The following is a 246,124-nucleotide window of genomic DNA, read 5'->3' on the forward strand; positions in this document are numbered from 1 at the left end:
AGGTTGTTTATAATTCATAATTCATCTGAAAGTTGCTCAACACCTTCATTTTGGGCACTTCCTCCCTTACTTCTTCCTACCTTCTCTCTCCTTATCCCTCTATCCCACTTTCTTTTCTCTATTTCTATCGTAGAATCTCATTTCTATTTCTGTCTTACACTCTGTCTCACTCTTCTCCCTCTCCTGCGTGTTTGATTGGGTCATATTTGCATTTTACAAATTGTACCCGTGTTCCTTTGTCACACACACACACACACACACACACACACACACACACACACATATTCACACACATACTTACATACACACACAGCCCATCCTCCATTGCCTCCGTCAGATGCCCCAGTCTCCCTTCTCACCTACACAGTGATCTTCTCACGTCAACTTCCCTTCCCTCCGCGGGCGACCTACTTCCCGGTTCCCTCCAGTCATGCCTGACGTATTTAGTCTTGTGGAAATATTAGCCCATTCCCTGCTTTAACTGCCAAGGATTATTCTCCAACGATGTTCATTTTGTAATGAGAATTAACGTTACATTTTTAAAAGGACCCAAATCCCACTTTGCTATTTACATTTTTCTTTGAATTCGGTAGTCCTATTTGACTCTGAAGTGCGTGCCAAATTAAAACATGTCTCAAGAGAAAAAAGTCCTAAATAAAATACCTACTAAGAAAATGAAAGCTCTGAACTCTTGAGAGGTGTGTTGTGTTAGAACAAGCTGTTCTGTTCAGGAAAACGGAGCAACTGTATCATGCTGATTGGCTAGACCCGGGGTTTTGGTACTACATAGGCAGTCCCCAGAAGACAGAAGAAGTGAGCACGTCCTCAGCCCAATTAACACTCACATAATTTCCAAACAGCTTCTTTTCAAATACTACTACAGCTAATATCGTCGTCGTACCCCCCCCCCCCCCCCCCCCCCCCTCCCATTGTTAAACAGAAAAGAACAGGATGTTTCGTTAGTGCCAAGTTCTGGTGACGTTTGCCTGCTAATGAATACCAATTAGCTGGTGAGGAGGAGGACATGTGACGTCGAGTACCCACATGTTCAACTCCAATTTAAGACACTTTGCAACAGAGACTGAGTGCCGTAGTTATTATTATTTATTTTTTAAACCATTTGTGCCTATAATTACATAGAAAATGGATACTTTGCATTGAAAGTGCATAGAGACAGTCATGACAAAAACAATATAGCATTATAGTCCTGGGTAGTGGTTGCACTTCCTCATTTCAGGTCATTTTAATACACCGCTTGAAAATGCACAACCTCAAACTATACTTTCACTCTCATCTTAGACTCTCCTTGATGCTTTTAACTTTCTCCCCAAGCAAATGCTTCTCCCTTTCAGGTCATACCCAGACATAAAATATGTGAATTTCACCATTCCACAGACAAATGGACAGATGGATAGACTCTGCCATGCTCCACAGTCTACAGAGACTGAGATATACCAGCACCACACAGTGAGAGCCAGTGTGGGTTCTTTGTTAAATTTTCTCACTCACTCCCCTCTTTCTCTTTACATTTTTTTTCTCTCTTTTCTACTAGCTGGATGACCTACAGAGCTGGCAGGCTTTGAGCAAGAGGGAAGTAAATCAGGATTGGAACAGAGAGGATCCTGGGGCATGAAGATCCTGGGGCATGGAGAGCAGCAGTGTGGTGTATAGAGCGGGTGCCCATGTGCCGACTTTTTACTCCAGCAGGGGGTTGTCAGCACAGGTTAGCCCGACACAGGAGTCGGTTTCAGAGGTTGCTTAGGCAATGAGGTGGAAGAAACTCCATTGTAAAGAAAGACAGCGAAAGTGACTTTGGGGTGTTGACAAGCTCATGCAAAGTGTAGAGGAGGAGAAACCTGCCAGGGGTCTCAAGAGACATTTTATATTGACCTACTACCAGGACTAACAATATTTATAATCACCTTGGGAACTTCAGTATTTATTTTTTCAGGCGCATTGTGCCAGAACAAAGTTATCTAACAAATGAGTTATAGTCTACTAGTCATGGGGGAATAAAGAAAACGCATGGAAGTCCAGTCTTTTCTATTCCAGAAGGTTCAAATCAAATTGTATTTGTAACATGCGCCGAATACAACCGGGAAATGCTTACTTACAAGCCCTTAACCAACAAAGCAGTTCAAGAAATAGAGCTAAGAAAATATTTACTAAATAAACTGAAGTAAAAAATAAAATAAAAAAAACTATGAAATAACGATAACTAGACTTTATACAAGGGGTCCCAGTACCGAGTCAATATGCGGGGGTATAGGTTAGTCAAGGTAATTTGTACATGTTCAGAAGAGTGTGTTGTCATTCGACATTAAAGAAAGAGGTTCCACTGAACTGGAAAATTGCAAATAAGTGAAGAACATTCAAAGACACATGAAGAGAGCAGGAATGAAGATAGAAAGTCAAGGGTGTAAATGAGGAAGGAGGAATATTTTCACCCTGATGGGTTATTTCTTGTCTGATGAACCCTTATCCTACTCCCCATGTCTTTGGCTGCCGAGGAGGAGGCTACTGTGAGAGCCAGAGAGAGGCAGTGATTCAGAAAGTGCTAAGTGATCTAAATGCCTGGGCTTATGTTACGGAGGGAGGAAGGATGAACGTGGCGGCGAGTAGTGTTTAGTCAGGAGTTCACCTCTCACTCATAGAGACTCATGCCGTACACATCCATAGGTGTTGGGAGATTGGGGGAGGCTTGTGTGTGTGTTGTCGCTCTTGATCTTAACCAGCTGTGAGGAATGGCGACGGCGTGGCCATCCTTACTCATCAGATAAAATGAGGACCTGGCCTGGGCAGTGGAGGCTGCTGTGGGTAGGACGGCTTATAATACTGTCTGGAATGGAGTCAATGGAATGGTATCCGACACGTGATTGATACCATTCCATTTACTACATTCCAGGCATTATTACGAGCCGTCCTCCCCTCAGCAGCCTCCACTTGGCCTGGAGTATGTCCTAATAATCTAGGATGGCTCTTATAACTGTGTTGTAAACTGTTATGATGAAATCAAGTGACGTGCCCCACTAAATGTGATATCTTATACATTTTTCTGCTATGAGGTGGACTGAAATGTAAAAAAAACTCAACTTTTTGCATGGAATGTACATTTTCCAACACATCATATCAAATAACAATACCAGATGAATGATCACTAGTCAACATTAAGAACAGTACCTTTTTTGTTGTTGTCCCCTCATGCAGAAACTTTCTCAGTCTTCATTGTGAGTCTTCAAAGTGCTTGCACAAGTTGTGTGGGGGCAGTTAACTTATAATTATGGGGACATCGCAGAAACATTTACACTGATAAAGTGTCACTCAACAAACGTGCGCGTGTGGGCAGTCAGGCTATTAAAACACAATAGTCTTCCCACCATCAGCACCACTCCTCCAGACAACGATGTTATGTAGGTAGAAGCTCCTCCAACCTTCAAGAGGAGAGGGACTGAGAGTCCTGAAAGTACTGGAAGGAGCACCGTGCTGTGGTGATCAAACGACTCCATCCAATCCTGGAGATCGGTACTTTAAGACTTCCTCAGGCTGTCGCACAAACTGCTGACGCATACAAACATCGCTCTGTCAGCTATTGCAGAAGAACACCGACTTCCTCCTAGGCAGACATACAGCCGCTGCTGCTGCTCTTGTTGTTGTTATTGTTGGGCTGCACTCTCATTTGCAATAGAAAGAAGGAGTAAGAGATGCCTTTTTATTTCAGTACTCCATAATATTCCATGTTTCGGCCTACAGGCACTTTACATCCATTAAATGAAGTAGTTATCTTTCATGTGTACACGCATGACCGTACGTCGCGTCGGATAAAAGCGTCTGCTAAATGGCATATATTATATATTCTGCTGGAAGAGAACTTTTATAAATATTCTTCCATTAGTGTGCTACAAACACTTGGTGAGATGAGGCCTGAGGAAGTAAATGTGTCACAGCATCCTTTCGGGTATGTCTTATACGCTGGTGGAACGGTTCACTTGTTCTGCCCTATAAAGTTGATCCTCCCTTCGGGGTCTTCACACATATCATATTTTCTAAACAGGTTCTCACACACCCACAACTAATCACCCATGCTCCGAAAACAAATATTAATATCTAATATTATTCTTTTGTTCTATTGAGTGAATAATGCATACACCAGCTAAGTTCATTATCTTCAAGGGTGGCCTATTAATGTATGAATAAAATCAATGGTAATGCCAAATCTTTGCTTATGTATGCTATTTATGAGCATGCTGAATGTCGTGAAAGTGCATGATGTATCATGACTGGTAAGATAAATAGGGTTATTTAAACAAGCGATTGAATGTTGGAAAAATGTACACATTGGCTAGTATTGTAAGCACGTTGCCATGGCTTTTACCTACAAAGCAATGGTATTGAATTGGAGGAGGAGGGACTGTGAGTGGTGGTTAGCACTTCTAAAGTCAAGATAATGTTAGCGTCAGCATAAAGCCTCAGACACCAAGGCTAAATGAAAAAACAGCAAACACACACCCCCTGTCAGAAAAAATGAAATGGCTGTTCAATACACTTCCTTTTATTATCTGTTTTTGCCATCAAGGTGTTGTTTACAAGACAGCTCCTTATTGTATTTCCTGATCTTATCCTTTGGCCCTCTTTCATTTCCTCGTACAGCTTTTCATTTAGCCTTGCTGGGAGTGAACGCAGCAACTCCTCTGCCAAGACCAGTCAGAGCCACGCGCTAAGCATCCCATAGCAAACTGATGCTTTTTCTCCTCTGTTTTTGCTCTCTTTTTTGCCCTCTTTTTCCCCCCTCGACTGATAGCTAGAGGAATGGTTTCTCCAAGGAAATACAGGAGCTGCCAAATAATTCATTGAATTTGTAGTTCAATTGATCCCTTAGAGGCTGATGGTTGGTTGGTACTGGAGGTTCGCGGAGGAAGAGGGGGAGGAAGAGGGGGAGGAAGAGGGAGCCAGGGTTAATATGAAAGGCCAGCTCTGGTTGTCAGGGGATTCTGGTGGAAAATAATACAGCAAAGTCTCAATGTGAATAGTTTCCACTCAATTCTGCTTCCTCCCATGCCAATCTGCTTCTATAAAAAAGTTTGTAAGGGAGGAGAATGAGGGGTTTTATTGGGTGCTAGGGTTGAGACTAAATTACTATAAATAGCCAGTTAAGCTTACAATTCCAGATTTAAGGGTTTAAGATTACTCACGGTATCCTTCCACCCCCCTTTCTTTCCATGGAATCACGCTGTGTGTGAGAGCGGCGAGGTGTGTCAATGAAAAATCATATGCTCACCACTTAATGGTAAGGATAAGGTGTTGGACAGAGAGGTGCACAGGAGCATGTCAGGGAGAATAATGCCTCACAGTGTTCGGCACACGTCTCAATCTGAGTGCATCTTTGTCGAGGCTGAAAAGGTGGAGAGCCTATGTCTATGTTGCAGTGGTTCCTAAAAGTGGACCTTTTGTCATCCGACACATTTGATCATTACAGAGACGAACGCTGGCCTTTGCCATGGTCTAGTGATCACTCCCCCGCTGTAATAGCTGCACAGTGGAACGAGATTAATCCGGCCATCGATTTTGAACTGCTGGTCTCCGCTGCTCGACCTTTGGTCCGACCATTAGGTTTGCATTTTACAAAGAGTCCATGGGCACATTCACTTACCTTTGACAGAGCGTCTAACAGGGGGAGACTAACAAACTATTGATCCCTAATACCCCATCTGCATACTGTCGATTCATGGCACTGTTGTGATAAGCGCTTTCATCTGTTTCGATACCTTTTTATATTCATTCAAAAATATCATTCAACTGTAGACAGAACTAAACACCTATAGTGAGAATATACAGTAAGAGGAAGTCGAATCCCAATGGCATTTCACAGGATCTCAGCTTTAGATCCCCATGAATTAGTGATAAGCACTTTCATCTGTTTTGATACCTTTTATATTAATTCAAAATATCATTCAACTGTAGACAGAACTATACACCTATAGTGAGAATATACAGTAAGAGGAAGTCGAATCCCAATGGCACAGGATCTCAGCTTTAGATCCCCATGAATTATCCCCACCCCTAAAAAGAAAGGCTGAGATTAAAAGTCTTCAAACTCGTCCAGACAGAGGGGTGGAGAGATGGACTCGGGGTGGAAATCGGCTTGCACCTCCCTTCTGTAGATTTGGCAGGACTACAAAGGGCTACCTGTGAGGCTCTGAAATCCCCTCTCTGTGCTCTAGATTGTGAGTGGGCCGCTGTTAAGCAGCTCACTCCAATTCTACAGGTTGATTGAAGGAGTGATGCCTTGAATCCCCCGTTGTGTTGCTGGCTGACTATTCCTACGAAGTGCTTTAAAGTGTCCTCCTCAGGACCCCTGGAATTCCCTGTCAATCTACAGGTCAGACGTGGTGAGAAGAATATCAGAGACTATGATAAAACATGCATAATCACACACACACACACACACACACACACACACACACACACACACACACACACACACACACACACACACACACACACACACACACACATGCACACTCACACAGAGGAACACACACACACACACACACAGGCATGTGTAGACATGCACACACTAACTCAGAGAAACACACACACTGAATTTGTACACATACATAAACACACTTGTGTTTTTTTGTGTGTTTTTTTTTTTTACACTTGTGTTTTAATCAGGTCAGGTTTTGCACCACCAGAAGGTATAATCTTTCCTTTGTTCATTAGTCATTATTATTTAATGGACAACCTTTTACTGCCCTCCTAAGACCAAATGATTTAATTAACGTTTAGAGATGTAGCCTAGTTGTCTCTATCTACTGCTCAGTATCTGCAGAGCAGTTAGCCCAGTTAGTGTACACCCCTATGATACAATGTATAGATAGTATCAATGCTATTTGGTTGCAGTCTTCTGTAGCGAATGTAGCTGGATTGCATTGCTATGCATCAGATGTAATTTAATTCAAGGTGTGCAATGGAGAATCTCTCGACTGACGCTCGTCTCACTGGAGCCGTGCTGACCCATAAAATCACAACACCAAATGGATATTAAACTTAGCCAACATCCCCAGGTTGTTTGTGTCACTCCAGTATGCATTCAGCACACTAGCTGCTGGGAGTGAATGTGGACGTTCATCTCCTAAAAGACATGATTTCGCCTGCTGCCCCCAGGAAGTAGCAAACATGGAGGGGTTGTGAATTTGGAATGGGTTGAGGGAGGCTTAGAGTAAAAACATGGTGGAAATGTATTTTCTGACGAAAATCCACACCGGTCTCGGTTTGGAGTAAGAATGGGCGACATGGAAAGCGTACGTGACCAACCAAATGAGAATGAAGTATTGTTTTGCATTGTCTTGCATGAGCTTTGTCTCTGCTGCCTCTGTTTGGTGTTAGCTCTCTACACACAGTGTTGCAGAGGTAGAAATGAGGCCCCATGAGGCACCAAGCCAGGTTTTCCCAGTCCACTAAGCATCCACTTGGGTTCATTCATGTGTCCACAGCACCCTCTGGTGTTCGGATGTAGAAATTGTATCATTCCCATTCACCTCACAACTCACCTGGTAAGAACATTTCTTTTAATCTTGCCTATCATCAAGAAGAGTTAAGGGATGTTATATCAAAGCGAATCAATATGCTGGGTTTATTTTTTCATTTAGAAAATGTAAATTTTTCGTCCCCTGAGGAGAGACATTTATGCATGTCATTCCTCCTCAATAGCAAACTCCAGAGGAGTATTGAAGAGCAATAATCTACTTGATGTCAAAATCAAAGGCAATTATGACAACCGTTGTCATGTATATGTCTGAATAAGGGTAATATTTGCATAATTTCCAGATGTATTTAAAGATATTGCTTTCACGCGTCATTGGGGCCACACTGCCTGCCCTCCAGGACATCTACAGCACCCGGTGTCACAGGAAGGCCAAGAAGGTCATCAAGGACCTCAGTCACGGACGGTTCACCCTGCTACCATCTAGAAGTAGGAGACAGTACAGGTGCCTCCACCCAGTACCCTGCCCTGAACCTCAGTCACTGTTACCAGCTGGCTACCACCCAGTACTCTACCCTGCACCTTATAGACTGCTGCCCTATATACTGTATATAGAGTCATTGAACAATGGTCACTTTAATAATGTTAACATACTGTTTTACCCACTTCCTGTCTATATACTGTATTCTAGTCAAGGCGCATCCTATATAACTACTGCTGTACACACCTTTGCTATTCATATACTGTCCATACTGTCTATACACACCATTATTTAAGCAAAAAGGCTTGATAAACTTAGATTTTCTTCAATTGTTTTGTATTAATCATGAGTTATTCGATGATAAATTGTCACATGGAAATGTTGGGTGACTGCTTACATATTTGGTCATGGTCAGGTGGCAATTGAGATTGCAATCTGTAAAGTCTATGGGAATGATGTCTGTGTGATGCTGTAGGAGACGCTAAGAGTGAAACGTAGTTGTTTCAGTATGTTTTAAAGTACACAGACAGATAGACAGACAGACAGACAGACAGACAGACAGACAGACAGACAGACAGACAGACAGACCCCTCACACACACAAACAACATGCAAGCAAGCACGCACACAAGCACACACACACACACTAACCCCCCCCCCCCAACCCCCACCCCCTTCACACACACAGATGCATCTAATCCTGAGCTGTCTTTCCTTCAACACAACAGGGGCAGCAACATGCCATTTAAGTATCACCTGGGAGAGTGCCACTTCCAAATCTCTCTCCAAGGGCTCTGCTCAGGTAATCCATAAGCAATTAGCCTTGCGATGCGCCCCCCCGTCATATCCCACCCCCCTGTGCAAACACACCTCCGCTTGTCTGTTCAACCTACTGAGTCACAGCGTCTCACATCATCTCTCTGCTATCTTCCTTTTTTTTTTAAAGGCAGCGCCGCTTGAACCTGGGCTGACATAACTGAGGATCTTTGCTTTTTCACCATTGAACACTGGTGTACCAAGCCTCCCTACCCCCCTTCCCCAGATAGCATATGAACACGTCATAGCCATGGCAACAAAAAAACTAATGAATTACGGAAAATGTGCTGTTAAACTGCTCAGACCTTGAGGGGGGAGGGCTAAACTGTGGTGAGCCATTGCCATTGGAGCGTCAGCATCTATTTCACCCAGCCAGGGGGCTGTACATGTCCTGTGTCTGGGAGTCAGTGTAAGCTAGAGTTTCTCTTCAGAATGTTAACGGTCGGATGAAAACTGGCTGTGCACGTCCTTGAGTGACCTCACCGTTCATTGTTGCTCGGCTGCCCTCATCAACTCAATTCCCATTGGATCTGCTCTAACTTTGTAGATTAGTGGAAGGGAAAGGTCAGGGAGAAGACTGGAACACATAGGTAACGTGTTAGTGCTGATGCGGTGACCTTTCAATTTATGGCTTTATCGTTTTCAGTCGCTCGGCTGCTCAAGCTGCTTTTTTTCAATGGCTTGAAAGCACAAAAGCCCTCGCAAATGTGGAGTGCAATAAATTATCATCACTTCATTAGCTGGTGCAGTGGTAAAAGGGGGGCCTGTCCAAGTTTGTTTCACCCTCGGTGAAGATTTTAGGATTGAGGGGTGCAAAATAATTGGATTCTCTTGGCTGTCAGGCTAAAATTGCTGACTATTATGAAAGGATGGAGAGATTGACTCACTAGCTGACTGACTAAATGTGGGAAAGAAAAAAAGAGAGCGAGAGCAAGACGGACGGACGGAGACAGACAGACAGACAGACAGACAGACAGACAGACAGACAGACAGACAGACAGACAGACAGACAGACAGACAGACAGACAGACAGACAGACAGACAGACAGACAGACAGACAGACAGACAGACAGACAGACAGACAGACAGACAGAGAAGAACGAGAGAGAGACAGAGGAGAGAGAGACAGACAGAGGAGAGAGAGGGGAAGACAGACAGAGGAGAGAGAGGGGAAGACAGACAGAGAAGAAAGTGAGAGAGAGAAACAGCAAGACAGACAGAGAAGAAAGTGAGAGAGAGAAACAGCAAGACAGACAGAGAAGAAAGAGAGAGAGAGAAACAGCAAGACAGACAGAGAAGAGAGAGAGAGAAAGAGAGAGAGAGAGACAGCAAGAAAGACAGAGAAGAAAGAGAGAGAGTACAGGTGCATCAAAGCTGGGACCGAGACTGAAAAACAGCTTCTATCTCAAGGCCATCAGACTGCTAAAAAGCAATCACTAACTCAGAGAGGATGCTGCCTACATTGAGACCCAATCACTGGCCACTTTAATAAATGGATCACTAGTCACTTTATACAATGCACTCTAAATAATGCCACGTTAATGATGTTTACAAATCTTACATTACTCATATCACATGTATGTACTGTATTTTATACCATCTATTGCACCTTGCCTATGCCACTTGGCCATTGCTCATCCTTATACTTACATGTACATATTCTTATTCACCCTTTTAGATTTGTGTGTATTAGGTAGATTTTGGGGAATTGTTAGATTACTTGTTAGATATTACTGCACTGTCGGAACTAGAAGCATAAGCATTTCGTTACACTCGCATTAACATCTGCTAACCATGTTTATGTGACAAATAAAATTTGATTTGATTTGAGAGAGAAACAGCAAGACAGACAGAAAAGAGAGAGAGAGAGAAACAGCAAGACAGAGAAGAAAGAGAGAGAGAAACAGCAAGACAGACAGAGAAGAAAGAGAGAGAGAGAGAAACAGCAAGACAGAGAAGAAAGAGAGAGAGAGAGAAACAGTAAGACAGACAGAGAAGCAAGTGAGACAGAGAGAAGAAAGAGAGAGAGAGAGAAACAGCAAAACAGACAGAGAAGAAAGAGAGAGAGAGAAAGAGAGAGAGAGAAACAGCAAGACAGACAGAGAAGAAAGAGAGAGAGAAAGAAAGAAAGAAAGAAAGAAAGAAAGAAAGAAAGAAAGAAAGAAAGAAAGAAAGAAAGAAAGAAAGAAACAGCAGCAAGACAGAAAAGAAAGAGAGTGCGAGAGAGGCGAGACAGTGTCCATAGCTTTGCATTGACCGTATTTGTGAGCTGCCTCTTAATTGAACTTTCCCAGTAACTGGATACAGAACATGCTCTGTCTGACTATGCTGGTACAAACCATATCAATCTGATGAAAAGTCTCCATGTGTTTTTACACAGTGAAATATGGGTGCATTATGTGTCATGTGCAAGTCAGGGTTGTCACGCTATGCCGTATGTTGTGCTTTGTAATCACGTATTGTGAACATTTGAGCCATCCGATCAGACCAGGAAAGACGGAAGCAAGAATGATGCTTGTTTACAACTGACTCCAAAACTCCTCCCTTCTCATTTATCTATCCTAATAATCCTGTAATCCCAGGGCCCAGTTTTTCAAAAGTTACCCATCTGGATTTTGCCTATCGGATAGGATTAAATGCATAGACATAGATTTAATAGAATTGACAAACAATTTACTTGAATGGGGACTCCCATTCTATTCATTCTATTTCCATACATTTAATCCTATACGATAGGCAAAATCCAGATAGATAACTTTAGAAAAACCTGGGCCCAGGGCAGTAGGACTTAAATCTTCCCAGCCTTCATACAATCCATCAGCGGCACAGCGAATCAAACGGCAATTTATTACACGGCAGGAAGCAAAACATTGTGTAAGAGGAACCGGTAAGCTTTTCATTAGGATCCAACGTTGATTACTGGAACAGCTGTAGTCAGTGAATTAATAGGATCTTTTCTTTAGTGTGTTTTCGTTGTTTATGTTATAGTACTCCAAATTCACAGATGTTGTCTTAATAAAGTACAATCAGTACTGTCAGATCATTGTTGATAGCTGGACAACCTGTATCAGAGATATTAACCATAACCCATACTTAGAACCAGACTACACAGATTCAACTGAGCATGCGTGGTCCTATTGTAATTAATCCTATTAAAATCACCACCCTGACCGTTAGACATTGGCACAAGACTTTCTTAGATTTTTCCCAATTGACGTTATGGATTATGGATGAAGTACTTTCTTTTCACATTATACTGGCCTCTGCTGGTCATTCCTTGGAGTTGACTCGACTCGTCATCCACAGTTGATGTAATACTTTTTGTTTAGAGAAAAGAGTATCATGTGCCATAATGTGAAGTATAATTACGTGGACAACTTTTTTGGTTTCTTTTCCTTTTAATACGTGACCAGCAACATGGGTGCCCTATTGAAATGTGTGTAGATGCCTGTTACACTACGAAATAGCCACACGAAACCAGACAATGTTTATCAATTGAATGAAGGCAGTTGATATAGGCATTTGTTTTTGTTATTTTTCCCATTTCCTTCTTATCGACTGTCCTTCACTTCCTGTGTCTGTAGATTGTGATTCTGGGCAGTTCCTTCACGGGTAGCTAAGATTCCTGGTGTGTTGGCCAAACATCCAGCCATGAGGGAAATGTCACATCGCTCCTGCTCAGTCATGACCTCCACTGACCAGTAATTGATGTGCAGGGTCACTGTAAGTTCATGAACAACACACATGCACGCACACAGTCACATATGCATGCACACATGTATGCACACACGCACGCGCACACGCATGCATGCACAAGCATGCATGCATGCATGCATATACACTCACTCATGCACACTCATGCGTATGTCATCACGCACACACCAAACACACAGCAAGTCCCTAAATATTTTCTACCGGGGGACCAAAAGAGATGTCATTGAAAATCATGTCATCCTAACAGTTTCCTGGGCTGGTGCAAGAGCTGCCTCTTGAGAATCACTGTACCATCCCACTAGGCACAGATCAGTTCAACATCTAGTTTTGATTTACATTTGGTTGAGTTGTCAACTAACGTGAATTCAATGTGATATGTTGATGGCAGGTAGCCTAGTGGTTAAGAACATTGGGCCAGTAACCAAAAGGTTGCTTTTTTGAATCCCGAAGTTGACTAGGTGAAGATAAAAAAAAAAATCTGTAATTTAGCAAGGCAGTTCACCCTAGCTGCTCTGGATAAGAGCGTCTGGTAAATGATGCAAGTGTGAAATCAATCAAAGATTTCACCCTGTCATTGAATTCAGCTTAAAACTAAATTACATTGATTACTTTTTGGAAGTCCAATCAGTTTTCCACGTCATCACAGTTTTTACTCAGTGGAGTACCATTTTAGGTCAAATACATACATGAAGGACTACACACACACACACACACACACACACACACCTTCCCAAACACTGTTGTTAAATAAGTATGTTAGTTGTAAGAGGAAGGACCCCAGTCAGTTGTATTGAGGTCTTTGTTTGTCTGAGTCCCATATTGTTTTGTCTGAGGCCCATATTGTTTTGTCTGAGGCCCATATTATTTTGTCTGAGGCCCATATTATTTTGGGTAAAGCCCATATTACCCGGTCACACCGTTGCCCCTGTAAACCACAGTCAAAAGCATCTAGCAGACCAGGAAGAGGCCCTGTTGTCTACAGGAAGTTCTCAGGATAAATTCACCAGCTTGTAGGCTTAACTTAGACATAGATGGCTGGTTGGGTTGGTTTATGGTGGGAAGGCAAGGGTCTAGAAAGAGAAAAAAACGATATATTAGGCTACGTTGATGGTCGGAAACAAAGACCATGTGGTGTATTGCTAAAGTGATGTTTACGACAAAGTGTGTGTGTCGGTGTGTATAAAATATACAGTACAGGAGGCAGTAAAAAAGTTAAAATGTATCTTTCTTTATTGAACCTTTGACAATCGACAAATGCTACTTCATATTTGTACAGTGACACAAGCATTCCGATCCTCTTTCCTAAAATAGTGTCCACAGGATTCAAACATACATCTGAATTGAAACAATTTTTGTGGTAACATTAAAGAGTAGATAATCGCTGCATCCAATACAAGGAAACGGATAATCCCAAACCACACCTAAAACACAAATTAATGAGTGAACCAATCCATTTTGTTCCTTTAAAAACAAAACTATTATCTGTAAAATATCCAGATGGGCCTTCTTTTGAAAGAAGACAGAGTAAAAGAGAACATAATATGTTATGAACATCATGGAGTGCCTGTGTGTGGTGGCGAGACATATCCGACAACATTTGAGTTCATGGTCACTGGGTCATACAGTGGTCAAGCTGAGGTCAAGCTGTGGCTAGTGGTGGCATCGACCTTGGTGAAATAATGACTGAGTTTGTAAGTGAAATGTAGAGAAATGATTGTAATAGTCTTGTCCTCACTGTATCTAACAGCAAAGTGGAAGTGTTTTTCAGTTCAGGTTTGTGACAACTGCTAAGTACAGTAGGAAGTTAGTATTCACTCAGGAGAGGACAAAGTAGTTTGCATTATTTTCATGGATGAAAAGAGGATTTGGAATAGGCCTGAGAGATACTCACTAACATGCATGGCTGAACTACAAAGGACCTGTCCCATTGCAAAGAGGGACCTATCTCATTACAAAACATGACAAAAATTAAAAATGCAATGTGTTGTGTATCCCTGCTTGTCTAAAATGCAACAGTACTTTTACACTTGTGGGTTTAAGGTATTATAAGGAAAAAAGTAATTATGTTGTCACAAAATATGTATAATTTACACATTAATGTATTAGGACACAATACTTTTTCTAGATTAGAAAGTAACATCTATAAATTGCATCAAAATAATTTCCCTAGATTTATAAATGTCTCCTATCCCTGGTAAACGGACCATAAATAATGTATGAACAATGTGTAAACGTAAGGGAAGATGTGCATATTGAAATTTATCTAGGCTATTTTCTTACACTTCAATAATTAATATCTGTCATATAAGCTCAAGAAAATGGTATTAAAAATATTGAAATTCATGGCTACTTTGGTTCCATAATCATGAAGGTGGGAGTTGGGCAATGCTATAATTCACAACTGTACAGCTACGTAGCTCTTTCCTTCTTTCCCATTGCAAACAGCGGTCTGTGGTTGAATCGAGGTGGTCTGTGCGATTGACGTTGGCCCAAGGGGTGGTCCAAAGTGCCTAAAATGAAATGAGGTGGTAGCATGACATTTTCTGGGATGATTCAAGATTAAAGATGGCCTTTGCTAGTTCATAGTGGCCCAAAGTGCCTTGGAGGTGGCTTAATCTAACCTAACCCAACCCAATTTAGTCTGATTTGGCCCGGTGGAACTTTAGTTCCCAGGGGGTCTCAGTCCTGGGTTTCCAACCCTTCTAGGTGTTCGGGGATGGGCAGACCCGTGAGGACAGTCAGACACTTGTTCCACACATTGAAGACGGGACACACGGGCTGGGCGAAGGACACGTGGAACGTGTGCAGGTTCTGTGAGCCCACGGCGTCGTAGAAGGTAAGCGAGCCGGCATCGTAGTCCAGCAGGACACCCACGCGGCGCAGGTGGGGTGAAGGCTCGATGGCCAGCTCCTTGCTGTTGTGACGCACCACCCACGAGTTGTTGCAGCGGCACAGGACCCAGGAGGCCGAGTTCTTGCCGATCCACTCGTGCTTGGGGGCCGACTTGTAGGCGATGCCCACCGCGTACCTGCAGAGAAAGAAGTAAGAAGACACTGTTAGCCTGCCTCTAAAACCCAAACACTTCAACACTTGTGAACACTTACCAAGTGTTAAAAACTCATAGTTATTAAACGTGCATTGAATCTTTCTCTGACTACATTGTAGAAATGTGCCTTTAAGTGACTTGCAATGTGGAGTATCATGACCGCCCCTCTATCTCTGTCATTCCTACCCAGCCAGATCCAACAAGCCAAACACCATGTGGCTCAGAGCAAGACATTGGTCAATCATGTCTCCCAGGTCTAACTCACCATGTGCTTCCTCCAATCAGGGCCTCCCAGTAGTGGCGTCCGCTGTCAATGTAAACGTTGCCGACAACTCCGTAGCTACTCTGGCTGGTGAAGCGCTCCTGGCCGTGTCCCTTCTTCGATGCTGTCTCGTCGCGCTCCACCGTCAGGTTGTCATGGGAGACCTTCAGCTTCTTGTGGGCTGACTTGGGGTCCAGCTTGAAAGGTTGGCCTGGACGAAGAGGATGGAGAGAGACAACATGGTTAAGTTAGCAAGGGGCTAGGATAGGATAAGCTATGAAGGCAGCAGCTGTGTATGGTGTCCATATTAGGAGACCATCCCCGACATGTGATGCTGTCCTAATATGGACGCCGTATTGAAACATAATATGGTGACCATATTAGGTAAGAATCACAAGACACTTCTCTAAAACGGCAGGCTATAATTCCAAGTTTCCTTAAATCACAATGAATATGGAGCCCTTACTGTTGGTTTTGAGTGTCCCTGGCTCACTGCTGCGGGCACCTGCCTGGTTGATGGCTTTGACGATGAAGATGTACTTGGTGCCGCTCTGCAGGCCGTGGACGGTGTAGTGGTTCTGCTTGATGTTAGGCACAATCATCCAGCTGTCTGCAGAGTTACACAGGCCTGGGAGGGAGAAACAGACTCACAGTTACAGTGTTGTCATACATACACACTCAGCTATGCATTGGTACGTATGAGTGAACACACAAATGTTTCCGTTTTCACACACGTAGTCACATGAACACACACACAGAGTGGCTATAACAGACCAACAACACAGACTGCACATGTACAGTACACATACTTTGTTGTTGAAGTATTGCGGCCTTGATAAACTTTGAAAAGCAAACATCTTCAATTAATTAGGTCACTCGTAAACTGCTGAATTCCAGGACATAAGCAAAGTTCATTGTCACAGAATGAGGAAATGATTTGCTTTGCCTGCTGCAGAGAAAGCCAATCCACAGCCAATGTAAGTATCATACTTGGACCAAATATTCACATTCACCTAATTAAGTCCATATTTCCCCAACATATTGTATATTTTTATTCTTTAGTTTAGCAAACTCTTATCTATAGTTTGAGAGAGGTGTAGGTTTGAGTCTGTTTGTGTTAGGAGGGGAGGAAGTCGATTCATGTGATCCTAGGAGACCAGAGCTAAAGGATAGAGAGGAGTGGTCCAAATTCCACAATCAGTCATTTCCTCAATCAATTCTATGGCCTTTTATCATACCCAAGTGAGGGAGGAAGGATACATTATCAGTGTGTTCAGACAATGCTTCTTGTCCAATATGACTTGTGTCGGAGGGTGTGGTAGATTTAAGGGGAATTAAGGGGTAATTTATCATACAAAGTCAATTCATTATGACAAATGCCAGTGATGTTCAAAAAGACAGTCAGCCAGTATGCAACGTAGCATTATGCCATTTATAGTGATTCATTTCTAATGATCCAACACATTCCATATCTATTGCCATTCACTCTACTCTGTTGTTTCATGTGGTTACTGTGGGTGTTAGGGGTGGGAGGGGTCATTCACCTCTCAATGGCTGTGCTGTTCCATGTTCGTGGGACTGGCTGTGTTGTACATTGATAGGCCTATACTAAGCCGTGCTGTGCCACATTGATGCCCGCAGGCTTAAAAAACGTCTTATTGTCACGTCCTGACCATAGTAAGTTGTTATTTTCTATGGTAGAGTAGGTCAGGGCGTGACAGGGGGTGTTTGTCTGTTTTTGTATTTCTATGTTTAGTTTCTAGTTTTTTTTATTTCTAGGTTCATTTTTGTTTGGCATGACCTCCAATTAGAGTCAGACGGTTGTCATTTTCTCTAATTGGAGGCCATATTTAAGTTGATGCTTGTCCCACTGGTGTTTTGTGGGTGATTATTTTGTGAGTAGTGTATGCCTGCTCTGCGTCACGGCTTTCTTGTTTTTTGTATTTAAAGTTTATGGTTTATTGCAGTAGTTTGATGACCAAATAAAAGATGTGGAACTACGATCACGCTGCGTATTGGTCCGATCCTTCCGAAAGCCCTGACACTTATTACTCAAATCCCGTTAACGGGATCGATTTGACAACATCCGGTGAAATGGCAGAGCGCCAAATTCAAAAATAAATATACAAAATATTTAACTTTCATACATTCACAAGTGCAATACACCAAATTAAAGCTGAACTTCTTGTTATTCTAGCCACAGTGTCAGATTTCAAAAAGGCTTTACGGCGAAAGCAAACAATGCTATTATGTGAGGACAGCACCACATCAAACACAATCATATTTCATCCCGCCGGGTGCGACACAAAACTCAGAAATAACGATATAATTCATGCCTTACCTTTGACGAGCTTCTTCTGATGGCACTCCAATATGTCCCATAAACATCACATGTGGTCCTTTTGTTAGATTAATTCCGGCGTTATATATCCATAATGTTCATTTATTTGGCACGTTTGATCCAGAAAAACACCGGTTCCAACTCGCGCAACATGACTACAAAATATCTCAAGTTACCTGTAATCTTTGTCCAAACATTTCAAACAACTTTCCCAATACAACTGTAGGTATTTTTAACATAAATAATCGATAAAATTTAAGACGGGATAAACTGCGTTCAATACCGGAGGAAAACAAAGTGGAGCGTGCTTTTCAGGTCACGCGCCTCTATCAAACAGTACACTTCCCTCGAGCCTCATTCTGAACAGGGCTACTTCTTCATTACACAAAGGAAAAACATCAACCAATTTCTAAAGACTGTTGACATCCAGTGGAAGCGATAGGAACTGCAAGCAACTGCCTTTGAATTATGGATTCTCAATGAAAACCCATTTAAAAGAGTGACCTAAAAAACAAAAAATCCTGGATGGTTTGTCCTCCGGGTTTCGCCTGCCAAAAAAGTTCTGTTATACTCACAGACAACATTCAAACAGTTTTCGAAACCTTAGAGTGTTTTCTATCCACATCTACCAATTACATGCATATCCTAGCTTCTGGGCCTGAGTAGCAGGCAGTATACTTTGGGCACACTTTTCATCTGGACTGAAAATAGTACCCTCAAGCCATAAGAAGTTTTAATTATCTGCCAGAGCGGCCATCGTGCTGAGTGCACAGTGTATTCTCCGTAATCTTCACGCGACATCTTTTTGAGCATGAACCCATTACACCTTTTTGTCCATCCCTATAGGCTACCATGTCCCATCATCATGTCTAGCGTGTGTTCTGAAGGCTGCCGTGCTGTAAATGTACAGTGCACTGTGAATGTACAGTACATTTGCCAATATTTTAAATGGAAACACGCCATTCTCACCTCACACATGGCAGCCATTTTGGAATGGAGTGCCTGTCACACATCATTTACATTGGTGAGAGAAAATACAGTGAGTAATTAAATTGCCCTGCAAGTAAATGACCCTGAGTGAGACCCTATGGGACCAGTGTCTGCCGTCACCCCTTTTCCTCAGAAGTGTTTTCAGAGACATTTCTAAGATGTGACATTTTGACAACACCTCAGCCTCAGCCCAGAGCTTAGACCTGGTGATTGGATGTGAAACTAGGGCGGGAAGAAAACATAGAGGATGAGGAGAGGAGGAAGTGGAAAAAAACATGTGTCACTTTGGGTTTACGCCACTCCTCATGAAAAGTGCTGATGTTGGTAGACTTTAAAAAAAAGGCCCTTCTCAACGGGGTTCCAAAGACAGCATCTGATACAATTGTTATGTTCAATTATCATTCAAGGGTGAACATGGTAGACTTCTATTATACATTTATGTTCATTCATTTTGTATATCGGTACCGAAAGACATTCAAAAAGCCATTCTACTTGGGGCACTGGAGTTTTCAACATGATTTAAGCGTGGAAAAAGCCAGCTGCTCTTGTTCCAAATTGCAGCAACACTGATGATGTATTGCAATATTAAAGCTATAGTTCTGGTAGTTCTCCGTTTCTTCTCTTTGTTGTTGTTGCTAAAATGCTAATGTTTGAAGGGAAGAGAGATGATCACAATATGAGACAAATCATATCCTATTTATTCTCATGACATCCTATAACCTTGTTTGCTCGCCGTCCGCTTTCATCAAGCCACACTTCCCCCTCTGTTCTCTTCATCTAAGAAGCTATATTTCCCATCCCCTGATCTCATTTTATATTGCTTGCCCAGCGAAGTATGCATGAGCGTGGCATTCAGGCGTGATCCGTGGGGGAGGAGGGCTCTGAGCACCGATTCGTGTTATGACTGTAATTCGCTCCGAGTCAGCTAGTCTCCCTCTCTCCTTTCCACACTGTCCCCTTTGACACTGCAATAACTCAAGCTGAGATCCTGAGATTTGAGCTCACCCCATTGGCCCTAGTCGACAGGCTCGGTGAGAAGAAACGCATGATTCGGTTTTGATTCTTGAGTCCTCCAGCTGTTTGGCTTTACACCTGATTTATCACGGGGCTTTGAGTTGGAAAATACAAAAGTTATCATCAGGAGAGAGTTCTGTGAGCACAAAGCGTTCTCTCAAGGCGTTCTGTGCACTTACTAGCACCATTGGCTTGCCATGTGAAGATACCATTGTGTGTCTGGTGGTGTGTCTGGTATGCCAGAGGGTAGTATCACTTACACACTGACAACATTTGCTTGACCTATGAAGATAGTTGTGTGCTTGAAGGTTGTTTCTGGTATGTGTGACTGCATTTTTGCCGACACACAGATACTTACTGACAATGTTGGCTTGCCCTGTGAAGATAGCATACTGGAGCTCATAGGAAACCACTGTGAACTCGTCGTCTGAGGTCCAGTGGACGGTGATGGTGTCGTACGATGCAGTGCAGAGCTCTTCTCTGATGCCCGGAGGACTTGGCGCTAGATAAGGGTAATGAGAAATTAGAAAAGGGTAAGAATGGAAAATGTTATGCGTGCTCTGGCATAACAATGAAATAACAGTGGTTCACCTTTTGAGTGTGCTGTTTTACCTCAAACAAAGTACTGTGGCTCTTAAAGGAGGACTGAAGGCTAGTGACTTATATTGATTGCCAAGCTTTTGTTTGCTAATGATAATTTATAGCCCAGATGATATTTCAGAGGTTGACAGTTGATCAGAGGCTGATGACATCTTTCGCACTCCTCCCCTCCCTAACCCTCCTCTCTCTCTCTTCTCTCATCTCTCTCATCTCTCTCTCTTCTCTCATCTCTCCTTCCCTCTCTCTCTCTCTCTCTCTCTCTCTCTCTCCCTCTCTCTCCCTCTCTCCCTCCCTCTCTCTCCTTCTCTCGCGCTCCCCCTCCGCCAGTGAGTGCACATCAATGACTCAGAGTGATTCACTTAGTGAGCCAGCCCTCAAGCGAAGCCCTCTGTCATCACAAAGACTAAACAACAATCTCTTCCACAAACTCATATAAATCTATACATTTGATGTATAATATTTTGGGGTACTGCAATAACATGCAATAACATTGACAATTTTGGCATTATGTAGATGTGGAACTTTGGACCACAGTTAGGTTGAGTGCATACAACCACATTTTTAAGTTATGGTTGTAGAGAGAGATGCCAACTCTTGCACTTAACAATAGAATATAGCGAGATATTGCCAGTGCTTTGATATAGTAGACGTCATGACATAAAGCAATATCACAATATAAGCAACAATATCACAGTATATCACAATATTGCCACATTATCACAATATACCGATATTGTATGAAATGATCACTTTTGGCGCCCACCACTACTAGTAAACAGAGCTGATTGTACTCTGTACCTGTCAGGTAGTCCAGGCTCTCCAGCAGCTTTTTCTCCTTGGTGAAGTCCAGAGCGAACGTGTCAAAGGTGTCCGTCAGGTTGATCTCTGGAATCAGGACCTGAGAGGAGGCGGTCGCCATGGAAACCCTAACACAAACACATATCCCAGAGGGTTTAGTTCACAACTATCCCACTATGTTGCACATTTTCATAGGATGCCAGAGGTCATGTTGATTGACTGTGAATTGCCAATGGTTAGTCAGAGCCGGTGTTTGTAGTGAATTTCTACCACACCCTCCGTGCTGGCCTTGCTCACCTTTCGGTGATACTCTTCGCATTCTGGAGGAAGCGGGCGTGGTCCGTCTCCTTCAGGGTCTGGTCGGCCTGGGTGATGAGAGCAGAGGACCTTTCGATGCACTGCTTACAGTTGGAGATCTGCTGGGCTAGCTTCCTGATCCGGACCGCCTATAGAGCAGATAGGACAGAGGGGGTTAGAATGGGTTAAAGGTGATTAACTGAATCCCACGTCAGGGATGGTAGAGATTTAGCCCAGATGGGGCGTTTTGCTATCGTATCCAGATGTTTTTGGCTTGTTGCTTTCTCTTCACCTAATGAGAGGTTTAGAGAGAGTGATTGAGGGCAGTGAAATGTGGTTGGTTGGATGTTGTATTTAGGTCAGAGACACTACCCTCATCAACATTTTCTGACACACTAAACTAAACAATTAATCTTTGGTTTCATTCGAATGTGTATATTTTTGTTACAATTTTCTGGTATTTATATGAATCAACTTTCACCCGTATCCTATATCTGGACAATACCAGAGGTGTGGGAGCAGGAAGGAATACCAAATTCTCTCTCTATTGTCTCAGCAGCAACCGCCCACCATAAAGGATTTCTATTTAGGCAGGTTTTCATTTCCAGCCGAAAGGTCAGAGCTAAACTGCCTCTATGGCCCTTGATATTGGTACTTCTACTTTAAAGCCCCGCTCCTGACTCAAGTCCTGACACGAGACCAGGGAGGAAGGAAGGAAGTCCCGTCATTTAGAGAAACTGCAGGAATCTGGTTTCTGACTAACCTGGACAGCTATTGGTAATTCCAACGCCAACAGAAATTCACTAAGGGAACTAAAGTAAGTAAAAGTAACACAAAGTGTTAAGTCGTTTCATTTCCTCTCTGACTACAAATAGTTAGCTTTGAGCGAACTCCAACTCTGTCAGTCAGTAAAAATAATTGAGACATGCCCTGTAGGTTGGACATTTTGATAATTAAGCATGGTCCAATCCCCCTGGTGACCTTGTTCAAATGTTCGCTTTGCATCATAAATGAACAGATTGAGAGTGAACAGACGGTGGACTTTCCAACAGATCCAATGCAGACCCCGAACAGAAGGCGAGAGACATTTACCCTTCTGTTGTTTTACTATTACATTCCTTCCCAGGCTGTACGGTTCAGACTGCAGCTCAGAGAAAGCGCAGAGGATTGTGTGTGTGTTGGATGGGATTCCCCTTTCAGACCCATGGCCACTCCTGGATCTTACCTTTCCCTCCTTGATTTTGGTCCCAATGATCTGTCTCCTTTGCTGGATGATATCAATCAGGAGGTCGCATTCTTCCATCAGCTTTCCCTCCTGCCGTGATGCATTGACCTGAGAAACACAAATGAAACATAATAAATCTGTCTGATAATTCATAGCCTTAAGTAAACTGTAATTACAAACCATTTACTGTTATACTTACCCAGTCAGACGAACTCATGGATACCATTTTTATGTCTGCATTAGGAAGGAAGTTAGAGATAGTTTCAAGAGCCAACGCTAACTAGCGTCAGCGCAATGACTGGAAGTCTACAGGAACGCGAGCGTATGGTTTGCGCTAATGCTAGTTAGCAGTGGCTCAGCATTGGCTTTCAAAACTACCTCTAACTTCTTTCATACTGCATGCAGAGATATAAAAAGGGTATCCACGAGTTACTCTGACTCTGGCAAAAAATAAAATAAAACGGATCTCGCAGTATCCCTTTAATGTTTTGTAATTATCAAAATGTCCGACCTGTCGCAAGGCCATGATTTAGAAAAAAGTAGAAAAACAGATGAATTGCCAGAATCTTGCAGTATCCATTTAAAGCTCTAGCTCTAACTAATGATAATTCAGATGTCAGTTGGTTTTGCATTGCAAAGAATAACCTACGAGTGAATGAATCAACATTGAGCCACAATATTTTAATGTGTGTTTGTTTCTGGCTACTACAGAAGATAAGGACTGCCTGCGCCTTTGTTTTGCTGAGTCTAACAGTGCTCAATTCTATGTAGCATTTGGATCAGTCCACAGCTCTTGAAGGTTTGCGATTGTTGAGTACATGCACACTCAGGTCCACTTTACTAGCCACAGGCCTTTGAAATAGATGCCTCTTTGGTGCCCATTTTTATGTCCTGGTGAAACACAGATTTCACCACCTGGACAAGTTTCCACCGAAGCGAAGCGAAAAGCGGAGAGGGGAGATGTGAAAGAGGGATTGTTTGAGCGTTGCCAAGCCAACGAGGTGTGTTACGGTCACTCCCTGGTGTGGACAGGCTGTTTATGATATGAAAGGGACTCATTGAAACGCACACAGATCCGTCTTTTCAACGCCAGTAATTAGGTTCCTTCGCCCTGTGAGTGGGTTTCTCTACTGTTAGTTCACAGGGTTTAGAGGAGGTCATGGGTGAGTGCCACCATCTCCCCCTCTGTTCTGCCATGGAATATTTGTGGATTTTAGGTCTAATGAACCGTCTATGTATTACAGTAGGAGATGGATGTTCAGTGAGGACACACTGTGGGCTCAGCCTTTGGACATGGCAAGGGAGCGTGTGACGGACATGAAAGATGAGTCTTTGGCAGGAGCATAAGACATTAATTTAACACAAAGCAAAAGCGTTTCTGGAGAATTGCACGTCAAAAGAGGTCAGAAACGTTTAACAGGAGGTGGAAAGAGGCTGATTTGCTTTAGAAGAATTTCAAATATTCAGCAATCTCTCCAAAAAGTACACACGCGTCCTGTGTACTCTCTTTAAGTGCTGAGAAAGGGTGTCTTTCCGGTCCTTGCATATTTATGCACACTGATGATGACTATACAAAAAAAACTCTAACTAATCCTTGGGGTGGATATAGCAAATTAATATCTACAGATTTAATGAAGTGGTTTCATGAGTTGCACAATAATTCTGCAGCTCATTCCACATTCCTCAATTATTCACGCAGATTACTTTTACAAAGTACAAAGTTGATTCACTGAGCACAAGCTGCACACACACACAGACACACACACACACACGTGAACATGGTTTAAAAACCATGTACATGTTCTTTTCTGACCTACATCCACCATGAAAACGAGGTCAGATATTTCCCCTCTTTTTCTCTGATGCATTATTTAAATACATCCATTTTGTAAGGACCAGGTTTGTGGATTTTAAAAGGCTAAATGAAATGACCAAAGTGGACCTGCGGCCTGTCCTCAAATGTTACCACCCTTTTTGTGTACTGGTCACAGTGGTCATAGAGACATAGTGCAATCTCTGCTTAGAGTATAAGTCATAAAGATTCAGGCCATGTCATTTTCATTTCCTAGCCCACCCTTCCACCATGGGGCTGTGACTCTTTCCTCTCAGGCACTTCTAATTTGAATCATCACAGATCAAGAACCAGTGACTATGGTCAGAAAGGCTTAATCCAGAACAACCTTCATTAAAGAAGTGGCACAACCAATCTTTTGTCTCAGTATAGATACATCAGTAAAATCTGATTGTATTGCACATGGGCACATTTAAATTGGACATGTATATAATATAATACATTTTCATAATGTGTTGCTTGACAACTCAATGATTAGTAGTAGCCTACATATCAGGAAAACATTGTGCATTTTGAAATTGTAGAACATGATTCTATATACAAATTCAGATGAGCAAACTCAAGCGGAGACAGGAGCATCTGTTACCACATAAACTACTTCATGATGACATGACAACATTAGCATAATCATGTCAGGGAAATCATCATTTGAAATTTGGCATCAATACAAAAATCTACAACGTTTGTAGTTTTCTCTGAGGTGAACGACATACTGTACAGGTAATTGGGCTTGCATCACATGCACTACACTAACTGACTACAGCATGCCTCTTGCACATGCACGCATCTCTGAACTCATAGCATGGTCAGTGACAGAGCGCTCACCTCTACATGTTGACAGGTTTGGATCAACTTTCCCATCAACCCTTCCAACTCATTGTTCCTCTTGACCAAATGACTCAGGTTGGAATCCAACGCTTGCTGCAAAAGAAAGAGGAAATTACTATTGAAGACAGAAGAGAAAACAACAGTTATTGTCCTTGTTTTTCTTATGAACACGCTTGAAAAGCAACCTACCATACTTTCAAGAGAAAATAAACACAAAACCAAGCTGATCAAAAGGTGTCAGAGGTCCTACATTTCTGTTTTAGAGAGAGCAAAATCATAAAGCCAAAACGGAGAAGCATCTTCCTGCTCCTCCCTCTCTTCCTCCCTCTCCTCCTCCTCCTCCTCCCTCCTTCCCCTTCCAAAATCTCATCCACAGTTGTCACATTTGCTTTTGGACAATTTGGACACGAACCTCCGGGCGCTGCCCCTGTCCCTCGTCCCGATACCGCCTCATCCCGGTCAGTCAGTCTCTGAGCTGGACTCACAGCCTAACACGACTGGCAGAGCCTGAGCCAGAGCCTGAGCCACTCCGGGGAAAAAAACGTCATGCATAAACCCTCCGACCGGCAAATGAAGCATCAAAAGCTCCTCTGACAGCCCATCTACCTATCAAAGAGTCTTTATGTAAGCTGTTCTTCCTGACGTTTTTTCCCCTTTTCCCCCTTCCGATTCTGTCCAGAAAAAAAATCTGTCTTCTTTATTTCATTCATTCGATTGTATTATTGCCAAACCGACCATATTAAGCCACAATGTGATGTTCAGTAGGGATTAAATGGAGTTGCCCCATGGGCAAACAGCGTAAACAACAGACGAGCCAGGCAGGAGAATAAGGGTGGGGGGACATACCAGTCTAATGGATGGCCTTAATACGACGATGACATACAAAAAAAACACATTAAGGACCATAGGGGATGGCATGATCAACGGGGATGTAAAAATAACTGAACCCATGGAAGAAAACAGCAATACTACAAGGGCTACTAGCATGTCTTCTTGCTTGAATGGACATATTGAATAGGTATCACTGAAAACCAAAACCGTAGTTCAGTCACCAACTAAGGGGTCAAACAGTATGCCCCATGTGACTCCCTCCATTATGTTCTCCTCAGCGTGTTCAATCTAATGGCCGATTGAAATTGACGTTAATACAATGGAATTTGTCCCCCACATTCCTGAGAAGATTAATTAAAATATCCCTGTTGTAAATTTGTATTAGGGTCAGGAGAAATTACTCTTGATCTCATGTATTTATAGCCCATAGTCTCAACTCACTGAGTTTAAAGTGGACACAAGCTCTGGTTGAGGAGGATATTTATTATGTATTTTCTTCTTATTCACCTAGTAGGAGGTCAGAATGAATCAGAGTATCAGAAGAAATGTGAAAGAAGCATCTGTTACATATCAACTATTGGACAATTAATAATGTAGGACAATGTTGGGGTGATCCAAACCTGTTGTCTGTAAATGTGTTGATAGAGTAAATGAGATTCACTGAGAGATAAATCATGTGGATAAGACCTCTGTTGAAAGACCTTTGGCTGTATGGAGTAAAGAAATGTCTATGGTGGTAAAAGGAAAGACTCATATTAGGCAGGAGACATATCTTCAGAGTTCGTTCTGTTAGGTGACGTAAACTGGGATATGCTTAAAACCCCGGCAGTACTACAATCTAAGCTAGATGCCCTGAATCTCACACAAATTATCAAGGAACCCACCAGGTACAACCCTAAATCCATAAACATGGGCACCCTCATAGATATTATCCTGACCAACTTTCCCTCCAAATACACCTCTGCTGTTCTCATCCCATCAGTCGAGGATGCCTGGTCGTTCTTTAAAAGTAATTTGCTCACCATCTTAAATAAGCATGCCCCTTTCAAAAAATGTAGAACTAAGAACAGATATAACCCTTGGTTCACTCCAGACCTGACTGCCCTCGACCAGCACAAAAACATCCTGTGGCGGACTGCACTAGCATCAAATAGTCCCCGCGATATGCAACTTTTCAGGGAAGTCAGGAACCAATACACGCAGTCAGTCAGGAAAGCAAAGGCTAGCTTTTTCAAACATAAATTTGCATCCTGTAGCTCTAACTCCAAAAAGATTTGGGACACTGTAAAGTCCATGGAGAATAAGAGCACCTCCTCCCAGCTGCCCACTGTACAGAGGCTAGATAACACTGTCACCACCGAGAAATCCACGATAATCGAGAATTTCAATAAGCATTTCTCTACGGCTGGCCATGCTTTCCTCCTGGCTACCCCAACCCTGGCCAACAGCTCCGCACCCCCCACCGCTACTTGCCCAAGCCTCCCCAGCTTCTCCTTCACCCAAATCCAGATAGCAGATGTTCTGAAAGAGCTGCAAAACCTGCACCCCTACAAATCAGCCGGGCTAGACAATGTGGACCCTCTCTTTCTAAAATTATCCTCCGCCATTGTTGCAACCCCTATTACCAGTCTGTTCAACCTCTCTTTTGAATCGTCTGAGATTCCTAAAGATTGGAAAGCTGCCGCGGTCATCCCCCTCTTCAAAGGGGGTGACACTCTAGACCCAAACTGTTATAGACCTATATCCATCCTGCCCTGCCTTTCTAAAGTCTTCGAAAGCCAAGTTAATAAACAGATCACTGACCATTTAGAATCCCCCCGTACCTTCTCCGCTGTGCAATCCGGTTTTTGAGCTGGTCATGGGTGCACCTCAGCCACGCTCAAGGTAATAAACGATATCATAACCGCCATCGATAAAAGACAGTACTGTGCAGCCATCTTCATCGACCTGGCCAAGGCTTTTGACTCTGTCAATCACCGTATTCTTTTTTAAATGTTTTATTATTTATTACAGAAAACACAAGGAAGGGGTAACATTAAAGTATTAGAACATGAGGGACAAACAATACAGCACCAAGACACTATCAAACATGTATCAGTCTTTCCGCAACAGAGCCATCCTTATGTGTGAGTGTGTATGCTTGACAGTGATATAAAATATATGTCATAGTTTCCTTTTTCATGATCACAATCTTGTGAAACCAGAAACCTCCAAGATCCCCCCACAGTTCCCCAATAGCTGTCCCTCAACCATTCGAGACCCCTACCACAGTCCCCCCCCAGGAAGAAAACAAACTAAAAAAAACAAACAATTCATTCCATTCCCCACCCCCAAGAACCCAATGCACCAACAACCAAGAGAATGAACTAAAGAGAAAAAAGGAAAAGACAGAAGAAAACAGCAAACAACAATGCAAAAATAAATAAAACAAAATAATACATTTAAAACAAAGGACATCAAGGACAACTGAAATCATAACAGCAATGCCTACTTTATATGTTCGTGTGCATGTATGTGTGTGTTCTTGTATGTTTATTTGAATGAGAGTGTGCGTATATGCATGTGTACCAACAACTGCACGGCATCAGCTTCAGGCAAACCGACATTAGTTGTAAAAACACTGCCACTTAGTGTCATTCAAATGTACTTTTATTAGGTTTTATTGACTTTTTTTCTCCTTTATCTTTTGACCATCATTCTCTCTCTCTCACACAGCAACTCCACTCCCACTTGTCTCCAATTCCACATACCAACCCTCAGCTTCCCTCAGCCCATCCCATCTATCTCTGCTGGCCACCCACTTCGTGTTTCTACGCAACACATATCTTTCAACTATGCTATGATGCTTAACATACAATTTCAATCTCAATACAATTTCAATCGTATAGAATCTACAGATTGTGTGTTGAAGATAAATACTTTTACTAAGAGTATTAGTATATTAGTAATTGACTGACCCGGTCTCTCCAGATATCCTAACAGTACTATTTCTCGGGTCAATTTTAGATCAATGCTATGCATTTTCAGCCATTTCTGAACCTGAGACCAGAAACAGGCTACCTGAGGGCAATACCAAAATAAATGGTCTATTGATTCTGTATCCTCACAACAAAATCTGCAGAGCTTCGATGATTTTATGCCCCAAATATTCAACATTTTTTTGTTGACAAGAATTCTGTATAATAATTTTAGCTGAAAAGCACGAAGTCTTGAATCTTGCTTTGTTTTATATATCAACTCATACACCCTGTATCATGGAATCGGTACATCAAAAATCTCTTCCCAGCTATTTAGCAATCTGTATGGCACAATTGTCAACATCCTGGTCCTCAAATGAAACTGGTATACTTTCCTATTTATGCTATTTTTATTCCTCCGCCAGTTTTGATCCTTTATATTGGGAAGACAGACCAGTTCCCTACCTCCTCCCGCTGCCACCCACCTCCTCCATTTTTGGGGCAATGCTGTGATCAATTGGTTGTACTCTTGGATTGAGCAGACCTTCCCGTACAATTCTGATAACTCCATGAAGGACATAACTCTACCATTACAATTTACAATATAATTTAAGAACAAAATACCCTTTTCAAACAACTTTCCCATAAATACAGGTATTTTATCAACCAGCACATTTGAGTTCAGCCATAATATTTGTTGTAATATTTGTTCTATCTTTTCAGGGGGATGAAATTGAAATTGTAGCCAGCTCTGCAATGCTTGTTTGAAAAAGACAGATACTTTGAAAAAAGTATCATTTTCAGTTAATCGAAAATGAGACATGGCAATCTGCACAAAGGCAAAAAGGCCATTTTTAATCAATGGATGAGCTTTTCTTATTAATCTACATGAGAACCATTTAGGGTTCAAATAAAACTTTTGAATGAGTGAATCTTTTAGAGAGAGGTTTAGTGCTTTTATATTTAATAATCTCAACCCACCCAATTCATATTCATTATATAGATAGGCTCGTTTTATTTTGTCTGGTTTAGTGTCCCAGATAAAGCGAAATATTTTTTGCTCATATGATTTGAAAAATAAATCATCAGGAGTAGGCAGCGCCATAAGTAAGTAAGTAAGTAAACTGAGATATGACTAAGGAGTTAATCACGGCAATTTTTCCATAAATAGACAGGTATTTACCTTTACCTGGTTGCAGGATCTTGTCTATTTTACAAGTTTTCTATTGAAATTCATTGTGGAGAGCATATTTATATCTTTTGTAATATGAATACCGAGTATGTCTACTTCACCATCAGCCCATTTTATAGATAAGCTGCAAGGTAATGTAAAAGTTGTATTTTTTAAGGATCCAATACGTAATATTGTACACTTATCATAATTAGGTTTTAGTCCAGAGAGTACAGAAAAGTTATCTAGATCTTTAATGAGACATTGCAGGGATCTAGCTTGCGGACTTAACATAAAACTTGAGTCATCGGCATACATGGATACCTTTGTTTTTAAGCCTTGGATTTCTATTCACCGTATTCTTATCGGCAGACTCAACAGCCTTGGTTTCTCAAATGACTGCCTCGCCTGGTTCACCAACTACTTCTCAGACAGAGTTCAGTGTGTCAAATCGGAGGGCCTGTTCTCCGGACCTCTGGCAGTCTATATGGGGGTACCACAGGGTTCAATTCTCGGGCCGACTCTTTTCTCTGTATATATCAACGATGTCGCTCTTGCTGCGGGTGATTCCCTGATCCACCTCTACGCAGATGACCCCATTCTGTATACATCTGGCCCTTCTTTGGATACTGTGTTAACCAACCTCCAGATGAGCTTCAATGCCATACAATACTCCTTCCGTGGCCTCCAACTGCTCTTAAATGCTAGTAAAACCAAATGCATGCTTTTCAACCGTTCTCTGCCCGCACCCGCCCGCCCGACTAGCATCACTACTCTGGACGGTTCTGACTTAGAATATGTAGACAACTACAAATACCTAGGTCTCTGTCTAGACTGTAAACTCTCCTTCCAGACTCATATTAAACATCTCCAATCCAAAATTAAATCTAGAATCGGCTTCCTATTTCGCAACATAGCCTCCTTCACTCACGCCTCCAAACATACCCTTGTAAATCTGACCATCCTACCGATCCTCGACTTTGGCGATGTCATTTACAAAATAGCCTCCAATACTCTACTCAGCAAACTGGATGCAGTCTATCACAGTGCCATCCATTTTGTCACCAAAGCCCCTTATACCACCTACCACTGTGACCTGTATGCTCTAGTCGGCTGGCCCTGGCTACATATTCGTTGCCAGACCCACTGGCTCCAGGTCATCTATAAGTCTATGCTAGGTAAAGCTTCGCCTTATCTCAGCTCACTGGTCATGATTACAACACCGACCCGTAGCACGCGCTCCAGCAGGTATATCTCACTGGTCATCCCCAAAGCCAATTCCTCATTTGGCCGCCTTTCCTTCCAGTTCTCTGCTGCCAATAACTAACTTTAAACATCAGGTATCTGAGCAGCTAACCGATCGCTGCAGCTGTACATAGCCCATCTGTAAAAAGCCCACCCAATCTATCTACCTCATGCCCATATTGTTTTTATTTACTTTTCTGCTATTTTGCACACCAGTATTTCTACTTGCACATCACCATCTGCTCATCTATCACTCCAGTGTTAATTTTCTAAATTGTAATTACTTCGCTACTATGGCGTATTTATTGCCTTACCTCCTCACGCCATTTGCACACACTGTATATAGACTTTCCTTTTTTTCTATTGTGTTATTGACTATGTTTGTTTATTCCATGTGTAACTCTGTGTTGTTGTTTGTACCGCACTGCTTTGCTTTGTCTTGGCCAGGTCGCAGTTGTAAATGAGAACTTGTTCTCAACTAGCTTACCTGGTTAAATAAAGATAAAACATTTTAATTTTTTTTAAACATGGTTGAACTTAAACTCAATACAATTGTCCTATTTATAGATATTTCAAATTGTGTGTTTTTAAAAACCAAAATGTCAATAAAACGGATGGAATACCTAAATCCTTATAGTCAGTTTCTCTTTTGAATGTTCTCTCAGCAGGAGATAATGTAGTGTATGAAATGACAGCCTACTGTATCCATTTACCAAATACACAAGTTCTCTTCATTGCGGAATATCACTAGCCACATTTCAGTAGTTAACATTTCAAACTGGGAGAAATCCCTGGTCATTAGTGGAAGGGTATATGGAAACTTTTGAGATTTAAATACAGTTCTGTAAAAAAAAGTGGGCTACTCCTGAGTGTGGTCAGATGACGTTGAAGGCAGTTGCAGGGAGTTCTACAAAGGAAATACATTCCAACGTCTTTCCTTCAACATCTGTATCTAATCAAGAGAAAGCTACCACTAACCAAGCTTTCAATGGCTTCTTGCTACTTGACCTTCCAAGATCCCTGTAAGAACCCTTTACTATTAGGGAAAAACGTTTACTATTCAATATCTGATCCTATCTATATTGGAGGAAACACCAAAGGCATCTAAAACACAAATTTTTTTACACTATCATAGCAAAAAGAGAGCTGAGGACAGGCAAGGCTGTTTTTATCTTAATGCAAAGGTCAACCTATAATGTATGTGTGGCTTGGAAATAACAAAATTGTTATATATTTGTAAGTATGAACCTTTTGGGGTGTCAATTTCTACCCCAATGTTTGCCTTTGTGAATGGCGTGACTCAGGAGTACCAGGATCACGACTTTGCCCTTTTCTCCTTCTCCCATAGTCCGAAGTGAGCATCCCACTAAAGCATCCCCCTAAGATGCGTGAGTCCTAGGAGGCCTACCCTCTTCACACCCCTGAGTAAAATGAATGAATCATTGCTATGGTGCGTCAGGTCCTGTACCTTTTATACTGTAAACAAGGTCACTGATAAAACATGGCGTGTGACATAACTTCTTCTGCATCCTCTATACGAGGGCAACTAGGCTGGTTGTTGTGCTTTGCCTGGTATTTAATTACCTGCAAGCACATACCTGGATTTGCTGGTCAGACTCTGATTTGAAAAAATAATTTAAGCTAGCAGACAAGAACTACATGTCCTATCATGTCAGTGCCCATTCCCCAATATTACATAACACAATACCAGATGTCTCTGAGCAACAGGCTTCTGTTCGGAATAACAACAAGAAATATTCTTTATCCCTGTTTTAACTCACTGCGTGTGGTATTGACTGACATGCAGTGATGTTAGACATAGTTAGCCTCAGGCAGTGATGTCATGGGAGTAGACCGATTATCCTATACTGTTGCTACACCACTGTCTCTTTCCACATAGGCAGGTGGGACGTTGTTTTCCTGCTCACTCTGTGTCCGGGTGTCCCTGAACAAGCAGTTTAATCCTCTGAAAAATGTCTACCGGGTCATCACACATCACAACTCCCTCTAGCGCTGTTGTTGCAGCCAGGTCACACCAGATCCACTTCAGTATTCAACGTTTGTCCAGGTTCCCAGGACGTCGGGAGATGCCTTGGATACCATCCACTAGGGGCAATGTGAGCACCTATTACCATCTAGTAGGCTCGCCGCTTGATAGGGCGTTGTGGATTAGGATAGAGGATGGGCTTGAGCCGCAAGCTACGGCTCCGAGGATCGAGGTTTGAATCCTAGTGCTAGGCACTCTTTTGTATTTTGTATGTTTTAACCCTATCCCAAACCTTAACCCTTACCTTAAACAGTCGGAATTAATGCCTAAACTTAACCGTTTCGTTTTTTCAGTTTTATCCCTTTTAGACCCACAGTTGCAAAAATGCAACGCTACCTATATCGCATCATATAAAGGTCCTAAACTAAAAAATTATGTCAAACACTATATGCATTTCCTTAGACCCATATTTATCTTTTTGTAGCATTTGTTGTGTGTCAGCATGATTACTTTGGCATTAGTAGCCTCTGAAACATTAGAAACCTGTCCACTCGACTGAGACTACAATGGTCACCAAATAAAAGCATATGTTGGTAGCCATCAATGAAAGTACATGACTTGAGCCATTTTTTGCTGTCTTCTCTAAGATGTAGTGATTATGTAATATATATATATATATATATATATATATATATATATATATATATATATATATATATATATATATATATATATATATACAGTACCAGTCAAAAGTTTGGACACACCTACTACAAAGTGTAAATAGAATAATTTTGGTCATAATGTCAGTATCGTCTAAAACAGAGTTTGGAACCTACAAGTTTGAGAACACCTACTCATTCAAAAGTTTTTCTTAATTTTTTTAATTTTCTATATTGTAGAATAATAGCGAAGACATCAAACTATGAAATAACACATGTGGAATCATGTAGTAACCAAAAAAAGTGTTAAACAACACAAAACAACTCATATTCTTCAAAGTAGTCACCCTTTGCCCTGATGACATCTTTGCACACTCACGGCATTCTCTCAACCAGCTTCATGAGGTACTCACCTGGAATGCATTTCAATTAACGTCTTGCGGATTAGTGGGACGCTAGCGTGAAATTGCAGAGCGCCAAATTCAAATTAAATACTATAAATATTAAACTTTCATGAAATCACAAGTGCAATACATCAAAATTAAGCTTAACTTGTTGTTAATCCAGCCACCGTGTCAGATTTTAAAAAGGCTTTACGGCGAAAGCAAACCATGCAATTATCTGAGGACAGCGCCCAGCACACAAATGCATAACAAATCATTTTCAACCAGGGAGTTGCGACACGAAAGTCAGAAATAGCGATATAATATATGCCTTACCTTTGAAGATCTTCTTCTGTTGGTACTCCAAAAGGTCCCTGTTACATTAAAATGGTCCTTTTGTTCGATAAAGTCCTTTTTTATATCCATAAAAACTCAGTTTAGCTGGCGCGCTTCAGTCAATAATCCAGTCGGTTTCCCTCCTTCAAAATGCATACAAAATGAATCCCAAACGCTACCAATAAACGTATCCAAACAAGTCAATCAATGTTTATAATCAAACCTTAGGTACCCTAATACGCAAATAAACGATAAAATTTAAGACGGAGAATCGTTATTGTCTTTACAGGAGAAAAATACCTAAGAACACGCTCTCATTCACGCGCTTGGAAACACTACAGCCAAAATGGGAGCCACCTAGAAAAAGCACAATTTCTGGCTCATTTTTCCAAAAACCAGCCTGGAACTCTAAAGGCTGTTGACATCTAGTGGAAGCCCTAGGAACTGCAATCGGGCACGATTTCTCCCTATTATAAAAGTGCCAGCCTTTGAAATCAGTGGTAGGATGATGTTTTTTTGGGGGGGGATGGTTTATCCTCGGGGTTTTGCCTGCCATTTCAGTTCTGTTATACTCACAGACATTATTTTAACAGTTTTAGAAACTTTAGAGTGTTTTCTATCCAAATCTAGCCATTATATGCATATCCTAGCTTCTGGGCCTGAGTAGCAGGCAGTTTATGCATGCTCTTCAACCGTTCACTGCCCGCACCTGCCTGCCCATCCAGCATTACTACTCTTGAAGGTTCTGACTTAGAATATGTTGACAACTTCAAATACCTAGGTGTCTGGTTAGACTGGAAACTCTCCTTCCAGACTCACATCAAGCATCTCCAATCCAAAATAAAATCTAGAATCGACTTCCTATTTCGCAACAAAGCATCCTTCACTCATGCTGCCAAACATACCCTCGTAAAACTGACCATCCTACCGATCCTCAACTTTGGCGATGTCATTTACAAAATAGCCTCCAATACTCTACTCAACAAATTGGATGCAGTCTATCACAGTGCCATCCGTTTTGTCACCAAAGCCCCATATACTACCCACCATTGAGACCTGTATGCTCTCGTTGGCTGGCCCTCGCTTCATACTCGTCGCCAAACCCACTGGCTCCAGGTCATCTACAAGTCTCTACTAAGTCTCACCATATCAGCACCCACCCGTAGCACGCGCTCCATCTCACTAGTCACCCCCAAAGCCAACTCCTCCTTTGGCCGCCTTTCCTTCCAGTTCTCTGCTGCCAATGACTGGAACAAACAGCAAAAATCACTGAAGCTGGAGACTCATATCTCCCTCACTAGCTTTAAGCACCAGCTGTCAGAGCAGCTCACAGATCATTGCACCTGTGCATAGCCCATCTGTAATATAGCGCATCCAATTACCTCATCCCCATACTATATTTATTTATTTATCTTGCTCCTTTGCACCCCAGTTTCTCTACTTGCACATTCATCTTCTGCACATCAATCACTCCCATGTTTAATTGGTATATTGTAATTATTTCACCACCATGGCCTATTTATTGCCTTACCTCCCTTAACTTACCTCATTTTCACACACTGTATTTTTCTACTGTATTATTGACTGTATGTTTGTTTATTCCATGTGTAACTCTGTGTTGTTGGATGTGTCAAACTGCTTTGCTTTATTCTTGGCCAGGTCGCAGTAGTAAATGAGGACTTGTTCTGATTACAGAACTTGTAATGATGAGTGAGAAAGTTACAGATGGTCAAAGATCATACCCCCAGGACCCACAGGACATGCGCCAGCACGTCAATGCTTTTGATACATTTTTATGTGTTTTTTATAGAATTTTACAGTTTCTTTATTAACACAAATTCTTCCTACCATTGATGGTACATTTTTGCAACTTTGTTCTACAAACTTTCTACAAACCCTAACCCATAATCAGAGGCCTATGCTTGGGTCTCACAGGGTTAACCCTATCCCAAGCCTTAACCCTTACCTTAACCAGTCGCAATTAATACCTAAACACAGCTGTCGAGTTTTGACATTTGTCCCCACTATTCAAACGTTGAATACTGAAGTGAGACTGTAAGATCTTGTTGGTTGTTGAGCAGAGGATACAGAATGTTGTAACAGCCATAGACTGTATATCAACTTCTCTAATGTTGCCAATTCACATTTTGCTTTATTATTAATGTGTCTGTCTTGCTTGTGTATCTTGTCTCAATATTAGTTTGTGTGCCATTACGTTCTCTGCACCTTTACGTGTGTCAACTTTCTCTTCATCTCCCTCAGTTCTCCGTTTCTCCTGTTTCATTTTCCCAAGCTGTTTCTATCTGATATAAACTCAGTGATTTTGTTTACAGAGAAAGGCAAGCAATTTTGAGCTATTTACTGTCACTTAATGGACTCCAGGCCTTCATGTGTACACCATGTGGGAAAGTTGCAGGATCCATGTGATTTTGTGCCATTAGTTTTGTAGTTTTGTTGACATCAAATGTATACAAAATCATTTATATCACTATATGTTCATGATAAACGTAACGTTTCTCCTGACACTACTCTGCCAGTTGTGAGAATGCAAGCCATAATGCCGCATAACATACTGTACATGATAACGCTTGTCAATGCTTGTGTTGTCTGTGGTCAGTCCCTTGGCCTAGACCCTTGAGACACAAAGTCATCTGCATGGCCAGTCGTAGATCAGGGGCAAGGCTGTAGGCAAAGGGTCATGACAGTGTAACAGTAGGACTCGATTACTCCAGGGCGTGGAGGAAGAAGTTGTACTGGGGCTGAGTAAAGTGATGAGTTGTGGCCAAGCCAGGAGCTGTGCCATTGGGGAGGGGAGGAAGACAGAGGACAGTCAAAGGTCTTTGCTTAGCTACTACAAGTTTATCATCATTCTGCATTGTTAGATCAGAGCTTCCTCTATGACCCAGATCCATGGACCTCTGATGCTATTTTGAACCATTTCCTCTCTCTGTACGTTTCCGTGATTGGTAATTTTATCTCCCAAAAGGAAAGGGTGTAGCCACAATGACCTAGCCCCTTCACAGAGGCCCACTGCCACCACTGAAAATACGGCAATCATAGGACAGTAATTTCCCTTCACTCGTTAGGCAGCTCCGCCTAATATTAGTACACGTTTAATGATCCTTAATGTTTTCTTTCATGAGCAAAAATCAAAATCAATACTGTATGAATTTTACATGGTGTGGTGCAAAGAGTTCCGGTAGTAGTGACCTACATCCGAGATTCGCCTACCGTTACAAGAGTGTTTTCATAACGCTACGCATCTTTAAATCTTTCAAAAGGTGAAGTGAGAGAGATTAGACTACAACACGAGGCCTTATGATGCAGGTCCGTCACAGAGTGAGAGTATTAACCCTTTGTAAGCCAATCCTAGGTTGTGTTCATTTGGCTCCAAATGGAAGAAAACTGACTGAAACAAAGAGGGACTACCTGGACTTAAGAAACGCTCATGTTTGCATTCCGTTGCTTAATTGTTACTGGAGTCAAATTGGAAAATGTAAATGATTCTCAACACTGAGAATATTACTCCGAAAACAAATTTGACATCACTGGACATACATCAGCATGTTCTTCCTCTACAGTAGGTCGAAATGTGTTTATTTTACAATTGCTGTGCCTACATGTGGTATTGCGTTGTCACTGCATCATGAATTATCTCCATGTTATAACCAAGAACCCCAAAGCCTCAGAGTAAGTCTATAATCATGCACCCAGGTACCCATTCTAGTTTTGCGGGGGGGGGGCGGCATTTTTTGGACTCAACTAGGGCGGCAGAACGGTAACCGGCCCTTGCATTCTTACATGATTGTGTATCCTCTGGTTTGCTCATTTGTGCAATGCCCTTTAAGCGCAGAAGATCCATGAGAAATGCATGTATACCACTATGACAGTATTCAGTGTACTAATTGGGAGATCCACTGACCTTAATAACGCATACATAATATAGAAGTGAGGCAGAAAGACACTGTAGTGTAGAATAAAAAACCCTCCGTCAATGGTTCATCTCCTTGAAAATCAAAAAGCCAGTGTACTGTTACACACAGGATGAAATGGCATGTTTTGTGACAGTAGCTTAGAAGGCATATATTGATATTAGTAAGCTGACACTTTTTTCTATTTCCGTGTGACTGAGTAGTTGGCACATAAACAAAAATATGAATTGATTTTGAGCTGGATCTTGCCGGAATAGGATCCAGCACCTCTCAGTTCTGCAAGGATCCGGTAGCCTACCTCTCGTGGCATGACCATTTTTTTTCACTGTTTGCAATACACACTGAACATAATAGTCAGTGCTTAATTTGGCCCAGATCCTGCCGGAATAGGATCCGGCACCTTCAGTTTTGCCAGTATGCGGTAGCCTACCGATCCTGGTATGAAACATTATTTACACCGTTCGCAATGTAAAAATAAACCTTTTTTAGGGGAAAGATAATTGTAGCCTGGTAATTGTAACCGTTGCTGTGAAGAGAGAGAGAGAGAAGTACTCTTGAATCCCTCACAGAACTAAAATGATATTCATTTTCTATGATCTCTCCCCGTCTCTCTTGCTCTGACGGACATGAGCCTGCAACTATCGCCTCTCCAGCGTTGCACTTCGTCATTTACTTCCTTTTAGAATCATAGCCACGGGAAGGGTGCTGGAGGTGCTGCAGCACCCCTGAGAAATTGAAATAAATACATTTGCCAAAGAATAGAATTACTGCTGTCTGTCTGTTCAGAAATAAATGAAATAATTCAGAATACTACACTAGGAATACGTCTATAATTTAGCCACAGAAGATCAATGGCTTATTTAAAATAAATAGCATATGAGTGGATTGTGTGTAGCCCAATCACAAGGATTGGCCACAGGAACGCGTTGCAAATCAGTCAGCGAATAGCATGCAGCCAAAACAGACCTTTCGCAATATTTCAAATACAATCGCAAGAAACATATGTTTTGTAAAGTAAATGGTTCCTGCTGAAAAGAGAATCTGTCTGTAGGACACCAACATATTTTATCAACTTCCAAATAGGCCTGTTGAGTGAACAGCATTGTTTACAAAGTAAACTCATTGTCCATTGTCCATGACTGGTGAGTGAGCTGTGGATCATTGGGTGAGTCAGTGAAAGTGGAAAGCTTTTTTAGGATTATAATTTCGTCCTCATATTGTACAATAAGGCTGTGATATTTTTCCCACTAATTGGTCTTTTGACCAATCACATCAGATCTTTTTCAGAGCTGATCTGATTGGTCAAAGACCAATTAGTGAAAAAAAAGATCAGATTTGGGCTGCCTGTATAAACGCAGCCTTTGTGCGTCTCCACACACCTACTGCCTAGGCGTTTGGATGGATTCAAGACAAGGTAGTTTTTATTAATCTCAGATTATCAGTTTGTCAGTGTCAAAGTAGCCTGTAATTTCTATAATTTGTGCTGTATTAAAAAATATTCTTTCTAAAGTCACCAGTCACTTAAAATGACAGAATTGCATGAAATGCTTTTATAAAAGGACACATTTTTCCCAGACCCTAGGCTCCAAAAAATTTCCCCATTTTTGCAACTTCTGCAAGTGCCTCTACTCTACTGCTCTACTAGGCAAATACGATGATATGCATGCAATGCTTTATTATAAAACAGTTTTTTTTATAATGCATTCCGGTAGCTCAGAGCCCCCCAGGTCACCCCCCTCTCGCGCTGACTTTTTGTTTCAGAACCTCCAGATTTACAAATTAAGCACTGATAATAGTTACAATTTGGACTTCATGTGTTACTTCTGTAATCAGAATACTTTTCTAGACCCCTTAACATACACATGAGAGATGGACCAGATTGCAAAAGATGCCAAACTGAAAATCAGTGATCACACATGGCCTTCTCACAAATCAAACTCTTGTCTTAATTTGTCCCGCAGAGAGGGGGTAATACCAGGCCATCTCCCAGTGGGCCCTCCCTAACAGCCTCTAACACGACCTACCAGTCACACTCAATTAAACCAACCCCCACCAAACAGAACGATTACCACTGTTTAACCTCAACCTTCTGGAGGCAGCCATCTTCCCCATCATTAATGAGCCCCTATTTTCACACTGCCTGCACAGGAGAGATGCAGAGAGACCCTCTTGGCATTTTGGGGCGGTGCAGTACTTGTACTAATTATATGATTAGGACGCTCCGCTAATGATGAAACAAAAAGATAACATCATTTTTGTTGGAAATCTAGGCTACATAGTTAGTGAGGATTATAGTGCACTCAAAACAAAATATGGTAGCTGTGTTTCTTCACCACAACATTGCACTTACAAAGTCACACCTACGATTACGGGTGCACAATAAGGCATCTCACTTTCTCACTCTTTTCACTTCACACACAGCTTTCCGCAGCTCCTCACATCTCGCTTTTAATTCTTTACCCCGTCACACAGATTATCCACAGCAGTTCTGATGCCTCCCCTCCTGAAAACAACATGTCCACCAGCAGAGCATAGCGACCAGGTTCATGCATACATTCAAAAAGTCATCCCTTACCTTGAGTTTCTCGTAGCGGTCGCTCAAGGCCGCCACCTGGTGGTCTCGGTGTCTTCCCACCAGTTTGCACAACGAGCAGATGAGCTGTTCGTCGGTGACGCAATACATGTTCACTTTCTCCTCCTCGTGCTCCAGGCACTGCAGCCCCCGCAGGTGGCAGTCCGACATGGGCTCGATCAGACGGTGGCCCGTGAAGGGCTTCTTGTTGGGGTGCGTGGCGCGCAGGCACTCGTCGCAGTATGACACCTCGCACGTCACACACGTCTTGACGGCATCCTGCGGCGGGTCCTGCTCGCAGAACTGGCACTGCACGTGGCTGGGCGGCGTTCCGGGGCTGGTCATGGCGGTGGAGGCAGGGACCAGTGCCAGGGCGAATCGCCCGGCGTCCTCACTAGGGGAGTTGGGCCCGCTGTGGGGCAGCAGGGCCAGGGGGCCGGAGGAGGCGGCCCTCTGGACGCGGTCGATTATGTTCTGGAGGGTGACGTTGCGTTTCAGTCCTTCTAGGCCACGCTGCGGACTGAGAGAGATGACATAGCGGCAGGTGGGGCACTGGAATGCTCCGATGGACTGGACGGGCTCGTTAGAGGCGCAGTGGGATATCAGGATGCGATGGGCGCAGCCGAAGCACAGGCTGTGGGCACAGGGCAGAAGGAGTGGGTCCTCAAAGAGCTCGAGGCAGATTGGGCAAGTCAGCTCTGACTCCAGCGCGTCCATCCTCTCAAGCAGAACTCAGGCGCGGTGTCAGCGAAATCCAGGTTAACTGCTCAGCTATCTGGAGAGGTGGACAGAAAGAGTTTGGGGTGAAATTAACCGTTCAGATAAATACACGTGAATGATTATCTAAAGTTGACTGATCATTTCCATTGTCATCACGTTCCGTACTTCAATGAAAATGAATTCAACAAAAACGTGGAGTATTGACCTATCAGAGCTTGTATTGTTTAAAATATCCACAATATATGTGTGATGCTAAATAAGTTGAGGTCATAGAAATTACAAAGCAAAAGTTTCTTCTGTTATTTTGTGTTTCCTTTATTTATTTGTCTTAATTGTCTAATGTTAATAAACAGAGGACAGGAGTACAATTTATGTTAAACATCTGTCTCCGTAATGGCAAGCTGTAACACGTTGACTGATGGTGATTCAGAACCCTTGTCAAAACCAATAAGGAGGGATGTTTTTAACTTCTACCCGAAAACCTGGTTACACAACTCAATACATTTGGCAATATACATTTGTATATCATTTTTGTAGACCTCCAGGTGGGTTATCTAATCCCCAATTGATTCTGAATGCAGATAATCACTCATCAGAACAGAGAACTGAAATGTGCTCCCCCACAATGCTGTCTAGACAGGTCAACTAAACACTCATGCCATTGTCTGAGGTGGCCGGTGCCAATACTCTCCCGACGTCATGCCCTTCTCTCAATCCTGCGGCAGTGAAAATGTACCCTCAGACTTCAGGTTGGCTGAGTACAGCAAGGGGCAAATTATTTTCAATAAACTGATGCTGAGCAGAGCACAGGAAACAGAACCTCTCTACCAGGAAATATCATGATTTTACAGCTACCCAAAACCATTATGTGATTTTACTTGACCATGGTAATGCTGACCTGATAAAATTGAACGGTTCAATTTGAACCCTTTTTCAAAGTGTAGTGCCAATAAGTGAATAAACCTTCAAAGTCAGAGAATAATCCGTCCTCTAATAAAGCCGTTTTTCCAGGGATGTCCCTGAGTGCAGCATTTTCAACAGATGTCACTGTTTTCTGTACTTGTGTGTCCAGCAAATACGGTACTATACATCTCTCTGACCTAGTTCCAAGTGGGACTAGACTGCTAAGCAACGCCACTCCCCTACCCCTGCGAAACTGTGACAGACACAAATCTTCTTATTTAGTATGGAATGGTCTCTGAATTCCTCTGATCAGGGACAGTGAGTTCACTGAATGTCAACTGTAGAATGCTTAAACCTTCGGGCATCGGACAGAAGCTGTAGTGACCAAACACATTCATTATTAAGGATCATACATTGTGTAATAAGTCACAAGTTTGAAACACGTACACCAAACTTGCCTACGTTAATTGAACTGATACAGAACTGAATAAATCCATTTAGCACGCACCGTAGTAACAATGACTTCGCTATCACAGAGACAACTGCAGTGACCCAATCGTTTCCCTGAACTCAGCGACGACATCGGTCCCTTGACTTCGGTGTATGCCATTAAAGTATGCGACGGCATGTCAAAGTGTCTGCCCTCAACCTAATAGCACCAGATAAACCATGAAACAGCTGAATATATTCCTCTGGTAAAAGTCCAAAACAAGTAAGAACTTTAATAAATGCAATACTAGTCACTTTAATAATGTTTACATATTTTACATTACTCATCTTGTATGTATTCTATTCTATTCTACTGTATCTTAGTCTATGCCACTCTGACATTGCTTGTCCATATATTTATATATTCTTAATTCCATTCCTTTACTTCGATTTGTGTGTATATGTTGTGAAACTGTTAGATATTACTGCAGTGTCGGAGCTAAAAACACAAGCATTTCGCTACACCCGCAATAACATCTGCTGAACACGTGTATGTGACCAATACAATTTGATTTGATATGAAGTGGAGCCCCCGTCAGACTTTGCCATGGTCTTTGCCCTTCCTTAGCACGCGGATCCCCTCTTAGCCTACCCACTCAGTACCCACCGATGGATCTCGCTCCCGTGCACTCAGCATCGCAGACATCTCTGCTGAGGAGGAGGACGATGCTACAGACGCTGAAGAGCCCGAATCAGAAACACAGGCAGCAGGGAGCTCAGAGGACAGAGCCCTGAGCATGGAGACACAGCAGGGTGGAACACCGGTCCACAGCAGGCATCGCTCTGCTGCCTGCTTATCCCTTATCCTCCTCACGCACACACTGAATATGCAGAGTCGTCTAGTGTGGCTGCCGACCAGCGTTTCACAGGAGTTTCACAGGAGCCACAGAGGCACAACAGGAAAGGACAGAGTTGTCCCGACAATTCCAGGAAAGTTAGCGAGAGAGAGAGCGGTTCACTAGAGCGGTTAGCTCTGTGGACAAATCCCACTTCACACAAAAAAAGTGACACTGCAGTCTGTCGGACCTCACAGTGGAGGTGCGGGAGGGAAGGCGGGAGAGAAGAGAAGAGAGGAGAGGGGCAGAGAGGGGGTGAGGGAGAGGGTATTGTCTTCTCTCTCCCTTCTGCTCGTTTATAGCCGTGGTCCAATGAGAAATCGGGCAGGGATAGGTGTCAGAAGAATAACCAATGTAACGCGTGTCATTAAAATACTGTGTGAATTTCAGATCTGAGAAAAACACATTGTGTACACTGGGGGGGTACACGTACAGATATGTAAAACAATATTTGCGTAAAGTTCTATGACATGTAATGGGTTTAGACACTAGTCTTGGACTCTTCTTCCTATTGACCTCTGTGAAAAATAGACTGTGATGACCTTCCCAAAGGGCCTAACAAGGGTTAGTAGTTGAACAGAGCCTGAACCTTTAAGATCAATAAAATACTGTGTGGAGTTATGTTAGTGTGCTGATATGCCTGATAGAGTGAGAGAGAGTCACAAGCTGAATTACAGTACTCTCCATTTGGTAACATTCATGGCATTAACCCTTTCTGTTGTAACTAAAATGGTGCATCAGGCAGGTTTTGGTTGAGAAAGTTAAATGTGGCTTGTTTGGCAATTGCAGCTAGGTTGGGACAGGTACAAAGAATGGAGACTCAGACTGACACTCAGCTAGGCCATAGCCAGACTGAAATATGACCAGTGAAGAAGAGGCTACACTATCTTCATACCAAGTTGAAACCTAACCATTTGATTTACCGGTAAGGCAACTTTATCACTTTCAGCTACATTTGCCTTAACTGTGAGTAAGTTATATGGTCCTAAGTAACATTTAGAGCAACCTTTTTTAAAGTATGAGGGGGGGGGGGGGGGGGGGGTCAACTTACTGTTGAGAGTTACAATAGTAGAATACATGGTGCAGTTTTGAAATTTGGTTGTGCATCAGCAGTTTTTCTCTTGTTATGTCAGTCACTGTCAGTCACTCAATGTACCTTGTCAGCTAACAATTTTTGGATTGGTAAGTTAGTCTAGCCAGCTATCTAAACTTTTAGTTATCGTGGCCAGGGCCCTGACCTCCAGGGGTCCCCCTTTGATTTTGTTTTGCACTCTCACTCTAATATCATATTAACATGGCATAATGTGTAGAATTGCATGACATTAGTTATATATATATATATATATATATATATATATATATATATAGTTTTACACACACATACATATATACATATATATATACATATATACATACATATACACTGCTCAAAAACTGCTCAAAAAAATAAAGGGAACACTAAAATAACACATCCTAGATCTGAATGAATGAAATAATCTTATTAAATACTTTTTTCTTTACATAGTTGAATGTGCTGACAACAAAATCACACACAAATAATCAATGGAAATCCAACATATCAACCCATGGAGGTCTGGATTTGGAGTCACACTCAAAATTAAAGTGGAAAACCACACTACAGGCTGATCCAACTTTGATGTAATGTCCTTAAAACAAGTCAAAATGAGGCTCAGTAGTGCCTGTGTGACCTCCCTACAATGCCTGGGCATGCTCCTGATGAGGTGGCGGATGGTCTCCTGAGGGATCTCCTCCCAGACCTGGACTAAAGCATCCGCCAACTCCTGGACAGTCTGTGGTGCAACGTGGCGTTGGTGGATGGAGCGAGACATGACGTCCCAGATGTGCTCAATTGGATTCAGGTCTGGGGAACGGGCGGGCCAGTCCATAGCATCAATGCCTTCCTCTTGCAGGAACTGCTGACACACTCCAGCCACATGAGGTCTAGCATTGTCTTGCATTAGGAGGAACCCAGGGCCAACCGACCCAGCATATGGTCTCACAAGGGGTCTGAGGATCTCATCTCGGTACCTAATGGCAGTCAGGCTACCTCTGGCGAGCACATGGAGGGCTGTGCAGCCCCCCAAAGAAATGCCACCCCACACCATGACTGACCCACCGCCAAACCGGTCATGCTGGAGGATGTTGCAAGCAGAAGAACGTTCTCCACGGCGTCTCCAGACTCTGTCACGTCTGTTACATGTGCTCAGTGTGAACCTGCTTTCATCTGTGAAGAGCACAGGGCGCCAGTGGTGAATTTGCCAATCTTGGTGTTCTCTGGCAAATGCCAAACGTCCTGCACGGTGTTGGGCTGTAAGCACAACCCCCACCTGTGGACGTCGGGCCCTCATACCACCCTCATGGAGTCTGTTTCTGACCGTTTGAGCAGACACATGCACATTTGTGGCCTGCTGGAGGTCATTTTGCAGGGCTCTGGCAGTGCTCCTCCTGCTCCTCCTTGCACAAAGGCGGAGGTAGCAGTCCTGCTGCTGGGTTGTTGCCCTCCTACGGCCTCCTCCACGTCTCCTGATGTACTGGCCTGTCTCCTGGTAGCGCATCCATGCTCTGGACACTACGCTGACAGATAAGGCAAACCTTCTTGCCACAGCTCGCATTGATGTGCCATCCTGGAAGAGCTGCATTACCTGAGCCACTTGTGTGGGTTGTAGACTCCGTCTCATGCTACCACTAGAGTGAAAGCACCGCCAGCATTCAAAAGTGACCAAAACATCAGCCAGGAAGCATAGGAACTGAGAAGTGGTCTGTGGTCACCACCTGCAGAACCTCTCCTTTATTGGGGGTGTCTTGCTAATTGCCTATCATTTCCACCTGTTTTCTATTCCATTTGCACAACAGCATGTGACATTTATTGTCAATCAGTGTTGCTTCCTAAGTGGACAGCTTGATTTCACAGAAGTGTGATTGACTTGGAGTTACATTGTGTTGTTTAAGTGTTCCCTTTATTTTTTTGAGCAGTGTATATACATCTCTTCCCCATGGCAAAATGTGTAGAATTGCATGAAATGTGTTATGGAATTGCAACATATTCTCTCTGCCCCATGGCATAATGTGTATAGTTGCATGAAATTAGCTGTAAAAATGCTAAATATATATATCTCTTCCCCATGGAAAACTTAGTAGAATTGCATGCAATTTGTTATGAAATTGCAACATATTCTTTCTGCCCCATGCCATAACGTGTAAAATTGCAGAAAAATTGCTTTAAATCAACACCATTTTCTCTATGCCCATGACAAAATGTGTAGAATTGCAGGAAATTAACTTTAAAACAACAAAAAAATTCTCTCTGCCTTCAAGAGGGGGACCACTAAAATGTTTTGCTCGGTTAAGCTTGGGTCCCAGGAAAACATTGAATTTGTCATTTGTGTCCCTGGCTGAAAAAGTTGAAGAACCCCTGATTTAGAGCACTGTGCATATCCCATTGTGTCTCTCTGGATATCTTGTCTGTGTGTGGAGGTACTGGTTGTATCTTTAATTCAATGCAGTTACTCGAGGTTGTGGCTTTTTCACTATCTTTGATCTGTAACATTTGAAACTGATCATTTTTCTCTCCAGTTTATAAAAACAGTCACTTCATGAAGAGTGGATGAAAAGATGAAAGTGCAAGACAATATGTACTATAAGGGTGCAAAGATCAGATGCTCTGAGACAAAAAGGGAAAGTATTTGATTGAAGATTGGTTAACGCCTTCAAGCTACAGTATATTGAAATTGGATGTAAAAATAGCCCTTATGCTATCATGATAAGCTTGCGTGAATGTTTGTAGCTGGAGTAGCCAAACAAAACACCCCTTTTTCAATAATATGTGGTCAAGATTCCCTTTCAGTTCGGTACAATGGGACTATCCGGAAAGGGAGATCCCATACAGTGGATGCCATTTTATAATCCCACGTTTGTTATCCCAGAACACCTGAAACATAAAATAGACTAAACAAATAAATAAATTAACCAGCAGAAAGCTGCTGTAACAAAATGGAGGGTAATATTGTCCATCCGGTGGCTTGACGTGAGCGACTGTGGCATCCCACGGAGCGCAACGCTCAAAGTAGGTCAAAGGCATTGACCTAGCTAACATAATCAGTGTGTGTATTCGTATGCACTTTCATGGGCGATGGGCGAAAAATGGGAGGAGATGCACAATGTGTTTTGGGGCAAGAGAATTAACCATTTATAGGTAGTGTAAATACAAACATGTCTTGTCTACATCTCACCCAACTTTTGGGGATTAGATGTGAGATACATACATACATACATACATACATACATCAAATAGCAGTTTTTTTTGCCATTGTTAATGGGAAGAAAAAAAATTGCATTATTTTAGGGTTGAAAAAAGGGACCAAAAAAATACAAATGAATAATTATTGTTTTATAATCCTTATACAATATAATAAGAATCAAAGCTCACATGTCCATAGTTCATATATCAGGACATAATCTATAGTTTCCAAACCATGTCCAAAAATTGAAAAAAACTGTTCTAGCTACCTAGGACTTTTGACATTTTTTTTTTCTTCTCTCCGAACACGTTTAATAACCTAATGGTAGATTAGAGGATTGGCTTTTAAGAGTAATAACAATCTCTTTCAGACACACAAAGTTGGAGCATCTGAGATTAACTCCTGACCCTAAAGTTTCTTTCAGGAGCTGACCCCCCCCCCCCCCCTTTTACAATTTACCTGAAGTTATAGATGTTTACATTTGTTACATTAGATGTTAACATTTGTTGTATAGTCTTAATGCCCTTGATGTCTGCTTTTGTTGTCAATACATACTGTAGGCATATTTCCAATGTCATTGTTGAGAGTGTGAAAATATCCACTACTAAATGGCTATTGGACCCTCTGGTCTTGGCATACAAACAGATTTGTCACAGCTACAGTTCCATAGCCCCAGTCCCTCCACTGTTCTGACACCAGGTCTAATAGAGAGTCAGTCAGTCAGTCAGTCAGTCAGTCAGTCAGTCAGTCAGTCAGTCAGTCAGTCAGTCAGTCAGTCAGTCAGTCAGTCAGTCAGTCAGTCAGTCAGTCAGTCAGTCAGTCAGTCAGTCAGTCAGTCAGTCAGTCAGTCAGTCAGTCAGTCAGTCAGTCAGTCAGTCAGTCAGTCAGTCAGTCAGTCAGTCAGTCAGTCAGTCAGTCAGTCAGTCAGTCAGTCAGTCAGTCAGTCAGTCAGTCAGTCAGTCAGTCAGTCAGTCAGTCAGTCAGTCAGTCAGTCAGTCAGTCAGTCAGTCAGTCAGTCAGTCAGTCAGTCAGTCAGTCAGTCAGTCAGTCAGTCAGTCAGTCAGTCAGTCAGTCAGTCAGTCAGTCAGTCAGTCAGTCAGTCAGTCAGTCAGTCAGTCAGTCAGTCAGTCAGTCAGTCAGTCAGTCAGTCAGTCAGTCAGTCAGTCAGTCAGTCAGTCAGTCAGTCAGTCAGTCAGTCAGTCAGTCAGTCAGTCAGTCAGTCAGTCAGTCAGTCAGTCAGTCAGTCAGTCAGTCAGTCAGTCAGTCAGTCAGTCAGTCAGTCAGTCAGTCAGTCAGTCAGTCAGTCAGTCAGTCAGTCAGTCAGTCAGTCAGTCAGTCAGTCAGTCAGTCAGTCAGTCAGTCAGTCAGTCAGTCAGTCAGTCAGTCAGTCAGTCAGTCAGTCAGTCAGTCAGTCAGTCAGTCAGTCAGTCAGTCAGTCAGTCAGTCAGTCAGTCAGTCAGTCAGTCAGTCAGTCAGTCAGTCAGTCAGTCAGTCAGTCAGTCAGTCAGTCAGTCAGTCAGTCAGTCAGTCAGTCAGTCAGTCAGTCAGTCAGTCAGTCAGTCAGTCAGTCAGTCAGTCAGTCAGTCAGTCAGTCAGTCAGTCAGTCAGTCAGTCAGTCAGTCAGTCAGTCAGTCAGTCAGTCAGTCAGTCAGTCAGTCAGTCAGTCAGTCAGTCAGTCAGTCAGTCAGTCAGTCAGTCAGTCAGTCAGTCAGTCAGTCAGTCAGTCAGTCAGTCAGTCAGTCAGTCAGTCAGTCAGTCAGTCAGTCAGTCAGTCAGTCAGTCAGTCAGTCAGTCAGTCAGTCAGTCAGTCAGTCAGTCAGTCAGTCAGTCAGTCAGTCAGTCAGTCAGTCAGTCAGTCAGTCAGTCAGTCAGTCAGTCAGTCAGTCAGTCAGTCAGTCAGTCAGTCAGTCAGTCAGTCAGTCAGTCAGTCAGTCAGTCAGTCAGTCAGTCAGTCAGTCAGTCAGTCAGTCAGTCAGTCAGTCAGTCAGTCAGTCAGTCAGTCAGTCAGTCAGTCAGTCAGTCAGTCAGTCAGTCAGTCAGTCAGTCAGTCAGTCAGTCAGTCAGTCAGTCAGTCAGTCAGTCAGTCAGTCAGTCAGTCAGTCAGTCAGTCAGTCAGTCAGTCAGTCAGTCAGTCAGTCAGTCAGTCAGTCAGTCAGTCAGTCAGTCAGTCAGTCAGTCAGTCAGTCAGTCAGTCAGTCAGTCAGTCAGTCAGTCAGTCAGTCAGTCAGTCAGTCAGTCAGTCAGTCAGTCAGTCAGTCAGTCAGTCAGTCAGTCAGTCAGTCAGTCAGTCAGTCAGTCAGTCAGTCAGTCAGTCAGTCAGTCAGTCAGTCAGTCAGTCAGTCAGTCAGTCAGTCAGTCAGTCAGTCAGTCAGTCAGTCAGTCAGGTCAGTCAGTCAGTCAGTCAGTCAGTCAGTCAGTCAGTCAGTCAGTCAGTCAGTCAGTCAGTCAGTCAGTCAGTCAGTCAGTCAGTCAGTCAGTCAGTCAGTCAGTCAGTCAGTCAGTCAGTCAGTCAGTCAGTCAGTCAGTCAGTCAGTCAGTCAGTCAGTCAGTCAGTCAGTCAGTCAGTCAGTCAGTCAGTCAGTCAGTCAGTCAGTCAGTCAGTCAGTCAGTCAGTCAGTCAGTCAGTCAGTCAGTCAGTCAGTCAGTCAGTCAGTCAGTCAGTCAGTCAGTCAGTCAGTCAGTCAGTCAGTCAGTCAGTCAGTCAGTCAGTCAGTCAGTCAGTCAGTCAGTCAGTCAGTCAGTCAGTCAGTCAGTCAGTCAGTCAGTCAGTCAGTCAGTCAGTCAGTCAGTCAGTCAGTCAGTCAGTCAGTCAGTCAGTCAGTCAGTCAGTCAGTCAGTCAGTCAGTCAGTCAGTCAGTCAGTCAGTCAGTCAGTCAGTCAGTCAGTCAGTCAGTCAGTCAGTCAGTCAGTCAGTCAGTCAGTCAGTCAGTCAGTCAGTCAGTCAGTCAGTCAGTCAGTCAGTCAGTCAGTCAGTCAGTCAGTCAGTCAGTCAGTCAGTCAGTCAGTCAGTCAGTCAGTCAGTCAGTCAGTCAGTCAGTCAGTCAGTCAGTCAGTCAGTCAGTCAGTCAGTCAGTCAGTCAGTCAGTCAGTCAGTCAGTCAGTCAGTCAGTCAGTCAGTCAGTCAGTCAGTCAGTCAGTCAGTCAGTCAGTCAGTCAGTCAGTCAGTCAGTCAGTCAGTCAGACTCTCTCTCTCTCTCTCTCTCTCTCTCTCTCTCTCTCTCTCTCTCTCCTCTCTCTCTCTCTCTCTCTCGCATGCAGTGCCCCCCTAATAATCTCTAATGTCAGACTCATTAGCGTTAGCATTTAGCCTCTCACCCCCCCCCCCCTCACTTTTGGCCTGCCTGTCTTTGTTTCGGCCCTAGACACCCTGCCTGTTTATCCATAATCCGCTCCTGCCACTGTGTCTGTGACCAATCAGAGACTTTCATGTTGAGGATCGAGTCAGTCACGACTAATGGGATTGGACGCTGTATTTGAGGCTGGGGTGCGAGCCAGGCGATTAGGGGGGGACCCGGAACCAAAAACTGGCACATCTGACTCAGGGGGGTCTCTCTGGCTATGATCCTCATCTCACTCCCCCCTCCTGACTGGCCCAGACATGGAATAATAATAAAAACATTTATTAAAAAATTTATTTGTGTTGGGGACAGATTGGGGAAGAATGTGTTTATATAAGTGTTTATAAAGCTGACAGGCCCAGATGGAAAAGTTTCCATGACGCGTGTGTGTATGTGCGTGCAAGCATACGTATGTGTGTGTGCGTTGTGTGCATGCGTGTGCCTGTGTGCAAGCCTGCATGTGAGTGCATGTTTGCACAGCAAATCAGCGTAAAAAATGTCTATCCTGTGAAGTAGTGGCCCGCGACATACGCCTCATTTCCTGAATCGAGTCACATATGTGAGGTTATGAGTTTGTGTAGAAAGTTGGAGTCTATCCAGTTTACGGTGGAGACATCTTATATGACCTGTTCAATGTGAACAGTACATAACTCCTTCATCTATAATGCATCATACCGTATAGGGTTGTTCCCCTCTCCCTCGCTCCACTCCCTTACAAGACAGATGACGAGAGAGAGAGATCTATGCAAGCAACTATGCAAGTGTGTGTGCATGTTTTCATGTTTTCAGTGTCTGCCTTTCAGAATAGCTGAGACTGTTGATGTGATTTTGTGATACTCTTCAAGGCCCAGCTTTTGTTTCCACAGACATGGCTAAGTGTCAGTCAGTGACAGGGGAGGAGAGAGGGGTCAGGGGTGACATATGCCTCTCCACTCATCAGCCAGTTCTGGCAGAGTCAAAGACCCAGTGCCGGGGTGGAGAGAGTAGGAAAACTTTACCTGGTGTCTGTGGAATGTTATATGGAGCTAGGAAGCTTACGGTACTGAGTTTAACAGTCAGAGGTCAGAGGTGGGAATGTAATAAAGGTGTGTGTGTGGGTGCACTCGTTTGTGTGAGTGTGTGCCTACACCTGTGTGTGTGTGTGTGCGCGCGCCTGTGTGTGCATGTGCATGTTCTTGTGTGTGCGTGTGTGCATGTGTCCTTCTCTCTGTGTGTGTGTGTGTGTGTGTGTGTGTGTGTGTGTGTGTGTGTGTGTGTGTGTGTGTGTGTGTGTGCGCGCACGTGCGTGTGTGCGTGCGTGTGCGCGTGCGTGTGTGCGTGCGCGTGTGTGTGTGCGTGTGTGTGGTTGTCTTATCTCTGACACACATCGTCAAGTCATACTGATACCCATTTCTACCAGCAGAAGGTGTCGCTATAGACTGCAGACACGTGGGATTGGGGGGCTCTCGTCCTGACATGTCAGTAAGACCACGGGTTATTGGTTGCTCCATCAGTCACACTCCAAGAGGCTGACCCCAGGTTATCCTTGGCATGCTTGAACTGACCTGGTAAACAGTCATATAAGGTCATAACAGCATACATAACACCCTACACATGGATCAAGTTAGAAGCTCTATGAAACCACTATGGGAGGTGTTTAAGCAGCCTATGTGTAAGTGATATCTGTTTATGTTTCACACTTCAAATACTACACCTTTTATTGAGTTTTCTGTTGTAAAAGACATAAGCTGACACACACGCCGAAAATGTTTTGTAGAAGTACTGAGTAACGGAGAGTAAACTATAAAAAGAAAGAAAGTTGCAGCCTAATTATGCTCCCAAATATGTAATGGGTATAGCAACCAACGTTTCAGCACGCAGTGCCTTCTTCTTCAGGGTTTTCTGTGCAATGTACCATGCACAAGCCTGTCTATTATCTTGCCTGTTTTAATAGTGTTGTTTGTCCATTCTTGAGATATGAATGTGAGAACTCTGTTCAATTCTTCAGTTTATACACGAAAATTACCATCAAAGTGACTTTGTAAGACGTTTCAAGAAAGAACGCTCTCTGGTGGCAACAATGCAGACGTGCAGAAAGACACATCGTTATACATTTGAGAATCTGCTTCTCTGGATCTTGAGAGAGAAGGCTCTCATCATTCCATAATTTCCCCCAAAATGGCAACCACCAAACTAAAGTCACACTTTTCCTATTTCAATTGTTCTCGCTCTACTGTGCCGAATGACTATGGCTGATCGCTGGAAACTGAAAAACTGCATTCCGGTCCACACGATTTCCTTGATCGAAGAGGCAGAGCCAAAATCCCAAACAAGTCTTTCATTGTCAAAGGCTCAATGCAGAAGAAGTTACCATGGAAATATTGTTCATGCATCTATTGGACCAAGTAATCAAAGAACGCATAAGCATTGGCGCAGAAGAGAAAAAAAAACTGTCTGTGGCTCATTTCCTGCTCGTAGATACCCAGATTGCAATTAGCAAACAGCACAACTGTACTAAACTGAAAATCTGCCACTACTAATGCAAAGATAAAAGCTAAGTCACCATCCATCCAATAACCTTATATCAACAAGACACACAACATGACCAGAAGTACATCAAAGACAGAGGAAAGCAGAGACAAACAGACAATGCTGTTGTTGCTATATTTATGCCCAGTGACAAACACAGAGCAAGTCACAGTGACTCATTCCCACAGTCTGTCATGTCCTGTGGCAGGTCAAAGTGGCCCCACGAGAGCTTATCAGACTATGGTCCTCAAGCACTCGTCTCCACTGACCAAGTTGACTGTGGACCGCTTTATAACAGGTTAACAAAGCATCAACCATATCTTGAAATCACAGATCTCCCTTCATTATCAAAGAAAATAAATGCAAAGCCTGATCCAAGATATATTTGTGCTGTCTGTCACCTCATATGGCCATTGTCATGCCAAACATGAACAAATAGATCTGGAACCAGGGGAGAGAAGGTTAGAGAAGCATCTCTGTGCCTTTGACCCACAGTACTGTGCTTAGGGACAGGAGTCCTCAGCAGACCGTTGTCAAATGCATGCCTGGCTGGAGAGGACATGTCGCTGAATGGGCAGATGTGACCTCTGCTTCCCTCCTAAGTGTGATCAGTATCACACCATGTTGACAGCAGTATGCTGAGTGGATTTGGAGGAACTCAGAAATACATACCATAAACAAACACAAGTGCACATGTGTATACACACACATGCAGGTACACACACACACACACACACACACACACACACACACACACACACACACACACACACACACACACACGCCATCCTCCCAATTGCCACCCCACCCATGCCGCCCCCGTAGTCAGTGTGTCAAATTCTCTTCATTAAAAAGCCTAACAGTTCAGGTTTCTCACACCACACTAACTTTGCGAACACCCCACCGATGTCTCTCATATAAAGTCTGCTAAGACGACATAAGCTCGTCAGCATCCCACAATTAGGTCACATGAAAACGATTGTGGAAGCGAACAGAGGTATCACTCCCTGTGCTGATACAATCACGACATGCACCCTTAGGAGTCCCACTGTATTCCAGCTTTCAAAAAGATTTAACATATCACAGTCCCCTCATCTGAATATGCAAGGCACTATAACAACTACTTATGTAATAACCCCAAACTGCAAACCTGTTCTGGTCTCATAAACACAATAACACTGTTTCGGAAGTAGCACACTTGTATCATACTCAAATTCAATAGGTTATATTGATACAGTAGAATATTCTCTAAATTAACTACCTCTCACAAGTATATGGTGGTAGTCCCATCTGGAAATGTTACCTATTTAACCCCATGGTCATACGATCATTAGATCTGTAACTGTAATCCCAGTTATTGATGATTAGAACTCATCTCTCTCTGTGATATCATCATCACTAGATGTAAAGAGCTTTGGAGAGGACTCCTGATGACCCCTGCTTTAAGTAACCAGAGACCCCACAGCTTTCAGGGACCACATAACAACATTTCCACACAATCAATCACAGTCCTCCTTACCTGCCACATGGTTAAAATCCCATTGTCCATAAACAGAGTGAAATAAGAAAGGAAGAAGAAATGAAAGAGCTGAACTGAGCTGCTGAACCGTCAGGTCAGAAGAGGCCCTTCCTTCTCCGTTACAACAGACCAGCTGCAGCAGTAGTAGCCCAGAAATACTCCAGTCCGACTGGGGGAACTTTGTGTCAGTGTGCGTCTGTCTCTGGCTGTCACATCGCCTCTCATGGCATATTTCCCTCGCACCCTAAAGCCGCTCCTCTCCCCAGCCCAGTGAGAACACGCAGGCAGGAGGAGGGAATCTAGCTCACCACTCCACCTCCCCTTCCCCCTCCCCTCCACTCTGTATTCAAATAGCTTAGTGGGCGGCCCTGCTTTAGATGAGCCAATCGGTAGGTACTGTAGCTAGAGCAGGGACAGCCCACGCTGTGCAGTCAGTTGGTACAGTATGCCTGTTGTGGGATTATGGCAGCTGAAATTAAAATGTGTCAATCACCAATCCTGGTTTATAATCTTCTCTCCCTCCTGGTATTGTCGCATTTATCATTTTCACGCTCATTGCAATCTTGTCAAAGCTCTCTGTCTCGCTTCGTCTCTCTCTTGGTATCTCTCTTGGTATCTCGCTCTCTCGCTTTTTCACTCTTTCGCTTTCGTTCTCTTTCTATGTCTCTCTCTCTCTCTCAAACACACACACACACACACACATACATACACACACACACACACACACACTTGCAAAAGTTAATTGTAGCATGCTGTTTTCTCTCCCCAAACGAAAGAAGGTTAGATTAAAGATTCTGGCCCCAGTCATTTGCTTCTGGAGATGAGTAGGGCGTTCGTTCTCCCTCAACCTCTGCATTATACTGGGTGACTCACTGACCTTATCATAGTCACTTGAAAAGTTCAAATCTGCCACCTCCCCTTCTAGAATCTGTGCATTTCAAAGCAAACGTGTTTGGAAAAAGAATGTAATACGCTTGAAATTCGTCAGAAAAGAGTTGAAGTTTAAAACAAGCCCTTGGCTGAATGGAATGACTCATGGCGCTTGGCCAGTTAAGCACCCTGACCGTGGCAGTGATTCTGGCTCTTATTTTTAGAGTTGGAACCGGATGAGTAAGGCACAGTTTAAAAATGTACTTTTGAGAAAGACAAGTAAATCCATTTCCATCTACGGTTCATTTTCGACAAGAGTTGAGCTTTTAACTGAAAAAGCTAAGTTATTGTATCCTCCCAAAATATGCTTTTATATCAGCTAAGCACATTTGATGAAACATGATAGAAAAAAAATATTGTACGTTTTAAGACAAAGACTATGTAGCAGGTTTGAGCAGGAGAGAGGTTTCTCTACCTTTGGGAAAACACTACGCCAGAATAGCCTCAGTAAATAAGTGCTCATCTCCAGAGTAAGATGATATCCTCCGTTTCCCTTAGAGTAAAAAAAGAAAATCAAATAAAAGCCCCGTTCTCTTTGCAACCTTTTGAGAGCTGCTGCTGCTTTGGGATGTGCTGTTAGGTGGAGAGGCCTCTTCAGAAAGCACATGAATACCCACAGCACAGACTCTTTCTTTAATTAAGCCCACAATAGACCTCCAGTCACAGAGCCTGGCTGGAAAGCCCCCGGCTCGGCTGTAATAACACAATGCACGCCACTCAGCACACAGACGGAGCTCAGCGTTCTTCAGCCTCCTCAGTGTTCAAGAGACTCTTATACAAGTCAAAAAGGTCATTTCTAACAAGGTTGCTCCTTGCGTCCTCCAATGTAAAGGATTTGATGTATTATTTATTTTATTGATACCGTTCTTTTCTCTGTTCTTCCTGGAAGGACTGCAATCGAATTAGTACGTGGAAGTAATATCGTTAACCTACACAATGTCTGTGGAATCAGTAGTGCAAAGTCATAGTGTACGAAGTAAAAATGCTAGCTCTCTGTGGATGATTATTGTGGTTGAAACTGACATAAATTATTAGCACAAGCTGTTATATGGGGGTTTCTCTACATTTCTTTCTAGGACGTGTTTCGGGAGCCTTGGTTTTAACGTGGTGGAATGCTTGGAATGTTCAGGAGATGGCCTCCTTTCTCTAAGTGAGCCCATTAAAGGGATAAGCCTGACCAGGGCTGTTACCAGATTATTTAGAGGGCACTGCCGCTATGGATAACACACACACACTCCCTTATCAACATCTCCCATCTTCACCACTCACATCTATCTCAACTCCCTCCTGCAATGAACTGGTATGGTCTGACAGTGAAGCTCCTGCACATGTTTGTGGTAGTTTATTAAAGCTGAGTGGAAATCTAAAGCTCTCTGCATAGCTTTGTTGACAAAGCACTCACAGAAAAGGGAGGGCACTTTAATAAATGTACACGTCTGCCTCGGGGGGCATCACGCTCTAAGGCGTCATGGCCTCCAGGCAAATCCCAAACACATTTCTTCACTTGGTGACCTTTGCCCCTATAACTGAGTTCAGATGGGCCTTTAAAGAGGTTTTTTACTCTTTGTGGTGATATATACGGCCAGTGTTTGCATTTGGCATCTCAACACAGGCACCTAGAAAATGGCCCAATATTTTAGATCTAATCACCAAATTCCACAGGTATGCCTGGCTGCGTGGTTCAACAAGACACAGAGAGAAAGGACATGCATCAGCTGAAAGCACCAGACATTCTCTTTTAGCTGTGTTATGTTGTTCAAGGACTTCCTATGAGTCGGCTGTGGTTGCTAGGCAATAACTAATAATTGGACACAAACTGAATGAAATGACCACTCAGGGACAAATGAAGAGGTCAATAATGACTATAACCAGTGAATACTGCATTCTCCTTTCTGCCAGGGGATACAAACCAGTGAGATAGCCTACAAGGGGTGAATGGCAATACAACATCAATATCTTTAGCATCATGAATTGTGTGTTTTCTTCTTTATGGTTCAGTAGACGTCCTGATGCTGAATCAAATCCAGCGGTGAACAGTGCATTGCACAGTGAAACCAGTTTGCGGCGATGCTGGAAGTGTTGGCAAACACACATGCCCCTCGCCCGGCACTGAACTTGTTCTCTGTCACACAGGGGAAATCCAGTTCACACACACACGTGCATGTGCACAGACACATATGGGTACAAGCATGCATGCCACACACACACACACACACACACACACACACACACACAACACTGGCATGTCACACAGCATCACCATTTTATCACAGTGGGAACGGTATTACAAAAAGAGGCCTTAAACTGTCAAACACGTCCTCTCTGCTATCGTCCTCAACCCACCCATCACTGACACCATCTAGGCTCCGGCAAGGAACTAACATATTGGGTGAAATAAGGTTTTGGACCCTGTGATGGTGCGATGTGCTATAATCCTCAACATCCTCAATCTAGTGACATAAATACTGTATATGTTTCATGTATTTACTATGACCAACTCGCACGGATTACAGCGGAACTGTGCTGTGCCAAACCCATCCCGACAGCCAGCTAATCCTTTTTTTAACGCGCGTCGTATGTAGGCACTGTTTGTCGAGTGCCCATGTAAACTGTGACGCTTGGAGTTATTGGAGATTAAATGGTTAAAGAGAGAAATTATATCTAATGAGCGCACCACTCATATCCAGTGTGGGGGGGGTGAGCACTGGGCGTTTGTTCAGCCAATCTGAACGTATACAATATATAACATGGCTTATAAAACAGTTAAAACACGTCTTCTAATAATTTAGAACAAACGATCAAAATATGATGGAAACGACTTGAAAGAATAAGTCAAAGAGGACGAATATGGATGGGCGACGACTAAGTTCCCAGGCGGGCTACCACCTGTACCATACACCCTCACTAGCAACGTCACACTAAAAATATCCAGGTGTATAAAAATGCAAGTTTATGAAAAAGTCATGAATAAGTCAGTCACTCTAACCTCGCCGTTCCCCTAACAGTGGAGCTAGAAGTAATGCAGTGTGTAATGTGACGGCCCGTTAGGGATAGACGTGATTTATCTTTCCTTCAAAACAAAGAGCAAGAGGTCTAGTCCCTCGGCTAGCTCAGAACTGGAATATCTCATTTCGCTCTTCGCTATTACGAAAGTTATGCATCATCTTTAGGCATCAAAGACAGAGAGATGGGAGAGAAATGCTTAATGGGGCTAAGAGATAGGAACATTCATCCGAGCCATGCATTTTACATGAGCGGCCACGGGTTAGCTATGGCAAAGGAATTAAAAATGGTGATGAGCGGCCATTAGGTCGCGTGATCCATTAATACGCCTTTGAGCCAGGCTGTAGTCGTGGATTCTATCAAAATCTCGAATTACTAATTTTCCTTAAATTCTCCATTCACCTTCCAAAAGTTCTGAATAGGGTCCAAACTAAACAAAAAGTTCTAAGGATCTCAATGGGAAGTCAAACAATGGGTTTCTTTCACCTGAAATAGTTTCAACTGTCACATCCTGACCATAGTAAGATGTTATTTTCTATGGTAGAGTAGGTCAGGGCGTGACAGGGGGTGTTTTGTGTTTTTCTATATCTATGTTTAGTTCTCGTTTTCTATTTCTATGTTTTTTTTGGGGGGGATGATCTCCAATTATAGGCAGCTGGTCCTCGTTGTCTCTAATTGGAGATCATACTTAAGTAGGAGGTTTTTCCACCTGTGTTTGTGGGTAGTTATTTTCTGTTTAGTTAGTCTGTGTACCTGACAGAACTGTTGGCTGTTTGTTATTTTGTCTTTAGTATTCTGAGTTAAAATAAATATTCACTATGAGCACTCAACACGCTGCGCATTGGTCCCCTCTCTACGACAGCCGTTACATCAACCCTGAACAGTTAAAAGTCTGAAAGGCTGTTTTTATCTCAATATCAAATCATTTCTGAGTAACAATTACGTACTTTACTGTGATATTTCTCATTAAAATGGTCAAAAAGAAACAAAAAATAGCTTCTTAGCAAAGAGCAATTTCTCAAGCAATAATTTAGCTAGGACTGTCTGGGAGTGGTCGAAGTGGGGATTGGAAAACTGAAAACTAGCTGTTATTGGCAGAGAGATTTCGAACTCCCTTTTAATTGATCTATACTCTTAGAAAAAAATGTGCTATCTAGAACCTATAGGGGTTTTTCGGCTGTCCCCATAGGATAACCCTTTGAATAACCCTTTTTGGTTCCAGGTATAACCCTTTTGAGTTCCATGTACAACCCTTTCCAAAAGGGTTCTACATGGAACCCAAAAGAGTTCTACATGGAACCAAAAAGGGTTCTCCTATGGGGACAGAGTGTGTAAACTAATTTAGCAGCTGGTGATGTCACCAGGCAGGCCAAAACTCCATTCTACCAAAACAAGGAGAAATATCAGGGGGTCTTTTCAAACAGCTCTTACACTAAAAGGGCATTATCATAATTTCACAGTATTATTCCAATCTCATAGTGTGGAAATATATATAAAACGCAGGAAATCATGTTTTCGACTACACTGGGCCTTTAACAGATTCTGACTCAGACTAAAGGCAAACTAAGCACCTTATCTTTATTCTTTTTACATCGAAAACCTAAATCAATAAACCACCTACAGCACAGCCTTTGTCCAGCAAACGTTGCATTGTAGGCCTCTATCTAGACAGAATGTGATGTTTTGTTCTTAAAACACATTACAGAATGTATCATAGGCCACATACTGATTTCACATTAATTCCCTTGGCACACCGTGGCTTTGTCTCACAACTTGTTATCCGCTAACGAAGAAAGATGCTTTCTGATTGGTGGCGATGCAATGCAACCTTGACACTTCCTCTCAGTGTGTGCTCATGCATGGGATTGATATCAAATTAGTCCAAATGGATTGTGTGGATGGAAAACAACATTGAGGGGTTGCTGCATCGAACTGTGGAGACAACAGAGCGTGTCCATAGTCGATAGTGTGGAACGAGTAGCTGTGAAAGCATGATCAAGTTAGCACAGTGTCACCCTCCCTGGACTAGATGTTTGTTAACACGTTACATTAAGTTGCTCTTGTGACGTTTAACAATAAGTGTTATATTTTGTAATACTTTACATCAAGTTGATCTTCTACCTGTGTACTAATGCTGAAACACTGAAACACATCATGTTAACAATGTTGTTACTAGTGTAATTGCGGTGTTACTACATGGGTATAAGAGCAGCCTAATGTATAGTGTTACCTGAATTTCATAAATATACCCTGTTAACATAACCCGTCCCATATGAATTCTAAATGGATTCCGTTCGGTTAATTGACCATTTATATGACATTTAAGTTTGATGTTAGGCCTTTCAGGGAAATTATATAACCAATGTGCCAGGACTGTCCACCAAAGCCCTTGCATTTAATAATACTGTCCCCTTGAGCCCGTTTTAGTGGAGATTAGGGGAAATTGATAACAAAATTACATTTCCCCAGGACCAATAGTAGCCTCTCTGCATTAATGAGATTAAACACGGTTTAGCTGTGTGTGTACACACCTTGCATCTCAATGTATTGTTATGGTCTCCCTCCATAGACTGAGTCAAAGGGGTCCACAAACACAATGGATAATTACAAAGCACAGCAGATTGTCAGCAGCAAAAAGCATGTAGAAGGTTATCTAAGGCGATGTTTCAGTGCTCGAGTTCTGATAAGAATAAATATGTAACCTTGCTGTAGTTTCACCACAGTGACAACATGAAATAGGGAAATACATTGAGTGTCTTCTTTCCTTTAAAGTCAACATGTGTTTTCTAAAGGCTAGGAGACAATCAATACTGTTCTTTCTGTGCTCGCTTCTCTCCTCTTTTATCCCGGGCTATCATCTAGCCTAGCTTGAAAAGAAAATCTACTGCTCTGTTGTGTAAATGCAGTGCCATTGACTGAAAACATCATCCAATCGAATATCCAGTTAACGCCGACAGCTGTGTACACAGACTCCATCAGCGCCTTTTGTCAATGCAACTAAAATCATGTTGGCACAAAGCCTAAAATCAACCAGTTCAAATCAAGTGTGCACTTGAGAAACAATAAACCTACATGATGGCGTTAGGCCCTTGTAAGTCAACTCAGATACTCAGATTAGGCTAATACTGGTACTGTCTGAGGTCAATGACTTGCCCTGGATCTAAGTCGAGACATTCAAGCCAAAATATATTTGCAGTTATCAGTTTCTGCTCTAAGATCTCTCTCAGGTTGTTTCTGCTGTATATTGACGGTGTCAGCCGTGTTATAGTCAACAAACCTCCACAGCAGCTTCCTATCATGTCCCTGTATGCTCAAAGACTGACATTGGCACTAACACTTTCATTAGATAGTGATGGGAAACCGGCCTCAGGGCAAAGTCATTGACCATTTTATTTGTGACAGGGTCATAGCTGGTTTAATAGCCATGACATTGAATCTAAAGACAAGTTTGCACAACACCATCCCAGGGGTAAACATACTGCTACTGTCCTCCAGCATGGAGCTGGAAAAGGGTGGCCACTGAATCTTTCCCAAGCCGACAAACTTTAACGAGTAGGTGCGGGTGGAAGAATAGAGCTAAATATCCACCCTCCACCACAGTAAATTGGATTCGCTTGGTTTTCTCAAGCCTGTCTTTGCCAAAAGGTACGTTCCAATGTCATGTCTGGTCACGCGGAACACAAACCACCCTTCACACAGTCCAGTAACCCCACAGTGTAGAAGAGAAAGACCCTCACAAACAAACCACTTTTAGTTCTATTGAAAACTCCAGCATTCTTGACTCAAGTGGGAAACTGTGTGATGTGGAGGAGCCAGAGAATGTCTGCCAGACACTAGAAGCCACAGCAGGGGGAAAGGATAGATTTTCAGCAGGAATTTGGGAGACTGGCTGGCCGTGAATAGATCTGAGACACTGCTGGACGCCCATGCCAAGGCCTTGCTTGGGAATGGTGGTGTTTCTACCATGGCAACAAGAGAGTTGGTTTATTAAAATCAGACCACAGTAATTAGACTAAAGACGGACTGTGCTGATGTGAACTCGGCTTTGCCTTGTTGACCACTGCGAACCATTGTGGTATCTTCCCTTGTCGGCTTTGACTAACAACATATAGAGTCTATGTAAAGGAATATCTGTATCATTTATATAACTAATAGGTCAGCTTGGGTACAGAGGTTAAATGTCACCATTTTGACATTTTAATGAGACCATGTTGTCATCCTTATAGGACACAACACTGCACTATACTCCTCTGTAAACTGGTCACCTCTGTATACTCGTCGCAAGACCCACTGGTTGATGCTCATTTATGATCCCTCTTAGGCCTCACTCCCCCCTATCTGAGATATCTAGTGCAGCCCTCATCCTCCACATACAACACCCATTCTGCCAGTCACATTCTGTTAAAGGTCCCCAAAGCACACACATCCCTGGGTCACTCCTCTTTTCAGTTCGCTGCAGCTAGCGACTGGAACAAGCTGCAACAAACACTCAAACTGGACAGTTTTATCTCTCTTCATTCAAAGACTCAATCATGGACACTTACTCACAGTAGTGGCTGCTTTGTGTGATGTATTGTTGACTCTTCCTTCTTGACCTTTGTGCTGTTGACTGTGCCCAATAATGTTTGTACCATGTTTTGTGCTGCTACCATGTTGTTTTGCTACCGTGTTGTTGTTATGTTGTGTTGCTACCATGCTGTGTTGTCATTTGTTTGCTGCCTTGCTATGTTGTTGTCTTAGGTCTCTCTTTATGTAGTGTTGTCTCTCTTGTTGTGATGTGTGCTTTGTCCTGTATTTATATTGTATTTATTTATTTATTTGAATCCCAGGCCCTGTCCCCACAGGAGGCCTTTTGCCTTTTGGTAGACCGTCATTGTAAATAAGAATTTGTTCTTGACTGACTTGCCTAGTTAAATAAAGGTTAAATAAAGATAAATCAAATAAATAAATACATTTGAACTGAAACTGATCCCACCAAAGTAATATGAATACATTCTCCATTTTGTTTTTACTGTTTGGGGGGTGGCCGTGACATGCTGATGGAGTTTATTTGACAAGTATACAAAGACAAAGCCTTTGTATAGCAGCATCACTTTCTCTGTTTTTCTATGTCAACAGTCTCAGCAGTGTGACCAACCACAGCCCTGTTCCATTCCTCAGGTCCAAAACTGTTACGCCCTGACTTTGTCACGACTGCCTCAACTCTGCGTGTCAACTAGAATCAGGGATTTTCTGAAGCAAGGGGCAGACTGAAGCTATTCAAATCTATAAATACAAATGTAAAATGTTAATTTGAGTCAGTTTGCTACAATAGGAAATTACTCCTACAGAAACAGGAAATGTGAATTATCATGTAGATTATAATTAATGGACGTTTTTGTAGGGGTTGATACATTTGTCATTAGGGCAAATCAAGTTTGACATTTTAAAGTGGAAATTGGGAACTTTAGAAGCCTTTTTAAACCTTGAATACGCTACAAGTTAGAATTTCCTGCTATGCAGGAAAATTCTCAGCAACAAAACAGTGATCAAATTAAGATCCTACATCTACATTATATGTCTGAGCTCAAGCAGTCCCATTTCACAGTTTCTCTCAGAGGACAAACATTAGCTCGAGGTCAACTGAGAAGTCTGATTAAGAAAGTACATCTTTTCACAAGTAAATAAAGAGTTCCGGACAGCTATCCTACCTTTCATCGGTTTCCCAAGAGCATATTACCTTCCTGACCTTGAAGTGTTAAGAAATATTTCAGAATGTATCTTATCACTCCCTTGGGACTAGCTGATGGTGTTATATGTTTAGATGAGGGGGTGGAAGGAGGAACCAGGCCCCTGCACCAATACACTTATCTTGTCATCCAATATTTATGTTTGGACACAATCTGCCGTGCTATAACAATGGACCCAGGGCAGAACCGTGTAAAAAGTATAAAGAAGCCACACAGAAAAACAACCAACAATGAATATTAAAACTTAGGTTGCAGCCACAATTCGGACTCTCTTTATTTGATGTGCACTCTGTATACATACTGTTACAAGCATGTGTATTATTGATGTTTATAAACTGGGTGGTTCAAGCCCTGAATGCTGATTGGCTAACAGCTGGGGTATATCAGACCATATACCACAGGTATGACAAAACATTTATTTTTACTGCTCTAATTACATTGATAACCAGTTTATAATAGCAATAAGGCACCTCGGGGGTTTGTGGTATATGGCCAATATATGATGGCTAAGGGCTGTATCCAGGCACTCCACGTTGCGTCGCACATAAGAACAGCTCTTAGCCGTTGTTTATTGGCCATACACCACACCCTCTCAGGCCTTATTGCTTAAATGTATGTACACTGTGTGGATTATTCATCAGTCGTCCTGACTGAAACTCACTTCAATTGTCCTTGAGTTGTACTGAATCGAAATACCCCTATAAAAGCATCCTACATATAATGACAACCAAGTGGAAAAGGATCACGGTGACATTTATGATTCATTTGTAGTTCTATGTGGAATTTACAATTAGGCCTTGATGAATACAGTATCCTGTGGGCTTCAAAGTGCTTCGGCCCTAAAGGAAAAGTCCACCCAAAACCACTAATTCCTATAATTTATAGTGTTAAATAACACTAACACATTTTTTCTTTATAATACAGTTGGTGGTAATGTGAAAATCGTGGAAATTTGTTGCAGCTCAAGTTGACTACAAAACCCACAATGCAATACTCTCTCTAAGGGCTGGCCTGCAAACATAACTACATACAATAATACCAAAGACAATACCAACATGTGAGTAGCTAGTTAGCTTTAAAATCGCCTAAACAAACTCGAGTCAATTTAGCAGTCTACAATCTCACCATGTTCAATCTGCAGATCGATGTGCCTCGCAGAGGGGAGTCTGACATTCACAACGGAACCATGCAAGGCACCCTGGACTGAAGAGGCAGACAAATAGGAGATATTAGGTGGCCCTCCTGTTCAATTACACATTTCTCAAGGTAGGAATATCGCAAAAATATGATCAATGGCTCATTCGAGAGAAGGCAACCTCCCAAGTTATTACATCGGCAAATATTGAAATCTGACATGTATGATAGATGTTTTCACTATCTAAAAGTCATATTCCTATTAACTTTGAGTGTAGTGAGAGCGGCTTTATTGCAGTGCTACGTCTTACCGGCAGGATTTTTTCCTGCTTGGACGGCAATAGCGTAGAAATACATGAAAACATGAAATTTCTCCCCGGGAATTGATAGGTCATTGCTCAGAGATGCACAAAAACAAATAACATTCAAAATGGGTAAATCTTTCATCTATAATTGACCAAAAAAGACCGTAAGTTAGGTCAGAATTGCCTGTCTCGGTGTTCCTTTGTTGCTTGGTAGCGTATGGGTTAAGAGCGTTAGGCCAGTAACCAAAAGATTGCTGGTTCAAGTCCCCAAGCTGAATTGCTGAACAATCTGTTGATGTTCCCTTGAGCAAGGAACTTAACCCTAATTGCTCCTGTAAGTTGCTCTGGATAAGAGCGTCTGCTAAATGACTCAAATGTCATGTAAATGTTAACTACCAACAACAAAAAATGTAAGACTAAATTTATCCCAGCTCAGTTGCAGGTGTTCAGAAAAAGCCTGACAACATGGTCCTGCAGATGAGTGCAAAATTAAAACCATTTGTCCTTGAGTGCAGTAGGAGGTACTGCCCTCTAATGTATCGTGTACATTCTTGTATTAGATTGTTATACAATTCATCTGTGAGCATGTCATTAAAGTGATATTTACGCAAACCTCCAAAGACAAATCCCTTGAAAAAGGCACAATATATGATTGCTCCAAGAGTATTTTCCCTTTTCAGAGTCCTTCTGGCTGCTGCCTGTGAGAATACAAATAGGCTAAAGCCTTATTCCAATGAAACAAAGACTTGGGACATTATATTGGATGACAGTCAGTCAAGACTGGAATTATGGTCCCAATAAGAATCTGAAAAATGTCCTCTGCATGAAGCTAACATCATTTGGATCTTTGTTTCAACATGCAAAGCAACTGCCTCCTGTTTCAGCCACCGTAGTAGGACATCCAATTTCCCATTGAAATGAACGTGTTATAATATTCTCAATAACTGTACTGCAAAATGAATCAGCAATGTAACAGGTTTATGTATTATTGAATCTATGGTATTTGTGGTCTCCAATATATACAGTCCAATCAGTCAATTTCAAAGTTGTTTTTGGACATACATTTGCATATAGTTACCTCAAAGTATTTGTACTTTGACTTACTGAATCTGAATCAATTTGAAGTAAATCTCAATGCCGTGCTCCAGAAGTCTATCCCAGTCCAAGTCAGACCCAAAAAGTGGAAGCCACAGACAGAATAACAACAACGTACACGTGCAGACGCTGCCCATGCCCAAGCTCATGGAGCCCCCGAAACACAACTCCCCATGTGTAACCAAGCTTAGTGCATCAGCATCTTCCACTAACTAAACAAACTCCAATAGCCCACAAGGATGGCCCTGAACAAATGAAGAAGTACTTACATTCAAGACTCTTTCGTAATCCTCCAACCGAGAACAGACAAGCATAGGATGACCAACCTGGGAAAACAGTGAAGCACGGCACGACAGAGAGAGAGAGAGATGGAACCACGTATCCAACGGGCACTCAAAACACAACATGAGTGATCAAGCCTCCACAGTGACTCTTTCTCTCTGTTGTTCTCCCCCCTCTTCTCCTTGTCCTTCCCCCTTTCCCCTGACTCGTACTTGTCGAGTTGCTCAGGAGAGCGTGAAGAAGGCTGGAGAGACCAGTGCTTTGAGTGCTTTATCATGTGGTTTGAACCTCTCTTCCCATTACGCGGAACGTTGAGCGTTGAGCTGCCTGCTCCTCCACCACTCCCCCCCACCTTCCCTCTTCCCACTGTCCCATTTGTTGACTTCAGACTGGGACACAAAAGAGCGGGAAACCTCAGGGGGGAGATGCTACTGATTGTGTTGACACTTAGCAGACTTGGCGCCAACGGTTTGTCCCGCTATCTCTATCACTCTTTCTCATAGACATGGAGGAGACAGTGCATCCAGCTTTCCTACATGGGCTTGATCCCTTTTAAATCCCTTGTTAACTCTGAACATTTATCATGTGCTTCTTATAAACCTATTTATAAAACTACTCTTAACTGTGAACTGTTATAATGAACAGGTAAACCTTCTTATAATATATGTTTTTTGTAAAGTGTAAACTTGACTATACCTGAATATAAAGTACTCCTTCAACTTGAAGTGTGTGTATCATGAGGTATCCAGACAGTCCTTGAAGGCAGAGGGATCAGCTGGGGTTTTCTTTCCATTCAAACACACAGCAGTCTCCCTTCTTGTTCCTGATGATAATCAAGCTCTCTGAGCATCACCCATTGACTTGGAAAACATGCTGTTGGCTCTGGGTATATCTAGGCCCAAATATTTTTGCAGCAGATTGCAGGATTTTTGAATTACAAGTATGAGGCGCGCTCCGCCCCAGCATGCCTGCAGTTTGGTTGACAATGGGGGTTTAATATTATCCACCAGAGCTTCAAATTAATGTCCTGTAGTTCTGGAGTGAGATCCAAAACGACCGCTTTAGACATCTGGGAAAAGCAATAATATTTTGTACCCCCTGATGACACAGGCTGGGGATTTGAATTACCCATAGCGGTGCCAGCAGTGCAAACCTCTTACAAGATCAGGAGCATAGGCAAGCTGCAACTAGACAGCCCAATTTCCCTAAAGGCTAGGCAGGATGTGTGACTGATTTCGCTAGTATCCCTCCACCCACACGTGCAGACACATGAGAGATAATTCAACAATGTGTTCAGTTAGATTGCAATTGGTTTAATCTTATCCCAACAAAGCTAACAGAATAGGCCCACCCAATGTAGAACTGTTGTTTTCATAATAGGTTTTAGACAGTAGGGATGCAACATGGAATCTGATAGCTGGATCGGTTGAGAAGTACTCTAGTGGCTAGCTAGACAAAGACAACTCACTAAGTTTACCATCGGGACAGCGATTGTATTGCTCTAATGCTAAACATGCAGCATAAGCGAGCTCTGGTTAGAGAAAAGAGATAATTGAATATAGCTGGACAAAAGCTCTTCAAAGAGACAAAACCATGATCAGTTATGGTTAAACTGGGGGGTATGGAGGTTCATCACCTATAGATCAGTTATGGTTAAACTGGGGGGTATGGAGGTTCATCACCTATAGATCAGTTATGGTTAAACTGGGGGGTATGGAGGTTCATCACCTATAGATCAGTTATGGTTAAACTGGGGGGAATGGAGGTTCACCACCTATAGATCAGTTATGGTTAAACTGGGGGGAATGGAGGTTCATCACCTATAGATCAGTTATGATTAAACTGGGGGGTATGGAGGTTCACCACCTATAGATCAGTTATGGTTAAACTGGGGGGAATGGAGGTTCACCACCTATAGATCAGTTATGGTTAAACTGGGGGGAATGGAGGTTCATCACCTATAGATCAGTTATGGTTAAACTGGGGGGTATGGAGGTTCACCACCTATAGATCAGTTATGGTTAAACTGGGGGGTATGGAGGTTCATCACCTATAGATCAGTTATGGTTAAACTGGGGGGAATGGAGGTTCACCACCTATAGATCAGTTATGGTTAAACTGGGGGGTATGGAGGTTCATCACCTATAGATCAGTTATGGTTAAACTGGGGGGTATGGAGGTTCATCACCTATAGATCAGTTATGGTTAAACTGGGGGGAATGGAGGTTCACCACCTATAGATCAGTTATGGTTAAACTGGGGGGTATGGAGGTTCATCACCTATAGATCAGTTATGGTTAAACTGGGGGGAATGGAGGTTCACCACCTATAGATCAGTTATGGTTAAACTGGGGGGTATGGAGGTTCATCACCTATAGATCAGTTATGGTTAAACTGGGGGAATGGAGGTTCACCACCTATGGATTTACTGGCATTAAACAGTGAAAGTGGAATCCTAAATGAAGTAACTGCTCATGAAGATCTTAAATTAAGTAACAGCAAACGACAAGATCGTACACATATACTAGGGTCGCTAATCTCAGAGTGGTAGGCAGGGGAAAAGGGACATTTAGGTCATCAATCCTTATCTGCAAAGCCTTTTAAAGCTAGTATCAACAACATGCTGTTCTTATCTGTATTACAGCAGAAGTAGAAGAAGTCCTGCTGAGACTGAGGCTGTCCTAACATGGACACCGTGCAGCAGTCATCTCCTGGGCAGAGGAATGATGGTCACTCAGAGCTACTTCAGTAATACATAGTGGTGCCAAAAACACAAAACCCAGGGCCACCCAGTAAAGAGCCAGAGCAAAAGCAACAGAGCCAGGTCTAAACTCTAAAGAGAGAATAGCATCCCTCTAGTGAATTGCAGTAGTTTGTATACAAGTGGATGTGACAGGTTCACTGTAATACAGCTTGCTTTGGTACAGGTCAGTGGTGGGGTGAAGCATGAACTCTCTAGCACAAATCTCAGGGTCAAGTCTGTGTCAGAGGAATGGAAGGGGAAAAGTGTCCACTGGCAGTGCTGTTACCTACAACCCATTGAACAAAGACTGCCTGATCATGACATTAATGCTTTGTGTCACAGTATACATAACACGATTTCTGCATGTGGAGCAACACAAGCCTTCATAACTGTGAACCATCTTCACCATCCTCCCCTCCATCCTCCTCAGTCCCAGAGGCTCTTATGTAACATGGGTCAGAAACAAAGATGGAGATGGCTTGTATAGGACAATACACAACTCCATCCAGCTAAACACTGTCCCTAAGGGTGTATCTGTATTAACTGGGCACCAATAGAATGGGATTTGAAATAATTCAGACAATGTTTTCCCTTAGACTACATACATTCTATTCCATTAATTTGTGAATTATTTGCTGTATTATTTTTGTTGGCTTGGAAAGAATAGGTCAAATTTCTTCATGAGTATTGTGTCTGTCACTGAAATGATTGCTAGATTGGTAGAGTTATGAAGCAGTAGCCAGGAAACTGCTAGTGTGATCGTTAACTACGGTACTGCAAGTTAAATGGAAAGATACTTAGCAATTTAGCGGAATATTGAGAGAGAATTGAGGAGACACCAATGCCTTTATACAACATACATCTCAAGACCATAGAACAATACTAACCAACAGCCAGTCACCCATGTCAGTGGCCATGAATTGTGCAGTGAGATACTGTACAGTACATCCCAACAAAGCCATGTGCCAAGACGGAAGCTCTGTGTGCCAAGACGGAAACTCTGTCAGCCTCTGCCCATTTAGTCAGTACAGCATGCCTTGCTACAGGCTCTCCAGTTCTTCTGGAGCTTCTGTCATATGTAGGACTGCTTCTCCTCCGAGCCTCCTAGCCCACCAGGCAATGCCTCCGGGCTTCAGTGTGGGCGAGGATGGGGAAGAAGCATGCCGCGACCACTTACCGCCTCATACCACTGCAACTCTCAGCAACCTTCCATTCCCTTAACCCCTGGTCGACTTTGTAATTAGAGTAGGCCAAGTCAGCTGCGAGGCAAGGAGCAACCATGGGAAGTGACCTGGAAAAATTATTCATTTTTGTCAGACCCTGAGGGATTCGGAGGGCAGGAGACTGGGGGGGGGGGGGGGGTGGATGTGTTAGCCATATAGCCTCCATCAAGCCGGGTTAGGGTTTGGCCGGGGGAGGCCGTCATAATAAATAAGAATTTGTTGTTAACTGACTTGCCCATTTAAATAAAGGCTAACTAAAAAAAATGCTAAATAAAAAGCCTACAGTACCTCTGGAGGGAAATGTGGCAAATGTGGTGTCACGTAAAGGAAGTGAACGAAACCAATAAGCACGGCAGTGACTCTCAGAAGGCGACGGTACATACATCACAATGGCTGCAGATTGTGCTCTGAACTTTACTGTGTTGTTCCAGGCAGAAGTATATATTAACATTTTATCTACACATTCAGAGGACCCTCCAGGACCCTGAAGCGTCCTCAGAGCATAGTTTCACTTGGATTCAGTTTGGAGCCGCCGCTCGCTCACTGTGTTCTACAAGCGATTTCTCGCTATTTGCTTCTTTGGGGGGCATGCTAATTTTAATTACATTCACTGCCTGTTCCAGAAGGCCAAGAACAAAACCAACACAATTAATGAGTGATTCTTTTTGCTCTTTGTTCCTCCACAGTTAAGCTAGCTCAGTACTCCCCCAAGCCCAAAACGATTAGCTTTTTTTTGTTTTACTCAAATCCGCCTCTGTAATTTTTATTTGCTAAGTATGAAGTAAATATCTCCTTCACAAGTTCACAAACTCTTAAAGTTTAAGCTCTGAGCAAAGGGAATTAGTATGCAAGAGATTGAGTGTAAACACTAATGTCTTCTTGGACTCTGAAATGCTGTCATAGTGATACAGTATCTCTTCCAGGACAGCTCACCACACAGTTGGATTTCTCTGAATCATTTTTTCACTGAATAGATTGCAGATGGCCTCCGTCTCCCATGTGCCACTTCACTGCATATTGGGGTTAATTAGCTAGCGAGTGCAATGATCTGGAGAAGAGAAACCATCAGACGTGTGTATGGATGTAGAGAGTACTGGGTCGTATTCATGAAAACAAACGTTACTTTTTGGACAAATTCAGGTAGACTGTCCCTGTTTCCATCCATTTTTCTTCTGTTTGGTGTCTAATTAACATGACCCTGCTGTGTGACCTTCACATGACCAACATGATAATAGTCCGCCCTGGGGATAACATATATAATAAGTATGTAGCTACAGGCATTAGTGAAAACTAGGTTATGACTGTATATTTCCATTATACTAATTAATTTATGGGACGATTATGGCAAAGGACACAGATTGAACCAAGAATTGCAACATTTGACAGGTGCAACTTTTTTGGAATTATGGATAACACTTGGATCTCAAATTTTGGACACACACACACCCACTTGAACGCAAACACCAGGAAACAATTGTGTGGTTAAGGGCAATGGTGCATTAAAGAGATGAGCTGTTCTTCCTTTTCCATCCCTGGACAGGATTTGTGTAATTTCTAATTCGATGTCTTTATCGGCCCATGTGTGCCGCACACAAACACAGAGCTATCCGTGACACAACTGCTACACATCAAGCCTGGTAGTAACTGTACTGTAACACACCTTGCATGTGCTTGGACCATTACTACATGCTCTGCAACACTATTTTATTAGACTTCTGATTGGAGTGTTAGACTGTTGGAGGACTGTCCATCAGATTACTGACACACATGTACAGATGTGGGATCATAATTTGATCATCCTATTGCAGGTGAACTTTCCTGCAACTCAGGACATTTAAAACATGTAGTGTATTTGTGACCCGGTTCAGGAAACTAGGCGTATGTCGCAAGTCACAACTTCACAGGAGAGCCATTTGAACGTAAAAAATATATTTTTATCAAAATGTGTTTTTTGCAGAAATGTCTTCTCGAACATGTGAACTTTCTTGTTCCTTAATAACAAACTTGTATGCCAACTGTAAATACGAATAAAAATGTTAAATTACAAGCCTTGTTGGTTAAGCCACAGAAAAAGTTGGCAACCTTCCTACTAGCCATGCTTGGCTGAGATGAGTGGGCTGGACATTCCGAGAGAGGAGTCCGGATTGATCTCGCCATATTGAAGGCTTCTGTCTTTTTGATCTCATCAGTCTGTGTTGGTAATCATGTCAAACACCACTTTTTTAATGTATTATGTAGTGGAGCTGCATAAATGTTGCTCTCCACTTTCTGGAGAATCAAGTTTTGAAATCAGTGGAATTAGAGAACGATAGCTAAAAAGATGGAGAAAACACCTGTCTCTGGATTACATCTTCAATCTAAGGGCAACCGTGGTATGGCATTCCTGACAGGGAGGGAGACGCGTCCATCATGCATGATGATGTATACAGGTAAGATAGTCTAGCGTTGTCTAGCTACATTTTCAGATATTACACATTTCTAATTTTGTCAGAAACTGGTTTCATTTCAAGCAAAAGTGTACTGTTAGCTAGCTAGCTAATGTTAGCTGGCTGGCTCCTTAGCTGACGTTATTATTTGTTTCTCCGAGCTGTTTGCTTTTCTAGTTAGAGCCTAATGTTAGCTAGCTAACATTGAACCTGGTTGGTTAGCTCCCAGCACTGTGGTATTGTTGGCACTTTGTTCATTGTTGTTTAACTAGCTAGCATTAGCTGGCTGGCTCGTTAGCTAACATTACGTGTGTACAACACCCGTTGAATGTGGCCGGTGTCAGTAAACGACTGCAAAAAAGCGTAATGAAATTGTTGCCAGTAGAGATGGTTAGGCTGTTTGCATGTTATCCATAGGTAAACAAATCATCGGCCAGAGCATCAAGTGTGCGCTCCGATAGCAAAATGAGATGGGTGTGGCTAAAGCTTAACAGGGTGTGAACGATGTTACTGGCCCAACACTCTAACCACTAAGCTACCTGCCTTTTAAAAAGGCTTCTGAAGTTTGTAATTTCCCATTGGAAATTGCAGACTTGATTTTCTCTTACAAAAAAATGTATCAACCCCTACAAATATTTCCATAATTTATAATCCACAATTTCTGTTTCTGAAGGATTTTTTTCCTGCTGTAGCAAACTGGCTCAAATGAAGATCCTACATCTGTAGCTAATAGGCGGACCACTACTGCATCCCACATTGTCCACTGTCGTACTATGGATAAACGTCATACCTGAGATAATGCTTCTACACATGTCACAACAACACGGATATATTTAATAATAGTCAGTAGTCCCAGTGGTCTTATATCAGTGTTTAGTGGTGATGATTCCAGAGGGAACATTTACTTAACAACTGTAGGCTAATCTGTAGTCCACTGGCTCATGGTTTCTAACCTTTGAAAGGTCATTGGTCGGCAAACCGTCTCAGACAGACAATGTCCTGGGACTAAGGTCATGCTGATGGGCAACCAGGACCTTTCCATGAGAGACTAATGCTAGGTAGAATGAATAGAATGTGCAGTTGTTTCTCTGCTGAGAGTGCGAGAGGGAGGTGGGGAGAGAGTGGGGAGATATCCTCATGACTCAGGATAAGACCCAGATGCAGACAGTTCGAATCACAGATGTTTATTGACCAAACAGGGAGGAGGCAAAAGACAGGACAAGGGCAGGCAGAGGTCTGTAATCCAGGGCAGAGTCAGTAAGGTACAGAACGGCAGGCAGGCTCAGGGTCAGGGCAAGCAGAGGTCAGTAATCCAGGGCAGTGTCAGACAGCTACAGAACGGCAGGCAGGCTCAGCGCAGGCAGAGTGGTCAAAACCGGAAAAACTAGAAAAACAAGGGCTAGAGTGAAACAGGAGTACGGGAAAAACCACACTGGAAGGCTTGATGAGACAAGATGAACTGGCAACAGACAAACATAAAACACAGATATAAATGCACAAGGGATAATGGGGAAAATGGGCGACACCTGGAGGGGGGTGGAGACAAGCACATGACGGGTGAAACAGATCAGGGTGTGACATACAGAGATAAATAAATGAGAGACAGAGGGAAGAGAGAGGGGGAAAAGAGAGAGACAGACAATGAGAACTATTCCCTGATTATATTATGCTTTCAGTTTCCTATAACAGCAACTGTTGAGGAGGTAGCAGGACATCTTTAAAAAGAAATCTCCTTGCCGTGTTTGAGAATGTCTGTCATCCTCTCATACTCCGTCACATTTAGCAAACATGTGTCTTGTATTTCTTTCATTGATTTCATCCCATACTGCACAATACGTGTTCACATAGAGTACAGTTCATGCCGAGACATTGTTAATCTCCCTGGAGAAGCACAAAAAACATGAATTCTATGTTTCATTGTTTCATCGGGATAGGGATTTGTTTTATAAAGTGTTTTCACAGGCCTCTATAGATTTTAGGAACACAACAGACCTCAGGTATGGAAATGAGAGTATCAGGTTTAGTAATTTCCTGTGAATATGTCAGCACATACCAGCGGCTGTTTTACATGGCACATTTCTTATGACTGGACAGCACATTGAGTTGAGCTGGATCATTTTGGGAAATCATTTGAAGAGGGACTGTCATTCTACTGCAAGATCTGAGCAAAGACCTACAATCTGATGATTTCACATCATTTGGTGTTCCTGAAATATCTTTGAAAGTCTTGTCATTCATAGGTAACCACCCTACTTCAATCACTGCTCATGGATAGTCCACCACTGATGAGCTATTCTCATCTGGGTATTTCCGAAGAGAACATAGACAGATTGTGTTCTCTGAACCCCACAAAGAGCATAAAGAGCCTTTCTGTATCGTCTCTATCGGATGCATGTATTTCTCCCCAAGGAGATCATGTCGTGGCATCTTCAAATAAAAGGGGAAACCGCAGCATCCACTTTTGTTGATGCATATTTCATAACCTCTCATTTTGTATATAAATATATATTCTTATTTGGCCAAGTGGGTCTCTGAACAATGCCGTTTTAGCTCTTAGGAGGCATTAAGAAGAAGCCTTGTGCTCTCAGACGAATAGTAACAATCACGCTTTGAAGGAATTAAGGGAATTGAAGGCTTTCAGAGCCACATGAAAACTTAAACACATCTCTGGAACATTTTTTGTTCAGTGACTAAAGCCAGCTCTCAGAACAAGGTTTACAGAGAGTTTCAACACTTTAGATTTGTAGTTGTTTTTTGAATGTATTCAATTTATTTATTTTTCCACTGTGTGTTACTTGCAATGTGTGTCATCAACTACAAAAGTGTATATGTTAACACAAATGTCCCACTCGGCACACACTGGTTGAATCAACATTGTTTCAACTTAATTTGTCCAGTGTTGTGACGTGGAATCAACGTGGAAAATACATTGGATTTGAATAAAGTAATCAACCAGTATTGTTTACTTCATTTCAACCAGGGTTGCAAGCATTGAAATTAGGGTAAAAGAGATAAAGAGATACTTTGCAATGAGGCCCTTTATCTACTTCCCCAGAGTCAGATGAACTTGTGGATACCATTTTTATGTCTCTGTGCCCAGTAAGAACAAAGTTAGAGGTAGTTTCGCGTGCCAATGGTAGCTAGCGTTAGCACAATGACTGGAAGTCTATGGTTATCTACTAGCATGCTAGCAAAAACAAAATGGTATCTATGAGTTCATCTAACTCTGGGGAAGAAGATAAAGGGCCTCATTGACAAAATCTCAAAGTATCCCATTGAAGGTAGACTCAGTGACATGACATAGATGCAGAAAGTAAACAGCATAGTGGGCCACTTTCTGCACCAACTAAGAGCGTTGAAGCGTGAGGCTCATCTTCTCTGCTGTTTTGGTCCTGTGGCTACCACAAATTATGACAACTGACTATTTAATTGACTTTTGGACAAATCATTATTTTCATTATTTCATTTATTCCTGCCTTCAATTGTCTGTTGTGGTTGCCATAGCTGTTATCATCGAAACACAACTTACCCTATTTTTGTTTTCATAACTCCCTGGCAAGATGGCTACACTGCATATCAAGTGTCAGTCTGGGCAAGAAATGTGTTTTTGTGAGTTCAGTTACAGAAATTGCTTATGGCAGACTGAGACTGCTATACTAAAACAACATTCCATAAATTCACCATCAGATATATAGAGATTCAGCGTGAGATTTATGGTAATCTTGCACACACAGAGAGAGAGAGAGAGAGACAGACACACACACACACACACACACACACACAAGTGAATGATTTTTACAAACATGTCATGAGAGTGCATAAGTAGATTAACATCAGCTGATTTTAGGTCAAACGGCCAAGTTGAAAGTGTTTTCAATCAATCAATGTTTGCCTAGTATTTTCCACTAGACAGTCATTGGATGGTCATTGGTCCCGCTCACTCCGGACAACTTGGGATGACATAGCGGTCGTTACATACATTCTGCAACCTACTATCAATCAACATTATCAACCAGCATCCACAGGGCTGCTGTATATTGTTACCTCTACTGTGCACTTGAATGAATCAAATTATACTTCTAAAACGTTCCCAGTAAAGAATTCGATTTTAACAAGCTGAAGATGTGTGTATTTTCCCTTCACATGGAGATGTAATTGTCAGCTGTTCATTGGAACATGTTGCACTCTCGCTTGAGGCACGAAGACCCAGGCCTGGTACGATACAGTGCACTTCACTCCTCTAAGAAAGTTAGCATTGAGGGCAGCTGGGACTCATCATACTGTACTGTAGGCTGGAGCACTGGAGCAAGGCAAATTAACTAATCCAGAGATTATGCTCAAATCTGTTTGTGGAGAACGAAGCAGCTGTTAACCAAACTAATTACCACAGATAATGACTCTCAGTTTTCAGAACAAACTCTGTCATTTGTAACACGCACACAAACCCACACGCAAACAGTGGACTGGCTGGACTCACAGTTTCCACTGTATGTCCAGGCATTATACCATGGTTCCTCAGCAAGGTTCCACTGTCTGAAATGGAAGGAGATCCATGGAACTCCACCCTGGACTCCACCCTGCTGTTGGACCTGGGTGCAGTTTAGCGCTGTGTCTGGGATTGCCCACGGGGAGGGCAGGGCAGGAGAGGAGAGGACCAGATGTTGATGAAGTTATTTCTGGCTTTGGCCACCGTAATCTTGCAATTTGTAGATTATTGCAAAACGGGACATACTTCAGTTGACAGCACTCAATGTGTTGACAATGTTTCCCTATGTTGTTTAATCTTAGTTTTGACTTTGGATCATTTAGAAAACAACACAACCAACAATATGGCTGACTATGAAGTAATACTACACCCAGTGCTTGACTTGGGATGAAATAAGAGCAGGAGCTGTCTTTTTCCAAGTCCATTAGACTATGTTCACCGAAATTCACAAATTCCATTATACTATAGAGACCTCTGATTATTCACTGTTGCGGGTTCATACAGCTTTTCCATGACTTCTCAATGACTCAACCAAATTTTCATGACCATTATTATTATCATTATTGACATTGGAAGGCTGTGGGTCTGATCCCATATAGGCCTACCATCTGCCGTTGTGGCCTTGATTTAGGCACTTAACCCCCAACAAAGTAGTACTGCACTGTTAGTCACATGTTGTCAACATGTGGTCAACCCTACATCTGGAGAGCTCCCAGGTGTGCAGGCTTGGCTTTTGATCCAGCCCTGAAGGTCCTGTTGAGCAGCTGATGTTTAAGCTACAATGTGGTTAGATCAGGGCTGGAACAAAAGCCTGCACACCCAGTAGCTATCCTGGAGGATGGTCGCCACCCTTGATATAAAATATTGCAACATTAGGCCCACAAGCAAATTCTTTTGTCTTTATGAAGTAATTCCCTCATTCAATAAATCAGGGATCAATGGATGAGGTAGGCTACTTCATAGCAAGGTATCTAGACATGTATATAAGGCTCAAATATTGTTTCAGCAAGTTATTTGTCAATTAGGCCATTCTTAGAATATGTGTAACATTGGCGCAATTACCTGGGAATCCCACTTTCCCAACGTTGCAGATTTATTTCGGTTATCTACAGTGCTGGTGGAAAGGCGACAACGACATTAATAGTTAGTTAGCCATAGTTAACTAGTGATATATCTGCTTCCAGTTTGGTTTTGAATTGGCTATCTAGTTAGTCTGTTTGTCATTATTTTATACCTGCTGCTGAAATGTCGTGCTCTCTCGCCTCGGGCAACGGCCCACTCACACTGGCACACACCACAGGAGGTTGGTGGCTCCTTAATTGGGGAGGACGGGCTCGTGGTAATGATTGGAGAGGAATCAGTGGAAAGGTATCAAGTACATGAAACACATGGTTTGATGCCATTCCATTCACTCTGTTCCAGACATTATTATGAGCCGTCCTCCCCTCAGCAGCCTCCACCGGCACAGACAGCACCTACAGACACGCACTGAAGGGTCATTCCGATGATGGTTAATATGTAGATTTTTGTGTTAATAATTTTTATGTTCATAATATTTGAAAGTGTGCCTTTATGAATTACATTAACAAAAATTATAAAACACATTTCTATGACTTTTCATGACCTTACGAACCCTAATTTGACAACTTGGAACAGCGAATCATACGGATTCCGTCTGGCACATTTTCAGTCTGCGCTATCTCGAACAGCCTACTGTCACGCACAGATTCACAGACTAGCGGCAAATAAATTTGAACAAAGCGGAATCAAGAAATGAAATGCCCACTGTCCGTTGCTGTTTAACTTGGTGGGTTAACTTCCTGAAGAAGTTAACTTCTTCAGGATTGGTGGGTTAACTTACAACCTCATGCTAATCGCATTAGCCTACGTTAGCTCAACCGTCCCGCAGGGGACCCACCAATCCTGAAGAAGTTTTTTAATGTAGATCTCGCCTTCATTCCGCTTTGATCAAGCTTTTTTGCCTCAGTGTGTGAATCTGGGCTAGTGATTATAGAGAAGCCGGTATGTCAAAATTGTAGGTGCTGGTAAGGCGCTCAAGACAGCTCCAGCCCACATCAAGCACCGACTACACCTTAATCAAAGTTGACAGGACAAATTCCTGTAATCCATCATCCCATGTCAAACTGTGCCACCAAGACCATTATCTTCATATGTGTTGGGCTAGATGAGGGCTTATTCCCAGCCCATACATTTGGGAGTGAAATATGCCATAATTTCAAAGGCAGGTGTACAAAAACTGTTTAAAAAAAATTAAATTGGTGTCCGTGTTTAATTGGTCTGTTTTACAATGCATTCGGAAAGTATTCAGACCCCTTGACTTTTTACACATTTTGTTACGTTACAGCCTTATTCTAAAATTTATTAAATCGTTTTTTTCCCTCAATCAACACCCATAATGACAAATTTATAAAAAAAAATGTAATACTGAAATATGACATTTACATAAGTATTCAGACCCTTTATTCAGTACTTTGTTGAAGCACCTTTGGCAGCAATTACAGCCTCGAGTCTTCTTGGGTATGATGCTACAAGCTTGGCACACCTGTATTTGGGGAGTTTTGAATAGCACACTGTATTACTATACAACCAAAATAAGGGCAGGACATGAGACGGGAGTAGAAAATAACATGGGCGTTGTTAAATGCGTTTTACAGGACAAAACATTCCAAGCATTACCTCGATCCTGACTAGTCTCAGCCTCTGCCGCTGAAAAACATCCAGACAACACGATGCTACCACCACCATGCTTCACCGTAGGGATGGTGCCAGGTTTCCTCCAGATGTGACAGGTGCCTTTTGGCAAACTCCAAGCGGGATGTCATGTGCCTTTTACTGAGGAGTGGTTCCGTCTGGCCACTCGACCATAAAGGCCTGATTGGTGGAGTGCTGCAGAGATGGGTGTCCTTCTCAAATCTCCACAGGGGAACTCTGCAGCTCTGACAGAGTGACCATCTGGTTCTTGGTCACCTCCCTGACCAAGGCCCTTCTCCCCTGATTGCTTTTTGGCCGGGCGGCCAGCTCTAGGAAGAGCCTTGGTGGTTCTAATCTTTTTCCATTTAAAAATGGAGGCCACTGTGTTCTTGGGGACCGTCAATGCTGCAGAAATGTTTTGGTCCCCTTCCCCCGATCTTTGCCTCGATAAAATCCTGTCTTGGAGCTCTACGGACGATTTCTTCAACCTCATGGCTTGGTTTTTGCTCTGACATGCATTGTCAACCGTGGGACCTTATTAGAGGTCGACCGATTAATCGGAATGGCCGATTAATTAGGGCCGATTGCAAGTTTTTATAACAAATCGGTAATCGGTACTTTTGGACACCGATTTGCCAATTTATTATATAGGTTTTTTTCACCTTTATTTAACTAGGCAAGTCAGATTAAAAACACATTCTTATTTTCAATGACGGCCTAGAAACGGTGGTTAACTGCCTTGTTCAGGGGCAGAACAACAGATTTTTACCTTGTCACCTCGGGGATTCGTTTTTGCAACCTTCCGGTTACAAGTCCAACGCTCTAACCACCTGCCTTACATTGCACTCCACGAGGAGCCTGCGTGGCACTTCTCTTGCTTTCCGTGCAAGCAGTCAGGGTATATACAGCAGTTTGGGCCGCCTGGCTCATTGCGAACTGTGTGAAGTCCATTTATTCCTAACAATGGCCGTAATTAATTTGCCAGAATTGTACATAATTATGACATAACATTGATGGTTGTGCAATGTAACAGGAATATTTAGACTTAGGGATGCCACCCGTTAGATAAAATATGGAACGGATCTGTATTTCACTGAAATAATAAACGTTTCGTTTTCGAAATGATCGTTTCCGGATTCGACCATATTAATGACAAAAGGCTCGTATTTCTGTGTGTTATTATGTTATAATTAAGTCTATGATTTGATATTTGATAGAGCAGTCTGACTGAGCGATGGTAGGCAGCAGTAGGCTCGTAAGCATTCACTCAAACAGCACCTTCGTACGTTTGCCAGCAGCTCTTCGCAATTCTTCAAGCATTGCGCTGTTTATGACTTCAACCCCTGAGATTAGGCTGGTGGAACCGATGTGAAATGGCTAGCTAGTTAGCAGGGTGCGTGCTAATAGTATTTCAAACGTCACTCACTCTGAGACTTGGGAGTGGTTGTTCCCCTTGCTCTACATGGGTAACGCTGCTTCGAGGGTGGCTGTTGTCGATGTGTTTCTGGTTCGAGCCCAGGTAGGAGCGAGGAGAGGGACGGAAGCTATACTGTTACACTGGCAATACTAAAGTGCCTATAAGACCATCCAATAGTCAAAGGTGTATGAAATACAAATCGTATAGAGAGAAATAGTCCTATAATTCCTATAATAACTACAACCTAAAACTTCTTACCTGGGAACATTGAAGACTCATGTTAAAAGGAACCACCAGCTTTCATATGTTCTCATGTTCTGAGCAAGGAACTTAAACGTTAGCTTTTTTACATGGCACATATTGCACTTTTACTTTCTTCTCCAACACTTTGTTTTTGCATTATTTAAACCAAATTGAACATGTTTCATTATTTATTTGAGGCTAAATTGATAGTGTTTATGTATTATATTAAGTTAAAATAAGTGTTCATTCAGTATTGTTGTAATTGTCATTATTACAAATAAATAAAACAAAATAAAAAAATTAATAAAAAAAAATAAAAATAAAAAAAAATTATTTAAAAATAATAAAATAAATAAATATTAAAAAATAATAAAAACAAAAAAATAATAATAATAATACAAAAAATTCGGCCAATTAATTGGTACCGGGTTTGGCCGTCCAATAATCGGTATCGGCATCGGCGTTGAAAAATAATAATCGGTTGACCTCTAGACCTTATATAGGCAGGTGTGTGCCTTTCCAAATCATGTCCACTCTATTGAATTTACCACAAGTGGAGTCCAATCAAGTTGTAGAACATCTCAAGGATGATCAATGGAAACAGGATGCACTTGAGCTCAATTTCGAGTCTCATAGCAAAGGTTTTTTAGTTTTTATAAATTAGCAAAATTTTCTAACAACCTGTTTTCACTTTGTCATTATGAGGTATTGTGTGTAGATTGATGAGGATTTTGTTTATTTACCAATTTACAATTGGTAGTTACGGTCTTGTCCCATCACTGCAGCTCCCATACAGACTCAGGAGAGGCAAAGGTCAAGAGCTGCAACCGACCCTGGACTCAAACCAGGATCTCTACTGGCACAGCTAGCACTGCGATGCAGTGCCATAGACCACTGCCCCACTCGGGAGTCCCTTGGATTTTGTTTTATTTAATCCATTTTAGAATAAGGCTGTGACATAACAAAATGTGGAAAAATGTGGAAAAAGCCAGTATGTTTTCCAGAAGTTACTATTTCTGTCCCAAAACTGAGAAAACAAACATATACTGGGATAGTTTGTTGTATTGAGTAATCTTGGCCAGCATGCTTAAGTCCACTTTGCTCTCCTGTCATTCAGTGCCTTGAGATAAAACATTCAGTTTGAAATAATGAACACAAATTAAAGATAAGTAAACCATTTGTCAACTACGATCAGTCAACCAGAGTAGACAGTACGCTTAGCTCGCCCCTGAGAAAAATCCATCACAATTGTCTGAACCACTTTTCTCCCAATTCAATTTCAATGCAAATCATTCCCAAAAGCAATATTCAAACCAACCAAAATACGGAAAGAAATATTCCTTATTAAATTCAGACAACTGGCCCGCTGTGCATTAGTCGCTTCATGTATTTTGATAGGATACAATCATTACATAACCAATGCGCTTTCATTATAATAATTATGCATTATTCAAACACTTCCCTGTGGCTCAGTTGGTAGAGCATGGTGTTTGCAACGCCAGGGTTGTGGGTTCGATTCCCACGGGGGGCCAGTACAAAAACAAACAACAACATAAAATGCATGGTATGAAATGTATGCATTCACTACTGTAAGTTGCTCTGGATAAGAGTGTCTGCTAAATGACTAAAATGTAAAATAATGTCTGAGCAAAACCAAGTCCTGATCTTGCCTTGTACACCTGTAACATTAATAAACAGATTTGTGGGTTGCAGCATATGATCTTGTATATTAATCCATGCTGAATATTTATTTGCCCTGGACAGGAGAGGATCATGAGTGAAAATGACCCCAACAACTGATGAAACCTACTGTACATAAGCCTTAGACCTCCTACGCTATAGCCATAAGTAATTCATAAGAAATCTTTATTTCAGTATAGCTATGAGAGGGTAACTGAGAGAAGCAGTGAGGAAAAGTATTTAGAACTTTGTTCTGGGACACAAAAGGGGGGGAAAAAAAGCACCAGCTCTGAAACATTCATGTGGACAGGAAGGAATGTGGTGATGCCTCACTCACTTTTAAATGAAACAGATCTCCTAAAGGGGAAGAATTAAGCCATGCTTACACTGCGCTGTGTACAATCAATCATACACCAACTAGGATACATACAGTATTCACACACTGCAACCACACCTGTATGATGGGTGGCATTAGAAACTTTCTTACGTTTTGAAGAAAAGGCTTTTTTTCCCCCCTGAAATGAAGTAGTAGGATGAATCCTTGGGGAACTTCCAATGAAGCCATCCACTTAACGACTGTAAAGTTAATTGTCATGTTTAATGATGCTGGGTTTCCCTCTAGCTCTACACACAGTAGCTATGAGAACCACATAGAGAGGGAAGAGAGAGATCAATGAAGAAGAGGAGAGGGAGGAGTAGGGTCACTACTCTGGACGGTTCTGACTTAGAATATGTGGACAACTACAAATACCTAGGTGTCTGGTTAGACTGGAAACTCTCCTTCCAGACTCACATTAAGCATCTCCAATCCAAAATTAAATCTAGAATCGGCTTCCTATTTCGCAAAAAAAGCCTCCTTCACTCATGCTGCCAAACATACCCTCGTAAAACTCACTATCCTACCGATCCTTGACTTCTGCGATGTCATTTACAAAATAGCCCCCAACACTCTACTCAGTAAACTGGATGTAGTCTATCACAGTGCCATCCGTTTTATCACCAAAGCCCCATATACTACCCACCACTGCGACCTGTATGCTCTCGTTGGCAGGCCCTCACTACATATCCGTCGCCAAACCCACTGGCTCCAGGTCATCTATAAGTCTTTGCTATGTAAAGCCTCGCCTTATCTCAGCTCACTGGTCACCTTAGCAACACCCACCCATAGCACACACTCCAGCAGGTATATTGCACTGGTCATCCCCAAAGCCAACCCTTCCTTTGGCCGCCTTTCCTTCCACTTCTCTGCTGCCAATGACTGGAACGAATTGCAAAAATCTCTGAAGCTGGAGTCTTATATCTCCCTCTCTAACTTTAAGCATCAGCTGTCAAAGCAGCTTAGCGATCACTGTACCTGTTCACAGCCAATCTGTAAATAGCCCTCCCAACTACCTCATCCCCATATTATTACTTACCCTCTTGCTCTTTTGCACCCCAGTATCTCTACTTGCACATCATCATCTGCACATCTATCACTCCAGTATTAATGCTAAATTGTAATTATTTTGCCTCTATGGACTATTTATTGCCTACCTCCCTACATTTGCACACACTGTACATAGATTTTTCTATTTTTCTTTTCTATTGTGTTATTGACTGTACGTTTGTTTATGTGGAAGAAAATATAAAGTCATTGCCTGACCTGTCCAAGATGGTGGACGAGAGAGGCAAGATACACACTTGTGTATAGCCGATAAGTCCTGACCTCATGTGTCTTTCCAGAAAATCCCCACAATCTATCTTGCCTTTATACCACAGTTCCACTCAACAACTGCTAAGTAAGGAATCAATATTTCACGGAGACAGCTGAAGCTCAGACCTCTCCAAACAATAGAATAATAGATGCCCATCAGGCAATGACCTTGCATTATTCATTCTCTCCTCTCCAAGTAATACACATCGCACACAAGGATGCAACTTTTACCAAACTTCAGATAAGTGAATCTCAACATTCATCTTCCCTATCGACAAAACCTCTGCGGCGATGTCTGGTGTTTCAGGCCATCTACGACCACCAGCCTACCCAGTAGACTGAGTGGGAGGCCTTTGAAAAACATCACAACTTGGAAAAGATTTCTTGTGAATCTTATTTATTCATTGTAACAATAGATTTGGAGTGGCATACAACTACAGATTTTGCATCCATGCCAAAGATGCACAGTGGACCACGGGTTAAGATTTGAAGGTACCTCAAAATACATTCCGCTCGTCTCTTCAAGTGGGATTAATTGAACTTTTTTTTTTAATATGCAATTTGGTATGGCTCTAAAAATATGTGCAACCGTTAAACTCGTCTAAGTAGAGCAGATCTGTGTCTCTCCCTTCAATCAAAAGTAGCTCAACAAGAACATCAGCATAGCATCCTCATTAATATGAGAACGCGTTATCTTAATTAGAAATGGACTAGTTATATAGTACGGCAGTCAATCTGAGCGAGTGTTGAGCCTCGACATCCAAAGTCATCAAGCAGAACAAGTGAGTTTGTCACGTTTGTCGTAGGAAGGAGACCAAGGCGCAGCGTGCGTATCGTTCCACATCTTTATCTATATGTGAAACTATGCAATACATACAATAAACTATAAAAAAAAATGTAAAAAACGTGACGAAGAGGTACAACATGCACTAACTCAAAATAATCTCCCACAAACACTAGTGGGAAAAACACCAACTTAAATATGATCCCCAATTAGAGACAACGATGACCAGCTGCCTCTAATTGGGAATCATACGAAAACCCTAACCTAGAAAAAAGAACCTAGAACACAACGTAGAAAATTTTAACTAGACAAAAAACCAACATAGAAAAAAGAAACTAGAACCAAACATAGAAATAAATAAACTAGACAAAACCCCCCAGTCACGCCCTGACCTACTCTACCATAGAAAAATACGAGCTCTCTATGGTCAGGACGTGACAGAGTTGTTCTGTAAAGAGGAAGAGCGAGGGAAAGACAGAGAACATATCACCTGTTGGGACTATATTGAGTAGTATAGAGTTAAAAGTCAAGTTTGTTCAATCATTTCAACCTGTTACCTGCACAACTGATGTCAAATTTGTCTGTGTTTTGAGAAAAACATACATTAGTGACTATACTTATGGCTTGTCTGTATAGCGTACGATAGCTGATCCTTAAACGATTTGCCTGCTGCTATCTGCTGTGCAAAGTGAGTTCTCACAGTAAATGGTGCATACCACTCCCAGCAGTCTTTTTACAGACAGGCTCACTGAGAAGGAGGTACAGTGAGAGAGAGGACAGAGGAATGTGGAGGAGAGCCAAAGGTTCTGCTTTTCTATTACTGCTCATAGGGCCGAGGCCAAATTCACGTCGGCCACCTCTCTGCCCCTGCTCTCACATGCTCAGGAATGTTCAGTGAATGGTTTACATTGTGCGTGTGTGTGTGTGTGTGTGTGTGTATAGGCCCAAGATGACCCTGCCTGTACTCAGAGTCTTCTCTTCAGCAAATACACAGCCTACTTATCATCAGGGCTTCTGCTTCAGCATAATTACTACCTGCTCTGAGAGCCTATAGTTATGTGGTTAAAGGCGGTCGTGCCCAGAACAGTCTCTACACTCTTCGAAAAAAAGGTTACATCTAGAACCTAAAAGGGTTCTTTGGCTGTCCCCATAAGAGAACCCTTTTGGAACCCTTTTTTCTAAGAGTGTATAGTGTAGTTTAGCTTTGCCCTATAGACACACACTGAGGCAAGATCAGGTTTGACTAACTGCAAGGTCAGCAGGAGGTACCACATTGTCCTCCAAAGCAGTCCTGTCATTTGTAATTATCTATGTTCCCTTTTAAATGATATGTTACTTGCCAGAGAGTTGTGGTTTAAATGTTTCTTACGCCTCTAAAAACAACCATCTCTCAACGTATTCTAAAAATGTTTGGAGAACAAAGCTACTACTGCGAGTTCAATGAAGAAGGGGAGGGAATGTGTTGATGGTCTATCTTAAATCCATGCAGACATAAGAGAGATTTCTTTTACAACCATTTTGCACCTGCAATACAAATAATGACAGTTGAATTCAAAATTCCATGTTGAGTGACATCATTTCCGGTCAAGATGGTGACAAGTGATCCAGAACATCACTTCAGACGCCTCTGCTGTCCCACTGTTACTTACTTTCCACTGAACCGGTCATATAAACGAAGTTATGAAAAAACCTGCATCTTGAAACAACTGGTTTCCCTTCTCCTGAGGCATGCTTGGATTAATATGATCTCTGAAACAGTGTTGCCTCTCACCCCGGAGGTTACTAAGAGCAAGGGGAGCACAATCTGTCATAACATCTTATTCTTCCTGTGCTTCCCATGTGGGACTATACCGTCATTGCAGAACTCCCCTCACCTCCCCTGAAATAACAGAAAGGTGTTGTGAAGTCATGAAGTACACTACCAACCCTGGGGTAATATGCCTGCTGCTGTTTTTGCAGACGACGTGGTAAAAATGTGTGTACAATATGTTTTGACAGCTATTACATGTAATACAAAGCTTTGTTTTAGCAATATGAGTTTAGAATGGTATCAGATGGAGAGAGAACCCTTAACAGCCCTCAACATATTACATAGATTTTATCTATATGCTTTTTAATATCCTGAGTGAAATGTATGTGCCTTATCGTGGCTGTCCGGAAGCTAGCCTGGGTGCGAGAGGAGAGGAGAGGACGGCTTATCAAACGTCATTTCACGGAGCTTATTGAAACCTAGTAACCTGGGGATATTTAGTTGATACTCAGCACACATTCTCCCTACGGTTCAATGGTGAATGATGCATTTATTGGAGCCAGGTGATGGGGCATAGAATGTTGCAGGATGTTTTTAATTACCATTTAAACAGATAGCTGACTGTACCTGTCTCTAGTTACCCTGACCTTCCTGTGCCCATACACTTCCATTCGCTCATATGTCAACATAGGTATGCGAAACATTTCACTGAGTATGTCTTCACGTAAGGGCTGCATCCCAAATGGCAGCCTATTCCCTATATAGTGCACTACTTTTTACCAAGGTCCATAGGGAACAGCCCACTATATAGGGAATGGGCTGCCATTTGAGACGCACCCATGTAGTCACAGTTCTTATAGGAGAGAAACAATCTGTCTGTCTCAGGTCTGTTGGCACCACGAGCCAAACTGTCTCCATTTGGTTCGCTGCCAGTGCAGCTAAAATGGAAAAAAGGACAGCTTACTCATAACAGTCTGTTCGCTCTGCATGCAAACATCTGGACAAATGAGTTGCGTTAGAGTTGCAAGCCCTTTATTTCACGGATGTAGTTGATGTATTGATTTAATGGGTTTTGACTGTTGGATGGCATGTCCTTTTCACATTGTCCGACTTGATTAACCCATGGTGAAAATGTCACGTGAGACATTCCATTACTGTAGATTAACATCATATTAAGGTCATACACGACACATGTATGTGTTGACATATACTTACAGTACATGAATGTATGTACATGTTTGTAAAAACCCAGAGCACCGGCTCTACAATCACAGGCGAGAATTACTCCATAAACTAAATGAATAGGGGCATTGGTAGTAGGACAAATTTCACCTTTGCAAACGACATGCAGACACTTCACGAAGGGCAGATCCCAGCTGTAACACATGACATTGGCAGTTGGCATAGTGTTTGCATTGGGGGATGTTAGTTAGCGCCATACTCCCTGCCAGAAATAACAATCTCCTGGCGGGCATCTCCCTGCTGCTGCCTCGCTGGAGGGACCATTCAACCTAATTGTCACAATCAAAACAAAACAGGAAATTGCACTCAGCCAGTCAGAAGCAGCAAGGCTGTCGCCTAGGAAACCAATGGTGCAGTGAAACAGAAAGACACTGTATGTGCCCCTGATGTGACGCGGTGCTTATCAAGTTGGCTTATCACATCTGTTCATCCAACAGAATACATGGGAACACCCTTGAGAGTGTCAAGATGATTGAGGAATGTTCTCGATCATTTGTTTCCTCTACGATATCATGCTGGCATGCTTCATAGATTTGACTGTGAACCGGAATGGTGTAGAGGAGAGATTGGCTGCGTCACTATTTGTCTTTGTGAGAGGTATTGACGTGTTGAAAACACTGAACTGTCTGTACAAACAGCTAACACACAGCTCAGACATCTTCCACATCAAGTAACTCATGCGAAGCCGTAAAATCCGATAAAAAACCCGGAATAAAACAACACCTCACGGCACAACGTGACAGCAACGCGGGGGCTAACACACAGCTCAGACACCCGTGCAATACATGCCACCAGTGGTCTCTTCCCAGTCCCCAAGTCAGAACAGACTCTGGGAAATGTGCAGTACTTCGTAGAACTCTTTTCCACATCAAGTAACTCAATTTAAAATCCAATTAAAAAATAAAATAAAATAAAACAACTCCTCACGGCACAATGCGAACTGTGAAGAGACCCACACACAAACACAAACACACACGAATACACACACACACATTGTAATGTTATGTTATTGTGGATTTTATATAGTAATTTGTAATAATAGAGTAATAATGTAATAATATCTTGTATGTTGTATTGATTTATTTAATGATGTAGGCTGCTGTTGTGTTTTGTTCTGATGTAGTTCTAATCCTGTTCAGAACCCAGGAATAGTAGCTGCTGCTTTGGTAGCAGCTAATGGAGATCCTAATAAATACTAAATACTGGCATGATTGTTGCAAAATGCAAAAATAGCTGCATAACTTTGTTTTTTTAACTTCAATTTTTGATCATCAAGTTGCATAGTTGCATCTGAATGTTCCAGATCTGTTTACGTATACTTTGGCTATCAACAATGGCTGCCAGAGACAACTACACTTTGCAGCTCTGGGCTTCTTCCAAACATCTAACAGTTCTTCATTCTCTCTGTTTCAGTACAGTAAATGGATTGGGAAGGCTAAAGGAGGTTTGAGGGTTATACCTCCACTTCCTCATTTCAGCACTTACTGGTAACATCCATCATACAGCGCCAAGCTCTGGAAATCACCTCCAAGGAAAACGTGACCATGATGACCAAGGTCTGAAGTCACTATTGTCACGCGTCACGGCTGCTGACAGGGAGCGATCAACGACTGGGAAAGGATGTCAAGGGAACTCTGCATGACATACTGTATATGATCTATGTCTGTCATAGTTCTATGTCATCTGTCATAGTTCTATGTCATCTCATCTGTCATAGTTCTATGTCATATAGCATGTTGAGCGTTTGGGTGCTTTGTTTGTTTGCCACCTAGAAGAATGTCATTTATCATACTGTTTCTCAGAGGCACAATCTTGTCAGACCTACTGTATGATCCAGGTACACTAGATGTTGCCCCAACCTACTCTTACGATTGGAAGGTTAAAAATATATCTGACCTTAGAACAGTTCTTTAGGTCAAACTGAATCACTTCACTATGCTTATAAATGTTATCTGAATCAGAGTCAAATGACCAGGTACAGCAGATGTTTCCCCAACGTACTCTTACTATTGAGAGGTAAAATGCAAAAGTGACCTTAGATTAGTTTAAAGGTGTGAATCAAAGCCAAATTATATTATAACCCACTGAGCCAAAAACCAAGAGCTACACAGGATACTGTCCCACAACATTGATTGCACCCAGAACATTCAATATGTGTTCAGGTGAGAGAGACAGGAAGGACATACCTGAGTTGGCCTTTATTTTCAGCATGCTCACACCGGCCTGTTCTATACTGTAAGGGGCCCGCGGCAGGCTTTGATCGGACAAAGAGCAGGATATGGAACACATGTGCTTTCACATGGGGAGGGATCACAGCTGTTTCAAGGCTATCGGTGTTGAGTTGGCCTCTTAGACATCAAGGGAGTGTGTGTGTGAAGGGTAAGCAGGGTGTCTGTGTGTGTTGGGGGGTCACTGAATGGTTTGATGAGCATGAATACGATGTAAACCATATGCCATGGCTGTCTCAGTCACCCGATCTCAACTGAACATTTCTAGGAGATTCTGGAGCGGCGCCTGAGACAGCGTTTTTCACCACCATCAACAAAACACTAAATTATGGAATTTCTCATGGAAGAATGGTGTCACATTCCTCCAGTGGAATTTCAGACACTTGTAGAATCTATGCCAAAGCGCATTGAAGCTGTTCTGGTGGCTTGTGGTGGCCCAACGGCCTATTAAAACAGAAAAAGGAGTAAGGGAAGCGCTGCTAAGGTACACATTAGTAGATCTTGGTAGACAGAAGGTGCTCTTTGGTAACGGGGTAAATGGGTCATCAAAAAGAAAGGAGGACCGAGGCACTCTTCATGTAATTACATAAAATGCCTTTATTTGTATGGCATGTTCAATGGAAACAAAGTTAAAAAATTCTGTCGGGGTTTCACGTTGGTGTTTCCATGATTTTGACAGTACGTTGCTCCCTTTTCTCCCATTATCTTTTATTGTGCATGGGAGATGACCATTGATGTAGTTGAATGAGAACATTTAAGGTTTTTCTTTTCATATATTGTGGCAAACCTCTTCAAAGTGAGGAGCGTTTGTCACAAATTAAGTGGGAAACTGTCACCAAAGTCAGCCCAGAATGAAAGTTCTTTCGAACATGACAGTACCTGTGTGTTTGTTTCGCTGTCCTGGTCCACCCAGGCCACAGGTAAGGTCAAGGATAGCAGGGTTCGGTACACAAATCTGGTTCTCGGTAGGTCCAGGTCTAAACGCCAACAGGTAAGTCCAAAACAGTCCAGCTCGTACACGGTAAATCCAGCCAATGTAGATTGTCTCTTTCTCTATGGTTCATAGATCCTTCCTTCCCGCCCTCTCTCTCTCTTCCTGGTTTTTCTTGACCTTTTATCTGTGGGTCGGCTCCACCTTCTGAGGGTTCCCCTTGCTTCTGGGAATTGTAGTTTTGGCAGTCGGCCATTTTGTGATCTGTAGTTCTGATCGGGGTGGCCATTTTAGTGATCGGGCAGAACCCGTTTATTAGTTCTGCCCTCACATATCTGCCATTTATCACTCGACCCCCTTCTTTGCCACAATATATTGATGTGACATCAAAATACTGTCTAAAACATGGACACATTTTGTGTGTGTGTGTGTGTGTGTGTGTGTGTATGCGTGCACATTTGTGTATGTGCACACTTCTGCTCGTACGTGTGTGTGAATGTGTGTGTTTGCATGTGCGTCCACATGTACAGTACAGTATGTTAGCATCAGTGTGAACATGTGTAGTCCGTGTTTGCTCCGTATCCCCCGTGGACAATGTTACGGTCGGATGGAGCACTTTCCCTCCTCCTCTTCTTCCTCATCTTCCTCCACCTCTCCTCCTCTTCCTCCTGCTCTTCCTCCTCCCCTCCTTCCCCCTCCTTCTTCCTCCTTATCATCTTCCTCCTCCTCTTCCTCCTCCTTTCTCCTCTCCTTCCTCCTCCTCTTCTTCTTCCTCCTCCCCTCCTTCCTCCTCCTTCCCCCTCCTTCCTCCTTCTCCTCCCCTCCTTCCTCCTCTTCCTCCTCCTCCACCTCCCCTTCCTCCTTCCCTCCGGCTGCTAACAGAGCTAACAAAGCTCTGAATCGCCCATCTTCCATCCTACTTCCATCCCAGCCCCCCTGACGATGTGCCCATCCACTCTGGGCACTGTTGGCATCCGGTCAAATCAGAGTTCCTCCCTGTCCCAACCACCACAACCTCAAACATGATGCAGATGAGCCAGTGGTAAAACACATCTGGATGATTGTTTACTAAGTATTCCAGCATTCTTGATTCACAACTGTCTTAGGGTTGAATCAAAATGCTGGCTCAAGGTACACAGCGTTATGCAGGCTATTTAGTTCATGTGGAAAACGTTAGTGGGTCTCCGTGGCAAAAACACTAACAGAACACGAAAATCCATGATATTTAGCATTTTCTCACTGTGTGATAACAATGACAGAGGGATAATTGGGTCAGAAATCTTGATTATAAACAGACAGCTAGCTGCTGGTCCTTTTTGCTAATGAGGTCCTCCTGGGCTCAAACACCCTTCATTGCGCGACACATACACACACACACACGCATGCACGCACAAACACAAACACACAGTGATGGTGAGAAAAAGAAAAGTGACGGAGAGAAAAACATTAAGGATAAGAGGCTCATTAATGCATTGGGCACCATAACACGTGCAAACATTATGTTGAAAAATATATAGACATATGCTACATCTAACTAACACTAACACTCCAGTATATCAACGGTTTGTTGACCTCCCACAGCTCACACCAACCAACTGTTTACCCCCCTGCAGCAAGAAATCAAAGGCCAGTCGGCTTATTCTGTTAGGAGGCATGTCATCACGCTTAGAAAGAAAGCTGCTTTGTATTGGCTATATTTCTTTTCACGGTCCATGCAAAGGCTATTTAAAACAAAGCTGCTATCCAGAAAACAGACATGTCCTACGGGCCAAAAGAGACAAAAGACAAAAGAACCGGGCCTAATATTCACATCCCATTGGGCACACACTGGTTGAATCAAAGTCGTTTCCACTTCATTTCAATGAAATTACGTTGAACCAACGTGGAATAGACGTTGAATTGACGTCTGTGCCCAGTGGGATAGTCAAGCATCAGTCCCCATCGCTCTCGCGTTACTAAGGCAGATTGCAAAAAGGGAGTATTTTTTATATCACAGATACTGTAAGTAGTCAGCAGCATAGGGACGTTTCACGGTATCCTTTGGTGGGCTCATTTGAATAACTAGAACATTGAAATAAAACAGAAACAATGCATGGGCAAGCATTCAGATAACAGAGGAAAGCTTCTAAGGAGAAAAGTAATTGTGTGCCATTGTTTGGAGTCATTGTTTGAGCTTCGATCTTACTGGGCTTGTCGGTTTTTGGCCACAAAAGAGCTTTTGTTGTACAACTCCTTTCTAGTTGTGATAGATACCAAACAGTTCACATTACTTCTGGAGGCGGAGAAATACTCAGTGAGAATACAGAGTCAGTCAAACCTTCTCCCTGAAGGCACAGGGGTGTGTGTGTTCATCTCTTTGAAGAAGCGTACTTTCACTTGTTTTCTCTCTCTCCTCGGTCTCTCACAGTCCCCCTCTCTCTCTCTCTTTCTCTCTCTGTTCTCTCTACCTCTCTCTCTACCAGTCCCCCCCCAAATCTCTCCCTCCTTCCCTCCCTCTCTCCCACCAGGAGTGTTTTCCATGAAACAGCGTTGCGTGGGCAGGGTAGCAGAGCGGAGTCGGACCTCAGAGACAGAACAGAACCACTGACGAGCGTGTTCCTTCTCAGAACCAGAACCACTCCTCTTCCACTGGGCTAGGGATTGAGGTCAGCCTTGGGTCTGGCTCCAGAACCATCTGGTCCCCATGGTTCCACTTTGCAAGAGCCAAACCGGAGACAGAGGGAATTACTGTGGCCTGCATGCGATCATCTGCCTCCACTGTATCTGCTTGTTCTGCAACACTGACAATCTATTACAATACATGGTTAATGTCAGATGGACAAGGGCAAATAGCTACACCTCTCCATACCTGTAGAGTATGATCACTGCTTTCCATAGACTAAGATATCCACTGGAAACTAATAGAAAAATGTATCCCTCTCTTCAGTGGTTGATGTCAGTAAGATGTACTCATTGATAACTTGAGAAAAAAATATCCTATGGTCCTCAGAATAGTCAAGTAAATTGATTCATTATGTCTTGTATCCTTTCTCTCCTTGTGTCTGTGCTTACACCATGCTAAGGGGAAATTGAGCCCATATTGAGTAAGAACGGTAAGGCCTACCGCTGCCTTCTCGGAAAAAGGAGGGAAATATTCAGTGGTCTACAGATACACAGCGATTGGAATTCAGATTGGGTGAACCACAGACTTTAAAGGAAATACTTTAATCACATGCTTTGGCTGCTGGTTTGGATGCTGAACTAGAGGGGAATCTGAACAGTCCATGGGACACTGCACAATTGAATGTCAACTATCTTTGAGGAAGTCCGTTTTCAGATCATTATACACAGTCTGATTGCACAAATCAGAATGATTTTGTTTTATGGAAGCTATTTTCCACAGAAAGCTTAACATCCCTTTTAACTATTTTAAGCTAGGGGATTTTATTCATTTTCAAATGTTCAAAATACTTATAGTTGATGGTTTGCAAATCATTTCAGAAAATGACCTACAGAATAGCTTAATCAAATAGTAGACCATGTTTCGATGATGCTTTGAAGTCTGTGGAAAATCGTTGTCTTCTGACCACATCTCTCTGGCTGTACTTACACACCCGATTAGCAGGACATTACCGATTAAGATGTGGACAATGATCTCCTGGAAGTTCATTGTCAGCTCTGTTCTATGCCGTAAACAGATGTAGGACTTCTTCTGAGCTCAGTGGGAATTAAAGCCGCCAGCGTGGAACGTTCTCATCTCAGGTTTATAACATGGAGGTGTTGGTCTACACTCTTACCCTCCTCCCTTCCACAACTCTATCTTTCGCCCTCTCTCCACCTCCTCTCTTTTCATATTATTTTTCCTCTTTCAAGGTGAAGAATGATCAAATTGTCCAAATATATCCAAATTGTTTTAAGAACGTTGGGTGATGTGGATAATTTAGATATCTTTAGAATGACCTGTGGACAAGACGACTAAGCAAAAAGATCTAGGGTCCCCTCTTTCGGTTCTATACTGTTATTATTACACCGCCAAACATTCACACATCGTCGAAATCGAAATCGGTTATGTCGCCACTGGTAAAAGGTGTACAAGCTGTTAACCAACCAAGTACACGAAACACCTTCTTTCACGTTTAATTCCACCATGGCATATTTAAGACGACACACAATACAAAAGCACACATAAGATCAAAACTCGGGCCTTATACATGTGTTTGTAGATTGTTTTGGAGTAAAAACTGTTATTACATATGTTACAGTACTGAACAGACATAATAGTTATTAAAAAAATACAAAAAATCTTGGATGACAAGCTACAAAAAAAAATCATTGACAACCATAAAGCAATGTGGGGTATCAAATCATTTTCAAAGAGCATGGATCTATGGCATACTTGACTCCAAACACACAGACATTCAGAATAGTGCTTAGAAACACGAGCTGTTGAAAGCGTTTCTTATAAAAGTAAAGATGGGACGTGTTTTCGACAAGTACTGTCATTTTGTGGGACACTGCAAAGACATGTAGAAATGTGTGAATCCTTGTAAATAATTCCACTGTCTGTCACGCTTCAAATTCCTCTGACATGCGGACGGATTGAAACAAACATAACCACCCAAACTACCATTTAGAAAGTGTGCAATATTTGCCAGCAAATATCCACAAAACTGAGAAATGATTGGAGACTACTAATATATTAGGGAACAAAAAGCAACAGGTAAGTTATAGAGGCAGACAGTGCATGTAATGACAAAAGCAAGAGACGTGTTTGCTTTGTTGTTGAAAAGGAGGAATCAAAAAAGCTTTGGCAATTCCCAGAGTCCAGTAGAGTAAGTGCAAATATCTAGTAAAATCCCATATTAATCAGATAAATACAGTGAGAGGGAAAGCAATGAACCTGTCAGGCCAGCAATGAACCTGTCAGGCCAGCAATGAATTTGTCTTTTTAATCTGCTTCCAAAAATACTCCTATGCAGCCATAACCTTGATGTCAACCACCTAATGGAATGAGGGAGATCATTGAAATGAATTATGTCGATATGAGCTGGTACGATAAGCCATGCTGTAGCAGCCATGGTGAAGTGAAATCCAAAAGCTAAAAGAACAATCTTAACTACAGAATGAGAGAAAGCAGATGAGACTTTCTAGACACCCAAAAAACATTTGATGAAAAGAGAGCGTAAAGGAACTTTGGCACGTGGCACATTACTGTACTGATCGCAATAATAGTTTTCTTTTAAAACCCAACGTGGTTCAGTAAAGCTTTGACAGACGTTATCTTTTTAAACCGTGTTGAAACCCCACAACACAAACATTTAGACAGCCTGTACATTTTTTTCTTTAGCTAGGTCGACCTAAAATACATTAGAATGCTTATATACAAACTGTTGCAAAAACTGTACTGTGGGCTCTGTTACTTGGTGACTGACATTGAATAAAACTCTGTTCATACAAACTTGTACAATACTTATCGGGATATATTATCAGCAAGTAAATACTTTCTGAATATTTAGCAGCGATCACTAATATATGTGATGACTTCAGTAAATATATAAGGGTAGAGTTGGTCATGTAAATTGACTGTAGCTTATCAAATGTTGTCATAAACGTTAAACCGTCCTGTCTTTAAAAGTCACCTCTACATATTACATTCAGCTCAATTTAAACTGGGGCCTTATCGAAATGTGGACATGCAGTAATAACTGTGAATCAAATTGATAAACTTGACGTTTGAGGTATGTCTTGCTGACAGTTAATTTTGATCCTCTCAAACAGCTCAGAGAGAGTATTTAATAACAAGCAAAGGGGTCCCCAGGATACAACATCAATACATAGCAAACAGGAAACACTAGTGAATCCGTACCAAGTCCGTAGTATAGGCAGCAGCTGCACATGTAAACAACCCCATGGCGTCCATGTTTGGGGGGAAGGATGGAGGGGAGGACAGAGGGGAGGGATGGAGGGAGGGATGGCTAGCACTACCCCACGGTCTGATGGTCCAGCTTACACCAGTGTCTCTGGGAGTGTGTCTGCGTTTTCCGAGGACAGGAGTTGCCAGATCTGCCATCTATCCCTCTGCCAGTCCTGCCACTCCTGGCTCATGGGTACCATGCTGTACGTGGTGGGGGAGGCTGAGTTCTGTGGCACCGTTGGCCTCCCACCCTGCAGGGGGTGCTGGTGAGGGGGTGCTGCGGGGGAGGGGGAGACAGGCTGGGCTGGTTTAGAGGCAGCAGGGGAGAGCCTGGAGGACGAGCCGCCATACGGGGGAGGGGGAGGACGCCCTGAGAGGGCGGGACCCGAGTGGGCAGAGTTAGGGCTGGGGATAGCCTGGTGTCCAATGCCCTGGGGGAGGTCCTCTGCGCTGCTGGCTGCTGATTGGCTGTCGGGGTGCGGATGGAGTGGGGTCAAAGGGTTGAGGCTCAGCAGGAGGCGTGGCCGTCCCGCCTCGCCGTGAGGGCTGCTGCAGACCCTTGTCACAGGGGGGTGGGGCCTGCACTCGGCCACGCCCAGCGAGGTCTGTGTCCGTCGTACCACCTGCCTGGCATCGCCTTGGAGACAGTCAAGTCCTTCCTGGGAGCTGCGTGAGCTGCCTTCTGACATGTTGCTATGGGAACCTGGAGATACAAATGTCAATGGGAAAAGTCCGAAAATGAAGATAAGTAAAAGTCCAGAAATGTGATTGTTACATTTCAACAGCTTACCTGCATAAGGCTGGTCCTTCAGCCCTGGTTTCAGAGTGGAATGCCAGGCTCCCCAGATATTAGCATGCTCCTCTGACATATAGGACATAATGAACATGACTGTGTTTAGGGACCATCATACTCATCATCATCATCATCATTATCAAGATTATAATTATCATCCTCATCAAGATTATAATCATCATCAGCTCCACCACAATCATCATCATCGTCTTAATTATCACCACCACCACCACGATCATATCAACCACAGCTAAGTAAGACTGGACAGTAGTCTTCTCACCTTTTGAGACCCAGGGATTGGACCCATGGGGGTCCCGTGTCTGTCCTGCCACCTGCCTCACCAGGGTGTACTGTTCTGGGACATGAAAGAGCCTCTCTGACCCTGGGCTGGTCCCTTCCCCCGGGTGCTCAGACAGGATGGGGGAGTTGTTGTCATAGGGGGACAGCTCTCCACTGGAGACCTTGTTGGAGTCACTGGATGAGCGCCTCTCGCTCAGGGAGAAAGGATCTTCCGATCGCAACACGTCTGGACTCCTGTGGAGGGAGGGATGGATGAGGGAGAGAAAAGGATGGGTAGAGAGAATAAAAAGATATTGCCATAGAAAATGGGCTCTTCACTTTCTCTCAACAGACATGAACACCAGGCTAAGCAACTACTTTCCATGAGTACTCAAAAAGTGACTGTGATATGTGCCATGGAACCAATGTACTCACTGTGATGCCTTTCTCCTGAGCAGATAGTCTACCACATCAGGGTCAGTCTCCAGTAAACTCATTAGGACCTCATTCTGCAGGTCCGGGGGCACCTACACACAGATAACCACAGACATAACCAAACATGTACAGAAAAACTGTTTATGTATGTAATGGCAGATGATGGAGCACTAGGGGGTGCTATTGTCCAAGACAATCTCATGGTGAAAGTGAGTCTAACTTTTTCCATCTTCACATTTAGTGATCACAAGCCAATCAATACATGAACACATAGCATAACATTGAATACTATTAAATACCAGTCTATGGATCCATGTTTAGCAGGGAAGGGCAACTGGTGGCCCACGGGCTGCACCCTTTTGTAGGTCCGTGGACCAATTTCACACCAAAAAACAAACAGAAATAATTTTGGGGGGGAGGGAAGAATAATAGAATACACAAGGTGCAATTTAGAAACTTGGTTGTGCATCAGCAGTCACTCAATTAGCCCATGGCAGCATTTTTTAAATTTTTTTTTTTAAGATTGGTAAGTTAGTCTAGCGGCCAGCTATCTAAACTTATCGTAAGTATGGTTGAATTACTAACTGGATTAGGGCCCATTGATGATCAGTTATCATATTAAAAACTGCAAACATTTCACCCCATCCTATGGAAAAATATGTAGAATTGCAGGAAATTAGCTGTAAAACTGCATATTTTTCTCTCTGCCCAATGTCAAAATGATTAGAATTACATGAAATTAGTTATAAAATTTCGAAATCTTCTCTACACTCCATGGAAAAATGTGCAGAATGGCAGGAAATGAACTTTAAAAATAACATTTACTCCGACCCACGAGCCACTGCGGCCCCTCATAATGAGTTCCGATTTTTTTGTTGCCCCCATCAAAGTTTCCCATCCCTGATGTATAGTCTGGGCAATGGGCAATAAAATACAAGTGTAGTAAAAGAAGTGATTTGGCAATGAAGCACGACAGTCCAAACACATCCAACTAAAGCCCAGTCGAAAAACACGAGGGATAACATTTCAGAACCTAACAAGACCTCTTTCCAGCGTCCCGCCACTACCCTGAATTCCATGATCTGAGCGGAGGGAAAAACAACCTCTGCAAAGTTCAACGAATACAACTTCTGTTCAGGGAAATGGTGGTGGTGGTGTTGGAACAATCAGTGCAAGGGATTGGCCCATAAGTCCCTCTGGCACTGTCTCAAAAGCCTGTGATCTGTAGTGGTCCTGAACTGGGCCCTAAGGCCTTTAATCAGGTCCAGGATCAGCTCTAACAGCACTAACAAAGGCCCACAGAGCTTTGTTTTCATTCTATAAGACAGAGCCATTGTCTGGTAAAGCCTGGAGATTCTCTAACTTAAACACAGGCTCTGTCCCATATGGCACTGTATTCCCTATGAGCCCTGGTCAAAGGTAGTGCACTATATAGGGTACAGGGTGCCATTTGGGATGCAGGTATATGTTACTGAGTGGCACTGCGAGGGAGGGAGGGAGGGAGGGAGGGAGGGAGGGAGGGAGGGATGTGTGATAGAGAGAAAGAGGACAGGCAGAGGTAATGGAAATTGAATGGATGTGTATGGACCCAGGACATAGAGAGTTCATCAAATGTGTCAGTGCTAAGCCCATGTATTTGACATAGTAACTACATAAACCGATTGAGTTTACACAATGTAGGTTATGTAGTTGTTACAAATTCTCTACAACTGCATCACCTTACCTGTGTATAGTGTATACAATGAACTCACAAGGGAGTCTTACTTACTGGCCAATCTAAAGTGATAATTAATTGTAGCTTGTTTGCTGGCTATTACGAATACATTACTGTAAAAACACAGTGCCTGCCTGTCCAATTACCATATACGTGCAAGGTTGTATTATAAATAGGGACTAAACAGGAAAATGGGTAGGATATCAACACACACACACACACACACACTTAGTATCTTTATATCTCTGTTCAAACACACACATATGTGCGCAGGCATGCACACACAAGGAATCCCCCACACACCATGAAGAGGGAGTGGAAGGTTGCGATCATCCTCTGGAGGACAGCGATAACAGCGGTGCTCTCCTCTGCGCGGGCCGAACTCTGCACACTGAACTCCTTGTCTGAACTCTTCTGCTTGTGAAGGAGGTTGGGACCAAAGATGGTGGCCAGATTCAGAGAGGTCATCTTGTTCCCCGTCACCTGGAGGAGATGAGGACATAAGAATAACAATAATGACAGCTGCTTATCAAACAGTTTTGTCTAAACTACTGACAGTACAGTGAGTGCATTCAGTTTTAGTGTGTCCTGTAGGTGATTCCTGCATACAGTAGCATGGAATCACATACAGCAACACTGGACTAGGCAAACAAGTGCAATTGATTGTCATTAACAAAGAGACACACCATGGAAAACAATTCCTTTTTCATTATACTTCCTGATTTAAAAAAATATATTTGACCAGATATAACAATATATTGACCTCATAGAATACCATATTAACCTCATAGACTACTATATTGACCTCATAGAATACTATATTGACCTCATAGACTACTATATTGACCTCATAGACTACTATATTGACCTCATAGAATACTATATTGACCTCATAGAATACTATATTGACCTCATAGAATACTATATTGACCTCATAGAATACTATATCATAGAATACTATATTGACCTCATAGAATACTATATTGACCTCATAGAATACTATATTGAGTTTCCTTTTATTTTCATTGAGTGCTTCAGGAAAAGAACTAGCTAAACAGATTGGACAACTACCATGAAGAACAAGAGACCAAATCAGTCACTGTGCGTCAGAGGGACACAATGACATGACCATGTTTTGATTGCGCGTTCCTGAGAGCTTGTGCCCCTAGTCTCAGTGCGAGTTAGAGACCTAGTCTCAGTGCGAGTCAGGGAGGGAGGAAGCTATACTGTTGAAACGGCAGCTTGACGCTGGTTACACACCTATCCAATCCTCTCAGATCTAGTTTCTAGGGAGGTCTAGGGGGTAGGGGCTTGTGGTTGTTTTGGGAATCATTGGGAGCGGTGGGGGTAACGGAGGGGGTCTTCGCCTCACCTGCTCTCCATCTTTGTCCTGGCTGTCGTGGGCGTGGTTGGCCACGGTAGAGAGGAACTGCAGGAGGCGGTGCAGGGTGTCGCTGTTACAGGCTGGCAGCAGGTAAACCAGGAGCTGGGTGGCACTCCGCTGCTCCTCACAGTCCAGCACTACAGAGGAACAGGACAGGGGTCAGAGGTTAGAGGTTAGGGTGTCGCTGTTACAGGCTGGCAGCAGGTAAACCAGGAGCTGGGTGGCACTCCGCTGCTCCTCACAGTCCAGCACTACAGAGGAACAGGACAGGGGTCAGAGGTTAGAGGTTAGGGTGTCGCTGTTACAGGCTGGCAGCAGGTAAACCAGGAGCTGGGTGGCACCCCGCTGCTCCTCACAGTCCAGCACTACAGAGGAACAGGACAGGGGTCAGAGGTTAGAGGTTAGGGTGTCGCTGTTACAGGCTGGCAGCAGGTAAACCAGGAGCTGGGTGGCACTCTGCTGTTCCTCACAGTCCAGCACTACAGAGGAACAGGACAGGGGTCAGAGGTTAGAGGTTAGGGTGTTGCTGTTACAGGCTGGCAGCAGGTAAACCAGGAGCTGGGTGGCACTCCGCTGCTCCTCACAGTCCAGCACTACAGAGGAACAGGACAGGGGTCAGAGGTTAGAGGTTAGGGTGTCGCTGTTACAGGCTGGCAGCAGGTAAACCAGGAGCTGGGTGGCACTCCGCTGCTCCTCACAGTCCAGCACTACAGAGGAACAGGACAGGGGTCAGAGGTTAGAGGTTAGGGTGTCGCTGTTACAGGCTGGCAGCAGGTAAACCAGGAGCTGGGTGGCACCCCGCTGCTCCTCACAGTCCAGCACTACAGAGGAACAGGACAGGGGTCAGAGGTTAGAGGTTAGGGTGTCGCTGTTACAGGCTGGCAGCAGGTAAACCAGGAGCTGGGTGGCACTCTGCTGTTCCTCACAGTCCAGCACTACAGAGGAACAGGACAGGGGTCAGAGGTTAGAGGTTAGGGTGTTGCTGTTACAGGCTGGCAGCAGGTAAACCAGGAGCTGGGTGGCACTCTGCTGCTCCTCACAGTCCAGCACTACAGAGGAACAGGACAGGGATCAGGGGTTAGATGTCAGGGGTTAAGAGTGAGGATTCGGTCTAAATCATTAGAAATATGTCACACTCTCACATACATACACATAGCCAAATATACATGCATAGACATACATGTAGACAACGACAATCACATACACAACATTTGGCACAATGTGTGCACTCTGATAGGCTAAAGCCCAACATTTACAGAGCATACAGCATGTCTGTGTGTCATTGACTCAAGTATACACTCTTAAGTGTGGGTTTAGTGCAATCTGAGGGTGTGTCCTACTGAAAGAGGCCAACCAAGGTGATTGGGCCTAGGGAAAAGAGTGAGTCTACAACTGCACACAGAGAGTAGTATTCATAAGTAGTGAAGTTGATGTTTCCTCACACATGGTGTTTATGAAGGCAGTGTAGAGCTCCTTGGTGAGGAGAGGGTCAGGCATGTCTCTGAGGAACTCTTTGAGCAGCGCGGCCACGTCATGGACACTGTGCTCCTCATCCAACTGGACGTCCACTCCCCGGTCAAACTCCTCCCTCAGCTAAGAGACAGAGTAAAACAGAACATGAGATATACTGTGTAGTCCACATACTTTACTGCTTATAGCGACTACAGTTAGAAAGTGAACTCGGAGAAACACTGAAACATATTCACATCGTGCGCATGTAAATACATTCCACACACATTACGGGGACACGCAGATACACAGATATACACAGATATACACAGATATACACAGGTATGCACACACCAGGTGTGACCTTGGTGGTGAACACATTCTCACAGGTATTCCTGGTCCAACCGGTTCTGTTCCCATACTGTATCAACCTGGTTTCTCCAAAATCTCAGGAGCATTACTCAGGATTAAAATGGGTCCACTTTGTCCAGTAAGATAAGCATAATAACCAAGTATTGTATTTGATTAAGCATTATAGCGAAGTTTGATTATAGCTTGTGGTTTAGATAAAAAAACTTTGTTACAGATCTAAATGTTGGCAGGAAGTAGCCTACTAATATAGTTACATCCTTAAGTGAGAGACGGTTGAGATTGAAGTAACTTTGAAAATACGATCTCTAAGTGATGTTGATGATATAGTGTGTTCTTTTTCAAGTCAGCAAACGGGGGATTACAGTGAGAAGTGATGTAAATTGTCTCACATGGAGACATTTTGATTCAACACGCTGATAGCATTGTATTCCCTCAAACGGTGAGATGTTGAAAATAAAAATAAATTCCCCATCATAGAACGGAAACAACACCATTTAAGACTGAGACTGAAACTGGCTGGCACCAGTGCTTGTTTTTGCTGACTTGAATGAAAGATTAAGATCTGCCATTGTGAGCGTTGCGTATGAGCTACGCAAACAGAGAACACGAGACGTCCAAACTCGGAGAACACAACTCAGAAAACACTCAAATCTCCTTTAAACAAAGACATTGTCCAAAAACAACACTAAAACGAATGGAGTATTCTGTCACAATAACCAAAAGGAAACGTTCAACTGATAAAAAAAAGTAGGGATTTTTTTTTTATGGCGAGCAAAAAAATACTAGAGAGTAAAACCACACTAGGACGATATAGGCAAAACATACCTGTCCATGTAATCTGATTCATTATGATATAAAAGGCTAATCTGATCCTAGATCAGCCGTTGGGATGGAAATTGAATACAGGCCCTGGGATGGAAATTAATGCTAAAAGCCCTGCTTCAATTACAAATATGGTATTAAGGCTCGACTGCGTCCCTTTGTAGAGCAGGGCCACGACTACAGAGGAGCCTGGCTCTTCAGCCGGAGACAAGTTAATTCGCTCTGCTTCCTTTAATAACATACGCTGAACTAATGCTAAGTGGGTGTGTATTCTCCGAAGCGGCGGCAAAATCAAAACCAATGCATGAATATTAATATATTCTGTCAATATATCTGAATTTTAACAGCTTCTATCTAGTATCCAGAAATAGAATGTAATTAGCATGGGGCCCTGTAAAACAAAAGTACTTGTAAAACCATATAGTCAACGAGAACAGTCAATTAATAAAATGTGTAGTTCATGACAATCGATGCTTCAACTAAGTTAACAATACAAGATCACCTATTACTAAGATGAATTCAGTTATAAGGTGTTGCCAACCACTCACAGTGAGCTGAAACAACAGCTTTGTGCAGCAATGTGTAAGAAGTATCAAAAAGTGCCTCTCCCAGATTCTCACCTGCCTCACTCTCTTCTTGGAGCTCCCCACTCGGAATATCCCCACCGTCTGAAGACCTGTCATAAGAAACAGCGGAGGACATAAGTGAGCATCATCCTCCACTGGTCAAAGAGACACTCAAGCCGAATAATCACAGATGGAAGAGACATGAAGACGTAGCCGCCATAAGCCTCCTTTCAACACAGACATCATGAACCATCAAACCTAAACCAATGCTACTGTGGCCCATTCACGCCTTAGAGGACTTTAGCCCCTAACGCTCAGTCCAGCAAGTGAGGATTTAAAGACTGCGGGAGAGCGGGGGGAGTAAGCCCAGGGGTCGATGTTGAGAAGGATTGCAAAGTCGGTTCACTGAGTGTCAGGAATGAATGGCCAGACACTACTGCCTTGTTTCTACATCATCTTGGTTGGGCAGTGCAGGGCGGGGTAAAGATGTGGGGCTGGTTGGGCAGTGCAGGGCGGGGCGGGGTAAAGATGTGGGGCTGGTTGGGCAGTGCAGGGCGGGGTAAAGATGTGGGGCTGGTTGGGCAGTGCAGGGCGGGGTAAAGATGTGGGGCTGGTTGGGCAGTGCAGGGCGGGGTAAAGATGTGGGGCTGCTTGGGCAGTGCAGGGCGGGGTAAAGATGTGGGGCTGGTTGGGCAGTGCAGGGCGTGGCGGGGTAAAGATGTGGGGCTGGTTGGGCAGTGCAGGGCGGGGTAAAGATGTGGGGCTGGTTGGGCAGTGCAGGGCGGGGTAAAGACGTGGGGCTGGTTGGGCGGTGCAGGGCGGGGTAAAGACGTGGGGCTGGTTGGTCAGTGCATGGCGGGGTAAAGATGTGGGGCTGGTTGGGCAGTGCAGGGCGGGGTTAAGACGTGGGGCTGGAAACTCCAACAGACTGCACCCTGTAGGGTCAGATCGGGTGAGTGATCCCTGACAAAGACCAGGATTTTGACCACAGGAATAGAGCTGTGTCCAGCACATAGGAAACGTTTTGAAACAGGGAGGTGCTACCTGCGCTCGTTTTTGTTTTCCGTTGCAAAACCTTTTGCTATATTGTGCCCTACTGAACAGGCCCCAGGTGTGATCAATGAGAGGGGCTGTGTTCATTCGTACCATACTTCTCCAGGTGCTGGCAGCAGCTGTCCACCAGGCGAGGCACCTGTCTGTAGATAGGGTTGAGGCTCAGCCTCTTGTCCCGGTGCTTCTCCTTCTTGCTGGGCGCTTCAGCGGGCAGAGAGAGCTGCAGCGCCTCCAACAGGCGGGACTGGTTATTGTCCAGGTCTGTGATGGAGTCCACCGACATGCCCCCCTGCAGACCACAATGAGAGCATTATCAAGCTGACATCTACTTGAGGTCACAGACACACACACAAACACACACGCACAACGATGGAGTGTGTGCATGGAGTTGGTACAGTAGGCGTGTGGGGGGAGACCCTCACCCTCCTGCGTGTCCGCGGGGCAGCCTCGGGCGTGCTGGGCGACGTGGACTCGTTAGCTGTCTCAGAGGTGGAGCTGAGGGAGGAGTTACTGCTGGACAGCTCCTTATTGGTGGACCTCTTGGTGGCAAACTGCAGGATGGACGACACCAGGTCCGACGGGTCCTTATGCTCCTCCCTGTGAGGAGGGTCCTGACGCAGGCCGTCCTGGCGCTGCCTGTGGGTCCGGTCATTGGCGATTACCTGGGACAGGGCCATACCGAAGGCCTGGGGGATGCATTCTGGGAGAGGAGGGAGAGAGAGGAATGTAAATACCATATTCTCAGAGAGAGAGAGAGAGAGAGAGAGAGAGAGAGAGAGAGAGAGAGAGAAAAGAGATTCTGGAAGGGGATGGAAAGAGAGGAATGTAAATACCATATTCTCAGAGGAGAGAGAGAGAGAGAGAGAGAGAGAGAGAGAGAGAGTGTGTGTTTGGTCGTGTATGCATGAAAGATGTGTGCCGCCCTCCGTGTGAATGTGTTTGTGTAGAGATAGAGATCTTTAGATTATGATCGTTACTGTTTTGATTGTTCTGTGATTAGTCATTGAATATTTGGACGCAGGTGTTTTTGCGCACGTATCCACATATTCGACTACATCATATTTACTTTGAGACATTGACAGGCCCACAAGGAGACATTCTTAACGTGAGCTATAATAGTGAGAGAAAAAAACATAACAAATTATGTTTTAAGGTTTCCTGATTCAGGGCCAAATCCTAAATGGAGAAATGCGTGTGTAGCTCAGACGTTTGTGTAAATCATGCAATGATGTCAATGGGAGCTTGGCACGGAAATTCAAGTTACGTACTTGGATCTCCAGTGAGGAACTCAGCCATCACCGTCTACCTAGCTTCTAGTGGACTAATGAAAAACAACAGTAGACTAATGAAAGATGGGTGGTATTTTTCTTTAACATGATGTATCAATTCCCCTAACAGACACAGGTCCCTGACAGTACACTCTTAGAAAAAAAAGTGCAATCTAGAACCTAAAAGGGTTGTTCGGCTGTCCCCATAGCACAACCATTTGAAGAACCCTTTTTGGTTCCAGGTATGAACCTGCATTTTTGTCAAAATGTTGTTATTGACATAGCCTTGTTCTGGTCAATGTTCTCTACCTACAGTATATAGTACTCTAAATTTCCCAATTCGTGTTAAGTTCAAAAGAATATAAGATACAAATTGCTGACACCAACTTTAAAGCCAATTATCTCAGAATCCTCTTTTTGCAGATAGAATCTTATAGTCCCAAGCTCCCGATATATAAAAACAATATTAACAATGTATTGTTATCATAGTGACTAAGAGACAACGCAAGAGACATGACTGACATGACTGGCACATCCCCATTGAGACCGTGTCTGTGCCTCGACCTAGGTTGGGCAAAATTAAAGATGGCGGTGTTCGCCTTAGCAATCTCACTAGTATAAAGACCTCCTCCATCACTGCCATTATTGACAGAGATTGTGATACCTCACATCTCAAAATAGGGCTACTTAATGTTAGATCCCTCACTTCAAAGGCAGTTATAGTCAATGAACTAATCACTGATCATAATCTTGATGTGATTGGCCTGACTGAAACATGGCTTAAGCCTGATGAATTTACTGTGTTAAATGAGGCCTCACCCCCTGGTTACACTAGTGACCATATCCCCCGCGCATCCCGCAAAGGCAGAGGTGTTGCTAACATTTACGATAGCAAATTTCAATTTACAAAAAAAAAACAACGACGTTTTCGTCTTTTGAGCTTCTAGTCATGAAATCTATGCAGCCTACTCACTCACTTTTTATAGCTACTGTTTACAGGCCTCCTGGGCCATATGCAGCGTTCCTCACTGAGTTCCCTGAATTCCTATCGGACCTTGTAGTCATCGCAGATAATATTCTAATTTTTGGTGACTTTAATATTCACATGGAAAAGTCCACAGACCCACTCCAAAAGGCTTTCGGAGCCACTGCCACAGTCATACTCTGGACCTAGTTTTGTCCCATGGAATAAATGTTGTGGATCTTAATGTTTTTCCTCATAATTCTGGACTATCGGACCACCATTTTATTACGTTTGCAATCGCAACAAATAATCTGCTCAGACCCCAACCAAGGAGCATTAAAAGTCGTGCTATAAATTCTCAGACAACCCAAAGATTCCTTGATGCCCTTCCAGACTCCCTCTGCCTGCCCAAGGACGTCAGAGGACAAAAATCAGTTAACCACCTAACTGAGGAACTCAATTTAACCTTGCGCAATACCCTAGATGCAGTTGCACCCCTAAAAACTAAAAACATTTGTCATAAGAAACTAGCTCCCTGGTATACAGAAAATACATGAGCTCTGAAGCAAGCTTCCAGAAAATTGGAACGGAAATGGCGCCACACCTAACTGGAAGTCTTCCGACTAGCTTGGAAAGACAGTACTGTACAGTATTGAAGAGCCCTCACTGCTGCTCGATCATCCTATTTTTCCAACTTAATTGAGGAAAATAAGAACAATCCGAAATTTCTTTTTGATACTGTCGCAAAGCTAACTAAAAAGCAGCATTCCCCAAGAGAGGATGGCTTTCACTTCAGCAGTAATGAATTCATGAACTTCTTTGAGGAAAAGATCATGATCATTAGAAAGCAAATTATGGACTCCTCTTTAAATCTGCGTATTCCTCCAAAGCTCCGTTGTCCTGAGTCTGCACAACTCTGCCAGGACCTAGGATCAAGGGAGACACTAAAGTGTTTTAGTACTATATCTCTTGACACAATGATACAAATAATCGTGGCCTCTAAACCTTCAAGCTGCATACTGGACCCTATTCCAACTAAACTACTGAAAGAGCTGCTTTCTGTGCTTGACCCTCCTATGTTGAACATAATAAACGGCTCTCTATCCACCGGATGTGTACCAAACTCACTAAAAGTGGCAATAATAAAGCCTCTCTTGAAAAAGCCAAATCTTGACCCAGAAATTATAAAAAACTATCCATTCCTCTCAAAAAAATTTGAAAAAGCTGTTGTGCAGCAACTCACTGCATTCCTGAAGACAAACAATGTATACGAAACGCTTCAGTCTGGTTTTAGACCCCATCATAGCACTGAGACTGCACTTGTGAAGGTGGTAAATGACCTTTTAATGACGTCAGACCGAGGCTCTGCATCTGTCCTCGTGCTCCTAGATCTTAGTGCTGCTTTTGATACCATCGATCACCACATTCTTTTGGAGCGATTGGAAACCAAAATTGGTCTACATGGACAAGTTCTGGCCTGGTTTAGATCTTATCTGTCGGAAAGATATCAGTTTGTCTCTGTGAATGGTTTGGCCTCTGACAAATCAACTGTAAATTTCGGTGTTCCTCAAGGTTCCGTTTTAGGACCACTATTGTTTTCACTATATATTTTACCTCTTGGGGATGTCATTCGAAAACATAATGTTAAATTTCACTGCTATGCGGATGACACACAGCTGTACATTTCAATGAAACATGGTGAAGCCCCAAAATTGCCCTCGCTAGAAGCCTGTGTCTCAGACATAAGGAAGTGGATGGCTGCAAACTTTCTACTTTTAAACTCGGACAAAACAGAGATGCTTGTTCTAGGTCCCAAGAAACAAAGAGATCTTCTGTTGAATCTGACAATTAATCTGGATGGTTGTACAGTCGTCTCAAATAAAACTGTGAAGGACCTCGGCGTTACTCTGGACCCCGATCTCTCTTTTGAAGAACATATCAAGACTGTTTCAAGGACAGCTTTTTTCCATCTACGTAACATTGCAAAAATCAGAAACTTTCTGTCCAAAAATGATGCAGAAAAATTAATCCATGCCTTTGTTACTTCTAGGTTGGACTACTGCAATGCTCTACTTTCCGGCTACCTGGATAAAGCACTAAATAAACTTCAGTTAGTGCTAAATACGGCTGCTAGAATCCTGACTAGAACCAAAAAATTTGATCATATTACTCCAGTGCTAGCCTCCCTACACTGGCTTCCTGTTAAGGCAAGGGCTGATTTCAAGGTTTTACTGCTAACCTACAAAGCATTACATGGGCTTGCTCCTACCTATCTTTCCGATTTGGTCCTGCCGTACATACCTACACGTACGCTACGGTCACAAGACGCGGGCCTCCTAATTGTCCCTAGAATTTCTAAGCAAACAGCTGGAGGCAGGGCTTTCTCCTATAGAGCTCCATTTTTATGGAATAGTCTGCCTACCCATGTGAGAGACGCAGACTCAGTCTCAACCTTTAAGTCTTTACTGAAGACACATCTCTTCAGTAGGTCCTATGATTAAGTGTAGTCTGGCCCAGGGGTGTGAAGGTGAACGGAAAGGCTGGAGCAACGAACCGCCCTTGCTGTCTCTGCCTGGCCGGTTTCCCCTCTCTCCACTGGGATTCTCTGCCTCTACACCTATTACAGGGGCTGAGTCACTGGCTTACTGGTGTTCTTCCATGCCGTCACTGGGAGGGGTGCGTCACTTGAGTGGGTTGAGTCACTGACGTGGTCTTCCTGTCTGGGTTGGCGCCCTCCCTTGGGTTGTGCCGTGGCGGAGATCTTTGTGGGCTATACTCGGCCTTGTCTCGGGATGGTAAGTTGGTGGTTGGAGATATCCCACCAGTGGTGTGGGGGCTGTGCTTTGGCAAAGTGGGTGGGGTTATATCCTACCTGTTTGGCCCTGTCCGGGGGTTTCATCGGATGGGGCCACAGTGTCTCCTGATCCCTCCTGTCTCAGCCTCCAGTATTTATGCCGCAGTAGTTTATGTGTCGGGGGGCTAGGGTCAGTCTGTCACATCTGGAGTATTTCTCTTGTCTTTTCCGGTGTCCTGTGTGAATTTAAATATGCTCTCTCTAATTCTCTCTTTCTCTCTCTCGGAGGACCTGAGCCCTAGGACCATGCCTCAGGACTACCTGGCTTGATGACTCCTTGCTGTCCCCAGTCCACCTGGCCGTGCTGCTGCTCCAGTTCCAACTGTTCTGCTGCGGCTATGGAACCCTGACCTGTTCTCCGGACGTGCTACCTGTCCCAGACCTGCTGTCCCAGACCTGCTGGAACCCTGACCTGTTCACCGGACATGCTACCTGTCCCAGACCTGCTGTTTTCAACTCTCTAGAGACAGCAGGAGCGGTAGAGATACTCTCAAAGATCGGTTATGAAAAAGCCAACTGACACTTACTCTTGTGTTACTGACTTGTTGCACCCTCGACAGCTACTATGATTATTATTATTTGACCATGCTGGTCATTCATGAACATTTGAACATCTTGGCCATGTGCTGTTATAATCTCCACCCGGCACAGACAGAAGAGGACTGGCCACCCCTCATAGCCTGGTTCCTCTCTAGGTTTCTTCCTAGGTTTTGGCCTTTCTAGGGAGTTTTTCCTAGCCACCGTGCTTCTACACCTGCATTGCTTGCTGTTTGGGGTTTTAGGCTGGGTTTCTGTACAGCACTTTGAGATATCAGCTGATGTAAGAAGGGCTATATAAATACATTTGATTTGATTTGATTTGACATGTCTGAGACAGAGTGATAGAGAGGAAGGGAAGGAAGACAAGGGAGAAAAAAGAGAGAAATTCAATTCACACAACAGAAAGAGAAGGGATTAACGGAAATTCAAATCACACAATGGAAAGAGAAGGAATTCATGGAAATTCAGTTCACACAACAGAAAGAGAAGAGATTCATGGAAATTCAGTTCACACAATGGAAAGAGAAGGGATTAACGGAAATTCAATTCACACTACAGAAAGAGAAGGGATTAAGCTAAAAGAAAAATAGCTGTTTACAGATTTCGATTATCGCAGCTCAGGATTATCAACATGAAACAAATCTCCAATTAAACATTTCAAGATACCATCTGTGTTTCGATGAACACGCCAAAAAGAGATTACTGCACATGCTACGAATAAAACAGATTAAACTAAATCTCATAAAACGTCTCATCCAGCCTATATTTTCCCATAAATAAGTCAACAAGGAACCATTTCTTAACAGTACGTCAGTTTAAGACTTGCACGTAAACCCACCACATTAGCCAGGTGGTCTTTGATCCCAGTGAACAATAAAGCCTGCACAGCTACAAGTCATTTTTAGAACAGGCTCACTTCAGTCTCGTAAACTCAATTAACAGCGTCCGTGTGATCTGGCACTACTCTACGCCTGTTCTCATTCTCTGTCTAGGAGAGAAACTAAACTCTTTTAGTTTGCGTACTCAAAATGAGCACAATAAAATCAACTACTGTTACAACCTTTTAGAGCAAGTGCGTCTCCAAACCAGAACCGAGAGAGATACAGAATACAGTAAATGTTAAGGCATTTTAGGTTCAATGTGTAAACCATTGTTGACATTGGATGACAATCTATCTTCCGAGCCGCACAAACCCAAGGTCCACCCAATCACAAGACAAAGCCATCACCCAGACAGACTTCTGGTTCAGTCCCTGAACACATTCTGTTTTTGCAGTGCAGTGGTAGAAGGCTACATTATAAACAGATCCCTCTCAGGAGTGAGTTTGATGCAGTGTGTACCCAAATGTAAGAAAGTTAATTTACTATGGTTGTCTAAACAGCTGAGAGAGAGGCTGCCCCAGAGGCCGGTATGGAATCACATCAACCCAATGGACCACAGCGCATGCCACATCATCACATATGTCCCACTCTGGTGACAGACTGAGCCAGAGCTTTGAGACAACACAGGACAGCTGGGATAGAGAGAGGGGGAGAGAGAGGGATGGAGGGAAGCAGCGAGAGAGAGAGGGGAGAGGGGGATGGAAGGAAGCAGGGAGAGAGAGAGGGAGGGAGGGAGGGAGGGAGAAAGGATGGAAGCAGGGAGAGTGAGAGAGAGAGGGGGGAAGGAGAGAGGGGGAGGGAGAGAGAGGGATGGAGGGAGGGAAGCAGGGAGATAGAGAGGGGAGAGGGAGAGAGGGGGATAGAAGGAAGCAGGGAGAAAGAGGGAGGGAGGGAGAAAGATGGATGGAAGCTGGGAGAGTGAGAGAGAGAGAGAGAGAGAGAGGGGAGGGAGAGAGGGGGAGGGAGAGAGAGGGATGGAGGGAAGCAGGGAGGGAGAGTGAGCGAGTCATCATGTACTAAACAACCATATATGCTAGCTGACGCAGTCCACTCTCTACAACCACACACTTTGAGAATGTTTACTTAAACACACACACATGCATTTGCACACAAATACATACACACACACCCTAATGACAAAGCATTTGGCAGCCTGCATGTTCACAGCCACTATGTTTCTAACCCAGTACCTCACGGGAATGTTTCATCGACCACCAACCTCTCCCACAGTGAGTTTACATGACATGAGAAACTGAGAATGGGACTGCTGCTGTGATTAATTATTTATATACAGTACCAGTCAAACGTTTGGACACACCTACTCATTCAAGGGTTTTTCTTTATTTTTTATATTTTCTACATTGTAGAATAATAGTGAAGACATCAAAACTATGAAATAAAACATATGGAATCATGTAGTAACCAAAACAGTGTTAAACAAATCAAAATATATGTTATACATATAAGTAGCCACACTTTGCCTTGATGACAACTTTGCACACTCTTGGCATTCTCTCAACCAGATTCATGAGGTAGTCACCTGGAATGCCTTTTGATTAACAGGTGTGCCTTGTTAAAAGTACTTTTGTGGAATTTCTTTCCTTCTTAGTGCGTTTGAGCCAATCAGTTGTGTTGTGACGGCCAGATCGCAGTTGTAAATGAGAACTTGTTCTCAAATAGCCTAGCTGGTTAAATAAAGGTGAAATAAAAATAAAATAAAAGTAGGGGTGGTATACAGAAGATAGCCCTATTTGGTAAACGTCCAAGTCCATATTATGGCAAGAACAGCTCAAATAAGCAAAGAGAAATGACAGTCCATTTACTTTAAGACATGAAGGTCAGTCAATCCGGAAAATGTCGAGAACTTTGAAAGTTTCTTCAAGCGCAGTTGCAAAAACCATCAAGTGCTATGATGTAACTGGCTCTCGTGAGGTCCGCCACAGGAAAGGAAGACCCAGAGTTACATCTGCTGCAGAGTATAAGTTCATTAGAGTTACCAGCCTCAGAAATTGCAGCCCAAATAAATGCTTCACAGAGTTCAAGTAACAGACACGTCTCAACATCAACTGTTCAGAGGAGACTGGGTGAATCAGGCCTTCATGGTCGAATTGATGCAAAGAAACCACTACTAAAGGACACCAATAAGAAGAAGAAACTTGCTTGAGCCAAGAAACACGAGCAATAGACATCCCAGCTAGCACAGTGGATCTGGGCCGATTCCGGCTGAAAGTCGGGGGACTCGGCTGAGAGTCAGACTTGGCCAACGTCAGGTGGCATGATTCTGGGCCGCCTTCGGCAGTATTACTTATGGCTAGGATGCGGGGATTGAGCTCGGGCTGATTCCGGTGTGAGTTATCTGGCCCAAATGTATTACTTGGGGCTCGGGCCGATTGAGGCTACTCTCTGGCAGATGATTACACGGGCTGCTTCATTATTTTTTTATTTATTTTATTTATTTTTCCATATTTTCTCATTGTTTCTGTGATCAAAAAATACAATTAACATTTAAATTACATTCTTTAAGAGTCCTGTGTAGTATTTTAGTATAATTTTGATACTTTGGGCAAGGCAATTGATTAGCATTAAAAACTTTGTGGCTGGAGCCTCCCGAGTGGAGCAGAGGTCTATGACACTGCATCATAGTGCAAACTGCATTGCTACAGATGCTGGTTTGAGACCTGTGCCGGCCGCGACTGGGAGACCCATGAGGCGACGCACAATTGCATCGGGCCGCTTCTGGGGGATTCTGGTAAGATGCCTGCAAAGTCGGCTGAATTCCAGTAGACGGTCGAGTCCGACACCCGATTCCGGGCCGATTCAATCAGTTCGGGCCCCCCGAAAGAGGGCCGCTTCTAGGCCAATTCTTCATTGCTAGCTGGGATTTGACCGGTTGAAATCTGTCTTTTGGTCTGATGAGTCCAAATTTGAGATTTTTTGGTACCAACCGCCGTGTCTTTGTGAGACGTAGAGTAAGTGAACGGATGATCTCCCCATGTGTAGTTCCCACCGTGAAGCATGGAGGAGGAGGTGTGATGGTGTGGGGGTGCTTTGCTGGTGACACTGTCAATGATTTATTTAGAATCCAAGGCACACTTAATCAGCATGGCCACCACAGCATTCTGCAGCGATACACCATCCCATCTGGTTTGCGCTTAGTGGGACAATCATTTGTTTTTCAACAGGACAATGACCCAACACACCTCCAGGCTGTGTAAGGGCTATTTGACCAAGAAGGACAGTGATGGAGTGTTGCATCAGGGCCTCCACAATCACCCGACCTCAACCCAACTGAGATGGTTTGGGATGAGTTGGACCGCAGAGTGAAGGAAAAGCAGCCAACAAGGGCTCAGCGTATGTGGGACTGTTGGAAAAGCATTACAGTTGAAGCTGGTTGAGAGAATGCCAAGAGTGTGCAAAGCTGTCATCAACGCAAAGGGTGGCTACTATATATAACATATATTTTGATTTGTTTAACACTTTTTTGCTTACTACATAATTCCATATGTGTTATTTCATAGTTTTGATGTCTTCATTATTATTCTACAATGTAGAAAATAGTACAAAATAAAGAAAAACACTTGAATGAGTAGGTGTGTCCAAACTTTGGACTGGTACTGTATACAACGGGCAGAGCTGACGTTGAAGTTACCGTTGCCCACTAGCATCAAAGAGAACCTGAAATACATGCATGTTTCCATTGAATAAACTGATTGCAAAGAAAGTTCCCCACAGCTTGTGAGCAAATGTGGAAGATACTTGGAGTGGTTTTTACCTCCATCTCTATTGGAGAGTTACCTTCCATCAGATCTGTAGTCAGCACATTGCCAAATATGCCGTCTGTGATGCAGGCACAGGGGCTGTATTTCAGCCCAGTCCCCTTACAAGGAGTCGTTCCACTTTGCTAAATATATCCCTCCTCCTCCCCTAGTAAATATGTCTGTGTTTTCATAGCCACTCTGCTATTCACCTGGGGCTGCGGCTACATAAAAAAAAATAAAAAAAAGGTGCTATCTAGAACCTTAAAGGGTTCTTCAGCTGTCCCCATAGGAGAACCCTTTGAAGAACCATTTTTGGTTCTGGGGCAAAACGCCTTTTGGGTTCCATGTAGTACCCTTTCCACCGTGGGTTCTACATGGAACCCAAAAGGGTTCTACCCAGAACCAAAAAGAGTTCTACCTGGAACCAAAAAGGGTTCTCCTATGAGAACAGCCGAAGAACCCTTTTGGAACCCTTTCTTCTAAGAGTGTAGGGCTGGGGACTGACAAGGTCCTGTTTTCTCTGGAAACTAAATGTTCAGGACTGGGAAAGCGTCTTCATAAATGTAAGTGACAGCATAAAAAGAAAAAAGAAAAACCCAAAGAAAAAAGGTAAACTAGAGCGCTCCCCCCTAACCCCTGGTTCTAGTTTGCATCTGAAAAGACACCCAATCCTTATCTTTCCAATATTTCCACTATCCTTATGCCTCCTTAGTCCATTTTGAAGCACCAACAGTGAAGGGACCACTTTCAATGTCCGCCTTGTTAAACAGTGTTAATTGCATTACCAAGGAGGATGCTGCTTGCATAGCCTAGAGATCTGTTATATTAATGTGACCAGTTTGTCACAGTAGGAAAATGTACAGTACAAAGCACTTAGTCTTTCCATAAAATACCATGTTGAGGGGTTTCCACTAGTTACCAAAGCCACAAAGTCGAAATTGGCTATATAAAGAAAAATTGAAAAAATAAATTGCTTTTGGTTAATTTAAAGTTAGGGTTAGGTATAAGGTTAGCAGTGTGGTTAAGGTTAAGTTTAAAATAACATTTTAACAAGATAAATTGAAGAAATGGGCAGGGTTTATGATTTTGTGAATGTGGTAACTAGTGATAACCATGTTGAGGGCTTCACATCAATATACCTTTATCTTTATTTTTCTCTTTCGCCAAAGAGTCCAACTTCCTCCTCAGCGACTTCTTCCTTTTCTGTCCATCTGAGAGAGAAAAATAAAGAAAATAATGAAAACTGTCAGTTATCTGTACACACTGATAACAATCCACACAATGACCTGCTTTCACATTAGGTGATCTTTTTCATAAGCATGTATGTCGGCCATTTTGGAGATGATCAAGTCAGTGGCTTCAAAGAGCATTGGTTATCAGAACACTGCAGCGATAAAGATGACAGATGAGTGTCTCCAGCCTCTGGTCCAGTGGTTTCATCAATAGAGGATCAAGAGGAAAGAAACATAGGACATTCTCATTTCCTCTTGATCCTCAGGCTTTCCTGTGAAGAGGGATTATTAAGGAATCAGCCAATCAGCATTCAGGGCTCAAACCACCCACTTTATAATAAGGAATCAGGGCTCCAGTTCACCTGAGCTCAATCCTGGAAGTGAAACTTAACCCTGAGAAAAGTAGAGAATGTAAAATATATTTTATAGCATATTATTATACTATTATATCAAGGTTACAGCACACCACTTAACAAGAAAATATATTACCAGCTGTGGACTATTTGGACAATTTCCCATCATGCTTTGAATTAGTGTGGATCCAAATACGAGTTTCAGTTTGAAAAGGACTGAATCGTTATGAGGAAGGGAAAGAAGTGTTTTGTCAGCTGTCAACAAGATCTATGACTCTGAGCAAGAACTTTGATTCATGCACAGGAAACCTCCGGCAGCTTGGACCAGGGGTTGGAACTCTTATTGGAGAAATACCTCAAAACTGTGTCTATAGCCAGAGCACCTCTAATCAAACAGTCGATTGATCTGTCTTCAAAACAGTTGAGATGTTATTAACTGGGCACACACTGGTTGAATCAACATTGTTTCCACGTCATTTCAATGAAATTACATTGAACCAATGTGGAATAGATGTTAAATTGAGATCTGTGCCCCGTGGGTATGCTCTTTAATGATTGGTTTATAATCTTAACAAGGATTGTTTTTTTCCCCATTGACTCAGTCAAATCTGTTCTTGGAACAGGTACACAGAACAGGTTGCTAAGAAACTATGCTTCGACATATCTACAGATCGTTATGGAATATCTAAAGACAGAGTATGAGAGAACAAGAGTGAAGAATAGAAAGGGAGCGGGAGAAAGACAGCGGGGGGGTATGAGACAGAGATGCTATGACAGAAAGGGAGCGTGAGACAGTAAGTGTGTGACAGAAAGAAAGAGAGAGGAAGGTGTATGAGAGAGAGAGAGAGAGAGAGAGAGAGAGAGAGAGAGAGAGAGAGAGAGTGAGAGGAAATGGTTTGGATTCTTGTCAGTTGACTCGGCAAAGTTGGACAGCAATCCCAGGAATCTCCAGTCCTCTCTCTCTTCCCCACTCCAACGACTCGTGAAACGAGCCATTTGCTTTTCTTTTCTCTATTTTTTTTAAGGATCTCCGGGCCTCAGCGAAACACCGGCTAACCCAACCCCAGGCGCAAGATAAACAAAACCCACAGTCAGTGTGCTGAAATATCTCAGTAACACATGCCTGAGGGGTTCTGGAATTCATAAGGAACACAGACAAACGCATTAAATCATCCGGGGGAGAGGTAGAACTTTTGACTGGAATGCACGCCCTGGCTAATATACAGCTCTCCACAGAGCATGACTTAGAACAGAGCAGCAGGTTACGGCCCTGCTGCTCTATGGTACTGAGTGGAAAGGGCTACACATCTTCATGCGTAAGTGTCTTACTGACACTACATAAGACAGGAAGTTCAAACCAGAGTCTTCTAGATGTACTGTATAGGAAAACATGTGTACTGAGGTTTACATCTCAAATCATAAGTGCTTACAGCTTCCCCAAACACACTCTGTGGAGGGGAAGTTCACGGTTGTCTGCTAGACAGTTTGATGTTGGTCTCGGAGAGGTCCAAGGTGGATGTTGATGGCATATGTTTGTGAAAATACTTGTAGCATTGGCACAGGGACAGACTGACTAGCCACATGAACAGACAGACGGACAGGCGGATGGACGGACTAGAAAGGAAGACAGACAGACGGACATTTACACACACACACACACACACACACACACAAAAACACCTCGATTCTTTACCTTTGGGGATGGTGATCTGACAGCCCAGGTCATAGTTTTGATGGAGCCTGTTGAAGGCCACCTCCTGTAGCCAGGTTCGCTCCAGCTCCGAAAGGCTCTGGATGGCCGTCGGCGTCAGCCGTACACTCCGCCCTGACAGGCTGTTCCAGGTGAAGTCACCCTGGGGAGAGATTTTTATTCTGTCACTCGGCAGAGGAACATTTGTTAGCTACCGGAGCTAGTGGCTAGCATCGGCTGTTCTTATTTAAAATAGCTATCTTGACAGTTGGTTATAGCCCCTAAGACTACCTCCACTGTTACCACTTTCATCGCTGATACCGTCACCATAACCTGACCGTGTTGTCATATTTTCTGTTCGAAGAATGGGTCTGCAATCACTACAATTGACCGTGATGCCCATAATGATCGAAGGCTGGTTGTTTGTAAAGTTGCAACACCTTGAAAGGTATGGACAAGTCTCGACTATCGTCACAAACAGATGCTACAGTATCGGGACAGATTGTCCTTAGATTCAAACCTCTACAGCTCAACCCAAAGCATTTTATGCCTGAGTCCTAGAGGCGCACTCCTTAACTTGAAAGACAAGCCCAGGTCAGTAAAGCTGATGGATGTTTAGGCTTTTTTTACCTTTATTTTAACAGGGACGACATAATGAGACTAGCTCTCAATATGTGTATACAACATAAATATACACATTATACCCAAACTATATGAGTAACCTTTATTTAACTAGGCAAGTCAGTTAAGAACAAATTCTCGTTTACAACGACGGCCTACACCGGCCAAACCAGGACGACGCTGGGCCAATTGTGCGCCGCCCTATTGGACTCCCAATCACGGGGTGCCTGTAGTGCTCCTGCACATTGGCTAACCGGGCTATCTGCATTGTGTCCCACCCACCACCCACCAACCCCCTCTTTTACACTATTGCTACTCTCTGTTCATCATATATGCATAGTCACTTTAACCATATCTACATGTACATACTACCTCAATCAGCCTGACTAACCGGTGTCTGTATGTAGCCTCGCTACTTTTATAGCCTCGCTACTGTATATAGCCTGTCTTTTTACTGTTGTTTTATTTCTTTACCTAATACCTTTTTTGCACTATTGGTTAGAGCCTGTAAGCAAGCATTTCACTGTAAGGTCTACACCTGTTGTATTCGGCGCACGCGACAAATAAACTTTGATTTTATTTTATTTAGTGACGCCTCTAGCACTGAGATGCAGTGCCTTAGACCGCTATGCCACTCGGTATATACAGTGGGCCCTAAAATGACTGGCACCCCTGGCTGGCAATGCACAAACAATACTTAAAAAAATATAAACAATATAATTATAGAGATAAACTCAAAATACCAACGTGAGAAATAATGTACTTTATTCATGTTTCAATGGAACCCACCAAAATCATACAATTATTTAATACAAAATACATTTCACCAAAATCAAAGTTTCATAATTATTGGCACTCCTCATTTAGTACTTAGTGCCACCACCTCTGGCAAGGACAACAGCATGGTCTTTTCCTGTAATGTTTGACAAGGTTAAGGAACACATTTGGAGGTATTTTGGACCATTCCAATATGCAGAGCCTTTCAAGATCCTTCACATTCTTGGGTTTGCGCTTATCAACTGCCCTCTTCAACTCAGCCCACAGGTTTTCGATTGGATTGAGGTCCGGCGACTGAGATGGCCATGGCAGAACATTGATTTTGTTGTCACAGAACCATTTCTGTGTGGATCTTGAGGTATGTTTATGGTCATTGTCTTGTTGGAAAGTCCACATATGGCCAAGACTCAGCCTTCTGGCAGAGGCAACCAGATTGTCAGCCAAAATTGCCTGATACTTGGTGGAATTCATTATGCCATCAATCTTAACCAGTGCCTCTGGACCTCTGGAATTAAAACAGCCCCAAAACATCAATGACCCACCACCATATTTCACCGTGGGTATGAGGTGCCTCTCCTTGTATGCATCTCTGTTTTGACGCCAAACATGCCAATGCTGTATCTGACCAAAACGTTCAATTTTGGTCTCATCTGACCAGAGCACCTTCTTCCAATCATAATTTAAATGACGTTTGGCAAACTCCAAGCGCTTGTGTCTGTGTCTTGGGGTCATTAAGGGCTTTCTTCTGGCAAGCCTTCCAAAGAGCCTGTGGTTGTGGAGGTGGCCTGCAATTCTTTCACGGTGATTCTTGGGGGATTTGTTGCTTCTCTCACGATCCTCCTCCCTATCCTGTGGGGCAAAATGCATTTGCGTCCTCTACCTGTGAGGTTTTCAACTGTTCCATATCTTATGATTTTTTTTTACAATTGCCCTGACAGTGCTCAGTGGTATATTCAATCGTTTGTGGATCTTCTTGTAGCCGTTACCAGATTTATGAAGGTCTACGACCATCTGTCCCTTTTGAACTGCCAGTTCTTTTCTTTTCTTCATGGTGTTGGATGACAAAGGGATATTGCATGCGTGTTACCTCATTTTTATACCCTAGTGAAAAAAGAAGTGATGTTATGGCTCAATATAGTTCCTTAACACTTAGATAAACTTAAATAAGTGGAATTTAATTCCTGGTTTAATTTTGGTATATGTTATTTACAATAATATTTAAGGGTGCCCTTAATTGTGAAACCTTGATTTGGAGGACATTGATTTTTAATTAAATCAATAAATGATTTTGTTGGGTTCCATTGAAACATTAATAAAGTACAGTATTTTTCACATGTTGGTATTTTGAGTTTCTCTCTAAAATTATATTGTTTATATATTTTTAAGTATTGTTTGTGCATTGCCAGTCAGGGGTGTCAGTAATTTTGGAGCCCACTGTATATACAGTATATATACATAGCGGAGCGGACAGTATTGTATATGGCAGGTTAGGGAAAGGGGAGGAACGAGAGTGGATGGCTTGACTAGCAGTCAACTCAAAAAGAGCTTCATGATGAACTCATAAATCACCTCAATCCCTGGGTCTATGGTTCTACATTCCCCTCTGTCATCCCTACAAGCTGGTGAAGAGAGAGGACAGAGATAGAGTACTGATGTATTAGCCAGAGATCAGAGCAGGTCAGCATTTTTCATCATGAATCTTGTTCTGGAGGCAGCTCTGCAGAGTGGTCACTAGCTGGCCCACAAGTCTTAAATCTGACACACACACACACACACACACACACACACACACACACACACACACACACACACACACACACACACACACACACACACACACACACACACACACACACACACACACACACACACACACACACACACACACACACATAGTCCTCCTTGAACTGGCCTTAGTACGTCATAGAACTTCATTTAGCTTGTAATTTGTTCTTATGCAAGCCTAGTTTTGTGCAACAACTTTGAATTCACTCCTGCTTAAAGGTACAACAATACCCACCTTGTGCTTCCAAAACGCCCCAGCCAGCAGAGAGGAACAACAGCATCATCCACCAGAACAGTGAAAAACAAGGAGGTGGAAATAGAAGAACCACACAGCTGTACTAAGAGGACAGAGGCATCTCACCCGCCCTGATACTTCCTAGCTAACGAGCATGCAGAGGAACAGCCAGATGCACTCGCTCCAACAGTTAGTCGTTAGCGTCTAGCCCTGTGTGGATGAAACCACAGCAGTGTTGTTGTGAGTTCCCCACTTCACTGGTGGTGGCAGGGAGCTCGTTCCGTTCCAGTCCCCTCCACTGGTTGCACACACACAGCCGTAAGGGGTGAAGGGAAGGGGGACTCTGCGGTTGAAGGGGGAGGGGGGGGGGACAGCTGGAAAAGCAGGGGCTGCTACTCTCTTGAGCTGTTAGACTTGGCAGGGGGGCTGAATGCGATGGCTGAGCTCCAATTCCCCCGAGTCCATCTATGGATCATGTATGGAATGGCTATGGAACGCTGGTACCTCAGAAATGCTGCTCCCTCCTCACCACTTGGGAGTTCTCTTCAGACTCTTAACTCTAGTCTCTGTGAGCACATTTACAATACAGTAAACAGGAAAGCCAGTTGACTTTGACAGTGCTTAGTGTACACAATTTGTTACAAAACAATTCAACATGCTTGTCAGAGACAAGGGGTCAAATATCTACTATGGCTGCTCCCTTAACCTCAGGAAGAAAAATGATCGTGTCCAATGTTATCCTCTCCGCTGTACGTACTGTAAACCTTTGCCAGAGAACCAATCAAAATTGGTCAGTTTCATAATCGCTGTTTTCACACTTGGCTAAGGACTACAGTTGACTAGGAACTACATCTCCCAAACCTGTTAACCATCTCAACTCCTGCTCCACCCCCGAGCTCTGGGGCCCACACTGTCCTCCACACATGGCCTTCTCATTATCGAAAGACAGGGTCTGACCAGGCTGCCTCCCTCCACACTCTTAGTGTGTTTTAAACATCTCTTTTTCCACTACTCACATATTATCATATCCACTCTGCGCCTGAAAACATGTTTACCCTTTACACAGGTAGACCTCATGGCCAGAGATACTGCTAATAGGACTAGTACAGATTGTCACTCAGAATGAGTTGTCCTCAACACATCAATTCCATTTGATTTCCCAGTGAAATCAGGAAATCAATTCAACTTCCTTGCCAATTGCATTGAGCTGAAATAATAAGCTTACTGTATGCAAGTTGACTCTTACCTTGCCTTTCAGTAGCGCATTGTCATAGGTGTCAATCATGTTTGAGCTTGTTTCAATAGCGGGATGAGAATAGAATTGTAAAACGGTTGTGTACTGCAATCGAGTAATTCCATTTGCTTTGAACATCTCTATTCAACCAATCATCAGATGATGTGCTTGAAAACACTTCCTGTTATCTAACTATAATCTTATTCAGGTTGCCATGCTGCTGTGACTAATCACATCACTTAACAATTTGGCTTATGTAATTCAATTTCTTTGAAAAGTGTGAAGGTCTCGCAAGAAGAAAGGTTAACTGTAGCATACCAATGACTGTCATGTAGGGTAGGCTATTACTGTACTGTGATTTACAGGACACGTCTACAATAATGCCTTAAGGCAGACTGACAGTTCGTTAAACAAAGTATAGAATGTATAGAGGGAGGATCAACATCTTAATCTAATCATGGCTATTCCAGACTCTCAAATCCGAGCTGAAAAAAATCGATTGACTCATGACAATATTCAACCTAAAGGTTCTGTTCTCTCCAAGATACCTATGTGATGTATTGTGTGGGAGTGTTACTGTTTGTCAGGGCAGCCCTTTTCCAAATAGCTTTGGGATGGCTCGGCTAATAAGGTGGGCGTATGCGCCTTTTTAAATCTGTTCAATGAGCGAGGACAAATTGCACAAATTGAAGCAAAAGAATATGTTTGTTTCCATGGCAACGTATACACAGAGCCTCAAGTGTTCCGGGATATGCAGAAAACATCACCATGGCAACCCTCGAACGAATGCTCAATCGCTAAACTTGCACACGCTACTGATCTCACTGAATGGACATATAGTAAAGAAAGTGCATCATCAGTTGAATCAATGAGCATGTTTTCATATTACAGGACCAACTTGAATGTTCCATCCGCTCTCTCTCATTTCTCAGCTAAATGCAATGACCTAAAATCATCTTCAACAACTCAGCAACCATCAGCAGTAGTTAACTGCACAGTAATTTCAACTACATCATACAATCGAACATTTCGTGGTGATTTTCATAACACGCCGTCTGCATGAAAATCTGTAAATTTAAAGTTGGGAAGACACAATAGCCCTGGTTGGCACTCTGCCAAAGACAACATGTTCCTCTCTCTCTATTAGATTCATTTTATTAAGACCCTGGCGGGTACAAACCTACTGCTTTAATTGAGAACACATTCATCTGATCCAAAGGACCAGAAGAACCTGGGCCCAGAACTGAGGTGTAGGATGTCACTCTAGGGATCAACACACAGTCAAAGCCTATAGGTGAGAGCATAGAAATAGAGGTACACTCAATATGGCCGCGGGAATGTCGACTTGAACGACCATTCTAGTCATTCTATTTCAATGGGTGAGAGTGTATAAAAATAATGTTAACTTGAATAGGAATCCTCTGATATGACTGTATTGACAACACATGTCCATAGTGTTGGTTGCAGGACAAAATATCACCACATCACCCATTAAACCACAGCAAACAAACAATGCAGCATGCTCTGAACCTAACTAAGCAATTCACCAGTCAGATGAATTAGTGGGCCACAGGAGGTTGGTGGCACCTTAATTGGGGAGGGTGGGCTCATTGTAATGGCTGGAGCGGAATAGGTGGAATGGTATCAAATACATCAAACACAAGGTTTAATGCCATTCCATTCGCACCGTTCCAGACATTATTATGAGCCGTCCTCCCCTCAGCAGCCTCTACTGCAGCGGGCCGATGCGTAACCTCGCTTATGCCAGGACAATAATAGGTTATTGGCACCGCTCTGGTCCCTTTCAAGTGGTTTCATATGCACATGCCTGTACAGAATCATGTGAAGTCAAACTTTAGAATGAGAATCCAAACCTTGCAAATGAACCAATTTGATCCATCTACAGGAACATTTGAAACAACGTGATGGTTTCTTATGCTAAAAGGTACAGTAGGCTATCACTCGTTATACAGAGTATTAAAGGAGCTGTATACATCATACAATAAGACAACCACCTCATATTGCCAAGTGAACTTTTGCTCAACCTTTCTTGCACCACTGACCAGTATGCTACAGACCTCATTTGAGGATTTCTTATTATAACAACAACCCCATGCGAATGTGATCGTGAACGGATGAAATCAGTGACAGCTGACGTCCCTGTCATCAACTCTCGCCCCTCTAAGTTTCTAAATCCATTGTTACTGCGCGTGTATTCTATGTGGTATTATTAAATAGAATCCAATTCATGTAAAAACAAACCTTAAAACAACCCAACACAAACATATCCACACCACAGAGAGAGGACAGGCCCTTGGGCCCTTGGGCTCCATTAATACAAAAAAATAATAATCTCAATGGAGGAAAATGCACTCGGTCCGCACATGTAACTAACGGCAACATCTGTTCCCTTTGAAAATGACGGTCGGCTCTCCAACCCTCTCAGATGAGGATAGCACATCGCACATCTGAGGACGAAACATCCCAATCCCAAATAGGCCTCCCAATCCCAATTTTGCATAGGGATACCGCCTGATAACGTGGCCCAGGAAAAAATATTTTTGTTTAAAAGAGGGAGATGTGTTAAGAGATTGCAGCAAAGGAATGTTCCTTTTTACCTCATTGTTTTTACTCTTTATGTTTTTGTTTTACAAGTCCCGTTGACTCTAACGGGGTAATGGATTACTCGTGTAGCGCTGGAACCACACCAAGGCTAACATCTGCTTGTAATTACAGCGCCACTGGGCTAGCTAAACTCTGGTTGGCCTGTCAGAGACAAAGGATTGATGGACCCCTCCACCTGCCGCGGTCCATCCGTCTCGCTGGCTGAGAGAAAATAGCCCGGGGAAACATCCTGATACGTCACCTAGCAAAAGTCAAGTTATCAGAAGACAACTGGGGGGCTAATGAGGACGATCATATATCATAAACATTCAGTAAGAAGCAAAAACATGCCTAACTATCCTAGCACATAAATTGTGAGCCTTCATCTCATCTCGAGCATGGCTGTCAGGGAGAGACAATATTCACTGCAAAATAACCACGGTGAAGCAGGTGAGGTAACTACCACTGGTCTAATCAACAATTACAAAATATTTAGTGTTTCAGGGGATGGTGTGCATCCAATGTACTATTCTAATTTGCAAATATGTGGGACTGTGACAACACACATGCTCCAGCTCGTAACCAACATGCTTGCTTGCTAATCAAGTGGAGGGGGTAGATAGATTAGGTAGATTATTTTGAAGACATTTGGGTAGCACCAACTTAAAACTGTAACGACATAAGAATGTGTGCATTAGGGTAACTGAGTTCAACCCTTGAGGTTGAGGGTATAGATGACATCATTGTTACATAACGTATACAGTATAGAACCAAAACAACTCTGGTATCAAGCAAATGTGACTGTTAAGGAGAGGTTGTAGACATTACCCCAGTCAGGCCAGTAAGACAACATGGGTTCAATTAAATCAAAAACACATTGGCCCTATTTTTCTACTGACAAATTCAATCACAGAATGGTTTATTACTGTAAAGTTTTATTAGTGTAAGTTAAGTACTGTAACGTTTTCCTTCAGCTATAACTTTATGTGTGTGCGAGTGGCCCGTGTGTGTGTGTGTGTGTGTGTGTGTGTGTGTGTGTGTGTGTGTGTGTGTGTGTGTGTCATATATTATAATCATATAACCTCATGTACAACTAAACCACACCTCCTCCCACTGCTCTATTCAGCATGACCCAAGATCACTCCCCTCTCTCTCCTTCCTTCTGTCTTCTTCCCCATCCCCCTGTCCATCCAGCCAACCAGCCCGAACACTAAGGGGCTCTGGTGCAAGCGCTCCCTGCTCTCTCTTCCCCTACAGCCGAGATCACCACCGCCAAAGAATGTGTGTAATCTCCCATGCATGCCAGCAGGCAAATACTCTAGCTTTAGAGATCAACAGCGCAGTGAGCTAACGAACACCCTTAATGATTCCAATACCATATGCAGAGCTTTCAATGATTAGTCAATTGGGGGAAATATGTGGAATAATGTGCCATTTTAAATGTGCAATTTTACTTGAGTGCTGCTGCGTGATTACAGCTAGAGGGGAAGGCAGACCTTTCCTCGACTCTTGGTGATTTGGAGCCTTCTGAAGAAGTAGTTGCGACCTCCGAATGGCCGCACAATAACAAAAGATGAAGATGTCCCAGCAAACACGTAAATGTGAGGCAGGAATGCAAAGAAGTGTGTGGCGCTGGGTATTAGTTTCAAAACTTGAAAAGTGGTAGCCATAAACATCAAAAATACATACAAATTGTGACTGTATGTTCTCACATCTCCTTATTCAATGTCAAGGGTCAATGAATGGATACATATTGCTACAACATAGCATGACTACTCTTTGTTGCCCCGTTTTCACCACTGCATAGACTGTCAGGGACCTGTGTCTTTTAGGGAAATTGATGCATAATGTTGAGGAAAAATACCAACGAAAAACAATCTTTTGGTATTTCTTTCATTAGTCCACTAGAAGCTGGGTAGACAGTGATGGCTGAGTTCCTCCCTGGAGATCCACGTAAGTAACTTGAATTTCCGTGCCAAGCTCCCATTGACATCAATGCATGATTTACACAAACGTCTGAGCTACACACGCATTTCTCCAGTTAGGATTTGGCCCTGAATCAGGAAACCTTGAAAACATAATTTGTTATGTTTTTATTTTTTTACTATTATAGCTCACGTTAAGAATGTCTCCATTTTCTCTTGTGGGCCTGTCAATGTCTCAAAGTAAATATGATGTAGTCGAATACGTGCATATCATACGCAAAAGCACCTGTGTCAAAATACTTTGACTAATCACAGAACAATCAAAACGATAACGAGTATAATCGAAAAATCTCTCTGGTTCACACACAAGCACATTCACACGGACGGCCGCACATATCTTTTCATGCATACACAACCAAACACTCTCTCTCTCTCTCTCTCTCTCTCTCTTTGCTGAACACATGCATATCGCAGCCTATTGTGTTTCAAAGTCGGCATACATCTCTGACCTCTGCCCTGGGAGCTGCACACTGATTGGCCACTGGTCATATAAGGTACAGTCCTTTTTCAAAGGCTCCACAGCTGCAGAAAGTATTCCATCTCCCCTCATTTGCTGCTTCTAATCTACACAGCTAGAAGCTCCTGAGTTAAGGCAGCCAGGGCAGTGCCATTCCCCTTTAAAGCCACCATTATAGTAGGATGTACACATATTTATTGACTGGAGGGAGGAAACCCTAAAGTCCTAATAGTCCCACTTTAAGACAGCTTATGTAGGTTCCCTGACACATAGGTTGATTGATTTTGCTTCATACTCAAGCGCTTGTTACTCGAGGTATGCACAAAAACTGAAGAGTGTTTTTTCCGGAGTTAAAGTTATTTTCCTCTCGAGTAGTCAAATTAAATAATTTTAGAGTGTAATTATTACCAGCGGCCGCTAGAGGGAGCACAAATACAGATTCAATGCTATTGGAGTAAAACAGCATGACCACGCCCACTAATGTTGGTTAAATTTAGATTTTGCCGCCACTGTCCATTTGCAAGTGTTTCGCGAATGGAAAGAGTGGACAGATCGAGAGCGAGGATCCGCCGAACATCAGAAGTCATTCACAGAACCACAGAATTTCTTCATTTCTAAACTTAATTAGAATTCCAGGTAAGTTCACTGTTATTGGTTAACTTTGTGTGCAAATTGAAAATGTTGAGCAACATTACAGCTAGCTAGCATTGTAGTGTAGGCTTACTGTTACTGCACGATTTGCATAGTCAGATGCTAATGTGAGAATCTAGCTAGAGCTAATTAGCTAGCTAGCTATAGTAACATTAAGTTATATCATTTTTAGTGGTTTATGGACAGTATGTACGCCCGGTGGATCGGTGCATCACCTGCTTTAAATGTTCAACAGAGCGGTATTAGCTATTATCAGAAGCTAGCTGACTTTACTGACTACTGCCAGCAGGTTAGTCAGTGCAACATGTGTTTTACTCTGAAAAGCGAGCTGTTAGCAGACAGTTAGCGGCAGTTGGTCTGTGCTACATGTGTGTTTAACTAAATTTAGAGCTATTAGACAGTTTTTAGCTGCAGTTTGGTCGGTGTGACACGTGCATTTTACTCTGAACTTTAGAGCTGTTACCGGTTGACGATTTTTAGCTGCAGTTTGGTCGGTGCAACACCTGCGTTTTACTCTGAACTTTAGAGCTAGACAATTTTTAGTTCCTATTTGGTCGGTAAGACATGTGCGTTTTACTGTGAAAAGAAAGCTGTTAGTAGACAGTATTTAGCGCCAGGCAGGTCGATGCAACCCGTGTGTTTTACTCTAAACAGAGCACTGCTCTCTTGTAATTTTGGCATATTTGTGTTAATGCAATTTAAATTAACTTTTTTTCTTGTCATCAAGGATGCAGGCTGTAGGCGTGAAGTACAGGGATTGTCAGAAGTACATTTGTTATGAGGGGCAACTGACCTTCAAATCCTTTTTGGATTGTGGTGAGTGAAAAGTTTCAAATTTCACACAATATCCTATGGAACTGTCACGTCCTGACCAGCAGATGGAGCTGTTGTTGTAGTTTTGGGGTCAGGACGTGGCAGTCTTGTGTTCTGTGTTGGTCTTGTGGCTCCTAATCAGGAACAGCTGGGGATCGTTGTTCCTGATTGGGAGTCATATATGTAGGAGTATGTTTGTCACTTGGGTTTGTGGGTAGTTGTTTTTACACTGCGTGTATAGCCTGTAAAACTGCTACTGTTGTCACCGTCATTGTTTTTTCAAGTGGATGCTTTACTCTTTTTTTGGTAATAAAATAACCATGAGTATTCACATACCTGCTGCGCCTTGGTCCATTCATGAAGACAACCGTTACAGAACTACCCACCACCAAAGGACCAAGCAGCAGAAGAGGAGGAAGCCACAGGAGAAGGAAATGGAAGAATGGACCTGGCAGGACGAGAGAAAATTCTGGGCGGACAAGTTAAGGGAGCTGAGGGAACCCGAGAGGCAGCCCCAAGATTTTTTTTTGGGGGGGCACACGGGTAGTTTGGCCAGGCCAGGGAAGAGCCGTAAGCCAGCTACCCGTGACTACAGGGAGGTGCGTACGAGGTGGAGGGCGTCATGTTACGCTGAGGTGCGCACCATCTCGCCTATACGGACGCACAGCCCAGTGCGCCCAGTACCAGCGCCCCGCAGGTGCCAGGGCAAGGGGAGCATCGAGCCGGAAGGGGTGATGCCAACCCTGCACTCAAGACCGCCAGTGCGCCCTTTCGGTCCGGTGTTTCCCGCTAGACACACTAGCATGGAGGTGCATGTCTCCAGGCTGGTACGTCCAATACCTGCCCCACGCATCAGGAGTCAACAGTCGTCAACGGAGCTGCCCGCCAGTCAACAGTCGTCAACGGAGCTGCCCGCCAGTCAACAGTCGTCAACGGAGCTGCCCGCCAGTCAACAGTCGTCGGAGCTGCCCGCCAGTCAACAGTCGTCGGAGCTGCCCGCCAGTCAACAGTCGTCGGAGCTGCCCGCCAGTCAACAGTCGTCGGAGCTGCCCGCCAGTCAACAGTCGTCGGAGCTGCCCGCCAGTCAACAGTCGTCGGAGCTGCCCGCCAGTCAACAGTCGCCGGACTGCGCTGAACTGCCGGAGTGGTCGGACTGCGCTGAACTGCCGGAGTGGTCGGACTGCGCTGAACTGCCGGAGTGGCCGGACTGCGCTGAACTGCCGGAGTGGCCGGACTGCCCTGAACTGCCGGAGTGGCCGGACTGCCCTGTTCTGCCGGAGTGGCCGGACTGCCCTGTTCTGCCGGAGTGGCCGGACTGCCCTGTTCTGCCGGAGTGGCCGGACTGCCCTGTTCTGCCGGAGTGGCCGGACTGCCCTGTTCTGCCGGAGTGGCCGGACTGCCCTGTTCTGCCGGAGTGGCCGGACTGCCCTGTTCTGCCGGAGTGGCCGGACTGCCCTGTTCTGCCGGAGTGGCCGGACTGCCCTGTTCTGCCGGAGTGGCCGGACTGCCCTGTTCTGCCGGAGTGGCCGGACTGCCCTGTTCTGCCGGAGTGGCCGGACTGCCCTGTTCTGCCGGAGTGGCCGGACTGCCCTGTTCTGCCAGAGTGGCCGGACTGCCCTGTTCTGCCAGAGTGGCCGGACTGCCCTGTTCTGCCAGAGTGGCCGGACTGCCCTGTTCTGCCAGAGTGGCCGGACTGCCCTGTTCTGCCAGAGTGGCCGGACTGCCCTGTTCTGCCAGAGTGGCCGGACTGCCCTGTTCTGCCAGAGTGGCCGGACTGCCCGGTTCTGCCAGAGGTGCCCGCCTGCCCTGATCTGCCAGGGTGCCCGGCCTGTCAGGATCAGCCCGAGGGGTCCTCCTGCCCTTCGGTCCAGCCCGAGTGGTCCTCCTGCCCTTCGGTCCAGCCCGAGTGGTCCTCCTGCCCTCCGGCCCAGCCCGAGTGGCCCGCATGCCTTCCGGTCCAGCCCGAGTGGCCCGCATGCCTTCCAGCCCAGCCCGAGTGGCCCGCATGCCTTCCGGCCCAGCCCGAGTGGCCCGCATGCCTTCCGGCCCAGCCCGAGTGGCCCGCATGCCTTCCGGCCCAGCCCGAGTGGCCCGCATGCCTTCCGGCCCAGCCCGAGTGGCCCGCATGCCTTCCGGCCCAGCCCGAGTGGCCCGCATGCCTTCCGGCCCAGCCCGAGTGGCCCGCATGCCTTCCGGCCCAGCCCGAGGGGCCCGCATGCCTTCCGGCCCAGCCCGAGGGGCCCGCATGCCTTCCGGCCCAGCCCGAGGGGCCCGCATGCCTTCCGGCCCAGCCCGAGGGGCCCGCATGCCTTCCGGCCCAGCCCGAGGGGCCCGCATGCCTTCCGGCCCAGCCCGAGGGGCCCTCCTGCTCTCCGGCCCAGCCCGAGGGGCCCTCCTGCTCTCCGGCCCAGCCCGAGGGGTCCTCCTGCTCCCCGGCCCAGCCCGAGGGGTCCTCCTGCTCCCCGGCCCAGCCCGAGGGGTCCTCCTGCTCCCCGGCCCAGCCCGAGGGGTCCTCCTGTCCCCCGGCCCAGCCCGAGGGGCCCTCCTGTCCCCCGGCCCAGCCCGAGGGGCCCTCCTGTCCCCCGGCCCAGCCCGAGGGGCCCTCCTGTCCCCCGGCCCAGCCCGAGGGGCCCTCCTGTCCCCCGGCCCAGCCCGAGGGGCCCTCCTGTCCCCCGGCCCAGCCCGAGGGGCCCTCCTGTTCCCCGGCCCAGCCCGAAGGGCCCTCCTGTCCTCCGGCCCGGCTCGAGGGGTCCGTCTGCCTGGTGCAGCTATCGGCTCCACCAAAGTGGGCGACGCCGAGGGTGGAGCAGGGTCCACGTCCTGCACCGGAGCCACCTCCAGGATAGGTGGGTTGGGGAGGGAGGGTGTAGCACAGTGCCGTCGTTGACGGCAGCCACCCTCCCTTCCCTCCCTTATTGTTTAGGGGTTATTGTTTATGGGTTTTGTTGGGGATTTTTGTTTGTTGGTGTTTTTTCATTGTTAGGTGCATTCCGGGGTCTGCACCTTGAGGGGGGGGTACTGTCACGTCCTGACCAGCAGATGGAGCTGTTGTTGTAGTTTTGGGGTCAGGACGTGGCAGTCTTGTGTTCTGTGTTGGTCTTGTGGCTCCTAATCAGGAACAGCTGGGGATCGTTGTTCCTGATTGGGAGTCATATATGTAGGAGTATGTTTGTCACTTGGGTTTGTGGGTAGTTGTTTTTACACTGCGTGTATAGCCTGTAAAACTGCTACTGTTGTCACCGTCATTGTTTTTTCAAGTGGATGCTTTACTCTTTTTTTGGTAATAAAATAACCATGAGTATTCACATACCTGCTGCGCCTTGGTCCATTCATGAAGACAACCGTTACAGGAACAACATACTTATACTGGCACACTTTAAATATACTTACTTTATATTTACTGTCAAACTGATTGCCGATTACCTTGCTGATAATGAATACAAAGCAAACTTGCGCCTCCCCAAATCACAGATCAGTCAAAGATTGGTTTATGTATTGGGAGTTGTCTAATTATGCTCATCTCAGTAGTACACAGGCTGTAGACTGCGTATAATTGGAATTGACGTGGAAAGGAGCACTAAGTCAGTTTTGGGGTTACGATGTTCACATAAAGATGACCTCTTGATTTCTGTCTTCTGATCTGTTTTTTTCTCAAAAAATACACAACATATTTAATCAATAAGGTTGTGCAATCTTATTTTGTCTTCACAGTTGCCAATAAATTTGACATTCCAACCTTGGACTTAAAAGTCTATGATGAATTGAAGACTGAAGTTGATGAGGAGGTGTTTGAGTTTCTTCTAAAGAAACAAGACCTTGAAGTGCTGGAGATTTGTATACCACAAGACCCAAATCCTGATGGTGAGTTGCTTATTAGCTTTGAGCTTCACATTCATCCATACAGTCCTGGCTAGCCTAACACGTTCTGAATATGTGAGACAAGCCGATATATCTGCTGATTTCATTTCTCATTTTGATATTTTAAAATGATCTTTGTTTCTGTGCTCACCTCTCCCACCCCTTTTAGAACAGTAATTGGCCTAATCAATTCAAAATGTTACATTTTTGCATTCCGCTTGTCATTAACAAAAGTCCTCTAATCATAATAATGGATGTTTCCACCTAAATTGTGTTATAATTAGTGTTAATCACACCAGTTAAATGTTAACATGATTTCTAGATTCGTTGAGCTCCTCTGCAAGCAGCTCCTTATCAAAATACAGTGGAGACAAAGAGGGGGACTCCGATGACACCATTATATTGCAGCAGAGTCCTGCTACAACAAAGACAGCTGAGAATAATCGTCTATCTCATGTAAGTACTGCAAATTTCCAGTTTTAACAAATGCCAAACTTGAAGGGCATCATTGCCTTGTTCCCATACCTGGCCGATCCTAGGAGCAAGTTTGGTTGTGTAAGTACATTAAAAACAAAGTCTAACCTTTTTAACTCTCTGGTACTCTTACACCTTACATTTTTTTCAGAATGTCAATATTTAAATTGTTGTTTTAATGTTGGGTGATGTTTTAATTTAAACTAAATATCTGTTAACATGTCTCTAGGCCCACCATCTCTGCCATCTCTCCTAAGCTCAACTCTGGTGGTATAAAAGCCCAGTTAAGTTCTGCACTGCGAGGGGCAGACCTGTCATCTATGGGCACATCTATAGTTTTAAGGATAAAAATGAATATGAAGACATTTAGGAGCATTATTACAGTGCGCTTTAGGAGCATTATTACAGTGCAGAAGATGGGAGTGGATATCTAGCATGGAGATTGAAATTTGTTCAAAGGGATGCATCAGAGGTACGACAGAAGACCATGCATCAGTCACTGGCGTGTAAGTGATTCTGATTGTAGTTAGTCTCATTCATGACACATGACCAGAGAATAATTGTATGTGAACATCTGTATAAACAAGTGTTTCTTAGCCTCTTACTCTTATTTCTTAGTATTAATTCTGTTTCTGAGTCAAATAAATCCTACTTTCCATCTGGTGACATAACTGCATGGCCATCGTTGCAGAGTTTCCGAGCCTTGTTTTTCATATCTTATGACACAATATTGTATACTTGTATAGAGCAGACAAACCCAGTAATCTGTAAAAGTTTCATCATGTTACAGGTGGTCCACAAGCTGATAGAGACCCCTTCAGAGAGGAAAACTGTCAAACAACAGAAAGCATGTGTTGTAAGGCCATTGCACTGATGAAGCATACAGCTGATGAAGCAATTGTAAAGGAGAAGATGAAGCAGACCTTTGCCTATAGCCAAAAGATGGTTCATGACCCAGTGAAGTTCTCTGAAATATTCACAGCGTTTCCAAGATTCCAAGACATATCAGGAATGGTATGTGGATCTTCAACTGCCTTGCCTTGAAACTGTCAGGACAATTGTTTTCTGTTCTACAACAGTCTAATTAGGACTGTGATATATTACATGACGATAGTGCCACACCATAATGTTTACTGTTCTGTCTTGACTTATTCCATCTTGTCTACAGATTGAGCAAGATTTTAGTCTGATGTTTGGTGATGCAACCTCTGCAAAGTTCCTGGAGAAGCGGCCTACTCTCTGCAAGCAGAAAGTAATTGGCTAAATAGGTCCATCGGACAATTTCTTGGGCCACTATACCTATTCTACCAATTGGACTGGTCCCCTTTACCACACGGAACCCTACTAATCCATCACGACTGGTCTACCGACGTAAACGCATGAGGAGATTCCACACGAGGAGGCTATAAACAGACTTCCCCCGTCGCGACGTCCCTCTGAGGCCCTTCTGCTAGCTTGCTAGCCCCGGCCCTCTAGCTGTCTGAATCTCCGTGTCTACAACCAGCCTCACTACTCACTGGATCCTTATGATCACTCGGCTACGCATGCCTCTCCTTAATGTCAATATGCCTTGTCCATTGCTGTTCTGGTGAGTGATTATTTTCTTATTTCACTGTAGAGCCTCTAGCCCTGCTCAATATACCTTAGCCCACCCTTTAGGTCCACCTTCCACACATGCGATGACATCACCTGGTTTAAATGATGTTTCCAGAGACAATATCTCTCTCATCATCACTCAATGCCTAGGTTTACCTCCACTGTATTCACATCCTACCATACCTTTGTCTGTACATCATGCCATGAAATTATTCTATCGCGCCCAGAAACCTGCTCCTTTTACTCTCTGTTCCGGATGTACTGGACGACCAGCTCTTATAGCCTTTAGCCGTAACCTTATCTTACTCCTCCTCTGTTCCTCTGGTGATGTAGAGGTTAATCCAGGCCCTGCAGTGCCTAGCTCCACTCCTATTCCCCAGGTGCTCTCATTTGTTGACTTCTGTAACCGTAAAAGCCTTGGTTTCATGCATGTTAACATTAGAAGCCTCCTCCCTAAGTTTGTTTTATTCACTGCTTTAGCACACTCAGCCAACCCGGATATACTAGCCATGTCTTAATCCTGGTTTAGGAAGACCACCAAAAACCCTGAAACTTCCATCCCTAAATATAACATTTTCCGACAAGATAGAACTGCCAAAGGGGGCGGTGTTGCAATCTACTGCAGAGATAGCCTGCAGAGTTCTGTCCTACTATCCAGGTCTGTACCCAAACAATTCAAGCTCCTACTTTTAAAAATCCACCTTTCCAGAAACAAGTCTCTCACTGTTGCCGCTTGCTGTAAACCACCCTGTGCCCCAGCTGTGCTCTGGACACCATATGTGAACTGATTCCCCCCATCTATCTTCAGAGCTCGTGCTGCTAGGTGACCTAAACTGGGACATGCTTAATTAACACCCCGGCCATCCTACAATCTAAGCTTGGTGCCCTCAATCTCACACAAATTATCAATGAACCTACCAGGTACAACCACCAAAGCTGTAAACACGGACACCCTCATAGATATCATCCTAACCAACTTGCCCTCCAAATACACCTCTGCTGTTTTCAACCAAGATCTCAGCGATCACTGCCTCACTGCTTGCATCCGTAATGGTTCTGCGGTCAAACGACCACCCATCATCACTGTCAAACGCTCTCTAGAACACTTCAGCGAGCAGGCCTTTCTAATCGATCTGGCCCGGATATCCTGGAAGGATATTGACATCATCCCGTCAGTAGAGGATGCCTGGTTATTCTTCAAAAGTGCATTCCTCACCATCTTAAATAAGCATGCCCCATTCGAAAAAATGTAGAACCAGGAACAGATATAGCCCTTGGTTCTTTCCAGACCTAACTGCCCTTGACCAGCACAAAAACATCCTGTGGCGTTCTGCATTAGCATTGAATAGCCCCCGTGATATGCAACTTTTCAGGGAAGTTAGGAACCAATATACACAGGCAGTTAGGAAAGCTAAGGCTAGCTTTTTCAAGCAGAAATTTGCATCCTGTAGCACAAGCTAAAAAAAGTTCTGGGAAACTGTAAAGTCCATGGAGAATAATAGCACCTCCTCCCAGCTGCCCACTGCACTGAGGCTAGGAAACACTGTCACCACCGATAAATCCACTATAATTGAGAATTTCAATTAGCATTTTTCAACGGCTGGCCATGCTTTCCACCTAGCTAGACCTACCCCGGTCAACAGCCCTGCACCCCCCACAGCAACTCGCCCAAGCCTTCCCCATTTCTCCTTCACATAAATCCAGATAGCTGATGTTCTGAAAGAGCTGCAAAATTTGGACCCCTACAAATCAGCCGGGCTAGACAATCTGGATCCTCTCTTTCTAAAATGATCTGCCGAAAATGTTGCAACCCCTATTACTAGCCTGTTCAACCTCTCTTTCGTATCGTTTGAGAATCCCAAAGATTGGAAAGCAGCCGCGGTCATCCCCTCTTCAAAGGGGAGACCTCTAGACCCAAACTGCTACAGACCTATATCTATCCTACCATGCCTTTCTAACGTCTTCAAAAGCCAAGTTAACAAACAGAATACCGACCATTTCGAATCCCACCGTGCCTTCTCCGCTATGCAATCTGGTTTCCGAGCTGGTCATGGGTGCACCTCAGCCACGCTCAAGGAAAAAAACGACATCATACCCGCCATCGATAAGAGACAATACTGTGCAGCCGTATTCATCGACCTGGCCAAGGCTTTCGACTCTGTCAATCACCACATTCTTATCGGCAAACTCAACAGCCTTGGTTTCTCAATTGATTGCCTCGCCTGGTTCACCAAATACTTCTCAGACAGAAATCAGTGTGTCAAATCGGGGGGCCTGTTGTCCGGACCTCTGGCGGTCTCAATGGAGGTGCCACAGGGTTCAATTCTTGGGCCGACTCTCTTCTCTGTATACATCAATGATGTCGCTCTTGCTGCTGGTGATTCTCTGATCAACCTCTTCGCAGATGACACCATTTTGTATACTTCTGGCCCTTCTTTGGACACTGTGTTAACTAACCTCCAGACAAGCTTCGATGCCATACAACTCTCCTTCCGTGGCCTCCAACTGCTCTTAAATGCAAGTAAAACTAAATGCATGCTCTCCAACTGATCGCTGCCCGCACCTGGCCACCCGTCGAGCATCACTACTCTGGACGGTTCTGACTTAACCTGTTGGGGATAGGGGGCAGTATTTGCACGGCTGGATAAAAAACGTACCCGATTTAATCTGGTTACTACTCCTGCCCAGTAACTATAATATGCATATAATTATTGGCTTTGGATAGAAAACACCCTAAAGTTTCTAAAACTGTTTGAATGGTGTCTGTGAGTATAACAGAACTCCTATGGCAGGCCAAAACCTGAGAAGATTTCAAGCAGGAAGTGGCCTGTCTGAGAAGTAGTGTTTCATCTTGGCTCTTTTTATTGAAGACTCAGGATCTGTGCAATAACGTGACACTTCCTACGTCTTCCATAGGGTCTCAGAGCCCGGGAAAACGTTGAACGATATCGAGGCAGGCTCTGGCTGAAACACTTTATCGCTTTTGGCAAGTGGCCACTCAGAGTACTATGGGCTTAGGCACGTGCCCGCTTCGACCGAATGGTTTCTTTTCCTTTGTCTGTTTATCTAAACGCAGATTCCCGGTCGGAATATTATCGCTTTTTTACGAGAAAAATTGCATAAAAATTGATTTTAAACAGCGGTTGACATGCTTCGAAGTACGGTAATGGAATATTTAGAATTCTTTTGTCACGAATTGTGCCATGCTCGTCACCCTTATTTAGCCTTTAGGATAGTGTCTAGAACGCACGAACAAAACGCCGCTGTTTGGATATAACGATGGATTATTTTGGACCAAACCAACATTTGTTATTGAAGTAGAAGTCCTGGAAGTGCATTCTGACGAAGACAACAAAAGGTAAGAACATTTTTCTTATAGTAAATCTGACTATGATGAGTGCTAAACCTGCTGGGTGTCTAAATAGCTAGCCCTGTGATGCCGGGCTATCTACTGAGAATATTGCAAAATGTGCTTTCACCAAAAAGCTATTTTAAAATCGGACATATCGAGTGCATAGAGGAGTTCTGTATCTATAATTCTTAAAATAATTGTTATGCTTTTTGTGAACGTTTATCGTGAGTAATTTAGTAAATTCACCGGCAGTGTTCGGTGGGAATGCTAGTCACATGCTAGTCACATGCTAATGTAAAAAGCTGTTTTTTGATATAAATATGAACTTGATTGAACAAAACATGCATGTATTGTATAACATAATGTCCTAGGGTTGTCATCTGATGAAGATCATCAAAGGTTAGTGCTACATTTAGCTGTGGTTTGGGTTTATGTGACATTATATGCTAGCTTGAAAAATGGGTGTCTGATTATTTCTGGCTGGGTACTCTGCTGACATAATCTAATGTTTTGCTTTCGTTGTAAAGCCTTTTTGAAATGACAGTGTGGTTAGATTAACGAGTCTTATCTTTAAAATGGTGTAAAATAGTCATATATTTGAAAAATTTAAGTAATAGCATATCTAAGGATTTGCATAACGCGCCACAGGATTCAACTGGCTGTTGAGTAGGCGTCCCACCTAGCCCATAGAGGTTAAAATATGTGGACAACTACAAATACCTAGGTGTCTGGTTAGACTGTAAGCTCTCCTTCCAGACTTACATTAAACATCTCCAATCAAAAATGAAATCTAGAATCGCCATCCTATTTCGCAACAAAGCATCCTTCACTCATGCTGCCAAACATACCCTCGTAAAACTGACCATCCTACCGATCCTCGACTTCGACGATGTCATTTACAAAATAGCCTCCAAAACTCTACTCAATAAATTGGATGCAGTCTATCACAGTGCCATCCGTTTTGTCATCAATGCCCCATATACTACCCACCACTGCGACCTGTACACTCTTGTTGGCTGGCCCTTGCTTCATACTCGTCGCCAAACCCACTGGCTCCAGGTCATCTACAAGTCTTTGCTAGTTAAAGCCCCGCCTTATCTCAGCTCACTGGTCACCATAGCAGCACCCACTCGTAGCATGCACTCCAGCAGTTATATCTCACTTGTCACCCCCAAAGCCAATTCCTCCTTTGGCCGCCTTTCCTTCCAGTTCTCTGCTGCCAATGACTGGAACGAACTGCAAAAATCACAGAAGCTGGAGACCCATATCTCTGTTCTCTATATTGTAATTTCTTCGCCATCATGGCCTATTTATTGCCTTACCTCCCTTATATTACCTCATTTGCACACACTGTAAATATACTTTTTTTCTTTTTTTGTACTGTATTATTGACTGTATGTTTGTTTATTCCATGTTTAACCTGTTATGGCTAGGGGGCAGTATTTTCACGGCTGGATAAAAAACGTACCCGATTTAATCTGGTTACCACTCCTACCCAGTAACTAGAATATGCATATACTTATTACATATGGATAGAAAACACCCTAAAGTTTCTAAAACTGTTTGAATGGTGTCTGTGAGTATAACAGAACTCATTTGGCAGGCAAAAACCTGACAAGGTTTCATGCAGGAAGTGGCCTGTCTGACAAGGTGTCGTTCTTCTTGTCTCTGTTTATTGAAGAGTGAGGATCTTAGCTGTCCCGTGACACTTCCTACGGCTGCCATAGGGTCTCAGAAGGCGGTAAAAAGCTGAATCGTGGCTTTGCAGGCTCTGGCTGAAAAAAAGTAGCGCGTTTGGGTAGTGGCTGGTTACAGTACTGTGATCCCCAGGCTCGTGCCCGCGTCGACCGAAAGCTTTGTTTACTTTCCTCTGTTTAGCTAAAAGGAGATTCCCGGTCGGAATATTATCGCTTTTTTACGAGAAAAATGGCATAAAAATGGATTTTAAACAGCGGTTGACATGCTTCGAAGTACGGTAATGGAATATTTAGATTTTTTTTGTCACGAATTGCGCCATGTGCGCGACCCTGATTTACCATTTCAGATAGTGTCTGGGACGCACGAACAAAACGCCGCTATTCGGATATAACGATGGATTATTTTGGACCAAACCAACATTTGTTATTGAAGTAGCAGTCCTGGGAGTGCATTCTGACGAAGACAACAAAAGGTAATCAAACTTTTATAATAGTAAACCTGATATTGGTGAGTGCTAAACTTGCTGGGTGTCTAAATAGCTAGCCCGTGATGCCTGGGCTATGTACTTAGAATATTGCAAAATGTGCTTTCACCAAAAAGCTATTTTAAAATCGGACAAATCGAGTGCATAGAGGAGTTCTGTATCTATAATTCTTAAAATAATTGTTATGCTTTTTGTGAACGTTTATCGTGAGTAATTTAGTAAATTCACCGGAGGTTTGCGGGGGGTATGCTAGTTCTGAACGTCACATGCTAATGTAAAAAGCTGGTTTTTGATATAAATATGAACTTGATTGAACAAAACATGCATGTATTGTATAACATAATGTCCTAGGGTTGTCATCTGATGAAGATCATCAAAGGTTAGTGCTGCATTTAGCTGTCTTCTGGGTTTTTGTGACATTATATGCTAGCTTGAAAAATGGGTGTCTGATTATTTCTGGCTTGGTACTCTGCTGACATAATCTAATGTTTTGCTTTCGTTGTAAAGCCTTTTTGAAATCGGACAGTGTGGTTAGATAAAGGAGAGTCTTATCTTTAAAATGCTGTGAAATAGTCATATGTTTGAAAAATTGAAGTTTTTGCATTTTTTAGGTATTTGTAATTCGCGCCACGCCTATCATTGGATATTGGAGCAGGTGTTCCGCTAGCGGAACGTCTAGATGTAAGAGGTTAACTCTGTGTTGTTGTATGTGTGTCACGTCCTGACCAGTAAAGGGGTCATTTTGTTATTGTAGTATGGTCAGGACGTGGCAGCGGTGTGTTTGTTTTGTGTTGTTGGGATTTTGGGGTACTGTTCTATGTCATGTATTTCTATGTTTGTATTTCTAGTTCTATTTCTATGTTCAGGGTTTTGGTTTGGCCTTCAATTGGAGGCAGCTGTTCTTCATTGCCTCTAATTGGAGGCCATATTTAAGTAGGGGTTTTCAGCTTGTGTTTTGTGGGTGGTTGTTTCCATGTATAGTCATAGTACCTTACAGGACTGTCGTTCGTTTTCTTGTTTTGTTTCAGTGTTCACTAGTAAATAAAAGTATAAGTATGGACACTTACCACGCTGCGTATTGGTCCGATGATTTCTCCTCTTCAGACAATGAAGAATATGACAGAACCACCCACCAAAAAGGACCAAGCAGCGGAGGAAGGAGCAGCAGGAGAGCGATCTTGAGTCCTGGACATGGGAGGAGATACTAGCTGGAGAAGGACCATGGAGGAAGGCTGGAGAGGACCGGGAGTGTTATGTGGGAACACGGCTGGCAAGGAAGCCTGAGAGGCAGCCCCCCCCCAAAAAAATTGGGGGGCACACGGGGAGATTGGCTGTCAGGCAATAGACCTGAGTCAACTCCCCGTGCTTATTACGGGAAGCGACGGATCAAGAAAGCACCGAGCTATGCGGAAATGCGCACTGTATTGCCCAGACGCATTCAAAGGCCGCTGCGATCGGTAAAAGCTCCTCAGTATGGCCAGGCTATGTTGAGCACTCAGCCAGGAAGGGTATGCTCCAGACCTCCAGTGCATCTCCAGGGTACAGTTTACCCTGTTGCTGCTCCTCGCACTTGCCCTGAGGTGCGTGTTACTAGGCTGGCGCCTCCAAAGCCAGACCCATGCATCAGGCCTCTAGTGCGCCTGCCCAGTCCAGTACGTCCTGTTCCTGCTCCTCGTACTAGCCTTGAGGTGCGTGTCACCAGTCTGGCGCCTCCAAAGCCAGCCCCACGCATCAGGCCCCCAGTGCGCCAGCCCAGTCCAGTACGTCCTGTTCCTGCTCCTCGCACTAGCCCTGTGGTGCGTGTCACTAGTCTGGCGCCTCCAAAGCCAGTCCCACACATCAGGCCTTCGGTGCGTCTATCCAGTCCGGCGCAGCCAGAGTCGCCCGCCTGTCCGGCGCAGCCAGAGTCGCCCGCCTGTCCGGCGCAGCCAGAGTCGCCCGCCTGTCCGGCGCAGCCAGAGTCGCCCGCCTGTCCGGCGCAGCCAGAGTCGCCCACTGCGAGGGTCCCCAGTCCGGGGTCGGCGGCGAGGGACTTCGCTCTAGAGGCGCCACCAAAGTGGGGTGAGCCAGTGGTGGAGCGGGGTCTGCGTCCTGCTCCTGAGCCACCTCCGTAGGGGGGAGGATTGGGAAGGGGGGGGGGGGGGGGTGTTGCACAAGAACCGTCGGTGACGGTGGCCACCCTCCCTTCCCTCCCTTTAGTTTGGGGTTGTTTTTGTGAGTTTCTTTTCTCAGGTGCATTCAGGGTCTGCACCTTTGGGGAGGGGGGGGGGGGTACTGTCACGTCCTGACCAGTAAAGGGGTCATTTTGTTAGTGTAGTATGGTCAGGACGTGGCAGGGGTGTGTTTGTTTTGTGTTGTTGGGATTTTGGGGTACTGTTCTATGTCATGTATTTCTATGTTTGTATTTCTAGTTCTATTTCTATGTTCAGGGTTTTGGTTTGGCCTTCAATTGGAGGCAGCTGTACTTCGTTGCCTCTAATTGGAGGCCATATTTAAGTAGGAGTTTTCAGCTTGTGTTTTGTGGGTGGTTGTTTCCATGTATAGTCATAGTACCTTACAGGACTGTCGTTCGTTTTCTTGTTTTGTTCACTAGTAAATAAAAGTATAAGTATGGACACTTACCACGCTGCGTATTGGTCCGATGATTTCTCCTCTTCAGACGATGAAGAATATGACAATGTGTCGAACTGCTTTGCTTTATCTTGGCCAGGCGCAGTTGTAAATGAGAACTTGCTCTCAACTAGCCTACCTGGTTAAATAAAGGTGAAATAAAAATAAATAAATAAAAAATTGACCAAAGCCGTGGCCTCACACAGACAGGCGACCTGCAAGACCTGGTTGAAAATGTTGAATCCACAACAGAAGTGGATAATGGTATGCTGGAATGAAATGATTATACTAATGGAAGGGAGCATTGTTTTTTAAAGCAAAATGGAATGATGTAACTTTCAGTGAAAATGTGTACTTTCAGGACGGGACAGTGACATGTCATCTATTTTGGTCTTTGTCCACCTTCTGCCACGTCACCTCATGGCCGCAAGAGACCAGGAAAAATCTCAGCCAGACACGCAAGTGACCACATTGTGAAGTTTATCAAGGTTAGGTTACAGTTGACTATTCTGTCCCCATTTCTAATCCTAATTACTACTTTTAAGATTATGGACAAATCATGGTAAGATCATGTGTAGCTGTAATTTACATTTTCACAAACTGTTTGCGAACCATGACTCATTTTATTAGCACACTAATGAAGTTCTTGTGTCACAGACCGGGACCAGCATCCTGGGGCATCTGGAGAGCATCATGGAAAGCCTTCAACCCTATCTGCTTGCTGTGGGGACCCAGAGGAGTGTGATTCACAAGTACTGCATTGTGATTGACAAACATGCAATACTTTGTAAGTCACCAGACTCTCTTGCCTGTTTTGATGAGCTTTTCAAAGCTAATTTTGTCTTCGGTACCTCGTTACAACCAGGATCTGATAAATGTGTACAACTTCTTGCAAACCACAATTTATGAAATTGATGTTGATACCGCTAAGGTTAATCCTAGGGTTGCAGAGTTGAGGGCTCGGATGCTGCTTTGAGTTACTAAAAGTTTTGAAGTTACAAACGGTTAAAACGCCGCAAAGGAAATTGTCACGACCGTCATATGAATAATTGAACCAAGTTGCAGTGTGACTAGAGTTCCACATTTTAATGATAGTGAAACTTCCAAAACAACAAAGATATAACGATCATGAAATATGTAGTGCACATAGGCACTCATACCAAAACAATATCCCACCTAGCAGGTGGGAAAAAGGACACACTAAGTATGATCCCCAATTAGAGGCTGCCTCTAATAGGGAACCATACACACACACCAACATAGAAATGTAATACCTAGAAAAAACCCTAGTCACGCCCTGACCTAAAACACCATAGAGAACCCAGAGGGCTCTCTATGGTCAGGGCGTGACAGTACCCCCCCAAAGGTGCGGACTCCGACCGCAAAACCTGAAACTAGATGGGGAGGGTTAGGGTGGGCAACTAGCATCGGTGGCGACTCCGGTGCGAGACTTAGCCCCCGCTCAGACCGCATGAAGCCAGGCTGGTCACCGGCGCAGAGGAAGGCTCCGGCCATGGAGCGGGACTGGACGCCGTGCCTGGACTGGGCACCGGCGCAGAGGAAGGCTCCGGCCATGGAGCGGGACTGGATGCCGTGCCTGGACTGAGCACCGGCGCAGAGGAAGGCTCCGGCCATGGAGCGGGCTGGACGCCGTGCCTGGACTGAGCACCGGCGCAGAGGAAGTCTCCGGCCATGGAGCGGGACTGGACGCCGTGCCTGGACTGAGCACCGGCGCAGAGGAAGGCTCCGGCCATGGAGCGGGACTGCACACCGTGCCTGGACTGGGCATCGGCGCAGTGGAAGGCTCCGGCCTGTACACATGCACTGGTGGACAAGTGCAGGGAGCCGGCACAGGTTGCACCGGACTGATGACACGCTCCTCAGGGCAAGTGCGGGGAGCCGGCACAGGACATACCGGGCTGGGAAGGCGCACTGGAGGCCTGGTGCGTGGAGCCGGCACAGGTTGCACCGGGCTGGTGACACACTCTTCAGGGCCAGTGCGGGGATCCGGCACAGGACGTACTGGGCTGGGGAGGTGCACTGTAGGCCTGGTGCGTAGAGCCAGCACAGGTTGCACAGGGCTGGTGACACACTCTTCAGGGCGAGTGTGGGGAGCCGGCACAGGACATACTGGGCTGGGGAGGCGCACTGGAGGCCTGGTGCATGGAGCCGGCACAGGTTGCACCGGACTGATGACACGCTCCTCAAAACGCCTACGCTGCAGCATACTCCTAGCCAACATCTCTCTCCGATATCCCTCCTCAAACTGTTCCATCGACTCCCAGACGGTCTCTGGCTCTCTCCTCGGCTCGCCCGACCACCCCTTGTGCCCCCCCAAAAAAAATCTTGGGGTTGCCCTTGGATTGTTTGTGGCCGCGGACCCCGGCGTCGTCGCTGTCCTCCTTTACTCCTCGGTGACTCCCGCCAAGGAAGTGTCTCACATCCACCTAGTATCTCTTCCCATGACCAACTCTCCTTCACCTGCTGGGCACGCTGCTTGGTCCTGACTGGTTGGGGTATTCTGTCACCGTTGTATGAAAAATGGAACCAAGGCACATTTTAATGATAGTGAAACTTCCAAAACAACAAAGATATAACAATCGTGAAATACGTAGCGCACATAGGCACTCATACCAAAACAATATCCCACCTAGCAGGTGGGAAAAAGGACACACTAAGTATGATCCATAATTAGAGGTAACGATATACAGCTGCCTCTAATTGGGAACCATACACACACACAAACATAGAAATGTAATACCTAGAAAAAACCCTAGTCAAGCCCTGACCTAAAACACCATAGAGAACCCCGAGGGCTCTCTATGTTCAGGGCGTGACAGGAAATAACCTTTTTCATTTCCCACATAAACTTTTTCAAATCATTCATCTAAAATGTTGTGTTTTGCTTGCAAAAGCCTGCAGGCAAATGCTAATTCCTTGACAAAACACTTGAAGTTGGTCCACGGACTTTGTCCAGGAAAGACACTTTGTCTTAAATGCGGTCAGGCTGGTTGTTCACAAGTTTATTGCACTTTTGTTGGGTTCAGAAAGCATCTTTATAAAGCACATGAACCTTGCTCTGATCATGGTGAAGGCCCCTCTACAGCTGAATATATAGCAGTGAGTCATTTTGATGACTTGCCATCAACAAGTTCCCCTTCTGACTCAGTCCTTGTCGATAAGAGTCTTGTAGACAGCTGCGCTGCAACCATAGCTGAACTTATAGTGTAGATGAAACAACCATTAACTCTTTGGTCATTTTCAAGGAAGAGATAGTTGATTATATTCATAATGAAACTAAAGAATCTGTGAAGAAGTGTCTGTCTATACAGTTGCCTATTAAAAGTGACATTGAGTGTAAAATTGATCAGTGTTTTGAAAAAAAAGTCAAATCCTTTTAGTGTATTAAATTCTGAAAGTAAGAGAAGGCAATATTTTACAGAAAAGTGGGGGCGGGTAGACCCAGTTGAATACGTTCTTGGTAAAAGATTTGATACACAACGCAATCGGACTACTGGAGGCTAAGATCAAATTGTTGTTACTGATACATTTGTTTACATCCCAATTTTGAAAACATGACAGTTTATTTACAAACACCCGATTCCAGTTCAAGAAAACTTTATGACTTATGTGATGGAGATCTGTTCAAGAGCCATGCTCTATTTTCAAAACAGAAGCAATTCAGATACAGCTTCTCTATGATGATTTTGAAACTGCATATCCTCTTGGATCAAAACTGGGAAAACATAAATTAGGAGCAATCTATTTCACCTTATGGAAGTTTTCTCCAAAGTTCAACTCATTTCTGCTTAATATTCATTTGGTTGCTTTATTTCATGCCCAAAGACATTAAAACATATGGCTTTTCTAAAATACTTAATCCAGCTGTGCAGGATATTAAAGTACTTGAGAGGGATGGAATTATGGTCCCCTTGTATGATCAACCAGTGTATGGAACTATTGTCCAAGTTACAGGTGACAACCTTGGTCTTCACTGTTTATTTCGTTTTGTTGAATCATTCAGTGCCAGATATTGTTGGCGCTTCTGTCTTGCTGAGAAAGAGGACTTTCAGACTGAATTTGATCAAGATTCACCCAAGATAGTTATGCGAACTCGAGCACTTCATGCAGAACACTGACAAAAAAAGGACACAAATCCCAGTCTTCCCTATGTGGTGGGTGTTAAACGTTCGTGCATTCTAACCTCCTTGCAGTACTTCAATACATGTCAACATTTCCCTGTCGATATTATGCATGATATCTTGGAGGGAGTGTCCCAATATGAAATGAAACTGCTAATACTGCACTTGATAGACAAGTACACAACATCAAATGAAATAAACAGGAGTATAAAAAGCTTTAACTATGGTTACATGGAGCAAAACAACAAACCTCCTGCAGTGAAGTTAGGAGAGGACTCTGACTTGGGGTTAAATGCCATCCAGTCCTGGTGTTGACTTCGCAATCTACCACTTCTCTTTGGAGACTTAGTTTGTCCAAATGATCAACACTGGTATTTACTGTTGCTGTTGCTTCAGATAGATTTTATCCAATGATATCAAAGGGTATTACATTTTTTTTGAAACACTTAATTGCAGAACACCACAGGTTATTCAAGCAATTATTTCCAAAAAAGAGGCTGCTACCGAAGGATCATTTTATGGTGCATTACCCCACATGTGTGCTTAAAATTGGACCGGTTTTGCATAGCTGGTGCATGCGCTATGAAGCAAAGCATAATTTATTTAAAAAAACTATTAAAAAGCTTTAAAAATGTAACTGAAACATTGGCAAAAAAACACCAAAGTCAAATAGCATACAGTTGGCAGACATTTGACACCGACAGTCATGATCCGTCCAGGTAAAATGTTATCTTTAAATGTGGTGGAATGTGGCTGTAAGATGGCTGAGACTCTTCAGGTACCAATTGACACCACGGTTTTAAATATTAAATGGGCCCAAACACCATGGAAATATGTATTGTTCAGGTTTAGTTGTTTGTCTTAAAGTTCATTGTGAGATGCCAGTTTTTCAGAAAATCCACCATGTTGTTGTTAACCTGTTGGGGCTAGGGGGCAGTATTTGCACGGCCGGATAAAAAACGTACCCGATTTAATCTGGTTACTACTCATGCCCAGTAACTAGAATATGCATATAATTATTGGCTTTGGATAGAAACACCCTAAAGTTTCTAAAACTGTTTGAATGGTGTCTGTGAGTATAACAGAACTCATTTGGCAGGACAAAACCTGAGAAGATTCCTTACAGGAAGTGGCCTGTCTGACCATTTCTTGCCCTCCTTGATCATCTCTAACAAATACAGGGGATCTTTGGCATGATGTGACACTTCCTATGGCTCCCATGGGCTCTCAGAAGGCGGGAAAAAGCTGAACGATGTAATTCCATCCCCAGGCTGAAACACATTAGCGCGTTTGGCAAGTGCTCTATCAGAGGGCCATTAGACTGAGGCTCGTGCATGAGGGGATAGCATGCTTTTACTTTCACTCTCTTTGTAATAAAAAACGATTTCCCGGTCGGAATATTATCGCTTTTTTACGAGAAAAATTGCATAAAAATTGATTTTAAACAGCAGTTGACATGCTTCGAAGTACGGTAATGGAATATTTAGACATTTTTTGTCACGAAATGCGCCATGCTCGTAACCCTTATTTACCCTTTCAGATAGTGTCTTGAACGCACGAACAAAACGCCGCTATTTGGATATAACAATGGATTATTTGGGACCAAACCAACATTTGTTATTGAAGTAGAAGTCCTGGGAGTGCATTCTGACGAAGAACAGCAAAGGTAATAACATTTGTCTTATAGTAAATCTGACTTTGGTGAGTGTTAAACTTGCTTGGTGTCTAAATAGCTAGCCCTGTGATGCCGGGCTATCTACTTATAATATTGCAAAATGTGCTTTCACCGAAAAGCTATTTTAAAATCGGACATATCGAGTGCATAGAGGAGTTCTGTATCTATAATTCTTAAAATAATTGTTATGCTTTTTGTGAACGTTTATCGTGAGTAATTTAGTAAATTCACCGGCAGTGTTTGGTCGGAATGCTAGTCACATGCTAGTCACATGCTAATGTAAAAAGCTGGTTTTTGATATAAATATGAACTTGATTGAACAAAACATGCATGTATTGTATAACATAATGTCCTAGGGTTGTCATCTGATGAAGATCATCAAAGGTTAGTGCTGCATTTAGCTGTGGTTTGGGTTTATGTGACATTATATGCTAGCTTGAAAAATGGGTGTCTGATTATTTCTGGCTGGGTACTCTGCTGACATAATCTAATGTTTTGCTTTCGTTGTAAAGCCTTTTTGAAATCGGACAGTGTGGTTAGATTAACGAGAGTCTTGTCTTTAAAATGGTGTAAAATAGTCATATGTTTGAAAAATTGAAGTTTTTGCATTTTTGAGGTATTTGAATATCGCGCCACGGGATTACACTGGCTGTTGAGTAGGTGGCACGCAAGCACCCCACCTAGCCCATAGAGGTTAAAGATGAGAGGTTACTGGTTGGTTACTTTTGCCCTACAAACAATATGTCTTGATGAGCATTTTAATGCATATAGAGTTGGGTGTACAATAGAGGCATCTTATGTAGTTGATGTTAAAGAGCTTTTCTGTCACAAAGCATTTGATATACAGATGTCTTACAGTTGTGATGATTCAAGTTTGTTTATTGTTCCATACTGTTTCCTGTGATTCTAAAAACTGCACAGAAAGCTCTTTAAAACCAAGATGTATTGCATTGCAATATTGCCTTTTTTATTTACTTTTAATAAAGGGGGGACAGATGCCAAAATGTCATTTTACAGAGGCCACAATTGTATTTTATCATCAGTGTTTTTGATATGTGAGATGCCAGTTTCACAAAATCCTCCATGTCATTGTTAGATGTATTGAATTGCAATATTGAGCTTTTTTATGTACATGTATTAAAGTGAACAGCGGCCAACATTTCATTTCAGTCCACAATTTTATTTTATTATCATCAGTATTTTGATGTATGTATTGCAAATGTCTTACAATTAACAATAAAGTGCTTTGTTAAATACTGACTTCTGATTTATTGACGTTAAGTTTAGTTGTACAAATGCCAATCTTGGCTGATAATATTAAATTCTATATTGAGTGAACTGGCAGAGTTTTCATTTTAAGCAAAATAGAGTAAATTACAGTTTGTAGAGTTATATAAAGACTGAATAGAGTAGAAATAACAAAAAAAAATAAACTGCAACAAGAGTAATTTTCACTCTATTTAGACTAGGACCAAACGTTATCTTTGTTGAGTAAAAATGTATTCAATTTGAGTAAGAAATGACACTTTCCACAGATAATATTCAATTCTATATTGAGTGAATTGGCAGTAGAGTTGTTTCCATGTTAAGCTAAATGGAGTAAATTACAGTTTGTAGAGTTAAATATAAACACTGAATACAGTAGAAATAACTTTGAAAATTGAACTCTGTAACAAGAGTAATTTTTACTCTATTTAGACTGGGACCAAATGTTATCTTTTGTAGAGTATAATTGTATTCAATTTGAGTAAAAATTACTCTGATAAATTTACTGTGCAGGCCACAATGGCACCATTGTTCTGTGTTTACAACAGAGGATGTACTCCATTAGTTTGCAATTGTCCTTTGTTGTCAAAGCTACCAGGGTGATCAAACATGTTGACCCGAGGCAATACATGAGGTTTTGGTTAGGTGAAAAGGGAGTGGCTGATCTTGAATGAAATTACCTTTGTCCAACTTAGTTAATTATAGTGCTGTGAGTTATAGACTATGCCCAAACCAGAGGTGGTAATGGCAGTATAGCTGAGGCATGTTATAAGTACGGCCTTCCAATGTGTGTCAATAACTCTAGGAACTCTTAACTGCAGAAGTTAGCTTCAGTAGTCAGCACCTTCTGGTCTCTTTCCCAGTGGTGGTTCTAGACCATTTCAACTGGGGGGGCCAATCTGGGACCAGTTGTACTGTTAGAGGGGCCAGTTACATTAGACGTTATTGTTGTCATATCGTTTTCTTCACTGCATTGCAGGCATTAGCAGGCAAAAGACCATGTTCATAATCATCATCGTTGCCACTGTCTAATAACGGATGTAAAAAAAGAACGATAGCAAAAATTTGTTATGTAAAAATATTTCATACTCCACATTTAGGGGGGCCACAAGGGGGTCCCAAATTGTTGTCACAGGGGCACTACCCCCCCCCCCCCCCCCCTCCAGAACCGCTAGTGCTCTTTCCCCCTCTCAGCTGCTTTGTCTGTCTAGGAGGCAGCGTGTTTGCTAACTAGCCCACTGGGCATTGGTTTCGCACAGAATGCTCCGAGAGAACACTCTGCCATACCCACGGCATGAGAACATATCACTACATAACCCATTCCCCAAGAAATAATGTGCCACTCAATCATCCTCCTCAGTCGGGACGTCTGGAAATAAATAGCGAATCAATCAGGAGCAATCAAGCTGAACGACCATATTGAGCCACATGATCCACTAGTTGGTTTCGGAGAAACTTTGGTTGCTAAGGTGGTTTTCTTAGGACCAAGAACTAGAGAAAAACAACAACACAATATTTCACAATGTTCCACCGTCAAGACTGGAGGTTTTCTGTGGGGGCCAGAGAAGTGAAACGTTTTATTTCCCTCTCTCCTCTCCTCTTCGTTCCCTTTCCTCTCTTCCTTCCCTCTCTCCTCTTCTCTTCGTTCCGTTTCCTCTCTTCCTTCCCTCTCTCCTCTCCTCTTCGTTCCCTTTCCTCTCTTCCTTCCCTCTCTCCTCTCCTCTTCGTTCCCTTTCCTCTCTTCCTTCCCTCTCTCCTCTCCTCTTCGTTCCCTTTGCTCTCTTCCTTCCCTCTCTCCTCTCCTCTTCGTTCTCTTTCCTCTCTTCCTTCCCTATCTCCTCTCTTTTTTTCAGGAAACCAGTGTTTGTTCGCCGGGTAACAAAACACACCGGGGACCTCCAGACGTGCTACACTCGCTGTGACATTTCACACTTCCTGCGAACCACTCGCAACATCCCTCTAGCATGGGGAGACTAAATCTGTGGCCCTTGTGGCCTGTTAACGTGATGTCACGGCAGCTCTGGCTCTTACGAGAGCTTCTTTAGCTAAATGGCATGGGCCACTCTCTAACAACGCTTAAACAACGCTCGAACTAGCCCACTGTCAACGAGCCCCAAGCCAAACTGCATTCCATCCGCTACCTAGTCCTCACTTTGACAGGCCCTGTTAAAAAAAAAGGGATTACAACACTGCTTGGTTCCACTGGGCTGGTTTAAAGCTTTGGTGACAGGGGGAAGGCCGAGCACCAGGAAATGCCCCTTTACGAGACACATGGCACCGTTTACACTCGCTACGCGCTAAGACTCTAAGAAGCCATCAGATGTTCATGAGAATGTGATTGATGGTTACAGAGTGTTATGGCTGTGCTGACTTAAGCAGGCTGAAAATGAAAACGATTCATAACCAGAACGGTTACGCAAGGGCCTGTAAAGTCGTTTCTCAGATGTCCCGATGGAGAGGTTATCACAGTACATTTATCCTGTCCTGTAATTCTCCTGTCAACTTTCGACGGGCCATTATTCATTCAACATACATTAAGGTTTCTTTAAACTATGGGTCGGGACCCAAAGTGGGCCGTGGGCATGTGAGAGGTGGGTCGCGGGTTCTGAAAATACATCACACACTATTTCTTCTTAATTTGGGTTGTTGGAGGAGGATTTGGGTCACGGGAGGACGGTCAACTACGCATTTGGGTCTCGAGATGAAAACGTTTAAGAACCCCTGATCTATAGAATGGAACAACTCAAATGGTGTCCTCCATTGTGTCACTTGAAAACCACCTCAGATACTTCACACTGGGCACACACTGGTTAAGTCAATGCTGTGTCCACGTCGTTTCAATTCAATTACGTTGAACCAATGTGGAATAGACCTTGAATTGACGGCTGTGCTCAGCGGGTTGCTGTTGATACATCACCACTTTGTCATGAACTGTGTTATGAATGCCTATGTATAGGAAATGTTTGTCTTTGAACCCTGCCAACTGTACACTCAGTAGGTGATATGACCAATAGGAAAGGAATTCTTACAGAACTTTCTCTTGGACAAAGAGAACTCCATGGCTGAATGAGAATGCCTGGCCCCGGTATGACCTGGATGATATCTGACCGTGGCACAAAAGGTCACCATCACTTTCTTCCACCTCAGAGAAAAGCTTTTCAAAGTTTGTTTATTTTTTTGTTAGACTGTGTGTGTGTGTGTGTGTGTGTGTGTGTGTGTGTGTGTGCGCACGCGCATCTGTGTACGCATCTGTGTGCGTGTGCATCCGTGCATGCAAATGTATGCAGGCCTCTGTGTGTGGCTTGTATGTTGAATTTGCTGAAAGACAATTATGTCCTTATCTCTACCGCAGTTGAGTTGTTTTGTGAACAATAACACAACCACAGTATGATTTACCAGTTGGATTTGATTTAACAATGACTCGCAATGTCACAAGCTGCCACAGTCATTGCTGCTAATTTCTCTCAGCTCAGGAAGTGTGAGACAAGTGTCACTTCCGGCAGGTATGCGTGTGTGTCTGTGTGTGTGTGTGTGTGGTGTGTGTGTGTGTGTGTGTGTGTGTGTGTGTGTGTGTTTGTGTGTGTGTGTGTGTGCGTGTGTGCATGTGTGCATGCGAGCGAGCGAAAGAGTCCTTGGCTTTTAAACACCTTCAACACAGAAAAGCCACCCAGTGCCCAGCTTTCCAGCACCAGGGCACTGCATATCAGTTAGGTCGGTTCGGTCACGGAGTGAGAGGCTGGTGCTTTATTGATTTTCCTGGCAAATGATTGTGCCGAGTTGCCCGGCTCTACCTCCTCCCTCCAGCACTGCAACCTTCAGCTGACCTCTTCGGAGTCCAGTGTTGTGGACAACTTTCCCTTTTAGCCGAGTGTTTCTATGGGCATTTGAACTGTGGGGTGTAGTCAGTGTTCTATCCAGTCAATTTATTTGTTCATGATGATGAATGTCGTTCAACAGTTTGAATTCTTGTTGATGAGTGTTAATGAGGCATTTTTTATTAGCATACTGCACGGTACCGCTCCACTATAAACATAGTCTAACACTGGTAGGCTGTCAAGTCTGTTCTGGTTAGTGTTTATTGGTTTATTTCACTGTAGAGCCTCTAGCCCTGCTCATTATACCTTATCCAACCTCTCAGTTCCACCACCCACACATGCGATGACATCACCTGGTTTCAATGATGTTTCTAGAGACAATATCTCTCTCATCATCACTCAATGCCTAGGTTTACCTCCACTGTATTCACATCCTACCATACCTTTGTCTGTACATTATACCTTGAAGCTATTTTATCGTCCCCAGAAACCTTCTCCTTTTTACTCTCTGTTCCGGACGTCCTAGACGACCAATTCTCATAGCTTTTAGCCGTACCCTTATCCTACTCCTCCTCTCTTCCTCTGGCGATGTAGAGGTTAATCCAGGCCCTGCAGTGCCTAGCTCCACTCCTATTCCCCAGGCGCTCTCTTTTGATGCCTTCTGTAACCGTAAAGCCTTGGTTTCATGCACGTTAACATTAGAAGCCTCCTCCCTAAGTTTGTTTTATTCACTGCTTTAGCACACTCAGCCAACCCGGATGTCCTAGCCGTGTCTGAATCCTGGCTTAGGAAGACCACCAAAAACTCTGAAATCTCCATACCTAACTACAACATTTTCAGACAAGATAGAACGGCCAAATGGGGCAGTGTTCAATCTACTGCAGAGATAGCCTGCAGAGTTCTGTCCTACTATCCAGGTCTGTACCCAAACAATTTGAACTTCTACTTTTAAAAATCCACCTCTCTAAAAACAAGTCTCTCACCGTTGCTGCCTGCTATAGACCACCCTCTGCCCCCAGCTGTGCTCTGGACACCATATGTGAACTGATTGCCCCCCATCTATCTTCAGAGCTCGTGCTGCTAGGTGACCTAAATTGGGACATGCTTAACACCCCAGCCACCCTACAATCTAAGCTTGATGCCCTTACACAAATTATCAATGAACCTACCAGGTACCACCCCAAAGCCGTAAACACGGACACCCTCATAGATATCATCCTGACCAACTTGCCCTCTAAATACACCTCTGCTGTTTTCAACCAAGATCTCAGCGATCACTGCCTCATTGCCTGCATCCGTAATGGGTCAGCGGTCAAACGACCTCCACTCATCACTGTCAAATGCTCCCTGAAACACTTCAGCGAGCAGGCCTTTCTAATCGACCTGGCCAGGGTATCCTGGAAGGATATTGACCTCAATACCTTCAGTAGAGGATTCATGGTTATTTTTTTAAAAAAAGCCTTCCGCACCATCTTAAATAAGCATGCCCCATTCAAGAAATGTAGAACCAGGAACAGATATAGCCCTTGGTTCTCTCCAGACCTGGCTGCCCTTAACCAACACAAAAACATCCTGTGGCGTTCTGCATTAGCATCGAACAGCCCCCGTGATATGCAACTTTTCAGGGAAGTTAGAAACCAATATACACAGGCAGTTAGAAAAGCAAAGGCTAGCTTTTTCAAGTAGAAATTTACTTCCTGCAACAAAACTCAAAAAAGTTCTGGGACACTGTAAAGTCCTTGGAGAATAACAGCACCTCCTCCCAGCTGCCCACTGCACTGAGGATAGGAAACTGTCACCACCAATAAATCCACTATAATTGAGAATTTCAATAAGCATTTTTCTACGGCTGGCCATGCTTTCCACCTGGCTACCCCTACCCCGGTCAACAGCACTGCACCCCCCACAGCAACTCGCCCAAGCCTTCCCCATTTCTCCTTCTCCCAAATCCAGTCAGCTGATGTTCTGAAAGAGCTGCAAAATCTGGACCCCTACAAATCAGCCGGGCTAGACAATCTGGACCCTTTCTTTCTAAAATTATCTGCCGAAATTGTTGCAACCCCTATTACTAGCCTGTTCAACCTCTCTTTCGTGTCGTCTGAGATTCCCAAAGATTGGAAAGCAGCTGTGGTCATCCCCCTCTTCAATGGGGGGGACCCTCTTGACCCAAACTGCTACAGACCTATATCTATCCTACCCTGCCTTTCTAAAGTCTTCAAAAGCCAAGTCAACAAACAGATTACCGACCATTTTGAATCCCACCGCACCTTCTCCGCTATGCAATCTGGTTTCAGAGCTGGTCATGGGTGCACCTCAGCCACGCTCAAGGTCCTAAACGATATCTTAACCGCCATCGATAAGAAACGACTCTGTCAATCACCACATCCTCATCGGCAGACTCAATAGCCTTGGTTTCTCAAATGATTGCCTCGCCTGGTTCACCAACTACTTCTCTGATAGAGTTCAGTGTGTCAAATCGGAGGGCCTGTTGTCCGGGCCTCTGGCCGTCTCTATGGGGGTGCCACAGGGTTCAATTCTTGGGCGACTCTTTTCTCTGTTTTCATCAATGATGTCGCTCTTGCTGCTGGTGAGTCTCTGATCCACCTCTACGCAGATGACACCATTTTGTATACTTCTGGCCCTTCTTTGGGCACTGTGTTAACTACCCTCCAGACGAGCTTCAATGCCATACAACTCTCCTTCCGTGGCCTCCAACTGCTCTTAAATACAAGTAAAACTAAATGCATGCTCTTCATCTGATCGCTGCCTGCACCTGCCCGCCTGTCCAGCATCACTACTCTGGACTATTCTGACTTAGAATATGTGGACAACTACAAATACCTAGCTGTCTGGTTAGACTGGAAACTCTCCTTCCAGACTCACATCAAACATCTCCAATCCAAAGTTAAATCTAGAATTGTCTTCCTATTTCGCAACAAAGCATCTTTCACTCATGCTGCCAAACATACCCTCGTAAAACTGACCATCCTACCGATCCTCGACTTCGGCGACATCATTTAGAAAATAGCTTCCAATACCCTATTCAATAAATTGGATGCAGTCTATCACAGTGCCATCCGTTTTGTCACCAAAGCCCCATATACTACCCACCACTGCGACCTGTACTCTCTCGTTGGCTGGCCCTCGCTTCATACTCGTCGCCAAACCCACTGGCTCCAGGTCATCTACAAGACCCTGCTAGGTAAAGTTCCCCCTTATCTCAGCTCGCTGGTCACCGTAGCAGCACCCACCTGTAGCACGCGCTCCAGCAGGTATATCTCCCTTGTCACCCCCAAAGCCAATTCCTCCTTCGGCCGCCTCTCCTTCCAGTTCTCTGCTGCCAATGACTGGAACGAACTACAAAAATCTCTAAAACTGGAAACACTTAACTCCCTCACTAGCTTTAAGCACCAGCTGTCAGAGCAGCTCACAGATTACTGCACCTGTACATAGCCCATCTATAATTTAGCCCAAACAACTACCTCACCCCCTACTGTATTTATTTATTTTGCTCCTTTGCACCCCATTATTTCTATTTCTACTTTGCACTTTCTTCCACTGCAAATCTACCATTCCAGTGTTTTACTTGCTTTATTGTATTTACTTCGCCACCATGGCCTTTTTTACCTTTACCTCCCTTATCTCACCTCATTTGCTCACTTTGTATATAGACTTATTTTTCTACTATATTATTGACTGTAGGTTTGTTTTACTCCATGTGTAACTCTGTGTTGTTGTATGTGTCAAACTGCTTTGCTTTATCTAGGTCAGGTCGCAATTGTAAATGAGAACTTGTTCTCAACTTGCCTACCTGGTTAAATAAAGGTGAAATAAAATAAATAAATAAATAAAGTCTACACATGCACTGCTTTCCTTCCACACATGCACACACACACACACACAATAGTTCCTCAGATAGTGATATATTGGTGTGTTTATAAGACAATGACTTAATTCTGTTCTCCTGCCCTCACAACTTCCTCCTCAACGTCCCTCAAAGTGACAAATGACTCCCAAACTACCTATTAGAAAGACTCTTCCACTAAAAGTGTAATTTCATAACTACACAAATCCTGGAGAGACCCGTTCCTCAGTGAATAATCGACAGGCCATAATACAGCCTAAGCTCTGACAATTAGAGAGCACTTCAGCTGTATAAATTACAATCCCTGTTGACAATTTTTTTGGTGAATCCATTTGGGTCCACCCTTTCTAAAAGTACAATTTAGTCGGATATTTTTGAGTTTCTTAATCACACCATGTATCTGTATACTTACTTAGCTAGTTTTCTGATATGATTTCACCCTCTTTTTGGACTTATTTACCACAATTAAAATTGATTCCTCTTGGAAAGCCAGAGGTCTGGCCATTAATCCAGCTATCTGCTGGCTGTCAGCAGAACCACCCAGCCTTTTATACTCTGTAGGCCTTGGCAAGGGAAGAGATAAAGTGCTGGACCTTAACCTGTTGGGGCTAGGGGGCAGTATTTTCACGGCTGGATAAAAAAACGTACCCGATTTAATCTGGTTACTAATCCTACCCAGTAACTAGAATATGCATATACTTATTATATATGGATAGAAAACACCCTAAAGTTTCTAAAACTGTTTGAATGGTGTCTGTGAGTATAACAGAACTCATTTGGCAGGCAAAACCCTGAGACATTTTCTGACAGGAAGTGGATACCTGATGTGTTGAATTACCTTTAAGCCTATGCCATTGAAACACACAGGGGTTGATTAATGATTTGGCACTTCCTATTGCTTCCACTAGATGTCACCAGCCTTTACAAAGTGTTTTGAGTCTTTTACTGTGAGATCTGACCGAACAAGAGCCATGGAACGGTGATGGCCGATTAGACCCTGGCGCGTGAGTTCATGTTGGGTACCCTCGTTCCAATACGTTATAAAAGAGAATGCATTCATCCACCTTGAATATTATTCATGTTCTGGTTAAAAAAGGCACTAATGATTTATGCTATACAACGTTTGACATGTTTGAACGAACGTAAATATATTTTTTCCCCTCGTTCATGACGAGAAGTCCGGCTGGCTTAGATCATGTGCTAACAACACGGATCTTTTTGGATATAAATGATGAGCTTTTTTGAACAAAACTACATTCGTTATGGACCTGGGATTCCGGGAAGTGACATCTGATGAAGAGAATCAAAGGTAATGGATTATTTACATAGTATTTTCGATTTTAGATCTCTCCAACATGGCCGTTTGTCTGTATAGCAAAGCATATTTTTCTGGGCGCAGTGCTCAGATTATTGCAAAGTGTGATTTCCCAGTAAGGTTATTTTTAAATCTGGCAAGTTGATTGCGTTCAAGAGATGTAAATCTATAATTCTTTAAATGACAATATAATATTTTACCAATGTTTTCTAATTTTAATTATTTAATTTGTGGTGCTGACTTGACTGCCGGTTATTCGAGGGAAACGATTTTCTCAACATCAATGCCATAGTAAAACGCTGTTTTTGGATATAAATATGAACTTGATAGAACTAAAAATGCATGCATTGTCTAACATAATGTCCTAGGAGTGTCATCTGATGGAGATTGTAAAAGGTTAGTGCATTATTTTAGCTGGTTTTATGGTTTTGGTGACCCTGTCTTTGAATTGACAAAACATTACACACAGCTATTGTCAATGTACTCTCCTAACATAATCTAACTTTATGCTTTCGCCGTAAAACCTTTTTGAAATCGGACAACGTGGTTAGATTAAGGAGATGTTTATCTTTCAAAGGGTGTAAGATAGTTGTATGTTTGAAAAATTTGAATTTTGACATTTATTTGGTTTCAAATTTACCGCTCTTGAAATGCACCTGCTGTTGATAGGGTGCACCACGGGTGGCACGCTAGCGTCCCACATAGCCCCAAGTAGTTAACGGTCTTCACTGAATGTTTTCTTAGACAAGGACCCTCTAAGTCAAACTGGGCTCTATCCTCCTGAGGGTCTAAGAGAGAGGGTGGGGAGTAGCCTTGCTGCCTTTTCACAGACCTGAGACTCAAAAAGAAGGAACACACTATCGTTTTGTTCTCGCTCTCTCTTTCATTCTCTGACATCACAGGAACCCTGTGAAGCAAAGTGGGAAGCTCTTCGACATTTCTACGTTGCGTCTGGGGGGGAGGGGGGGGGGGGTCTCATTGGGAATATACAGCTATCTCTAGACATGGGATATATACTAACGAGGAGGCCTTGGTTGATGTTGTGACGTTACTAGCAAAAGGGAAAGGTCCATCACGGCATCACCCATAGAACAGTGCTTCGACTTAGCCACTGACATCTCCTTCCTCTTGAACTCAAAACATGGAATAAGTGACAAACAACTTTCACTTCCTAAAGGAGCTTGCTCGCTCAGTCCATTGAGAGAGAGTCGCTCAGTCTAACCACACGAGGCTATCATAACACAAGATAAATGTCCACATGCTGGAGATAAGATAGAAGAGAGTCTGAAGGCAGAGGAGACAGCCCTCGAGCCCCACATAACTTCTGATGGATGGTTGTTCGGTCTCCCGTTCATCCCGTTGGCGTTTCGTCTGTGCCATGCACCTCTGACCCTTCCTGTTGGAATCCTCTGATGGAGAGAGGAGCTATCAGCTCACAGTCACAAGACACGACCAGAAAACATGCCAGGAGAGTGGGGGAGACGAGCACGTTCTGCTTTTGTTTCAGCCACATACAGTGTTTACCACAACCAGTTGAAAGTGAAAGGTGTAGTCGTTCAGCTGTAATGATGAGGAATGTCATCCTGATGTCAGACCTTTGATGTGGTAAATATAATATATTGAGTGGGATTTCAGTGTCGTTGAAAATTCACTAATCAGTGATGCTTAAACCTCGTTCGGCCTCAGTGTATGATGAGGTCACACACTGGGCTGTGTGTGTGTGTGTGTGTGTGTGTGTGTGTGTGTGTGTGTGTGTGTGTGTGTGTGTGTGTGTGTGTGTGTGTGTGTGTGTGTGTGTGTGTGTGTTGTATGTGTTGTATGCGTAGACACCCTTGTCGGCCTGACATTCCTCACCTCAGCATGGAAACGATCTTTTTGGTGTGTTTTTTTTCATTAGTCCACTGCTAATACAGTCCCGAAATGTTTTGCATGTCAGCTGTCACATTTTCAAGATATTGGACTTTCAAGAAGCAAAGTGTCACCGGCCACATCAGCATGAGCTAAGAGGTCCCACACTGGGCTTTAATTAACTATGGCCACCCATACACAGACCTGTGAATGCCACAACACACACACACATTCACTCACACAAGCACTCAAGCATAGACACACGTTTACACATAAAACCACCACAAGCCCTCTTAGGCCTGTAACCTTCTGTGAATAAGTAGTCTGCAGAATTCTCCTTATATGGTAGAATATGTGCTCTTCATCATCTAGATTGGCAGTGCTTCGGTTTCCAGGAATAGAAATTGAATGTAGAACCATTACACTCACTTTACAGTCTACAATAAAGTGCAATGTTCATTCGCTCTTTGCAACTATAACTCTTCTGAGCATTCAAGTGTCCATGTGAAATCAAGTGGGAATGTCCTTTCTATCCATTCAATCTCTGTCTTGGGCGCTGCAGGAAATTGGCTCCATGTAAGCAAAGAACATGAATTTGTCAAGGAGTTCCAGGTTTTTGATCAGGGAAAATTATATAAAAAGCTTTTTACATCTACATCATTAAGGGGAATTTACAGGGAAGCAGGGAATCTTCCAGAGTTCACTTGGACACTATTTCCATCGGAAGCATATCCCACTATTTTCCATGCATCATCTAAGTTTCTCAATGTAGGTGCATAAGCTTTAACTTTGAATGTTCCTCTCCCCTGGCTGGTTGAGTTAGCCTAGCCACACTCCCCCGATCCTGAACATTGCCTTGGCTGCAGTTCAGTGAGCTCCATGACCTTTGACCGTACACAAAGAGACATATCAGAAAAGTTAATCAGATGACAGAGATGTGCTGACCCCTGTCTCACCTTTTGACCCTGTGACCTCTGTAACACCACAGGATTTTCCAGTCCCAGGCTAAATGGGCACCGGAACAAAATAACTGCATCCGATTTTAACTGTCACTCTCGTCGTTAGAAATGGCGGACCAAAACGCAGCAGGTATGTGTATACTCATCCTCTTTATTTACGGGAAAATAAGGAAAAACCAAACAAACACGTATACAAAAATAACAAAACGATGAACGCCAAAATAACAGTCTTGAAGGCAACACAGCAATCCAAGAACAATCTCCCACAACAGACAAACACAAACACACCCTCATATATGGGACTCTCAATCAAAGGCAAATAGACAACACCTGCCTTCAATTGAGAGTCCCAACCCCAATGAACCCAAACATAGAAACAGACACACTAGACTCAACATAGAATTACATAAACATAGATCATAAACCAAAAACCCGGAAATACTAAATCAAACTCCCTCTTACCAACACACCACCCTGAACCACATAAAACAAATACACTCTGCCACGTCCTGACCAAACTACAATAACAATTAACCCTTATACTGGCCAGGACGTGACAGTACCCCCCCCTTAAAGGTGCTAACCCCGGAAGCACCTTAAAAAACAACAAAAAAAACAACAAAAACCACAACCCCAAACAAAACAAAATTTCCCCTCTACTAAAAGGGAGGGAAGGGAGGGTGGCTGCCGTCAACGACGGCACTGTGCTACACCCCCCCTCCCCAACCCACCTATATCAGGAGGTGGCTCCGGTTCTGGCCGTTCCAGGCAGTCGGGGCAGTCTGGCGGCTCGGGGCAGTCTGGCCACTCCGGCGGCTCGGGGCAGCTCTGGCCACTCCGGCGGCTCGGGGCAGCACTGGCCACTCCGGCGGCTCGGGGCAGCACTGGCCACTCCGGCGGCTCGGGGCAGCACTGGCCACTCCGGCGGCTCGGGGCAGCACTGGCCACTCCGGCGGCTCGGGGCAGCACTGGCGACTGTTGACTGGCGGGCAGCTCTGGCGACTGTTGACTGGCGGGCAGCTCTGGCGACTGTTGACTGGCGGGCAGCTCTGGCGACTGTTGACTGGCGAGGCTGGGTTTACGCACTTGAAGCCTGGTGCGTGGTGCTGGTACTGGGCGTACCAGATTGGGAACACGCACCTCCAGGCTAGTGCGGGAACAGGACGAGTCGGACTGGGTTGACGCACTTCCGGGTCCGCACGAGAGACAGGAGCTGGAAACCCAGGGCTATGGAGGCGCACAGGCGGTCTTGATCTTACCTCCTGCACAACCCGTCCTGGATGGATGGAACTAGTAGCCCTGCACGAGCGGGGTGCTTGTACAGGGCGGACTGGGTTGTGCAGGGGCCTGATGGTAGCCGTGCGTAGAGCGGGAGTTGGGTAGCCTGGTCCTCGGAGGCGTACCGGCGACCAGATGCGCTGCGCAGGCATCCTCCTACCAGGCTGGATGCCCGCTCTAGCACGGCACCTGCGAGGGGCTGAAATAACGCGCACCGGACTGTGCGTGCGTATGGGTGAGATAGTGCGCTCCTCAGCGAAACATGGCGCTCTCCACCTCATACGCTCCTCCATATAACCACGGGTAGCTGGCTTCCGACTCTTCCTAGGCCTAGCCAAACTACCCGTGTGCCCCCCCAAAAACAATTCTTAGGGGTGCCTCTCGTGCTTCTCCCTCAGCGCGTCCAAGGCCTCGTACCTCCGCCTCTCTGCCTCAATTTCCCACTGCGGGCGGCGATAATCCCCAGCCTGGTGTCAAGGTCCAGCCCCGTCCAGAACTTCCTCCCAGGTCCATCTCTCCCGCCAGTCCAACTCGAAGTCCCTTTTCTTCTGCTGCTTGGTCCTTAGTTGGTGGGAGATTCTGTCACTCTCGTCGTTAGAAATGGCGGACCAAAACGCAGCAGGTATGTGTATACTCATCCTCTTCATTTACGGGAAAAGAAGGAATAACCAAACAAACACGTATACAAAAATAACAAAACCATGAACAACAAAATAACAGTCTTGAAGGCAACACAGCAATCCAAGAACAATCTCCCACAACAGACAAACACACCCTCATATATGGGACTCTCAATCAAAGGCAAATAGACAACACCTGCATTCAATTGAGAGTCCCAACCCCAATGAACCCAAACATAGAAACAGACACACTAGACTCAACATAGAATTACATAAACATAGATCATAAACCAAAAACCCGGAAATACTAAATCAAACGCCCTCTTACCAACACACCACCCTGAACCACATAAAACAAATACCCTCTGCCACGTCCTGACCAAACTACAATAACAATTAACCCTTATACTGGCCAGGACGTGACATTAACATCCAACATTTGACCCCTGTTGGGCTGTTATGGAGGTTTTAATCCTGCAATACAACTTAAATCATGAGATAAATAAAAAAAAAGCCTCTTAAAATGTTTTTGGAAAATGATATTAAACAGTACAGCTTATTCCTTGTATTTATATGTGAGGTTCTGGTCAGATTACACAACTGTAAGTAGAGATCCAACACACTGAATCTGTTTCCTCAGAGTCCAATACAACATGTTATACTGTATCATTAGTTTGACCATGCTGGCTGAAATCACTGAAATCGCCGGTAACTGAAAAAAAAGTAAAGGCTTGATAGAAATAGAAATGTTAGAACTAGAACAGCTCTAACTCAATCAGAATCAATAGAAATCTACTCAAACACTGTTGGAACTGGGCAACATCCTGGATGCCATAGGATCCGACTGTGTTTAATCATGGAGTCAGGTGCCCTGAAACAGCCTTCTTAGTGCGGTCGATCACCTGAGTCCTATTTGCAGAGGGAGTGGTTGTGGTTGGGGCAAAGCAAACAGCCTTCAGGAAACAACAAGGACAAGGTGAGCGGGAAACAGGTAAGGGGGCCAGACCCCGTTACGAAACATCTACTTAGTATTAGAACAATGAGAGGAATTTGGAGCCTGTCTGGGCAGGTACTTGGCCCTCAGACTGACGAGGCTCTCTGAGTGTCTCCAGGATAGGGAAGAGGGTGAATGCGGGTTCCTTTTGGCCAGTGATGCCTCGGTTAGGGGGAGAGGCAGGAGGGCAAGAGAGAGTGTGTGGACAGGGGGACAGAGACAGAGGCCCAGCCACTGTGATACAGAAGTCTTTTGAAGGTCAGCTGACAACACCAGCACGTATGTAATCAGTCATTCAATGAATCAACAATTAAACAATCCGATCTGTAGTCACTGTGTCGGATTTTCTGTCTGCTTCCTCTCTCTGAGTCAGTAACATGCACATAGTAGCCAATAGGTCTGTTGCTACATCACATAATGTACCATATCTGTAGCGCTTTCCTGCAGTCATATGACCAAAGCGCCCTCTAGTGGCATCATGGGTGGAATGTTATTCATATTTTTCACAATTTCATAATTAATTAAAAATTCAAAAAACATTTATGTTTCTATGTCAAACAATGTTGATATATTTCAGGCTTCTGTGATGTATATAACATGTAATATTGGGATGCAAACTCAAAATTGAATAGATTTCAACTCTATATCTGACATGGTTCAGGTGTCTTCTTTTTTTAAGGCCATAACCATGGTGTGGGGTGTGTACTTTTGTTATAAAGTAGATCTGTTTAAGACTACCAAGAAACACTCTGTGTGACCCTGTGCCATCCTGTGTAATGCCGTGACACTACAACCAGCCACCAGATGACATCCAGATGACATCAACACATACCATTTTAGTCAAGGAGGAAGCAGGCAGTGGATGTTCGGCCAAATGAGGAAGAGAGAATCCATCATGGATCGTCAAACCCCAACAAGAGAAAAACATTAGGGTAGGAGGGAATCCAAACACATTAGATAACAACCGTGTAATAACACCCGTCTGGGAATGGTCCGGAACAAAGGGGTGACCGGGTGAAAACCAACCCGGTGGGGTCTGATCATTTAAAAAAAAAAATGTCATTTAGCAGATGCCCTTAGGGTAAAGAGCAATTAGGGTAAAGTGTCTTACTCAAGGACCTTTCAGTTACTGGCCCAACGCTCTAAACCGCTAGGCTACCTGCCACCCCAGTGAGGAGTTGGGTCTTGGCTGAGTATTGGGTCGCAGGCGCTAGTACACCTGGAGGAGCTAGCATCACTCCGAAGCGAGCAGAGCCTATCAGAGCCTAGCACAACCTATCAGAGCCTAGCAGAGCCTAGCAGAACCTAGCAGAACCTAGCAGAACCTAGTAGAACCTAGCAGAACCTAGTAGAGCCTATCAGAGCCTAGCAGAGCCTAGCAGAACCTAGCAGAACCTAGTAGAGCCTAGCAGAACCTAGCAGAACCTATCAGAGCCTAGCACAACCTATTAGAGCCTATCAGAACCTAGCAGAACCTAGTAGAGCCAAGCAGAACCTAGCAGAGCCTATCAGAGCAGAGCCACATGGCTGCCTACAAGACAGATTCAAAGTTTACGCCTTGGCAACAGGCATGGTGCTGCTCTCTCTCCTCTTCAAATCCTCAATGTCTTCAACCAGTATAACACTGGAATCTGGAATATTTATACACAGTGGACAGAATGACGGAATATGGAATTTGTTTATTGGAAGGCTGATGGGGAAAGCTTATGCGGACCTAATCCTCCTTTCCACGCTTTGTCTCCAACTTTGGGATCCTTCGGCAGTGATATTAACCTTGGACTGCATCGTCAGAATGCCAGAGTTCACTACCAACAGCCAACCATAAACCACTCCTACACACTCGAGGAAGCAGCACTCAAGTTGCTGTGTCTAAGGCTAGGTGGTGTCTGCTTATATAGTTACAATGAAAACCAAGGCACTCTGCAATATGATATGTGCAATGTGTTGCTTACACTCCACATAACATTCATAACTCCAGAGCCAGTTGAAGTTGAACGACCAATTAATTGCGGGCGAGAGAAGCGGACATGTTGTTTATCTAAGTAAACTGTGTGTGAGTGATACCACAAATGAGAGGCTACACACTTGCATGGGCTTTTCATACACACAACATTTCATACCCCTCAAGAAAAAATGTCAGTTGGGAGACCAAAGTGTGGGCCAGAGAAGCCAAAGAAAACGGTATTGTTTTTCAATCTTTGGTTGCACTTTTATGAGTCTTCACCGCAAAAAACATGGCTCATAAAGTGAAGTCGACCCACCGAACAGCCTCAGTGGGCAGTAGATTACTCACACACGGAGAGAAATTACCCCACATCATTTCCAAGGGGAAAGACAGCAACCCGCAATGCTGATCTTACCACCCATGAGGATTTACAAGCAGAAGAGTTCTTTGTCACTCTACGATTTGGTTAAGACTCCACTACGTAAACAAAAGACACCACTCACAATTGCTAAAGAGGCTATAGTTGCATTAGTTCAGGTATTTTCTGTGATCACCGACAGCATAGATTTGATTAGTCCTTATCTACCACCTCTGTGGTGCCTGATGGAGTCAACCACTTAACCACATCAAAACAGAATTGTGGCAACACGGGGTCATTGGGCCTCAGAGCTCCTATAATGTATTACGAAACCCACTATCTTTTAAATCCCAGAAACTTGTAAATAAACCTGTTTCTGAAGGGTTATCTCCATATGTGTTACTTTGGAATGAGCCCTAATGCATGCTGGGATTAAGCAAACATGCAACACATTCTGACAGGTGCAAGGCGTGTGTGTGTGTGTGTGTGTGTGTGTGTGTGTGTGTGTGTGTGTGTGTGTGTGTGTGTGTGTGTGTGTGTGTGTGTGTGTGTGTGTGTGTGTGTGTGTGTGTGTGTATGTGTTTCTCTCTGTCCTCTACTCTGCCTCTCTGACCCTTGCATCATTAGACTACCATCCACCACTCTCTCTCTCTCTCTCTCTCTCTCTCTCTCTCTCTCTCTCTCTCTCTCTCTCTCTAATAAGAAGCATCATAGAATGTGAAGTTAGCAAGAGGGAAGACTGTGGGCTGATGGTAGGAAACGAGAACATTTTCAGTTCATGAAATATTGGAAACACTGAGGTTCCAAAAGCACAGGACGTTGTAGGCTACACAAAACCTGTTGCTTTCTATGCTCACAGCTCTATGTGAAGTTTGAGTGCACTCACTGCACTGGAACTCTGATCTGGCAGTGAGAAAAAGAAGACTTATAGACTGGCTTTGCTTGTATTGTTCTTTCTTCATCTCTGTGGTAACATCCACTCAGCCAGCCACATAACTCTCCGGAGTCATGAGGCAGCCTACCACTGACCTTAGCTGCCTCTGGCTTTCTCCTCTCCTGTTTTGATATCGGGAAGGACACTGGATGGTGTGAAACTAACATATTTTTGTTGCATGGTTCTATGGGAGTTACATTTGAATAGCAGCTGAAATGAGGTGAGGCTAAAACACTACTGCCTGGAGGAAGAAGAAAAACAAGTGTGCATAGCACATAGCCTGGATTCATGTCGATGCTGCACAATGTGTCAGTCATTTGCTTTCAGGAAACCAATATCCTCCCATCTCTGTCCTCTAACATAAACAAATACAGGAGGAAGCCTATGTCTCAACTACCACACTTCTTAACCACAGGCTGTATAGAGAGAATCATAACGCAGAATACTTACACGGTAAGAATTGTGCCTCTCCAAGAATACGGAGTCGCCCATGGTTCAGAACAAGTATCCACATATACAGTAGCCTATCCAAAAGTGAACGAGGAAATAAAATAAATGTTAACTGAATCCTTTCAAAAGTAACGGAACGAGCGTTGTCGTTATATCCTTACCACTCGCTGTATCATCAATTTCGATTGAAGAAAAAAGCTACAACAACAAAAAATACTTGTAAAAGGTTTATGCTGAATAGTCAAATCCCCGAATAGGACAACACTTGTACGGTTGGAGGTTATGCATGCCACGGAGGACAGCAGTGTCCGTGCGCAACAGCTCCTGCTCCATGCTGGCTACTCCGCTCTGTAGTGGACCTACTGCTGAAGTTAGCGATGCTGCGCCGCCGTTCTGAACAGAAAGGAAACGAGTCAGGGAGAGGGGCTAAAGGCGGGCACCTCAAGGGAGCACACGGAGAGCGAGTGGAGAAAGTAAAAGAGATGAACGACCAATGCAACAACAACATACAGATATTCAGTGCATTTTTTGGGTGGGGGGCAGTGTTACAATACATTTCCTGCAATTCTACACATTTTGCCATAGGGTAGTGAGACACTTTTGCCGTTTTAAAGCACATTTCTTGCAGTTCTATATATGTTTCCATCGCGTTCATGATATCTGTGTGAGAGTGACTGGGGGTCAGGGCCACAGTAACCTAATGTAGCGTGTGTAAAAGAAACGCCTGAGCGGGTCCCCACATTCGATTTTCAGGGGAAAACATATAGCTAGGTTGAAGATACTGTGTCCCTGAAAACCGATTGTATATTCAGTTGAGGATGGGGCCCTGAGCAGATGCCCTGCATGTCAGGTAAGGTAAACTGGTGATGATTAAGCCTACTAATATACAAGGTCTATATAGCTGGCTAGACTACTTTATCTAGCAATCAACAACAACAACAAAAGCTAGCTGACATGGGCTAATTGAGTGACTGACATAACAAGTGGGAAACTGATGCTGCACTGCACATTTTTAAATTGCACCTTGTGCGTTCTACTTTTCTAACTCTCATCAGTAAGTTGAGACCCTGACTGAGTTCCCCAAAAACAATTACAAAACTCACACATAAGCTAATGAAAAGGTGCCTTTTCCAGTGCACCCCAGTTCATTTCATCTTCCCCTCTATCATCTGGAACAAACTCTCTTTTCTCAAGCTGTTATAAGCTGTTATAAGCTGTTTACTCAATTGCCCCCCGTTGTACAATTATTGTAGGCTGTATTAGGCATGGTTGTCACAGCGGTGTGTAATTGGATTAAAAAAAATAAACAGTTCACCCCATTGCTTCTACAGAAACTCACAAAGAATCAACAGCCTTTGGGGTATGGATGCTGGGAAATGACTGTAAACCAATGAATGTGTTGTGACCTCATCACTACGCAAAACCCCTTCTGTACATTGTTTGCGGTGGGGGGGCTATAGATGAGAGCCTCAGACTTTACAGTTATACACGATGGCTATGTGTTACACTACTGTTAAAAGAATATTAAAGACAACTAGTGGCTAAAAATAACAATAAATGAAAAAGCCCATTAGGGCTTTAGGGGGACATTGCTGAGTTTGTGCAATGCTTTGTGTGAGACCAGAGTTGAGCAATCCTGGCCAAGGTTTGCCTGAAATTTTTACAAACATAAAATTGAAATAAAGCGGTTTCATCGGGTCACGGTGCACAGGGACTAATACTAGCCCCCTGTGAGGGGTTTACAATACACTTTCCAGACTCATATTCACTTGAGTTATTGCAAACCATTTGCTTTGCTCTCTATTGGCTAGCTGGCCAAGGGTTTATTGGGAAACTTTCTTCACTGTCCGTCTCTCGTGTACAGAGCTCTTATAGGGGACATTTATACTGTACCAGCCCGGAGGCATGGTTAAAACTCAGGGGACTCGATTGAAAATGACATGCAGCACATGATTAGGGTATGTAGGCTATACGCACATTCATACACACACACAAACGGGCTGAATACCAGTGTAATCAGAATGAGACGTGTAAACATCTGAAGAATGTGTGAGGCCGACGAAATCTGCCGACTAAAAGGAAAGGAGGGGTTTTGCATTACACTACAGTATAGCTATATCAAAGTGCATGATCACGATCAACTGACGTCATCATTTGTTACAATCTGTGTATGGAACCTGGGAAACGTGTTAGGTTGGCCAACCCTGCTCCCTGAAAGAAACATAGACCTTGTGGCACTGTCCTAATTAAACAATTATGAAGTCATTTATTTACGTTTTTTTCCCCAATGCCACTCATTGAGTTCACTACACTGGGTAAACATCAGTTCATATCTGAAGGAGCCACTTTGTGATCCCCCTGGAGAAGTCCTTTGTCTCCTAAAATGGTAGTTTGATAGTCCCAGTGTGACTGTAGCTGACACGCTGACACAGCGGCCTGTACTGCAGAGGAGGAAGAAGGAGGAAGGAACGTGGCAGAACATCCCAAAACTCCAGATGTGTTGCGTCATACAACATGGGGAGCTTTGTCCCAACCGAGCAGAGCTCTCACTGTTCAAACCCTGGCAGTGAGAGAGAGAGAGAGAGAGTTTAACTCAAGAAGGAAAGCTGATCAAAAAGAAAAGGTTAGCAGCAGTGGTTTATTAAGTGAAACAGAAGACATGTTTCAGCTCCCACACCTCTATTGAGAAAAGGTTGCCAGTTCAATTCCAAACTGGCCACTGCTATTTCATGTGGAGCAATCCACTTCATTCTGCTCACTGGTTAGTGAGTAGGATATACTTTGACAATGCCCGACACTATACATTCCATCTTCAATTTGCTGTAGAACAAATGCCTCATAAATGTGTCTGCAAATGGCAACCTAACCAAAAGACCATAATGTTACTTACGGTCTGGATGAAGCCTACATACATATTATCCTGAGCTCTTGCAATTTACTCACAGTTCGTCAAAGAGACACATTGTAGGCCTAATCCAACAAGTGAGAAATAATAATGAAAAAGTGCAGGTCCCTCCCAGCTTCCTCCCTCACAGCGTAAAACTTTGAAAGTGTACGGCTCCGAGATGGGACCATGATAGTCATCATATCCAGTCTGACCTGAGTCATCTTGAGCACATACATCTCGAGCCTTGGGATTTTCTCTGTAACCTTGAACCTGCTTCCTGTGCTAACGTTCAGCGGCAGAGCCATTTTCTTGGTATTGTATTTAGCACTGTGCTTAATATTTTCCACTGTTGATTCTGGCATAGCATGATCCTATTGATGAGCGACATATTTCATAGTCAAGTCATTCATATTTGTGGCAATGAGAGGAGAAAGGTTCGGAGGGGAATAACAAAAAGACTAACAGTCGGACAGAATGTGGAATGTAACTACTCCCCAACACACGAAACATAAACACACACCTCTAATGATATATCTAATTTCTTCTTCACATGCTCCATTATGCTTTCACACCTCTGATATTTCTAGTTGTGTGTACATTGGTTGTCCGGACAATTGCTTATTGGGATTCAACTTCAGTACAACGTACACTGTATATATAACCCCGACATATTCTACTGTCTGCCATGTGTCTGTCTTTATAACTGCTAGTTGAATTGTTTATTCCTATGCCTGATTCTGTGTGAAGTTATTTACTATCTCAGTAATTTCTCCCGGGCTATGCAACTGGAAAAATACTAAAGAATGAAATGCACTCATCTGAGGCCATCCTAATACCTTCTGTCATCATAAACTCAGAGCGTGGAGCAAAATGCAAATGTTTACATCGCTCAGTTACTACGTGCCTGCTTTCTCCAGTCAAGTGACTACATGCCTCTGCACTGAAATCACTGAATCGTATGGAACATCTCCCATAAAAGCCTTTATGACAATCCAATAAATGACAAAATATCCCATAAGTGGTCACGACCTGTCTAATAAACATTCACAGAAATAGATGTTGCGACGTCAAACTCGACATGAAATACTTGCACGAGTTTTGTTGTTGCCCTTTCTGTGATCGTTTGGTGGATTCGTTTTGTTTATGTGACTCTCTTTCCTCATCTGGATATCTCCCATGATACAAGAAAAGAGCCAATGAAATACTGCAATAGAAAAACAATAACATTTAACCCTGGACAAATTTACAGCACTTGTTTACAGCCGCTTATTACCACTGTGTCTCTCGCTGACATCTTTATGGGCCTCGGACAACGTCGCCGTACGAGCATGAGTCCTTGCAGAGGAAGAGGGTTAGGTTTAAGGCACCCTTCTTCACATCCGCCCCACCCCTGGTCAAGATTCAATTGCCAGGCTTCAATCAGCAGGCAACAGGGACCACTTGCCCTGAATCCATTTCTATCCTGAGGGTGAACAGGACTTCTATACATATTGTTTACTCCAGTTGTCCCATCCAAGAGCTATTCAAGACCTATGCAAAAGCTTAAATGGTCAGAATTTATTTTCTAAAATTCCAAGTTAAAAGTAAAGTAGGAAGGAAGTAAAATGCTAATCAAATCCAAGTGTTTGAGAAGACAAAAGGCTACGGCAGTAAGATGGAATCCAGGCCTGCATGCTTTTGTTGGGGGTAAATGTGTCCTAGTTATACCCTCTTCGCCTGAATATCTGGCTGCTGATGGCTGGCTATACTTCATCACATGCCTCACAGTGATGTCGTCATGAAGTTAGGCTTCTCTGGCGAAACTGCACAGCTTGTACTCTCCAGCACAGTGGTATGATACAATTAGGATTAAGTTGGCCTGTGACGGATTGGGAGTGACGTTTATCAGGCTACACGCATAACACTGTGCTCTATTTCTCCCCTTAAGTTTTACATGTAGACAGGGCCACTCACATCAACTATTCCCTGTTTAGCTCACTTAAAACATGGCATTATCTATTTCCTGTTTAGCTCACGACACAGTTTAAGAAATGTCTCTGTTGTGCCTTGGCTTTGTGAGGCTTTTAAAACCATGGCAAATGATGTGGTTGGAATGGCATTCGTGTGAACTGTTAAGGACCTCAAAGGTAGTTTGAGAAGGCTTGCACCTTCTGCGAAGTGTCCTCAATGTCTCCATGTCAGACTGTCCTTAAGGGGAACACTAGTCCCGAAGAAACCAATGCGAACACAGAGGCACTGAAGGCAGGCGAAAACCAGACCTAGACAGGGAAATGTGATGTGCGGCTCACGCTGCTTTTACACAGCGACAGAGACAGATCCTCCACCTACGCACCTACATGACTGTTGCCATGGCGTCGCAGCCTGCCAGATGTGAGAGACAGCACAATGCTACGGATGTCCATAGAATGTCAGTGTCACACAGCGCATTGTTTGTCACATGAAACATACACTAAAGCTGATAGAGGACTGACTAAGTGTTACTTGACTGAAATGAAACATAGCAACGGGCATGCATTGCATCTGGTACTGACAGTTTGACAGAGATGGTATTTACTTGAAAATGATGTGGTAAAATTATACTAACTACAATTATCAAGCACTTTAGACTCTACATCCCTACCTCCATCCGTCCCCTTCTCTCCCTTTCCCTAAACCCCTTCTATCTGAGTCCTACTGCTGGCTCCAATGCCTTCCTGTGATGCTGTGTCTCTGTCTAAGGGGAGAGAGATGTTTGAGGGCTCCTTGATGAATTCCTCCTCAATAAAGCCAATGTCTCAACCTACAGTAATCCGAGATGGCAGACCCAGAGAAAACACCAACTCACTGCCAGCTAATGTCTCTCAAGTGACTCCTCTTCTGCACAGCTAAATATCCCTTAATTGCCCTCCCTCAAAATAAGGGTTGTCTAAATGGGCACACAGCAAGAAGAGGAATGGCTACTTTAAATTAGCTTATTATACTGCCCTGCGCTGTTGTGGATGTAGTACACGGTCTGCTCTGTAGTGTCATTGTGTGATTATGGGTGTTCTGGTCCATTAGGGAAAACTGAAGCTTGAGCATAGCGTTTGGTCTTATGAATTGGTCTCACAGACAGAGATAAAGCCAGAGTGAAACGACCGCATCCACTCACACACACACACACACACACACACACACACACACACACACACACACACACACACACACACACACACACACACACACACACACACACACATGCATGTACGTGGTCGTAGACAAGCACTGAATTTTCTCTCTCATCCTCCAGCCCTCTCCTTGTCTCTCCCCTCTCTCTGCTGGCCTTGACAGGGTCACCAGGCCTCTGAAGCCTGACCTAGCCCAAACCCAGTAGACATAACAGAATAAGTAGAGTGACAATGTCTGGAACGGCTATTCCGGCGTGACCATCCTCTCTAAAGGAAACACAACCCAGTGAACCCAGTCAATCCACTATATTATACTGAGAGCTGAGAACAACCCACTACTCTACAAAAAAAAACATACAGGACATATTGGTGACTTTGCTAATAATACATTTCTAAGATTTTTTGTTGTTGTTATTTCACAACGTCCAAATCAACAAAGTCTTGATGTTGAACACATCAAAACCCTTATCTGTCGCACAACCGAGAAGCTCCAATTCTTTTGCGCTCTCGTCCTAAATATTTATGTTGGATTCTAAACACATGGTTCTGAGAACACGGTCTGCAAGCTGTAAAAACAGGGTCATTGTATGTGTTAGAAGAAGGACAGGGAGCAAGCAGAGAGAGGGCAAGCACAGAGTATATCGTTTTGGTTTCATGCCGCCTCTTCTGTGTCAGAGTGCCCTAATTGTCAAACATAACGTAGACTGGACCATGACATTGCTATCTCACCTCCTACACCACACTAGGCCACCTGTCACGTCCTGACCATAGAGTGCTCTTATTTTCCATGGTAGAGTAGGTCAGGGCGTGACTGTTGGGTTCTAGTTTATTTTTTCTATGTTGGGGTTTTTGTATGATTCCCAATTAGAGGCAGCTGGTCATCGTTGTCTCTAATTGGGGATCATATTTAAGTAGTTGTTTTTCCCACTTGTGTTTGTGTGAGATTATTTTTGAGTTAGTGCATGTTGCACCTCTGTCGTCACGGTTTGTGTTTTGTTTATAGTTTATAGTTTGTTTATAGTTTATTGTTGTTTTTATTGTCTTGCAAAGTTTCACATTCAAATAAAAGATGTGGAACGAAACTCACGCTACGCTTTGGTCCGTTCCTACACACAAGCGTGACAGAATCTCCCACCACCAAAGGATCAAGCAGCGTGGCCAGGAGAAATGGACATGGGAGGACATCCTGGACAGCAAAGGATCCTGGACGTGGGAGGAGATCCAGGCCGGATGGGATCGCCTCCCATGGGAACAGGTGGAAGCAGCGAGGGAGGAACGGCGACGAGATCGGGAGTCACGGCAACGACGGAAACCCGAGAGGCAGCTCCCCCCCAAAATGGGGGGGGGGGGGCACACGGGGAGATTGGCGGAGTCATGGTTTAGACCTGAGCCAACTCCCCGTGCTTACCGTGGGGAGCGTGTGACCGGGTTATGCAGTAATGCGCACTGTATCTCCAGTGCGCATTCATAGCCCGGTGCGCTTTGTGCCTGCGCCCCGCATTTGCCGTGCTAGAGTGGGCATTCAGCCAGGACACGTTGTGCCAGCTTTACGCTCCAGACCTCCAGTCCACCTCCACGGCCCAGGGTATCCTGCGCCGGCTCTATGCACTATGCCTCCAGTGCGCCTTCACAACCCAGTGCGTCCTGTGCCAGCTCTCCACATTTACCGAGCTAAAGTGGGTATCCAACCGGCTCAGCGCTCCTGGTCTCCGGTGCGTCTCTTCGGCCCAGGATATCCTGCGCCAGCTCTACGCACGGTATCCCCAGTTCGCCAGCACAACCCAGTGCGGACTGTGCCAGCTCCCCGCACTTGCCGTGCGACAGGGGGTATTCAGCCAGGACGTGTTGTGCCAGCTTTATGCTCCAGACCTCCAGTCCGCCTCCACGGCCCAGGGTATCCTGCGCCGGCTCTATGTACTACGCCTCCAGTGCGCCTTCACAACCCAGTGCGTCCTGTGCCAGCTCTCCACACTTACCGAGCTAAAGTGGGTATCCAACCGGCTCAGCGCTCCTGGTCTCCGGTGCGTCTCTTCGGCCCAGGATATCCTGCGCCAGCTCTACGCACGGTATCCCCAGTTCGCCAGCACAACCCAGTGCGGACTGTGCCAGCTCCCCGCACTTGCCGTACGACAGGGGGTATTCAGCCAGGACGTGTTGTGCCAGCTTTATGCTCCAGACCTCCAGTCCGCATCCACGGCCCAGGGTATCCTGCGCCGGCTCTATGCACTACGCCTCCAGTGCGCCTTCACAACCCAGTGCGTCCTGTGCCAGTTCTCCACACTTACCGAGCTAAAGTGGGTATCCAACCAGGATGTGTTGTGCCTGCTCCACGCACCCAGCCTCCAGTGATGATCCATGGTCCAAAGCCTCCAGTGATGATCCATGGCACGAAGCCTCCAGTGATGATCCATGGCACGAAGCCTCCAGTGATGATCCATGGCCCGGAGCCTGTAGTGATGATCCATGGCAAGAAGCCTCCTGTGATAATCCATGGCCCAGAGCCTCCAGTGATAATCCATGGCACGAAGTATCCAGTGATGATCCATGGCCGGAGCCTGTAGTGATGATCCATGGCACGAAGCCTCCAGGGATAATCCATGGCCTGGAGCCTCCAGCAATGATCCATGGCACAAAGCCTCCGGCGAAGATCCATGGACCGGAGCCTGTGGCGACGGTCCCCTGTCCGGAGCCTGCGGCGACGGTCTCCTGTCCGGAGTCTCCGGCGGCGGTCTGCGGTCCGAAGCCTCCGGCGACGATCCTCGGTCCGGTTCCTCCGGCAACGATCCACGGTCCGGTTCCTCCGGCGACGATCCACGGTCCGGAGCTTCCGGCGATGATCCACGGTCCGGGTCCTCCGGCGACGATCCATGGTCCGGAGCTTTCGGCGACAACCCCCGAAAGAGAGCCGCCTCCAATGTTGGCGGATCCGCAGGATGAGAGGGTTCTTCGTCCTGCACCAGAGCCGCTTCCAATGCTGGCGGATCCGCAGGATGAGAAGGTTCTTCGTCCTGCCCAAGAGCTGCCACCAACACTAGACACCCCCCCTAACCCTCCCTTTTGGTTTCAGGTTTTGCGGCCGGAGTCTGCACCTTTGGGGGGGTACTGTCACATCCTGACCATAGAGTGCCCTTATTTTCTATGGTAGAGTAGGTCAGGGTATGACTGGGGGGGGGGGGGTTTATCTATTTTATTTTTTCTATTTTGGGTTCTAGTTTATTTTTTCTATGTTGGGTTTTTTGTATGATTCCCAATTAGAGGCAGCTGGTCATCGTTGTCTCTAATTGGGGATCATATTTAAGTAGTTGTTTTTCCCACTTGTGTTTGTGGGAGATTATTTTTGAGTTAGTGCATGTTGCACCTCTGTTGTCACGGTTTGTGTTTTGTTTATAGTTTATTGTTTGTCTTGCATAGTTTCACATTGAAATAAAAGATGTGGAACAAAACTCACGTTGCGCTTTGGTCCGTTCCTATTCCTACACACAAGCGTGACACCACCGCAACATTAACACACACGCTCACACACTCTCAAAGCCCCAAAAAACATTCATGACGTTTCATCTTAGCCTACCAATAGTATAGTTTGTTGTATATGACCTTGTTCACCTGACCTTTGAAGCAAACACGACCATAATGGGTTATGCATTCTCTCACATCAGCTTGTAGGGAATTCCACTACACATCATGTTATAGTATTATACACATCATACTGTATATCCATAGTATGAAGCATGTGGCATTAATAATGAGTGAACACAAACTACCACTGTTTATATAGTCTATTGGTAGTCGGCGTAAAACCACTGTAAAAAAAATATTGAATTCATTGTTTGCAGCATTAGGTCCTAACTGTACTTTTCCAGACGTTCTGTAAACATTTACACTAACCCACGGAGGATTTGACAATTGAAACATCTACATTTTGGAGAACGATTCTAAAGGTGAATTGACTCTCCTTCCAAAAGTTGAGTTATGTGTTCCGTTTCTATTTGAGCTTCTGCAGGCAATTGTGGGAGAGAGAGGGATGAGGGAGGAGGGGAAAAAGGTGGAGATTGAAAGATCCATCCCGGCTCCTCTGCCCTCCCTGGGAGCTCCGGAATGCGTCTGGAATCCTACCCAGACTCCCCCATGTGCCCCACCCCTCAGCTCCAGCCTCCCTCCATCTCAAGCCAGCAGGCTCCACTAGCACTGCAACAAAACACACCGAGATGAGATCTTCAACTAACTACAGCAGATGGTTCAAACTGATGTGGACGTTACATTGTGCGTTGGAGGTGGTATTCTTGAGGTGATATTCTTGAGAAGGTGGTATTCATGGTTCTTTAACGGACAGACACTGAGGGGTTTATTTGACCCCTATAATAGCCAAAGGAGGTGGATATGCTTGTTCCTCACAACCAAATGTAACACTTGTTCATTACAGCCTACATACCTATACTGTAAGCTATGTGTATGAGCCTTTAATATTCTCTGAGTGTAAGCGGCCCACGTTCTGGTTTATAGAACAAGTAAAGATGCTGTAACCACTGTGGGACTAAATGCAGTATAGAGACATCTCAGAGGCTTTAGTCCATTACCGTTCTGCATTACCCGATGTACTCACCCCCCTACAGACAGGGTCACGAGAAATGTTTACAACACTCCAAGGTCGCCATGGCAGCAGCCGTGAAACACGCAGGAGGAAGTAGAGAGGAGTGTGTGGGGAAATATCACCGTTGGGATTACACAATAGCAAAGCGTATATCCGGCAAATTGTACAGTTTTAGGTCCTACCATTGCTTGGCTATTGCAACATTCGATGACCTAACCACATACAAAATGTTGCATTATTATCCGATGGAGAATGAAATATTTTTGTTGTCCTTGGATTTCACTCTTTAGTCTGCCCTTTTCACACTACCATAGTGGAACCGTGCAATATGGTTCGGGTTGGCATGATAGTGTGAAAAGGATACTTCCTTTTAGAACCATGTCCTTTAACCCTCCATCTATTGAGTCAGAGTGGATGGTCAACCTAGAGGACAGTGGTCACTCACTGGTCAGTCAGTTTCCCTGAGTCTTAATGCACCACAGGCCCTCGCCACAAGTGTCCTCTCAGCGAGAGGTTAGCAGCGTGTGTCCTCCTGCTCTGAGAGCTTCCAGCTGCTCTTGGCTCCGTAGGGGTGAGCTGACACCAAGTGAGAGAGTGAGAGAGAAAGTGAGGGAGAGAGACAGAGAGAGGGAGGGAGGGAGGGAGGGAGAGAGCGAGAGAGAGAGAGAGGGAGAGAGGAAGAGGGAGAGGGAGAGAGAGAGAGAGACACTCCAGGGGTAAGGTAGAGAGGTCTGTCTGCTCGGTTGCCTGTTGTTATTACAGATACATGTGTATCCAATGACAACAGAAGTAAAAGTAGTGGTAACAGTATCAATTGCTAGTGGTGAAAGTAGAAGTAGTAGCATGAAAGTGGTAGTGGGCTAATATCAGCAGTTTCAACATGGTAGAGGTAGCATGCAGATGAGCATATAATATCAGGCTGATGAGTTTATTAAGTTATAGAAACTTGGATGGACAGCCCCCTGAGAGGAGAATGTTGGGCTGCTGGTTGGTAGCAGTGTTGGCCAGTAGAGGGCATATTCTAGTTGCTCTGCTGCTGCACTACAATGAAACAGTGTTGGCAACACAGTGACGATGACAAACCACATGCTACTAATCCACAGGTTTAACCCAAATGTGCTGTGTCTGTCGGCAAACAGAAGAACAGGAGGTGAGAAGGGACAGTCTGGTATGAGTGAATGCAGTTGTGTGTGTGTGTGTGTGTGTGTGTGTGTGTGTGTGTGTGTGTGTGTGTGTGTGTGTGTGTGTGTGTGTGTGTGTGTGTGTGTGTGTGCGCGTGCGCGTGCGCGCAGTGTGTGTGCCTGCCTGTCTATCTCTCTGTCTGTGGGTACAGCACAGTGTCTAACATGAAACCCACTGTCTTACACTGAACCCAGTAAGACAGTGCTTTGCTCCTCACACAGCGGCAGCAGCAGTAAGTCATTTCAGAGCCTATTAAGTCCCCATTAGAGGGAAGCCCTCCCTGCTGGCTCAGCTAATCTGACACAGGTGTGGCTCCAGACAACCACAGCTCCCAAACAGGCCTCAGGCTGAGCAGCTTCTACCCAGGACTCCGTTTCCCACGCTACCCCTGGGCTTTGAGGCTTATTAACCACCCTCCTCTCAGTTTAGGGCAAATTATGATTCATTCATTGCCTGACGACTCAAACTGAGTTCTTCCACTGTTCTATGTTCGCTCCATACTTCAGTCTGAGACTGCCATCGTTGAAGTCGTTTGTGGTGATGTCAAAATGAGGGGTGTTGTACAAAACAAATGAATCTGCAATTGGGTCATTTCTAACCAATCAGAGTATCAAAGCCAATGACACATTTTCAAAATGCTGCTTTACCCACATGTGTTATGGCTCTAAACCAACCCATCGGTTTCTGGTGCTAATCAGAATGGTTAGAATGTGTTTGCGTTCTAGAAATCGTCTGGAAGGTACTCAGATCCAGACTCATTGCGGAGAATAAACTAATGTTTGGCCTAAGCACGTTTGGGTAGCCAGGCAAATGAATTCAGCCTTCTGCAGCAAATTAGGAGGAGACGTTCAGTTTTACGATCGTATTAAAGCTCAGACTAATGTCTTAATATAACGATCTAGACTCCTAGTTAAAGTGTTGGCTCCTCTTTTTTTAGATTGACCACAAGAACCTCCCCTCTTTGTTTCAATAAGCCTCCCGAATGTATTTCCTTCATTCAAATGATCCTTCCTTCATTCAAATTATCCAGAGACAATTAAACTGAAATTCACCCATCATTTGGGCTTCTTAATGTAAATGACCCCATGGGGGTCTTGATTCAAATGACTCTGACTTCTGAATAACGTGAACTCAGCCTTAGCTCAGCCTCCTTTGCCTGTAGTAACACCTTCCTCTCCCTACTCCTTCCCCGCCCCTCCCTCCCACTCCTCTCTCTACCCCTGAAGCCGTCTGCCTCTCTCCCTAATACTCCCCCATTGCCACGGCAGCTCGAGTTTCCCGAAAGGGCACAAAAGAAAAATGCTTATTCCTGTAATGTCTCCATTCCAGCAGCAGACTGTTCTCGTCTGAGGGGAGCCAGTGGGGTGTGGGCGTAGTGATACAACGTGACAAAGGGATGTGGAAGCAGAGAGAGACAGGAGGTGCAGCATGGACAAAGCCAGTCAGACTAGGCACAGTAAAGTGGCCACTAAGGGGACTCTTTCAGTGTGTTTATTCTGCACACATTCCCACAGTGCACTGGGCTTTGGGTAGAATGATGACATTTTAGACTCTAGAGCAATCTATGGCTCTAGTCTTTTCTAAATCATAACAAGGGCATTTAAAGGTTTATCAAGCACTTGGCCAGGACATGAGCATATCATCAAGTGTATCCAACTGCTAAAACAGACACACACACACACACACACACACGCGTGCGCGCACACACAGAACACTGAAGTGCGTCAGTGCTCTTCAGACCCTGCTCTGGTATGACGAGGGTCTATGCTCCCTTTCAAAACAGTGTGAGTGCGAGGGAGGGAGGGAGGGAGGGAAAAGAGGAATAGACACAGGCGCTATGTTTACCTCTGTAACCAAGAAAACAAAAGGACAGCTTCTTTCTGCCGTCTATTTAATTAGCTACTAACATGGAGACTGTGGCTATGTCCCAAATGGCAGCCGATTCCCTATATAGTGCATTAAGGGGCCATAGGGCTCTTGTCAAAAGTAGTGCACTATATAGGGAATAGGGTGCCATTTGTGGCACAACCTGTGACTTAAGGAGGACACGCCATCTGAATAAAGAGAGGGATGGACGATAGAGAGATGAAAGGAGGAAAAGGAGAGATAAAAGGTTTGAGTGGAGGTGGAGGAGAGGGGAAAGGTAGACAATGAAAGGGTGTTTGAATAGAATGCAATATAGCAAGGTGACACATCCATACATTATCCTAAGTAAAGCAACTAAATATTTCAAGCACCCATATTAGAATACATACAGGGTTGCAGACCATACCATGAAGAGTGTGCCATATCGCTTATTTATCTATGTTGACATAAGAATATAGCCCTCCATCAGTGTTAGTAAAACAACATACTGAAGGTTGTCGGTTTGTTACCTCAGCTCCCCTGCTCTTCCTGTTTCAACTGACTCCCCCACCCCTCATTTGTGCAATAATAATAGTCACTCTCCTACAAAGTCCTCCCATGTTACCTTCTATTCACCCCTTGTGAACTCAACCCTAACCCTGGTGAACTCAACCCTAACCCTGGTGAACTCATTCCTAACCCTGGTGAACTCAGCCCTAACCCTGATGAACTCAACCCTAACCCTGGTGAACTCAGCCCTAACCCTGGTGAACTCAGCCCTAACCCTGGTGAACTCAGCCCTAACCCTGGTGAACTCAGCCCTAACCCTGGTGAACTCAGCCCTAACTCTGGTGAACTCAGCCCTAACCCTGGTGAACTCAACCCTAACCCTGGTGAACTCAGCCCTAACCCTGGTGAACTCAACCCTAACCCTGGTGAACTCAGCCCTAAGCCTGGTGAACTCAATCCTAACCCTGGTGAACCCACCCTAACCCTGGTGAACTCAACCCTAACCCTGGTGAACTCAGCCCTAACCCTGGTGAACTCAACCCTAACCCTGGTGAACTCAGCCCTAACCCTGGTGAACTCAGCCCTAACCCTGGTGAACTCAACCCTAACCCTGGTGAACTCAAACCTAACCCTGGTGAACTCAACCCTAACATTGGTGAACTCAGCCCTAACCCTGGTGAACTCAACCCTAACCCTGGTGAACTCAGCCCTAACCCTGGTGAACTCAGCCCTAACCCTGGTGAACTCAGCCCTAACCCTGGTGAACTCAGCCCTATGCTAGGTCTGGGAATTACCAGGGACCTCACAATATGATATTATCACGATATGATATTATCACGATATGATATTATCACGATACTTAGGTGACGATAAGATATGCATTGTGATTCTCACGATTATATATGTATCGCGATTCAAAACTGTGATTTTATTGCGATTCGATATTCCAAACATATTGCTCACCAAATGTCTGCTGCAAAGGGACAAGAGAGCCATGAGAAAACACGTTTTTTTATCAGTCATGGAAATAGACGCGCTGAAAACGAATTGGCTCCATATTTAAAAATAAGATGGAGAACAAGCTATGAGGGAAAGATACTGAGGTATTGGTGCAGCTACAGCCAACTAGGGCAAAAATAATATTGCAATATTGAAGAAAAGATACAATATATCATCAAAAAAAATATCCCGATAAGTAACTGTAGTGATCTTTTCCCCCCCATCACTACCCTACACTGCTCTCACATCTGGAAGCCAGGATACACAGCACATTTATATTCTCTCTCTCTCTCTCTCTCTCTCTCTCTCTCTCTCTCTCTCTCTCTCTCTCTCTCTCTCTCTCTCTCTCACACACACACGTCACAGCACCAGGCTTCTGGGAAGGGACCCAGCAGTAGGGTAAAGGATCCACGCCTGGATTTGATGTCTAAACCCTCTGAGTAACTCGTTAGTACTTTATTCTCTGGCCACAGTATTACCATAGTTCACACTCTTCAACAATAGTATTATGTTGTAACAGCATGATCATTTATAGGGGTTACGATCCAATGAGTCATTACCACCACCAAGTTAGAGCAGGGAGAAATATTCATGGCAGGTTAGCCAGAGGAGGGGAGGGCGGGCAGCTGGGTACCACTGTAACCACAGGCCACCCGGGGAGCTCAGCTCATTCACACTGACTGTGTTCTGCTGGATGATACCAAATTGAAGCTCAGCATTCAGTTCAGCAAGCTTTGAGTGAGGCTGTAATATGGGATGGGGAAAGTCAACAGCACCCCCGTCTGGTTACCACAGCAACCTACACCTCCTATTTCTCAACATTCCATTTGGTTTCTTGCACTCTGGATGCATCCAGTCAAACTCCCAACTCAGCCACATTGAAATGAATACCACTAGGTGGAGTTAAAGGGTTGCATTGCCAAATGAGAGAAAAGACACTGCTTTCAGACGCCTTGTCACAGAGGAGCACTCCAGAAGAGACTATCTGGAATCGGTTAATCAATTATTGTAGATGGATAATCTCCTCTAATGCATTTTTGTGTGACAGGGCATACACGCACACTATAACGGGGTGTTCTTTTCCTGTCCTACTCACATAGCCTCCAGTGTGTACTGGCCTGCGACAATAGGCAGACACACATACACACACAACTCTACAAAGAAACACCTACTGTATATTGATACCAACTGCACCACTACCACGTTCATATGGACATGTACTATGTAGTTGGCACACACACACACACACACACACACACACACACACACACACACACACACACACCACCACACACACACACACACACACACACACACACACACACACACACACACACACACACACACACACACACAGTAAACCCATCGCCCTGTTTCTCAAATGTAGGCCGTCGGGAGAGCAACAAAATAGTCGAAAGCTATTTTCTGTTAATAGCTGCAGAGGCCATGGCTGCTGGTACTAAAATGCCTCTTGCCTCATATTTTGTTATTCTTTCTTGCTGTCTGACAGAGTTTAGGGTGAAAGGTCATCTGGTTAGAGAGTCTGTTTGGTCTACATCTGAGGGGCCATATTTACACAACCATTACTATTTTTTCTGGGAGGCATTCAGGTCAGGCAAAGACTTGAATTAGAAAACCCAAGCAAATACATGCCTCTTATTTTTAGAATCCCAAACACTTTTGCACATTTCAGTTTCACATCGGACGCCATCTTGCTTGGACACCACTACTGTTGGATGTTTGAGTAACAATCACATAACGATTAGGCTACGATAGCTACAATAGCTACTACAATACTTTGTCATGGTCTCTAATGACAATCCTACTAGTTATTTAAATTATAAACTGGGTAGTTTGAGCCCTGAATGCTGATTGGCTGACAGCCATGGTATAACAGACCATATACCACGGGTATGACAAAACATTTATTTTTACTGCTCTAAATACATTGATAACCAGTTTAAAATAGCAATAAGGCACCACGGGAGTTTGTGGTATATGGCCAATATACCACTCCGCGTTGCGTCGTGCATAAGAACAGCACTTAGCCGTGATATATTGGCCATATACCACCCCCCCCCCCACCCCCGTGCCTTATTGCTTAATTATTTCTAAGACCAAGTCTGAATAACAGCAGATAAACCTGTCTCCTCTGAACTCTGCCGGCCAAGGGGAGTGAAGGGGGAACACACTGATAAGGTCCTCTCTCTCTCTCAGGAGCGATAGAGTTAGCCTAGCTGAGTAATGTCTTGTTAGTTCACTAGCTCTGCAACGTCCCTGTGTTTAAATGTGGAGCTTCTTCAGCTGCTGGGCTCTGCCTGTCTGACACATAACTTCACAGAGTTTTGATCTCCCATCATTGCTAAGGATGGATAGGCCTACAAGAACGACAAGTTAGTCCGACTCTGTGATCTGTTCAGGCAGAATATATGGGTGCAATGATTGCTGGGGTCTAGCTATATGTTGTCATACAGGGGTTGCAGTTAGCTTGTTTTGGATTGTACTGGTAGCAGTGGGGTGCATTTACCTGGATAGAGCTTGTCAGTTAACCGGACTATTTGATTTAATAAAACTGCCACATGGTTGATGAGTAAGGCGGACTCTGATATTTCTCGACCCACAACTAAGGACTGTTTGTGAGCTTCGTCCATGTGATTAAGTGCAGTGAAGAACGCTACGATATGGAGGAGGAGGAGGAGGAGGAGGGCCCTGCCCAGTTGGCTGTCACGGAAACCAGAGGTCAGGTCACAGCACTTAACAGACAGAACGGAGAGAGGGAGAAGAGAAAGAGAGAGAGAGAGAGAGAGAGAGAGAGAGAGAGAGAGAGAGAGAGACACTCCAGGGATAAGGTAGAGAGGTCTGTGTGCTCGGTTGCATGACGGGCCTGCCTGTTGTTATTACAGATACATGTGTATCCAATGACAACAGAAGTAAAAGTAGTGGTAACAGTATCAATTGCTAGTGGTGAAAGTAGAAGTAGTAGCATGAAAGTGGTAGTGGGCTAATATCAGCAGTTTCAACATGGTAGAGGTAGCATGCAGATGAGCATATAATATCAGGCTGATGAGTTTAGACAGGGTTCCTCACTTGGGCCTCATGCCTCCCCACGCTGACTTACCCCTCTTTTAACCCGAGTCAATCAGAGAGCTGTCTAGGACAGAACATTGGATTCTATGTTCACTTGGATGAGAACGCACTGAACCATATCACAGGCCGCCTGTGGAGTTTGTTTAGCTACGAATTGACGCCCAACTCAAACATCTGAATATGGAATCCGCGGCATGACAATGTCGCTAGGCATAACTGTGTCACTTATTCCGCAAGCTCATTCTGTGGACTTGATTGAGTGTCAACATGATCCTATATCGATATAGGATTCAACCGAAGCCACTGTCTCCTCCCATCTACATCAGTCACAACATCAATCAAATGGTCAATTCAAAACGATCCATATTTATCTTTCTAGCAGTGAGCCAAGGCTCCTATAGACGTAACTGAATGGAGGGGACCTAGTAGTTCTACAGCATAAACGTCCGTATGCCATTCAGACTACTGTGTGTTTCTGACACCACTGCCTTGGTTATTCTAGGCAACAACAGGCCTGGGAAAGCAGGGTGAAAAAATAGAGCTGAAATAGCTGGAATTTAGCTGAGTGTGAAGCCAGAGGAGAGGATTGGGAATTGTGGGCAGTCACCCTTTTTCGACAGGGTCCCATGCATCAATGGACTGGAATTCCAAACAACTCTTCCACCCTTCTCTGAGGCTGAAGCTAGTAAGAAGCCATGGACAAGTGAGGCTGAAGCTAGAATGGCTGCCGTGGACGAGTGAGGCGGAAGCTAGGAAGCAACCAAGGATGAGTGTTGCTGGAAACCAGCCATGGGTCCAGGAAGCAGTAATTGACGAGCTTCATTCCCTCATCTACTATGAAAGTGTACAGAAAAAAACGGAATGATTCAGACACGTGAAACATAACCTACTGCACCCAAGAACACTTTTTCTTTCTTCTTTTTAGGAATGACTGTATTAGGAATTATTGTATCTCAAAAAGTTAAGCACAAAATGTGAAATTCTTGGATGTGGGAGTGGTAATTCCATCCTAAAAGTGATTTCTTACTTCTCCCTCCTACTGAGTCTCAGTAGGAACGGCATGCGAACGGAAACTAGATGCCAAACTTCATGTTCTCGAAAAACATGCACAAATCATTTCTGCTTATGCTGATCTTATCTCATTTGAGCAGAACTGTACCAATGTTGAGAGTTCTAACACAGACAAATCCTAGATGGAAATTAAAGCACAAGGAAAATGAAGACTTATTGTTGTAATAATTTGTTAATTACAGTTGTTTTCAGGCTTCGCTCTCTAAATAAGATATAATTCACATCGCAAATAAATTCACATATAAAAAGTCATTTGAAACAATATGTGAATCCCAACCACCAGTAGACTATAGTGAAATGGAAACTTACTATAGCTGGACACACAACTTGTGTGTCAAATATAATATTTCTTATTAAACTCTTCTGACCAACAGAAGTAGACCTGGCCTCTAAAACACTTCCTTCATTCAGGCTCATTCTCTAGTAGAGACAGGAAATGAAAACGTCTCGACTTCCTTGGCCTGATGAAGTCTATAGGTCCTGCTGGCAGAAGGGACAGCCCGTACGGCCCTCTATTACAGATGAACAGAGGCACAGAGAAACAGCAGCACCTCTAAGCTAGTCTCTAGGTGGCATGCAAGATGGTAATAACCGTAGAGCAAAATACATGAGTCTAACTCTCCAAGCTTTGTGATCTTGAGCAAGTGTGTAGGTAGTCTATAAGGTGTTTTACTGAACAGCCACAAACATGGTAAACAATAATATTGACTTGATGGGAATGGAGGGCCCCTTACACAGCCACTATCCTATTTCACACGGGCTGAAAGCCCAGTGGCCTCATTTATAAAACTGTGTGGAGGATTCATGTCAAAAGGTGGAGTGCGGACGTTCCACGCCGGTTTCACTTTATAAATTACAATCAACTCGAAATTTGGCGCACGTGAACGAGCGTCTTGTCCCACCCTTTTAACACCCATAGTTGCCTATAGATAGTCAGTGAAATGTCCCTAATTAATATTCATCCATACTGACTGCATGACGACAATGACCGCACATCCTCACAGAAAGGCTAAAAAAAGAAAGTTCTTGTAGGGAAGGTTGAAGCAATAAAAAAATGTATTGTTTGGTGGACACAGTGTGAGCGTTACAAATGCCAAAAATGCGTTAGAGTGGCAGCATGTGGCGGACGCTGTGAATGCTGCTGGTTCAGAAGGTCGGACCCCCTCAGAAATAAAAAACTGGTCCGACAAAAGTGGAGGCCAAAAGGCGCATAGCCTTACACAGACAAAGTGTTTGTGCCATCGGCGAGGAAAAGGGGACACCGGAGCTCAACCCCCTTGACTTGCCGGTATTGTAGGGGAATCCATCCTGAGTGGAGTAGTGACGGAGGTGGAGGGGGACACAGACATGCAAGACGCACCGGATGATCCAGGTATGTAATTAGTATTCCCTCGTTTGAAAAAGTAAACCAAATGCACTCAACTTGTGTTTAAACATTTATTTACACAAACAATTGACATTTTCTATTGTTTTGAGTCGCTGCGTGTTCTAGTGGTGTCTGTGGTACTGCAGCTGAGCAGGAGCTGAGTGCGCCCAACCCCGGCGTCTCCATTGCACCTCGTGCGTCACAATCCTCCAGCGGCCGTGTCCTCACAGATGGAATCCTGCAAACGCAAAGAGACACCATCGACGCTATTAACGAGGTTGCCAAGGAGTTGAAGTGGGACAGGCACGGCTTGGTTTCTGCGGGTGCTTCTCTGTAAAGCTGGGCCCACTACAACACAGAAATCCAAGAGAACAGCTCTTGGTAATCGGAACCGGCTCATAAACCACGCATCATCATTGGCAGTAAATCTTGCTGGTCTCTGAAAATTCGCTCTCTCCGAATTCTTCCATTCGCTACATCTTCCAACAGTGCCAAAGCAGCCATTGTGCGTCCTTACGCATTTTTATTGCATGCCTTTTTTTACCCACCCATTTGATCGTCAAAGCTATCCAATTGCGTAACACCTTCAGGTGTGGTAATTACCCTGATTGTAACTGACAATGACTGGGCAATTATCACATTCACAGTTCTGCGCAACGAACATGTGATAACAATATATGAAACTGTGCACTCGTATCTGCCCGACAAAGGCATCGAAAACGGCATCAGTTTACCGTAAATTGTCCTACTGTTCACCTTATTATTTATAAGAATACATTTGTTTAATAATTGCAGATCCAATAAAAAAATGTTGTTTAATAATTGCAGATCCAATAAAAAAATGATTCCCGATTAAACTGTATAACATATTTGAGGGGGTATTTTTTTCTCCATTTATATTTATTATCCTAAATCATCTTTTTTTGTGGGGGGTTTTGCGTGCACTCCAGGGAACTCTTCATATATAATACGCGAGAAGTAATACGTTTCTCGAGTTTCATCCTTCTGCCCGCGGAGTCGCCGTTTCTCATTTCTCCAGTTTGTGTGCCTACGTATGGGTCGACGTGTCCGTGGAGGACCGCGCATTCTCTCGTCAAGTTTGTTTTTTATATATCCCAAAGTTTGCTTAGAAAGTGGCACAGGCCTTCTTTTGTGCCCGCGCGATGTTTATAAATGAGGCACCAGGTCTGTTGGAAATCTATCACTTGTGAATTTCTCCATGTGAAGATTTAGCCTTTGTATATCAGATTGCCACAGTTTATATTCAACAAAATGAATAAATACATTGGATTCATAAACACAATACCCAATACAAACACTCATATCGGGGGAGTGTGAGGGTTTGAAATGGCTTAAATCATATACATGCTTTTCCCATGACTGACGACATCAATGTGTGTGTCCTTGTAGGAGAGACTTAACTGGCAACAGACACTGAGATTTGACAACGGAAATGAATGTTTACTTTACATGTGGTTCTATTTCAGTAGATACCCCTTTTTCTCAAATTAGAGAACACTTTCCATATAGACAATTAATAAACCAAAACCATGCCCTAAAATTCCATTTGTATGGTGAAATGGCTGCTAATAAACAGTATACATTTCATACTACAGTTGTGAAACATAGCACCCAAACAACGTTTTAAAACACTGAAAATCGTACCAAACAAAATCCAGCATTCAATATTACAAACTAACAAAATGATCACCCTCAGCCAGATCGTATTTGTCATGGAACCCTTTGTGGCATCCAACTCTTGTGTTTGAACAAACCCACCGATTGGAATGTTTTCCTCTCCTGACAAGGAGATCAGATGATGGCTATTTTCATTTCTCCAAGCTGCAAAACATCCTCCTAGTATGAGATGTGTGATATGATTTTCTGCTGCGTAAACATTCCACTGTTTCTCTCACAAAGACAGCAGGAGCACTTCACTCTGTGTATCTCCTGAGGGAGCCATCTTGAGATAATGCAGAAGCCAAAAGTCAGTAGCCTAGTGGTGATGGTGGGCTAGCAGTAGTTGTAAAGCCTGGCTCCAGATCTGTTTGTGCTGTCTTGTCATAGGAGAAGAGTCAGAAGAGCACAGAGATCTGGGACCAGGCTAGTAGTTGTAGGAATGGTGTGTCAATGTGTCTCCTGATAAACCAACAAATAGTCCCTTTCATAAACAAATCCAATAAGCTGCTATTTTTGCTTCTAGGATTTTGTTTATCTTAGGGTCCACTTTTTCAGTCAGATAGCATCTGTAATTGACTGATAAATCATAGAGATATGAAATGCAAGCAAAAAAAATTATAAAAAATCTGACCTAGACAGCATGGTGTCGGTCGACAATAGCAACTACCACAACAAATTACATTCTGCGTGAAATTAGATTAGAAATCTAGCGGCAGCAGATTCGCAGACGCAAATCCACCGTTGATTTCCCCAAGGAGAAGTATGTGAGGGGAAAACATGCAAACCAGCTATTTCTGATGGTGTGGCATGCAGACGCACTGTCTTCTTTCTCCAGTTAGCGTCATCATTTGATTGAAGTCCGGCCAGGGAACAAGAATTGTCAGATGACATTCACTGAGACTTATTTCCGAGTTGAGACAGAGCTGCGATTCAGCACTGAATGAAAAAGTGGGCAAAGGGATGGCAGGTTGAACCAATCCAGACGCGACTACACACACTCTGAAAAACATTCCGGAGGTGTCTCTGTTAAGGTCGTCACCCTCCGACGCATCTTTAAAAAGTGTGTGTGTGCGTGTGCATGCGTGCCTGTGTGTGCGTCCGTGTGCGCATGTGCAGAGTGTAAGGTGGGGTATCTTTTAGGCAAGATGGAATTGGAATCAAAACCCTTTCCTAAAAGATCCCAGTGTGATCCATCACAATGTGTTATCAATCAACTGGACTCGCCTAAACAGCGCTATAGCCTGAAGACAGACCTCACGATGACTATACTGAGGAGACACGCTCAGTACACGTCCAGTACAGAATATCTACCTAACCTTCTTTGAACACATGCATCCAGTTAGGCCTGCAGTCTGCAGTCTTTGAACAGGTACGGGAAGTTAGGCCTGCAGTCTTTGAACAGGAACGGGAAGTTAGGCCCGCAGTCTGCAGTCTTTGAACAGGTACAGGCAGTTATCAATGATCTTTGAACCTCACCTTAACCTCACCCCTAACCTTAAACAATTGGGATTACATGTCTAAACTTAACCCTTCACATTTCTCGCTTAAATAAACCATTCACATTTGTTTCTGCCCTCGAGGCAGAGCTGCCATCAGAACAAGATTGAATAAGGACAACTGCAATCTGCCATCCTGTATATCAGTAATACTCTGTTAACCTACTGTGACCTTATAGGAGTGGGAAGAAACTAGGTAACTGCAGCTAAATGGACCAAAGGGTTGCCAGTATAAATCACAAGTAAGGAGGGAAGGGGTAAAGACATGGTGCCAGTTTGTGAATACCTCTTTGAGATAACGTCTAGTAACTAAATTAATACATACTTATACTAAATGAGTATGATGTGGACATATCAGGGAAATGCACATTCTCCAACCAGAACTATATGAAGAGTTTCATACCAAAATGCTATATGGCAATTTTTCTGAGATGTTGGTAAATGAGGTTTTACAGGCACTGGGATTCTCTGCCTCAAACCCTATTACAGGGGCTGGGTCACTGGCTTACTGGTTCTTTTCCATGCCGTCCCTAGGAGGGATGCGCCACTTGAGTGGGTTGAGTCACTTACGTGATCTTCCTGTCTGGGTTGGCGCCCCCCCCCCCCCCCCTTGGGTTCGTGCCGTGTGGGAGATCTTTGTTTGTGGGCTATACTCGGCCTTGTCTCAGGATGGTAAGTTGGTGGTTGAAGATATCCCTCTAGTGGTGTGGGGGCTGTGCTTTGGCAAAGTGGTTTGGGTTATATCCTGCCTGTTTGGCCCTGTACGGGGGTATCGTCGGACGGGGCCACAGTGTCTCCCGACCCCTCCTGTCTCAGCCTCCAGTATTTATGCTGCAATAGTTTATGTGTCGGAGGCTAGGGTCAGTCTGTTATATCTAACATTGAGTGGCTGCTGCCAACATACTGACTCAAATCTCTAGCCACTTTAACAATTAAAAATTGGAAATGTATCACTAGTCACTTTAAACAATGCCACTTTATATAATGTTTACATACCCTACATTACTCATCTCATATGTATATACTGTACTCTACACCATCTACTGCATCTTGCCTATGCCGTTCGGCCATCGCTCATCCATATATTTACATGTACATATTCTTATTCCTTCCTTTACACTTGTGTGTATAAGGTAGTTGTTGTGAAATTGTTAGATTACTTGTTAGATATTACTGCATGGTCGGAACTAGAAGCACAAGCATTTCACTACACTCGCATTAACATCTGCTAACCATGTGTATGTGACCAATAAAATTTGATTTGAGAATTTCTCCTGTCTTATCTGGTGTCCTGTGTGAATTTAAGTATTCTCTCTCTCTCTCTCTCTCTCTCTCTCTCTCTCTCTCTCTCTGAGGCCCTGAGCCCTAGGACCAAGTCTCATGACTACCTGGCCTGATGACTCCTTGCAGTCCCCAGTCCACCTGGTCGTGCTGCTGCTCCAGTTTCAACTGTTCTGCCTGCGGCTATGAAACCCTGACCTGTTCACCGGACATGCTACCTTGTCCCAGACCTGCTGTTTTCAACTCTCTAGAGGCAGCAGGAGCGGTAGAGATACTCTGAATGATTTGCTATGTAAAGCCAACTGACATTTACTCCTAAGGTGCTGACCTGTTGCACCCTCTACAACCACTGTGATTATTATTATTTGACCCTCTTGGCCATGTTCTGTTATAATCTCCCCCCGGCACAGCCAGAAGAGGACAGACCACCCCTCATAGCCTGGTTCCTCTATAGGTTTCTTCCTAGGTTCCGGCCTTTCAAGGGAGTTTTTCCTAGCCACCGTGCATTGCTTGCTGTTCTGTGTTTTAGGCTGGGTTTCTGTACAGCACTTTGTGACATCAGCTGATGTAAGAAGGGTTTTATAAATGCATTTGATTGAATTTGATTGATATTGTTTTAAGAAATTATAAAAGAGATTGGTGTGTTTTTTTCATGGCATGGGGTTGTTCACTGGCAGACGTGCAGTATTTGGTTTCATTTCAGAGGGAGAAATAATCATATTTTTTTCTAAATGCTACATATCCGCATCACTCTCAGATAAATAAGTAGTTTTACTATGTTTACACAGTCAAATGTAACACATAAGACAAAAGAAATTGACATCAATATTTAAAATATATATCATTTTTGTTGTTGTTGATATATCATTAAATACAGTAATATGACATTTTTTATGTAAAACATTTACATTTGACATTTTAGTCATTTAGCAGATGCGACTTACAGTAAGTGTGACTTACAGTAAGTGCATTCATCTTAAGATAGCTAGGTGAGACGACCACATATCACAGTCAAATAGACAGGATACGAACATTCCATTCTAGATAAACAATGGATATATAGCGTTTTGCCAAAAATAAAACAATTTCTTATACACATCTAAAATCTATGAATTGAACATTTGAGAACAGTAATATATTATACACACACGTGAAGGCACCCATTAGCAATCATTTCTGATGAAAAACACAAATGTGAAAAATAGGTGGATATAGCATATTGGAAATAAACTCTTCATATGCTATACTGTACAGAATGTGCATTAAATTAAGTAATATAAGCCTGGATGAGTCTAAGGGCTACTTAGCAACAGCGGAACATAAAGAGTAAACATACAGTATGTCCAGTAATGGACTTTTCTTGTTATAGCCTGACTGAAGCTTCAAGCTGGCGCCTTTAGTAGGACTCAATAAGATAAACTAAGACACCCTAGCTACTGCTTTTCTCCTTCTCTTCCCCCTTTGTCTTCTTTCCACTTGTTCACTCTTAGACCATTAATATAAGTGATGTCCAAAAATAGTTCCTGAATGTAAACCTTCTAGTTCCTCACAAACGTCAACTAACTGGTTTCACTTCCTGTTCGTGGATCACATTGGAAAATAATAATTACTTTACTCTGAATCTCTTAGCTGAGTAGTTGGTCGAAATGTTCCATTCGGTATCTTGTGATTTCATTAGGCCTATCTGACACAGAATCAATGCAGAATCAACACCCACTAATCAACATCCAACACCCACGAAGGGAATCCAAAGATAGACTGTCAAATGGCAATTTATGACAAGATAAGCAAGCTACAAAACAAAATATGATATGACAAATGCATGTTGGAAAAAACGGAAAACACTACAGCATGATTCCATTAGCTGTGCTTGCCAGTGTCTGTAGGAATAGACTAGTGGGATACCACTACCGTATGAATAATGTGGAGAAGAAGCAACCCTGCTTTATCTCAATGATACATCATGTATGCAGTGGTAGGACATCCAAAAACAGAGTTACAAACTTGTTAGTGTATAATATGTTGGACTTTGGAGTGATCCAAAAACCATAAATCCCAAACCACCTTTGCCACTTTCGGTATGCAATTAATGTTCCCTGTACTCGCAATCGGTGCCCTTGTGGTTTTAGGCTGGGTTTCTGTATAAGCACTTTGTGACATCTGCTGATGTAAAAAGGGTTTGATAAATACATTTGATTGATTGGTTGAATTTGGGATGGGAAATTACACACCCAAGGAGGCAACACCCAATTACACCCAGGTAGACGATTGATTGTAGACTTCAAAGGAGCCTTCTAGAGATATTAGATAGCAGATCAAACACACTTTTCATCACCCTAACTGAATCAGAGACCCAAAATACTTTATATGTTACATCATATGCTGTTGATGTCAACTAGTTTAGAACCTCTGGTAATGATGAACTACCTGTCCTTTCTGTTGCCATATACCTGACAAACCCAGTAAACCTGAAATGCTGGTTTTGGAAGTGAGTATTTGAAACAACGTGGCACCGTCATAAGATGCCACCTTTCCAACAAATTTCTGCCCTGCTAGAGCTGCCCCGGTCAACTGTAAGTGCTGTTATTGTGAAGTGGAAATGTCTGGGAGAAACAACGGCTCAGCCGCGAAGTCGTATGCCACACAAGCAGAACAGGACCACCGAGTGCTGATCGCCACCATTGGACTCTGGAGCAATTGAAACACGTTCTCTGGAGTGATGAATCACGCTTCACCATCTGGAAGTCCGACGGACAAACCTGGGTTTAGCGGATGCCAGGAGAACGATACCTGCCCGATTGCATTGTGCCAACTGTAAAGTTTGTTGGAGGAAGAATAATGGTCTGGGGCTGTTTTTCATGGTTCGGGCTAGGCCCCTTAGTTCCAGTGAAGGGAAATATTAACACAACAGCATACAATGACATTCTAGACGATGCTGTGTTTCCAAATTTGTGGCAACAGTTTGGGGAAGGCCCTTTCCTGTTCCAGCATGAAAATTCCCCCATGTACAAAGCGAAATCCATACAGAAATGATTTGTCAAGATCGGTGTGGAAGAACTTGAATGGCCTGCAAAGAGCCCTGAACTCAACCCCATCAAACACCTTTGGGATTAATTGGAACGCCAACTGCGAGCCAGGCCTAATCGCCCAAAATCAGTTCCCGACCTCACTAATGCTCTTATGGCTGAATGGAAGCAAGTACCCGCAGCAATGTTCCAATATATAGTGGAAAGCCTTCCCAGAAGAGTGGATACTGTTATAGCAGAAAAGCGGGGACCAACTCCATATTAATGCCCATGATTTGGAATAAGATGTTCAGCGGGCAGGTGTCCACTTACTTGTGTAGTGTAGCTCGAAGGGATAATGCCAGTCACAGGAAAGATACTGCATCTACTACTGCATCCTAGAGCATCAAAGTCACCATAGTTTAACTGTCAGCACAAAAAGGGAATAATTTCTGTTGCCTCTGTTTAATGGATTTAAATATATATTTTATTCAATTATATTATATTCATTCACATTCAGGCTTGTTGGAAATTCCCACCATTCACACTGACTGAGTTTCCTGAATCATAGGTCTATGTCACATCCATTGCCTTGTTTGGGGAACAACAACATAATGGGGAGGGGTCCGCAAATCGTGAGAAAGCTCATTTTTTTCATGTGTCTGTCTTTGACCCCGTGACAGTTCAGTTCACACTCTTGAGAACCAACTCAGTGCCATCAAAACTCGTCATCACGTGCTGCCAAAGCATCACTACATGAGCTTAATTACAGGGTTATTGCTAAGCGGGATCCTTGGGAGGTACCAACACTAACCCTAACCTTAACCCCTCCATTTACCCTAGAGCTCTCCAACCCTGTTCCTGGAGAGCTATCGTCCTGTAGGTTTTCGCTCCAACACCAGTTGTAACTCACCTGATTCAGCTTATCAACCAGCTAATTATTAGAATCAGGTGCGCTATATTAGGGTTGGAGTGAAAACCTACAGGATGGTAGCTCTCCAGGAAGAGGGTTGGAGAGCCCTGCTTTACCCTAACCTTAACCATAACCACAGGAGTTTGGTGGAGCCTTAATTGGGGAGGGTGGGCTCATTGTAATGGCTGGAGTGGAATCGGTGGAATGGCATCAAATACATCAAACACATGGTTTCCATGTATTTGATGCCATTCCATTAACTCCTTTCCAGCCATTATTATGAGGCGTCCTCCCTAAATCAGGCTCCCTTACCTAACCCTAACTTTAGCCCTTACCTTAACCATTTTAAATTTAAACTTCAGGTATGAGCGTCCCAAGGATCCCGGATAGCAAGGGAGTCCACAAGAGATGGAGGAAAAACATCATTATACCTTTCAACTAGACTGGAGCATGTGGACAGCTGCCAAGTATGCGGCCAATAAAGCCGCTGCTAAAAATAAGTCCCAAGTATGTTTTTGTAAGGATTTCATTATGGGTCTGACTGCTGCACACACTCTGCAGACCTTGCTACATGCACGCTTAATTTGGAAGGCCTAATATTGCAGGCACTCTCTCCTTTATTAACTGTGAAAATATTAAACAAACAATCTCTAATTATCAAAAGACAAGAAATGGAAATAAAAACACATGTAACCTTTAGGCCTACTCGGGACCGTTATACAGTGCCTTCAGAAAGTCTTCATACCCCTTAAATTGTTACACATTTTGTTGTGGTACAGCCTGAATTCAAAACGGATTAAATCTTCTTCTTTTTTGTACCCATCTACACACAATAACACCATGATGACAAAGTGAAAACATGTCTTTAGACATTTTTGCACATTTATTGAAAATGAAATACAGAAATATATCAATTACATAATTATTCACACCCCTGAGTCAATACATGTTAGAATCACCTTTAGCAGCGATTACAGCTGTGAGTTTTTCTGGGTAAGTCTAAGAGCTTTGCACACCTGGGTTGTATAATATTTGCACATTTATAATTTTTTTCATTCTTCAAGCTCTATCAAGTTGATTGCTGATCATTGCTAGACGGCCATTTATAAGTCTTGCCGAGATTTTCAGGTCGATTTAAATCAAAACTGTAACTAGGCCACTTAGGAACATTCAAGGTCGTCTTGGTAAGCAACTCCAGTGTATGTTTGGCCTTGTGTTTTAGGTTGTTGAGGTAAATGTATCTCCCAGTGTCTATTCTGCTTATTTTTATCCTAAAAAACTTCCTAGTCCTTGCCGATGACACGCATATCCATAACATGATGCGGACACCGCCATGCTTAAAAATATGAAGAGTGGTACTCTTTGCCCCAAACATACACATTGTATTGCAGTTTTATTTTAGTGCCTTATTGCAATCAGGATACATGCTTTGGAATATTTTTCTTCTGCATTTGTATTTTCTATTTATTAGAGATCCCTCATTAGCTGCAGCCAAGGGCGAAGTTACTCTTCCTGGGGTCCAAACACACCAACGCACGCACCCACATTACATATAAAACAAAGTATAAAACAGTGAACTATGTTTGGACTAAATGTGCTAATGATAAAACAGTACATCATATAACATACCTACACCACCACATATCCACAACACAAAATGTTTAATACCACTATACAACAATATCACAATGTCTGCGTATGCATGTGTGTACCTTGCCATAACAAAGGTATTGAATACTTATTGACTCAAGACATTTCAGCTTTTCATTTTTAATTAATTTGTAAACATTTCTAAAACCCTAATTCGCGATATTGTGTGTAGGTCAGTGACACCAAATCTAAATTTAATCAATGTTAAATTCAGGCTGTAACACAACTAAATGCGGGAAAAAGTCAACGGGTGTAAATACTTTCTGAAGGCACTGTAAATCCTCAAAAACAAAAGTAGGTTGTCGTTATGTCATTCCTCTTAAATACCATGAAGGCTTATTTTTTATTGCGTGGAGTGCAAGCATCGTCATATTTACCTCCGACTTCCAAACTATATAGGCGTGAGAACTGGACTGTTGCTGCTTCTTCTGAAGCCATCTCCGCGGTGAGAATAATGTGTTCGTGCTCCCAGTTGGAGTGACGCTGGGGCTCCTCACCAGAAACGGTAAATCCCACGCGGTATTCCGCTTTGTGCCCCTCACAGTCACGTCATAGTCAAAGGGAAAGTTTAATGTAGGGGAGAGGTCCAAGGGTGTGGAGGGACCAGATAAAGACGAAAGGGATTGTTTCACCCTGAGATTTCTGGAACGGGGATCTGATTTCAACGCAACAGGGTGCTCAGGGGAGCTTGGCGAGGATGGAAACGCACCTGCCTCCTCAACGCGCAAACCCGGTAACCCCAAGCGGTCCCCATGGGTTCCATCTGTCTCTGTGGCACATTTCCTTATAATATCGGGGTCCAGGCTTCGAGTTTGTCGCAACTTCCTTTTGGAGATGGCTTTGGAGGCTGGAATGGAGCAGGAGAAGACGTTCAGTAGTCCTTGTCCAGATGACATCTCTATCACCCCTCTCTGCACAAACGCAGCAGCGTTTGATAAAAAACCCTTTTCTCAGAAGTTTAGTTTGAGCGCCATAAAGAACCAAACCACGAGATAAGTCCCATCAAAATACTCTTATAGTGAACCCTTGGTCCACGTGTTTCACCGCCAGAATGCCTTGCTTCAGATAAAGCGAGAGACAGACAGCGCGCAAATGTATCCAATTCTCTGTGCGGTGTTATTATGCATGCAGCTCAGCTCATTCCCAAACTGTAGTCAGAGCGGACGGCAGGATGAGAGAAGTTTCGCAACTGATGACCCTCGCTGCCGCTCCTCTAATCCGTCCAATGCGCTCCTGTGGCCGTTAAGACTGCGCACTCATGTTGCTCCAATTAGCAAAACCAGTGCATACAAGGTCTTTACCTGCATCTTTCAAGTTTGTATCATACATTAATTGTATAGCCTACATATGTTGTACCTATGTGATGTATAGGCATATAGCTGAATAGCCTAACTTTCACTTTGTTGAAATAAAACACAAATAAAGCTGGCCGATTGAGGACATGGCATAAAGATTAATCATCGACCTAAAACCATAATCCATAAATGAGGATGAATCCTATAGTCTAGCCTATCCTACTATAATTCACATTTTTGCATTACATTGGGGCACATGGCGCTTGTGTCTTACTCTCTCAAAATAAATATCATGGTCTGATTATCTTGCTCTCTGCATTTTCGCACCACAAGTTTCTCAGAAGTCGTGAGAAAGACTGTCAGGCACAATGTTGCTATATATGGGTTAGCTGCTATGCAGCCAATGGGCTTTATTGGCATAACAAACATATGTTATCATTGCCAAAGCAAGTGAAATAGATAATAAACAAAAGTGAAATTAACAATCAAAATTAACAGTAAACATTACACGCACAGAAGTTCCAAAATAATAAAGACATTTCAAATGTCATATTTTGTCTATATACAGTGTTGTAGCGATGTGCAAATAGTTAAAGTACAAAAGGGAGGAGGCCCAGCGTTTTCAAATTCTTTGTGGATCTCTCTCTCTCTTTATCTCATCCGTTCCCCCCGTCTGTTTTTAGGCTGGTCAAATCTGACTGAGCTGTTATCAGTGTCATGCAGTGTAGCTTCATAAGCAGCTTTATCAGAGCAACCCCCTCCTCCAGTCTCCCATGATGCAGCATTTTCCCCATACCTTCACACACACACATACACGCAGGTACACACGCATGCACACATACACATGAATGAACGTGCACAGAAAGGCAGGCACACACACGAGCAAGGCAATTATCCATCCCTTATCATTTTGGGGTCCCGAGTGGTGCAACGGTCTAAGGCACTGCATCTCAGTGCTAGAGGCGTCACTACAGACCCTGGTTCGAGTCCAGGCTGTATCACAGCCGGCCGTAATTGGGAGTCCCATAAGGCGGTGCACAATTGGCCCAGCGTCATCTGGGTTAGCGTTTGGCCGGGGTAGGCCCTCATTATAAATAAGAATATGTTCTTAACTGGCTTGCCTCGTTAAATAAAGGTGAAATCAAATACAAAATGGTAAAAGTGCAGTAGAGGTATAGAGATTGGTGAAAAGGAGTCAGAGAGATGCAATCTATTGCTGCTCTACCTCCCGGCTGCAGGGGTTGTAAAACCAGACACAGTATATGGTTGGTGTGTACCAGAGATAGAAATCATCATCACACATGCATGTGCATGTGAGCTCCCCCATGTTAACCCAATGAGTCCCACCGTAACGCAGGCACGTTTTGGACTTCTAACCCCTTTCAAACATCAATGTAACATTGGATCCGTCTATTTATTCTGGATACATAGATACCAACCATTAGTCTGTGTAAGGATCGAACCCTTTTTTTCATTTTTCGCCTAAAATGTCATTCCCAAATCTAACAGCCTGTAGCTCAGGACCTGAAGCAAGGATATGCATATTCTTGATACCATTTGAAAGGAAACACTTTGAACTTTGTGGAAATGTGAAATTAATGTAGGAGAATATAATACATTAGATCTGGTAAAATATAATACAAAGAAAGAACATGCAGTTTTCTTTTATTATCTTTGAGATGCAAGAGAAAGGCCAAAATGTAATATTCCAGGTTAGGCGCAATTTAGATTTTGGCCACTAGATGGCAGCAGTGTATGTGCAGAGTTTTAGACTGATTCAATGAACCATTGCATTTCTGTTCAAAATGTTGTATCAAGACTGCCCAAATGTGCCTAATTGGTTTATTAATACATGTTCAAGTTCATAACTGTGTACTCTCCTCAAACAATAGCATGGTATTCTTTCACTGTAATAGCCACTGTAAATTGGACAGTGCGGTTAGATTAACAAGAACGTAAACTTTCTACCCATATCGGATATGGCTATGTCCGATATATTCTTGTTACTTACAACCTCACGCTAATCACATTAGCTTATGTTAGCTCAACCGTCCCGCGGGAGGGGGACAACGATCACGGCGACTCTCACAAACACGCACATGTAGTCCTATGATGTTTCACAAACTCCAAACGCCACATAGCTGTCACTGACTAGTTGGATATTAATTTCCCTGTGAGCAAACCATTTCTGTACTTACCTCATTCATATAAATTCATTTATCTGGTTTTTGCCTTTGGCGGACCATTTTTTTATTTGTCAATAAAACTCAATGGAACTGTTTATGTCAAATAGTTTTGTGATCTACTTATAGCCATGTTTGTCCCTAAAATGAAATGGTTAAACACTTAATTGTGAGGCTAAATAATAAGGGCTGGACATGCAGATAAATGAAAGTCAGATAAATGAAAAGCCGATTTTTGCTGGGGTCTAGGGAATGATAGGGTTAAAACCACATATTTAATTAATAGAGGAATGGGGCTAAAACAGCCTGCAGGGGTTACATTAGGATGGGAGGGGTGCTGGGAATGGACCAAGTAGAATGGTTTCTAATATACTTTGGTGGGCATCAGCCACGAGAAACCAAATATAATTAAAAAACACTTTTATAAAAATGTGTTTATAGATAATAGCAGTCCAATTGGCTGTAAAGTAAAGACATTTAACAAAGAAACTGTTCTGCTCTAATTCATTATAATTGGAGAAGTCTGTCACTTGTCTAGCCATAAGGCAAGAAACAGGTAGCCTACTTCATCAGTAACCTACTCTGGCCTACAGTAAACATATGTAGTGTGTTAGGCTAATTAAGTAGGCTATGACATATAATCCCGACCTTGTGAGTTGACTGAGCTAAATGTGTCACTCATTAGAATTGCACAGTGAATGCAGGTCTTCTTCGTGTCACACGTCGGTGTGGTGACAGATGTGACAGCAGAGATAGCCTGATGGTTTCAGTCAGAATGGAAAAAAACACACACTGGCACTGATAAGAGGTTGAGCATACAAGGCATCATACACACAAATGCAGCTAGGCTATACAAAGAGGGATTTCCTTCAGAGTCTCTCTATCTCTCACAGTCTCTCGCTCTCTGTTTTTTCATCTGAAAACTGAAATGGTTCTAGTTCGGTCTCCAAATTTAGAAAAGAATGAGCCCCATATTTGTTTTGGTTTTTCTGCTCTTTTGCACACCTGTATTTCTACCTGCACATCCTCATCTGCACATCTATCACTCCAGTGTAAATTGCTAAATGGTAATTACTTCGCCACTATTGGCCTATTTATTGCATTACCTCCTTACTTCATTTGCACACACTGTATACAGATTTCTCTATTGTGTTATTGACTGTACGATTGTTTATCCCATGTGTAACTCTGTGTTGTTTTTGTCGCACTGCTTTGCTTTATCTTGGCCAGGTCGCTGTTGTAAATGAGAACTGGCCTGCATGGTTAAATAAAGGTGAAATGAAATAAAAAATGAAAATTAAGCTGAGTAAACATTCACAATCTGAACCCTATCAAAATGTTTTTGTTTACAATATGTGATAAAAAAGCATGAGCTGGCGCACACCCAGAGAATATTATTTAGTGTAGCGGTGCTGACTAACAGCGAATAAACTGTAAGCTATAAAAATAATAAAAAGTACAATAAAGAGAGTCACACACTCTCTATATACAGTATATATATATAAATATATATATATAAACTCCCAGTCATTTATTGGGTAAACCACCAATGCTTCAGCATCACTGTGCCTTCTTCAGGGTGATGTAAACAGATATACCTTGGTTTTAAACAAGCTCAGGCTGGAAAAAGCGTATTTTGTTGACACAACTCTTAATTGTTACTGGTTATCCTTTGTTGCGTTATTTTTTAGCTACTTGGACAAACTTTTGATTTATTATAGGGAGGGCTACATGTCACCTCAGCACCCTGGCAAACATAAATATTAGTAAGATCATCTTTGAATAACGAACGCCCTCTGCTGGTCAATTTATGTACTGTTTATTTCTACGGCGTCCACGAAGGACCAAACTAGAAATTCCCTATTACGGATTCGTTTGATGAGTTGTGTCCTAGCGCCATCTCCATATTTTTTTCAAAGACCCCTTTGGATACAGCCCGGCAGGGAAAGGGTTAAGGAGCGGGGGGTCCAGATGCCTCCTCTCCTGCTCGCTATGACGAACAAATGAACTCCCGGGGAATGAAATTTAAATTCCACAAAGGAGAAAAAGTCCTATGTTTCGAACCTGACCCTACGAAGGCTAAAGTACTCTATGATGCTAAGGTAATTGGCTTGTTGTTTAGCCAATAGTTTGTTTGCGGTCACAAGACTGATACAGCATGCAATTCCCAAACATTTTGATTGCCGGTTTTTATGGCTTTATCCAATACTGTAGCTAAGTTAGACATGTTTATTTGATATATCCGGACAGACCACAGAAGGCCCGATCGAGGTTGCCATGCTAGCTAGCTGCTAAAAGGCTAACGTTTGCTATTAGGCTAACGTACCATTAACTGGTAGGTTTATGGCAAAAACGAGGCCATCAATAATGGCTGCAGCCGTGTTGTTTGTTGCTAATCTCTGCACATGCTGTAGCCAAGTTAACGCGGGTATATTATTTTTTAGCTAGCTCGTAGCTGCTACATTTAGCCAACTAAGTAGCTAACGTTAACTGTCATAACAACAACTGTCCGCTAACGTTGGAAGTAACGTTAAACTAGCTAGCGGTAACGTTAACCACCAATGGTGAATTAACATAGGCTAGCTAACGTTAACCCATGCTATGTGCAAGGCCAGGGCAACAAATTACAATCAGCCAACCCTTTGTTTACATAACATTAGCGAGCTAGCGCCAATTAGTAATGTAACGTTAGCTAACGTACTGTTAGCTAGCTGTCTAGATGTGGCGATACATTTGCCTGCTGTCTGTTACACGCCAACTTGAGTTTGTCGGCTACCGCTAACGTTCATTTCTGGAATTGTATGTTTTAGGTCGTCGATGTTGTAATTGGCAAAGATGAACGTGGAAAGCGAGCCCCAGAATACCTGATTCACTTCAATGGTTGGAACAGAAGGTAAACTCACACACAAGACACAGTCTGAGTTGGTGGGCTTGAAGAAGGGATACTGGGGAGGAGGATGGGATGGATGGATGGATGGGAGGGTCATTCCCTGTTTCTATGAGTGGTTTAGGTTCATTTCCCCATCCTTTGTGGGCTCTGCCTGTCGAGCAGCAAAAGGGCTCATTTTCCAACATACTGTTAGCTGATAATGTTTACTTTGCAAGCTACTGGTCGAAATCTTCTACAGTCGGCTAAACATAGTGGTACGTTTTATTTAACAATCCCTTAAACAGTACGTAGTTGTCAATGGCTTTAGCTGTCTATATGGTGGAAATCATTGAGTGTGGAGAGAAACCTTCAGTGGAGCTTTGTCCTTTATCACTTAGACAATGCTGTTATGCCAACTGCATGCAGCTTGAATTGGAAGGGGAGGTACTCATCATCTGTTGTTTTTTGTTGTGCTACAGTTGGGATCGATTGGCAGCAGAAGACCATGTGCTCAGGGAAACTGACGAAAATCGCAAATTACAACGTAAACTGGCTCGTAAAGCTGTGGCTCGCATGTAAGTTTGTCTCCATTGGAGAAGATCGGAAAAGTAAGCATTAGGCTTGACTGCAGATTTGGTGCAAGTGTCCTGTCTAACTATGTCCACTTCAACCCACAGGAGGAGAAAGGGATGGGGGAAGAGACGTCGTCGTCTACCCGGTGTTGAGTCAGCTCTGAAGACACTTCCTGAAGAGAAGGAAGAGAGTGATGACGCATGTGAGTTTGACTGTTTCGTCACACGCAAACTAGTGCTAGTGCAAAGTAGTTTATCAGAATGTCTTTTCATTGGAAATGGCTTGCAAGCTAAAATGACATGTACTTTTTTGGTGGGGGTATCTTTCAGGTTTGATTACGTCTTCAGACAACAGTGACGAGGACGATTCCGAGGATCCTGAATCTTTGAAAAGCGAGGAGAGCGACTCTTCCGAAGATTTGGACAAAATGGTAATGTGTTTTGAGTTATAGAGTACGACAGACAAATATGTTTTCTTAATACATAACCTATCAACTCGGTTGTTCTATTGACATTGTCAGAAATACACATTTTGACAAAATGGCTGGATGGATCTGACTGTTTGCCCATCTATCTCCAGCAGGAAGAGCAGGAAGCTCACGCTAAGATGGAGAGTGAGGACAAGACCATCAACATAGACATCCCTGAGGTTCTCAAGAAGAAACTGGAGGATGACTGCTACTACATCAACAAGAGGAAGAAGGTGTGTCATTAACCTCTAGGGGAGGTGGGACAAAATCGTCCCACACTATTCAACAGCCAGTGACAAATCAGAGCGCCAAATTTAAAACTACAAAATGTCATAATTCAAAGTTCTCAAACATAGAACTATTTTAAACCATTTTATAGATACACTTCTCCTGAATCGAACCACGTTGTCCGATTTCCAAAAGGCTTTACAGCGAAAGCAAAACATTAGATTATGTTAGGAGAGTACATAGACACAAATAATCACACAGCCATTTTCCAAGCAAGCATATATGTCACATAAACCCAAATCACAGCTAAATGCAGCACTAACCTTTGATCTTCATCAGATGATACTCCTAGGACATTATGTTATACAATACATGCATGTTTTGTTCAATCAAGTTCATATTTATATCAAAAAACAGCTTTTTACATTAGCATGTGATGTTCAGAACTAGCATACCCACCGAAAACTTCCGGTAAATTTACTAAATTACTCACGATAAACGTTGACAAAATACATAACAATTATTTTAAGAATTATAGATACAGAACTCCTTTATGCAATTGCTATGTCCGATTTTAAAATAGCTTTTTGGCGAAAGCACATTTTTCAATATTCTGAGTATATAGCTCGGCCATCAAGGCTAGCTATTTTGACATCTGCCAACTTCGGGGTCACCTAAACTCAGAATTACTATTAGAAAAATTGGATTACCTTTGCTGTTCTTCGTCAGAATGCACTCCCAGGACATCTACTTCAACAACAAATGTTGTTTTGGTTCCAAATAATCCATAGTTATATCCAAATACCGCCGTTTTGTTCATGCGTTCAGGTAACTATCCAAACGGTGACGCGCGAGCGCATTTCGTGACAAAAAAATTCAAAATATTCCATTACCGTACTTAGAAGCATGTCAAACGCTGTTTAAAATAAATTTTTATGCTACTTTTCTCGTAAAATAGCGATAATATTCCAACCGGGCAACGTTGTATTCATTCAAAGGCTGAAAGAAAAAAATTGAGAAGTCTCGTGAACGCGCATCTCAGTCTCACTGTCCCCAGGCTGACCACTCACAAACAGAGCTGCTGTACTTTGCCCAGAGACAGCAGACATCCCATACCACTTTCTGGCGGCTTTAGAGAGCCAATGGAAGCCTTAGAAAGTGTCACGTTACAGCACAGATGCTGTATTTTTGATAGAGATGCAACAGAAGGACAACAAATTGTCAGACAGGGCACTTCCTGTATGGAATCTTCTCAGGTTTTGGCCTGCCATATGAGTTCTGTTATACTCACAGACACCATTCAAACAGTTTTAGAAACTTTAGAGTGTTTTCTATCCAATTATATGCATATTCTAGTTTCTGGGCAGGAGTAGTAACCAGATTAAATCGGGTACGTTTTTTATCCGGCCGTGAAAATACTGCCCCCTATACCACAACAGATTAAACAAAGATAACACCCACTTTATTGTAGTGTCATATACCTATTCCTAACCCTCCAAATCCTGAGATATTGGTCACGTTCAGTAGGGACAAAATGTATAAAAATGGGGAGGTACTAACTGAACTAGTCCAATAGAACACAGATTTGTCATTTTCTGTAGCAATTTTTTTTGCCTCGATGTACCCTACTGAATGCGACCCTTGACTTTTGACAATTCAACATCTCACTGCCAATGAGCTGTGATCATGAAGGGCCTTGTTCTTTTTCTCCCCAGTTGGTGAAGCTTCCGTGCCAGATGAACATATTGAACATCTTGGAATCATACGTGAAGCACTTTGCCTTCAACGCAGCCTTCTCTGCCAATGAGAGGTACAGAAGTCACCAGAGCACCGCCCAGACCAGCCTCAGTCCTCACTATGTTCCTCCAGAGAAGAAGTGAGTCCCCAAAGCACAACATTTCCCATTAGCCTTTTCGCCTCCCATGGGCTACATAATGTTTTTTTTTTTTTTTTTGACATTGCAGGCACCTGCCAACTGACTGATCTACAAATCACCTTGCATCATAAATAACTACTCAGTGTTATTTGTAGATCAAGTATGTCAGTCACAATATTACCAATAAGATTCGATGCTCTCGAACATGGTCATCGTGGATGAAATTATCTTTGTGATAGTAGCTAGAAGTCACCATTTTGTTTCAGTGAGGAGCTTTGCAAGGAGATGGTGGACGGCCTGAGAATCACCTTCGACTTCACCCTTCCCATGATCCTCCTGTACCCCAACGAGCACGCTCAGTTCAAGAAAGTCAGCTCCTCCAAGTTTTTCCTGCCTATCCGGGACAACACAGCCAGCTCCAGCAAGTAAGACCGACATCAGGCTATGTATGCAGTCTTCTTGAATAATTAACATCGGGTCATTTTCAGGTGGGAAAACTAAACAAAATGAAGTTGAAAACGTTTCACTGTTGGAAGACGCTAAGTACATCAGGCCATTTGTCCAGTTTGTATATCTGACCTAAGATGAAAATGCCAGTGACAAATTATTGTACGTTTCTTTGGTTTTGTGATGTTGGATGTCATTACCAAACTGGTCTTTCTTTGATCATCTCCACCCCAGGACCCTGCGTGAGCGCACCCCCAGCCCCTCGGGCCACAACCCCTCCACCCCCCAGTCCACCGACAGCCAACCGGCCCTGAGCGAGGCCTCTACCACCACGGCAAACCCCACCACCACGCCCAAACGCCGGCGCTGTGCCTCCGCGGCCGACCCCGACGCCCCCCAGTCCCTGCGGCGCTCCACACGCCACACCTCTGGGGGCGAGCGCATGGCGGGCGAGGGGGGCAGCGGCAGCGCTACGACCTCACCCCAGCCCAAACGCCGCCTCGCCAGCCTCGACACGCCTGCCCAGCTGCCCAAGTTCTTCCTCAATCTGGAGAAGAGTGAGTGGCAAGAAAACACACTCAATCACAGAATAAACAGTTGATCGTGTAGTGCTTTACTTTGTGCAATGTCACTCGTTGCCTCTGTTGTTGTAATGACCATATCTATCCTCTAGATGGCACTCTTCCCTGTTGTCATACATTACAGTACTCTCCCAAACACATGGAATATTGTCTGCGCACAGCTTCTCAGTGCTACAGCACACAGTAAATGTCTGTTTCTGAAGTGTCCATGCCGATGTTGTCCTCCACCCACGCCATCAGTTGATTGTCTGCCCTCCTGTCCCCTTCCCAGAAACCCCTGTCCACAGTGGCTCGTCCTCTCCGTTGCCCCAGACGCCCAGCAAGGAGGGCAGCGGCGTCTTCTCTGGCCTGGAGAGCCGACGGCACAATGAGCTCAACGAGGTCCTGAGCTGGAAGCTGACCCCTGATAACTACCCCCAGAGTGACCAGCCTCCCCCACCTTCCTACTTGTACGGCTCACAGCACCTCCTACGCCTCTTCGGTAGGTGTCCGCCTAAGCCCTTTCTCTGCGTGTGTGTGTGTGTGTGTATGTGTGTGTGTGTGTGTGTGTGTGTGTGTGTGTGTGTGTGTGTGTGTGTGTGTGTGTGGGGAAACAGGGATTGTTGTTTAGTTCAATATAGCCTCCAGTCACTCGTTCTCTTTCAATCTTGTTTATTCCCCTCATACAGTGAAGCTGCCAGAGATCCTGGGGAAGATGCAAATCCCAGAGAAGAACCTAAGGGCCCTGGTCAAACACCTGGAGCTCTTCCTCAGGTACCTCCCATCTAATTATAGAATAATCACATGTTTTCTTTACTTTCATTCTTCTTTTAGTGATCAACCACACACCATAACTAGGCTAGAACCAGGACTACAATAATCTCTTATTTTGGCTGCCATAGCTCACCTCCATACAATCTAGGCCTGGAACATTTCCTTGTGCTGCCGTAAAGCCAATGTCAGGTGACTATTTAAGAAGGAAATGTCTTGGCAATAACCTTCCTGGTTAAATAAAGGTCAAAAATCACATTTTCTAAACTGTGTGGTTTGAGCTCTGAATAGTGATTGGCCAAAAGCTGTGGTATACCACGGGTATAACAAATTACTATATACTGTTGTAATTATGTTGCTAACAAGATTATAATAGCATTAAGGCACCTCGGTGTTTGTGGTATATGGTCAATATACCACAGCTAAGGTCTGCATCCAGGAACTCCACGTTGCGTCATGCAGAAGAACAGCCCTTAGCCGTGGTATATTGGCCATATACCACACCTCCTCAGGCCTTATTCCTTTAATAACCCCTCAAGCCAAATTAACGCACAGTGGAACCGAAGATGCACAATAAACCAGTCTCCAGGATTAGTGACACTGACTGGGCGAAGTCCGTTATCCGCCAGTCAATCACTGCCTGGTGTATAATTGGGCCGGCCGCCTTGCAGGAAGGGACAGGCTGCCGTTTAGTTGCCGTGCCGATGACAGTTCCATGATAGACTTCCTTTGATCACTGCGACACGATACTGCCCACGTCAGCATTTCTTTGGACGTGCTCATTTAGCTAGCCTGGTGAGTGGTTTCCACTTGATGGGCCTCTGACGTACTAACGTTAGCTTAGCATGCAGAAATGTTTGGACGCTGCGGCAGCTTGATGGACCTCTGCTGTAACATGTACGTTAGCCTATAATAAAAAAAAATGGTGGACAGTGCAGCCGGAGAATAGAGAGATGGGTTTTTCCCCCTGGGGGCTTTTTGTATATCTTAGAGAGGAATGGGGGTCCCTGTTGGGAGCAATGGGAGTACAGTGTGCATTGATCTGCTGACACGCGCACACAATCCTCTCCGCCTATCCAGTGTTAGCCCCGTCACCTGAAGTCTAGTGCATACACCGGGGCAGTTAACTGTGGTGTAATGCTATTAGGTAGCAACTCTCTGTGTGATTCATGCAGCTCACTGAGTGGAAAAAGTGCTCACTGACCTGTAAGCTGGCTCAGACTGCATGCCTGCCACGGTTATTGTAGCCATAATATCGTCTAACAGGATGTGATCAGTCGACGATGGCTTGCGATGTTATTTATGCAGAGGGATTGATTTGCTGTTTTTGTGTCTGTGCATGCACCTCTCTGTGTGTGTGTGTGTGTGTGTGCGCGCGCACCTGCATCTGTCTGTGTGTGTGTGTGTGTGTGTGTGTGTGTGTGTGTGTGTGTGTGTGTGTGTGTGTGTGTGTGTGTGTGTGAGAGACTGTCGGACTACATTAAAGTGAAGGGAGTTGAGTGGGCGTTACACAAGCCTGCGATTCTAATCTTTAAATCCTGCCCAGCGATCTTCAGCTGTCCCCAAACCTAGGGGATTTATTCTCTCTCCTTCATTAATCAAACGCCTGCAGTTTCCCCTCCAGCCACCGCTCAGCGCTGTTGCACAGAGAGGGACATACGACTCCTTCTCGCAGCTGGGTCCGTCTCAATAGTCTATTAGGGGCTTCTTCCACTAGTGTCATCTTTTTATTGACAATAAACACGTTTCCATCCACAATGTTTTATGCAAGTGAAGTCATTCCGTATAAAAAGAATCGTGACAGCTGTGATGGAAACAGGAAGTTTCTGTATAATTTGATTAATTTGTTCATTTGATATGGTGGGATCTTTTTGTGTCAGTAAAATGATGTGAGAAATGGCGGTGGAAAGGCCTTTATGCACAAATATTGTTATAATAACCATAATCTCGAAGTAAACTTGGGAGTCACGCGATGACATGGTGTGGGGTCCTCCCAATACGACTCTGGGGAAACCATGCAGTTTATTAAGCTATGATGTACTTCACAGGGTGGTGAAAGTGTACGATATGAGCTTGATGCTCCTTTCCAATAAATATCAAAGGTATTACTCTGGTGACATGATCGATGCTTGACTGCCATTTGACAAATAAAAATATTATTCTCATGTGGACTAGCCTACCAGCACTATCGGCAAGCTGTTGGCTAAACCACACGTGCCAAGACCAGACTAGGCGCATTTGCTATTTAACGCAACTGTTTTTGTCATAAAACTATCGACAAGGTTGAAAATGTGATGAAATTCTGATTTTTATTCGATACATGAAAACGTAAGCGAAAAAGACAATTTTGTGCTTTGGTTTTTATCCGCGACAAGTCAATGCACATTGGCTTTGTGCAGATTTTGGAATATTCGCATGAAAATCTGTCGCTAATTGGATGGATACCTGGTTACTTGTCTGAAAATACAGGAGGGTTCAGAGAAATAATGTTGGATGCTTTAAGCAATATATTGATGCCTGCCTACGATGGGCGTGAACAGCTGAAGTTAAATCCCATTTATTTTAGTCTGCTACGGATTGAAAACTAATATCTTTAGAAAGGAGGTCTCTTCAGACTAGTGAGAGACAGGAAGGGAATAAAACCTGACTGGATGTTGACTGTAGCAAAGTGGAGAAGTGCATGCCGGGTTTGGGCACACGGACGGATCTCTGGAAGAATGGTGAATCGTCTGGTGTGTTTCCGTGATGCAGAGGGAGGGACAGTGGTGTAAAAATACTTTAAAGTACTACTTAAGTCTTTTTTGGGGGGTGTCTGTACTTTACTATTTGTTTTTTACAACTTTAACTTCACAACATTCCAAAGGAAAATAATGTACTTTTTACTCTACATTTTCCCTGACACCCAAAAGTCCTAATTTCATTTTGAATGCGTAGCGGGACTGGAAAATGGTCCAATTCACACACTTATCAAGAGAACATCCCTGGTCATCCCTACCGCCTCTCATCTGGCGGAATCACTAAACACAAGTGCTTAGTTTGTAAATGATGTCTGAGTGTTGGATTGTGCCCCTGGTTCTCCATAAATATAATAAACAAATGGCAATTGTGCCATCTGGTTTGTTTTAATATAAGGAATTTAAAATGATTTATACTTTTACTTTTGATACTAAAGTATATTTAAAACCCAAATACTTTCCGACTTTTACTCAAGTAGTATTTTACTTGAGTCATTTTCTATTAAGGTATCTTTACTTTTACTCAAGTATGAGAATTGGGTACTTTTTCCACCACTGTGGAGGGAGAGCGAGAGAGTGCCTAATGTGTATGAGAACGAGGATGCCTGTGTCCGCCCAGCTGCACTCCTATAAAAATGTGTCCATATCTAACATCTGCAGAGAAATCTGGTTCAACTTTACGGCCTTTGCTCGACGAATGCACTGACTAATAGATAGGACGACCAATAAATAATGAAATACATCTGGAGCCACGGTCCCGTGGTCCGTACTGACTAGTTCGGTGCTCCACAATGATAATAATTTGTCGCTGGTTAGAGCGCCTCTTAATTTCTCCCTCTGATGAGGATAATTTGTTTACAGACAAATTAGAAGATTGGGTAGAGCTAAGATGAGATGGCAAGATTTAGAGGATTTGGTTGAGCAGCGGTTACTAAGAACATTCCGGATTATTTTCCCTACTGATTAGATGGGGAGATTTTCCCTCTCCAACTCTGGCGAATTGGGTTATTTAAGGCAAGTTACTAAAAGCACTGACTGACTGCAGGCCTGGAGTGGGGGAGGGGTGTTAACAAGCCCCGTGTTGGAAGGAAGACACCAGGATTGGGAGTGCTGAGTAACTAGTCTGGTCTGTGACATCCACAGTAGTCGGGGGAGTGATGCATTTCCCACGGTGGTCTTTGCTTCAAATGCATGAGCTGTCTGTTGATGGCCGTGCTGTGTTAACTAGCCTTAACTTCATACTTCTACTCAGTGTGGTGAATTAGACCCCGTTATGGTGTTATATCTATCTTCTCTCTTTCTTCTCTCTCTCTCTCTCTCTCTCTCTCTCTCTCTCTCTCTCTCTCTCTCTGTCACTCTTCCTCCTCCTCTCTCTCTGCTCCCCAGGTTTTTGGCTGAGTTCCACGAGGACTTTTTCCCGGAGTCGGCGTACGTGTCGTCATCGGAGGCCCAATACTGCATGAAGCACCCACGGGCTGTTTACTGAAGCCGTTTATCTCACCCTGCCTCGCCCTGAACTGCACTGCTGGGAGGGGAGCTCCGAGCAGCTTCCCAAACCATCCCTTTCTTTCACTTCCTCTCTGAGACTGCGCCATTAGCCCTCTCTATGTTCACCCCTTGCCCTCCTAAATCCAACCCATGCAGCTATGTGGTTTTGCCCGGCCTATCGGAAAGAAGTAAAGCAAGGGTCTTGGGCTTCTGATTGGCCCAGTACCTCACTCTCCCCAGCCCCCAACCTGGCAGTCTGGCCTTAGACCTCCCTGGATGCAATCCATACCTAAAGCATGGACGTCTACTTGTTCTCCTAGGCTGTAGACCCTAACCCCCTGCTGGGGTCTTTCCCATGATGCTGACTTTGTCTTGCTTTCTCTCGCTCTGCGCTCAAGGACCACGTTTGGCCGTCTTTCTCTAACAGCATCTGCGTCTGATCCTTCTCTCCGTCCGCCTAGACAAGCCAACACAGAGAGAAGGGCTATTTGATATGTTTGCTTTGTGTGTGACTATGTGAGACTATTGGCTTCTCCTCGACTCGCCATGCTTGCTGCCCCAAGCCACGCTTCAGTGTGTGTTGTCGATTTCTAAATGCTTGTAGAATGTCATTACTCTGGTAATGTCTACTATCTGTGTTCCTCTTGCTTAGAGGGGCTGTGAGGTTATGGCCACTGTGTGTTCCTATTTATATTTGTCATGGCATTACCCGCAATGTTTGAGAAAGGTCAAGTGTGTTGAATCAGTTGATGTATAAATTCCTTATTGTGTTTTTGTTTTATTATAAACTCTTAACTTGTAGACTCGAACAGGAACACACTGCGGAGGTGGAAATGTAAAAATATCAACTTTTAGTCTGTTTTCTATTAGTCTTATCTGAAATAAAAGTTGGAGCAATGTTTTTTTTTTTTTGCATGTGGTTTATGAATATTGCTGTTCTGTTGATTCATAAAGACCTAGGGCGGGATTCAATGCAAGGCGTGTTATATGGCAGCAAAATCTAAACAGGTAATTGAGCCTTGAGCCGAACTGCGCAACGTTTACCGTGAATGCAATCTCCGCGAATGTTGTTGCCTTTTAAAAGGTGAATTGTCGGCGGTGTAGATCGCTGTGCTAAAACGCGCCATGCGTTTTAATCCTGGTCCTATTCTCTGCTGTTCTTCTCTCCTTCAAGTTGAGTCCCTTTTTCCTTAAAGAAACATTCTTCACTATAAAGGTTGTTCTAAACTACAGCAAAGTACAAGGGCAGATCGTTGGGTTTATCCTCAGGGTGAATCGGCCACGGTTTGAGATTTAACAGGGCCTTTGGTCTCACAGGTGTGATATTTGAGAAGGGCAGCCCAGGGGAGGGAGCCTGGACCAAAGGCAGTGTTCTTCAGAGGATGACTTCAGCCAGCCTCCTTTGATGGGCACACAGCGTTTTGGGTTGTGCCCTGTCTGTCAGTCACTGGATTTTGGTGCTGCTCTATTGATTTGAGGTGCCGGAGGTCCTACCAACACACAGTGCCCGTAGACCAGGGATCATCAACTAGGTTCAGCGGTAGGCCAATTTTTATTTTAGATGATTGACAGGGACGGAACATAATTTCTGAGAATTTGTAGATTGCAAATTGACCTTAAGAAGCTCAAAACGGATCTAATATTTGTCTAAAACATAATCATTTCAACCCTTACTTACATTTGTATGCAATCTCGTATACGGTATGTCTGTTATGAGTGGGAATACTTTGGAACAGATTTGAAATAAAATCACTTTAAGCTGATTTGCTGGTGTTTTTACAGTCTTGTCCAACAATAAAAAATAAAACTGAGGGGCCAAATAAAATCACCCGCAGTGCCAAAATCACCTGCACACCAGTTGGGGAACCCTGCCGTAAACAATGTCTCCCCTCTGTCAGCTTCTGCTGTAGAAACCCTCTGAACATTGACCAACACACACACACTGCCTCTGAATATGGGTTCTTGAGTGTAAAGGCCAGTGTTGCGATCAACGTACAGAATATTTTTGGCTCTGAACAACTCCAGTGGTTCTGGTTGCTCTGACTGAAACCCCTCCCTCAAGCTATCACATTGCCTCAAAATCAGGGGTATTCAACTCTGACCCTACGAGGTCCGGACTACAGCTGGTTTTCTGTTCTGCCTGATAATTAATTGCACCCACCTGTTCCCAGGTGTAAATCAGTCCCTGATTAAAGGGGAAGAATGATAAAAAGGACGAACTGGCTTCAAGGCCCAGAGTTTGAGGACTAGATAGTGTGTTTGGGGTGTTTTTTGAGGGAAAATGCTTAGGGTGGCTTTTGACTTGTAATTACAGTCCTATCATGTGGTAAACATCTCTAGGCCCTGAGGGTCAGAGGGAATGACTAGAGCCTCATCTCGCCACCGGCTAGCCTAGCACTGACCCTCTTCAGAACAACCAGATAACTACACCAAGGTTCCGGAATCACTGGAAAATGTGATGGATTGCAATGATAGGATACAGTATGTAGGCTTAACCAACGCAGTTGCCTTGTGGTAAGTGTCTGCCCAGAGAATGGGTTAGGGGTCAGTCCTCAGTGGAGTCATACTCACAACTCAAAATGTCACAAGTTTGCTGGCTGTCCTCCAGTGGTATCTGTTGATGTATTATTCGCCTACATATTTTTCATATCAGATTTCATTTTGAAAATACACTGCTTTTTTCATCCAAATACTTTAAAGTGTCTCGTACACATTGACACTCACCAATGAAAACAGGGACAAGTATATTGTCCACATTTTGAGTCCCACACTTACTGTAGTTTGTTTTCATTCAGGATTGCCAAGTGGCAGACTATCACATATTATTACATTGGCTACAGTCGGTGCAGTGCTGAAGCTTTCTTCAATACACTAGGAGGGTTTCCATAGCAAAACTATGCTCTTTGCTCCCTCAGCCCTAGAGAGGTTATCATTGCTACCATTACAGAGGCTAAGTGGGTTTAGCGGTAAGCGCTAATGCTTTTTGGATAGAATGGCGTCCTGTAATCAACCACTTCTAACTGAAATCCGAGATCAACACCCTGCTTCGGTGCTATCATATGGCCAGGATAGAGCTTTGTGTTCAAGAATCTCCGTCTCCCAGCCGCAATAAATCGATTTCTATTCCACCCTCTCGATATCCACTTACCTACTGATTCAATTGGCTGGAGAGCCGTGTGTGATATCACCTGAAGACGATAGCAACGCTCACCTCACACAACTCCTCACCTCCTTTTTTTAGTTTCTTCTCTCTCTTAGTCTCATCCCTTCATCTCACCATCATTCTCCAGCGTGGCTGTCAGGGCATCATGGAGGGTGGTGATGGAGCGCAGGCGGAGAAAATAGAGAAGATGGACACTAACCCCAGTGTTGACGTGTCAGTGATGGATGTCGGGTGGCAGGAGACAGCCATTACCCAGCAGCCTGCAGAGTGAGTAGCCTCTAGCTAGCACTTGATGTTTGGTTTCTTCTCTAATGACAGAGAGTGAGAACAGCCCTACTTTCTTCAGTCTGTTTTCTCAGTAGATGCTGGTTCCAAGCAATGCTAATATTTAGGAGTAGAGTTGAGTGTTGAAGGTCATTAGGGTTGTACTGTCCAGCAAGTATTGGTTGAAATTCCTAATGTTGTAACGTCAGAAATAGTTTGGACCTAAATAACTGTCAAAAGTTATCCACCAAACCATCAAACCTTTTGAATCTCAAAGTATTGTTGTGAACGTTTTGTCCTCTGATTGCCTGCTGTTGTTGCTACTCCTAACCAAGTCCCTGACTCGGTTTTTCTGGCTCAGCTAACTTCTCCCAGGGTGTCACTTTCTAAATCTCGGATGGGCTTTAAATGCTACACCCCCCACAAAGACACTTACTGCATCAGTAAATTTCAGAAAAATAGTGAAACATTAAAAAAAAGTTTTACTTTTTAGATAAAACTACATTTAAATATATTTGTCACCAAATAATTGATTAAAACACACTGTTTTGCAGTGAAGGTCTACAGTATCCTCAGCACTCTGTAGTGTGGCACCATGGTGTAGCCGGAGGACAGCTAGCTTCTGTCCTCCTCTGGGTACATTGACTTTAATACCAAATCTAGGAGGCTCATGGTTCTCACCCCCTTCCATAGACTTACACAGTAATTATGGCAACTTCCAGAAGACGTCCTCCAACCTATCAGAGCTCTTGCAGCATGAACTGACATGTTGTCCACCCAATCAAAGGATCAGAGAATGAATCTAGTACTGAAAGCATAAGCTACAGCTAGCTTGCAGTGCATCAAACGTGGTGAGTAGTTGTCTCAAAGAGAGATAAAGACAATAGTTGAACAGTTAACTAATTAATGTCTTCCAAAATTAAGGAGAAGAGAGAGAGAGAGAGAGAGCGCTAGCTAGCTAGCTATATTTGGCTGTATTTTTTTAAAAGTTCACTTAACTAGCAAATGCAGCTAGCTAGTTTAGCATACTCAAACACCCGGCTCAAACAGAGAGGGATGCTTTGTTAGCTAGCTGGCTATGGCTATCCAACACTGGAACTCTTCCAAGTCAAGGTAAGCTTTTGGTTTTATAATTTGTTTTCCTACCGGGGCCCACTGTACTGCATGAGTGTAGTGGGTTTACTAACTCGTTAGTTCTAGTTGACATAACATGACAACGATGTAGGCTGTGTATAGTGGTTAGCGGTCATGATATGAAGGTTTGACTTGGAAAGGTTTTTTCACCTGGTCACAGACAACTGATGTGTTGTGCACTGAAGTCCACAAGTGAAGGGAAAAGGTGAGAGGAGGAGAGCACGTAGATAGCTGCGAGAAGGAATTATATATACAACGAGCAAAGTGATCATGCTGTTTTTATGTGGATCATGGGTGTATTCATTCCAGGGATAAACATACTTGAATTTGTCCAATAGAAACTTTAATTTGCAACTGTTGGACTAATGATTACATCCTAGAAGTAGGCAAGAGTGTGCAAGGCAGTATTGAATTTGTAACTGTCTCACCTTGATTACTCAAAATTCTCTCGACCTGTGCACCTACATTGTAAACTTTCATTCATAGGGTAGGTTGTAGCAACTTCATGATGGGTACAGGGAAAATTTGACTATCATGTAGTAGCCTAAACCTATCGATGTTACATTGAACTGGTTTAATGGAATATGAATGACAGTCATCCAATATGCTGTAATAGAAATAAGGCAATGCTCATAATAAAAATAATCCTCCTCCCTCATCTTAAACGGCACCGACCACCACTGGATGTGATATGCGCCTGGATAGTTGATACTGATCCAGAGTCTTCTTTGTTTGTGTTTTTTCTATTGAATTCCATTATATAATACTTAGATTATTGTGAAGTATTATGGTGGGGATGGAGAGCATACGGAGATGGGTGTAAACATGGATATTGGGATATACTGTAAGAGTTAAGGTTTGGCAGAGTCAAGCAATGAACACTTGTAGGCCTCAAAGAGAAGTCTCGCAAATGACACGTTTTTTTGTGTGTGTAAAGCAACGGATCTGGTGTCAAAATCTGATTTGGGAATCAGATTCTCAAGCCACCTCCTGTAGGTAGTCCTGGACACTTCTACACCACATACCCCCCCCCCCCCCCCCCCCCCCTTATTGGGTAAAGCAAAGAGAGAAGAGCAAAAATCAACCGTCACTCAACATCCTGCTCTACATTCCAATTCATTTCATCTTGCTTTAATCACTTTTCACCCCACACCGGACGCCAGTGATCATTATTAGAGAGGCGTGTCCAAGCGTAGCCGGACGCCACAGGGGTTTAGATAGCCCATACATCACGGCGCGGTCTGTATTCATCCACGTACGCCCCACTGCCCCATGGGAGGACCCCACTCAGTCCTACTGAGACAGGAAAGCTGATATAGGGTAACGCGTTTGGCGTCGTTGAGTAAAATACCGTATTTCATTGAACTCCAGATTTGACTATTTGTCATCCCTCTGACAGGTTATGACATGAAGCAGTGAGAAGGTTGTCAATGTAAAATGCGTACAGTTTAAAGTGCTGTATGGAAACGGGGAGAAAGCAAGTGAGAATAGGGATTGCAAATACCTTGATGGGTGAAAGTGAAGATGTCAATTGTTCTGTTTACATCACAGTGGTGTATTCATTTCAACACGTGTTGACATGAAGCTTTCAAGAGATGTCTGTGAAGCACATTGCGGCTCTAATTTGAACAGAAGCCTTTGTGGTTGTACTCATCACCTCGACACCACAACTTATGATCGACAAGTACAGTAATTATTGACCCCTGAATGTCAAATATCATACATATAGTAGCATGTAGTACACATATAGCTCCTTCAAATCTTTGATAAATGGGGTCGATTCAACCATTGACCTCTTATCCCTTCAAAGTCTACCCTTATTGCAGTCATTCATTCCCACGCATCCTCACTTTCCATAACCTTGTAGCAGTCTTATCCTCTTCCTCCCACTACTCTCTTTTTCACTCACTCACCCCATGTTCCACTCTTATGCCCTCCCCATCCTCTCGCTCTCACGCTCTCACGCTCTCTCTCTATCTCTCATTCTGCACACTCATTCACTCTCTATGAATGTCCTTGTCTTGTATCCAATGCTGAAACAGATAATGTGACAGAGCAGTATTCATCAAAGCCTAACTCTCTCTCTCTCTGGCTCTGTGTCTAAACCCCAGCACAAGGAAACAGTTAATGTTCTTGCACTGTATTTAAAGTCTAAAGAGGTTACGGTGGTCGGGAGAGTTTAAATCTGATTGAGCCATCTGGAATGTGCCTGTACCCGCAGCTGGCTGGGATGAGCCAGGTGAAACCTTCCCACTCTCTCTCTCTCTCCAGATGTGTCCGTGGAGGGATACCGCCCCGCCTCACACCGCGTCCCTAACTGAAAAGTCCCCCCTGACTCCCACCTAAGCCCTCCCAACGCACCAGAGCCCCATCAGCTCTCACACAAACACACCTACTGTACATTTTCTCAATCATACTCGTGCATTTATTTTCCAACACTTTTTGACATCCGTTATAATGACTTAATCTCCTTCTTGGGCTCAAGCAGAGTGATTTTGCTGCTGTAGTTTTTTTTTATGTGACGTGGCCTTTTTACCAGCCCTGAGGATCAGGGTATCGAAGCCGGGAGTGCTGCAGGATGATACTCTGAGTCATGAGGTAAGGACACATCTTTACTTGGAGTGAGGGATTTTTGTTCTTTAATGATGTGGAAATGTGTGTATGTGTGTGTCTCTGTCTGGTTGTGTTGTGTTCAAGACCACCTAAAGCGAGACCGTTTCAAGACTGGAGAAAATCGAGTCCGAGTCAAGATCAAGAATGGAGAAAATCGAGTCCGAGTCAAGACCAAAACAATATGAATGTGTCATAAAAGGAGTGCGTATATTTGTCTGGCGAAGTGATTTTATGACTGAATAGGAACTGATAATTGAGTTTTTGTACTCCACTGGTCTCAGCTGGTCTCAGGAAGAAATTAGTAGTCCTCATTGTCCGAGGCCGAGTCAAGACCGAGTAAAAATGTATCCAACACCAAGACGAGACCAAGACAATAAATGGTTTGGAGACCTAGAACACTGCTGTCTGTGTGTACATTTCTGTGAATGTGTGCCTCTGCACACGCAGGTCGGTCCCACCTCCCCTCCGCTCTTGGTCTTGACTCGGACTCTATTTTCTCCGGTCTTGGTCTTGACTTGGACTGGATTTGCTCCGGTCTCGGTCTTGACTCGGATTTCGATTTTCTCCGCTCTTGAACAGGCATGTCTTAATGAGCTACAGTGTACGGTAGTACTGGCTTGCAGGCGTAGGCAACATTTAATCACATCTAACATGTGACAAAGGTTAATTTGCCAATTAACCTGGGTATAATCTACAAGCCATTTTTGCCAGAAACTACCGGAGATTCAACTTGAAATGAGGTGTGGAAATCAAATAATGAACACAACAAACTTGGTCACATCCGTAGGCCACATCATCTCATTAAACATTGTGTGCTTATAAAATATGGAGCAATTATTAAAAAAGAAAACAGTTTCTTTCTGTAATGAAACAGCGGGTTCATAGCTCCTCTGGGTGTACTGTCTTTAATTCCAGCTGATCCAATAAGCCATTACCTTCCATAGAGACGGTAATTAAGCTTTTAATTGGTTTCATATAACATGAATATTACATGAATACTGCCAGATCTGTGTCTTGTACACCAAATCAGGAGTAAGTTACATGCCTGTTCTTTGAAACAATTTCGGAGGTAGTCTATCAATTTCAGATAAAGGGCACAGTCATGGGCACTGTCGTACTTCGAAGTGAAATCGATATACCTTTGTGACTGCATGTAAATATTGATAAACTTTTGATGGATAGATGACCAGAGGGTTTAAGCATGGTTAAATGTACTGGGGGACCAGTACGAAAAAAAGAAAAAAAAATGTATGAAATGTATGCACTCACTACTGTAAGTCGCTCTCGATAAGAGCGTCTGCTAAATGACAAAAATGTAAATGTAAATGTTGTCCATACTGTATGGCTGTCCTCTTGGTCTATGCCATGTAGTAGAGTTATCTCAGTAGCCTTATGTGTATTATGCCAATGTTAGCCTGCTGTCCTCCACACATACACACACATATACACACACCATTCAATCGTGTTGTTTGTATGTCATGGGGGAAAAAATGGGGCTTCTACCTCAGTGGTGATCCTTCCCCAGAGTCCTGTGGCAGGTCACATGACCAGATGAGTTCTGGTTGGAGCACTACATCCTGATGGATAGCATGCTATAGAATTCTGGCTTGTGCTCATTGGCTAAAATAGTCAGCTTTCAACAGTAAAGCTGGAGTGCTTGTGAGCTGAGCCCTCTTACCTTCACACAATGCCTATATATATATATTTTTTTAATGATGTTATGCAGCAGCAATGTCAGAAAGTAGAGAAACCTGCATGTATGACATTGGCTATGGACAGATTCACTAACCTATCATTTTAGATTAGAGGCAGTCAGCTTACTGCAGAGATGCCCAGCATCTGTCCCCTTAAGGCAAAGCCCTGTACTAGGCAGGAGCAGAGGTCACCATACACACAACGCCATCCACCATGTCATCACATCAAATTAGCATGGGCCATGAACTACAGTATGTTAATAATACTGTGTTCATGTTATCTACTCAACATGTAATGGATGACGGATCACCACCTCAAGCTGAACCTCGGCAAGACGGAGCTGCTCTTCCTCCCGGGGAAGGACTGCCCGTTCCATGATCTCGCCATCACGGTTGACAAATCCCTTGTGTCCTCCTCCCAGAGTGCTAAGAGCCTTGGCGTGACCCTGGACAACACCCTGTCGTTCTCCACCAACATCAAGGCGGTGACCCGATCCTGTAGGTTCATGCTCTACAACATTCGCAGAGTACGACCCTGCCTCACACAGGAAGCGGCGCAGGTCCTAATCCAGGCACTTGTCATCTCCCGTCTGGATTACTGCAACTCGCTGTTGGCTGGGCTCCCTGCCTGTGCCATTAAACCCCTACAACTCATCCAGAACGCCGCAGCCCGTCTGGTGTTCAACCTTCCCAAGTTCTCTCACGTCACCCCGCTCCTCCGCTCTCTCCACTGGCTTCCAGTCGAAGCTCGCATCCGCTACAAGACCATGGTGCTTGCCTACGGAGCTGTGAGGGGAACGGCACCTCCGTACCTTCAGGCTCTGATCAGGCCCTACACCCAAACAAGGGCACTCCGTTCATCCACCTCTGGCCTGCTCGCCTCCCTACCTCTGAGGAAGCACAGTTCCCGCTCAGCCCAGTCAAAACTGTTCGCTGCTCTGGCACCCCAATGGTGGAACAAGCTCCCTCACGACGCCAGGACAGCGGAGTCAATCACCACCTTCCGGAGACACCTGAAACCCCACCTCTTCAAGGAATACCTGGGATAGGATAAAGTAATCCTTCTAACCCCCCCCTTAAAAGATTTAGATGCACTATTGTAAAGTGGTTGTTCCACTGGATATTATAGGTGAATGCACCAATTTGTAAGTCGCTCTGGATAAGTGCGTCTGCTAAATGACTAAAATGTAAAAAAAAAAAAATGTAAATGTAAGTCACATAGAGTGAGGAGGACTTTGAGAAGTTAAAATACATGTACGTTTTTGACCCTGTTGGAATGAAGATCTGAACAATAAATGATAAATCAAGTGCTGATTGGTGAAGTCGTTTAGGTTGCCGAGCGATATATAGGCCAATCAGGCAAAATCAGGAAATGCATTCCCAAGCCAAGCCACATTATGTAAAGTAGGCTCATGGTTCAAATAAGTGGATAAAAAATAAATAGCTTTAACTTACTAGATGCTTCATCTTGTTTTTCCTAGTAAACGGCCAGTTACGTAAGGGCCTAGCGATTCCAGATGGATGCTGCCTGCCACAGACTAGAGGCACAGCAATTTGGTGAACAGTCAATGCGGCGTGTTTCATGGGGCACCGCTGAGCTGCGTTAAATGAGAGCTTTGCTCAGTGGAAGTGGTATTAAGCTACAGAGTCCATATGCAGGGTAGTGATGTTCAGTCATCCTAGTTCATAGATCACAGTTTAGCCCCGGTTGACTGATGCTGTGTTGATCTTTTCACATGCAGATTTGTTTTATACCGTTAGCAATAGCTGAAAATAGCCAACTAATTTTGTTGTTTTTCTCTTGTTCCTGGAGGTTTGTCAATACAGTATGATCTATGCTTGATTATTTTAGGTACTGTGTGTGGGAGGGAGGCAGCGATTTAAAAAAATAAATAAAAAATAAAAAAAACTTATCCAATAACCAATAATACTGGCATCAGACAGCTGTCTCTAACTGCCGCTCCTGTCTCTGCCTCTGGTAGCGGCTTTGGAGTGTACTGGCTGGCACACATCTGTTCACGCATTGATCCTCTCCCCGTTTGTGTTGATCTCCCCATCACACTCCCAACGTTCTTTCTCTCTGTTTTCATTGTGCTCTCTCACTCTCTCTCTCACTCTTTCTCTCTTGCTCTCTCTCTCTCTCTCTTTAAGCACTGGCCTGGAATGTGATGATGTTGTGTCATTATTCAGGGTGGGGGAGGTTGTCTCCCCAAGGGCACTGGCCCCTAACTCGCACAGCATGACACGGGGGGGGGGGTGTGTGTGTGTGTGTGTGTGTGTGTGTGTGTGTGTGTGTTGAACGGTTTATCCCGGCTAGCCCAGATGCCCAGGCTAAATCCATCACCAGCGGTGCTGCGCAGCGAATGCTAAGCTGGAACATTTGGCACTGAGCTGAGGAGCAATAGGGAGGGAGGTGAACAAAAAACACACCAGGGTTTTTTTTTTTTTTTCGCAAACACCAGGCAGTGGAGGAATTGGATTTTCAGAGGGACTCTCAGGGAAAGGGACTGGAGCACTTTCCCCTTTGAGCCTTTAGCGGGCTGGAGTGACCGTCCGTCCGTCTGAAGGGATGGAACGGTGCGATGATGAACTAGGGGTCTTCACCATCATCCAGTGAGTACTGTACTCTGGTCTTTCTGCTTCACAGGCATGTGTTGTTCTCCTCCTTTATGCCTTGAATGATCTTTGTCCATCTTGTTTGAACTACTAGGTAGAGTAATGGGGAGGTTTGTAGGCCCTCTGAGGATGTGTGGCGGTGGAGACCAAGCTGTCGTGCTGTATTCAGTAGAACTATAATTGTTTTTTCCTCCCCTTACAGAAAAAAACATGTGATTTCACATGAAATTTCACATGTGAAAACGTGTCTTTGGAAATGTTCCACATGTGCAGTTTCATGTTATCACATGCTTCTCTACATGTTGTCACATGTTATCACATTAACTTCACATAAGATCACGGGTTATCACATGAAAACGTGTTTTGAAACACCTCACCTATTCACATTTTTCCGTACGGGTCTTTCCAAAATGTCAGGTTGTGCTGGATAGTGAGCCTTCTGTTGCCTGTGTGCCAAGATGGAGAATGTTCTGTTTTAGCCTTGAGTTGGATCTCATAGTGTTGCTGAGCTTCGAGAAAGATGGCAGCAGTATTGAGTTGGATCTCATAGTGTTGCTGAGCTTCGAGAAAGATGGCAGCAGTATTGAGTTGGATCTCATAGTGTTGCTGAGCGTTGAGAAAGATGGCAGCAGTATTCCACATGCTTTAGGTACACATCCTGAGAACACAAACCAGCAAACTAAAACATGCACAAACCCCATCCTCAACCATCTCGAACCTCAGTTGGTCTTTGAAGGCGTTGTTAATCAAACTAATTTAACAATCCATAAACCAATTAACAATCCATAGGAAGGCAGCATGTAGTGTGGTGTATTGGCACTTGATATCTGAGCGGTAACAGTCAGCATGGGGTACAATCCAACCCCTCACTAGTCAATATGTCCCATATCAATAGTAGGATTTTTAAAGCTTGTTAAGAGCTATTCTGTGGCCATCAGTACTCAAACCAATCAGGGCAGGATTGTTGTTGCATGGCATGTTGGGTAAGCGAGATGGTCTGATGGTAATTTCATCTGTCATTGCGTTTTTCCTGAGCTGCATTATAAGTGGCTAATGTTGATCAATGATACTGTCTATGCAGGCAGATGCACACATGCCTTTCCTATTGGAAAGTTAAAGCAAATAATAGGAAATATAATGGAGTCTCATCTAGCTCCAAGGGACTGCATGCTAAAAGAAAGGAAGGTATTCTCAAGTAGAAGCTTAATAGTATGTAGTGTGAGGGGTGTTTTATCAAATTCTTGGTGTGAATATAATAGTTATGTTAAGGTTACATTGTTTTAAGGTTAAAGAGGAGTTGGACATCTACAACTACCTATAGCAACATTTCAGACTACAGAAACACAGATCATCTATTTACCTAAGCCACGGAGGAACAATGGCATCAAGGTGTGTAAGTCCATCCTTGCTTATTTTTTGGTCATTAAATTAAATGAGAAATCTCCTTCAGGTTTTTTATTTCTGCTTTTATTTTTACCCAGGGTTGAACATCTTGAATTAATTGTATGCCGAGCTGCCACAGTACCACTAACCAGCATTTCCCAAACTCAGTCCTCGGAACCCCAAGGGGTGCATGTTTAGTTTTTTGCCCGAGCACTACACAGCTGATTCAAATAATAAACTAATCATCAAGCTTTGATCATTTCAGTCAGCTGTGTAGTGTTAGGGAAAAAAACTAAATGTGCACCCCTTGGGGTTCCGAGGACTGAGTTTGGGAAATGCTGCACTACACATTGCCATGTTTCTATAGTGGGAGGAGTCAGGAGACTAGAATAGTCCATGTTTCTATAGTGGGAGGAGTCAGGGGACTAGAATAGTCCATGTTTCTATAGTGGGAGGAGTCAGGAGACTAGAATAGTCCATGTTTCTATAGTGGGAGGAGTCAGGGGACTAGAATAGTCCATGTTTCTATAGTGGGAGGAGTCAGGAGACTAGAATAGTCCATGTTTCTATAGTGGGAGAAGTCAGGGGACTAGAATAGTCCATGTTTCTATAGTGGGAGGAGTCAGGGGACTAGAATAGTCCATGTTTCTATAGTGGGAGGAGTCAGGGGACTAGAATAGTCCATGTTTGTGTTCGTAAATTCAATTTGGAGTGCTCTCTGGGCGTTTGTAAATTCAGAGCATTGTCAGAATGTCCGTTCGTAAATTCAGAGCGTTTCGCTCTCGGAGCGTTCATACTACGAGCCTTCTAGACAAGCTAAATTACTTTTATGCTCGCTTCGAAGCATGCAACACTGAAACATGCATGAGAGCATCAGCTGTATTGGACTACTGTGTGATCACGCTCTCCGTAGCCGATGTGAGTAAGACCTTTAAACAGGTCAACATTCACAAGGCCACAGGGCCAGACGGATTACCAGGACGTGTACTCTGAGCATGCGCTGACCAACTGGCAAGTGTCTTCACTGACATTTTCAATACTCTCCCTGTCTGAGTCTGTAATACCAACATGTTTCAAGCAGACAACCACAGTCTCTGTGCCAAAGAACACTAAGGTAACCTGCCTAAATGACTACCGACCCGTAGCACTCACGTTTATAGCCATGAAGTGCTTTGAAAGGCTGGTCATGGCTCACATCAACACCATTATCCCAGAAACCCTAGACCCACTCCAATGTGCATACCGCCCTAACAGATCCACAGATGATGCAATCTCTATTGCACTCCACACTGCCCTTTCCTACCAGGACAAAAGGAATACCTATGTTAGAATGCTATTCATTGACTACAGCTCAGCATTCAACACCATAGTGCCCTCAAAGCTCATCACTAAGCTAAGGACCCTGAGACTAAACACCTCCCTCTGCAACTGGATCCTGGACTTCCTGACGGGCCGCCCCCAGGTGGTAAGGGTAGGTAACAACACATCCGCCACGCTGAGTGCCAAATCTAGGTCCAAAAGGCTTCTTAACAGCTTCTACCCCCAAGCCATAAGACTCCTGAACAGCTAATGAAATGGCTACCCAGACTATTTGCACCCCCCCCCCCATTACACTGCTGCTACTCTGTGTTTATTATCTATGCATAGTCACTTTAACTCTACCTACATGTACATATTACCTCAATTACCCCAACTAACCGGTGCCCTAACCGGTTCACTGTAAGGTCTACACCTGTTTTATTCGGCGCATGTGACAAAAACAATTTGATTTGATCACACGCTGGACCCTCTGGCCAAGGAGTAGGGTTGATCCGAGCGTTCTGACCTCACAACGGCAGTCAAGAACCCAATCTAACTGGCTAACATTAGCTAGCTACTTCCAGACACAACACCTCACTCTGACCATTTTACTCGCCCTAGCAGAGCTGGTTAGTCTGTTTTCATGTAACTGTGCTGCTGGCAACAATTTAATCATGCTTTTTTTGCAGACGTTAACTGACACCGGCCATATTCAATGGGTGTTGATCATTTGTAAATTTGTTTGTTGTTCTGCGCTCCCCTGGCACACTCAGATGAGAATGCTCTGAAATCGGAGTAGATAGCCAGAGCGAATTAACAATGACCATTGAGAACGCACAACGACTATACCACTTAGCTAAGCCAAGAATGACATATAGTTAATATACTGGCAAATTCGATGTATTAGTACCAGCCAACTAATGTTTTAGGAAGCTAGCTAATATACCGGTACATACTGCTGTAATGATATGTTGTGGTTTGTAAGGATAGCGTAGTTAAATAATTGTCAGCCAAAGTAACTTATTTGAAAAGTCATTACTTTATTACATTGCTCAAAATTTCTTAACATTTGTCATAATTACTTAAAGCAATAAAATTGTATCCACTCTCGTCGGACTTTGGCTGCATACTTTCCGCCATTTACTTGAAATCTGAAACAGTTGTGAAGCCACGTCCATTCTCTGAAGAATTGTATTATGGGCCCTAAAAGCACAGAAATAGTGTCCACTGCTTGAATACTTTGTATTTTGGCGAATTTAGAACGACATCCGGGAACTGTTGGAATTCTAACTATATCCATTCTATGACCAATAAGCATACTACATACTCAATGTACGTCACAAATAGTACGATTAGAGCGGTTAGTATGAGTATGGGCTCCTGAGTGGTGCAGCTTTCTAAGGCACTGCATCTCAGTGCTAGAGGCGTCACTACAGACCCCGGTTCGTGATTGGGAGTCCCATAGGGAGGCGCACAATTGGCCCAGCGTCATCCGGTTTAGGGTTTGGCTGGGGTAGGCTGTCATTGTAAATAAGAATTTGATCTTAACTGACTTGCCTAGTTAAATAAAGGTTAAATTAAATAAATAAATTACAATTTGAACACAGGTCATGGTTCTATAGTGGGAGGAGTCAGGTGACTAGAAGAGTCCATGTTTCTATGGTGGGAAGAGTCAGGGGGCTACTTGCTTTTTGACTGTAACACCAGTGTTACACTAGTGTATAATCCTTATGTTATACTAGGGAAATTGAATTTCCATAGCTAGGTCTGACAGTGAGGACTTGTGAAGAGCAGAACCAACAACCTCTGCATAATCAAAACAGTTCACAGTTAGCCATTGTTGTGTAACTGCCAGCTGATCAGTACCAGTGGCCTGACCCAGTGAGACACAGGTGCCGGCCCGCACAGATGGAAACAGAGAAGTCTGAGCCTTTTGGGTAAAACACTGGGGTAAATCATGTATGGAAATGTGGCACATTCTCAGCAATTGCGTAAGACACAGAAGTCAAAACCACAAGACTTGACGGCTTTGTAATTATAGTGCACACTTTCGTGATTACATCATGGCATTAGGGTTTAGCCCACGCGTCGAGAAGCATTGACAGGTTACAGGGTCAGGGTTGTGTTGGCTTGGGTTCAGAGGGGCAGTAGTTTTGAGTTAGATTTACAGTGAAGTCACAGGTTGGATTAAGGTTACTCACATAGTTCTGATAAGAAACCAGTTGGTTGTAAGGGTGATGTAACAATGTATAAATATGAGATTTTCTCTGAAAAGTGAATAACACACTTTCCACTACTGTATATTTGTATTGGTGAGCATGTACAGTACCAGTCAAAAGTTTGGACACACCTACTCATTCAAGGGTTTTTCTTTATTTTTACTATTTTCTACATTGTAGAATAACACATATGGAATCATGTAGTACCCAAAAAAGTGTTAAACAAATCAAATATAATTTCATGCGTTTGAGCCAATCAGTTTGAGCCAATCAGGGGCAGTATACAAAAGATAGCCCTATTTGGTAAAAGACCAAGTCCATATTATGGCATGAACAGCTCAAATAAGCAAAGAGAAACGACAGTCCATCATTACTTTAAGACATGAAGGTCAGTCAATCCGGAAAATTTCAAGAACTTTGAAAGTTTCATCAAGTACAGTTGCAAAAACGGTCAAGCACTATGATGAAACTGGCTCTCATGAGGACCGCCACAGGAAAGGAAGACCCAGATTTACCTCTGCTGTAGAGGATAAGTTCATTAGAGTTCCAAGCCTCAGAAATTGCAGCCCAAATAAATGCTTTACAGAGTTCAAGTAACAAACACATCTCAACATCAACTGTTCAGAGGAGACTGCGTGAATCAGGCCTTCATGGTCGATTCACGCAGCAAAGAAATCACTACATTTGCGTTTTTTGTTACTTTTTTTTTTTTAAACTTATTTTGTACATAATGTTGCCGCTACTGTCTCTTATGACCGAAAATAACTTCTGGACATCAGGACTGCGATTACTCACCACGGACTGGCAGAATCCTTTTTTTCCTTTAACGAGTCTGACAAGCCCAACGTGAATGATATACTGCTTCCTCGGGAACAGGCCCAGATCCCCATGATTTGCGTGAAGAGAAGGTGGAGAAAAAGGAGCCAGAGGGCGGGCTGCCTTCGGAGAATTTGTAGGCAATCGAATAAACCCCCACTTCCTTCCATTCTGCTAGCAAACGTGCAATCGTTGGAGAGTAAAATCGATGATCTACGCGCAACGGGACATGCAAAACTGTAATATCTTATGCTTCATGGAATTGTGGCTGAACGACGACACTATCAACATACAGCTGGCTGGTTATATGCTGTACCGGCAGGATAGAACAGGGGCGTCTGGTAAGACAAGGAGTGACGGACTATGTATTTTTGTAAATAACAGCTGGTGCATGATATCTAAGGAAGTCTCGAGCTATTGCTCGCCTGAGGCAGAGTATCTCATGATAAGCAGTAGACCACACTATCTACGTAGAGAGTTTATCTGTATTTTTCATAGCTGTTTACATACCACCACAGTCAGAGGCTGGCACTAAGACTGCAATGAATGAGCTGTATTCCGCCATAAGCAAACAAGAAAACGCTCACCCAGAGGCGGCACTCCTAGTAGCTGGGGACTTTAATGCAGGGAAACTTAAATTATTTTTACCAAATTTGTATCAGCATGTTAAATGTGCAACCAGAGGGGGAAAAAAACCCTGGACCACCTTTACTCCATACACAGAGACGCATACAAAGCTTTCCCTCGCCCTCCATTTGGGAAATCTGACCATAGTTCTATCCTCCTGGTTCCTGCTTACAAGCAAAAATTAAAGCAGGAAGCACCAGTGACTAGGAAAAAAAAGTGGTCAGATGAAGCAGATGCTAAGATATAGGACTTTTTTGCTAGCACAGACTGGAATATGTTCCGTCATTCCTCCGATGGCATTGAGGAGTACACCACATCAGTCTTTGGCTTCATCAATAAGTGCATCGATGACGTCATCCCCACAGTGACCGTACATACATACCCTAACCAGAAGCCATGGATTAGTCGTGAAGAGGGCACGACAAAACCTATTCCCCCTCAGGAGACTGAAAAGATTTGGCATGGGTCCTCAGATCCTCAAAAGGTTCTACAGCTGCACCATCGAGAGCATCCTGACTGGTTGCATCACTGCCTGGTATGGCAACTGCTCGGCCTCCAACCACAAGGCACTACAGAGGGTAGTGCGAACGGCCCAGTACATCACCGGGGCCAAGCTTCCTGCCATCCAGGACCTCTATACCAGGTGATTTCAGAGGAAGGCACTAAAAATTGTTAAAGACTCCAGCCACTCTAGTCATAGACTGTTCTCTCTGCTTCCGCACGTCAAGCAGTACCGGGGCGACAAGTCTAGGTCCAAGAGGCTTCTATCCCCAAGCCATAAGATTCCTGAACACCTAATCAAATGGCTACCTAGACTATTTGCATTGCCCCCCCCCCCCCCCCCTCTTTTACACCTTTGCTACTCTTTGTTGTTATCATCTATGCATAGTCACTTTAATAACTCTACCTCCATGTACATATTACCTCAACTAACCGGTGCCCCCGCACATTGACTCTGTACCAGTACCCCCCTGTATATACGTAGTCTCGCTATTGTTATTTTACTGCTGCTCTTTAATTACTTGTTACTTTTATTTCTTATTCTTATCCGTATTTGTTCAAACTATATTGTTGGTTAAGGGCTCGTAAGTAAGTATTTCACTGTAAGGTCTACACATGTTGTATTCGGCGCATGTGACTAATAAAATTTGATTTTGATTTACTAAAGGACACTAATAAGAAGAAGAGAGTTGCTTGTTCCAAAAAATATGCAATGGACATTAGACCGGTGGAAATCTGTCATTTGGTCTGATGAGTCCAAATTTGAGATTTTCGGCACCAACCGCTGTGTCTTTGTGAGACGCAAGAGTAGGTGAATGGATGATCTCTGCATGTGTGGTTCCCACCGTGAAGCATGGAGGTGTGATGTGTGGGGGTGCTTTGCTGGTGACACAGTCAGTGATTTATTTAGAATTCAAAGCACACTTAACCAGCATGGCTACCACAGCATTCTTCAGCGATACGCCATCCCATCTGGTTTGCACTTAGTGGGACTATCATTTGCTTTTCAACAGCACAATGATCCAACACACTTCCAGGCTGTGTAAGGGCTATTTGACCAAGAAGGACAGTGATGTGCTGCATCAGATGACCTGGCCTCCACAATCACCTGACCTCAACCCAATTGATATAGTTTGGGATGAGTTGGACCGCAGAGTTAAGGAAAAGCATATGTGGAAACTCGTTCAAGACTGTTGGAAAAGCATTCCAGGTGAAGCTGGTTGAGAGAATGCCAGGTGTGTACAAAGCTGTCATCAAGGCAAAGAGTGGCTACTTTGAGATTCTCCAAATGTGAAATATATTTTGATTTGTTTAATACTTTTTTTGGTTACTACATGATTCCATATGTGTTATTTCATAGTTTTAATGTCTTCACTATTATTCCACAATGTAAAAAATTGTACAAATAAAGAAAAACCCTTGAATGAATAGGTGGGTCCAAACTTTTGACTGGTATTGTATATTAATCACTTTAGAATTAACATTTGATCAATTTGTAAAAACAATGTTTGTGGATATAGCATATGTTGACCTTTAGAGTCACCCATTTTATATTTTCTGTAAAGGTCATTGTATTTCTGAAACATAAATCTCAGAGCTACATATATTGCCAATGTCCAAAGACTTATCTCAGTTCAATGAAGGGATAAAATAGGAATATATTAATATTCTGTAGATTATTGGAATAATGCCAAACCTTTGTCCCTATATTCAATCATAACCAGTGACATATTTTGATGTTTCAAGAACATTATTCTTGTGACATATGGTTACATCCGGTAGGATTGTGACTATAGGTTACATAATATGACCGAGACCACGGAATACAGGACACACCAGTGTTCTTGATCACATGACTTTGAAAAAGAGATTGCGAGATCACACATCGTTGTGGAGGATTACAACGATTGGGTGAAGGGTCACTCCCCATGAAACATGTGGCCTAGAAACCAGATAAATGAAATGTGCGTGTGGGTATTTGAATTGTTTGTGAGGATATTTTAAAGGTGTGTAAGGGCAGTCACCAGCCATTTCTCTTTCTTGTTTCACTCCTTTCTACCATTGGTAGTTTCAACAGGAAATACAGATGTGTTGACACATTGATAACTCCTAATAATTAATTGATAATTTATCATAAAACATGTGTAGTACAGGAGGGCGTTCAATAGACTGTTCAGTGCTGTCTCCAGGCACATGGATGTCTCCACAGAGCTGGCAGGCATCTATAGCGCTGCATCCCGTAATCCCATGTCTGTCCGGCTCTGGAGCCTGGTGCATTATGGGATGCTGCTTTAGATGTCGCTGGGCCAGGCCGGCGGCCAAAGCGGTCAAGGCCGATTGGTTTACACCGCAGCTGCGTCTACATCCGAACACAGTCAGCGTCTCTTTTACCTCTAATTAACTCCTCCCCCTGTTTGTGAACCGTCATGGTGTCTGGACCTGACGCGATTAAAGCTGTTGACCACACATTGACCATGCTGACCACTGAATCACTTGGGAGTGCAGACTCTCGCAGAACTGTCAATACTATAGAGCTGGCTTTACACAGACAGGCTGGGGTCAGGTTAGCCCGCTGGTCGCTCGTTAGCGCGGAACGTTTGTGGTTGTCTGCCCTACAGAGCTTGTTAACCCAGTGCTAATCCAAAAGCTAACAGGGACGAGATATTGTTTTCTTTCTGGTGTGGTGGCTGTGTGTTTGACATAGCGAAAGTCATTTCAACATGTTGATTGTTGTGGGCAATAGGAAGGTGTTGGGAACATCTGACTCACTCATTGTGCCCCCAAAAGAAAAGCCTTCCAGAGTTCATATGCCACAACAAATATTAAGTAGCCCCGAAATGGCAGTTTTCCTAAACAAAAAAAACAGCATCTCTATATACCTCACCAACCACATGATCATTTTAGAAGTGTGGGATTAGACAAATACATGATGTACTCGCTTACATTCCCATGACGCTGTGTATACACTCTCATCAGCCAATCATAGACTTCTCAGTCCCCCATGGATACAATAAGAGCGCCCATTACAGTTCTCGTGATAAGTAGGAAATAGGACAGAGTGAGATGAATGACGTTGGGGGGGGGACACTGTATCCACACAATGGCAAGCCGATGGGTTCCTGTGTCCCGTGATCATAATCTTCCAGTAAGAAGGATTTTAGCATCCATGTCAGCCTTACGGATGGAGTTCATAGCGTAAATGGGTCTACAACTCATGCTAAGTGGGGATTTACAGTGTTAATCTATGACATCGGCCGGCTCAAAAAGGTATTTTGTGGGGTTGTATTTCAATTCATCGCTATCAAATGGGTCCAGCGTAAATCTGGCCTTGACTAAGATTTGAATAAAGACATCAAAACATAGTTTGGAGAACCAGCCACTGGTGTAGAATGCAAAATGAAGTGCTCTCAAGTGTAGAGATGACATGCAGAGAGAGCACTGCCAACTGGCTCTGAATACAGAGCCATGTATTTCACAAAATTACAATATCTGACATTCAGATTCTGGTCTGGGGTCAGCATAGAGACAGTGTCCACATGTTTAGACTGGCATTGGTCTGACATACAGCAGGTCTAGATTCAGTATTTAGGGAATGTCAGTATGTGCACATGTCTTAGTTTATTTGTGTCCATGCATTTTGAATTAGTGTGTGTGTTTGCATGTGTCCCTGCTTCCATGCATGGCTGTGCACCTGTGTGTGTATGTGCCCTCTCTTCCTCTGCAGTGGTTCTGAATGTGGGGTGACAAACAGACTGTGACACTCTCATCCAGACTGTGAAGCGGTGATAAATGGCTGTGGATCTGTGACTCTGTAGTATCTAAACCTGCCACATGGAGCTCTGCTATTCATTTAGTATTCTGACAGCGACCGTACGTCGCTGATCTACCCTCCTCGATGTCACAGACTGCATAAGTCAGGGGAGAGAGAGAGAGAAGGCCCCGAATGCCGGTAATCCATAAAAAAGATATACTTTCCCTCCAAGAGGGAAATTCACAAAATTATAACTTTCGCTTGACTATACTGCCAAGTCAGGATCAAAAGTTTTTCGTTCCCTGCAGGTATAAGTTATTGATGTGCATTTGTTTGAATAGAGAGATTGAGAGATGAAAGTTATTCTTTCTTTCAAGACAGGTAGAGGTTTTTAGTGTTATGATGTGTTTGGACGATCAATCCACAGAGAGTTAGACAAGAGGCCATAACTGGTACTGAAACGTTACAGTATAGCTTATTTCTGGAGGGTTTTGTAACTTGAAATGGTATTAGCGATAGCCTACAATTGCAATCAAAACATTCCTTCCTTCAGACATTCTTCGTAGTGTTAATATATTCACAGTGCTCTGGGCCCAGACGTAGAGCATATTTTTGTGGTCAGACAGAGGTAATGGCATACATGACCCTTTGCAGTCACAGGCCTATTCTTAAGCCCAGTCTACATTATAGTACTCTAAAGTTGCTGGCTGGTCAGATTCTGTTTTGCCAAAGACAGGTGAGTTGGTCTTGAATAGGGCATCCGATCTCTCTAGGTAGACAGGTTGTCTCCTACGTTAAGTGTTCCAGCATACACGCGTCCAAAGGTACAATCGTCGGTTGGGCTTGGTGGAAATGGACATGCAGGAATCCTGTCCAGAGCCTTATCCGTATGTGCCCTGGTGTAAACGTCCTCACCGGACATAAAATGGGTAGCTAGCTAGTTGGCACTTGTGGAGGATATTTTCAATGAGTGTTTTTCGCAAGCGAGTGTTTTATTAATTTTTTTATGCGCCAAGACAGCTAAAGTTAGTGTTACAAGCTTTCAACCACTGACTGGCTGTGGCTATAATAAGTCTAGCTATCTGCGTCCACATTGTGTCTGTCTTTTCAAGGGGATTATTTTTCAAGAGCACAATTCCCGCTCTAATTTTAAATACCGCCTACCCAAACTCATGATTTGTTGGGAATTGTCTTTTTGAAGAGCACCCTCCCCATGAGTGTTTTTTTTTTTTTATCCCATTTTGAAGTGGTCCAGAAAACCCACCATGTTACCCAGACCTAGTACTGTTGCCCTAGGTCTGGGATTTCCCAGACTACATGAGATCCTTCACTTTATATCTGTCAGGGGAGCAGAGAATCACTGCAGCACTGTTTGGATGCCCCCCCCCCCTCTATTTCTCTCTCCATCTCCCTCTCTATCTCTCTGGAGGGAATGGCTGCAGTGTTGTCTGGGGATTAGGCAGCAGGCTTCCTGATAAGGAAAGAAGAAATTGCTGCAAATCTATGATCTTATTGTTTAGACAGGACACAGAAGGCAGACATGTACTTTATCCCTAATAATTACTGCAGAGTCTTCAGAGAAGCCAGAAAAAAAGGGTTCCAAAAGGGTTCATCGGCTGCCCCAATAGGAGAACACTTTTTGGTTCCAGGTAGAACTCTTTTTGGTTCCATGTAGAACCCTTTTGGTTTCCATGTAGAAAGGGTTCTACATGGAACCCAAAAGAGTTCTACCTGAAACCAAAAAGGGTTCTTCAAAGGGTTCTCCTATGGGGACAGCCGAAGAACCCTTTTAGATTCTAGATAGCACCTACAATAGCCGTACCCTCAGCACCCCCTGAAAATTATTATTTTCTTCACAAAATTAGTGCACTGGGCCTTTAGTAGTTGTGTATTAGCGGACCGATATATAGCCGTCTGTAGTAACCCCCGCCCCCAAACATCTTCCCACGGCTATGACTACTACTACTACTACTATTATGACTACTAAAAAGGGTTATATTAATAAATGTGATTGATTGATTGACTACTACTGTAGCCTGGTCCCAGATCTATTTGTGCTGGCAACTGCTATGGTCATTGTCATGCCAAACATTTTGCTATTCACACAGTTACCCAAACAGATCTGGGCCCAGACTACTAATACAGCTGCTGCTCTTTGAGTACAGGGAACCGACCAACATTTATGTTCTGGAGAAGGTTTAAAAGATCGGTGAAGAATCCAGCTACGAACTGGTCCATTTGGTACAATGTTGTGAAACTCATGAGAGACAATACGGCCATATTACCATAATAATGTTTATATGATAGCCTCAGCTTTGAGACTTACATCTAAATGGTTGTATAAAATTAATGAATAACGATAAACCTATTTGGAATATGTTGGGATGCTTGTAAGATGTTAATGTGAGAGAATTGTAATTTCTACTTAAAGTCTTAACTAAGTCATCGGCACGCCCCCAGGGACACAGACAGGACCTGGCGTCATGTTACAGACTTTTCTACGTTCAGTATATAAACCCCCACCCGGGGTTTCTTTCTTAAGACCAGGCCTCCATTCCATTACGAGTTGGCTAATAGGTTTTACCATGCATCCCTCTACTGAACTTTAACCATACCACGTGGTTAAACTATCGATACAGAATAATAACAAGTCTTTGATATTAATTGCTAGTCTGCAGCTAGGAATTCGGTATCATTGAACGCGAAGACCGACAAAACATCCATTCTATAACGACATGAATCAATGTCGCTTTGAAAGCTCCATTCTAACCAAGAGAGAGAGAGAGAGAGAGAGAGAGAGAGAGAGGACGAAACTCTCCAACAGAACCAAACTCTCCAACAAGGATCCCGACGACACACTGAGCGTAAATAAATATATATATATATATATATATTGATTGCAATTGTTCCCGAATGAGTGAGTGTTCATGTGCAAAGGTTTAGCATATCAATTGTTAATATTTATCAACTCTGTAGTGTCTTCTCAGCTGACCCCCACTACTCTTTTGTTTAACAAGCCGCCATGCCGGTTTAGCCCACTAGGGCACATTCCTCTACCATTTCTTTGTAACGATACCTACTGTTTGTATGCTTTCTGTAAATTACTTAGTTTAGTAAATAAATTATTTTAAGACAATTGATGTATGGATGACTTAGTGAAGACTGGGTTCGTGCAGATAACAACAATTTACGACGTTTGGAATGAGACTGACGCGAGGTAAAAATACATCATTAAATCAGAAGATAATCGATCAGATATTATAATATCTGAATGTTATATTAGGAAATTATAAATTATAATCTGAATATTTTCCTTGGTGCCCCGACCTCCTAGTTAATTACATTTACACGATTAATCAGTTAATCGCGCGATAATAATTACAGAGAGTTATTTGATAAACATGTCTTCAGTTTAATGATGCCAAAGACACGACAGTTGTATAGTAGTTCTGGAAGACATTCTCAATCATTTGAAGTGTATTGTTACTATAAGGTTTAGAAAGCAAAGCAGTTACTCCAATACACTATCTATTATGGACTGTTGATGATCCAACGCCAAAGAAACCAGTTAGTTAATGGAGAATTGGTACCACACAGTACCCGTCGCAGTTCCACTGTGTAAAGTTAGTTTGTGTCCCAAATAGCACCCGATTCCCTATGTAGTGCACTACTTTTGACTAGGGCCCATAGTCAAAAGTAGTGCACTATATAGGGAACTGGGTGCCATTTGGGAACTACAGTACAAAGTGTACAGGACACTTCAGTATAAATTATGTCATGTTAATAATAAAGCTCATTAATCATAAGATGGAGAGATATGTGCTATGTACTCTAGGTGAGAGAGTGCTGCCAGCCAATCATGTAAGAGCAGAGCCAAGGTGTCACTGCTGATGAATTGATTCCTTTGTTAACATTCATTATCAGCACTGCTCTTTAATTGAATGCCACTATAAAGTCGCACTCTGTAGGATGGTCATACTGTACCATCCAAAGAGTGGACCACCAACAATGTTGCAAATGCATCCCCCGTGATATTTTCACATGCAAATAGCACTTGACAACCAAAACATGGCAATATAGGTCCTTCATCCTTTAGTTATAAGTTCATACAGATACTATTAGTGTATTCATACATCATATTATATGTCCTTAATTGAAATGACTGGAAAGCTTACAGACTGTGTCTTTAAATGTGATTTTCAATGCACCCATTTGGAGGGAGAACTGACAGACTATGGATAAGATGCGGGAGCTTGGGGCGTTGTTACGTAATACTGTAGAAGTGAATCAGCCTCTGTCAATCGCATGAGACACAATTACAAAGTCATCCTAATCAAACAATAGATGTCTCGTAAGAAATGTTCCAGGTCTCTTTGGATTTTCAATACCCCCCTCATGGAAAAAAAGATTCACAAA

General features: G+C 43.7%; 3 protein-coding genes and 1 long non-coding RNA gene across 9 annotated transcripts; 1 reads left to right on the plus strand and 3 right to left on the minus strand.

The window, feature by feature from the left end:
- Positions 1–13,700: 13,700 nt before the first annotated feature.
- On the minus strand, positions 13,701–94,597 carry LOC106574413 (E3 ubiquitin-protein ligase Midline-1). Of its 3 annotated transcripts, none has more exons than XM_082962862.1 (10): positions 94,379–94,597; positions 41,826–42,597; positions 25,744–25,839; positions 23,067–23,174; positions 21,842–21,990; positions 21,545–21,672; positions 20,505–20,648; positions 16,268–16,429; positions 15,805–16,012; positions 13,701–15,521 (listed from the first exon to the last, which is right to left on the minus strand). In XM_082962862.1, the coding sequence occupies exons 2-10, from the start codon at positions 42,537–42,539 to the stop codon at positions 15,173–15,175; spliced, it is 2,058 nt and encodes a 685-aa protein (XP_082818988.1). In that variant the 5' UTR covers positions 42,540–42,597; positions 94,379–94,597; the 3' UTR covers positions 13,701–15,172. The 3 variants fall into 3 exon arrangements, with proteins under 3 accessions (XP_082818988.1, XP_014005763.1, XP_014005762.1); XM_014150288.3 differs by lacking the exon at positions 94,379–94,597 and adding an exon at positions 68,860–69,163; XM_014150287.3 differs by lacking the exon at positions 94,379–94,597 and adding an exon at positions 56,395–56,694.
- Positions 94,598–98,530: 3,933 nt separating this feature from the next.
- Positions 98,531–205,318, minus strand: LOC106574411 (rho GTPase-activating protein 6). Of its 3 annotated transcripts, none has more exons than XM_045697643.2 (13): positions 204,512–205,314; positions 122,734–122,893; positions 120,595–120,666; positions 109,613–109,890; positions 109,284–109,479; positions 108,192–108,247; positions 106,371–106,521; positions 104,917–105,065; positions 103,848–104,027; positions 101,831–101,922; positions 101,397–101,650; positions 101,114–101,185; positions 98,531–101,026 (listed from the first exon to the last, which is right to left on the minus strand). In XM_045697643.2, the coding sequence occupies exons 1-13, from the start codon at positions 205,028–205,030 to the stop codon at positions 100,416–100,418; spliced, it is 2,790 nt and encodes a 929-aa protein (XP_045553599.2). In that variant the 5' UTR covers positions 205,031–205,314; the 3' UTR covers positions 98,531–100,415. The 3 variants fall into 3 exon arrangements, with proteins under 3 accessions (XP_045553599.2, XP_014005759.3, XP_045553600.2); XM_014150284.3 differs by lacking the exon at positions 204,512–205,314 and adding an exon at positions 173,429–173,907; XM_045697644.2 differs by lacking the exon at positions 101,114–101,185 and having other exon boundaries at positions 204,512–205,318.
- Positions 194,167–197,500, minus strand: LOC106574412 (uncharacterized). The gene is made up of 2 exons (XR_001321538.3): positions 195,889–197,500; positions 194,167–194,347 (listed from the first exon to the last, which is right to left on the minus strand). It is a non-coding gene; the product is annotated as an uncharacterized LOC106574412 (long non-coding RNA).
- A 4,128-nt stretch (positions 205,319–209,446) lies between the features above and the next one.
- On the plus strand, positions 209,447–220,529 carry LOC106574410 (MSL complex subunit 3). 2 transcript variants are annotated; one of them, XM_014150282.3, is made up of 12 exons: positions 209,447–209,714; positions 210,423–210,505; positions 210,961–211,056; positions 211,159–211,256; positions 211,384–211,484; positions 211,634–211,756; positions 213,467–213,627; positions 213,894–214,052; positions 214,309–214,631; positions 214,927–215,136; positions 215,324–215,408; positions 219,527–220,529. In XM_014150282.3, exons 1-12 carry the CDS (start codon positions 209,616–209,618, stop codon positions 219,624–219,626), a joined length of 1,638 nt encoding a protein of 545 aa, XP_014005757.2. In that variant the 5' UTR covers positions 209,447–209,615; the 3' UTR covers positions 219,627–220,529. The 2 variants fall into 2 exon arrangements, with proteins under 2 accessions (XP_014005757.2, XP_014005758.2); XM_014150283.3 differs by having other exon boundaries at positions 211,637–211,756.
- Positions 220,530–246,124: the final 25,595 nt, after the last annotated feature.

The sequence above is a fragment of the Salmo salar genome, chromosome 16 (assembly GCF_965601325.2).
Source record: "Salmo salar chromosome 16, fSalSal1, whole genome shotgun sequence".
NCBI classification, from domain to species: Eukaryota; Metazoa; Chordata; class Actinopteri; order Salmoniformes; family Salmonidae; genus Salmo; species Salmo salar.

Bases quoted from the DNA above. Each gene is read 5' to 3' on its own strand.
- LOC106574413 (XM_082962862.1), bottom strand. From the start codon at position 42,539: ATGGACGCGCTGGAGTCAGAGCTGACTTGCCCAATCTGCCTCGAGCTC. The intron at 20,649-21,544 runs GTACAGAGTACA...ACCCTTATCTAG, and splicing joins GAGCCTGGACTACCTGACAG to CGCCAAGTCCTCCGGGCATC. The intron at 16,430-20,504 runs GTAAGTATCTGT...TCTCCCTCCCAG, and splicing joins AGGGCAAGCCAACATTGTCA to GCCTGTGTAACTCTGCAGAC.
- LOC106574411 (XM_045697643.2), bottom strand. From the start codon at position 205,030: ATGTCATCTGGACAAGGACTACTGAACGTCTTCTCCTGCTCCATTCCA. The intron at 105,066-106,370 runs GTGAGGAAACAT...GTTCCTCTGTAG, and splicing joins TGCCTTCATAAACACCATGT to TGCTGGACTGTGAGGAGCAG. The intron at 101,923-103,847 runs GTGTGTGGGGGA...ATCTGTGTGTAG, and splicing joins CCTTCCACTCCCTCTTCATG to GTGCCCCCGGACCTGCAGAA.
- LOC106574410 (XM_014150282.3), top strand. From the start codon at position 209,616: ATGAACTCCCGGGGAATGAAATTTAAATTCCACAAAGGAGAAAAAGTC. The intron at 210,506-210,960 runs GTAAACTCACAC...GTTGTGCTACAG, and splicing joins TTCAATGGTTGGAACAGAAG to TTGGGATCGATTGGCAGCAG. The intron at 211,485-211,633 runs GTAATGTGTTTT...ATCTATCTCCAG, and splicing joins CCGAAGATTTGGACAAAATG to CAGGAAGAGCAGGAAGCTCA.